At 39.9% G+C, this 267,122-nt stretch overlaps 5 protein-coding genes across 10 annotated transcripts; 2 read left to right on the top strand and 3 right to left on the bottom strand.

Annotated features, from left to right (window-relative positions):
* Nucleotides 1-4,299: 4,299 nt before the first annotated feature.
* LOC140223754 (Golgi-associated plant pathogenesis-related protein 1-like) lies at nucleotides 4,300-7,557 on the bottom strand. Its single transcript, XM_072297524.1, has 4 exons — nucleotides 7,288-7,557; nucleotides 7,022-7,187; nucleotides 5,982-6,192; nucleotides 4,300-4,685 (listed from the first exon to the last, which is right to left on the bottom strand). The coding sequence occupies exons 1-4, from the start codon at nucleotides 7,332-7,334 to the stop codon at nucleotides 4,537-4,539; spliced, it is 573 nt and encodes a 190-aa protein (XP_072153625.1). The 5' UTR covers nucleotides 7,335-7,557; the 3' UTR covers nucleotides 4,300-4,536.
* A 3,630-nt stretch (nucleotides 7,558-11,187) lies between these two features.
* On the top strand, nucleotides 11,188-28,394 carry LOC109033551 (protein FAM117B). Its single transcript, XM_019046256.2, has 8 exons — nucleotides 11,188-11,691; nucleotides 13,086-13,246; nucleotides 14,257-14,366; nucleotides 15,395-15,713; nucleotides 17,004-17,154; nucleotides 17,857-17,986; nucleotides 18,912-19,069; nucleotides 20,348-28,394. The coding sequence occupies exons 1-7, from the start codon at nucleotides 11,463-11,465 to the stop codon at nucleotides 19,066-19,068; spliced, it is 1,257 nt and encodes a 418-aa protein (XP_018901801.2). The 5' UTR covers nucleotides 11,188-11,462; the 3' UTR covers nucleotide 19,069; nucleotides 20,348-28,394.
* A 10,906-nt stretch (nucleotides 28,395-39,300) lies between these two features.
* Nucleotides 39,301-126,879, top strand: mol (dual oxidase maturation factor 1 mol). 6 transcript variants are annotated; one of them, XM_072297521.1, is made up of 10 exons: nucleotides 39,301-39,675; nucleotides 41,602-41,797; nucleotides 100,744-100,904; nucleotides 103,167-103,224; nucleotides 119,396-119,530; nucleotides 122,412-122,628; nucleotides 123,018-123,232; nucleotides 123,807-124,002; nucleotides 125,219-125,497; nucleotides 126,535-126,879. In XM_072297521.1, the coding sequence occupies exons 3-10, from the start codon at nucleotides 100,764-100,766 to the stop codon at nucleotides 126,581-126,583; spliced, it is 1,290 nt and encodes a 429-aa protein (XP_072153622.1). In that variant the 5' UTR covers nucleotides 39,301-39,675; nucleotides 41,602-41,797; nucleotides 100,744-100,763; the 3' UTR covers nucleotides 126,584-126,879. The 6 variants fall into 6 exon arrangements, with proteins under 6 accessions (XP_072153622.1, XP_072153620.1, XP_018910979.1 ...); XM_072297519.1 differs by having other exon boundaries at nucleotides 39,301-39,753; XM_019055434.2 differs by having other exon boundaries at nucleotides 39,301-39,756.
* Nucleotides 126,880-127,839: 960 nt separating this feature from the next.
* On the bottom strand, nucleotides 127,840-135,411 carry LOC109040145 (uncharacterized). The gene is made up of 2 exons (XM_019056334.2): nucleotides 135,204-135,411; nucleotides 127,840-130,149 (listed from the first exon to the last, which is right to left on the bottom strand). Exons 1-2 carry the CDS (start codon nucleotides 135,391-135,393, stop codon nucleotides 129,722-129,724), a joined length of 618 nt encoding a protein of 205 aa, XP_018911879.2. The 5' UTR covers nucleotides 135,394-135,411; the 3' UTR covers nucleotides 127,840-129,721.
* A 2,601-nt stretch (nucleotides 135,412-138,012) lies between these two features.
* Nucleotides 138,013-248,253, bottom strand: Ptr (patched domain-containing protein). Its single transcript, XM_019046140.2, has 10 exons — nucleotides 247,890-248,253; nucleotides 184,364-184,656; nucleotides 168,078-168,477; nucleotides 163,881-164,224; nucleotides 158,693-158,893; nucleotides 155,520-155,651; nucleotides 154,343-154,656; nucleotides 152,906-153,118; nucleotides 150,810-151,019; nucleotides 138,013-143,314 (listed from the first exon to the last, which is right to left on the bottom strand). The coding sequence occupies exons 2-10, from the start codon at nucleotides 184,638-184,640 to the stop codon at nucleotides 142,607-142,609; spliced, it is 2,799 nt and encodes a 932-aa protein (XP_018901685.1). The 5' UTR covers nucleotides 184,641-184,656; nucleotides 247,890-248,253; the 3' UTR covers nucleotides 138,013-142,606.
* Between the last annotated feature and the right edge of the window lie 18,869 nt (nucleotides 248,254-267,122).

Here is a 267,122-nt window from a genome sequence, read left to right as displayed (position 1 = left end):
GATACATTTAGGTATTTTTGAAGTGTTCGCCTCACTTTAGGGCGTCTAGCGACAATACGCCTTCGGGGACGTGAATTTTACGACTTAGGGGGCCATGAATTTTACGCCTTCGGGGACGTGAATTTTACGAATTCGGGGACGTGAATTCGACGCCTTCGGGGACGTGAATTTTACGCCTTCGGGGACGTTAATTTTACGATTTCGGGAGGTCCTAGGAGACATTGCAGTTGAAACCGTCGGTTGATTTTTTTTTTTGAAAAATAAAACATGAGCGAAAATTCATACACGACGTCGCAATCTGAGTCACGCATTTTTTGACTTTAGGTATTGATATGCGATCTCCGCCATGCTTAATTATTTATATTTTTGACAAATAATGACACAATTTAAGGGCTAGCAGTCTGTCGGAAAAGGCACCCATTACTGCCCACGATATGACAGCAGAAAATACTGTCCTATCGCAAGTTAGGTTTTGTTTGTTTAGGCATCTAAACTAACTCCTCGGTAATGCTTGAGGTATCGTTCAGAAATGAAGGCGCTCTTTCATACGTAAACCTTAATTGGTCAATTTTGTCAGCGAGGCGCTGTTGTTTACCCACGTGAGGAAACCTGCGTCTTGACTGTATTTTTAGTCATTGTTTTCTTTTTTAGATCTTAGATTTTTTTTTATTAAGAACTTACTTTCTCGTTAATTTTTGCCATTCAGAAGCTTCCATTTTTAGATCTCGTCAGGATGAAGACTCAACCCACAATCTTTAAACTCATACATCAAGAAATTCACTTTCCCAGGCTGTTCGATATTTTAAATATTTAACTGCGGGCCGAAATTATTGAAATTGATAGACAAAGCTATAGACAAAGAAGACAAAAGGGATTTGGAGGGATCCTATTGGAAGAAGCAGGTGGTTGTAATGGACAAAGGAAGAAAGGAAGACTAACGAACGTCAACCCACGAGAGAACTTTTAGTTAGTCCATCATTTACTCCCATAGTCTATAGGAACCACTCATTCCAACTAATAGGATCGTTCTATACTCCCTATGTCTTCTTTGTATATAGCTTTGTCTATCAATTTCAATAAGCGGGCCGCTGGCCGCATTTATGCCTGGTTTGAGCAAAATTCCTAAAAATGATTTCTGAGTTATTCGTTTCTGATGAGTGAACAGTTTCCTAATTATGGGCCTCGGGTGCTTTAACAGCGGGCTGTTTATTGAAATTGATGGATAAAGTGATTAATGAAGAGGACAAACGGTAAATGGATGGAGCAGGTGGATTAAAACTGGTGATTGTTACAGACTAAAGGGGAAAATACAATACTGACCATGGTCTCTCGTGGGTTACCGTTAGCTAGTCTACTACTTCATTTCCTTTTTCTATTGCAATCACTCGCCTCCACCGATGGGATTGCTCGATTGTCTCTTAGTCATCTTCATTTGTCACTTTGTCTATAAATTTTAATAACGATTCTGCAGGAATCCGAAGAAAGCAACACCTTAAAACTATGTTTTTCTTTTATTTAAGAAACATAATAAAGCGTATAATACCATGTATCATCGACAGGATCATCAAGATGCTCCAAGTAGGGGCGTGCAACATCTCAACCTTGGCCTAACGCGGACGAGTTTCCATCCTCCGAAATTGGAAATGAGAGGAAGGAAGGAGGATGAAAAAGAGAGAAAGGAGATGAATGAGATGAAGAGATAGAAAGGGAGGAAGAAAAATAAATTCTTCATCCTTCTCTTTTCATTTTCCTTTACCTTCGGCTTCTTGCTTCTCCTTTTCTTCTTTCGCCGCTGCTTCTTGCTTCTCTTCTTCGTCTTTCTTCTTTTTTTCTTCCCGGCTTCCTCCTTGTTACGAACTAACAGATGTAAGACTTCACGCTCCTCTCTCTTAACCTACGCTTATCGGAGCAATATCTTGCCAGAAACTCGCGAGAAACTCGGTTCGAAAAGAGCTGCAGGGGACAAGGAAATCTCGAGCGCCTTCTGTTTTTAAGTAGGCAACACGGACGTCCATCGAGCACGAATAGTTGTATCACCGCGCCTTCAACTTCGTGTCACATTCGTCCACAGAATACTATCTGAAGACGCTGGGTTTTTGATACTCAACAATTCTTTTTGAATGAAACGTAACTACTACAAAATAAAAACGTATTCGCATACCTCCACACATCATAATTATTAGTTGACAATTAGGAAATCATCATCAACGAATGGCAGATATGGTGACTGAAGGAGAGGGTCCCTGTCTGAATGACTATTGAAGATTGTAAATTCTTCAACATTTGCTTGTCATGTTTTCAATAATTAGGTACTTAAAGGCTTTATTATCTTTCATACATCCTTTTGCATTCATTTTTTTCTTTTTTCACTCTCTCACATATTCTTGATTTACGAATTAATCTTTGACGGGAGTTCTAAGGTCTATGAAAGGAGGGGCTCTATCTCCCACTTTCAGGAGTCAGTATTTCGGAAACGAAAGGGCCGATTTTGGATCTCTTGGGGTCGATCTCGGTTTGAATTTTTCGTACTTTTAGATTTCGATTAAATCATTTTAAAATGTTGACCACTACTTTTAAAAATTGGACACCTCTTCAAGCCTCGAGGGTGGCTGGGGGGGGGGGGGGGCGTCGGTACTATGAAATTTTGATTTCTTGGAGTTGATTCTCTATCCGTCCCGCGCGGTTCTGGGTTTCGTCCGACCTAAAGTAACCGAGAAACAGGCATGGTACTGTGGTACGTTTGGACCATCCAGTTTTCAGCTTTCTCGTTTAAATAATTTTCCCTGTCTACTTTTGTGTTTCGTCGTTATTTCACTAAGCCTTGTCTGACTATGGGTAAATCTCATGAATGGGTCAGATGTGCTGGTCACAGACTCTTGTTTTGATACTTGATTCTTGTAAATTAGCTATAAAAATAATAAGATCTGTCCAAACCGCGACTTTCTACGTTCAGTATTAACCGAGGTATCGCCCTTTGAAAAGTCGGGTTTTTGACTTCATCCACCGCGGGAGTGACATCCTCGGTTTCTTCCCCTTCACTTTCATCCGGGTTTCATGTTGAATAACCAGTGCGGATGTGCGTCACACCGACTGATGAAAACAAGGTGGAAGAAACCAAGGGTGTTACTACCGCTATGGATGACGTCAGTAACTCGACTTTTCAACGGGCGATATCTCGGTTATTATTGAATGTAGAAAGTTGCGGTTTGGGCAGATCCTCTTATTTTTAGCTACTCTACAATAATCAAGCCTCAAAATACAATTCAATGAGCAGCGCAAGTAATCCATTCTCCCATTGCGTCTTTCTTCCCTACAAACCAAGGCGCCTTGCTAAATCCCCGTAGAACTTTCGCAGCTTGGAAACTTTCTACCGCATTAAGAGAATATCATCAAGAAATAATCTTTATAAATAATTGAAGATGAATCACATGACGTAGTGATTTAATTCGCAGAGCATCTTCAGGCATAAGGACCTACGTATTTATTTTTAACTCGTGAAAGGACATCATAACTCCAGTAATCGAAAGTCAGAATGAGCCTGCATAGGTGTGAGAGGGATCGACACGTAAATATGAGCCAATAAACATCGTTTCAGACTAGATAAAAATTGGAGTGAGCATCGATAATTAGGCCATTAATAGGCTCATTATGGGCCCGTGTTATTTGCCGATGCTTGGTGCGTGAAAATATTGACGCAAGGCATCCACCTACGGATCAGAAAAATCGAACGTGGGAATGGATTTTTACCGTCGATCTTTCGACGGGGTAGGTGGAGCAGCATAATGATCGTATATCGATTATCGATATCAATATGATCGATATATCGATGATATGATCGATATCAATTGAACTATCGCCAATCGATGGCCAAAGTGCGAGACCACGTATCTTCCGTTTGTTACGTTGCAGACTTCCTGTCATACTTCATTTTTTCTTTGGAGAAATAGTAATCGTGACTGCTTGAAAAATTCCTTGATTTTACTTGCGGACTAGCAAAATATCTAATAAAAATTTCAAGCTATATAGTTGGCTTTTTTCTCCTGGAAAAAGAAAATAGGAGCGGAAATTTTGAAACATCGCAATAGAGAAACTTGATCTCGCACTTCCGCCATCGATACTGATGCGGTCCAATAACGTTTTTTGATACAGACGCCGATATTCTTGCGTCACGGCAGGTATCGTATATTCGATATTCATCGATTCATTTTCATTGAAAAGCATGGTGCGTATTTTAAAATGGACCGCGTTGAGCAAAAAGGAAGCAAGTCACATCAGCGATTGCTAAATTTGACTGGAAAATCTCATTTCCTACAAGAGAACGTTTATCCGGAGTGTTCAAAAAAGTTTAAGGAATTTGCTCCGTACTATGCAGAAAATTCAATAAAATTTGCAAAAAAAATCCGCACCACCGTTTTCGTGTAAAAAATTATATTGCCCAGTTAAATTTGGCAATAGTTTATGTGGTTTGGTTCCTTTCTGCTTAACGGTCCACATAGGCATGTTAATCATAGTCGTATTTAATGAAGATAGTATGCGTTACTCCTGAGGAAGAACTTCATCTTCGAACTCGCCCGGGATGTTTCCTGGGGGCCAGTAGTAACACACGAAGACGAGACGTAGCCCATTCCGTTTTTGGGCGCAACCGATAAATTCAGTCGATTTCCATACAACCTGAGTAAATTTTCCTGGAATCATATTTATTGCGAAATTATATGAGGGGCCAAAAAATAAAATATGCGGGTCTAATACATATCGGGCTCATAAAATATGCAATGCTAAACATTTGATTTATCGATTCTAGGTGAGACACACTGTCTCAACTAGAATCGATTGTTTAGTTTACCTTCAAGTGGAGAAAAAACAGTGTTGCCAACTTTCAAGAATGGCCGCTGCATTGAAGCTTTAGCTTTTCAACGCTGGGAGAGCTTAGAAGCGGCGGCGAACACCTACATATTTGCAGGTAAGATTCATATAGGTTTTAGCAACAAACAGCTTCACGAGAAATATATTATGTTGAACCAATCTCTCTTGATCCAATTCCCGCGGGATTACCGTTAAATTAGCAGTTACTTCTTTTCGTTTCAGCCTTCAATTTGAATTGCCTATCAACTATTTCGACCTGTGGGAGCTGTTTTAGCCTACCTAATCGCAATGAAGGCGAACATAAGGCTTCGTGTTTTCAAGCGGGTTTGCGAGTCGCTGGGTTCTCTTTCTTTTTAATTACCGTTTTTATAGTATACATATATTCTTGTTTTTGAATTTTAAGTAACATCGACGAAACAACTATATTTACCTAAAAAACAACTTGTTTGTTGAAAATTCGTGCAATCGTGAGCAGTAGCTGTCTTGACTTAACACAATTGTTTTCCTTGCTTTGAAAGAGCGTCGTTTTGTTTGTTTTTTTTCTCACCATGACGCATATATTATGGTACTATGATGGGTTTTTCTGGCCTTCTGTAATATTTTATGGAAGAGACGTCTATTCCAAATGTTTGCGAACATAGAGCGTGGTGCACTGGTGCGTCCTCGGTGATAATTAGGAGTGAAAAAGAATACATCTTAAAGTTATAGGTATTTTTTCAAGTTTTCTGTGATTTTTTCTGGCACATCAGAAAACTTATTTTGTTTTTTTCTCTTTTTATAAGGGCACTTTTAACACGTTAAAATTCGATGTTCAAAGCAGAATTTATCCCCTGTATGGAACTAAAAAAAACTAGGAAGATGAAGAGGAAGAAATAAAAAAACGAAGAAGAAGGAAAGGCAGAAAAAGAATAAGAAGAAGTAAAAAGAAGGAGAAAAATAGGAAGGGAGAAAAATAAGAAGGGGAAAAACAAAAAGATAAAAAATAAGAAGAAAAAGATGGAAAAGAAGGGTAAAAAGAAAGAGAACAAGAAGAAAAGGGGGGAGAAAAAGAAGGAGAAAAGAAGAAGAAAAATGAGAAGGAATAGGAAAAGAAAAAGAGGAAGAAGAGAACTACTCACGAACTTTCCGAAGTTCTCTCGCGGAGGGTTCCCCGTCGAAAGGATAGTGATTAATTTGATGGTACCACTCCTCAACAACGAAATCGCCGGCCACATCTATGTCTCCATTGAAGATTGCCGTATTGACACCGAAACCTAGACTCCTAGTCCTATTTTCTCTAGGGACTCGTCTGGCTAATTCCTCGGCATAGTGTTCAGCCCTCAGAGCAAGCTGAAAGTGAAAAAGGTACGCCGGAGAAGTCTATGAAGATGCTACTCTCTCGCTCACCTTTAAGTGACTGCCTCGCAAAACGCCTTCATTGAGATATGATACCACCCCACACAACCGTGGTGCTCGAATAGTTGCATGTCGTCAGATTCGAGGTCCCACTAAATTGATGATGGATCCAAGTATATTTGAGTGAGAGAAGGATTTTGTATCCTTTCAGTGTAAATTCGAATGTTTATTTGAGTCTTTTTTCTTCCTTTTCCTTCCTTTTTGACCATATCTATGGGCATTTCTTTGCAATCTTGAGGTAAACATATGATTTTCGTTGCAATTTTGCGGTGAATATGCGACTACGACTACAAGTTTCCCTCAATTTTGCAGAAAAAAACGCCCAATATTTATTGCAATTTTTCCAAATTTGTGCACATTTTCCGCTCATACACATGCCAACCCTCCCATTTTTTCACGCAGTCAGACGAATCAATTCTATTTGAAGTTTGAATTGAAAAAAAACCCCTCCAGTGACGAGGCGTGAATGATCGATTATCGATATTTGCCCATTTGAAGCTATGGTAAAGAATCGATTACTAAGGTGTTCGTTGCGAACGCCCTGTTATCGATACTTTTCCATAGGTTTAAATGGAAGATCAACCTCTTTCAAAATTGGAGAGTTTAAATCCGGCTTGGGCACCACAAGGCACCAAATGCAAAAAGGGTATGCTGGGATTGCCAAGGCATCCATTTTTTTAAAAATTGAGTCAGAATTAAGGTCTCTTACTGAAAAATGCAGTCCAATTGATGACACATGCTTGGGGATTTCAATACAACTTACCGCGGGATCCAGAGTCAGGCGGGGGGCCTGGTGTATGGTCCGGTACTTATTGTGGGCAGCAAGTATATCATCAATGTAGATCTTTTCAAAATCGATCGCCTCTCCCTTTTTCCGGTTTGTATCGCTGAACTGATTTTTCCTGAACAGACCATCTCCTTGTGTAACACTGTAATTAAATTGCATTACGATAATAATACTGAAAAACACGCACTCTAGAGACTAATATGATCGATAACATTTCGGATAATATGCTTGTGTAAACTTACGCATATAAGTGTGCTTCAAAAATAAACACAATAAGCTGAATTTTCATGCGTCCTCTTCTTCCCTGTCTTCGTTAATTAGTATGTCTTCAAAGAAATGTATTGCGGTTTTTACGACAAAAAAAAATCAAAATAAAAATACCGTTCTTTAATCAAATCAATCCAAATGGTAGTACGCCATTTCCGTCTGAAAAATATACAGATCTTTGCATGGAAATTGAGTTGGTCAGTCTGAGAAAACACTTTGTGGAAACACTCACGATCAGTCGCAGATGAAACAACTCGGCAACTGAAGTGAATAGCTTGATTACCGACTGAAAATGCGTCAATAAAAGAGAAAAAATTGATAACCTAACTGAATCGTTGAATTCCCGTCCTATGAAAATCAATAAAACAGAATCACAGGCATGAAGAAATGGTGTCAGTAGTTAAATTTCAGAGAGAAAAATTCAGCACACTCTGAAAAAAGGACTCCATCGTAAAGAACACTGAGATAAATTCCTCTGCTAATGTCATATAAGTCCCTGGTAAATCTGATCTACTATAAAAATAGTTGACATCACCAGGGCCGAATTTACCTACTTGCCGCCCATGGGCCGCCTTTATTTGGCGCCCCTTCTCATTCGTTTCAAAACATCGATACAAACCATCATGTGAACGTGCCGGAGGAGGAGGGGTGCATAAGACGCGTAATACTCGTATTGGACACATTTTTTGTGATAGCCTTGTCAACACTAGCAAAAGTTCACGGAACTTTGCGCAAAAATTAAGTTCCGTGAACCTATCTCTGTGTGGACGAGGCCTTTCATTTATAAGGGAGGAACGAAAAAATTATGAAAGAATAAACATGAATGTGGTTTAAGGATTTTAATTTCCGCCATCGCCATCGCGCCAACCGCACTGTGTTCGGCGCAAAGCGTGAAGTACATATATTCCCACAGTTTTTGTAAGCGCTATGCGTTTCACGCCGACCGCTGCTGACCGCACTGTTTTTGACGCAATGCATGAAGTATTCATGCAATCTTGTTGGCACCATGAGTTTCATGCCAACCGCTGCGCTGCTGACCGCACTACGTTTGACGCAATGCGTGAAGTATTCATGGAGTTTTGTAGGCGCTAATATGTGTCTCATGCTAACAGGCGCGCCGAGGGATCCTCCTTTCCATCTCTAGTCCTCGTCATCATTGCTCTCTGCACCGTGCCGCACCAGGCCAAATTGCGTGGTTGGTTTCTCTCTCAACTAGACTAATGAAAGGCGCTGTCTCTTGTATCACCGAAAAACGAACAAATTAAAAATTACCATACTTTAACTCTCAGGAAATGAGAGATTTTTTCGCCTTCTTTCGTTTGTAATTTTTTTTCTGAATCAGATTTTTTCTTGATACCTACATTTGATAAAATTACAACATTTGCCGCTCCCTAAATTTGCCGCCATGGGCCGTGGCCCATGTGGCCACCCCCTAAATCCGGCCCCGGACATCACCTCACCTAAGTTACTTATACATGTTTGGAAAAGCAACAAATAATAAAATATGTTTACCTTTTCCTAAGTTAGGTAAAGGTGACTTTCGGAAACCATGCATGTAAGTAAAAGAAATCCATCTACGTATGGGTTTTCTTTGTAGACAGGCATGCACTTTCTTTTGCAAAAACAGGTGCGAATGAAGCCAAGGCAGAAGGCCAACTTGTGCACATGCACACAGCTGAAAGTGTGATGGACGAGCCAAATTTTGAAGCGCGGGATGATTTTGAATAGAAGCCAATTGATCTTAGCTCTTCGTATCGAAAGTGAGCCCCTTATTGATCGCATTTTCACTGCTTGTGTAACTGATCTCTGGGCAATGTGAGAAAATCAAAATCGTAAAGTGCAATTGGATTGCATTTTGCAAAAAAAAAAAAAAAAAGAAGAAACCAAGAGCATTCCAAAGTCGCTCTAAGATTATGCAACTTTGTTTGCCTCGCAAATATACACAGATTATCTAAACTAATTTTATCTTTACTCCCGATAAACTATGATTTAAAGACGAAAATTACCTTTGTAAATTTAATTTTTTGTATTATTTTAGTAATTTTATCGAATGAATATAAGATACACAATCTTAGCAACATTGGAATGCTCTTGGTTCCTTTTTTGCAAAATGCAATTAAATTAATTCTTTGTCCTTTCACGCAGAAGAAGATGGACACATTTGAAGATTCCAAAGATAACTATACCTACTTTATGTAAAAAAATTGTAAAAAATGCAGGTATACCATGTTGGTCACTGATCGAGTTGGCGCTATTTTGATTCCAAAATCGATCTCAAATTGACCCGCCTATATTTTCTGAGAGAGTTATAGGGCCAGCCGGTACATACTAGCTATAGATACAAGGTCTACTAATACATCGTAAAAAAAGAATCAGACATCAAATTAAAAGATAGAAAACAAATCAAGTGTTGTTAACACAGACGAAGGTAGGGCAGACGTGATCGGGCCTCATTTTTTAAAATTTCTCCCGAATCTGAGCGACATCTCATTGGCAGACCATAGCGGAACGAAGCATTATTGGGAGTTCACGCCTCGCGCCATCGCGCCTTCAATTTTGCAGATGCAACACGGACATCCATCAAGCTCAAATAGTTGTATCTCTGCGCCGCGCTCTCATCAGCACTTGTCCTTTCAATTGCTCCATTTTTCCACATTATGTTTGTTTCCGTTCGTCTTATTTGTAGTGGTACTTCAAGAAGGGCTACGTGAGCAACACACAGGCGAAGATAGGAGAGAGAGAGACGTATCGGGACTCATTTTTTTAACTTTTCCCCCGAATCTGGACGACACTTCATAGGCAGCACACGGCGGAGCATTGCGAGTTCACGCCTCGCGGCCTCGCGGCCTCGCGCCTTCAATTTTGCAGATACAACACGGATATCCATCAAGTTCGAATAGTTGTATCTCCGCGCTGTCATCATCGCGCGTCCGCTCTTTTCCAGTTTTTCTATACCTTTCGTGTAATGAACTTAGCGATTTTTATCGGAGAAAAATCAAGGCAGCACTGCCGCGGCTTAAAGCGGTCTAGGTACCGGCCAGCGCGCCATTCACACCAATGGGGGGGGGGGGGATAGGGGGGCGCAGCCAAAGGCCCACCTACCCATACCATGGTTGCAGCTCTCAGAAACGGTAATATTTTGAATATACAGAGATTATATGGACGTATTCATGCTAAAAGGAACTATGTTACACGCAAACCCTATGCACATAGTTCCTTTTAGCATAAATACGACCATATATTCTTTTATTCCAAAATTTTCGGGGGAATGCGTGAATGTGTCGCTTCCAGACCCCCCCCCCCTTTTTCAGCGGGACCTCAACAGACCTTGGGCGCTCACAACGTACTTACCCCAGCAGCTGAAAGTTCACGTCACGGACATGGCTCCCCCCTCCCCCCGCGAGTGTTACGTACTTTATGGACGGCCCCTTATCTCAGCACCATCACTACAATGACGTTAAAAATTGTCCATAAAATGTTTTACTCAAGCACAGATATTAATGATTCCCATTCATTTTCCACCTACGATAGTCTCAATTTTTTTTTGGAATATTGCTAGTGGGATTTCTGTCATACGTAAAAAAAAAAAATTAAAAAAAAGTAATATGAGAATACCCTCTGACCGTATTTCCGTGTCAGTTGGCATTCAGCTTCGCGAACAGACTTCAAGCCACACGAAAGCCTGTCATGAGTAAAAAGTAAAAAGCGGAACATCGGTAAAGGTTAAAGGGACAAAAGGGTAAGCAGGAGAGCATGAAAAGAAGTAGGAGAGGTTGTCGCGTATTTGAGTTGAGAATGGAGGGGGTGGTTGTAGTGGTCAAGTAGTAGGGGTAATGGGTGGAAGGGGGAAGGTCGACTCGTGCGTAGTTGTAAAAGTTAGGTTGTGTGTGTATTCCGGAGCGTTGTGTGTTGTGTGTTGCTGTTGCTGTTGTGTTCGGGCTCCTTGTAGTACCGCTGGTGATGTCAAGTTCATGGCGATCTTAACCAATTTCTGAATGTTTCATAACTTATTACCGGAAGTGATTCTGTAGCGTTTCGTTTTCTGTACAGCCTGATCATCTGTAATGTGTCCGTAAAGTTACCTCCGGCGATCGCTCCAGCTATCTCACGTCCCTCTTTGTGATAATACCTTTTCCAAGCTCGGATCAAGATGTCGGGACAGAATTGTCAATGGGTCCGAAAATCCTCCCCCTCATCGAAACAGGGGCCAATGAAAGCCACTTTGCCTATGTCTTCTTTAACGAGACAAAATAGCAATTTACGGAATAGTAATAATAGCAGTCCAACCTCGTCTCCAACTTCAGGTTGGAAATCTCGATTCTCTCCCACTGATTCTGTCTTGTCAGGGGTTAGGAGTCCTGGAGCAGTTACCCACTCAAGTAGGTATCAACAACCTCGACGTTAGAATATTTTACCTAATTTTTCTTTCCAGGCCCTGCAGTTCTACGCTGCAGTCAATCGTGCACCAAACTGTCATGCATGAATCTTGAGCCGATTTGACCTGCTTCCGAACTTCTTCACGCCTTTATGTTTATAGTTGTAATCAATCGTTGCAGCTTCCATCGTCCAAAATTGAGATCTACTTAAGTAAATAAAAATTATTCAGCTGTGACGTTCAACTAAAATGGTAAAGGGGTCTGGTATTTAAATCTCAGCTCACTGATTATTTTGTGGACCATCAAATGAGCTTTCAAGATTAATTTTTCGCTTATTTTTCTTACACTTATCCAACGATGCTGTGAAAGCATCAGTTATCAGCAAAAAACACACCATGCACCATCCTCAATTCTGTTCATTAATCATGGCTTGATGGATGTCAAAGCCAATGGTGGCTGCGTTGAGCGGAGGAGAAGGTTAAGATAAGTTCATCGCCAGCACATATTCAACCCAGTTTTGCCTTTTACATGAACGTAACATTAGTTACTACTTAGCAAAATAAGCAGATCAAAGCTCTTATCATGAGCCGCACGGGGGGGGGGGGGGGGGGGAGGGTTCGCCCCCTCCTGAAGTCTTCATGGCCCCCTTCAGAAAATGTGAGGGATTTTGCTGAATAAGAGAGTGACTCATGAATCATCGTTAGTAATGTGTCCAGATCAATATTTCAGTCAGGACAGCCCAGAATTGCTTTTAAAATGACTTGTCTTATCAACATTTTTCTAGGGGGAGGCTCCTTGGATAACCCCTTTGGAGCTGGTGAAGTTCTGTAGATCTCCTTTGGTGGGGTGTCTCTCTTTGCCATCCAGAACCCCATTAATCACGTAACCTCACTACACACTTGATTGTGAAAGATCAAGATCAGCGGATAGTCCATTTTTGACAATGCGAGTACCCTTATTTGTCAAAAGCTACCGTATTCAAAGTTTCATTCAGAGGCGGCTTCAGAGGGTTTCCCTGTCAAAGAAGAGATTAGTAGCTTCTTTAAATTTCGGTTCGAGACATACTTCAGAACTTCAGTTGAATTTTCCTTGAAAATACCCCAAGTGTAGGGATTTCAGCATGTATAAGGAGCAATAAAGAAGGTATCAAGCCAAGAAATTTTCAAGGATCGCTATGAAATTTTGGCCTTAAAACAAAGGACAAGGAGAAGTCCTTGAAAAAACCTTTTCAAATACCGAAGTAATGAAGGCACAAAGAAAGAAATCTTCTTCCTTTGATGACAGTAAGTATGTTGTGGTGCAGGGTTCTCATCATGTAGTACGATCTTTTAATTGATTGTCATTTGTCGTCTAAGTATGTCTGTTGCAATAATTATGCCTAATGTTTTCTTTTCCAGGCAAATGTAAAACTCTCAGTGGACACTATAATGATCCCCTAGGTGGTGTAAGTGCTATCAGACGGACGGCCTCTTTTGATACAATCTATTTGAAAGGACAGTGGCCACGAGATAGCCTGTTTCCCTGTCCAGGACAGCTATGTTTGGATAAAGCTATTCAGGTAATAAACCCCAATTTAAAGGTCTCTTTTTGATTAATACTATCCTACCCCTGGCTGCTTGAGTCCCTTTATACCCAGAGTTAAGACAACTCGATTATCGGCTGACTGGCAGCTGGCCTTGGCTGGCCATGGAGGCCGAAACGAGTGCACCCAAACGAACGATATTGAGGGATAAGGATCAGAAATCCTGCGATGTCTGTCACACAAAAACAACATCAACAAATTGATCAATTAAAAAGAAAATGAGATTGGTTTGTGAATAATTTCTTAATATATTTTCATTTTGGACTGATGGAAATAACAATTTACTCTTGATAAACCACAATTAGGTAATATTTTCATTATTCTTGTTCACATTCAAGGTACTGCCATTTTGGTGCCCTCGTTTCGGCCTCCATGAGCGAGAACCAATCAGAATTGGATTTTTTATAGGCCACTTTCAGCCCAACCAAAAGTGAGTTGTCTTAACTCTGGGTATGAAGGGACTCTACCTGGCTACTTGTCAAGATACCTGTGACCATCCTCAACTTCATATCTGAATCAGTGTAGGGAAACTGTGGTCGTATGATCTGAAAGGATGTAAGGGTTCCTTGGTATCAAGAATTCTCAGTGAGTTAACTGAGGTTTTTTAAAGAAAACATGATTTTTTTTCCAAGTTGCAAATTGACAAGAATGGGTTCCCAGAACTTTTGACGTGAATCTTATTTGGGTTAAATCAAGACATCGCAAAGAATCATAAAATTGTTTTCATACTTACTCACTTTTGCTTAAATTTATTCATTGGAACACGTTTTTTAGTTTACTGGCAGCTGAAGATGGAACCTAATATGAGTTAGGTGCCCAATGTGTACACTTAATTTCTAAAATTTCATTTATTTTAACTTGATCTGATCCTACTCATGGTTTTTCATCAATAAATAGAATAGAAAGAATTGTAAAATTCTCCTTTGTTCTCTGCATGTTATTTCTCATTTGGCTGGAAAGTTAAATAATTCCTTCCTTTTTTCCAGACTGATGACTGTTCCCTTTCTCCTGACAGTATCAAGAGTCGATCTCAGCAAAGCTTAGCGTTAGACACGAGCAAAAATGAAGATAAACTAGAAAAGTATATCCGACACAGGTATGTTGATTTCTCGCACAAGAGGATATTAAAAGAAGCTGATGGAGCGTAAATGGTAACGTTCAAATCAAGCTAAACAAGAAAATTCAATTTAAAAATGAGTATTTTCTGACGCTTCTTCAAACCTATTTTTTCTAAAAATGTCAATACGCAGGTTTTTAGTCTGTATCTCAATGAATTTTTGTCATATTTCTAAGTTTTATTCAATGATCCCATGATTAAGAGTTTGTTTTCCACCACCTGTAAATGGAAACTTCTTCTGGCTGACCATTGGAACTCCATATTTTTAAGTGGTAAAGATGGGGCTTAGGAGAAATGAAGGGACACATTTAGCTGGTTTGATCTACTGGCTCCAGACATTAGTGACTTTTTTTGTCCTCAAAATCAGTCAAAAATCTAAACCTGTATAACCAGTGAACAGATTGCATCACTCAATGAAGCCTTTTTTATGCTGTCACATCATTGGCTTTAATGATCTGACATAAATAAAACTGGAAAGCTGAAGTCCTCCTCATGAGTGTTACTTCTAATCATCTGTAAGTTTTGAATGAATAGCTCAATCTATCTTGAAACAAGGTTGCCATAGTTAGAGGAAATAGGGATACATGAGGGAATTTTGAAAAGTCAGTTAAAACCTGGAAATGCGAAGAAAATTACAAAAGTGTAAGAAAGAAATGGGTGAATTGCCTTCATTCGCTCTCCAAAATGTGCTTGATGTTTTGAACAACAAATGTAGTGTGTTCAGATTTGGGAGCAGTGATTTTCAACCATCTTGTATATCTTCAAATATCAGAAAATCTTACCAAAATATATCAGGAAAATGCCCGAAAAATATGTTTCTTTCATCCTTTTGCGACCCTGTTGAAAGTAGCACAGTTAAACATCTTCAAACGATTTTCCGGAAGGTTTCAAAGGTCGAGCAATCATTCTTTGCTCTAGATAAAAATTTGTAAATCCTTCCTTTTGTGCAGATTATGAAGTAAAATGAAATACATACTATCATTTGTTTTGTTTTTCTTTCAATCTAGGCTCGAGCGTTCGGGCAAAGAAGGTTGTAATAGTAGGATTTCAGCAAGTAGCCAGCGAGAAAGAACTGCTGCATTTGGTTTGATTCTGCGCTCTAATTCGCCGCGCGGATTTGCTGTCGAACATGGATCACAAACTCGATCTCCAACATCACCATTGTCCATCGGTGCCGTTAATATTCCTCTAAGCGATGCTTCAACTCAAAGTTCAAGGCAGCCCATGCGAAGCTCTGTCGAGGGTCTGAACCAGGAGATCGAAAGATTAGTGTTGAAAGCTACCTCATCTTTGGGAACAGCAGACTCAGTCAGGAGTGATGAGAAGGTAAATCTTTCTCTTTAAAATTTAAATTTGATGGACAAGTTTTATCGCACGAACAATGGGTCCTTTCTTAGTGTCACTGAGTAATATAGTATGCTGATCATATACCCTCTTCCTGTGCCCAAAATATAAATAATTGAGAGAAGAACTAGAGACAGAAGTCTGATTAGAAAACTAAATAGAAACTGAAATCGAACAGAGAAACTCATCAGGACTTAGGTGGGATTGAAAGGAAATTGGGCAAAGGTAAGAAGGTAGTCCAGAAGTCTTCATGAGAAACAAGTCTTAACAGGATGCCAAACCCAAATAAGTGCTGAAGTCGTACTCTTCGACTTTGTTGGTGCACCAAAAAGAACTTGAGCAAGTACAAAAAGAGGGAAATTTGTCCCTGGCATGTTCCAAGTTTTACGTAATTCGTGGACTGCGTTTAGCAGAAAGTAACCAAGCCACATTAGCTATTGCCAGATTTAACTGGGCAATTTGATTTTTTACAAGAGGACGTTTGTGCTGACTCCTTTGAAAATTTTGAGGTGTTGGTTTCATAGGTATAATGCGGAAAATTCTCTGAAGTTTGCATAAAATTTTGCCCAGCCGTTTTCATGTAAAAAGTTAAATTGCTCAGTTAAATTTTGCAATAGCTGATGTGGCTTGGTTCCTTTCTGTACTCCGTGGTCCAAATTAAGATTCCAAAAAGGAAAGTGCCACTAAATTGAGTTTGGCTTTGTCAGTTGAATTTATGGAGTAACCATTAAGCACCAATGCTGGTCAGAATGCCTCTGCAAATACCTTGTTTTGAAATCCTTAATTCCCTCATTGCGCTGTCTGCAGGCTTTTGGACAAACTAGACAGTGAATGCTTTACTGTAACTGTAGTCAAGAAATCGTTTTGTAGGTGAATTTTTTTTTTAGTTTTCGAAGTTGCTGCGTTTTGTACTTGAATCTTTGGCTATCAACTTATTAAACATAATGCCTGTTCTTTGAAGCTAAATTTCCGAGTCCAATTCAATCAAAGAAATCCCTCCCGAGAAAATGGTGAATAATCCTCAATGTTCTTCAAAATAATTAGGAAATGCTAATGTTTCCAGCAAATCTTTCGTAAGACAAAATTCCTTCTTGGCGGTTAAAGAAAATGTTTCAAAACTACACGATAAAAGCTCTCACTTCATGAATAAATTAAGAAGCTCCAAATTAAACAATGGAATCTTAAAAAGCCGGGCTGAAAAGTCTCTGCCCAACGTATGCTCAACTGTGGTAATAAATGTAGAAATAATTATTGAATTTTTTTTTTCCCTAGGGTGGTACTCCTGAAGGTCATAGAGCTCCTTTGGCTGACCTACTGAGACATACGACACGCTCAGTAAATACACAGACTCCTAGTGCCTTTTCAACGACACCACTATCTTCACCTCTGTTTGACCGATCTCGTCCTTCCAGTGACTTACTTCGTAAGATATCCTCATTAGCATCAAACTTACCACTACTTTTTTTGCTTTTCGTGCACAGATCAGTAATCAATCTAATTCTGATTTATAAATTGAATTGCCTTCAAATGCCGTTAAAATTTATCCCTTAATCTCGAAAATTGCATTGATTCTTATTCTAAACAGATTTGATAAACAATGGACTTTGCTGTTTGTTTGTGGATTTTATGTTTTTTTTATTTGAATCTGTCAATATTATGGAATCATTGAAATAAGTCAAAACTCTTCAAAAAAGAAGTTTTGCAAATTTCTGAACGGTCTGAAAGTCTTTCTGAAAGGACATAAGTAATACAAATCAAAACCTACTGAGCGAATGGTGTCCGAGTCCAGGCCGAATAACTTTACGCACTTTTAGATTGCAACAGAAGATCTGCTAAATTGATTCCTGCATCTATTTTCAATGCTAAACTGATGTCAAACAATCTTCTGTTGCAGTCCAAACCGTAGTAAATTTATTTGACATGGAGTTTAGAAGTTGATTATGTACACCTTTTGTTTGCATTCTGATAGGTTATGGCATCTGTTGGAAAACAATCAATTAAAATATTTCTACTTTTGGGCCAGGTGTTATCTATTTTACGAAAGGCCTCTTGTTTCCAAAGATGCTACCACTGAAACTGTTGAAATGGCATGAAAAAAGTTCAGCTTGTTACTTTTTGTTTTAAGTGAGCGGAGACTCGTCTCCAGATCATGAGCCTGGAAAATTTGGTGCATCTCCAAGGATCAATAAGTTCTTAGCCCGAGAACCTCCAGATGGCTGTGAAAAAGTTAGTTTGAAGTTTTTGGAAGACAATAGGTAAGCTTGATTATCATTGCTTGAATATACTTGCTTAAGGTTTCTTTTTGTTGGATACATCATGTTAGGGTGGCTCAATGTAAGTGATGTCAGATTTCTCATCTGAATATTATTAATTAATTTTAATTGAGTCAATTTTAGATAGTGATCAGAGAAAGTCAGATTTAATTCACTGTCTAAATAAATTATCTGTTGTCTTTGCATGTAATGCGCACAATATGTTTTAGTAAATTGTGACACAACTGGTGCAGCGGTCTGGGAATCCTGAAGGGTCCGGGAACTTACAGTCACCTGGAAAAGTCAGGGGATCCATGGGAAAAATTAGGGAATTTTGCGTGTAGCATTTCAGCCTAGCAACCTCAGCCAGTGCCATTCGAGAATGCGCAAACAACTTCAGTTTGTTTTTCCTCTCTATTTGAATCCCTAAATGTGGAGATTCTGTCCATAGTTCAGCAAAAGTCTGGGTAATAAATAAAAAAAAAAATCTAAGTGAAGGTTCTGATCAAAGGTCAAGAAAAATAAAGAATACCTAAGTCAAGGATTTCGGAAATTTTGAAGTCAAGTCAAGCCAAGGAATCATGAATTGAAACTTTGAAAACTCTAATAGCTTGTCCTTTTCAAAAAATGGGGAAATTGTTTACTTTAGACTGAATGCTACCTTTAATTAGTCAGACCTTTTTGTGAGCCACCTAATCCTTGAATGCTCTGCCAAGAAAAATTCACCCAGAATGCTTCAGAATTAAATTTTGACTCAAATTATTGCATTTTTGTTTTGTTTTTGTCTTGTTTTTTTGTGGGCTCGGAAGAGGGAGCGGAGCACTCCTGGGCCACTGACTGTCAATACACTTTTACCTGCTTGAAAATGCTAAATTTAGAGCATGAAAACAAAACAGTATTTTTGTAATATTGTATTTTTTTCTTTTAGGAAACCTATGCTAGATTTGAGTCTCATGGATTACTGCCCAATCAAACCCTGTGTCAATTTTACACTGAAGCCTAGTCTAGGCTCAGCTTTTTACCCTCTACCTCGCCCTTCGCAGTCACCACCTCTAGACCAGCAACAAGAGCCCTCTGAAGTATGAAGTAAGTACTCTTATTATTTTTTAACCTCGAACTACCTATTAATGTGGACGATGTCTGTGAAATTGCCACAGGAATTCTCAGGGGTGTTAAAAAATGCCTGATTTTGCGATACAGCAAATGTGCAGTAAATTTGAGGAAAATTTTGGGATGAGATGCAAAATCACAATTTTAGAAAAGAGGTCCTTAAAATTAGAGGTTTTGAAAGTTTCAAAAGTGCGGCAAATTGTCTATTTCGTTGCAAGGTAGAAAAATTAGTTTTGGTATCGATTGAGAGGAGAACGTTTTAGCTACTCACTTATGACTTTAAAATTTTGAAAGAATTCTCTTTAATTCCTGCGGTAATTCAAGGACTCTTGGTAAGCTGTATAAACTCAATCAACATAATCCCAAAAATTGTAATGTAGCAGTAGCGTCCCATGCGTCGAAAAATGTGTTACTACGAGTTGCTGTAGATTTACCTTAATCTATTTGAGTCCTAAGAAAGTCTAAGGTTGATACATTTTTTGAGTTATACTTACCTCTCTTATTTCCTCACTCTTTCTGTTTAGTTTTCAATTAAATAAAGACTTGAACCCATGAGATACAGCCTAGTAAGTACGATTTCTTTCATTAAAATCACTTCAGGGACAGAAGGCTAAAATCCAATCTACGGTGTGTGATTTGCAAAGTTTGTTGTTTCTGTTCTTACTTTCTCGCAATTGGGCAGTTTTTCTCTGTAGCGAGGGTGACAACGTTTGTCCAGAAAGAGACTTTGAAAAACTTAATTTAAATGAACCAACCCTCTCTCAAACTTTTGACGTCATTCGGTTTCAAGTGTTTGTTTCCTCTTTATTTCTAGGTTTTGCAAAGAAAAAAAGGTTTTGAAATTGAAATCACGTGTATGGAAAAGTAGCAATTCATAAAATTCTTATAGTTCATAGCTTATGCTTCTCCTAGTTTAAGATTATAATGAATAAGGTGCCTGATGAAAGGATTAAATTGTAATTTTAAGTAAAAGTTTAAAGACTTCATTATCAAGGTCAGATTTTTGCGCGTCTCTCTGTGGGTAAACCCGTTTGTCTGCCTCCAAGATTAAACTGCATGGATGCAAGAAATTTGACAGAGCATATTACATAATACGCACTTTGCACGCTGAGGATTTCAGATTTTTTGATGTGCCCATCGTCATTTTTGTGCGCTTTTCAACCAACCTGAAAGGGTCTCTGCTTGTGTTATTCATGCCTGGTTAGAAGTTTCCCATTTTTTTAATTTCATTATGTTTCTCTTTATTTTTTGCAGCCCTGTACAATGTGATACTTCAAGTTCTAAAATTGGATACAAGTACAATTTAGAGGTGTTGCATAAATTCGCTGCAGTTTTCGTACTTATCGTTCGCAAGCTTTACCAGATGGTCAAATCACGGTCCTCATCAGGTACTTCCTTATAGTCTCTATAATTGTGTCCCAAAATTCTCCGCTAAGTGATAGGGGACCGTTGCTCTTACCAAAATTGTGGACTTATTTTCAACTCTCTACTCAGAGAGTCTGTAGAAAAAGTAGCTTTGCTGGTTGTAAATTCCAGAAAATCCACTCTCTTTTGACCTGTGCCAATCGTCTCTCTCCGCCCGTTATTTCCTATTATGAAGTTTTTCAGAATTCAAGACACATAAATTTAAAATTAAAGGAGCTTGGTTTATCTCCTTACGTTTGTGTGCTTTGAACACTCGGAAAGATTGTCTCGGTTCCAAAAATACCTCCAGAAATTTTCCTACCGCTTTGATAATTTAATTTATTTTGATTAATGAAAGATGCATTGAAGTCCAGTGCTAAACAGAAATTTGATGGCTGATAATGAGCTTCATAACCATGTTTCTCAAATAGAACGTTTCGTAATTTCTAGCATATGTTACAACGTGAATTTAATTTTTTTTTAATATTTTTTTTTTATTTGAAAGTGAGTTCTTTTCCCAGTCATAAAATTTAATCTTGAAATGGGCAGAGTTGAAGTTGAAGATTTATCAGGTAGGTAAAGCAAGTGTTATTTTATTTATTTATTTTTTTTAGAGAGCTGGAACTCAATGGCTCAGTTAAGCTACTGATCTCTTAGAAGACTGGATTATTATTATTATATATTTTTAATAGTTATATATTAATACGTTTTTGCCACTTGCAAAATGAATCGTAGTTTTTTGTCAATTCCTTAAATGCGAGAAGTTTGCACTTCTTACGATTATTCAACGATAAAGAGCCTTCTTACCTTGTGTACAATAAACCTTTCCGTGAGCAAACTGCTCACATGGCACTTTGTTCAACCACGAAAGTGTTTAATTCATGCTCAATGTGTAATTATTTCAGGTGGTAATCTTTCCCACTTGTTCAAACGTCAATGCTGGAAGTTGTAGTGTGCTTATTTTAGAACCATGTTTTGATGGGGTTGGATCTGATGTGTGAATGAAACATCACAGTCTTGGTTAGGATGTCAAGTTCCTATACCAGTATGAGGCAAGATATGACCCTTTTATTGATGCATTACATGATGCCATTCATTACAATAGGACCACGGTTTACCATGGTTTCCCTTGTCTTGGTCTCATCCATGATCCAATTACACTGAAAAAGTGGTCTGCATCAGACAAGACGGGCAGGTAAATTGACATTACATAACTTTTTTGTGTTTTTAAATCTGTCAGTTTAAGGCCACACTTTACCTTCGTATGTGTCTCGGCTCTAAACTGGCAGGTGTGGGCCTCAAAAAAGTCAGGTAACGCTAATTGACCTATCTATCACAAACTCGTTTTTTTCTGTAGAAAGTAACTGGAGTTAATATTGTTAATACCAATTAAGTGGTACCAATGGTGATTAAAACCATGGTTAGTAATCATTTTCATATTGTACGAACAAACTCATAGTTCCAACAGATTTTACTATTTGCACAATCCAATTATGCCATCGAAACATGATTCTCTGATGCGTGTAACGAATTCTTTCAGTGGTTTCCAAGTGTGGTAATGCTTGGGCGATCATTTCGAATAGATTTTTGAAATAATACTTAGTGTACAGTTGATGAGTGATCCTCTCTTACATTGTAGGTATATTGAAGTGTCAGGAGTAAGTTAAGGTCAGATCTTAATTTTTATTTTTTATACTCTATTCTGTCATTTTCTATTTTTATGAATGTGGTTTTTAGTGTTTTTATTTTTCTGATGATGTTAATTTGATTGCCTAGAGTAACTCTTATTTCCGATTGTACAGTTAATCTTGAACGTAAAGCGACCCGGTTAATAACGATTCCAAGTTTTAGAGCAAAAATTCAAGTTTTAGAAAGTCTCCGACGTGTTTTTGCATTATCAAGACTTACAACCTTCATTGTAGTTCTCATTTACACTCATCTTTTTGTTATGCTGCTTTGACAGCCAAAAATGCAGAAATATCGACAGTAAAACTCTGAAATCACGTATGTAAATCGGTTTGCAATGTTGTAGACCTCCTGGCTTACTTTATCCTTCAAATGGAAAACTACTCAATGTCATATTTTCAAACTTTTCGTGATTTTTCCTCGCAGAGTGAAGCATATTCTGGGAAAATTTTAAGCAATCATTTTGAGTCGTTCTTCTTCAAAAAAATAAAATTAGAACAAATATTTTAAAATGCCGCAAACAAGGTACGTGGTTTAGGAGTTGCAGCGTCGTTATACAACCCTTAGCAGATACAGTTAAAACTTGAGAAAGGTTTCAGTCCAAAAAAATGTATCTAAACTGTGTTGTTAAAAACTATTTATCTACATATTATTTTTACTAATAAATAAACCTCATGTTATTGTCCTAATTTTTGGAAAGTGCTGATGAATAAGCTTCTAAAGGTTAGACTAATTTGTTAGTAATGATATTGATCTCAATGCCTGTGAAAAAATCAAATAAGAGAAGGTCTAAAATTTTTAAGAAAATAATTTTTATGCAAGTCTGAGTTTTTAGCCACAGCAGCCTTTGGTTTACTGAAATGGCCATTTGTGTGTCTCTTGAGAAATATTTCCATTGGAATCCATGCCTATCTTCTCTTTCCGTACTGATTTTTCGATTTTCTTTGCGTGTGTCATTTTCTCACAAGTCTGATCTCATTTGTACTACTGCAAAGATGGTGCGATCCTAAGGCTCCCCAATAAGTAGTTGAAGGAGGCAAAGTACACATACAATGGATGTTCAATACTGAAAAATGCAGATATTCCAAAGGCAGGACATTTTAAGAGTATAACAACTCTATTTTTAACTGGATAAAGTAAAGAAAATATACAAAGGTACAAAAACTAAAGCCTACCTATCACAGTTTGGTGGTACTGAAAGCGAGCTTAAATGTTTTCAAAACCAAGATTAAAATTTAGAGGTTCTGCCTCAGTAGATCTTGGGTGGCGAATCTTAATAACTCTCAGGTGACTAAACTCTGGAGAGCTAAAAGTCTTGTGAAACGAGTGGTATGCTACACTCAAACCATTTACTTCCACTGTATTATAGTTACAAAATGAATTATCTGCAATATCAATTGACTATAATCATGGTCTCTGGTATCAATATACACTCTTTTTCAAGCCATGGAACTCTGTCATTTTTTAAGCTTTGGTCATTTATTTGTCGTGTTAGCCTGCTTGTCATATTTCAGGTAATAGTGTTGTTTTCACAGTAAGTAACAAAAAATATGCACCTTATAAGTTATAATATAATAAAAAAATTCAAGGAATCTTTTCTTAAGAAATTTTATTAAGATAGTTCATTGGGGTCCTTATCGTTTATTAAAGAATTTGCAAAAGCTTTGCTGTATCACAAAAGAGTCATGACTTATTCTGCTTTGCGAAGAATAAACGCTGTATGAAAATTCGAAGGTTGCTAGATGTCTCATGATAAAATATTTATTTACAAGGGTATGTATGAATTTCTTTCCTTAAAAATTTTAGATACTTTAGATTTAACTGGGAATAAAATCCTCTGAAAAATTGGAAGAAAAATATTCACAAGTCTACCTATAAGTTCGTATTTATCAAGGAAAACATGGCAGCGCTTGAAGGTTCATATGGTGCTCTTGCTTAGCACGACAGTATTTTTGTTAAACTACTTCATCATCCTAATTTCCTTTGTCCAATACCTGAGTGTTTACCAAAGTCAAGCTTTTCATTTCCAAATAAACTCTGTATCAAAGTCATTTCCTAGCTAAAATGTGATTCAATGTAGTGATACCCGTGCTGTTTTTAGTGCCATCAAAAAACATGGTGTTTTTGTGGAAAGAAAAGCTACTCAATATTGTCAAGATAGGATGCCTTTTTTCTCACCAGTACTCTTTTTCTCTTAATTGCTGAACGTATGCAAATTTTATTTACCCGTTGGAACCAGATTTTTGTCCAAAAAATCAAAATTATATTTTATTTTATGCCAGATCTTCTATGTTCCGTACCATACATTCAACATCAGCATTAAGGCACGGGCCAATTATAACTTATTCACAAAAATCAGGCACAAAAGGTTGTCTCCTGCTCCAAAAGTGGATTTCGGGAAGTCCTGTTTATCTATTACTCTATGGCTAGAGTGGTTACTTGTGGAAAAACCACATCTATCGGATCGATGACCTGCCATCTTGGGAGACAAAATTTGTGTCTGATTGGTAAATAAAATTAGCTTGTATTATATACCTGCCTCCCTTCAGCTCTTGAATTGCTAAGCTGAGAAAAAATTAGGAGAATGAGGATATTGTTCTCTTTATGGGAGCCCAGGAACAGCCTATACTCATAAATTAATTTACTGAAGATTTACTTTCGTTCTGACAGTATAGAAATGAGCGAAGGTTTTTCTGACTCAATTATCTTCACACATTTGAATAAAGTGTCAATGATTTTATTATTTTTATAATGAATAATGTAGCATATACATCATAATATGTAACAAAATTAATTTAAAAAAAAATTAGCAGGTTGCCTTGACATGCATTGTTTGACAATTATTCACTCAAAATTGGAATTTTTATGAGTATTGAGCCCATGAAAGCATGTTTGTCAAGGCAAACTGAATTTTTTTCATTTTACTTTAATTAATTAATGTAGTTAATATTTTTAATTCTTAACATTCCCTTAAAGTATTTAAATTACGTACACCTTTCATCGCCGTGCTACGTAAGTGCAATGATATAGATTCAAAGGAACCGTGTTCATTTCAATGGTCGCTGTAAGGATGCAATGGTCGATGGTCGTTCTTTGATAAACTATGGACTTAACTGTACCCCTGCCAACGATGAATTTTTTCTCTCACTATTTGCAGTATTATTTAAAAACAATCAGTTTTTTTTTTAAAAAAAAAAAAAAAAAAATTCTTCAGATTAACTTTCTAAAAAAACTGTCAAATTTGATCATCAATCACAATCCTTGTCACAGCTGTCTATGAAATTAATCATTTCTCTGCCACTGAATATGTTACAATGTTACTAAATATTGTCACATGCAGTGTAATGAAAGTCAAATATCTTCGCCCCAAAAAATTAGCTGTTTTAGAATGGTGCAAAATTAGTTGTAACTTCACTAAAATCTTAGCTGTTATTGTTATTACAAACAAGCGTTTTTTTGTATTTTTTTTTTCAATTGCTAATAATTGGAGGAAAATTTTATGTACCTTGCTAGTTCAAAAAAGATGACACCAAGAAAGATACGGATGTGGCTGTTGGCACAGTCTGATAATAACATATGCAATAACTCATTGATTTTCTATCAGAAGATGCGCAAAAGCCTCCGTACAAGCACCAAGACTACCAATAGGGTTTTTCTTTAAACTCACCTATATGGATTGATAACATGATCATTATTTCACCCATCATGCCGTGACTATTTAGCAAGCTAGGTATTCTTTAATCTCTGGATAAATGTTGCAATTTTAACCCAGAATCGTTTAAAAAATTGCAAAGAAATTTGATACATGAATCATCAAAGAACGTGCCTCTTGAAGTCTTAGGAAAAACGCTTTTTCCCTAACATTAAATCTAAATAGAGTTGGTTTGTACCTAAATCTCTTTAGAGAATAAATTTTTAACTTCATTGAGCACAATGAACTTTTTAAGGTGAGGGCGTTATTTGTGCAAGATGAATACAAAACTCTTTATGTTTACATCTGTGTTACTATGCCTTTATTTTTTTTTTATCTGAAAGTTACCTATCTTCTTACTTCGTCCGTTTCTGCAATGCTGAGCAAAAACCATGCATGCTCCTTAGTTCTTCTTTCAAATTACATGGTCCTTGCTTAACAAGCTATGTATGTTTGTCGTCACAGTTTTTCCCCCCTCCATCAGTAACTATTTTACTGTCCTAAACATGGGGCTGTCCATAAAATAGACAGCTTGGGTAGGGAAAAGAGAGGTATTTTCAATCGTACTACAGCGTCCTGTGAAAAGGAATCCTGTCAGATTCTGATTTTTTTTTCTGTTTTTGGCAGTCAAGTTTTGGAATCTTTTTAAAAAATTTCATAAGAGTCAACAACTGGGACTACATTTTATCATTGTTGCTTACAAGCTTCATAATTCAACATGCATACAACAAGACTGCCCATTCAATGTTTTTCATATGTTTACTTTCTAGAATCATTTCATGAAATTTTGGTTTTCAAATCGTGTATGTGTGTAATTTATCGGTGGGGGGGGGGGGGGAGTCATTAAGTATGCAAATTTTGTGGACAGCCCCAAAAGATCATGATTGATCGTTTTATTGAATCCAACAAAAACTATTTCAAAGAGTCAACAGTAATCCATTCTTGAATTTATCTCCACACGGTCACTGTGACGATTAGGTCTAACCAGTGTCGGGGAAAAATAATATGTGACACATTTTGATGGACCATAAACTTTCTGTACAAACTACATTTAATGAAATTGAAAGACTCTGTCTATCAAATGTATTGATATGTAAGTCAGCAAATTTGATATTGAGCATTTTGTCCTTTTCCTGCTAATTTATTGAAAATAGTAGGTTTCCAGCATCCTCTAAAGTTATTCTTTACCAAAATTGTCTATTACTCTGTGCTTTCACTGCTTTAAAGTATGCAGTCTCATTGTCTCTTCAAGATTACATGACTATCCTAGCTATAACATTTAAAAAAAAGGGATTCTCTCTTTTACACTTATCTCTTATCATGATGCGCAGGGGCGGATTGAGAGCGAAAAAGTAACCTGGAATTAGCCTTTATTTTAGTTGTTTTTTGTCTAAGGGAAGAGACAAATCAGTCCTAAATCGCCCTAAATATCAACTTTGGGCTGATTAGTGGCATTAGTAGACAAAGATGGAAAAGGAAAATGGAGCAATCCTATCTGTTGAAACGGTTGGTAGTTCTAGACGAAGGAGAGATAAGACGGGACTAAGTCTAGAGTTTCTTGTTGGTTGCTGTTAATTAGTCCATCACTTAAATCCTTGTCTATTGTAACCACCTGCTTCACCCGATAGGACAGCTCTATGTTCCCTTTGTCTTTTTCGTCTACCCCTTTGAATATCGATTTTAATAATCAGACAGATGGTTTATCAGGATTTTGTCCTCATTTTCGCCTCACTATTGGCCCCTATTGAAGCATTTTAGGAAAATCATCCTCTCTTTTCCAAAGTTTAGCTCAAGTTGTTGTCTTTACTACTTCAGGAAAGTTAGTAATCCACTGTTTTGTTGCAAAAACTTTGTGAGAATGATGCCATTTTAAAGGAAATTGTTACATTTTCCCTACTTTAGTAACGTTTACTTCACTTCAAAACTTAATTTCTATGCGAGCAATAGAATCTCCATCGGACAGTTGACAAATTAATTTTTAGCTATTTTATTGATCAGGACGATCAAAATGAAGAAAAAATAGTCAACTTTTTGCTATTAGGAATAACAACTTCTTGCTTTAAAAAAGCTTAGAATTAACGTATATACCATTAACTTCCCTATGCACTCAAGTGTTTTTACGGATGAGCCAGGAATAATCCTAAATGTTCTAATTTTGCTAAATATAGTCCAAATGGTCTCAATCTGCTCATTTATTTTTCTTCCATTATAAAAGTTATGAAGGTTAGGATGGTTTTCAAAGAGCACTGTGTTCTCTCATCAGCATTAAATCCAGTTTTTTATTTCCTAAGTGTATTTTTATTTATATAAAATAAACAGACCTTTTTCTTTTCGGTTCATATGTCAAAATGCAGATAAGAAAAAATGTGAGTATTATTTTATCTCTGATCCTTATTTAAAGATGGCTTTATTTAATATGTTTTTAATGTAACTTTAATTTTTAATCGGAAAAAGTATTATTTTATTATGTAAGTGAGATTGAATTATTTTTGTTGTACAAATACATATAATTTAACTAAATTTCTGGTTTAACCGTACTCTCTTAAATACTTCCACTCATTGAATGAATGGAGAGCTACTGATCTATAACTCTCACCTACAATAGAAAAATTCAGTGTACAATCACTGTTAATCAAAAGGGTCCTAAAAAGAATTTTTTTTTTTTTAAAGGAACTCTCGTGCACGATTGAAAACTAAAAACCAGTAAGCATTTTAATTCATGCAGTGTTAACATCAACCCTGACAAAATTGTTCTTTCATAAGAATTTTTTGCAGTCCTCGTGGCACATAACATGGAGTTTACACAATAAAAATATTGTAAAAACTCATACAAAAATTTGTAAAACTGGACCAAACACGAAAGTCCCATGCTGTACTTCTTACAAAGAAAATTTGTAAAAAGTAAGAATTAACTCTCTTTACCCCTTTCACATTGAATTTCTTACATAAAATTCTTGAACTCTGACTATTTACAACTTCTTTCCAAGCTCTCTTACGTACAACTTGCAAACTCGTAAACAATACCAATTTTACCTTTTTCCTCTGAGTTCTTACGTAAAGTAATGTTACTAGGGAGTACTAGCACTTGAGTGTTTCCTCAAGACGCTCACGATCCTGTCAGCACGGAAAAAATTAAAGTGCTGATTTAACAATTAAATTGCTAAAAAAAGTGACTGCAATATTTCAACGTAGATTTAACAACACAAAAATGCTACTTTAACCACCCCCGTGGTTAAATTAGCTTACAATAGTGGTTAAAGTAGCATTTTTATGTTGTGAAATCTACGTTGAAATATTGCAGTCACTTTTTTTTAGCAATTTAATTGTTCACTCAGTAATTTAATTTTGTCCTTGAGCCTATCGCAAGACTATCTTGCACTAAGTGTGCAAGCTTGGCGGAAAAATTAGGTAGCTTTACTTTTCTTTTCAAAAGGAAACTTATTTCCCATTTTAGTCGGAAAATGTCGACATGAATCGATCCGAAAACCGGTGTCGATTCGATCGAAAAATAAAATCCTGAACTGATCGACAGCGAATTCATTAACGCCGATTCGATCAATTCTCAGTGTTTTATACCTATTCACGATTTACTCGATCGATTCACGGATTTGTCGATCCGTCAACATTGTTCGCTTTCAATCAATTCATGTCGATCGAATCGGCTTTGGGTTTTTCCCCCAAACGTTATTGATCGAATCACGCCAATCGGCTCACGTTTTTTTATTTTATTTTTTCAATCGAATACTAGAGTACCTGTCTACGGGAGAATATTGCCGTATTAATCCTTTTACCACAGAAAAAGTGTGCCGCTCTCTGATTGGTCGGCTGTCATGGAGCCCCAAAGTTGGACCAATGTAAACAAACCCCAGTCTCTCCGCTTTTAGTTTGGCCCAATGTAAACAAACAAGATGGCGGAAAAGTTTTACGAAGTTCTAGACGTGATTTTGGGTGTGATAGAAATTTTTTTATATCCAACTTCGGAATTGAGTGCAGATCGAACTTGGATGAATATTTTTGCCGAAAATTAAGCTTTGAATGTGATCATCATTCAAAGCTTAGTTTTCAATGGTCCAACTTTGGCGTTCTATGATAGCCTGAAACTGATGAACCAATCAGAGAGCGGCACAGAGATGGCAATACTCTCCCGTATACAGGTACTCCAGCTTGCCTCACTTAAAATCGATATTTTTTAAAAGAATTAAATGGAGGAATTGCAAAATCGCCACTGATTCGAGGGAGCGAGTGTCATTCGCGTAGCGCGAGGCGGCTAGCGTTAGGTGTCGAGCGGCCAGCTTCAATCGTGCTCTTATTGCCCACCTCTAGAAAAACGAGCGTTCCAACATGTGGCCCTTACTTCCCTTACTCCTCGCTGTAATTACTCCCTCTTAAACGCAGCACATTGTCCGGGCGGACAAGCGCACGAGCATCGATAAATCGTTGTCCATGACGTCACAAAGGTGCCAAAGTGACGGTAAAGTGTCGGGTCGGTCGAATGAGGTGCCTTAAGTAGTCTGAAAAGACGGTTACCAGCGGGCATGGGGTCGTTTGCTAAAATCGTTATCAAATGAACTTGATTGATATACAGGGTGTCCCAGGATTAAGTACGAGTATTGAAGGAGTCGATTCTTTCGGTCAAGAAAAGGCTTTTTTTGTGGTATAACCTTTTCCAAAAACGCTCTCCCTGGGGGCCACCGTGTTTGGCGCAATGTGTGAAGTATTCACGCAGTCTTGTAGGCGCTATGCGTTTCACGCTGACCGCACCGTGTTTGGCGCAATGCGTGAGGTATTCATGCTTTCTTGTAGGTGCTATCCGCTTCACGCTGACCACAGTAACCGCACTGTGTTTGATGCAATGTGTGAAGTATTCGTGCAGCCTTGTAGGCGCTAAAATGTGTAACATGCCGATTGGCGCGCCGAGGGCTTCTCTTTTTCATCTCTAGTCCTCGTCATCATTTCTCCCTAAGTCGCGCCGTTCCAGGCCAAATTGTGTGTTTGGTTCCTCACTTAACTCGACTAATTAAAGGTGCTGCATGTCTCTTGTATCACCGAAATACGACAAAATTAGAAATTACGAGACTCTCAGGAAATGAGAGATTTTGTAGCTTTTTCTCGTTTGTAATTTTTTTTCTAAATCCGATTTCTGTTATACCTACCTACATTTAAAAAAATTGCAAAATTTGCCGCCCCCTAGATTTGCCGCCATGGGCCGCGGCCCATGTGGCTACCTCCTTAATCCGGCCCTGTCCTTCAATATTTGTACTTAATCCTGAGACACCCTGTATTTCTATCCTACCGATGCACTTTATCGAATCACGTCAGTCGATAACGATTCAACAATCGACCCGCAGCTTCAGGTAAGGTAGCGAGGTCCTGCTGCCGTGCGGGCCGTGCCAAGTAAAAACGCAGTATGAGCATTCGAATGTTGCCAAATTTCTTCCTAGAAAATATTTATATTTGTGGAAAGTTTTGCATACTTTTTTTTAAACTTTTGAACTGTTATAGATCAAATTATATGTACGAAGAAAATTCTCCAAGATATCGGACTAAAAATCTAAATTCATTTTCCCGGGAATTCTTGATTTGTCCGAGGGAATTTGGCAACGTCCGAAGGCTTATAAGGCGTTCTTTCTTAGCACGGCAGGCTAGGCACCGGATCCTGACGACCCCTGATCAATCGGCATGAAAGGCATCGTTAATGGAGCAAAGCTCAAATCGGACAATCGTTCAAATTTTGCTGTCCTTCGCGTCCGTGCTCTCACTTGGAGCTTTGAGTCGATTGAAACAGTAGAAATCCTTCCTTTTTGGGAGGGATTTTTCGTTTTGTAGCGCGTGCGGTAAGACAAATGAGGGAGACCCCAAGGTCTCAGATGGCGGCCGATCAAATAATATTACCCTCTTCATGTTCCACAATCAGACGTATTCATGCTAAAAGAAACTATGTGCATAGGGTTTGGTTGAAACATAGGTCATTTTAGCATTTTTTTCTTTTTTTTATTTGACCTTTTTGCCGTCGCACCTCCTTTTTCAGGAATTGGCGATTCTGTTTTAGTTTAGCAAAGCTCTTTACTTGACTCCTTAGCGTTTCGAAGTGCTTCATGATAAGGGCCGAAGCCACCGGCTGGGAGATGTTTCCTCACAACCTAGACCCTTCCTCTGTATGTGGGGAGGGAAAAAAAAGAAAGATCTCCCACTGGCAGTCTGCTGTCTGCCCAGGCCGACCCCAACAGCAGTGGGGCAGGAGTTTTAGCATGACTGAATCCAGTTGACCTCTGAATTTTCATTTCACCCCCGGAGACCACTTCCCTTCTCTGTAGGTACTTACGGTAGGGAGCAAGGCAAGGACACTGCTTCCTCAGAGAATTTGGAAAAAATTAATATTTCAATATTAATATTACCTAAGATTCACCAATCTTACAAAAATAAGTCATTGTAAACATCGTTAGATGAAGCAAAATATAATTGACTATGAGGTAGGATTCATAGACAACATAAAAGGAATGTATCAGCAAAGTAGGTATTATTCCCGCTTTGACTTTTTAAAGCTTGGCTTTGATTAAAAAAAGGATAACACCACTGTGAAACTACCAAACCACGGATCTTAAAGTAATACGGTTTTTGAGAATCTTCATTCGTTTCTTTTCTTTTTTTGGAAATACTACTCGACATTACACGCGTGAAATTTTTTACAAAATATTGTTAAAAAATGGATGGAAAACAAATGATTTGTTGAACACAAACGATGATCAGGCTTTCTTCGAAAACTAAAACGAGACAGGAAATTGGCAACGTTGCAAATCGAGAAACGTGGTTCGGCAATTTCACCCTCCCCATCGAATTGTTCTCCCTTTCCCTCGGTTATGAAGCAGATGGATACGCGTTAAGTGCAATTCTCGTCACGGCGTCTGGATGCAACTATTCGTGTTCTATGGATGTGCGTGTTGCATGCAGGAAAATTGAAGGCGCCCTGGTCTTGCTTGCCCGGACCGTAATGCGCGCGCTGAGCATGGTGCGCTGCGCTCCACCGCGCTGGTGCTTCATAACCACACTGCAAGGCTAATGAAAAACGGCGTATGAACCTGCAGGCGTTGCCAAATTTCCTTTGATAAAATACGAATTTACAGAGTAATTTGTGAATATTTTTCCTTCAATTTTTCAGATAATTTCATTTGCAGCTATATCTAAATCACCTGCAAATTTCAAGAGAAACTGTTCATCAATATTCTCAAAAATGATCACTTCATAGGAAGAAATTTGGCAATTCTCGAATGTTCATACGATGTTCTTCCCAAGCACGGCAGCACAGCGGGACGCAAAAATATCGAACCAGGCATCTCGGCTCGTCATTTTGAGGACCTCCTGTCACATTTTACATTTTTCAAGGGTAGGTGATCACTTGATTATCGTCATTTGAGAATTTTTTTTTGTTGCTTTTTTGTATTAAGCACCAAGGCGCCATTTTAAAGCGCCAGTGACGTCAGCGGCAACCGGCAACGAAGCCGTCTCTTTAACTCATCATGAACCCTGCTCACAACGCTCTTGTCACATGTCCACGGCTCACGAGTTATCGCTCAGTTCCTTTTGATTTAATGTCAAATCCCGCTTTTCCATTTTCTCAAAAGGAACTATATCCACTTTTACATTTTTTCTTATCCAACACACCACGAGCTCACCCCATCTTTCCACTCGCATATAGTTCCTTTTTGCATAAATTCGTCCATTTGTGTATATATTGGACGTATTTCTAACAAACGGAGCTATGTGCATTAAGACATGAGCCCTAAGACCCATAAGAATGTATGCATAGCAGGGCTCGTTTTAATGCACATAGTTCTGTTTGACAGAAATACGTCCTATTGGACATTTGTTTCAAACATTTTGACCTATCACGAGGGCCCATCCGAGGCTGGGCCGCCTAGTGGCCAGGGGCGAGGCGGTGCCTCGTGGCTTCCTTTCATTCTCCTGAGAGAGCATGTGAGAGAGAAAAAGTTCACCTTTACAATTAGTTAGATATTAGACCCGACTGCGAGGTATGTTCGCTGAAAAGTGCACTCGAGTAATATAAAGCTCTAAACCGTCCTTGGGCTCGATTTGCTCCACTGATTTCCGTCTCTGTCTTCACGAGGTTGCCAAATTTCAGGCTACAATAGGTCCCATCATTTACGACGTGACGTGAGAAAATAAGAAAAAACTGATGAACGGATGATTCATTAGGTCATACTTGTGTATGACTGTCTCGCTGCAATGCTACGTCCGTGGGTACTCTCTACAGAAACATCCGCATAGCTTCTTGTAGTACTATCCCATGGCATAGCTCGTAAAATGACTCGTATTAAACATTTAAACCAGTAATTTTAAGGAGTTTGGAAGTTGTATGCAAAATTACTAGTAATAAAGTGGAATACTGATCACAATTTAGAAATTTTATGCAAAAAAAAAAAAAAAAAAAAAAAAATCACGAATACGGAGGTAAAAAATAAAAGATTGAATTGGATTTTTTTGGGGGTACTTTCATTGTAAAAAATGCTGCATAATGTTTCTTTTTAGGTCCATGTTATTTTCACAATTTTGAATTACAATTTTATCGAGTGAATTTCAAGTCATATGCTAGCTAGGGATGTGTATTCAGCAAAGAAAGATTTGTTTATCCTGAGGCAAACTCCATTTAAAATTATATTCTAAAGTTCCTTTGTCCCTCATACATTCCTCAGATCTTCTGTCTAGAGTCTCGAAAAAAAAAACATGACATTTTTGTACATCGTACACGGACACAATTTGACAGCATTTTGCAATTAGGAACTACAATTTCTTGCCCTTATGTATACATAGGGAAACTAATGGTACACACGTGTTCGAAAAGCTTGGAGTTATTCGGATCATAAGACATGAAAATTAGAGGCACGCCATGAGTATTATAATCACCTACAGAGTCTGTAGTACAGACTCTATGGTAGCAAATACTGTAATCCTAACCGCTTTACAACAGTATGGTAAATGCTGCCAGATGTTTGGTTATTATTACCCCACAGTATCACTGCCTCAAAAACAGACTCATGATAGAATTTACCATAATTCTGGTAAAATTTGCCGTACTATTTTTCATTGAGGGATTTTATCAAAAGAAATTTGACAACGTTCGCAGGTTCGTACAGCGCTCTTCCTCAGCACAGCAGTAGCGTGCGTCGCGCCGCATTGCACAGTGGAAAGTGGATGGGTAAAGTCGGATTTAATACCTTTTTTGATATAAATGCAAATTTTGATGTTTAAATCGTCAAATTCTAATTTCAACGGGGTGTCTCATGATGAAAATTTTACGAGAAAACCAATGTAATCTCCTTTAAAACCTCAAGACTTTGTATTACCGGAGTTATGAGCTTTTAATGTTTCCACATTTTGTCCGACTTCTCCAATTTACTCACTCCATCGACCGTCGCACAGTGGATCGAGTTGATGTAAGAGATCGGACAAAATTTGGAAACTTTAAACGCTTAAAACTTCGGTCATACAAAATTTTAAGGTTCTAAAAGTGGTTCCATTGGTTTTCTCGTGAAAATTTCCACCTGAAGCACCCTTCGAAATGTAAAATGTAACGAAATAAATACAAAAATTTGCAGTTTTAGTAAAAAATTTCATGTCCGACCTTTCTTTTTGACTAGATCCATTGTGCGTCAGTCGACTGTCTGCCGGTCGAAATACTCACTGAAACGGTGAACGCTCGTCTTCTTCTTCGTTTCATATTATTTGAGCGTAGTAATTTTTGATTTTCTCTCTCTGCTTTATTTTAGTCGGAGGCGCGCCAACTTTTAAGTTTGAATGAGTTGGGCTAAATTTTGCAATTTGGAACCGCAATTTCTGGCTTGGTTGAAAAACAACGTACACACCATAGTTTTCGTGTGAACATACGTGTTTTTACGAACAAGTCAGACATTGTAGTTCGTATTTGCAAAATGCGGCTCAATAAAATGACCGACAAGGAATATCTCGGAAAAATCAGTAGCATTGACGCAACGATTCTCCTGAGAATAAAAAATTAAATATCAGGGAATTATAATACCTGGATCAGTAGTTCTGGATTATGGAATGGACAATTTGCACGCAAATTTTTTATTGCTTCATCTGACAGGGCCGAAAGAGCTGCTTCTGCAGTATTTTTTATGATTTTTCCTGCAATAGGAAATAGTAAGTATAGTAATAGATTTAAAAGTTAGAAAATGCACCGCCTAGTAAAGTCATCTGGTGACATTTCTCATTTAAACACATGCATTTTAGCAGATTAGGTTATTTTGTCATATCTCCTCCAATCATTGTTCAATTCATGAACCAAGGGTATCCACGTGTTCAGTTCACGCAATGGTTTCCACTTAAAAACGAAATTCATCAAATTTCAGACACCTGCAGATTCTCCACTCAAAAGGCATCATTCTTCAAAAGGCGGCATGCTGCCATGCTGAAGAAGAACAACATATGAACATTGGAGAGTTGCCGAATTTCCCCCGATGAAAAAATTAAATTGAGTACAAAATGATCGGAAAAATTTTAAAAATATCAGCAGTTTTCCCGGTAAATTCGGTTTGAATCGGAGGAAATGAGACAACGCCATTGGCGAAGCCAGAAAATTAGCAACGTTGTTTTTCGCCATTAAAACCTATGGAAATAAATCGATTCTTAGAGGGGCCAGGTGCTCCGACAAGAATCGATTATTTAACATAGATTTGTATTGAGGATTTCCGGTGTTGCCAAATTGCTGGATCCGCCTCTGGAAAATGCCTGGAGGCTCATGCAGCGTTTTTCCTTAGCACGGCAGTATGGTAGCAGGGAGCCTGAATCGGATCAGTGGCGTGGTGTGCTTTGCGACATATCGATTGTTCTGCCGTTTAAACCTATGGTATAAAGAATCGATTATTATGGTGTTCGTCGCGAACACCCTGTTTATCGATCCTTTTCTATAGGTTTAAATGGCATAACAATCGATTTATCGCAAAGCACGCCACGCCACTAAATCGGATGGTGCGAGTTTTGGCTCGTGTTGGCCAGGCTGCGGAGCACGAGCTGATGGCGCCATGGCATGGCTCGGTGGGAGCCGACTGCAGGCGGGGTAAAGCCACGCTTTCACAAGCAGCGCCCAACGCGACGACAGGTTGCGCCGCGCCGCCTTGCTTTGTTATTTTACGTGGGAAGGAAATGAAAGAAGGAGGAGAAACTAATGAAGAAGAGCAAGAGGAGGAAAGTGAGAACTAAAAACGACAGAGAAAAGAGAATAAATTTGAGCGACGTCTCATTTGCAGCATTGAGTGGAGTATTGCGAGTTCACGTCTTGCGCCTTCAATTTTGCAGATGCAACACGGACATCCATCAAGCTCAAATAGTTGTATCTCTGCGCCGCGCCGTCATCAACATGCGTCCTTTCCATTGCTCTATTTTCCCATATTGTGTTTGATTTTGTTCGTCTTATTTGTAGTGGTGCCTCAAGAGCTACGTGAGTAACACACAAGCGAAGATAGGAGAGGAATTCATTCTTTAACGTTTCCCCCAAATCTGGGCGACACCTCATAGGCAGCACATAGCGGAGCATTGCGAGTTCTTGCCTTGTGCCATCGCGCCTTCAATTTGGCAGATGCAACACGGATATCCATCAGGTTCGAATAGTTGTATCTCTGCGCCGTCATCTTTGTGCGTCCTTTCCCATCCAATATTTCCATTTCGAGTGATGAAGTTAAATCAAGGCGGCACTGCAAAGCACTTTACAGGCCAGCTCGTCAATTTATGCCAATTTTGAAGGGGAGGGGGGGGGCGCATAGGCAAAAACCCACCTATCCATACCGCGGTTGTAATTTTCAAAAGCGTTGAAATTTTGAATTTACGCAGATTAGATATTTTTTGAAATCCCATGATTTCCGGAGGAGGGGATCGTTCCCGGACCCTTCCCCCTTTTGCGGCGGGTTTTCACCAGACTCTCCTCTTGGGACGCTAACAACATATTAAACCTAATTGCCCAAGCGCTGAAAGTTCAAGTCACAGCCCTAATCTCACTTTTGCACCTACAGATTTCCTCGGTAACACGGTAGAACAGGCAGATTTCAAATCATTATACCCATAGAGAATTTGCAGGCAGGGCCGGATTTAGGGGGTGGCTTCATGGGCCGCGGCTCATGGCGGTTTCCGGGTATTCCGTCAACGATTTTTTGTCCGCGTGCCAGTTTTGTCCAGTAGTTTACGTCCACGCGTAAAATAAGAGTTGTGTTGAAAGAAATTATACAAAAATGAATATAAAAGGGGAAAAACCAAAAGTTAAAAGAAATAATTAAAGTGCTTTTGGGATCATTAAATTTGACACGGAACCACCTTAATATTTACAAAACTCATTTTATATTTTCCTTTAATACATTTTTTTCATCAATTTAAATGAGGAAAATCCATGCAGAATGTGCGAAAATTTCAAAATCATGAGCTGAAATACGCCGACTCCGCGATTTTAAATATTAGAGCAGAACACCGAGCGGAGCGGCGTGCTACCGGCACGAAACGCGCACTAACGCCTTCAAACCCAAGGGAACACTTCATGCATTGCGCAATGCTTGAAGTATCCCCTTAGGTTTGTAGGCGTCAATGCGCGTTGGAAGTTGGCCAGCCTCCCGCCACGCCGCTTCAAGCAACTATTTCACAACAGAGGTGTTGCACAGTATCAAACGAAATTGAAGGCGCTCCAACATTTTAAGAATGATAGGCATCCTTCAAGAGTACGGAGCTTTCCTCGCAAAATAAATCAAGGTTCTACGGCACGAACTCCCCTGCCGAAAAAAACGCGTCGACATAAACTACTTGAAGAACCAGGTGTGCGGACAAAAAATCGGTGCCGAAATGTCATTGAACCCCCATGGCAGCAAAGTTAGGGGACGGCAAATGTGCAATTTTTTTAATATAAGTATAAAATAACGAGAAAAGGTGACAAAATCTCTCATCTCCTGAGAGTACAGTAATTAACAATTCTGTCGTCTTTCGGAGATACAAGAGACAGCACCTTTAATTTTTCGAGTTAAGAGAGAAACCAAACACGCAATTTGGCCTGGAGCGGCGCGGTGCAGAGAGCAATGATGACGAGGACTTGAGTTGAAAAGGAGAAGCCCTCGGCGCGGCGGTCGGCATGTAACACATATTAGCGCCTACAAGACTGCATGAATACTTCTCGCATTGCGTCATACAGAGTGCGGTCAGCGTGAAACGCATAGCGCCTACAAGACTGCATGAATACTTCACGCATTGCGTCAAACACAATGCGGTCAGCAGCGGTCGACGAGAAACTGCAAATTCTCCATTGCGCGGTGAATACTGCGTCGCAGGTTGCTTGTGGGAGCGTAGCTCGAGCGACGACTGGGTCTCGGAGGCTCAGAGGCAGAGTAGCAGAGGAGCTCGGAGCTCGGCTCGCCATGCAGTCTTGATAAGGCTTACAAAATAGAAAGAGAGAGTTGCATTTTTTAGCCTACCCAGAACTTTCACTAGCCGTCTCCGTCAGTCCAGCTCGGGTCTCGCTCCCGTCCGCTCCACGCAGTCCGTCCGTCCATCGTTTCCCCCGTTCCTTTCCGTTCCCTCTTTCGTTTTTTTTTTCGGCCGCCCGCTCGCACGACGTTCTCGACCTGCAAAAACGCCTTCTCGAATTCTGCCCTGCGAATCGCCAGTTCGATGTGCTCTCCACCGCGAATCTGAATCAGTGCACGAGTGCTCGCTGGATCGGTTGTTTTCCGCGGGAGTGAATGACGTCATCCTACTTGGCGCGCGAGTGTCCGCGAATGTCCCGTGTGAAATGAAGGTGGGGTTATGATCTCGGATCGATTGGTGGATGGTGGAAAAGCGATACGTGGATCTGGATTTCCTGTGATCGAGTGTGGTGGTGATTTGGTTTAATTCTGTTCGCTCGGCTCCTTTTTCCTCGCAGAGTGAAGGAAAATCGCCGCATGAGCGTTCGAATGTTGCCACATTTCCCCCGCAATAATCTATTTATTTTTGAGAAAAGTCATGGATATTTTGATACTACGATTTGAGGTTTGCTTATAATTTAGATTAAATTGGGATCGCAATTGTCCCAACAATTGGGAACAATATGTTCACAAATTTTCCTGCGAATTTGTATTTTATTAACGGAAATTTGGCAACATCCGAAGGCTCATACGGCGTTTGTCCTTATCACTGCAGCACAAGTGTTTGATTACACGTATTCAGCGGGAGCGTCTAAGTCATTGGGTAACCGTTTAAAATCGAGATCACACTGAATTCTGTCAGTGAATCCATAAATAATGAGCTCGTGGCAATTAATTAATTAATGACCCGCTCAATCACCGTCCCAGTGTCGTAGCCTCTAAATTTGCTTGAATGTGCCACTTAGGTTAGGTAGTTATTGGATGCTCTTTTTCCTTTCAATGGTTTTATTGCTACTTAAATATTTCCATTCACCATTGTCCAACCCTGATATAAACTTATTGTGGTGCTCAAATATACACGGAAACAAACGTTGCCGTTGTGTGCACGGTTAGAATTCTTTTTAAAAACCTACTGCGCGGCTATTTCATTTGGATTTAAATATGATTTGGTTCTTGAGTAAAAACTCTTTTAATAATTGAATTAATTCAGGGAATAATGACAAATCTGATTTCCATGCAGCTCTGAACAGCGTGAACATTTTTTCACAGAGCATCGACAGATATTTTCAGCAGAGAATCCTCATCGAGAAACATTTGACTATTTAAGAGGCACGTAAAAATTAGAGGGCACAGAAGACCTTTTCAGAATTAGTATTTCATGATCAAGATCGCGCCGAAAACTAACCATACTCCCTCATCAGATTGCTCCTTCTCTCAAAAGTCGGTTTTAAGAACAGAAGAAATATTCATACAATTGCACTGGGAAAAATGGAATAAATCTGACTTTGAGGCAAGCGCCAAAAGAGATCGAGTTTAGGTGTGGCCAATAGGAGCGCCAGCTAAGTGTTTAGAAGGACTAACTTGAGCGTAACCACAAATCAGCAATGATATCAGTCTTCACGAGCACTCACCCAATACTAATTGAGACTGACATGAAAGTTATTTGCACCGACTTTAGTATTTTTGGCACTGACTTAGGTGACTTAAGTATTCGGTGCTGACCTCAGCGTCTGATTTGTTCCAAACTCAGGTTTCTTATCCAAGTGCAAGGTCGAGGGTGAAAAATTCAAAATTTGATGGAGACTTTTATAAGCCTAACGGAAAATTCTTCAATGTTTATGGAGGATCTATCCAGGGAAATAAATATTATACGTAGTTGTTTTTAAATAATATAACAATTTTTTGAGAGACCACTTCCTAAACAATGGGCCGTAGAAAAAGGTGATTTATTCGAACACAGGGGGCCTAAGAGAAATGCGTATCCTTTGGTTTAGTGCAAAGTTCACTCCCACTTTAAAGACTCGTTAACAATTTGAGGTTTCACCCTTTTATTTTGTCGCAAAAAGTGTACTTATTTCTTTAAGGCCACGCTCTCTATGCAGGAGTAAGATTGTTCACATAAACACTGTTCCAATACCATTTCACCATTGCAGAGCACCGTTGGTAATATCCATGGTTATAGTTCTATTTGGAATCATACGTTTTTGGGAAGATCAGATCGGTCTTTTGCAGTGTAGTCCTAATGACGCTTTTTTCTACTCTCTAGCCTCGAAGTTTACATTTTCCCATCATTAAGTGTTGCTTTTTAAATATTTAAGATCGGGTTGACGGCTTAAAACTGTCATCAATACTTGTGCGCAATTACCGAGGAAAATGGGAGCCTTATGCTTCATCAAAATGTGCGGTAAAAAACGCAAGATGCTAAGAAGAAACTGTGAACTGTGACGGAATATGATAAGGAGATACTCGAATTTTTCCTCGCTGATTGATGTCAATAAAGGATACGCAATTCCGGTAAGTTTCCTCTCTCAATACGGGATGTGCTGCTTCTGATGTAGGTTTAAATTTGAACAACGGTGAGTGCCACCGTTGTGGACATGCCTTTCACATAAGAATTAGCTCTATCTGAAAAGGGCTCTGTTTTTAGGAACCCGAGGGTATAATTGGACGATTTCTGCCAAACGGAACTATATGCCTAAAAACATGAGCCTTGAGACCCATAAGAATATATGCTTAACAGGGCTCACGTCATAATGCACATAGTTCCGTTTGGTGGAAATACGTCCATTTTGATTGTAGGCAAAAATGAACCCTGTAGTAAGAAAAGCCAGTAATGAATTTTCGTTGTTTTAAATCTAGATTCAAAACTAGTTTTGACGATACAATGAAGCAGTATTTACAATTCTAGCACTCGTATAGATGCATTCTTTAATTCTGAATGATGTGAAATTTGCAGTACTGTGACATTAAAACTGGCCGCAAATTCAAGCAAAACCATTATCTCACGATCCATATCAGCATCATAAGCAATACCTAATCGGTCCGCGCTTTTTTCAGGTTTAAAAAAAGGGTTTAAGAAGGCCCATGAAAATGAAGTGCAAAAAAACGCTTCCTTTCTTCGGATAAAATATTGTTTGCCCTTTGCGCTATCACAACGAGCACTTGATTTTAAAGCATACATGGAGGGGAAAAAATGTTACGAATTCCTGAAGAACAAAGACAGCTTGAAATTTGGGGAGGGGGAGTTCTTTAAAATTTTCAAAATTTTAAAGCAACTTTTCCCCATGAGCCTCCAGTGGATTCTCGGTCTGTAAAAAAATTGAATAGTTTTCGTGACATTGCAGACTGACAAAAAATGTTCCGTCTAAAATTTTGATGTTGATCAAAATACCTACAGCGGACTGCAACTTCATATTTTCGGTGTTATTTTCATCTTTCTCAGGTGAAGAGATAAATCCTGACTTCGAAACTGGAAGATGTTTAAACTGTACAAAATTGAGTTTAAATTGTCTTCATTCCTCCCGGGTGTGAATGAATTCAAGATCATTCATACCGTTATCAACCAGCTAGCTATAGCAGGATGCGTTCTCAGAATGCCAAACGAAATCACGACCTTATCAAAATGAAATCGTCACCTCGATTCAATGGAAGTGGTGGCTTGAGCGGAACTGAGGGAGAGGGGGGCTGCCCCCCAGAAATCTACTCGGCCCCCTTCAGAAGATATGAGGAATTTTTCCAAATAAATTCGTGACCTGTCTTTAAGCTTTGAAACTACAGTCAAATTTTCGGTGAATACAGCCCAAAATTGAACTTGAAACGACCTAATTTTTCAATGAGAGAAGATGAGACAGTAATTGTCATGACCTCGTACAAAATGTAGCCCAATTGCAAAATGTAGTCCAAATGGAAAGTATGGTAAAAGAACCAAGTGGAATGGGTCAGTTGCGCTGGTCACAGAATCGTATTTTAATGCGTTATTCTTGCATATTAACTAAAAATAATAAGATCTGTCCAAAAAACACCTTTCTACGTTGAATAATAACCGAGATATTGCGCCTTGAGAAACTCGATTCATGATGTCATCCACTGCGGTAGTATATACCATGTTATGCTGTACCGCGGTGGATGAAGTCAAAAACCCGACTTTTCAGTGGACGTTACCTCGGTTAATATTCAACGTAGAAAGTTGTTGTTGAGCAGCTCTTATTATTCTTAGTTAATCTGCAAGAATAAAGCATCAAAACACGATTCTTTGACCAGGGCAACTGACCCATTCAGCTGCTGAGCCTGGATCCGGAAACTTGAATAAGAGGAGCCCCTTCAATCAGTGACTAGGCATCACACACAACACTCCGATACAATAACAATAATTTGAACATGTATTTGCCAACTGTGCTAACCGGGCAATTAGACAGGCAGAGTTTGGAGATTTGAGGTCATTCCAAAAGCGACGCGGGCAGATATTGAAAGTGCAGGCAGGAGCGAAGGAGGGCCAGCCCTGGTCACCTGGACTTGCGCTCGGGACCCAACTTCGACTGTTCTCCGTCGTTGGTGTGTGTGAGTAATTTTAGCGCGTGTGTGTTCGAAGTGACCAGATGGCGGATGTGGGCGACATCATACAGCGCAGTCTTGTATTTACCAGTTAACCACTGTCACTGCCACCCTATTCATTGTCCGAGATTGGATTCGGATGGTCCTCGTAAAACGCTTGTCGTTGTGGCTCTAACTGTAGCAGGTCGATTATTGGAATTGAAAGACAAAGCTATACACAAAGAAGACAAAAGAGATATGGAGGGATCCTATTGGTGGTTGCAATGGACAAACGAGCTAGGTAATAGACTAACCAACAGCAACCTACGAGAGACCCGATAGTTAGTCCATCATCCATTTCCCTTCGTCTATAGGAACCACCCATTTCAACCAATAGGAGCGCTCCATACTAGCTATATCTTCTTTGTCTATCGTTTTATCTATCAATTTCAACAATTAGGCTGAAAAAGCAAATCGATGGTGGAACTCCCAAACCACGAATCTCGGTTTGCAACGTTACAGACTTCCTGTCGTATTTTATTTTTTAAATGGAGAACTACTCTACGGTTATTTTTAAGAACCGCCGAGAATTTCCTTCTCTGCGCTAAGCAAATTCTGTGAAAAATTCAAGGAATGACGATGATTTTTTCTCTTGTGAAAGAAAAAAACGGGAGCGGAGATTTTTAAAACACCGCAAACGAGATACCTGGTTTAGGAGTTTCACCGTCGAAATGTATGATTTCAAACGACACAACCGCGTGGAATCATTATAAAATCACGGAAAATATTTTCCTAGAACATAAGTCAAATGCGTAGATTTATCTAACGATCGGATTTTTAATTCTGAGGTTTTAGATGTAGGCGACCCGAACATTTTACATGAAAATGAATTTCTTTTTGAGGGCGACTGAAATGACGGAGACCACGGTTTTTCTGTCAATGAAGACGTTAATTAATGGACTCAAGCGTGAAATGTGAATGTTAATTTCACATTTAGATGTTAATTTCACATTTAGGTGTTAATTTATGACATATCCGTTACTTTTACTGTTTTCTGCGCGAAATTTTGATGAAAAATTACATAACGCGGTCATTCAATTTACATATCGTTTACGGATCTATTGACAACGCCCTAGTGCCGTTATAACTAGACGTTAAATGAGACTGCGTCGATCGTTCGGAAAGTTTAAAAGCCTGGCAGTTTTTTCGTCGTTGAGTGGGTGGAAAAGCTCAAGGCGCGTCGATGAGTGTGCCCTGAAAATTTCGTGAATCGTGCAATAGTCAGCAATCGATTAGGATCAAAGAAGTAAGAATTATCAGTTTGAGTTAAGTATTCGGATAAATGGATTGCATTTTGCAAAAAGGAACCAGGAGCATTTCAATGTTGCTAAGATTGTGCAACTTTCTTTACCCTGCAAATTTAAACTGATCATTTATGCAATCTCTTACCTTTACTCTCAATAAACCATGAATTCAAGACGAAACTTGCCTTTGTAAATCTGTTTTTTTTTTTTCATTATTTCATTAATTTTATTGCAAAAAATGTATGTTGCACAATTCTAGCAACATTGCAATGCTCTTGGTTCCTTTTTGCAAAATTCAATCCAAATATAGTGCAAAGAGCTGAAAGAAAGGAAAACAACCCCCTAATGTTTACGAAGTTGCGATTGTTCTAATGTCATGCTAAGGAAAAGCGCCGTTATGTATTTTCTTGACGCACGGTTGATTCGAATACCCAATCCGTTCTCCCAGTCTCAAAAGAACGTAACTACATTCCAATGTTGCCGAATTTCCCCTCGCAAATTGCAATTGTACAAGGAGAATTTTGGAAATTTTCAACCGAAATTTTCACCGATTTTTCATTCTGATCCCAAGCAGAAATCAGACTTTTATTTAACAAAGAATGTTCAATTGTATTTTTGCAAAAATTTGAATTGTTTGAGCCAATTTCACACCCTTGAAATGGAGTTACGCTCCTTCGTTGGGAAACGAAGAATTTTGCCCACGTTGATTGGTTCTTTTGAAACCGGGAAGTTCCAATTTACTGTTTATAATGTAAACGACGAGCATTCATTTCTCATTGATGAGTTAATGTCGGAGGTTTTAGATACGTTCAACGTAATGTGCTCGAAAGTTTGACGATAAAACATATGTCATAGTGCTTAAGTGCTGCGCTAAATCTTGGTCCTCAGTAATTTAGTATACCAGTGGCGGCAGTGGCGAGTTAAAAGCGACAAGCCCTAGTTATCAGTCCAGCGCCTGAGATTTTAAAGTTGGAATGCTACGATTATGTTGAAAGTGTGGTGGTATACCTTATTTTCAGACGCCTTAGCCTGATTTTAAGGCTCCTTGCGCACGACTCGGTGAACTCTACAAGGTGATTCGAAAGTTCCGCACCATCAGCAGCAGACAGCATCATTGTAACACTTGAACAAATTGAAATACAAAGTTTTGAACATTTTTGAGTGCTTCCGGGTCAAAAGTAACGATTATTAGAAGCCCCAACATTTTAAAGGGACCACCCTGATAAGCAGCCCTTATGGGTTACAGGGATGGTAAGCAATGACGATTCTTGAAATTTGACAACACTGTTTTTCTCCATTTAAATGTGTGTGTGAAACAATAAATTCTTGGTGAGGCAGCTTAACCTGAAATCGATATTTTTAATGGATTTAAAGGGAGCATTAACAGTGTTGCCAACTTGCAAAATCGCCAATGGTGATGCAGGACTTTTGGATCACCCTGTAGATCATACCGCTTTAGAACCACGCGCGAGCAGAAATGCCATATGCGTTCCGCTTGATCTGTTTTGGTGCTCACCATTCGTTTACTTATATTGGGGCACAAATCATTTTCTTGACACAGATTTACTGAGCTAAACGCGTGTTTATCGCAAGTGTCAAGTATGACTCATTCGCCTAAGTGTGCAGTTTGTGCGCGCTTAATTTGCAAGAAAGTATCGCAAATGACCTCCTAATGTGGCTGGCGCCATTGTGCACGGTACAGCTAGGCATCTTTTGAGGCACTATAACGGCAAAATACGGCACAAACCTATTCAATTGCAATATAAAAAATGTTGTTCACGTTTTCCATATTTCGTGAATATAGGTATTTATAAATAAGTTTGTCCCACACCTGTGATAACATTTTTTCCCCTTTTGTATTTCATGTTTACGATAGGATACCAATGGGTCACTTTGCTCATGTTTTTATTTTTTGAGGAAAATCAATCAGCAGTTTCTATTGAAATTTTCTATGAATTTTTCTCGCTCATTTAAAAAAAAATCACGCAAAATTGCAAGGGAACATTTTGATTAGTTTTCCCTAAAGAAAATAAAACATAATCAGAGATTTTCAAAGGTCGCAATGAATTGAGATACGAATGTTTTGTATTTAGCCATCGATATACCAATAAATTAATACCATTAACCAAAGACGAATCCAGGGAGGGGGAGAAATCTCGTTCGCCCGAGAGAAAGAAGAAAGGAAAAGAGGAGGAAGAAAGAATGAATGGCGGGAGGAAAGAAGAAGGAAAGACGCTTACATCTGGTAATTATTCATGACGAAATTGACTCAAACTGCTCCCATATAGCCAAAGTATCAATATCTCCACTTTGAATGGCACTTGTGTCCTTTTCCTCGTGACTAGTTTGTCAAAAGCGTCCAAGCACAGATAACTTTACGATAATTTCACGATTCACCTGTTTCTTGTGCAAGTAATTAAACTTACTGATAAGCATCTGCAATTTTATCGACAAGAAAAAAAATTGTGGAAAGACAAAAAAAAAACATAGAGATAAACATCCACATTAGAGTATTTGCCTTTACGTATACAAGGATAGTGTTGCACAATCGAAATGACGCGACGTCGCAATTCACTCAACCACCTTGGCCTCCAAGCTCCAAGCTTCTCATACAATGTACACACACAGAGGTTAATTCACCCATAAGCAAAACTTGATTCACTACTAGAATGTTGAATCACACATTTTTCAACTTCTTTACCAAGAGCTCTAAGCGCCTTTCTTTGTCGCATCGGTTGCATATACACTGTTAAAACTGAACACTGGAAAAAAATACATTGAATCTAGAGTCCAGACTCTTATAAACACCGACAAGAAAAAATACTCTTGATTCAATCGGATTTTTGCTTAAATCAAGAACCAAGCCTCTTAATTTGAGCGGATTTCCTTTTGATTTAAGCTTAAATCTGATTGAATCAAGAGTATTTTTTCTTGTCAATGTTTCCAAGAGTCTGGACTCTAGATCCAATGTGTTTTTTTCCAGTGAAGGAGTGATGCTCGGTGCCGGAGTCAGTATAGTGCCCAGAAACCCCAAGTGATATGAATGCGAAGTGAAATTGGAACGCTTTTATAGCAGAAAGAAACCAAGTCACATCAGCTATTGACATATTTAACTGGGCAAATTAATTTTTTGCAAAAGAACGTTTGTGCGGATTCCTTTGATAATTTTGAGGACTTTACTTCGCACTACGCAGGAAATTCACTGAAATTTGCACAAAAATCCGCACAACCGTTTTCAAGCAAAAAATTAAATTGCCCGATTAAATTTGGCAATAGCCGATGCGGCTTCTATCTATTACTATCTATTTACTCTTCTTACTATTATACTTACTATTTTACTATCTATTATAACTATCTATTTACTCCCTATACCCGTGCATGGAGCATTTGACTATAAGAGGTGAACTCTTGGCGCAGGGCAAGGGATCCCCTCTTTCACGGCCTTATTAACTTTGAGAGCTTTTTTTTAAGCTTGAGAGTCCGTTTCAGAGAAAATCAAAGGCACCATCGTGTTTCTCGTTAAGTGTTATACATGTGTAAGTACCTAAATCGCAAACACCTGACTAATATAGGAGCTTCATCGAACTTATGGGTTGGCTTGAGTGAAGTCGCCTCTCTATGTAGGTTTGGAAATCCCCGCTCATCTAACATAAAGGCATATCACCATTTTTTCATGAGTCTCGAAATGCATATAGTTCTACGGAGGACAGCGCTCACGCGAAAACTGAGATACGCCCCGACAAATGTGACATCGGCGGAGGCGAGTATAGGACGAGCGGTGCGCGGCAGTGGTGGGCAACGCAAAGTGACGTCGATATCGAAATATTTGACGTCCGATGCGCGATGCGGCTGGCGCCGCGCCGCGACGCGCGCGCCGTGCCGTTGGTCCCTTTTGAATGGACGCTGCTGGCCAGATATGGAAAATGAGCCCCTGGATCCTCGACGCGCCACGTTCCGCGCAGACACAGGTCGCGGTCGAGCGGGTCGCCGAGCGACGTCCGCGGGTCACACGAACTATGCGAATACGCAAATCCACTGCGCAACTTGGAAAAACACGTATCTCGTCCGCACCGTTGCCGAAGTCAACCAGTCAACTAACCCAACCTAACGTAACGTAACGTAACTTAACGTAACGTAACCTTAGCTAACCTAACCCAACCCAACGTAACGTAACGTAACCTAACATAACGTAACGTAACCTAACATAACGTAACGTAACCTAACTTAACCTAACCTAACTTAACTTAACCTAATCTAACCTAACCTAACCTAACTTAACTTAACCTAATCTAACCTAACCTAACCTAACCTAGCCTAACCTAACCTAAGCAATGCAAAATTTTTTTCGAGGGTACATTTTTTCGCCTTTATTTCACAAAAATTGTCCTAAAACATTTTTGGACCCTATGCTCGTGTATTGTCAGAGAATACCTGCATCCCATAATTTTGGACGCTATGCTCACTTCGATTTTCGAAAAAATCATCCCTAGTTAAAGTGAGCATGGAGTCCAAGATCTTGGACGTGATGAGCAACCGAACATATATAGCCGAGCATGGAGTCCAATATCACGGACGCGATGCTACAATTACCGGAAGGATTCTATATAGCTGTATGAGCCTTCAGACGTTGCCAGATTATCTTTGACAAATCACGAATTTTCGGGGAAGTTTATAAATATTTTTCTTCCAATTTTTTAGAGAATTCCGTTAATAATGTGATCTATAACACTTTGAAAAGTTCAAAGAAAAATGTGCATATCTTTCTTCAAAAATAAACTATTTTCTGAGAGGAAATTTAGCACCAGTCGAATGCTCATACGGCGTTTCTCCTTAGCAAGGCGTATCAACTGAGAAATGTTTCTCTTCGTGGCTGAATATCTTCTCCGCAATGTATACTCATTCATGCTCAGATACCATTTTTCAAAGACCGCATTACCTGATATTTTACCATGATATTTCCAGAGAGCGCCCGTCGAGATGAAGAATAATCACACGAATTTTCGTGCAGTAACAATGACCAGTTGTCCTTGAAGAAAGTGAAATACGGCAGGAAATCTGCATAGTCAGATACGTGTTTTTCTAGTTTCATCATTGCAATACGAAGTAATCATTTCATCTGTGGGTCAGCTCTAGCTTGGCGACCCTGCATTACCAGTTATGCTCGTGACATGTTTGACGTTTGTCAATCCAAGATAACCCCTCTTGGTTATGTAAGCAGAGACATTTCATCAGCTGAATATTGGTAGTAAGGGGAAAGAGGCCAAAGATCTTATTTAAAAAGTTTCCTTGTGGGTAGAACTCAGGAATTTCCTTCAAATATGGTTAAAACAAAACCTTATAATGAGACGATCACCCTCCATCAACAGTGTAATAACACTTATAACTCAAAAATTATCAATTGATATAGACTATTGAATCGGTCTCAAAATTACTCAGCCACTTAAGCCACGGCCAGTTTTCTTCGCAAGTTGGCAATACTGTTTTCCTCCATTTAAATCCATTAAAAATATCGATTTACTGTGAGGCAAGCTGTCGCACCAAGAATCGATTGTCTTCTATACATTCAAATGGAGGAAAAATAGTGTTACTAACTTTCAAGAATTGCCACTGGCCACAGCTTTGTCAGTTCGTGCGTTAGGTGAGTGAGCTGGTGTCCACGTAGCATTTCAATTTGTTCTCATTACCTCGCGCCAACTTTCTTTCAACGCCCTTGCGGATGAACGCATGGTACAGCGCACAGCATCGCGCTGTGAAGTTGATTATAATGATTATTGATTATGTATTCGCTCTACGTCCTGCTTCTAATTTACTCTCACAACTTGTTAACTGCACGTAAGATGTAATTTTTTTTTTTGCTTTTTGAAGGGATACAGAATCTGAACTCACGATTCTTCGTTACCCCAGCCAGCGCGTTGATTATGAAACTACTATTTCTGGCTCACCCTTAAAACATCCATAATCATAGGGAAAATAATGGCACCTATGATGTTTCTATAATGAACCAGAAATAGCAGTTCCCGCTTGCAAAATGTGGTTCAGTTGTAAATGAAGGACATAAACTGAATGATATGGAATACGGCGAAGCAGAAAGTACACCGAGTGGACTGCATTTTGCATAAGGAACTATTACTTTTGGCTCTACTGTAAAAGCACCTAGCTATACCTGGTGCATCTTTTAACACATACGTTAGCTTCCAAAATAAGCCAGGAGTTGCAGTTCTCATTTGCGAAATTAAGTCCAGGTGTCTCTCATTCTGATACGCCAATTTTGGGATTTCCTACTTTTCTTTACGTTCGTTTAAGTCTCCTGCCGAAAATAACCCGTCCTCATCGTCGGGATTAACTCGAAGACGTTCTATTATTTAACTTATGTGCAGTTGATATGCTTTCACAGAATCACCGCTTCATACTCCTCTGTGGACTAATGTTTGAAATCTATAGACAAAGCTATGAATAAGTAAGACAAAGCGAATACGGAACGATCCCATCATTGTCAAAACCGATGGTTGTTAAAACCATGGGGATCATGATGGACCGACAAAAGGGTGTCTCATGTGTCGCCAACACGTGAAATCAACGTGTAAAAATAGCATGTAAGATCCAATATGAGATTTTATGATAAAAATAACTTAATTTTTTATTTTTTGGCGCTCAAGGCTTTTTGAGTATGACCAGTTAATTATAAACCGCAGAGTCGTATAAAATCCGGCTTACACAATGAGGATCTCACTAATTTTTGCAAGTACGCAAGAAAGTGACGGAAGCAGGGCGGATAATTTTATCAAGCGCTTGGAAAAGAGAAGAAAAGGAGCTTGGTTTCTAAATTAAAAGTAAACCTGACATTAATGTGAGGCAATAGTTGAGGCGTCGCCCTGCGCCCCGCGCTTGAATCATCCATGAGCTCCAGGTCTGCGTGGCGGCGAGTTTTCTCAACTTGGAGAGCCGGCATGAGCTTGGAGCTTCGCTTTGCGTGAACTTAGGAGGCCCTTGCAACATAGGAGTAAGGGTCGCGTTCGAGCGAAATATGCCGTCGCTGTCAAATAGTAAATCATTTATAGACAGAATTTCGAAGCGAGAAGGAAATCGAGCTATTCTCTTAAGGTGATTCGTTCGAGGTTCTGGCGTGGTCGAACTGGCGTGCGATATATCGCATCGATTACGTAGAATTTGAATTTTAGCAAAAATAAATAAATAAACAAACAAATAAAAAGAGGAGAGCCCTTGCGCATAAGCCTAAAAATTATTCTCAATAAAAAAATTGTAGGATTCAGTGAAATAAAATCAGGATTCTTCTTGGAGAAAAGTTGCATTCGATGAAGTAATCGATCTCAGTATATCGAATATTACGTTTTTTCCCACGAAGACTCCTAAATGCATGTCTCTGAACCTTACAATTTTTTGGTTGAGAATGATTTTTTAGACGTAAGCGTAGGGGCTCCTGTCTTTTTCCCCTTTTTTTTCCTCCTTCACCAAAAAGTCAAAACCTGCCGACATTTCCTACTCAATCTGTGCGATATATCGTCCGACAGCTGGACCACGTGAAGAATCAGGGACGAATTTAAGTTCTGAGTGATCTAGGGACGAGATTCGTCAATACATGGCAACGTGGCGCTGTCTTACGGTCTGTGTCTTTGAGGAGCAGTAATAATTTGAATGTATTAGTTATTGTGAGGAGCTGACCCCTAATGAGTAGCGGCACTAATACTGAGTAATGTGACATGAAATTCGGGTAGATTCATAGAAAGTTTATATCGTAAACAACCATTAATCATTAAGGATATCGCTTTTGAGCACATAAGTAAGAGACATTTTATAACGCCATCCATCTCTGACACATTAAATCAATGAGCAACGTCTGTTACGGTGGTTTCCAATGTAAACTTTCTACATATACATACTCGTTGATCATCGGTCATTCACCGTAACTGAACTGTTAACACGCGAAAATGCCTAAAAACTCAATGGTTTTAAAAGACGTGATAGAAGGGGCAACAACTTTTAGCACTTTTGCCTATTCATGAGTAAACGGTTCAATGAGACGAAGAAAAGTAAAAAGAAATATTATGCGAAAACGATGATCAGGCTGTTTTTTGAGAGTATAATGTGACAGGAGATTTGCAACGTCGCAAATCTAGAAACGTGGTTTGGTTATTTCACCTGCACCATCAAATTATTCTGCATTTTCCTGGTTTTGGAGCTGATGGATGAGCGAAAGGAGGCAACGTTCATCACGGCGCTTGGATGCGACTATTCGTGCTCAATGGATGCGCGTGTTGCATGGATAAAAATTGAAGGCGCCTTGGTTTTTCTTGCCCACATCAAAATGCTTACGGTACGCTGCGTGCCGCCGCCGCGGCGGTGCTTAATAGGCGGCTATTAGTGGTGAAGTCTCCATGAGGATTCTCCGTTATATCGAATTAGATCTGAGTAATAACAATAACATTACCTCTTTCAATGGTACTAATGAGAATATAAATCTACATTCGACTTACTTTTAGACTTACTTTTTATTTATTGGTCCTGATTTGTTGACTTGTTGGATTTAAACCATGATCATTTCGGACATTTTTTAAGTGAATCATCAGGTTGAGCGGTCTCGGAACGCGAGATTGCTGAAGTTTGAAAGATAAAATAAAAACGCATGATACTGCACGCCAAAATTTTTTATCCTGTAATTTTTGTATCCTAAATTTCGGTGTTCAGTATTGCATGTTTTTATTTTATCTTCTATCTCTCGTAAATTCCGCGTCTCCTGACCGCTATTGTCGACTCGATGATGAACTAAAATTGATTCCGAAATAATCATAGTCTAAATCCAACAAGCCAACAAAAGCAAGTAAATAATAAAAAATAAGTCTAAATCTTGATACTTCAATCAACCTGATGAAGTAATGCAATTAAAAAAAGAAGGATAAATCCATATACATAGCTTTCCTGTAACGCAACGCCGATAGCGTCTATTTACTAGGATCTTTCTCCACGGGACGGATTTTTCCTATATTTCCCGTCGATTTTGCGACGCGGCGAGACATGAGCGCCAATGACGAAATGTTCCTCAACAACTTGTCCACCTCGAGGATGGAGTCGCTGAGTTCTCTGTCAAAATTCATGGTCCGTGATTCCTCCGCGACTCATCTCCCCACCCCCCCTCCATTCAACATCATCCTACTAAGCAAGAACAACGTAACCCCCGATGGGAATCTTTGGTAACTATGCGTTTTTTTTTCCTGAAGACTAGCATACTAGGCAGACCAGACTAGTGTCTAGTATACGGCTCCCGGCTGAGCGCGCCAGTGCTAGGTGCCTTCTGCTCGCTGATTATTGAAATTGATAGATAAAGTGATAGACAAGGATGACATAGGAAGTATGCTAATTATATCCTTAGTATGCTGTTTTAAAAAGTGCCCAATATATTGGCACATTCCCTCCGATTGACTACATCCTTTTGGGTGTATGGTCTGGAATTCAGCTCTGCCATGATGTATCGTGCACTAGTCTCCTCCAAATCGGGAAATCTCTCTAATCTTACTGAGGTGTATCATCAAATTGATGCAAAATAGCCGCCGAGTACTAACCAGAGTCAAGAGACCCACCATTGCTATTTTGGCAATGGTGGAAGCTTTTACTTTCGGGATTCCAACATTCAACTGTTGACCTACATACCAGGTGGATGTTGAACAACGTGTTGAGTGTTTTGTATTGCAAACATACCGAAGTTTGGGAAACTTGTTTGGCTCATGACGTCACCCAAAGCTAGTCAACCAACTAGTAAGTATGATGACTGTCACTCCCTTGTAATTGTCCATAAGTAAATGTGGAATCCCCAAAAGTATAAGTTTCCCCCTGAGGGTTGATTGTTTAAATTGGTAGACAAAGCGATAGACAAAGAAGACAACAGAGATATGGAGGGGTCCTATTGGTGGAAGCGGGTGGTTGCAATGGACAGAGGAGGTAGGTAATGGACTAACTAACGGCAACTCCTGGGAGATCCGATCGTTAGTCAATCATTTCCTCCCTCATGCCGCAATCACACTCTGAATGTGGGAGTCATCGGCCCGATGCCTGAATTTTGCACGACACGCGCAAAATTCAGCAACGATTCTCAACGACCATCGGATAATGTCGGATTTGTCTGAACTATTCGAATAGATTTGATACACATCTGGATGAAAGTAACTCGAATTTGCGAAATTTCAGCTGTTGAGCGATGACTGTTGACTTCCATATTCAGCTGCCAAATTCAGCGTGTAATTTCGGCATTAATCTGCGGGAACCACCTATTTCAACCAGTAGGATCGCTCCATACTCCCTATGTCTTTTTTGTCTATCGTTTTGTTTATTAATCTCAACAATCTGCCTTTCTCTGAGCCAGTGGAGGGTCTCTTACATCTCTGGTGCCAACACACCACTTTCTCCTATGACTTCTCTGTGCAGTGTCACAAAAACCCCTCTTCATTCCAGCGTCTAGTGCGTGCATCTAAGGAGGTCTTCGGCTTGAACGAACGTCAAGCGTTGAGCAAGACGATGATGGGAATCGCGATGGGGTCTCGACTCATGTGATGTTTGATGAATATCTGTTGGATTTCTGTTCCCATCACGATCACGCGACGGTGGAAACGGGCGTCGCGGCGCCGCGCCGCGCGCCGGTGCTTCCATATATTTTTTGCATGTTGTAATCCGTCAACGTGGCTCTTCGTCGTGTCACCCCGCACCACCGCACAGTGGATCCAGTCAATTACAGAGGTCGGACATGAAATTTTTGACTGAGACTGCAAATCGTGATGTTTGTTTCGTCACATTCTAAACTTCAAGGGGTGCATCTAGAGGGATATTTCACGAGGAGATCAATGGAGCCACTTTTGAAACCTCTAATTTTTGAATAAACGGAGTTATAAGCGTTTAAAGTTTCCAAATTTTGTCCGATCTCTCCTGTTGACTTGATTCATTGTGCGCCGCCGCCGCTGCCGCACCGATGGTGTCGTATCCACGGTTAAAACGCGAAACCACGTATCTCCGTCTGCAAAGTTGCAGACCTCTCGTCATACTTTGTTTTTACTGTGGAAAACTACTCAAAGTAATTTCTTGAAAACTTCATCGATTTTTCTTCTACGCTAGTAGAATATTCTGTGGAAAGTTCGCGCTATTAGAATTGCATTTAGCAGAAAGGAATAAGCACAATTACCTACGCTGTTTTCAAAATCGTGCGAATTTGTCTCTTCTTTTAAAAATACTTAATGTGTGTACAGTATTAAAATTTACACAATTATTATTAATTATCATTATTTATTATTATTTTCCCATAAAATTAACAAGTTTTTGGTGGGGAGCAAAAACTATTTGCTATTCTGGGGATTTGTGTAGATAATTATGGAGGAGCAACATTTTCACAACACTGCAATCTCGCTGGTTCCTTCTTGCTAAATGCGATCCGCATTTCTCCCCGAAAAAATAAAGTAGGAGTAGAGGGGAGGTTCCCATAGGGGAGGATGTCTTTAAGTGCCCCCCGGACCTCTCTTTATGAGGTGTCCTCCTGCCCCCCCCCCCCACAAAGAGTTCGTAGTTCAGCCCATGTTGATAACCATTTTTGTCACTTTGTGCGAAGCATTTACTGTAATATCTGCAATGAGAATCACATCTCGAATGAGGAGTTTCTGCCGGTCCGTACCGATCTAAGTCTGCAAACTTACGTAACGAAGCGGAGAAATATTTAAAACGGGCGGTGGGGAGGGGAGGGAGGAGGGAGGGGGAGGGGCGATAGTGGAACAAAAGCTCTTTAACGAGCTCGATGCCCGACCGACGCGGCGCGAAGTTGCTCACCTCGTGTCCTTGCCCCATGCGCGCGGTCCCACTTGTGAACGGCGCACAGTGGATCGAGTCAACGAGTGAGGTCGGACATGAAATTTTCGACTAAAACAACAGATTTGGATGTTCATTTCGTCACCTTTTCAATTGTAAGGGGTGCTACTAGAAGAGAATTTCACGTGGAAACCACTTTTAGAACTTCAAAGTTTTGTATAAACGGAGTTAAAAGCGTTTAAAGTTTCCAAATTTCATCCGACCGGTTTTATTGACTCGATCCACTGTGCGGCGAGCGACGAGCGACGAGCGGCGAGAGGCGGGCCTTGCTCGAGAGAGCGGAAGGAGGGAACCGGAAGTCGAGAGCCCCGGTTCCGCAAATCATCCATCATAACCTGTTCTCAACGGTTGCAACAACAATCATTCATCACTCATCGACGTTGCCCGCCAGTAAAAGGTCGCGCCGGTGGTGGCGCTGGCTGGCGTTGCCGCTGCGCAGCGGGCCGCTCGGGTAAAATTTGCCCGCTTCGTGCATTTTCCGCTCGCTGTGGGCGAATTTTCACGTGAGTATCCACATGGGGAGAGTGCATTCGAGTCTAACAATAAGTAAGTGAAACGAAGGTATGCTCTTCTCTAAAGTACCTGAATACGGGAGAGTATTGACATCTCCTTGCCGCTCTCTGATTGGTTCATCAGTTTTAGGCTATCATGGAGCTCCAAAGTTGGATCAACGTAAACAAACCCGACCCAGAGGAACACGTATTATCGGCTGAGAAATGAATGATAATCACCCTCAAAATTCAATTTTCGGCAAAAATATTCATCAAAGTCCGATCTGAACTCAATTCAGAAGTTGGATGTAAAAAAATGTCTATCATACCCAAAATCGCGTCTAGAACTTTGTAGAACTTTTCCGCCATCTTATTTGTTTACATTCGGCCAAACGAGGAGCGAGGCCCTAGTAAAAATTGGCGGTAGGAGCTGCGTTTCAAAACACCATAGGACCTCTTATAGCCGACTGAAGAAGGCGATAGAAAATCATATAGCTGGCTGTAGAATGCGGAGAAAATCATACGGCCGGGCTACACGAAGCGATAAAAAATTATACAGCCGGGCTATAGTTCCTATCGTCGGGCTTTACACTTTATCGCCTGGCTGTTGCTTTTTCGCCATCGGCTATGAAAGGTTATACGAAATTGTGTAGAAATTCGTGTGCTTTATAAATCCTTAAGTTTGTACGAAATCACCTTAGTATTTACAAAACGCACATTTTATTTTCCTTTACTACATATTTTTTTTTTCATCAATTAAAATCGGAATAATCCATACAGACACAGAGTGTGCAAACATTTCAAAGTCATGAGTTGAAAAACGCTAACTCCACGAGATTAAATATTAGAGCCTAACACAAAGCGGAGCGGCGACGCACTGGCGCCTACAAACCTAACAGGGATACTTCACGCATTGCGCAATGCGTGAAGTTTCCCTGTTAGGTTTGAAGGCGCCAATGCGCGTTACGCGCTGCGCTGGCTGCCCGCCCGCCGCGCCGCGCCGCAGCGTATACCACGGCGCTTGAAGCAACTATTTCACACCAGAGGTATTGCACAGTATCATACGAAATTGCAGGCGCTCCAACATGTTAGGAATGGCAGGCATCCTTCAAAAGTACGGAGCTTTCCTCGCAAAATAAATCAAGATTCTACTGCCCAAAAAGAGAGCGGTAGTCCAAAAACTCACTAAGTCCTAGCACCCGTAATTAGGTAACGTTTAGAATACACTCTATCGCCAGGCTGTTGCTTAGTCGCCATCTGCGATAAAAGGCTATAAGAAATTGTGTTGCCGGCTATAGAAGCTATTGGAAATCTTACAGCCGGCTGTAGGTCTATGGTATTTTGGAACACAGATTCTACTGCCAATTTTTACCAGGGAGGGGCTGGGGTTTGTTCACATTGGTCCAACTTTGGGGCTCCATGATAGACGACCAATCAGAGAGCGGCACACTTTTCCTGTGGTAAAATGATTGAGATGGCAATACTCTCCCGTATACAGGTTCTCTACTCTTCTCGACCCTATTGGCCAGCACTCGGTTTCCGGCTCCCGTTGATCAAACTATTCGGTGGGTTTGTTGCCTATTTGGCAAAATTGAAGGCTAACTGTATGCTAAGTTTCTTCGCTAAAATAGCAATGCAGTGGCACGATGCAGCGGGGATCCTGAAAGTGAATAGCTCGTAAACTGCGGACAATTAGCATGATTCTGCGGCACCTAGAGTCAAAGTAGAGTACCTATATTGAGAGAGTATGGCCACTGGGCCCCATGGAGAGGCTTAGGACCCAAAAATGGCGGTGCTTTGTTTTGGTTTTTGTGGATGGGAGGGGGGTCATTGCCAACTTTTGACGGTTACCACCAACCGTACTTGCTGCCAATCTTACTACATTCAAGATAATTTGTCTCAAAAATTGCAAACGATTAGTCTTAAAAATATGTAAAGAAGTCGCAAGAGTGCATTTGAGTAAATTTCTCGTTACGAGAAGCAAAGAAAATTAAATTTTGAGTCATTTTGCATTACATTAATTTATGGCGTCCGTCATTTTTGAGTCCTAAGGGCTCCATTCAGCCTAAGATGGCTGAGCCATTCAGAGGTGGTAACGCCAGTGGCCATACTCTCTCAATATAGGTACTCTAAGTCAAAGCTGCCGTGTCGATCGAATCGAAGGGACCTCCGCTCTTATTCCTCCGTTTCGATTCGAGCCGTTCCGCTGAGTGTGAATAAATTGGTCTATTAGCGCGCGCGGGAGAAAAAACACATCGTCCTTGCCTTAATCTCAGTCACTATCACGAATTAGTTTTGTAGAACGATTGTTGGTTTCGTTTCAACTGCGAATCCAATTGCAACTGCCCATTATAAAACATTTTTGTAAATCGTAAACCTCCGTTTTTATGAGCGCCGTCTTTTTGCAGTGAAGTACCGTGTGCTCACAAAGTTTGCGATCGTTTCATAGAGCGCTTGCTCTTGGTATAATTCTGTCATGCTAAGGAAGAACGCCGTATGAGCCTTCAGGCGTTGCCAATTTTCCTGCGATAAAAATTGGATTTACTGGAAAAATTGTGAATATTTTCCCCAATCATTTTCAGATAATTTTGTACGCAATGCAATCTAAAATATCTGAAAATTTCGAGGGAAAATATCCATGAATGTCGTCAAATATACACGTTTTATCATGGGAAATTTGGCAACTCTCGAATGTCCATACGGCGTTCTTCCTTAGCACGGCAGAATAGACCTCTAAAAAAGGTATACGAACTTTAAGCATTCTGATTTATCTTACCTCTACAAAAGTCCACGTATAGCACGATTTTCTCAACTAAAATTACTTGAAGGAGCCCCTAACCAAGATATTGACTTTTTTAAAGTAGCTCCGGTTACGAAAAAATTGAATTTTTCGCTCACAAGAAAAAGTAGGGTCTATGTGAATCAAATCTGATTCGCCATGTCTTGGGCAAGAGATCGGCTGTTAACACCAGACCTTCCATTGAGAACAAAAAGGAATGAAATTACTTGAAACCTAATCCTCAGGACACTCACGCAGAGGCGGCTCCAGCAATTTTGTAAAACTGGCGTTTCTCCATTTGGAGTACATTTTCTAAATAGGAACTAAATTTCTGGCTCAGTTCAGAAACAACATACGCACTATTAGTTTCCCTTTGCAAGGAGTTGAATGTTTTCACGTATGAGCCAGAAATGGTAATCCCTTAACGCAAAATTCAGTCTATTTAAACATGTGTCTAATAATGAATTCTTTTAGGAGCACCTGGCCCCTCCAAGAATCGATTTGTTTCCATAGGTTTACATGAAGAGGAAACGATGGCGCCAACTTACTGGACCCACCAATGAGGACACTAAAAATTTTACCGTTGAAATCTTCAAATCTGATTCTTCGATGCAGCTTGACAAACATCACCCATCTGAAATGTTTGATTCCGTGGACTGGAGGCTGTTTATTTCCTCAGACGGTCATAAATGCGAAATCAATGCCATCGCATTACTTAGAAAAGTTCGTTACTTAGAAAAATTACTTACTTCGAGAAGTTCATTACTTCCTTATGCGAAAACCGCATCCAAAATCAAGGAGATCCACCTCTGTTCCTCGTAATATTGCGACTTTTAAGATCCCGTGTCAGGAAGATATTTTTTCCAATCACCCTGTGATCGATCACACAATTCGTCACTCTTCTGACGTAAGGGCGTATATTAAAAGTTTCTCATGAGCCCCAGGAAGCATAGAGTGATACGAGGAACAATGCTCACGTCGGAATCTAGATACGTCCTTACGTCAGAGGAACGACAAAATATGTAGCGAGACCTGACAGAGGGGTGTGGTGTCTGGTGAAAGGATTTCTGAGAGGTGAACCTTGATAACGAATAGGAGGAACAAGCGGAACAATATTGTCATCATTAGTCCATTCTGGTGAAGATTCTTCCCAAGTACATGGTCCAGATTTATTGAAAAGCACCTCGTGGCCGTATTGGTAGTGAGAAATAGGTAACTTAAGGAGTGAGGGCCCTCGTAAGGTTAGATAAGAAGACAAATCGGTCCATATTCGCGTGTAAAGTTCAAACAAACCTTTGAAAATACGGCTGCGAAACCACGGATCTTTATTCGCAGATATCCTGTCAAGCTTTATTTTCCCTTTGGAAAACTGGTCAAATTAATTTCTCGAAAACCTTTTTGATTTTTCTTCTTTATCAGTAGAAAATTCCGAATAAAAACAAGCTATAAAGTTGGCTCTTTGCTCTTCGTAAAAATGAAATAGAAGTAGAGATTTTGGTAGGTGCCACATTAGGTTCCTCCTGGGAGGAGACGTAGGGACGTCCAGCAAAATCGTGGATAGGTGGCTGTGGCATTCAAGATGAAATTACAAGATGACATTTACCAAATGACCTCTGGGTCGATAGACAAGAATGGCGATTAGGTGTCGCAGAGCGCCCGGGCGCGCTGTAAAAGTGACTTGAATGTATGTAAGTAGAGATTTTGAGACCGCAATTACGATACGTGGTTTCGCATGATAGCCACCGATATAAATTTTGGCCTTTGACAATTATTGCACCCGAATCGGAGCCAAAATACGGCAGTCCATCATCAAGAATGAAGATGAGACGAATGAAGGAACATCGCGAAACCAACGGGGAAAAGAGAAAAAGTATGACCGATCGAGCCAAAACGAAGCGCAAGGAGAGGGGTGGGGTGGAGGCGGGGAGATAACTTCAATGGAATCAGATTTTGCAATCGCAGCCATGTCTGGTCTTTTGCAATCGTTCACAATTCGCGCTCATCCTCTCTTAAAAATGGACGTATTTATGCCAAAAGGAACTATGTGCACAGGGTTTAAGTGCAACATAGTTCCTTTTAGCATAAATACGTCCAAATAACATTCTTAATGGAGAATGTAGATTTTGTCGCGATGCGAAGCAAGGAACGCAACGCGTTGGTTGCTTCAGGCGGTTAAGACCGCACCGCAAAGGCAAATACGCCAACCATATGGACGTGTTTCTGCTAAAAGGAACTATGGCACACGCAATCCCTATGCACATAGTTCATTTTAGCATTAATGTGTCCATATGGAAGATTCGCAGAGGCTCCTTAGTTCGCAAATTTCCTTGTCATTCAAACCGCGAGAGTTTTGATAATCGCTGTATCGTCGCTCCTCTGATGTAAAGACGTACCTCGATTTTCGTATGAGCCTCAAAAAGCATGAATTTTTATTTAAAATAGGGCTCACATGGAAATTGAGATATTCCCTTACTTCAGAGGTGCAACAAAATGCTTCGGCCTAAAGGGTGGACCTCCATCCAGTGGCGATTTTGACACGTTGGTAACACCGTCCATTTAAACCAAAATTATTAATCTAATCAAAAACTGAAAATTGAAACATCAAAAACAACTATTACTAAGCACTTCATTGATACTCCTAAAAAATAAGGAAATCCAGCAATCCTCAATCCACAACGAAATATAATTAATTTATGGCAACCTGTACCAAAAATATCAATATTTATCAACTGTCCACAGTGCATCTCATGAATCTCACCCTTTCGTTGCAGCAAAAGTTTACGTCCGACCCATTTTGCAACCAGGGGAATGATGAGGCACAAACGAATTGGACAGGTAGTAAGATTTATTGCTCTCAGCGTCTCACCTAAATAAACAAGTTATGCTCAAATACTTGCATAAACAAGAAGAAAGCAATCACCTGCACAATGCTCACAACCCACTGCAAGAGATGCGAGTTCTTCCTGCTCTAACTGCTTCTTCAACTGCTGTCTCTGACGTGTACGGATATTTAGAGTGGCAATTTAGTGACCCATCTTTTATTGGGCCTGTTACAAACGTGAGTTAGAATGAAAAGAAGCGATTTTACGTGGCTTTGCACCTTGGCCATCGATATTGAGCTTTTTTAAACATGACTCACCAGCTACCCTGCGGTCTGATCGTTGAACATGATAGACGAAGCGATAGACAAAGCAAATAAAAGAAAATAGAGTGATCCTACTGGTGGAGGCAGATGGTTGCAATGGACAAAGGAGAGAAATGATGGACTAACTAACGGCAACCTACAAGAGACCTTATAGTTATATAGTCTAAAATGTTCGCCTTTAGTCTATAATGACCACCCATCTCAACCAATAGAAGCGTTTCGTTTTCTCTTTGTGTTCTTTGTCTGTAGCTTTGTCTATCAATTTTAGTAACCAGCCCACAGAGAAGTATGAAGCGGTGATGCGATGAAAGCATATGAATCGCAATATTGGAGCGCCATTGGAGTTTTAATCCCAACGATAAAGACGATTTTGATCATGACTTTGGCAGGAGACTTCAACGAATGTAAAGAAAAGTAGGAAAGCCCAAAATTAGCTGTATCAGGATGAGAAACACTAATACTACATTTTGCGATTCTTCTGTGTTGAAGAAAAACGTTACGGTAGGACGATCCTTAAAGACTGCCAAATTCCCTTTGAAAAATCATTAATATTTGGGAAAACATAAAACATTTTTTCTTCCGCTTTTTCAGAGAATTTTGCTTATAATTGGATTTAAAACATCTGAAAGTTTCAATTAGAAATTTGAATACGTTTCATCAAAACTAAACGTATTTTGAGAGCTAATTTAACAACATTTAAATGCTTATACGGCAATTTTTCCTTAGCGAGGCAGAGTAGGAATCATTCTCAATACTGAGCACCCTCTAATTTTCTCCTTCTGAGGTTGAATTTAAAATCCCCAAAATCTGCGGGTGTTTAATTTTGGCAAGACTGTGAGAGGTATTCTGCCTTGCTAAGGAAGAACGCCGTATGAGCCATCAGACGGTGCCAAATTTCCTTTGATAAAACACGATTTTCCTGGTAAACTTATGAATATTTTCCTTCCAATTTTTCAGATAATGTTATTTGCAATTTCACCCCGAGTCCCTGACAATTTCAAGGAAAAATATTCTTATCTTTCCTAAAAAATAAACATTTTATCGAAGGAAATTTGGCAACTTTCGAATGTTCATACGGCGTTCTTCTTTAGCACGGCATTATTTCTGTTGGAGTACGCGATGCGAGTCGCGGGTACGCCGCCGACGTAACGCTCATTTACATGGCATTCATGTAATAGTTGTCGAGTGCGTTGCCACTCGCGGCTGGCTGCGTGTGGCGAGTGACTCGCAGAAACTCGCGAGTGACTTGTCACGTCGAAAGGAAAAAGTTGAAAGTAGACATTGCAACGTCCCGATGGATTCGGTCAGTTTAATCCTCCCATGCATCAGACGCACCTCAGTCGTGTTATTCCGAAATAACGGTGGGCGCGATTATTTCATCAATCGATGAATATTGAACAATGAATAAAACATAATCGCGTCAGTATCGATAATGCATGAGAGTAAATATTGAATATCGGGGAAGGCTACGATTAATGATACTAAATAGTGAACAATTGTTTTAATTTTCTCTCCAAAATTTGAAGTTAAGTAATAATCAGCTTTTTGAAGCATACAAATATGCTCGTTCGTGTTTGTTCACAATGGCTCGAAAATATGTCATTTCTCGATGAGGCGGAGCAATCGAAATTAAAAAGACTCGATTAATCGAGATTTCAATCGCTAATAGCACATTCCTACTCCAAGAGCGTGAATATTTGAAGTATTTTTCCGTGGAGAAGTGTTCAACGGAGTTCCTCTTTTTCGTGGGAGACGCCTATTTCGCACCCCGACGATGTTATACACATAAAAATAGATAGTTTGTACATGGTTGAAGGTAAAATAGGCATGAGGAAAGAGCAAGTGTCAAATATATTCTGCGGAAATTGCTTTTTCATGGTAGGCGTGCCTTTAAACTTTTATTTTCAGTGTATTTTCCGAAGGATATGCACTAATTTCTTTTCGGAATTCATCATTAAGTTCACAAAGTAGACCAGAGTAAAAAAGTCCCGAAATCTGGCCAAAGTGCCGAAGACCGGATTTTCCACTTTTTTTTAAAAAAAAATAACAAATAAAAACTACAGAGATACGGCGTTTTGATTTTTAAAACGCGTTTTACCTCAGAGTTAGGTTTGTTCGAGGTTGCCTTTTTACCAACAATTTTCTCATTTTCATAAAAACGATGCCGAGTTAAAGGAGCAGGATGCTGTTTTGGAAATGTAGAAAGAGGGAAGTTGATTGTGAGTAAACTTTTGGCGGTGTGTGATAACATCCAGATAAATTTAAGAATTTTTAAAGACTAATCAAGGATCAATGGAAAATTAATACGCTTATTTGGATCAAAAAATATATTTAAATAATTTTAAATCCACACTCCGAATGAAAACGACGAATCAAAAGACTTGTATGCAAAATTCACCAAATAATTAAAAAAGAAAAAAAAAAGAGAAGTCTCTCGAAAGCGGACGTTTATTACTGCAACAAGTGGACCGAGAGATGACGAAATAAAACAGAGGGATGAATAATAAAGTAATAAATTAATTAAGATATGTTTTGTGCCACGATCATTCACCGATAATCTAATGTGAATAAAGTGCTCTTATTAAGGGCGAAGGTCAATGGCGAGACTATGCGGCACCAAGTTAATAAAATAATAATGCAATAAACAACCGCGGTTGCCACATACCTCTCTCTCTCTCACACACACACGCACCTTGACAATCTTGCCGTCTTGTTAAATGGACTCGTGGTAGATAGATGCGCGATCACTTTCTCCTTTTTGCCATGTACACTCGTATTCCTATGTATTGGTTAACATTTAAATACCCAGATTCACAGTATAGAAAAAATGAGCACGGATAATAGTATGAGAGACTAATAACCCCAAATTTTGGGGCCCATAATACCATCAATAAATGTGCATGACCAAATAATCATTCATTTGAACATCTACGTGAGATGTTGTTTATGTGGAAGCATTTTAATTGTTGTCCCTGCGAGCTATTTCCACGTGTCTGGGAAAGTATTTTAGAACATTTCTTTTTTAAAATTCTCGAACGCCAAGTCACGCCGTAGTCCATTAGGTATTTGTACAGAAACTTTTATCGGGATTTAATTTGAAAAGAAAGTGAAAGTATGAAGCTTTTTTTGACAAATCATGCACTTTATGGAAAATTTATATGTAATGGACCACTAGACAAGGTACGAATTTAAGAAATCTGTTACATGTTTCTTAACCAGAATTTTACGTAGAAAACGATTCACACAACGAAAATTACGGAAACCAACTCCTAACGAAGATATTAACGTTTTTATTTCACATTGGTTACGAGGAATTTGAACTGCCCGCTCACAAGAAACTCAAAACTTTACGTGAGTCAAATCGCCCACTACAACGGTTTCAGCAAGCTTCTCAATCGAGCAATGTTCATTTCCCATCATGTGTTGTTCAAACTATTAGCAATTTGCTATAACTAAGCCAAAGCGTCAAGATTGAGGTTGCCAGATTTTTATATCGCAGAGACTGTCATGATAACGTTTAGCGCGCGATGTGAATCACGTAGAGCATTGAGTTTTCATGAGCGGGTGGTTTGAATTCACGCATTAAGAATCATTAAATATCTTCGTAAGGAGTTAATTTCGGTAATTTTCGTTGTGTGCATCGTGTTTTACGTAAAATTTTGTTTGAGAAACATGTATCAGAATGCTGAAATTCGTACCTTATCTAGTGGTCCATTGTCTTTCAATTTTTCAGACGATTTTGTTCATAATTCGATTTGAAATTTCTGAAAATTTCAATGCGAAATATCTCTATACCTCCCCCCCCCCCCCAACTAATTTTTTCCAAGAGTACGTTCGGCAAAATTTGAATGTCTGTACGGCGTTAATCCTCAGAATGGCAGTAAAGAAGCGAATTTTTGCGTCAATCAAATCCAATTGTCTCTTGGATCCGAAAAAGTTGCTGACATTAGTGCCATCAGTGAGGCAACAGACCAATGTATGGACCGATCTCAGAGCTGCCGGCCAGATTCACCAAAATCTAGTACTTTACGGGGTACAAGGTTGAATCCCAACGATTTCCCCGGTGAGCCCCGACCATCCGTTTGGTGAGCCTCTAAAACGGGGATCGGGTTCACAAGAAAATACATTCAGTCCTGTATGACAATAGTCGTGGGGCCGCCGGATTTGTAACGGATGCCTAACCTAACCTAACCTATCCGACTATTTTTTTGGCCAATCAATGCCGGTTTGTGTCAAGATTTTGTTTGTGGGGTCTCAAATAGTGGCCCCACAACCATAGGGTGGCCCCACAACCTGGAGGAGAAGCGTGTGCAGGGCCCCACAACCCAGATGAGAAGGTGTGTGCAGAGGCCCCACAACCAAAAAACATACAATCCCAGATTCAGTATGGATCGGATTTACATGCTCTACCAGATACGACGCAAAAATACGCTTTAGTACCACCTGCATGGAGTGTTCAGCCAAGTGACAAATAGAAACCGTGTCATGAGCGATTTCTGTGCGGAAGAACCGGCAATGATCCGCGGTCGGTGGCTTCGCTCATGATCGCTCAGCGATGCGTGCCCGATACCGGAAGTTCGACAGCTCTGAAAAAGAAAGTGGTTCAACCTGCGGAAAGGTTACCCGCAAACCGCAGAGGAGCAGGGAACCGGGTTAAGGTGATGTGAAGGTCTTTTGAGGTTAGGAAGCGCTTACAGCGCAGCAGTGCTTCACCTTCACCAAGAGACAATATAATTTAGAGGTTCCGCATCAACAATTTGAAATTTTTGTCATCCATTTAGTGAAAAATCTAAATTTTTTGTATTTGCACCCGCGCCCTTCATAAAGTATGTGAAGACGTCAATAGTCATCGTTGCTAAATGCCCCTAAAAAATAATAAATAGCCACCTTCTGGCCAAAGTGTAGTAAGCGCAATGCGACGTTTGAAGATTTCGGCCGCCATTTTATTTTTTTACAGAGAATTGATCAACAAAGTTGTCTGAAAAATTCTCTGTAAAATAATGAAATGGCGGCGGAAATTTTTAAAGGTCGCACGATGGCGCTTGTGATACTTTGGCCAGAAAGTGATGATACATGTTAGAGATTCCGCATCAATAATTTGAAATTTATCTTATCAATTTAGTGTAAAATCTAAATTTTTTGTACTTGTACCCACACTTCATAAATTCTGTAAAGACGTCAATAATTCAATAGTTCTTGGCCCAATAGTTAATAATTCTTACTTTCTGAATGATCCTATAAAATAACAGCTATCTAGCGCATTACTGCAACCGGGTCATGTGCAAGATGTATTCGTAGGTCAGCACCACTTTTCGCCGAATGATGATTGATAAGCAACTTGTGGGGAATACAAGTGAGTGCAATTATCCAAATGATGACTAATGGTTGTCGAGGTGACTACCTTTTTCAGCGAGTTTTTGCAAATGTGTCAGTTGTAACCATATTTTTAAAATTCATTCTCTGAAAGCACTCCAGGTTTTTTTCAACCCTAAATAGCAAATAAGCAACTTTTGAAAATACCCAAAATGGGACCCGTTCGAAATGATACATAGTTTGGGCGGGCTCTGGCGACATAGACAGGTGGGGTTGTGGCATCTGCCCATTGACTGAACTTAATTTTAGGCATCGCCTACCCAAGTAAGCCGGATTAGGTACCTATCGACTTTTGATTCGTCGAATTTCGCTGAGCTTTGTCTCCCCTCGGAAATTATTTTCTAAACTTTTTAATGAACTTTTTGCTTTTTCTATCGAAATTTTACACACAAGAAACTGTACGTCATACTTGCAAAAAGTCCATGCCATTGCTTCATTAAGCTTGAATTGCTTTTTTTCATTTTTCTCAGAAAAAATATTTTATCGGGAAAACCGAGGCCACGTTGGAATGTTAATACGGCGTCGAAATACAACATGGGCCCTTTATACCCCATTGGTGGGTGCCGGGATTCTCCTAACGCGAGATCGAATAATCGCGCCAATCACGATGCGGTCGGTGTCAAACTCATATCAGCGCCTGCAAGACTGCAGGAATACTTCACGCATTGCGCCAGATAGTGCGGTCAGCGTCAGACGCATGTTATCGCCTACAAGACTGCATGAATACTTCTCGCATTGCACCAAACGCAATGCCAGAGTTATTTGCGATAAATATTCGACTACGGGTATAGGCACATTACCGCTAGCTGGATTGAAATGAACACTGTGAAGATGTCTCGACACTTGACCGCGCGACCCTTCCCTAGCTTGCGCGACACTAAATTCGCTGCAAAACTAGGACCACGCGTCATTATTTTTGACGGTCCCTACCCGGTTTTTACCACAATTAAAGGGTAAACACTGAAAAAACGAGATTAGGGCTGGGCCCTAGAATTGCTTCACCTCCACCGCCACAGGGGCAGGCCCTGCGTGGGTAAGGCCCAGCCCTACCTGGACAGGGTCTACCTCTTACCAGGTAGGGCTGAACCCTGAAGCAGGTAGGTTTGGGCTCTACGCGCGCCGGGCCTGCCCCTATGGCGGTGGAGGTGAAGCAATTTTACCTACCCGGTTAGGGCTGGGACCTTCGGTGCAGGTACCAGCCCTAAACTCGGTTTTTCCGTGAATGCTCATCTTCATTTCAACGGTTCAAAAACTCGGACGATGTTAAAACGATGCAGCGATTCTGAAACTTGATTTGCGTAAAATTAATTTTGGTTTAATAAAAAGAAAACAGAACGAACGAAAATATCGCGTCGAAATTTTCGATGCTCATATTTGAGATCATTTAGGGAACTGCAAAGAAACTCTTCAGAAAAACTATGTGTTGCTTCTTAAAAACGATGTTCAAAAATAATACATAAAAAGTGGTGCATGACGTTGCAATCAGAGAAAAATACGCTTTCTATCGCGTGCACCCGTCGACTTTCATCGACTTTTCATTCGACTGTCGTCGTATCCATTCATCTCTGAAATAACTTGAACATGGTTGTTCTAAGATTGTTTACGTGTAGATTTTTTTTTGTTTCAGTGGTTGGTGGCCGCGTAGCGTCTACAGGCCCCTAATATTTATATATTTTATATAATTTTTTTTTTTTAAATTATATTTGTGTATTTTTCTGTTACAGGTGAGTATTTTGAATGAAAAGACCTCCGTTGAAAATGTAAGTCGCTTAGCTCACCAGAGTATTTTACGCATTATTTGGAAAATTTTTCAATTTTGACAATTTAGTCGTTACTACTTCTTTTCAATAGCACGGCAAATAAGGTGGGAAGACATTGTTGCAGTGCAGTTTGTAGCAGATCGTGGAACTCATGGACGGTGGCGATCCCAGATAGTTGTCCACACTGTTAATACTCCATTTAAATCCGTTGAATCTATCGCTCACTTAGAATCGACTGTTTATATTTAAATGGAGAAAAAACAGTGTTGCCAAATTCCAATAATCGCCACTACTCACGGGGCCTCGTCACAATATGGGAAGGAAGGTCAAACTCGCTAGGAATGCTGAAATTGTCAGCATTTGACCGCCATGAGCGCTATGCCACGATGCGCTTTGTCCCGGCGATGACCATCAGTGATGCAATGCATCGGTTAAATAAACCAACGCGTATTAAATTGGACACAGCTTATTAAAAGATAACTAACACGGTTCAGTGAATCAACCAGAGAACTAATCCTACAGACACGCTGTTGTCATTTTATTACCATTGAATTATGAATGGTAGAACATCAAATGATGGGCTTGGAGTGCAAGCCACACAAGTGCAGTTTTTTTAAAAATTGAGATTTTAATGATTTCAAGTACAACTAGTCTTAATGCATATTCTGTGAAAAATTGTCTCCAAAATTCCAATTTTTAAGCATCAAAAAGTCAGTTTGAACTTGCTTTCCGTCATTCAGATCCATGTAATTTCGATCGAAAGTTCAAACACGTATTTTTCAAAATAGCAAAGGCTGCACTAATGCGCCTTGTCCTCCAAGCTCCTCAAAGAGTCTCGATTGCTCAATAGATCAGTCTGAAGTCTTGAAGCTGTTTTGTGGAGGATGGTACCTGTCTATCTTGTCCTCGATCGATTTAAGCTGCAGATGATCCCAGATAAACAAGGATTAAAGGAACTATTCGTTCATTCAGTCTATTCTCTCATGCAACATACACAGAGGCGGATCCAGCAATTTAGCAACGCCAGATTTCCTCCATTTAAACTTATGTTAAATACTCGACTCTAGTCAGAACACATGGCCCCTCCGAGAATCAATACATTTCCATGTGTTTAAATGGAGAAAAACAATGTTGCCAATCTGTTGCTCAGTCGTTCGATATGCAAGATTCGATGGTTCGGTTTGAAAACTTGGTTGCATGAACTAAGGAATGAGGATACCGTTTTTGAAACTCAAAATGACAGTACATTAGCCAAATAATTCAATTGTTATAGTCCCGTGTTGAGGAAGAAAGCCGTAAGAGCTAGCCTTCAGATGTACAAAAACTTATTTTGAGAAATTAAAAATTTCCTGAGACAGTTTTAAATATATGTATTCCAATGTTTAGGGCAATTTTGCTTGCAATATTCAATCTGAATTATTCGAAACTTTCAAGTAAAAATAATCCGGGCTTCTCTCAAAAACGAGCCATATATCTGTGGGCATTTGGAAACTTTCGAATGCTCATATGACGCTCTTCCTCAGCACAGCAGTATGGAACGCAGTAAAGAAGATTCAAACGACCGCACTTCTTTTCTCAGTGTGTGTTTTTGAGGTGGGCAAGTAGTCAAACAAGTCATAATATCAAATGCTTGGGCAGATGGGCAAATTTTGACAGTTTATTACATTTTTTTCTACGGCGAACAGCTCACGAGCTTTCAAGATAAAATCTATGAACTTCGTTCTTCCTCCAATATGCTTCCCTTATATCTGATTGTTAAAAGCTTAAAAATTGTGTTTCTTTATGACTTGTTCAAATTTTCAAAACAAATGCTCCTTTAAGAGCTTAGAATCGTTTTAAAATACTATTGCATGATGCAAATTTTCACAGGTAACAGGAGAAATGAATTATTTTGTCTAAAATTAGGAACAGAATCAAAATGTCAATCTCAGTAAGAATATTTGGCCGTTTGTCTAAGCATTTGACAAAATGCCTGATTTATCTATTTTCTTGCGACGTCTAGAAATTTTTAACAGTGCAAATGCTTTTGATCCCCAGCACAGTAGTTTGATGACGATTAAATTTGAGAAGGAATTAACGGCGCGCGTTGCGGTTTGAACTCATCGGCGAGGTGCGACTGCGTGAGACACTCGTGGGCAACCGCAAAGGCCGCAGCGACCGGTCATCGGCTAAGTGGCGGCTCTAATGGGTTTTCCTTCCGTTTGGCGACCAAGTGATGCGGCCGCAACTCCCCCCCGTTGACCCCCCCTCGAATTAGCGAAGGCTTCCCGGCTCCGGAGAAGAGCCGCGTGGTCGAAAAAGCCCTTGACCACTCCCAGCTTTTGCTTTTGTGATCCCCCTCTCCGGGGGGAAACGGAAATTGAGGCGTCCGCGCCAGCCCTGACGCGCAGCGGCTGCGCTTCGGTCCGATGAGTCGGGCGAACGATTAACTCGGTGAATGGTTACGATTGCGGGCCTTCGTCTTCGGTCTCATTAGCTCGCAGAGCTTCCCGCTTGCGTTGCCTCATCTCCACCGAAATTTCACTTTCAAATCGTCTTTCCCAGCTAACAATAGGGTGTTTCAATGCCCGTACCTTTGTAGTGAGATCACGACCAATAAAGGCTCAAATTTGATATTGATAGACAAAGCTATGGACAAAAAAGATGAGGAAGAAATGAAACCATAATTTCACTTTCAAATCGTCTTTCCCGGCTAACAATAGGACGCCTCAATGCCCGTATCTTCGTAGTGAGATCACGACCAATAAAGGCTCACATTTGACATTGATATGTACAACGCTATCGACAAAAAAGATGAAGAGAAAATGAGGCCGGAATCACACGTTGAATTGGGGAGCTGAATGTGGCTTGAATGTGGAAGTCGTCGAATTGATTCGCTAAATTCAGCAACGATTCTCAGCGACCATCGGATAATGTCGGATTTGTCTGAGCTATTCGAATAGATTTGATACAAATCTGGATGAAAATAACTCGAATTTGCGAAATTTCAGCCGTTGAGCGATGACTGCTGACTTCCATATTCAGCCGCCAAATTCAGCGTGTGATTCCGGCATGAGGCGATCCTACTGCCACCGTGCTCAGACATAGCGTGATAGTAGCTACATTTTCGTGGGATCGTAGCAGGATCTTTATTGCAGTTGATAGCGAAGCTATAGATAAAGCGACAGATAAAGCAATAGACAAAGCAAAAGTCGACATTATAGACAAAATGATAGACAAAAAAGGCAAAGAGAAAATGAAGCGACCATATCGCCACCGTGCTCATGCAGACACAGCGTGATATTGCCTAAATTTTTCATTCTAGGATCGTACCGGCCAATCATTGCAATTTATAGACAAAATAATAGATACAGTGATTGCCACAGCGATTGAAGAGCGATAGACAAAGCGATGTTCCGAGCGATAGACAAAGCGATGTGGAGCGATCCAATTGGTGGAAGCGGGTGGTTGCACTGGACAAAGGATGTAAGTTACAGACTATACAACGGCAACCCACAAGAGAGCCTATAGTTAGTCTATCGGTTTTCCCCTTGAGATAAACAACCACTCGTTTCAACCAATAAGATAGCTCCATTTCCCCCATCCTTCATTGTACATAGTTTTGTAATCTCTATAATCAGCCTGCTGATAGTGTTTATCACGCGGTTGGTGAAAGTAACCATATGCATAAATACAGAATGATAAGTACTGTCAGAAATGTATTAATGGCTACTATACATCCTAGAAATCATAGATAAGCAGTACTAACATCCTTTTTCATCCGTCCTTGGCAGGTTTAGCCACACAGTGCAGCGGGTGATAACAGTTTGAGGGTGGCAACAACCCGTTCCATACTGAATCGCCGCCATTATTCTGGGAGGGTCTCTTCCTCAATTTTCTGAATTCACTTAATTTTTCTTGATTTAACCGGAAACTTTGCTCCACCGCAGAGCCAAATTGCCGAGTACTGGCCGCCAAGTTTCACCGGGAAAACTCATCGTGGACCGACCTTGGGTCGGAGGCGAGAGTGGGAGAGACTGAATCGTTGGATGTTAAAAGAGAACATGTTAATTATATGATGAGCCCTAGAATGTAAGCATTCTTATGGAGCTCGGGGCTCAGCAAGAAATATGTTTTTCGGGTGTTAGCATCCGCCGATTCAACTGATGGCTCGATTCAAATTATAGCTGTAGCTTCTTCGGTCGATTCACTTGGGGTCAGCGCCGGAAACATTCCACCGCAAACCTGCAGGCGAAACTAACGCTGCCGTAAAACGAGTCAAATACAATATCAGTAGAAGAGTAAGAAATTTTTTGCTTTGTTTTTTAGATTGAGACATTCTTCCACCGGGAAGAAAGTAACAGGATGGAAAGATTGTGCTGGGTTTACACTTTTTCGTGGGGAAATCAAGGGAAGCAAATATAAGGGGGTTGGAAGGCGATTTAAAGCAAATTTTCAGCGATTCTAGCAAAACATGCGCTTCTATAGTCCGCTATTAATAGGTCCTAAGAATTTCAAGGGAGTCAGAGACAAAGAGATCCTACACTAGTCTCTTGGCGATAGGTGGGAATTTTTATTTTCGGGGATTCAACACTCCCTAATGGAAAATTATAAGATAGCAATAGTCATCACTTTTCGGTTGTTGAACTACCTACAAGTTGGATGATGAGCTTCGGGTGACACCATGAGCCAAACAAATTTCCCAAACTTCAGCTTGTTTGCAAAACGAAACTGCCAACACGTTGTTAAACATCAACCAAGTAGGTAAGTCAACAGTTTAATGTTGAAGTCCCGAAAGTAAAAGCTTCCACCATAGCCAAGATGCAAGTGAGGGTGTCTCGTCTCCGGAGAGGTTGGACATGACATTTTTTACTAAAAATGTAAATTTTGATGTTTATTTCGTCACATTTTAAAGTTCAAGGGGTGCTATTGGTAGAAAATTTCACAAGGAAACCAATGGTCCCACTTATAGAACCTCAAGGTTTTGTATGAACCGAGTTATGAACGTTTAAAGTTTCAAAATTTTGCCCGACCTCTCCTACCGACTCGATTCACTGTGGGCCGCGGGGCGCGGCAAGGCTACGGCCGCGACCTCGCGACCCTCGATGGTGGATTCGCGACGGCTGCAACGGACACGAAAATGCCGATTGTTTTTACACTGCAGCGACCTTTGAGCGAGCGTTGCGCAGGCGCAGGCGACACCCGAACCCAAATCGAGTACGCATCTCGGTGCGCGGTGGTCACGCGGGCAGAACGGGCACGAGCCACAGGTGACCGGCGACCCACTGTCATGCATCAGGTATCATTCCGACGCAGTTTAACTTGACACACATATCTATCTGTGCATCCACTGCAGCTGTAACCCGACGTTCATCATCGATATGCGTCAATAGACATATCGTGCCTCTTCAGGGAGAGAGTCGAGCCTGAGGACTGATTAGTGAATTTGATGGACAAAGAAGAGAAAGAACAAAATGGAATGATCCTTCTTAGTGGAAGTGGTTGGTTGCAAAGAGAGTACCTTTATAGGGAGCGGGATGATTATTGAAAAAGATAGACAAATCGAAAGACAAAGAAAAGAAAGGGGAAAGGGAGTGATCGTATTGGTTGTAATGGGTGGTTGTAAGTGTCCGCAAGGCTAAAGTTTCTTGGTGACTTGAACGCTGGAGTAGAAAAGTATGAAAATTTGACCCATTGAACACTGTTGAAACTTTGAACGAAACAGGGTGGGAAAAGGACATACTGCTCAAGCAACAAGCCTCCCCGACGCCGTTCTGGTGTGAAATTTGAGTCACATGGACTCTAGTTTTTCTAGTGAGCGGAAATTTCAGATTTTTCGTATTCAATCCTGAATAATAAGTCAATTGATTAGGATTTTTTTTTGTGGCTGACGTATTTGTTTGTCTTTGGGGTTAGACAGTAACCCCATTCTAAAATAAAAGATAAGTGCAAATACAGTACAAATTTAAGTGCGTTTGGGCGACTAAAACCTATATGTATTGTCCAAAATTTATTACAATGAATTTAATTCTTATTTTAAGTGTTGCATAATATTATCCTTGTACCATTAATTTTTAATCATAGCTTGATCAGGAGTTAGTTCCAGTATTTTCCGTTGATCGAATCAGGTTTTACTCGAATCGTTGTAATGATAAAATACTTGCCAGGAAGCTTGAATCGTTGTAATGATAAAATACTTGTTAGGAAGCTTAAATTCGTGCCTAGTTCAGTGGTCCATTTCTGGTCCCGCGTTATTACAGCAATAAATTAACATCGATAAAATCGCGGTGATCTTCCGATTGAATCGTTGCTCATCGCAACAGTCTTGAAGGAGGCGAAGAGAGAGAGCTTTCGTCACGAATGAAGCCCTCTTCGCCGCGAGCCGGAGACAATGCATCGCTGAGCATGAGCTGTCAAAACGGAAGACGAACATTCTTAAGTTGCGCTGTGCGTCCCCCGCGGCTTGGAGTCGAACATTTTCGTGAGTCGCGCAGACGGTGGCCGCACAGTGGAGCTATTCGCAGAGGAACTTTTGACAACATGTTAAGCTCTCCTACCACTTTAATCAAGGTGGTAATCTCTGATAAGACATAGCCGTTCACCGACGGGCTTCCCGACGGAACAAGTACTCACTCATACTCGGACTCACTAAAAACATCGACAAGAAAAAATACTCTTGATTCAATCAGATTTAAGCTTAAATCAAGAACCAAGCCTCTTAATTTGAGCAGATTTCCTTTTGATTTCAGCTTAAATCTGATTGAATCAAGAGTATTCTTTCTTGCCAATGTTTTCAAGAGTCTGGACTCTAGAACCAATGTGTTTTTTTTTCCAGTGCTCGATTTTAGACTCTCGCCTGCTCCGATTCTTTAAGTGTTAAAATGTCATTCTATGTGTGTGGTGTAAAAACTTAAAAATATAAAATAACGAGATGTAAATTAACAAATCCCTCCCCCAAAAAGGGCCACGACCCACGATGTAGAAATGGGCCTGTTGCAAACTCTTGCTGGAGCAAAAATAAGAGTTGTTCTTTAAAGATAATGTCTCAAAAATCGTGATGAGGGCATCGGCAAACTCTGAAATGCACTCCTAACTTCACAATCTGCGTAAGCAATATGCGCTTTTTTAAGCTTCCCGCTTCAAAAAGGATACTACCTACAGCACAGGTGAACATTTCGTAAGAGGAGTCGTTATATCCCTGCTCAGCATGGCCGACGCGCGACGCTTCCGCGCGCAAGTTGAGGAGAGCACCAGTTCACTCAAGGCGGATATCTAAGAACGCGAGAAAAAAGGGAATGTAAACACGTCGATTGTTATCAGGTGGCTTGGATCATCGTCCCGTCACATGTATTCTGGCAGATTGGCGTCGGCTATGTTGAACATTGCTTAGTACGAGTATCCTTGTGAGCAGGGGTTGGATGGAATGACTCCTCTAACGAAATGTTCACCTGTGCTGAGGTATCGTTTTTGAGGCGGGAAGCTCGAAAAAAGGCAAATTTCTTATGCACTGAAAAAAAAAAAAAAAACTCCGGCCGTGGGAGCCGCAAATACGGGCTATATATACATACCGTCCGTTCCGGGCTCAAAGGTCGAAAATGCCGGCTGCTGGAACCGTAGTTTCGGCCTCTGAACCCGGAGCAATCGAAGCTACGCCTCCAGCAGCCGGAATTTTCGGCCTTTGAGCCCGGAACGGACGGTATGTCTATATAGCCCGTAATTGCGGCTCCACGGCTGGAGTTTTTTTTTTCAGTGCGCAAATTGTGAAGTAAAGTGTTCATTTTAGACTTTGCCGATACGCTCATCGTGATTTTTGAGACACTTCCCATGACTAACAACTCTTATTTTTGCTCTAGCAAAAGTTTGCAACCGGCCCATTGTAGTTTGGTAGCTGCCTACGAAAAAACGCAACACACTTGGAGAGGTCGTTCGGTAGGCGAGGGGGGAGAGGGTAGAGAGTACGTTTGACGAGTAGCTTGTTCCACTGTGCGGCGTCTGGTTTTATTCGTGAGCGCGCATGCGTACCGTTCTTACGCAATCCGCTCACGAGTGGCATGCAGGAGGATTTGAGCGATGCGTACCGCACACCGCACCAGAGATTGCCTGCTTGTAAGGTAAAATGCGCGTATCTTACATTATGTTACACGCCAGGGGAGGGGGCTATCAGATTTTCCGGCACAATCTGACAATCATGACCGCTGCTGCGTTGAGCATAACCGCGTTTTTACGTGGGGCTCACACGGAAAGTTATTTGTTTCTTTAGCTAGAGGTGCGGTACGAGCTAGAACCAGTGGCGTGGCGTGAATTGCGATATATCGATTGTAATACCATTTAAACCTATGATAAAGAATCGATTATTAAGGTGTTCGCTGCAAACATCCTGTTTATCGATCCTTTTCCATAGGTTTAAGTGGCATAAAAATCGATATATCGCAAAGCACGCCACGCCACTGGCAAGAACGCTGCTGCCTTGGTAAAGGAGAATACTGCTGTGCTAAGGTAGAACGCCGCATGAGCATTCGAGAGTTGCCAAATTTCCTTCAATAAAATGTTTATTTTTGAGGAAAGTTATGAATGTTTTTCCTTGAAATTTTCAGGAGCTTTAGGTGAAATTGCGAACAAAATTAGCTGAGAGATTGGTGGACAAATATTCAACAATTGTCCTGAAAATTAGTGATTTACCAGGGGAAATTTGGCAACGCCTTAAGGTTCCTACGGTTTTTTTCTTAGCACGGCAGAATAGTACAGTTACTAAATTCCAATAATTTAATACTTACATTTTTAAAAAGATGACAGCACACCCAGTAAAAAGCGATTTTCCTGGATTTTTGGACCCACGAAAAATAATTGGACGTATTTTTACCAAATGGAACTTTGTGCATTATGACATGAGCCCTGAGACCCATAAGAATATCTGCATAACAGGGCTCGCACGTCATGGTGCACATAGTCCGTTCGGCAGAAATATGTCCATTTGCAAGTCGCGCCCGCTGGGCTACCATTCAAACGTCAGGCAGCAGCAATGTCGAGAAAGCCAAGATGGTGTCCGAAAATATCCCTAGTCTTGTCGTGGCTACGATCTCGATTGTGTGTTGACTCTACCTCGATTTATCGGCAAAACAGGGAGACGGGTGAGATTGTATGTGTGCATGAGAATATTAGCTTGAGAGGCGCGTTTCAAATGGCGACCGACGCGCTCTTCTTTATATCCACGCGTTTAAGTCTCCGAAAAGTCCCATTTGCAGCCATGCATTGGTGATGGCTGCGTGAACGTTTGCATTGACAGTTGATTGCAGCTGAAATTACGCTCAAAACGGATCGTGACGGCAATGAAGGGGGTATTTTCAGACGCTTGTTGTGAATACTTCCATTTTAGAATTGTAAAAGCTCATTATTTTTCACACACCTACGCGGCCCAAATTCATGCTTTTTGCGGCCCTTGATAGGAGAAGATAGTCCATAAATGATTCCGTTCTATTCAATCAACTGTTAAGGCCGCGAAGCGCCCTTTGAGGGCTGGACTAAGTAGCGGACAGGGGACGGACTTACCCCCTGGTACACTGGAAAAAAAAACACATTGGATCTAGAGTCCAGACTCTTAAAAGCATCGACAAGAAAAAATACTCTTGATTTAATGAGATTTAAGCTTGAATCAAGGACCAAGCCTCTTAATTTGAGCGGATTTTCTTTTGATTTAAGCTTAAATCTGATTGAATCAATTGTCCATTTTCCTGTCAATGTTTTCAAGAGTCTGGACTCTAGACCCAATGTGTTTTTCTTCCAGTGTAGGCCAACAAGAGAACTGCATCTCCACAGATCGAGCCAGGAGGAAGCAGTCACCAGGGCCTAAGATGATGGATTATACCCGACAAATTCTATCGATCATTAATTTTCAACCTTTTAAATTCAGCGTCAGGCCTATTAGATCATCCATGCGTGGGTAAGGATATATTTGATTTTTAATTTTAACCTCGTTGATTCATCACGTTTGTCAAGAGAACGGACAATGCATCATACGGCACCCAGTAACGCGACCCAAACGAGGCGGCTCGGATCCAACGCGTCGCGGACGCCGGCTAAATCAAAGCGATCCGGCTCGGCGCGAGCGTCGGTTTACGTCGGACGTCGTCGGCGCTCAATGACGCCGAACGTGGCGACGGGCGCGTCGAGATCCCGATTTCCGGTTTCCCGACGCCAAGAGCGGGCGCGCCCTCTGTCGGGCATCGACACGTACTCCAGTTCCCGCGCTACTGTACCGAAACTTCGGGGGCGTCGTCGGGGGGCGGCGGCGGGGGTAACCTCGGAAGTGATCGCTTTCGCATGCCGTGAGGAAGCGGGCGCGCGCGCATCCGAGGCCGCGGCCGCCGCGACGCAACCTTGGTCCCCGGAGCCGGGATAACCCGACGAGCCATCCGCCAGTCCTAGTTCCCACCTCGACCTATCTCCGCGCGCGGTCCCCCCGTGAAACTTGTGCCGTCTTTTCCCCAGCCCGGTGCCTCATGTGGTCCACCCCGCCGCGAAGTGTATGTGAGTGTTTAGTGCACCGATTCAGGATTAACCAACGCCGGACCAACGGCTCCATATAGTGCTTCCTAACTTTAATGTGAGCCTTTATTTTAAATAATTTTTTGCGACCGGGGGGGAAACCCACACTGTGAAAAATCTATGGCTTATCAACCAACTGGACGTATTTCAATCAAACGGAACTATGTGCATTAAGACTTGAGCCCTGAGACCCATATGCATACATCCATAACAGAGCTCTCGTCATAATGCACATAGTTCCGTTTGGCAGAAATGCGTCCAATTAGTGGTTCATATGGAACACCATTAATAGTTTTATATGAACTTATGATTATCGGTCTGTGAACCATATTATGGTAGCTCGCACCATAGTATGGTAGCCATATAGTCTAGGATTTTTTTTATGAGTGATGGACAGGGCTATTCGAATGAATAATGTAATGATTTAGGATAAGAGTTTAACAAAACATATAAATTGCAATTGTAAAATAAACTAGTTAGTTTTTATCTTAAAATTGTACAGAAGTAAAAAGTTTACAATTATACCATACCAATATACCATAACTAAGGTATATGTACTATTATTATATGTTGCCTTCACTATACTATTAGTGCGGTGTTCCATATGAACCACCAATTGGTTTATAAGCCATAGATTTTTCTCCGTGCAGAGCAGTGCTGCCGTGTTAGGGAAGTATGAGTATTCGAGAGTTGCTTAATTTCCTTCAAGAAAATGTTTATTTTCGAGAGAGGTCATATGTATTTTTCCTTGAAATTTTCAGATATTATAGATCATATTACGAACACAACTGTCTGAAAATGTTGAAGAAAAGTATTCGCAATTTTCCCAGTAATTCGGTTTTTATCGAAGGGAAGTCGGCTACGCCTGAAGGCTCATACGGCGTTCTTCCTTTGAAAAGCAGAGTAGCGGATGCAGAGAGGGACTATATCTCCCCCCCCCCCCCCCAACAACAAACCTCCCCCTTGGTGCAGTTGAAGGGAATGGGATCTCCATCCACCATAGGGAATTTTGAAAAATAAACCCTTCCAGATTGCAATTGTTTGGCATTGAATGTGGTTTGGCGGGTTTCGTTGAATTGCATTCAGAAGTAATAATACGGGAAACCACCGTAAAGTTGTAAGTTTAGACCCGCGACTTTGCCATAGAACATTTTTGTGAGGCACGATCATATGATGCACGATGATCACAATGCAGATAATACACCAGCATTGTGGCTCTACAAGAGAATCCTGAATCTTCAAGCTGAACGTGAGCCCAAATAATTTATTATAATTAACTTAAGCCGAGATTAAAATAACAAGTGGCACTAAATCATAACAGCGTGACGAGTAGCTGTTTCCTTTAACATTTAGGCTGTAAAAACATGCAAGAGTCGGACTATGTGACCTTTTGATTCATGCAGCAAGTTCAATGTTGCCCTCACCTTGGGCATTCCCCTACGGTTATAGCATGGCGTGACGTGCGACTTATAAGAATTCAACACTTCATTCCTTTTTCCGTGACAAGAGATAGTGCGGTAAAACGCTGTAGTTATGAAGTTCAGAAGGCTGATTATTGAATTTTATGGACAAAGCTATAGACAAAGGAGACACAAAGAAAATGGAGTGGCCCTACCGGTTGAAACGGGCAGTTGTTCCAGACTAACAATAAGAGGGAAAATAATGGACCAACTAAATGGTCTTACGTTGGTTAGTGTTAGTCAGTCTATTTAGCCCATTCTCGTAACCACCCGCTTCCACCAATAAGATCGCACCATTTTCCCTTTGGCTCCTTTGTCGATCGTTTTGTCAATAAGTTCCAATGATCAGCCCGATCAAGCCGGATTTCCTAAACTAAATTACTTTATCAGCAACTTAGAAAGTTTACATGGTATGGGCATAAGATAAAAGAAAAAACATAGTATAATATTTCCTTTACATTGAAAAAAAAAATTATGAATACTCAGTAATGTTTCAGGTGCAAATTATAGGCAAAAATGTAGATATTAGTAATCCCCATAGTTAGAAATAGGTGGAATTGGAAGAGGTTATTTTCTCGTTTGGAGCCGAATCAATTACCAATCCAATCCAATACCATAAATAAGTTAGTATGGGAGCAACTGATGACGTAACCTTTTCTATTAAACACTCCTTCTCGCCGTCCGATCAGAGGCAGAATACCATGAAGATTTTAAGCCATAGATTTCTTAGAAAATGAAAAATTATTTTTGGGGACCAACACTCGTTTTTAACTGATTCTGATTGATAAATGACGCAATGAACAACGTATTTAGCAAATTAGACGGACTCAGTTTGAACTAGCCAACTATTCAAGTACTCAACTCAACATTCAGTTTTCATAATAAAGAAGAGAAGACACTCGACTTATTCATTTTTACTTTCTTAATCATAACAACTCAGCCGTGCTGGAAAAACGCCGCACGAGCATTCAAATGTTGCCAAATTTCCTCTCAGAAAATTTTTCATCTCGAAGGAAGTTATGTATATTTTCCCTTGAACTTTTCAAATATTTTAGATCAAATTACGAAAAAAATTCTTTGAAAAATCGGAATAAAAATATTCATAAATTTTCCCGAAAATTCGTGATTTGTCAAAGGGAATTTTGCAACGTCTGAAGGCTTAAACGGCGTCCTTCCTTAAGCATGGCAGAACTGTCCCGAGGCAGAAGGAAAAATTCTGGCATTCCTTCATTAGAAAAATTTTAATTTATTCATTATTCTTTTAAATTAAAAAATTAACTTCATATGTATAACTCATAGGTACTTAGTACTTATAACTTACATAACATTGACTTCCTTAAGTGTTCTTACTCACTCAATCATGAAAACTGTCCATGGTCGGGAAAAAAGTCTAGAGTTCCTTCATCAGTACAATACTTATTTATCATTTTTTTAAAAAAACAAATTAAATAAATTTTAAGAATCTTAGTTCCGATGATCCAGCCGATGAGATCAGATGAGATTCCAAGTGGTCTGGCTTTGGGGTTTCGTAATGGAAACGTGGAACCAAGGACCAAGGTAACATGGAAACTGCCATTATGTAAGGCGTGGCGTTCGAAAGTGGACCTTCAAAATGATTCACATGCCATATACTCCGAGTGGATGGGAGAATTGGGAGACGCAGCTCTCCATCCTAAGATTTTTCTGTTAGTCATGTGATTCAATCACCTGCCGCCCAATCAAGAATTTATACCACTATAACACGTTTCAATAAGGAAGTGAGGTTTCAAGTTTTTATCGGAGAGACATTCAATAAGTTAAGTAGAAGTTTAATTCATCTTGAAAGAAGCTTTTACAAAAGAAACAACAAATGGAATGAAACGCAATTTCTCTTCGTCTTTTTTCGAAGGAATCCTTATTTTCTTTTCATTAAAGCTTCAAACAATATCTATTAAAATAATTAAAAAAGAAAAATTAAGGTACATGTTATGGATCAATCCGTGAAAATGAGCCAAAAAAAAAAACAAGGATGTCAAGTGATGGTTAAAAAATCGAAAGAAACTTTAATCCTTCCTCACGATTTTTTATCAAAAGAGAAAAATTATTGAAATTGAAAAAGAAAAAAAACGGGCACATTTCTTATAACGAGAAATATTCTGTTTATTTTTCTGCGTGCAACGATCTCGCATTTTAAATGGCAAGTAGCTGACGCCCAGTCCTCTTCTCTATCCGTGCGTTTAAGTCTATGAAGAGTCGTCTTTCCTTCATTAGGGTTAGAAGAGTAAGTCAGAGGTCTTCCTACGTGCGCAGATATCTTCACGCAGCGATGAACGCATTAATTTTTGGTGACTTAAACGCACGAATAGAAAAATAAACTGGATCAATACAGCCCATACTGACATGCTTAGGAAAAGCGCCACATGGGCTTTCAGGCGTTGCCAAATTTTCTGTGATAAGGCAAGGATTCTCCGCAAAACTTGAGTATATTTCCCCCCAATTTTATTGTGAATTTTGCTTGCAATTTGATTTATATAATCGCATCGTTTCAGGGGAAAATATCTACAATTATTTTCAAAAAAAGATGATTTATCGGGGAAGGCTTGGCAACATTCGAATGTTCATATGGCGTTTTTCCTTTGCTCATTCATCAATGCACGGTCCGTATGGGATCAATGTACGAGCTGCTCCAATCCAGTATAATTTTCTATTCTTTCAAAATAGCGCCTTTATCGCCGAGTGATAACACTTAAACCACGCGTATGTGACTTTCATAATTTTCCTTTGGACATCAGTAATCAGGCCCGTCGCAAGGGGCACAAAAAGAATACAATCACGTGTGTATAGGTAAACCCGCGGCCTCAAGGGTGCAAAAATTCTTCGCATTTCTTTCATTTACTTCATTTCTCAGAGCTTTTCATGTTTACTCCTCTTTTTCTTCTTTTTCATCCTCTTTTTTCTCCTTTGCTTTTTTCCCTTCTTTTTCCTCTCATTCTTGTCCATTATTGGTCTGAGGCGAGGAGGGGGGGAGGGTAAATTTACTATTTACATGAGTGACGGTTTCCTCTCGCAACGGTCATGTTTATAATGAATGCAAGACCATTTGGAGACTTAAACGTCAGAATAGGAAAAAAAGCACGTCAGGTAGATTTGCACGAATTGTTGAATTTTAATTCTTGGATTGAGTAAAAAACCACGTTCCACGATCCAAATGCACTTATCTTAAAGCGAGGAGTATTTAAATCTACATATTCAACGAGCGAGGATATTTTTGATTGTGAAGAACGTCAAAATCAGACGCAATATCAATACATCTGGTTAACTCATACTGGATGCGTGATAAATCCGTAAGAAAGTTCAAAGCCCCACCTTCACAGTATGAAGCATGACCAGTTTGAACTATCCATAAATCTTATGAAAACGGAACAACATTGCGGGCAGCATGAGCGTGTATCCAAACCTCTTCGCCACCGTGAAAGCATTTCGTCGCTGCTCTGACGTAAGGGCGTATCTCTAATTCCACATGGGCCTCGGAAAGCATTGGATTATACGGAGGACAGGGCTCACGTCGAAATCGAGATACGCCCATACGTCAGAGAAGCGACGATTTGTATTGCGTTCGAGTCTCAGAAGATTGAAATGTTGCTCATAACAATGTTTTAAATCAGAGTTATATTACTCTTGCAACAGGGTAGCAAAAAAAAGTATAACTCCGCTTGAAGTTACTTACAGGACGTCCTGCTGTTTGCTTCTCTCCTCTGACGTTTTAATATTATCTATTTTTAAACATCTTGTAATAACCAAGTTTAACGCTTTAATAACATTGGATACCTGCCAGCCGGACTCGAGACTCCAGCCGTGACGCGTTGCCCGGTAGCTACAATAGTTGTCTATGCGCAAGTGGACTTCATCAAGCATAAACAAGAGTTTTGCATATTCTAGTTAGCTTTTTAAGGAATGAATCCGTGCAAAACTCATAGCTCAAAGTGCGTCATGTCTGGTTTCTGCTGTAGTATACAGTTCAGTTTCATGAGTATTGATTTGTGATGTCTCCTGAACTACATTTTTTCATGAAACGACATGCTAGCTACCCGCTTGTTGAATTTTTTCAGCGGGCGGTTTAGATACAGTTTCACCGAAATTAAAAGGCTTCATTAGTAGGTCGAATCGTTTGTCGTCGTTGGTCGTCCGTCATCTTTATCAATGCAAAATCAGGAGGACTATGAACAAGTTTTGACTTGCGGATACATTTTCAAAGGTTAAGGACACGTAGAACAGAATGTGAACATCAAAAATGCGAAAAAGTTCAAAAAGCGCGACTTTTCCGCAAATTTAACACGCCCCAGTTTCGCGCCGAACCGAAGGATATCATCAGGCACCAATCAGAGGCAAGCACGAGTTCCGACCTCCGTCAAATGCCTTTCTACTGCTTTGCTTACTTTCTACTGCTTACTACTTTACTGCTTTCTTTTGCTCTTATATGAAAACAATAGGAAAGTTCCCCTATCTTCAAAATCAAAGAATCAAATCTTATTCTTGTTATCTGTAGTTAACAGGCAACAATTCCACATGGAAATGCGTTTTATTTTGACCAACATCAGTAAAAAATGAGAGGAGATAGCGACTTGACCATTGCAATAGATTCGTACCATAATTTTCTCACCATTTTGGCGTGTTTGAAATTCCCTCGAGTTGAGGACTTTTTAAGAGCGGGCTTGTCCGGAATTTTGGCTCCTAAAATACGCAATAAGTCACCACTTAATATGCTCACGTGGTACTTTCAGAATACGAAATAAAAAACATTAGGTTTAGTGACCCATACCACATTTCATGAAAGGTTGCCGCCTTGGTTCCAATTGGCATCGCTGAATCGCTGTCTGCGTACGACGCGTTCTGCGGCGCGACGCGATGGTGCCAAAGGCGATAAATCCTCTCAACACAGTCAACACGACAAGACGGTGTGAAATCGACATTAATTTATTTACAACCTCAAATCGCTACTGGTTTTTTGCCTGTAGGGTTCTGCATTCTCGAGACTGTCGCGTCGGGTTCTTGCCGTTGGTTTCGACGGGAATGAGAGGTCTATAAATGCACAATTTGGCATCGGTCACCTGAAGCTGCTCCTATAAGCCCGCAGCAAGATATGTAAGTAGGCTGGTCCGGACAAAGGCTGCTTGTACTTCCTATAAAAGGCGGTAACTTCCCCTTTTGAGCCAGTGCCCCTTCATTTTGCCTGAAATATTGACTATGATCATTGAAATTATTAGGCTTTTAAGCGTTGTCAAATAAATTGACTTTACGAGGAAGGAATTAGATTACATCAAAATCAAGGTAAGGAAAATAGGTTTTAAGGCGAAAATCAACTCCAAGTTTCACGTGCAGTCAAAATAATTTTTATGACCCTAATTTTCTGACAAAAGAAAATGTGTGTCTATTGAAGCTCAAAATAATTAGTTTCAACCTTCTTTGTTTTTCTGAAATATAACTTTGATCCTTTCCGTTTTCAAATGTCCAAATGTTCATGAAGGTAGCTAAATTGAAATCGCTCATAGCGAGACAAAAATTAATTTGGTTGAACCGTAATGCAGTTTATTAGACTACCTCATTTGGATGATATATAAGCGCCTTTGGTTTACACAGACGTTATTTCGGTGCAATCGATCATATATCCAGAAAATAGAAGATAAGTGAGTTGACAGAGTAAAATAACCGGACAAAATGCTGTCAAAATTGGATTTAAATGGTCTCGGGATCAGAAGCAAACATTGGAAATATTCGTGAATATTTACAAAATTATTTTACAGGATTTCCGCTACAAGTTTCATACAATGGCGTAACGTCTGTCAGCAAAGGAAGCACTGCTTCCGCCCCCTGAAATTTGTAAGTATCACTTCTTGAGGAATTTTAAAAGTTAGTAACGTGAGCCCTGCAATGCATTCATAATTTTGGGTTTTACATTGGACCCAGGTCGCAATTGAGATAGTTCCTTTTGATTTAAATATGTCCAATGGAAATTTGGCGGTGCATCTCAAAGTGTTATGCACTTTCGTGCGCAGTTAGTCGGACTTCAAGTTAACTTGCTTCAGAAGTCGCAGCATTGCAGCACTAAGCCACGGTCTCATAGGTAGCGATCGACGTAAAGTTAGCCGCGCGACCGGTTCTAATTTTTTGAGCTTTTTTCCGTAACTGATAAGGCGAATCACACCCCGAAAGTCTGGAGCAATGGTCAGACTTTAAATCATTGCACCTCGCGTGGCTCCAGTGCGTAGTTAAAGCCGCGTTTTCCTAGGATTCGTGGACGCCGAGCGCCGCGCTTGTTCTCATAAGGCCATGTGTGCACACGCGCCGAGTTTCCGGAACTTTGATGGAATGAGTTAAAGCTGAGTTATAACCTATTCAGATTCCACACAGGAAAGCAGCGCTCCCATTACCTGAAAAATTCCGGGACTTTTGGGATTTTCTTGAATTTTTCCCGGAACTTTTGAAATTCCCGGAATGTTCGAGATCGTTTTCATTTTTAAGTACTTTCTCGGAACTTTTGAAAAAACCTGAAAGGATTTCCGGAACTTCCGACGGTCACTGAGTGGGAGAAAATGGGACAAAAAAGTTCCAAGTCCCCGAATTTTTGATGGGCTTGGAATGGGAGCACTGAGAAAAAGGGTGAAAAACGATACGCAGCTGAAAGTTCCGTGAACTTATTCCAGGAAATTCTGCGAACGGTTGCTCATGGGGACATCGCCTAAGCGTCTATGTCGCTACACCGCTCCGCAAGCAGTCTGGTGAATTCGACGCGGCGCACAGCATTCGATATATTTCACGCAATCAAACGTATTCCGGATACCTCCGCCGGTGTCAATGCAATTTCTAGGAAAACGCGACTTCAACTTCGCGCGGTTGACTTGGCGTCGCAATCTACCTGTGGGAACGTAGCTTTACAGGATTACAGCATTTGCTTGTGGCTGGCTGCCATTGGTCGCTACGCTGCCGCCCACACTAAGTTCAGGTACACCTCGCTCCAGGCCTCAAATCCAGATTCGTGTTGACACGTATAGCGCTCTGTGGTGTCGGAATGGGCACCGTTCGTCGCCATACTACACAAAAATCGTGTAACTCCAGCGATAGTCCTGCAGGTAGATACGTGGTTTTTGAAATTGCAAGGTACATAGCTCTGGGATTAACCCCGGACTGGCAGCCGCGGTAAACGAATCCTATCCTTCTCCCGATCCCGCGCGGGCAGCGTTGCCGTGCTAAGGAAAAACAACGTATGAGCCTACGAATGTTGCCAAATTAGCTCTTTGAACATTTTTATTTTTGAAGGACGTTTTGAATATATTTCTTTGAAATTTTCAGATGTTTTAGATCAAATTACAAACAAAATTCTCTCACAAATGGAAAGAAAAATATTTATAAACTTTCTTAAAAACTAGTGATTTGTGTAAGGAAATTTGACAACGTATGAAGACTCTTAGTAGGTACGTTGTAGCGTAGCCACAAATTGGGTGCGCTCGCAATTTCAATTCCAGACGCCAAAGCGAGATAAAGGTGTCGAGACTAGTTCTGCAGTTCTCAGGAAGAACGTCGTACGAGCGTTCAAACGTTGCAAAATTTATTTTGATACGATACAAATTTTCTAAATAACACATTTTCCAATAATTTGTACGGATGGAAATCAAATCATTTTGAAAAACTCCTTTGAAATGATGGGTCTGGTTTATGTAAGAGGTACAGCTACGTCAATATACTTTCTGCATAGACTTTCATTTTGAGGATATCGATTTTACTCCATCCAACTTTTGTACTTCTGTGTTAAAGTCTCTGTATAAGCCGAAAATAAATCAGCCTTCATTTTTTTGATATGCAATTGTACCTAATAGGATGTCGAAATAGCTGTATCACAGGTTTTGCCCGATGCAACTTTTCTAGTCTTGCGTTAAAGTCTCCGAGCCAGCCGAAAATTGATTCTCCTTCATTTTGTGGATTTGCAATTTTACGCACTCGGAAGTCACAATAGTTGTATCATGCATTTCGCCCCATCCAACTTTTCTATACTCCTGCGTTGAAATTATTTAGTCAGCGCGAAAGAGACCAAGGTCTTTTCCGTAGTGTTGCAGCAATGCAAGAAAGTTTCCTCGCCTTATAATTGTGATCGAATTCGTGAAAAGGGACCTCCTCCTGTGGTAGAAAATTTCCGAAACTTTGAACTTTGCGCAAAAAACGTTCACGGGTAGCATCTATAAAACTGTAGGTATACTTGAAGCTCGGGGTGGGACCCGATTTTAAGTCTTACTCTCGGCTCTTGACTCGTGAATCGCACTAAGTTCCGAGATGCGTCCGCTATTTGGGAACAGAGGTGGATCCAGCAATTTGACAACACCGAATTTCCTCCATGTAAACCTATGTTAAACAATCGCTTCTTGTCCGAGCACCTGGCCCCTTCAAAAATCGATACATTTCTATCGGTTTAAATGGAGAAAACAATGTTGCCAATTTGCTGGATCCGCCAATGTTTTGGGAATGCTTATGGCAGCGCGCGTACACTACTTCGGAAAGTGTTCGCAAAAATGGAGCGCATTTTGATCAAAACGCAATACATTTAATATCGTTCATTATTCAAGAAAATTTTGAAAAATTGACTGCTTTTTGACGTTTCCCCGCCGCAAATTTTCATTAAAAATTTAGTGGCTTTCATGACTTTATCAAATAATTTTTTCTTTTTCATCTCATTTTAAGATGCATGGCAAGGACATTTGGACCGAGTTCATCAGAAAGGAACCAACGCAAATTAAGTTGAAAGTGAGAAAAATAGGTTTGAAGTTTTATTCCTGCATGAAACTCAACGCAGAAAATGAACTTTAACTCATCTTCTCATAAACTAATTTCTTTTGTTCGACTTTCAGATTTTGCTGGGAGGAAATAAACGACTAGGGGAACTTAAAAACATTCTTAACTCCATTTTTCCGAAAATGTGGGTCGGTTCATTTCTGATAAACTCGGTCAATTTAGGGTTGTATTTGGGGATGGAAGGAGGTACTATTTCAAATTCTGAGAGGGGTCAGACCACCCTGGCTTCTTATCCGCCACGCCCATGGCGGAACCTTGTCCAATTAAAAGTTGGATGAAGCAATTAGTGGATGGAACCGCGGCGCGGCGCTGAAGCGGCAAAAAAGAATTCAGCTCATAAAGGAATCAGCTGTTAAGCACGGATGGTCCGGGCCAATCTTGGATGGACGCCATAAGCAGTGCAGCGACACTCACGCTGCCGTGCTCAGGAAGAACGCCGTATGAACATTCGAGAGTTGCCAAATTTCCTCCGATAAAATGTTTATTTTTGAGGAAAGTTATGAATATTTTTCCTTTATATTTTCAGAATCTTTAGGTAAAATTGTGAACTAAATTATCTGAAAAATTGGGAGGAAAATATTCATAAATTTACCAGGAAATTCGCGTTTTATCAAAGGAAATTTGGCAACGCCTGAAGGTTCATACGGCGTTTTCCCTTAGCACGGCAGCACAGACCGGCGCGGCGTTCCTTTTTTGTTACATCAGCTCACCGTTTTGCCGACCTCTTACATTAGCCATTACCCCGTTTGAATTTATCCAAGAGCCCGCTCCATTTCTCTCCACCGCTCTATTTCTTCTTCGCCAGCTTTGACCTATAATTGAATTATCATAATCCATTCACTTTTTTTTACAACGCCCTTTTATCATTATTTCGTGACCTTCGGAGAGCCAATTGCAGTCAATAATGATCCCATGCGCTAAATACAAAGATTGCCCGCACGTTTCTGCCGTCGCGAGCCGATCGTGCCCAAATGCGATCGCATTCTCAGCCGCGTTATGGAAAAACGTCGTATGAACACCTTGATGTTGCCAAATCTTTCTCTCTAAAACTTCTATGCAAAAGGAAATTTATAGATATTTTCCTTTGAAATTATCATATACTCTAGACTAAGGTTCGAAAGAAATTCTTCAAGAATTTGGAAGAAAAATATGCACAAGTTTTCGTGAAAGTTTAATTTTATCGAAGAAAATTTGGCAACGGCTGGAGGCTCTTACGATGTTTTTCTTAAGACGGCAGTTCTCAGATCAGATCTAGTGAGTCCCCTTCCAAACCGAATCAAGAGCCGCCTCGTGAAAGAGGCGCCTTTTCGGATCAAATCACCTGCTGTTCACTGCCCGATTAAAAAAATCGTTAAGTCAAACTATTTTTTTTTTTTTTTTTTTTTTTTTTTTGAAAGAATTTTATTTAAATACTAGAGGGCTCCGCCCCCTGGCCGCTCCGCGGCCCAACCCCCTCGTATATTCTGTCAATTCGTTATGAAAATATCACTTAATTTTTTTTAATTTACATTATTCTCGTAAATTGTATTAATATTAATACTGCTGAAGTTCTGTTAAGTGCTTATTCATTCAAAAGATCATCTTCAATTTAGCTAAAAACTTACTTCAATTAAGGTTGGAGTTTTAAAAAAAGGTGAATAATCAGTTTGAAACGGTTTATATGGGATAAAATAAAATGGATGGAAAGCAAATAGGATAGAATATAATATAATATAAACGAAATATAATAGGTTTGTCATTAATAAAACGGGATGTATTTATATTAACCTTGATAAAAGGCCACAGGTCGGTTTGATATTTAAATTAAAGAGTGGCGGTGATGCGTAACAATTTTTGGATTTGCTGCTGCAATTCCCGAGTAGTAGTGATCGCCATAAATTGCGATTTAATCGGAGAATATATCGCGATTTTATCGACGTCGCGCTTTATTGCAATATTATCGGATAAAAAAATCGCGATTTTATCGACGGCGAATCATCGCAATATTATCGGGAGAAAAATCGCGATAAATTGCAATAAAATCGCGATTTTATCGAACGCGATTTTATAGAGATAAAATTGCAATAAATTGCAATTTTTCATCAACGCCTACTAACGCATGAATGACGCTTATGAAACATGTTTCTATGCCGCCGCCGCTGCCGTTTTTACCAAGGTCCGTTGGTAACTTTACCATCTCTTTTTTTTATCAATCATTGGTAATGTTAGAAAGGCAGACCGGTATTTTTACTGATTTTTCCAGGTAAGAATACCACTTTTATTCGTAATCAATTCCCGGTAACTTAATTTACCATTTTATCTCTGTAATTCTACCACAGGCGATAAAAAATATCGGCGTTTTTACCAAGGTCCATCGATATCTTTGCCATCTCACTATTCTTGGTAATTTTACAAAGACAGAATGATGAGATTACCAGTAGAACCTCATTTTACCAACCGTATTTCATAAAGTACAGTACGTATTTCATAAAGTACAGAGGAGGGAAAATAATAAAAAAAAAAAAAAATCCAATGAAAACTCGGTGTCAGTCAACGCAATGTAAAAAGTTGTAAGGTTGCGAAGCGCCGATCCATCTACATAGAGGCAATTCGCACTTGGGAATCATGTTGCGGCCATAGCCTAATGGAAAAGTGTTGGCCTACCACCGTGGCGACTGAGGCGATAATCGCTCGTATGTTGATGCTCCTAGCGATTTTATCACCGGTAAAATCGACCGGTAAACGTGATGGACGCACGGAGAACGCCCAGAGTTAACGCCAGGGGATGAAACCCCTTGGGGACGTGATGGTACAATTTTTTATCTACCAATATTATTTTTATTATTTTTATTTTATCGGCGATAAAATCGCAATTTTTCCGTTGAAAAATGCTACTTGGGTTGGGTGATTTAATTTTACCGTGAATAATATTGGTAGATAAAAAATTGTACCATCAAGTCTCCAAGGGGTTTCATCCCCTGGCGTTAACTCTGGGCGTTCTCCGTGCGTCCATCACGTTTAGTGAAATTATAATTTTAAGTTATATACATAATAAAAAAAGGTTTGTTCATAGGGACAAAATTAATTGTTTTTAAGATAATAAGTACATTTTGCATTCCTCAATTTAAACAGTAGAAAATATACAAAGTTAATGCAGAACTTCTTGATAAACAATGTTCATTGCTGTGTTTTTATTTTTGTCGTCATCAAAATTAATGATTTTTATTTTTAAACCCTCTTTAGTCCTACATCTAGACAATGCTACATACAGTTGCCCGTGAGCGAACATTGGTCTTTCTTTATCTATAAAAATTCCCACTCTGTCAAACGATTGCCCTTGGCTTTTACTAATAGTCATAGCAAAAGCTAATCTAACGGGGAATTGTTTCCTATTCAAAACAAAAGGTAGGTTCGTTTGTTCTTTTGTGTTAAGTGCAATTTTTGGTAGTGAAACTATTTTTCCTTTTTTTTCTCCGGTTAAAATTGAGCAATGCAAAATGTATTTATTTATTTTTAAGACAATTAATCTTGTCCCATTGCACAATCCATCCTCGATACAAATGTTGCGTAGTAACATAACCACAGCTCCTTCTTTTAACTTCAAATTTTGACTTGGCATTCCTGAAGGGTTCAGTGAAGCTAAGTATTCTGGTTGATATCTCAGAGTTAACTCGTCTTGGTCTGTCAGGTCTCCGTCCACTGCAGTTGCCCAACTGAATCCTTCACTCACAATTGTTTCTCCTTCCATTTTTGAGAGTACTTCTTCATTCAATCTGTCAACTTCACAATTTCTGGATGCAAGAAGTATTGATGTTTTTAATGTTTCTTCGTTATATTCTTTAAAAATGCTATCAACAATGTTTTCATTACATATCATTTCTGATGGGAATTCAACTATTTCTTTCTTTCCATTTCCGATTTGTAGCAGCCATTCACTGAATTCTTCGTTGTTTGCTCCCATATTTTTTTTCAAGTGGAAGTTTTTGAAATGTTTCCATAAAGGAGAGCTTATTAAAGCTGCTTTGACTATTTGATTTCTGCTTCCTTTCTTTACTACTGGCAATAATTGTCTGAAATCTCCGCCTAGGCAAACTGCTTTTCCTCCGAATGGATCATTGTTTCTCATTAAATCTTGCAAGGTTACGTTCACTATTTGAAAAGCTTGAAAACAATTTATTGTGGCAGATTCATCTTGTAAATTGAAAAAGAAAAACTCGACCGAACCAGATTTTGAAACTTTCACTTGTGATTTTGAAATTACCTTACATTTAATTTGGATATTATAAGCATACTCATTTAAATCTTTAATTTTTTTGAAAGAAGACATTCCGAAATTTTTTTTAATTTTGTTTTTTGAAGGTTAAAACTGAAAAACCAAGTGGTGAAAAATACTCAGCTGTTTTTCATCACATGATAATGAAGTAATGCAACTGATAATGAAAAATAAGTCGCAAAGATAGGAGAAAAGAATTGTAATGAAATACATACAATTATTAATGATCAAAAATTAAATTCATATAATTTCGAACAGTAGAGAAATAGGAAGATTCGTAATTTTTTGTATAAATGGGGAAATTTGGGGGAATTTGGAATCGATAAATGCGGTTATCGAAACGTGCGATTATCGATACATGCGATTTGTTGTGTTTGATTGTGTTTCATGGTGTGTTTGATTGTGTTTCATGATGTGTTTGTTGTGTTTGATGTGTTTGATTGTGTTTCATGATGTGTTTGTTGTGTTTGATGTGTTTGATTGTGTTTCATGGTGTATTTGTTGTGTTTAATGTGTTTGATTGTGTTTCATGATGTGTTTGTTGTGTTTGATGTGTTTTAGGTGTATCATGATGTGTATATTGCGTTTTACGTGTTTCATGATGTGTTTGATGTGTTTGCTATGTTTCATGATGCATTTGATGTGTTTTATCCCGGTTCCTTAACATAGTTACATCCACTATTATAAATGACTATACTGTATAGGTAAAATTACTGCATATTATCCCGGTCACTCTGAAGAAATCCGGTTTTATCCCAGTCATTACTGCTTTAGAAAAAAACCATGTATCGAAGATCGATACACAAAGATCGATATCCTTCCTGTTTTCCCAGTTTCTTAATATAGGTACATCCCGTTTTATCCATGACTATCCTGTATAGGTAAAATTCCTCCACTTTATCCCGGTCACTATGAAGAAATCCCGTTTATACCAGTCATTACTGCTTTAGAAAAAACGATGTATCGAAGATCGATACACAAAGATCGATATCCTTCCTGTTATACCAGTTTATTAATATAGGTACATCCCGTTTTATCGATGACTATCCTGTATAGGTAAAATTCCTCCCTTTTATCCCGGTTATTATGAAGGAATCCCGTTTTATCCCAGTCATTACTGCTTTAGAAAAAAACGATGTATCGAAGATCGATACACAAAGATCGATATCCTTCCTGTTATCCCGGTTTATTAATATAGGTACATCCCGTTCATCCATGACTATCCTGTATAGGTAAAATTCCTCCCTTTTATCCCGGTTATTATGAAGAAATCCCGTTTTATCCAAGTCAATACTGCTTTAGAACAAACGATGTATCGAATATCGATACACAATGATCGATATCCTTCCTGTTATCCCGGTTTATTAATATAGGTACATCCCGTTCATCCATGACTATCCTGTATAGGAGGTAAAATTACTCCCTTTTATCCCGGTTATTATGAAGAAATCCCGTTTTATCCCAGTCAATACTGCTTTAGAACAAACGATGTATCGAAGATCGATACACAAAGATCGATATCCTTCCTGTTATCCCGGTTTATTAATATAGGTACATCCCGTTCATCCATGACTATCCTGTATAGGTAAAATTCCTCCCTTTTATCCCGGTTATTATGAAGAAATCCCGTTTTATCCCAGTCAATACAGCTTTAGAACAAACGATGTATCGAAGATCGATACACAAAGATCGATATCCTTCCTGTTTTCCCGGTTTCTTAATATAGGTACATCCCGTTCATCCATGACTATCCTGTATAGGTAAAATTCCTCCCTTTTATCCCGGTTATTATGAAGAAATCCCGTTTTATCCCAGTCAATACTGCTTTAGAACAAACGATGTATCGAAGATCGATACACAAAGATCGATATCCTTCCTGTTATCCCGGTTTATTAATATAGGTACATCCCGTTCATCCATGACTATCCTGTATAGGTAAAATTCCTCCCTTTTATCCCGGTTATTATGAAGAAATCCCGTTTTATCCCAGTCAATACAGCTTTAGAACAAACGATGTATCGAAGATCGATACACAAAGATCGATATCCTTCCTGTTTTCCCGGTTTCTTAATATAGGTACATCCCGTTCATCCATGACTCTCCCGTATAGGATGTAAAATTCCTCCCTTTTATCCCGGTTATTATGAAGAAATCCCGTTTTATCCCAGTCAATACTGCTTTAGAACAAACGATGTATCGAATATCGATACACAATGATCGATATCCTTCCTGTTATCCCGGTTTATTAATATAGGTACATCCCGTTTTTCTAGGACTATCCTGTATAGGTAATAATCCTCCCTTTTATCCTGGTTATTAGAAGAAATACATCCCATTTTTATACCTGTCTACCTATCAATAATTCCTTTACGGAAGAATACATTTAAATTTCCCGGGGATTTTCAATGACGTTTAATGATTGGTTAATGAAAGACCAATGAGAATGCGAAATGACACGGACGTACACACAAAAAAGGCCTTATTTTTTTTTACTATAGTAAGATAACGTGACTACTACAAGTATTTCCTTGTACTCCTACATGGTTTAAAACTAAAACTAAATGAATTTCATTAAATTTACAGGGTAACGTTAGATCGTTAGATAATACGATGATTTAAACTAATCCTTCAAATGAAATTAAATGCCGTCTGATCATGATGAACAGTCCTTTGAAATAGAAAAAACCAGTTTGATAGATAAAAGAAATCTCTCATTTTAACACTACGGATGACGTACTACAACATACGTATTCTCATCAAAAATTTACGTAAAATGCGGTGAGTACTTCACATACTTTCAAATTCAACACGTCAGGAAGAAAACAGCGATTTTCGCGGTTTTCATGCAGAAGTTCCCGCTCACGGTAAAAAAATAAATAGAAAACTAAAAAAAAAACTGACTGACTGTGAAAAAAAAAGAAAAGAAAAATGAGACTTTAGAAATAAACACTTTTAAAAGTAACAAAGTATAAAGCCTTGTGACGTCATGTGGTCGCATTTCCTTGTTAAATACATGGATCTTAATTATAAAAAAATACTTAGATCATTCTGTCATAACTCTGCCAATGATCGTTCAATTAGAGACAGAGGATGTTCTTGTGTTCGCTCCTCATAGTGATTTCTATTTATAAATGAAATTAATGGAATCTCAGACAATTGCAAATTCTCAACTGTTGCATTGCTAGGAAACGATCGATAGAGAGCTAAGTTACCGCAGCCTTGCAGAAAAAGAAGAAGAAAAACGGACTTGGCTTTGATTTTTTCTCAAAGCTGAAAACGGAGGCCAACGGAACGGTTGCGACACGGACATAGTGTGAATGTAAAACGAAGAAATTAACAATTAAAGACAAAGACTTCCACTAAAAAAAATAGTCGAGTCGAAGTGAAAATAGCGGGCGGGCAAACGCGATCATTACCCTGCTCGAATACTGTCAAGGATGCATCCTTGCCGCACTAATCAACTCGCAGTCGTCTACGGTCTAACTCATCATTGTTATTCATTTGTGAGAGCCACCTCGCCTATTCCGATTAAAGCACATCCTCTGGAAATAATTAACCATCAAATTCTGGCCAGGGAAGGGGGGGGGGAAGTAAGTATGAATACTACATACGGAGACGAATATCCGTCAGAAACGTTGAAGGATACCTACCATAGAATAAATAGACTGCATCTATTTAAATATCTTAATAAATATCTTAATAAAATCTACGTCTATTTATTCTACGTACCTACTTCCCACCGTAAAATCCTCTAATGCGCAGGACCGTGGTGTCCTAAAATTAAAAAAAATGTTTACTCACGTGCATTAAATAGAATAAAGTTTAAACCTCAGATGCCCAAGTCGGGTCTAATTGCTGCAAGCCTTGCTGGGACCGGTACAGATGAGAATTAGACATTGGTCTACATGTTCAGTAAAGAATCTTGCATCAATTTGGATAAAGAAAAAAAATTAAGTGTCAGAGAATTTTTTTTTTTTTTTTTTTTTTTTTTTTTTTTTTTTTTTTGGGGGGTAGCTACCCCTAGAAATCCCGAGCCGTGTCTAATTGACCCACCTATCTTTTCTGGGGGAGTTATGGTATGGGACCGGTATAAACAAACTTAGACATAGGTCAACTAATACTTTTATAAAAAGAATTAGACGTCAAATAAAAAGCTTCAGATCCACGCCAACTAATACTTTTAAAAAAAGAATGAAACGTCAAATGAAAAAAGCAAAATCGAGTGTCATCACCGCCGAAGGTAGGAGAAACGTGTCTGGGCCTCGTTTTTCAACTTTCCAATCTAATTGTGAGCCACATTTCATTGGCAGCATAAAGCGGAGCATTGCGAGTTCACGCCTCGCGCCATAGCGCCTTCAATTTTGCAGATGCAACCGCGACATCCATCGAGCACGAATAGTTGTATCTCCGCGCCGTCATCAACGCGCATCCTTTCCCTTGCTCTATTTGTTCCATATTCCGTTTGTTTCGTTTTGGCATTCTTCGAATCGGAAACTTCTGGAAATTTTGAAACATCGTAATGGAAATACGTGGTTTATACGTACCTTGGCCATCGACTTTTAAAACTTCCAAAGGCAGCTCAAGAGTGAAAAATTATAAAAGTACTCTAGAGCCAAAAGGTATGTGACTCACATTTTTGAAAGATCGAGCTAGTGTCGGTTTAGAAATCTCCAGGAACGGTTCCATGGGTATGAACAATTTGGTAACCCTATCTTATGCCGGTTATGAGGTACATAATTTCAATAATTGCGATTTACATTGAGGTCAGTGGGGCCGACACTAGGTTTTTCTTTGATATTTTGGAATGACTAAAATGAAGTCAGGTGCCTTTTAACTTTAGGTACATTAGGACCGCGTTTAGGTAAAAGGAACCAAGCCTCTTCAGCTATTGCGAAATTTAAAAGGGCATTTTAATTTTTTACGAGATAACGTTAGGGCGGATTCTTTTGAAATTTTGAGGAATTTGCTTCGCACTATGCGAAATATTCACTGGTAGCACAAATAAAAGTCCGCACAACCGTTTTCATGTAAAAAATTAAATTGCCTAGTCAAATTTGGCAATAGCTGATGTTGTTTGGTTCCTCTCTGCTTGATGCGGTCCATTACAATGTTTTCATTCAAACGTTTTTCTCTGAACAAATAACTGAACATTATTTGATTTTTATGTTTCAGTGTGAACGGAGGAACGCAGGATGGGCAGCGATGGCCCAACCCTCTACACGAACAACAACAGGACGCCGGTCACCGGTGACGCCAACTCAATCGCCACTATCCTCTTCTTCAGCACCCTTTTCCTCGCTTTTCTCATCATCTTCCCGGGAGTTCGGAAAGAGGTATGTATTTCTATTTATGCCCTTTACTTCTTCTAATCCACGGCTGATATTTTGGACCGCGTTCAGCAGAAAGGATCAGCGAAAGCCTGTAACTGGCCAATTTAATTGTTTACAAGAGAGTTTTTGGGCGGATTTCTTTGAAAATTTTGAGGAATTTGCTTCGTACTCTGCGGAAAATTCACTGTTCTACGCTAAAGTCCGCACAACCGTTTTCATGTTGAAAAATGAATTGCACAATTACATTTCGCAAAAGTTGACGTGGCTTGGTTTCTTTTTGCTTCACGCGATCCAGTTATATATGTTCAATAAAGCTATCTGCGCATCACCGGAGTAGTACCCAAATTGGGAGAGTACGGGCATGTCGAAATAATGGGCCCTTAGGGTCCAAAAGGGAAGCCAACCCTCTAACACGAAATAACTATAAAAATGCCGATTTAAATTAAGGAGGTACTATATGCATTGTGGTATGAGCCCAGTCGTAAATGTAATTTTAGGGAACTCAAGGCTCATGTCAGAGTGAATATAGTTCCATATGATTGGAAAAAGTCCATTTGGTCGTTAGGACGGGTTGCTTCAACCAAAAATTTGATTAATCGAATGAAAGAAAATCAATTCAAACTAACCGAAAACACGAAATTTCCGAACTGTGTAGTGTCTTTTGCATGTATCAATTTTCACAAGGTTCTTTTTGGCTTAAATTCGCTCAAGTTTGCAGCGCTAAGGAAAAACGCCGTACGACATTCGAGGGTTGCCAAATTTCCTCCAATAAAATGATTATTTTTAACGAGAGCTTTTTTTTTCTCTTAAAATTTTTAGATATTTTAGACCCGATCGCGAGTAAAATTCTCTTAAAAATTAGAGGAAAAATATTCGCGAATTTCACGGAAAATTCGTATTCTATCAAAGGGACTTTAGCAGCGCAAAAAGACTCACATGGCTTTCTTCCTTAGCACGGTAGAGTTAACATCATTTTGACGTATTTGCCTCCGAGAGTTGCGGCCAGATTTATAAACGAAGAACTTTAAAGGCAGCTATTATGCACTTTGTTCCATCATCACCGAGACAAATCGTTCCAGTATTAGGACAAGCGTGGCCCAGGAGTTAATTATTTTAACAGAATCCGCGCGATTTTTTGGCACTTTCACATCCGTTTGATTTTAACGTGGGATTGAATGTTGGTGTGCCAATGTGACATGTTGCCAAACGGTGCCAGGTGTGCACTGTGTGCAGTTGTTTTAAGTATCTGGGATCGACCCTTTTCAAAACTTATACTCATTAAGGTTCAGAAATGCCGGTAGAAATACAGTATGTAGCCAAAAAATCCATGAGTCCATATCTATTTCTCTGTATCTCGTGCGTGCAAAGGACCCATTTTCTGGCACTATCATATCATTTTCCACTTCTATTCTTTAATCAAGGAGCTATTCTGCCGTGGTAAGGAAGAACGCCGTATGGTTCCTTAGACGTTGCTTCGATAAAAACAGAATTTACTGGGAACATTGTAAATATTTTCCCCCCAAAATATTCAGACAATTTTTCACGCAATTTAATCCCAAATACCATCAAGGAAAAATGCGCCTAAATTGCGTCAAAAATATGTTTTTTATCAAGGTAAATTCGGTAACTCTCGAATTTTTACGGCGTTTTTCCTCAGCACAGCAGTATTTCGTCCAGTCCGGCAACATTCAGAATGAGGGTTAACGCTTCAATTAACTCATTATTTGGCTATTGGTCACGTCAATAAATTGATACATAAGTGCAGTGGAATGTTAGAATTTTAATTTTATCGACTCTCCAAGTATGTACAGACCACTTTCCAGCGATAAATTTACCGTGTTGGTGTTGAATTACAAAAGACGCGTCTTAAGTGGAGTTTTTTATTTCATTTTTTCGTTAATAGCGCGATCGGCAGCACGCGGCAGCCATTCAGCATGCCACAACGAATGATTTATCTGATTTTTATTTTCATTTTTTATACGGCTCGATTTTTGTTTGAGTGTCTTGCAGACTTTGCATAGCCACAAAGCGGATGAAAATTATGTTTTGCGCCTCTCCGTAAAGTATTACCTTGCAATTAGTACTATTGGCCATTTGTTTTTGATTGAGTAACATGTTTGGAATGTTATCGGAGGGAGAAGCAATGATCAAATTTTCGGATTATAATTTTCTTTAAATTCATCTAAATTTTGATTTTTGTAGGTTTTTTTTATAGTTTGTAATGAGTAATAATTCTGGGATATTTTTGCTTGTTTTTGCTTTCAGAGATTCACCACATTTATCACCGTCACACTTAGTTTGTTCGTGGGAAACGTCATAATGAGTAAGTATTTTATTTTACATTGAGATAGACGTAACATGTGTAATAATGTGACGTCAGTTGTGATGTTTTATGAAACTAATGTTGCATTCTTGTATCTTGTTTGGGGGTTGATCTTTGAAATTCTGTCAAAAAAAATTGTTTTATACGTGACATTTTGAGGGAAAAAACACCAAATTCGGATCATATTTTGAAATTAGGAACTACAATTTCTGATCCAGTTTAAAAATAACGTGTGTACCATTAGTATTCCTATGCATGTAGGTATTTTTACGGATGAGCCAGAAATTTTTGTTCCGAATTGCAGAATGAAGTCCATTTAATACTCCTTAATTGGATGTATCTATGCTAAAAGAACTGTTTAAATGCCATAGAGCACACATATCCTGTGTATAATTTCTTTTGGTTAAATTCACCCGCACGAAAGTCTTTTTAGCATGAATAGGTACGTCCTATATATCCAATGTCTTCCGGTCCACTTGCTTGAACGTGCTGGCTTTATTGTTCAGACAATGCGTGAAAAAACTAGAATTTCGAGACCCGCTTAAAACTAAACGTGCTTCATCCTACGCACTCGTTATCAAGAGAATTAAACGTCGGACAAATAACGATGCGTTAATCAGTCGATTACATAATGGCTAAAGAAACTTTAGTCAGGACCAGTTTTTCCTTATAGCCTGATGTTGGCGACTTCGTTGTTGAATTAAGTAATTTTCATGAAAAAAAGAAAGAGGAATGACTTGCGAACCAAATGTGGCATCGATTGAGGAATGGAAATTGAAACGTGACAGGTGATTTGCAACGTCGCATTAGAGGTACGTGGTTTGGTAATTGCACATTCAACGTCGAGTTATTCTCCGTTTCCCGTAGTTTTGCAGCCGATGAATACACGGAAGGAGGCAACGTTCATCACAAAGCCTGGATGCAACTATTCGTACTCCATGAATGTGCGTGTTGCGTGCAGAAAAATTGAAGGCTGGCTTTGATTCTCTGGACCGAAATGCGCGCGATGAGCATTATGTGCGCTGCGGCGCGGCGCTTAGCGGCACGCCCGCCTGGGCCCACCCAAAATTAATAACCTTTAAGCCGGGTTTTCCTCCAACTGGCGCAGCGCACGGCGATCGCGTCAAAAACGCGGTTCTTGGCGCGAATGGCGCGGCTCTGTTCTCCTCGGAATCTGTCACAGGCGTCGTGCGCTGAGTACAGCGTCGGCTCTTTCACACTGTTTTTCGTGTTTTTCGATATCAGTGTGGCGTCTATCGTATCAGTGATTTTTAGATTGAATTAATCCAGATAACAATTTAATGAATGAAATATCCAGTCTTACGAGGTTTGCCTAGCTTTGCAGCGATGAGAACCCACACTTTTTCTCTCTTTATGTTGTTCTTGTATTCCGGGCATTTGGGGTTGAAAAGTAATGGGTGCTTTCCAATTTCATTAAGAAACACCTCATCCTCTACAGGCGTGAAGGTAACTTCGGTTGAAGTCATAGTGCAAACAATCAATCAAAATAAAAATTCACGTCTGCTCTTCAGCAAAAACAATAGAACACTGGAATGTGATCATCTGTGATTCGCACTTGGCGTCCAGACAGGACATCCAACAAGGTTTCCAGACAGGACATCGAACGAGGTTTCATCCCGTCGGACCGCGGCTCCTTGCGCCGCGCCAGAGGCTGCGTCTTTGAGCGCAAGCGTTGGCTCGGTGACGCTTGGCGCTCATCGCGCGCTGTCATTTCGGAGGGAACCGGAAGCATTTGATTTCATGTCTAGCAGTGCAGCGCCGCGCCCAAAACCGCCGTCGCCGTTGCGCGCGCCCTCGCGCTAGTTGGAGGAAAACCCGGCTTCAACGAAGACGCAAAAATCGATATGCCCCCTGCAAAAAGGCAACCCTACCAATGTATTCGTTGTTATGAGTTATGATGTATAAATATTTTACTTCAAGTTCTTCAGTTTCATGAGAAGTAAGTTAAAATTTCAAGGATATTCTACAAAGATTTTAAGGAAAATACACGAAGAATTTAAAAAAAAAATACACCAAGAACTTCAAGAAAAATACACCAAAAATTTCAAGAAAAATACACCAAGAATTTCAAGAAAAATAAACCAAGAATTTGAAGAAAAATATACCAAGAATTTGAAAAAAAATACGTCAAGAATTTCAAGAAAAATCTAATTTTATTCGGAAAAATCGGCCAACTCTAGACTATTTATACGGCGTTTGTCCTCAGTCTGACAGTGCCACACGTAAATATTCGAAGCTGGTCATGACATAAAAGAAACCTGCATTTGAGACAATTTATTCAGACTTGGTTGAAGACCCTGCGAGATGGTCTGGAGAATAAGCGTAGGAGGCAACTGGAAAAAGAAACAACTTTGCGTTAACTGCGGGGCAGCAGGGTGTGGGGGGCGGTGAACGATCACCTTGAAGAGGATGCTTATCGTATCGAGAAGATGATTTATTTTCGTGTCATTCGTGTTTTCGTGATTGGGTTGAGTCGATCACGTTTTCTCGAGTCAAGGAATCACTCCACGGCTGGGTAAACAATGAAATCTTCATCCTCGCTACACCAATGAAAATCTTCGTTTCCATGCCGACACTGTGCAGGCCAAAAGGTCTAGGTCTCAATGCCTGCCTTCTGCGGGCAGATTGTTGAAATTGATAGACGAAGCTATAGACAAAAATGAAACAGGGATTACGGAGCGATATTATCGGTTGAAATGGGTGATTCCCATAGACTAAGGGAGGAAATGATAAAGGGAGAAATTACAGGGTCCTGGGTTGCCTCCCTCCTTTGGCCATTGCAACCACTCACTTCCACCAATAGGATCCCTCTGTATCTTCTTTATTTATAGCTTTGTCTATCAATTTCAATAATCGGCACGGAGAATACCTTCTGAGGGAGAGTGTGGCTACATCGATCCACTGGGCGCCGCCTCAAAATTTCCAAAATGTCAAAAAGAAGGTCTTATTGATCTAAGAATACCTGGAGTATCGTATTTCTAAGCATGACCGTTCCAAAGTCAGCAAGGTGGAGCTGGACTTTTTGAAGACCCTGTTTTGCAAATCCCAGTAAAAATTTTACCTGCCTCCATTCTCCATCGCATATCGTCAACGCGACTCGCGATGCCGTTGTCACTGCAAAGGTTATCCATGGCGGCGGCGGCGTTGGCCGATTTGTCGTCGCGTGTGAGGCATCATGGTGTCATGGGGCTCTGACAAACAGACGCAATGTTTCTTGAACTTTACCGTCGGTGAAATACCTTCGAAACTGATCCGGCTCTCGTGCTTGCCCCGCCCACTGAGGCAGAACCGCGTATCGCCAGATCCGCAGTTTTTGTGGCCACCCGTTAGCGTTGGGATGCCTGAAAACTGACCCCAACGTTTATAACAGTGCGAGCCGCAGAGAGAATAGCTAACTTAAGGAAAGAACGTCGTAAGAGCATTCCAATCCAATGTTGTTGATATGATATCTAATTTTGGGAAAAGTCGTGAATATTTTCTCTGGAAATTTTATACTATGAATTGGATTTAATTGCAAATTAATTTATGAGTTTTGAGCGCAAAATATTGGTATTTGACAAATTACATAAAAACACCCGGAACTTCGATTCTTGTCTCCCCTCCTCCCGATAACATCACTCTGCAGCCCCTCTGAGAATTGCGTGATACTCCCCTCCCTCTCTCTTTCTCATCTCCCTCTTCTGCTTCTGCTCTCTTTTCTCCTTTCTTTCTTTTTTTTCCAACCATTTTTCTTCTTCATCCCTTCTTTTCTTCTCTTCTCCTTCTTCTTCTCTTAATTCTTCTATTTTTCCTCTTCTCTCTCTTCCTCTTCTTATTTTTCTCCTTATCCCCTTCTTCTACCTCTATTTTTCTTCCTTTTTTCCTTATTCTTTGTTTGTCTCCGCTCTTTTTCTTTTTCCTTTCCTTCTTCTTCTCTTCATCTCTTTTTTCTTCTCCCCTTTTTCTTTCATCCACCTTTCATCGACTCAGAGGGAGGAAGTCCTAAATTTTTATTTCAGCGGGTTGCATTTTACTCTCCCACTCTCCAAGAACGCTACGCACTTTAAGAGAGGCCCCTCCCTTGGAAAATTCACATTTTATCAAAATAAATTTGGCAACGTTTGAAAGTTCATACGGCGTTTTTCCTTAACATGGCCGTGCGCAGAGTAGGCACTCCTCATTGTTCGGTAGACAGGTTGAGTTACGGCGTACTCGCTCCATCCTCGGAGCCGCAGGGATGGCGCAAAAAATCAACCTCGCCTCGGTTACGGCATCTCCTAGGAATTCTACGGCACGTGTTGAGGATAAATGCGGGCTTAATCTGCATCTTGTCACGAGAATGTAAACGCAAGAAAATAATATTTAATGTCAGCAATATGTCAGTCGCGCACGTCGCAGAATCGGGTTTTGGTGGCTGACCCTTTCGCAGATTACGAAAAAAAATCAACATCTGTCACTGACCCACACAATAATGGGTCCGTTGCGCACGAGAGATACGAGTACAACCAAGTAAGTAAATTTTGAGATGGAATAAGTAATCAGAAATGTCTCAATTCTACTCCTCAACGCAAAAGACCGACATTCGGCAGAGTGCAACAGGCTTGGAGTTTTGTGATTAGCGATTAATTTTAGTTGAAATCATTAATTTCTCAATGTTTTCAAATACTGCTATTATGCTCCCTGTCCCTCAAGCCCACCAGTTGCAGAATGCAATCTAATTATCTGTTTTTATTGAAAAACAACTTCTGATGGCAAGTAAAAAAATAAGACTATATCTTTAAATAAACTTACATTAAATAAAAATAAAAGCAGAAAGTTGAACTCAAACCACTAGCATCTCATTCTTCCAAAACTCACCCTGTTATTTTTCGATTCAACTGGAAAAAATGTTGCATCCCCGAATTTTTTTCCCCCGTTTATATAGGGGTACCTCCTCCCGAGTACGGATCTCCCTTACTACCTCTTTTTCCCGAGAGAATTCGCGAAAATGCACCAACTTCGAATGCGTTGGTGCATACACGCTGACGCGAGATTCAGGATTCAGAAGAGTTGCGAATGTTTGTTTCGTTACGTCTCACTGCTCACATGCCCGCAGTCTCTTACTTTCAGTATGCGCACTCCCGTTTGCACAATTCACCTAACGTTGGCGGAACTATCTCATTTGATCCCAATTTGCACCTGCAAATGCCTCTCACCTCTTGCCAAGTTTCAAACTGTTTCAAGTGAAGAAATCCAGCAGATTGACTCAGTGTCTACGTCATTCGTTGTAATTCGCTGATCGATAGTTTCAAATAGAGTTTTTCGATTGATTTACTAATCGATTGCTAATATTTCGATCGACTGTTCAATCGATTATTTACTCCGGATCAATCGAATATTAAACACCTACCAGTTCATTCTCTGAAACAAGCACTGAACCTCTGAAAATTTCAACACGAAGCTCAAAGAAGCTGAAATTTTATGGAAAAACAGGATTTGAGGAGGAAATATGGAAAAAATCGCGCCTAAATTTACCAAGTTATCATATGAAATGTGGATTACGCATGATTGATTCTCAGATTCAGCAAAAATGCTGATTTTCACCCGAGAGCTTTGGCGGGCATCCTAAGCTGAAGCGCCTTCAATTTTTAGTTATGCAATCTAGCTTTTCCTGGAACACGAATAGTTGTATCCGAGCGCTAAGTCCTTGCACAGAATGCACTATAGTCATTGAAAATTTCTTCAAGGACCTCTCGCGATTGCATTGCTGGAGTTAAAACCGCTGAAGAGCATAAAGTGAATCGAACCGCTCTGTTCACTTTTCGAGTAGTCCAGTTTATCGAGAGCAAATCAACGAAGCAGCAAAGAATTTAAAATCCTTGGCGTAGAACATTTTTTCTACGAATTCCATTGTTTATGCATGGTAAAAAGCTTTTTGTAAGAATAACTCATTGCACGGACCTAATCATCGCGAAAGCTGAGCTGCGGCATTCCAAAACCAGTTTTTAAGCGATGAGCCGAGCTTGGCGCCGGTTGTGGTCAGGCCGTCTGGTTATAAAAACATTATTCCAATACAAAGTTCGTCGAAATTCCTCTGCGCAATCGGTTTGTAAGTGAAGAAAAGGAAATAAAGACGGCTCTCAACATTGAAGTCAGAGGAGAGACGCAATGTAGGGCAATGTTGCAAATACTCTAGAATCTTGATTCGCTCGGATTTTGAAAGCTTTCATTTATACTGAGTACAAAGGCGGACTAGCTTAAACTCAGTTTCGCCATGAGATCATTCACCACGAATATGAATTTATAGTCTATAGAAAATATCGAGAGACAAATTATGAATGAAATCAACAACAGTTTTCTGCAAAAATATGATGTAGAACACGTTTAAAATATTGAACATGACTATAAGCCACGTCATTTGATGTAATTGAAGTTGAAGTCTTGTTTAGGCTAATAATTTTAATTTCCCTCTTACCAGTCTACTTTTATTTGCAGATATGTTTTTTGTTATAATAGTCTTTGGCAGATAAATAAAGTTACATACTAGTAATTTTATCAAAATTTCTGTATTCAATATCTGCTCTCGAAACAGGCGGAGAAATGTTGTCAAGATAAAGAAAAAACCAAAAACCACGCTATTTCTTTGTAGGTTCTTTGGTACCAACAGGGAATGATATTTTACAAGTGAATAAACTAGTCCTTAATCAAGTCAGATTTAAAGATGTATTATATTGGGATTGACAGAAATTAAAATGATGAGAATGACGTGGAAAAAGAAAAAAAAAAAACATTTCGACTTGAAGTAAGAGTGAGACAGCTGCGCTCACCGAAAAAAAGTAAAATACATTGGAATTCTGCCGACTTATTTAAGTTACTGTGCAATTTTTTTTCCTCCACAAATTCAGATTTGTTAACAGTCATTGATTTAGGGAGAAACGATTGTTAATTTAAAAGGTGAAAAGATCCCAATCTGTGTGTTTGTCAAGGGTTTTTTTTAAATTTATTTATTGTTGTTGTTGTTGGTGGTGTTTTCTTTTTCTTTTTTTTTTGCGGTGGAAGTCGTTCAATCGCAGTCTTATTGCAGTGAATTTTGTTCGTTCCTGACCGATCAAATCTTACTCATGTATTGTAATGCGTGAACACGCGGGATTCAATTAGAGGACAAACAAAATTGCAAGAAGAATTAGACACAGTTATGCTAAAATTAACAATAAATTTAAGCAAAAGGAACCATGCACATAGGATTTGGATGGGTGCATCATGTTTCCTTTTGGTTGCTATTATTTTAAATATTTGTTTACAGCCTTAATAATCCGAATTACGTTCGGAATACCGAGGATGCGGCCCACTCAGTATCTGCAGCTCATGAACATAATATGCTCTTCATTTTATTCTTTTGTCCAAAAAATGAAAAGATTTGGTAACACCGCTGTACATTTAGCAATCGGCATCGTTAAGGAATGTAAAAAGCTCTTTTTTTATGGCTTCTAAGAGTGCTTGTGCTCGCTAAGGATTAAGCTGTGGTTTCTCCAGCAACGCAAAGAATCTAACACATAGTCATGCTCAAGTCCACCTCACACTTAAATTGACAACATAGCTGAGTATTAAAGGAGGATAAAAATGTATGGAGCCGGGCTTAGTTATTATTTCGTTCTTAACTACTGTAGAACTTACCTCATAATTGTTGTTAGGCAACTATATTTCACTCGCAGTATTTCACGCTCATATTTTGTTATTTTTTCTTTTTTTTTCCTCAAGTAAAAACTTCCTCAAACTTGAGTTATTGGTTGTTGGGGGAACATGTTACAATACATAAAATTTTACGTTGACAGCCTGTTATAGACGATCAGTGGCGTTTTCTGCACACACGCTAAGGATAAACCCTGCTTTCCCGAAGTAACTGAGGAGTGAATTGCTATTTAAATGTCCATATTTATGATCCATTAAAAATACTTTAATAGAAAAACGCAGAACTCATCGGGCTATGACTTTACTGTGGGGAACAATTTGTGTATAGCACGAGAAATAAACCCTCGGATACGCAACTATTGCTGTACAAAGGATGCTCTTCGGCCTACTTCAAAAATTGAAGGCGAAATAGAACTTGCATGTGATTTTTATTGTCAATGGACGCGTTCTGGTCGTTCCAGGTGCCCACTCGCAGCAAATGAAATAATGAGGATGGTTGTCTGGAACGACTTAGGGGTACGCTCCTTGTCCGCTACGCGTCAACCCCTAGATGGTGCTCCGCGCCCACTAAGGGCCGTTTCACGCGTCCTTATAAGTTAAATTTCCAAAAACCGAATAGAACCGGGCCATCTGAAAACCTGTTGGTAGCCGCAAAAATCAAATAGATCGCTCCAGTATTGAACGCGAGAATGAACTATTACAAAAATGAAAATTTAGGTAAAGTCAGAGAGCTTATTACCTACAATGGTGATAGCGTAGTTTAAGTGCGTAACTTGTAAATACAGGGTGATCAAAAAGTCCCGCTCTTCCAGCATCAGGCATCCTCCCTGCAACTTTTAAACAAATTGAGATAGAGACTCGAACTCTTATGAAAGCTCCCAGGTCAAAAGACATGGCTTTTAGAACCCTTAAAACTTTAAGAGGATCACTCTGAAAAAGGGCAAGAACCCTAGGGGTTGTGCGGCACTTTTGAATCACCCTGTATAGTTCTGGATCTGGGGGATACGGATCGTCATTGAAAGTATCAAATGGACGTATTTCTGCCAAACGGAACTATGTGCATTATGACGTAAGCCCTGTTATGCGTATATTCTTATGGGTCTCAGGGCTCATGTCTTAATGCATACAGTTCCGTTTGGCAGAAATACGTCCAAATATGAAAGAGCGCCCTGTTAATTTAGTCGCGGTACGACTAGGATAGGATGGGGGGGGGGGGGGCTGGATGATTCTTTGCTGACCAATTAAATGTGGGTGCTTATCAATAGCTGGTGCCGCGGCCCGGGCATTGGGCCGAAGTGTGGTTATTACCACATTCCCCTGGAATGCCCTTTTCAAGGTCACCAGGAGGATGTTTACGATGGTACCACGGTGAGTCGTGACAAGGCAATCTTGTTACTATTCCGAGTATCTGCTTGGGCCCGCATCGATTTCACCTCTCAGTCTCTGAGGCTTGAGTCTTGACCCCTCCTCTCTGAATATCAACGGAGTCACCACTTACAGAACTTACAGCACGGCGGCGCCGCGGCGCGGCGCCTTGCTTCACTTCAGTTCCAGTTACATAATTTTCTCGCTGTCAAATTTAAATTTTAAATTTTTTTCACCGGCCAGCGATCAAAGTTGGAAGAAAATCAAGGTTCTGTTGCCAAACGAATATTAATACCCTCGAATCGCTCCGGCTCGAGAACGAAAGCTTTTAGGATTACAAAGTGCATTAGTTTCTCAAGAGGACTTACTGGCGCCGCGTGCGTGTTGCGCGTCCACTGCCCACAAGGTTGCCAGGTTTTTGTATTAAAAGTGGATATTTTGCAAGGGTTTAAATGGAGGAAAGTGCTGATTTTAAGCACAATCTGGCGATGCTTTTTTTTATTTATTTTTGTAATTACACATAAAGAATTACTAAGTCCATTTTTAGACCTAACGGGTCTTTACGAATTTTGTCTTAAATGTATTACAATAGAATAGGGGTAAACACCGCTTTATAGATAGGGGTACTTATGATTACCCTGGCGGAAATCATTGGCGACAATGATTACCCTCATCCCTTTTCCAGATGGGAGTCCGCGCAGGTAGAGGATTCACGGGCACTCAGAAATCCAAATTAGATATCTAGAATTTCTGCCTCTTATAATAAGAAATTCTAATCCTCCTCTTGCGATCAGAATTTAGCATAGTATATCACAGCTCCCTGATTACAAAAAAGTTATGAACAATCCTCTCTGCAAACACAACCCAGTTTGACAAATTTGTGTTGCAAACTGCTCTATTCGACATTCATCAGTCATCAATACAGCAAAAATATGCTCAACAATTTGCTAACATATTATTAGTATGCGAAACATATTATTGATTTTCGACTTAAATTATTGCTCCATCAGATTACACTATTTGAGCTAGAGGTGCAAGGTTTATAATATGCTGATGGATACCGTTGAAAAATGTATATCCCTATTCTAAAGTTTCTAGAGCTTTCAATTTATTATTATTCTTTTTTTTAAAAAAAAAACCTGACCATATTATCTCCTTAAAATTTACTATGCATATTCATGGTGTGAAAAAAATCGCGGAAAATTTCAAGAGGATAAGATTTTTAGTTTTCTCTGAAAAGAAGAAATCATGCGATGAGATTTGCAACGCCGCATCTGGCTCTACGCATATTTTGACTTACGCCATCGATATTGTCTCCACGCGACAGATTATCAAAGATCAGTTTTGATCTCCAGCAAAGGTGACTAACAGCTTAAGAGGCTAAAAGTAAGGTTTCTCTAGAAAAAATGAAGATTAAATACATTTGAGAGTATCATACGGGGCTAGAATGGTGTTACCCCAAAAATAGTTATGAAGATCATCTTTGCATTAAAATAACTGATATTTAGCTTTTGACTTGTTTTTTGCCGTGCTAGGAAGAATCGCCGTATGAATATTCGAGAGTTGCCAAATTTCCTCCTCAAAAATTTTAATTGTTGAGGAGTTATGAATATTTGTTACTGACATTTTCAGAAACTTTAGCTTTAGTTGTGAGCAATTTCATTTGAAAAATTGGAGAAGAGATGTATTCATAAGTTTATCAGTAATTTGTTAATCAGTTAATCAGAAATGCGGCAACATTTGAAGGCTCATGTGGCATTTTTCTTTAGCGCGGCAGCTTAGCGCACTCTGTTTGTAACGCAAATCTTATTCCACATTCGACGAACTTATTTGGCAAATAAGATGCTCAACACAACATTCTTCTGTCATGAAGAGTCAAATGCGCTAGTTGTAGACGTGTCTCGACGTTTAATCTTGAAGATTGGTATAAAAAGTAATATGATCCCTCCAAACCATAGACTTTATATCACAGATACCCCCGCAGTCCTAATTCCAGCAACGGGCTGAGGTAAAGGGCAATCCCAGAGATGAAACTAAATATCCTTCAAGCCTGATGATGAGTGATGAATGCCCGATTAAGCAGTCTGCAAAGCAAGTTTGTCATACCAGGCCAGGCCTTGTTCGCGAAACAGATTGCGCAACATCTGATCATGCCATTCGGCGAAACTTATACATTTAGTTTGAGGAAATAACTTTAAAGAACATAAACTTTTAAGGGTCTTTAAAAGATATACCAGGGGGCACGCGGTGCGGCCCCTGGCCGCTACGTAGTCCACTGCTCAGAGAGAGTGCTTCGTGCCCTCCAAGGCTCGCGAAGTGATCTTACGTAAGTTAATCTAAATAGAACGGGCTCAGCTTGAGATGTTTTCCTATTGGTAGCTCTAAAACTCATGAACGTAGGTCCGGTAAATCTTCAGAACAAATTCCGACAAAAAATGAACATATGCCTTGTTTGGATGGAAGAATACACAGTTTTATCACATGACTGCTGATTCATATTTTTCTCGCGGGTTTAGTCCAGGCGCCTGGTAAGTCTACCTGGAATTTTGGGTACACAGCGATTTTTTTGGCTTACTTTATGTTTTTTGGGTCGCTGAATCCGAATCTGAAGTTTCCGCACGCGTATCTGGTGAGCATTTTCCGCTTTTTTGAAAAAATGGCCTAAAAAGGCCTTTTTTTGCGGTTTTTTTGATATAGCGGCTACGGATGAGGAAAAGTCCCGGATTTAGCTAATGTTTTGAATAGCTGACATAATTTGGAAGAAAATGGTGTATACATATGTTAGGTTTGCTTAAAAATTGAGGAAGATACAGCATCGTGAACATCGCGCCTATTCACGTTTTCGCGGCGCACCCGTCAACGCGCGATCCGGCTCGCCGCGGTCAGCCAAGTTCCGAAGCGTTCTAAAGTTCCGAAATCCGAGGTTCCTCAATTTTTGAGCAAACCTAGCATATTCATATACCATTTTCTTCCAAATTTTGTCAGCTATTCAAAACATTAGCTAAATCCGGGACTTTTCCTCATCCGTAGCCGCTATATCAAAAAAACCGCAAAAAAGGCCTTTTTAGGCCATTTTTTCAAAATAGCGGAAAATGCTCACCAGATACGCGTGCGGAAACTTCAGATTCGGATTCAGCGACCCAAAAAACATAAAGTAAGCCAAAAAAATCGCTGTGTACCCAAAATTCCAGGTAGCCTCATTTTTAGCTACCAGGCGCCTGGACTAGTTGCCATTTGTCACTCTACTACTTAAACCACTCCTGTTCATTGCAACCACCCGTTTCTACCAATATATCGCTCTATTTTCTCTTTGCCTCCTTTGTTTATAGCCTATAGCTTTGTCTATCAATATCAATAATCAACCCGCTGGGTTGGGAAATCTGGTCTCAAATTTTAACGGCAAATACACTTATCAATATTTACAACCGTATTCACAAGTTGTCCCTCAAATTGCATTTTTTCCTATGAGGCGTCATATAGTTTATTGTGATACGGAAGACCTCCGGAGATCTCCAATATAGCACCCGCCTCCACCATTAGATCGGTCCATTTTCACTCCGTATTCCTCATCCATTGCTTTGTCCATCGATACCAATAATCAGTCCACTGGTCATTTTAATCTGGCAAGCGACTCTCCTTTTCACTCGACAGAAACTTGCAGCAAATCATTGTCATGGACAGTCACGGACTTCGCGGGACGGAAAATATTATAAATTAGTCGTTTTTTCGTTCATCTTTTCGTTCATCACCTTGTCTATCAATTTCAATAATCAGCCCACTCTGGTTATTTTAATCAGGCAACCCAACCTCCTCAGCACCCGCCTCTGCCAATAAATCGCTCCATTTTCTCTTTGCCTCCTTTGTCTATCGCTTTGTCAATCAATTCCAATAATCAGCCCACTGGTCATTTTAATCGGGCAAACGACTCTCCCTTTCACTCGAGCAAAAGTTCGCAGCAAACCATTGTCATGGGCAGTCACGGACTCGGCGGGATGGAAGAGAATATAAATCAGTCTATTGATAGCGTCAATGGGACGTGCAAGTGCGTAGAGATGGAAAGGAACCGCGACGACGGCGACGGAGGGGGCGTCGCGGCGCGGGCGAAGGTCAAGGCCCGACGCCGGCACCGCGGCTGCCTCTGACGAATAGAGGAAGTGATCCGACGGAACGGAACGGGAGTCAGGCCGGAACCAGTCGAGTCGCACTCGAGCAGCCCTAACGCCACCACAGCTGATCGAACGGCCAAGTGAGAACGCCTCGGGTGTCTTGCCAAGATCAACAGCTTCGCCGTGCGCAGCCGCAGTCAACGTCAGCTCAACGTCAGCATCGGCGTCAGCCTTGCCATAGACCGTGAACTCGGAGCGGGGAGCCGGGGCAGGGCTCGGACCGGAACTCGAACTCCGTCCAACGCCTCGTGGTTCGGCCCGGGATGAAGTCACTTCCTAATTTCCCTTTCGTCCTCAGCCTCGTTCCGAGATCGACCATTCCCTGGATGGCGTCCACTATGCCCAGAAAGAGGGGAGTATGTCTGGTAATCTACTTTCTACGAGGAAGACCCTTGAGTTGGACTACATTTCGCTATAGGGAACTATGTTTCGACGGCGTAAGTCCGCAATCACATATCTCGTTTGCGGTGTCTGAAAATCTCCGCCTTTTGTTATTTTTTTAAAGGAGAACAAATTGACATCATTCCTTGAAGTTTTTGTGGAATTTTTTTCGCACAGAGAAGAAAATGTTGACGAGAATGAAAAATGACAGGAAGTTTGCGACGTCACAAACCGAGTTAAATGATTGCCGTCGATTTTCTGGCTTATCCACAAAAACACCTATCTGGGCAGGGAAAGTAATGAACAGTCTGAGTTTAAGAGGAGCATAGAAAATCGAGACAAAAATTCACAAAAAGGGTTCAATTGGATTACATTTTGCATTAAAGGAACCACTGTTTTTGGGTCATCTATAAAAGCACTTGTCTGCATAGGTACCGTCAAAGTGAGAGGCGAGATAGTAGAAGAGAGGGTAAAGTACAGAACTAAAGAGAGAGTAGGGGGAACGACAAAAAAGAGAGAAAGAAGGAGAAGAATGTTCTCCTTTAAAAAATTTAAACAGGAGTGGAAATTGTCAAGCACCGCAAACTAGATACGTGGTTACGGACAAACACAGTCGATGTGTTATCTCATCAAAATTTCACAAGGAACACGATTTGTATGGTCAACAAAAGTTACTGAGAGTAACTCCTATTGAGGATATTAACGTTTTTCGGTGCATAAGTACGAACTTTGCGATCTTTGAAGAAAACAAATATATACCTTAGTTAAATCGCACATTGAACGTTATAACTCATACCGTGACAGTCTCTGCGATTTGAAAATATGAAAATCTCAATCTCGACGCCTCTGCTCAGCTGAACGTGATTGAGAAAGTTTGTAGAACCGCAATATAGTGCGCAATTTGATTCACCTTTTTCCCCTTGTCTCTGTTGTGAGCAGTTGATTGAAATTTTTTGTAATGAATGCTGAATAAAAATCTTATCTTGGTTCGGAGTCAATATCAATTCATTTCGTCGCGCGAAATGCGTGAAACTTTAGAAGAGGAATCATGTATCAGAATGCTTAAATTCGTACTTTATCCGGTGGTCCATTGCTCCTTTAAACCCTGATGAAAGTAGAGGACTTTTCGGAGACTTAAACGCGCGTATAAGAAAAGAAGAGCTCATCGGTCGCCATTTAAACCGCGAAATATTTTGGCCTTGCAATTTTTTTGCAATGTTCTGGAGAAAAATGCCTTAAATTTTTCGTTTTCTCGTTTTTAGAAAAATACCCAGTTGTCCACTTTTATATTTCAATACATTTTGAACGTACGATGTTTCATGAGCAACTCATTGGAAACCGATCGTTAGATCAATCTATATAATCGCAAAGCTGCTACGCCACTGGCATACAAGAACTGCATTGAAGGCGTTGAGACCGCCAGTGCAGAATAATATCGGTGGATTGTCATGTAAATTGGGACCAATGAACTTGGGAACCGCGGAGCATTCTACCTCGCGGAGGTAAAACCACCTAACTTCAATGAATATCCTAAAGGATATAAGCGGTTGTTGCGTGGCAGGGCAGCATTGTCAAGGCCCGACACATACCGCGGAGTTCTGTCATTATATTCCGGCTCCGGTTCATTTGACGACGATGAGCTCATAGCAGAGACATGAACGCCATACGCCATGGTTGCCATGTTATGCGATTACATGTGCCTTTTTGCTCCACGTTTTTCGAGTAAAATGCTGATTTTTCAACCTGATCCGGCGACAAAACACGCGGATGTGGACGTGACGTGGACGTGGGCACAAGAGCCACATTTGCATAATGTCTCTCTGTCCGCGACCTATGATGTTGTGCTATGAAAAAACGCAGTATGAACATTCAAACGTTGCCACGTTTCCCCGATGAAATATTAATTTTATAGAATAGTTATGAGTATTTCTCCTCGAAATTCTCTGGGACTTCAGATTAAATCGCGAAGAAAATTTTTTGAAAAATTGAAGGGGAAATATCTGCAAGTTTCCCTAAAATCCAGATTTGTATTGAGAAGAATTTGGCAACGTCTGAAGGTTCTTACGGCGCTCTTGTGTAAAATGGCAATATATGACCTTGCACCTCATCAGCTATTTTTGTTATCATTCCTGACCGTCATTGTCGTTCCAATATAACACACTCCACTCCGACGAAACAAAACAGTCTGGACGACGCTGCTTCTTGTATAACTATTTACACGCCCCCATGCTGCCGTGTTAAAGAAAAGCGCCGTATAAACCTTCAGGCGTTGTCAAATTTTCTTTGATAAAATGCGAATACCTAGTAAATTTAAGAATATTTTCCTCCCGATTTTATCAGATGATTTGGTTCGAAATTTTACCTAAAGATTCTGATTTAAAGGAAAAATATATTCATAACTTTCCGAGAAAATAAACATTTTATCGAAGGAAATTTGGCAACTCTCGAATTTTCATACGTCGTTCTTCCTTAGCACGGCAGAACAGTACTCTGTCGAAAGGTGATTTTTGAAAATTTGATGGTTTTGGTTTTCTTCATATAACCTGTTAAATTTTATTTTAGCTCATGCAAACAATTTTGATCTGTTCTAGTGGCAAGATGCGGATCAAACTGGCACGTGGGCGAAATTGATATAGAAAGTTCTTATCGAGCTTTCTCTACGGAACTGATTTCCGCCAAACTTGGGGCCTACATAGGCTTAGGACATGTCAACATTACTCTGAAAGGCAAGTACCTCTTCCCACACTTTGTCAGTCGTCTCACGAACTAAAAGCGACGCAACAAATCACTGGTAAAAAAAACCTCTTGGACCAATGCCGCATTGCATTGATTTAAGAGTGCAGTTTCTTGTCGCCGGATTTAAGAGTCTTGAACTCTTGTTTCAAGCGAATTTTGCATTGATTCAAGCGGATTTTGCATTGAAACAAGAGTCCAGACTCTTAAATCCGGCGACAAGAAACTGCACTCTTGAACCAAGAGGTTTTTTTTTTACCAGTGCGGATATAACAATTATACAAATGATTTTAGTGTCTTACCTCGAGATGAAACATTTTCTATTAAAGATAAAAATATATGAGGATAACGTTGTAATGGACCACAAGGCAGATTAAAACTTGAACTGTATTTTGCGAACCATTACCAAATGAATTTGCTCGGTTGTTTTTCTTATCCTTGCGTTAAAGTCACCAAGGATATATTACAGTGGCAAACGAATCTACTGCGAGCAAGTGTTATAGGACATTAACATTCTTTTCTTGATGCCGAGCCACTAGAAGTTTTCATGAAAATAAGAAAATCAACCCCCTTCGAATGGTTATGTAACAACACGTATCTCAAATTGCGACGTTGCAAATTGTCTTTTATTGGTTACTTTTTAATGGAAAATTCATACATTCTGATATTACGTAAAGGATTCTGGCCGGATTTTGAATTTTTCTTTCTTATTCCGCCCAGGTAAGACATCTCTAAGACTGTACCTCCCCCCCCCGTTTTGAATCATGTAAGATTGGCTCAACCCTCCTCCCCCTAATAATTAAGGAAATGACGAAGGAAGTCTGAAAAATTGACGTATTTCTATCAAACAGAACTAAGCGCCAATTCGAGTTCCTTTTGAGGAATTTAGAATCCCGGATAACGCGTTCTGTCAAACGGACCTAAGCGCCATGGAAAAGCATTGCCAGTATAGGACGGAATAAGCCGGACGCCCGATTCCGCCGCCAATCCAAGCTCCCCTGTGTACCTTTCTCACCATATGGCGCTTAGGTCCGTTTGATAGAAATACGTCCAAATATTATTCTTCTTGGATTGTTATCTCCATTTTGTATTCTTAAAGCAAGAGGCTTACGTAAGACTGGGCTTGACTCTCCTTTCCTCTCCCGTAAGACCCCAGAAGAGAAGTTAAACCCCTCTTTTCTCCTAAGGTAGCTTACGTGATTCTTGAACAGCCCGATACCGCGTATTACTCTGTATAAATAAGACAGCATCAATGATCCTCAGAGGTGCAGAAAGATCTTCAATGATCATCAGGTGGCGTCGCATGATTGTGATACTGTCCATCCTTGTTTCTTTAGCTCCAATCTAGTTAAAATCCAGTGGCACGTATGGGATGGTGACAGAAGATACTTTCGCATCTGCGAGGATCATTGATGATATTTTATTTTTACGAGGAAATCAAATATTTCCTTCTTATGTGAAACAAATTTTGATAAATTGCAAGCGGCAAGTATTTTTTTTCTCGTTTCAAGAAACAAAAATAGGAAAAAACCCTCTAGATGTTGCGATCAACTGAAGAGCTTTCAGAGTTAAGCCATTAGTATTCTTAAAAGTCTGTTCTTGCTTAAATGCCGTTCAGCGGATGAAGCTGTTCAGGAACAGTGAAAGACGCACATTATCCGTGCATGGTTTTTGACCTTCGACGAAAATTCCGCCTATGACTCAACTGCACGAGAACCAACTTTCAGGAGAGATCTTGTTAATGCCAGCATAAAGTGCAGAAGTGAAACTTCCGGGTTAAATGTGCTGTCTTTTCTGTCATTAACCAGTTCTACATCACAGTTTATGACCCACGCGAGAGTGCCCTCCAAGGTGAAATTTTTTCATCTGTGCCAGCGAACAGAATTTTCAGGATATTTGAGGTAATCGGACGGAACATTTTTGTCTATGAAATTGAAAGTTGAGTAAATTAAACTTAAGTTCCATTATTGTAATTTCTGTTAAGTCCTAGAAGTCATTTATGAACAAGCATGTGGCGTAAAGTACAAAATGAATCCATCGTAGCCTGATTCCATGTCAAGTTGCGCAATATACCCTGTATCTTAAAGAAACTTGCAATGTTATAAAAACCATAAATTGATACCATAATCGATGAAAACCATACTGATAAAGTCTTACTCGTACATCACCCAGTTTATCGAATTTCGAAAATCACATGTTGAAATGAACAGCTGGTTTCAACATTTTTGTTTATCGTCTGTATATTAATAAAAACATAAGAGAAAAAAAACATTAAGAAACGCGGTCCAAACTGTATGTAACAAGGTGGTAAAAATTTAGAACTCAATACTTTTGATTTTAACTGATTTTGTCTTAATTTTTTGGCCTTGTTTCCTTCAAAAAACAGCGTTGACTCGGCACAATTTTACAACCTAGTTGGATTAATATATATGTATACTCTTATCTCCTGTTTCTTTTTTTACATGTAATTATCTCCCCGTTTGTGATTACACTAGTATACCCAGTTTATTAATAATTTTTGAACTAATTGTATTGTAAGAAGTTATTCCCTTGAATGTTGAATAGAACGTATATTTTAGTGCATTAAAGCCCTCATAGAACAAAAAAATGGATAATGTGCGCCGTATCATTTCTAACAGCCTGGTTTAATTCGTTAACTACGCAGCGACGTTATACTATTTTCTGCAGATTTGGCATCAACGAAATAAATGTAGAAAAAATCACGTTTGCGCTAATGCATATCAAAAATAAAAAAATAGCATATCTCTATTTTCGATTCAAGAGTATTTATCCATAATACGTTACTTAAATATTCAGTGAAAAATTGACCACACGCAAAGCAGTTAATGGAAATGTTTTTGATCTATGTTGTAGCTATCCCGGCGGATAACACGTCAGAGGACATAGATTTCAATGAGAGATTCTCGTGGTATGGCTCTCATGAGATGGGACACAGCTACAGGGAGGCAATTCAGAGGGGGCTTCCTTTCCCCATTCTCACAGTAGCAGAGTACTTCAGTCTTGGGCAGGAGGGCTTCACTTGGGGAGGTCAATATAGAGCTGCAGGCTATTATAGCTCTATCCTGCTCTGGTAAGTAATGCATCATACTTCTTTTTATGCACAAGGTCATTCATTATCATTAATATTCGGCAACAAAGTATACGTTTTTAATATGTATAAATTGTGATGAGTTCTTCAACAGACAAGTGAAATGATCATAAGTATGGCCGACATACCTCTTTTAAATTTTAGTTAGTTCTTCGTGTTTTCTAATGTGATTAAAAATGGTTACTGGATGGAAATTTATAGAAAAACAAATCATCCCCATATACCGGTACATTAAACTGAACGGAATACCTGGAGAGCTCTACACGTATCCTTAATACATAGACTCATACTCGTATTTAAATAGATCATCAGTTATTGAAAAATAGAAAAATAGGTATGTTTATGTATTTATATATATTTTATTATTCCAGGGCTGCTTTTGCGAGCTGGCTTCTCATGAATCTTCTCCTGATAGTGGTCCCGAGATATGGTGCTTACATGATGACTCTAACTGGGTCATTTTTGTTGGTGGCCGCTTTTGTGTATCGCTGCCTCCTTCCTGCCAACCCGCTACAAGTCCGTTTTGAACAAAATAAAATACTTGCTTTCCGCTACGGATGGTGTTTTTGGCTAGTCATTATTGCTGGTTTGTACTCTTCAATTTCAATACGTTACGCACTAAGAAAAATCCACGGCTTATAAACCAGTTAGTGGTCCATTTGTCAATTTTTGACCCACTTTCCACCTTGAGGGTAGTTTTGGTCAAGTGCTGTTCACAAAAAAACTGATTGCAATTCGACGCACGTGTCGTTTAGACAGAGGTGATTTTGCACCAAATAACATAACTCTCTTGAGAAAAAATTTGTGCTTTGATGAGTTGATTCTCTCTATAAAATAAATATCGTTGAAATTGGTAGACAAAGCCATAGACAAAAAAGACAAAAGTGATATGGAGGAATCCTATTGGTGGAGGAGAGTGGATGCAATGGACAAGAGGTATAGATTAACTAACGACAGTCCATGGGAGACCCCATAGTTAGTCTATTAAATTGTCTTCCTCAGTCTATAGGAACCAACCATTTCAACCAATAGGATCGCTCCATACTCCCTATGTCTTCTTTGTCTATCGCTTTGTCTATCAATTTCAACGATCAGCCCGCTGCTTTAGAGGCCTATCTAAAATTTAGTTTCATTTTTGGAATTTTTGTTCTCGATTTCAGGAAGCTTCTGCTCCATCATAGGACTGATCATCTCTATAGGTGACTGGTTGTTCCCGAACAGATTCTCAACGATTCTCGAGGTGGATTATGACACTCCTTACGATAGACATATCATTATCGAGGATAGCAATCACCGAAAGAAGGGAGGAAAAGCCGGACTGGAAGAAGCCCCTGGTCTTGGCAGACGAATTTTAAGGTAAAATTGAGTTTAAAGACGAGATAGTTGTTTTAGTAAGATTCTGAAATCTGAAATCGTCGAGTTTTTTCCTTGATAAAATCCCGATTCCCTATCTCCTTTCTGAAGCGGTGTCTAAGAGGTGCTATCATGCCAGCAAAATGTTCGTCGAAAAAGCTCAACGACGGATTGTATTTTCTATATGTTGATTCCGGTATCGTATGAAACTATTAAAACCATTATACTTTCCTTTTCCATAGGAATAGGAGACGGCATTAAAAGTTTAAAAACTACATTTCATCGAAAAAAACAAATTAAATTGGTGATTTTGATTTTTGTTTCAGTCATTAAAGCTATTGAAGGGTTTAAAGTAATTTTTTAGTCTTTTTGAAAAACATTCTCTGAAGTTTGTTTAAAATAATTTTACGTTAATAACGTATGTTATATAACGTTGTTAATAACGTATATCATCATGATTCTTGAATATTTTTGTTTACGCCTCAAAAGTTTTTTTTAAGTAAAAATATGTCTATCAAAACATCTTAAAGTATCATTATTTCTTATTTTTAAAAACTGAACATAAAAAATACATTTTTTAACATCTAAGAAGGTTTCGCAGAATTAGGGATTCCCATGTTTTTCCCCCAAAATTGCTCAAGTATGTTTTTTACATATTTCCCAATAATGTTTCCCTAAAGATTAGAATGTAACATTTTAAAGCAAAGTTGTTTTTCGGTTGGCTATTAAAAGGATCTCTCTTCAAAACTCTCAATGCAGATGTGGATGGTTTGCTTCAAAGGAGGGTAGATTAGATCGATATGAATTGATCGCAAAATATAAACGTGAATCGATCCACAGATTTATCACTTAATTCATGGAGTTGTCGATGGATTTACGGAGTTCTCGATCGACTCACGGAGCTTTCTATCGTATCACGGGTTTGTCGATTGATTTACGGAGTTGTCGATCGATTGATAGGCTTGTTGGTCAATTCACGGATTTGTCGATCGATTCATGGAGCTGTCGATCGATTCACGAGGTTTTCGATCGATTCACGAAGTTGTCAATCGATTCTCGGTTATCGATCAAATCGTTATCGACCGAATCTCGTGGATCGATTCACGTTTTTATTTTTCGATCAATTCATGTCGATCGAATCCATACCCTCCTGCTCAAACACTTTACATCATTTGTATTCCTCTAAATCCCACTGAGAGCGTGGTCTACGTTGTTTCAGGCGGTTGTCGTCGAAAAAGGACGACGAATCGGAGCAGAGCAACTTGAAACGAGGACTCGACAATCGGGGTTTCGAGATGGACCCGCCGAAATCCCCGTGGAGGTATCCTTTCAATAGGCCGGCAATAACGGGCACAGCCTTCAAAAGGAGCATCTCTCAAGACTCCAACTCTAGCATATCCAGTGTAGCAGTTCCTCATGTCACATTTGCCAGGAGGTCCGACGCTCAGCATCCTCCGGTCCAGAGGACTGACCCACCTCCTTCCTCATCGTTACCAGGGTAATACTTCCTAAGATGCTCTTCCGGCAAGTTGGCAACACGGCTCATACTCCATTTAAATCCATGGTATATATCGAATGTAGGTCAGACAGCCTCCTTATGGATTGCACAAAATACATTGAAATGGAGGAAAAGCAGCGTTGCCAACTTGCAAGAACTTTCAATTTAGTTGCAATTTTTTAATATAAAAAATGCATGATTTTTCTGGAAAATGTGCGAGACATTTTTTTAGAATTTCTCTCAGTTTTTAATTCGGGATTGGATCTATATTATCTGAAAATGTGAAGAGAAAATATACATTAATTTCGTCAATAATCCTTTTCTGCTGACCCTTTTATCATACATGCTGATGAGCTTCCTTGCCCCTTCAAAATGGAGGAATACCTCTACCGATACGTTAGACTCGAATCATGTGTTCACTATATCAACCAGCAATATGTTTTCAAAATATTGCCAAGATTCACAGGTTGCTATTGTTGACGAGGTTATTGCGAGAATGATTTTTTCTTTTTGAAATTTAAACCGCACAGCAAAACAATATGTAATATTACAAATATATTTTCTAACAATTTGTAAAAATTTCCGATAGAATTTAAAAATTATTTTAATCGAATGATTGAACTGATCACTCTTATATCAGACAACGATTTCAATATAGTAAACAATACTTTGAACAAAATTATTTCAACAATTTTAAACATATGGTTAAAAAAGTTGTTGAATTCAGCATGAATTCAGCATCATTTTAGTGTCAGAAAATTGTTGGTTTCACTGGATTGTAGGTACGTATGTCTGATTCCGGAACTCTTATAAAGATATAAAAAAAGTGCAATTTTCTGTCATCCTATAATTTTGTTTTAAAAGAACCAGAAATTATGGTTGGTATGTTGGCAAACTTTCTTGATCGGTAAAGAGAAGTTACAGCCCCATACTCACATCTGTCGCATTCAATTCAACTATTTTATGACCACTCTTCAACAGCACTCATGATCTCTTCATAATCGATCAGTAATACAATTTCCTTTACTGTGTTACAGGCGAAGTAGTCTTCGAAGTAAACCGGTGCAAGAAACTGCCATGTGGTGAAAACCAGATCCAGATTGAATACTACGCATTTTGTAATACATCAAGTAAAATTCGGTTCAGGAAAAAAATGCGGTTGCAGTTTTCGGGTCGTCGACATACTCGTATTGTTTTAGAACCAGGCGAAACTGATTGTGATTTCATTTTACTTTTGTAAATTATGATGTAAAATGCGACTGAGGTATTCTGGTTCATGTTAGTTGGCAGAAATCAATTTGCAGGTGAAAGCTATTGAATCATGACTGATCTGAAGCTAAAATGGAAGGAAACAGAGAGGAGCTGTAGGAAAAGAGGAGAGACGTTAAAGAAATTCTTCCTCAAACGCTTAATTCTTTGCTTACAAATTTGTATCATCCCTATTCACTGTAGCATTTTGGTTTAAAAGCATCCGAACACCTACAACTCCATTAAATGCCGCACCACGAGCTCAGAATACCCCAGTGGAGCCCAAAATCAAATTTTTTTGTAATATTTTATTTTATTCCATAATGGAATCGTTTTTGCGTTAATCAATGTATTCATGTGATTGACTGAAACTTACTGATTGACTAATGTATAGTTGTATATATACATCAGTTTAAATATGTACAGTAGTACATCACAACGCTTTTAACGAGAGAAGAACATTTCTATATAAATAATTACAAAATTTTACGTCGCGAGCTGCTCCTGTAAAAAGATTTATACTTTTAGCGCTCTTTAAGATTAACTTCTGTTCTCCTGTTCATCGCTAAGGATCCATTTTTTTGCAGCTACTTTTTCTCACACTGCTAAGAATCTTGACGTGAAATCTGATAACTTTTCACTCGAAAGTCTATTTTACTCCCGGAAAACCGGAGTGAAATGGAATATTAATGACACTCCAAATTTCACCTCAAGATTTTTAACAGTGAACTGTTAATGCCCAAAACCAACGAAGAAACTTTTGTAGCAAAGATAATTTCAAAACTCTATTTTGTGTATAATTTACTCTTATCTTTTTACCCCAATTCTCACGATGAAAATTTAGTTTATACAGACACAAAATGGAAGGCCCATTTTTGTATATGAAATGTTTTTCTGAGCCTGAATTGTAGAATTAAGTATTTTTCCTTGTACAGTATTATTTTTTTATAATAACGAGAATTGTCCTTGTAAACAATAAGTCAGTGCCCTAGGTTTATGCATTTTCTATTTTTACTTTATTATTTTTCTTGGTGTAATATTCTCGTAGATACGTGAGTGAAACACCTTTATTTATTTAATTTATTTAATTGATTAATTAATTAGGAAGAAAAAGTAATCTGTGATTTATTTACGGTACGCGGCCATTTTACGTAGTGATAAAGTTACCTCTATTCTCTCTCCGTCAAAATAGAAGAATGATAACAGTCAAGCTCAAAATTGATCAAGGTCTCCTGTTTCCACAATTCTGGCCTAATATTTACTTATGAGGCTTTCCTTTGATTCATTCATATTCTTCTTAGTGCGAAATTCAATCTGGTTGCGCATCGACTGCGAAAAAACCTCCTCGGATTTTAATTAATCAATCACAAGTCACGACTTATTCACGTTTTTATCTTATCTCGTGTCATTAATTTCATTCCACAATAAAATAATGAAAAAAGCAGGTTTCTTCTTTTTCTTCGAAGGGAAACAATTTAAAAATGACCCTCGCATGCTAATGAAATGACTAGAGATGAAACTTGGATTATAAGGTTTTATATGCGGAAAACCTAAACTTGAAATAGAATCCTGCCCACAGTGTCTAGCCATAATTGTGTTAAGTATTCGTATTGTTTTATAATTTACCTTACCGCATGCCTTTTTTCTATTTTATTTATTTACTTTTTTTCAAAGCAAAGATGAATCTCTCCTTGAGAGTTACAAGAATATGTTTTTTAATCTTCGAATTTGAAGTTTAGAAGAAATATCTTTCCTCAATTCAATTATAATAATTCATAAGCTCGTAACTGACAGATGATCTACTTCCAGTACGTGAATAGGAAAATAAGCCATAGCTAATGTTTTTACGAATCGGTATATCATAATTGCGGCTATTCCCTCTCCACAATGTGATTTTTGTAAAATTAAATGTTCTTTAGAATTTATTTTTTGTCCTTTTAATTTTACCCTCCAATAATTCCCCTTTTCCAGTAAAGGCAACTTCAAACTTACTATCATTTTTCACAACAAATCACCTCTAGAAAAGAATGCATATCGGAGACCTAAGTGCGGAACCATGTATCTCTGTTTGCGACGTTGTAGACTTCCTGTCATTTTTTCATTTTTTCTTTGAAAAGCTGGTCGGCGCGTCCTCTTGAAAATCGCCATGATTTTTCCAATTTTAAGCCATGAAGTTGACTTGTTTCTTTGAAACGGGAGCTGAAATTTTGAAACACTGCAATTAAGACACGTGGTTTCGCAGATAGAGCCGGGAGAGCGAGAATAGGAGGGAGAAGGGTTCGAATAGTAAGGTGAAGGAGGATTAGAAGAACAGGAGGAGGAAGAACAAGAAAAAGCACCTGTGTGCGTAGGAACATTAAAAGCATTTAAATTGTTTCTAAATTGAGCTTAACCATGCAATTTTCATCTCTTCGGAAGCCACGCCTCGGCCGATGAGAGGAAAGGAAAATGGGGTTTAAGGTGGGGCGGGATGGAGCAACCATTGGAATAAGACTAGCAAAAAATAGAAGCAGAGGAGCAAGAAAAGGAAGGAGAAGGGTAGAGGAGTAAGGTGAAAGAGGAGTAGATGATGAAGAGGAGGAGGAAGAAGAAACAGAAGAAGCACCTCTGTGCGTAGGAACATTGAAAGCACTTAAGTTGTTTCTAAATTAAGCTTCACCACACAACCTTCATCTCTTGGGAAGCCACGTCTCGGCGGACGAGAGGAAAGGGAAATAGAGTTTGAGGTGGGGCGGGCTGGGGGAACCATTAGAATAAAAAAAGGCAGAAGATAGATACAGAAGAGCAAGAAAAGGAAGGAGAGGGGTTAGAAGAGGGAGGTGAAAGAGGAGTAGAAGGAGAAGAGGGAGATGGAGAAGAGGAGAAAGAAGGAGAGGAGGATGGAGAAGAGGAGAAAGAAGAAAAGGAAGCACCTCTGTGCGTAGGAACATTAAAAGCACATAAGTTATTGCTAAATTGAGCTTCACCACACAACTTTCATCTCTTGGGAAGCCACGTCTCGGCGGACGAGAGGAAAGGAAAATGGGGTTTGAGGTGTCGCGGTACGGAGCAGGCGTGGCACTGGATCCGGCTCTGGACGTAGTGCTCGCGCTCCTTGAAGAAGACGTCGCCGTCGGTCTTGCGGAGGCACCGCGGGTTCGGGGCCGTGAGGTCGGGCTCGGCCTCGCTGGAGCTGGAGAGGGACGTCCCCAGGTCCGAGACGACGTCCAGCCGCTGGAACCCCCGCCGGAACCCCGCCCCCGCCCCCGCGCAAGGGCGCCCGCGCCCCGAGGGACGCACCTCCTGCGGGGACACCATCCCGTGGAGCGGGATCCCGCCGAATTTCCGCGGGTTCGGGTCCAGGCTCGGCTTCACTTTGTACGTCGAGTACCCTCGCGGCAGCGGGATTTTCCTTTCCATAGCACCTGCAAAAGAAATCCCAATCAGCATTATAGGACATTTTTTCTTGTTACGTATACATTACATGCTGACTCATTGGACAGGGTTCATCAAAAAGGAACCAACCCACATTAAATTGGACGTATTTCTGTCAAACGGAACTAAGCGACAAATTGAGTTCCATTTGAGGATTTTAGAATCCTGGATAGCGCGTTCTGTCAAACGGAACTAAGCGCCATGGAAAAGCATTGCGAATATAGGACGGGACGAGCATCGCGTTCCGCAACACCCGCCAATCCAAGCCCTCCTCTCGCTTCCTCCCCTATGGCGCTTAGTTCTATTTGACAGAAGTACGTCCAATTGAAGTGGAGTAAAGTAAGTCTCAAGTTTTATTCCTTCGTAAGGCTCAATGTAGAAAATAAGCTTTAACCACGCTCTTCAGTCTCCTCAAACTACAAATTTATTTTTGATGGACTCTTAGTTTTTGGCAGGAAAAAAATGTTAGGGGAACTCAAAAGCATTCTTAAGAATCTCAACCCAATTTTTTCGAAAATGTGGTTTGGTTCCTTTCTGATAAACGCGGTCCCATCAAAGTGCCTTAAAGGGTTAATTGGACGTATTTCTGCTGAATAGAACTATTCTAATTTTAATTCTATCCAACCTAACCTAACCTAACCTAAAAGATAGAACGTCACGGACATCACACACTTTGAATTTGTACTTTAAGAAACTATTTTAAAATTAAATTTTTTCAGCAAATTGTGATTCTATTACAATTGTGTGTTTATTTATGGGTTTAATATAAAGCGGAGTTGGTGTAATTGATATGTCCATTAAAATAGTTTTATGGCAATCTGAAAGTTATTTTCCTTTTACTATCAGTGCACCAATCACAGATTTAGTATCTCCGTAGACATTGCATAAAAGATAAAATCTTTGTCAAAAACAAAAGCCTTATATGGCTTCTCTACTTTTACATACTCATTAGTCTCATTTGAAGAGTGAAAAAATACATTTCCTGTCATTTTTCGGCCTTTTTTCAAATGACTCATGGTCCATGGTAATAACTCGTACATTTTACACGCCGTTACCTATTGGCCGAGCAACTAAACTAACTTCGGAGATGAGCGTGCTGTATCGAGCGAAATTGAAGGCACTCCGAAGTACGACTTAAAGTGATCACAGATTCTTTAGGCACTTTTCCAGCTCGAGACATGCATCCTCTCCACAAACAGGTGGTCTAGTTTCGACATGCCCATAATCTCCAGCAAGACCAATCCACACAGGTTAATTATTCCTGTGTGCGAGTCTTAAGACCCCACTGCACATTGTGGTGGGGGTAATTGCAATATTAGTCCAGGCAAACAAGGAAAAGAGCCTGCAAAAATCCCGGGTAGCAATGTTTTCATTGATTCCTATGTAATTTTTGACGCTGAATTCGAATTTCAACTTTGCGCCATTAAATTCGGACCGGAAAGTTGCCAAATTTGGCAAAAATGGCCTAAAATCGGACTTTTTTCCGGATTATGGCCTGTAACTTGCCCAAAATTGATCTGACGATAAAATTAGTTATTTTCAGAAATAAAGCTCGTTAAATTTCCTATAAAAAAAGTTCCTATACACTTTTTTGCTCAAGGCAAAATCAAGCGCGCTGGCGGGCTCCAAACTTTGTAAAATGTGCGAAAATTGCGCATACTTTAATGTGTTGGGTTATCCTTATTACTTACATCAATTCATTTCACTAAGTGTACATTTAATCATCTTCACTTAATTTGTCCAGAAATTACTCGTCGGACGATTAAAACAGGAGACATCGGGCAAAATCCGCGAAAAACACAATTTTTGCTCATTTTTCAAAGTTCGGAGCCCGCCAGCGCGCTTGATTTTGCCTTGAGCAAAAAAGTGTATATGAACTTTTTTATAGGAAATTTAACGAGCTTTATTTCTGAAAATAACTAATTTTATCGTCAGATCAATTTTTAGCAAGTTACAGGTCATAATCCAGAAAAAAGGCCGATTTTAGGCCATTTTTGCCAAATTTGGCAACTTTCCGGTCCGAATTTAATGGCGCAAAGTTGAAATTCGGATTCAGCGTCAAAAATTACGTAAGAATCACTGAGAGCATAACTACCCGGGATTTTTGCAAAAACCGCAAGAAAACGCAATTTTCGTTCATTTTTCAAAGTTCGGTGCCCGCCAGCGCGCTTGATTTTGGCTTGAGCAAAAAAGTGTATAGAAACTTTTTTATGGGAAATTTAACGAACTTTTTTTTTAAAACAACCAAATTGTCGTTAGATCAATTTTGGACGAGTCACAGGCCATAACCCGCAAATAACCAAATTTTCGCTCATTTATCAAAGTTTGGAGCCCACCAGCGCGCTTGATTTTGCCTTGAGCAAAAAAGTGTATAGGAACTTTTTTTATAGGAAATTTAACGAGCTTTATTTCTGAAAATAACTAATTTTATCGTCAGATCAATTTTGGGCAAGTTACAGGCCATAATCCGGAAAAAAGTCCGATTTTAGGCCATTTTTGCCAAATTTGGCAACTTTCCGGTCCGAATTTGATGGCGCAAAGTTGAAATTCGGATTCAGCGTCAAAAATTACATAGGAATCGATGAAAACATTGCTACCCGGGATTTTTGCAGGCTATAGCCCTTTTCATGGCTTATTTGCCTGGACTATATGCGGGAATCTTATGGGAGCAAGCAATGTGACATCACATTTACTTTGGATTCCAAAAAAATGCGCCTGAAGGAGGATATGGATTCGAACTACACCGATTCAATCGACAAATTATTAAAAACCGATGTCAAAGCGATCGAAATGAATCGATCAACAAATAAACATTTGAATCGATCCTCCACGAGATTCGATCAAAAAAATTCGATCTATTCACGGGGTTGCCGATCAATTCACGGATTTGTTGATCGTTTCTCTGGGATTCTATCGACTCACGGGGTTTGTCGATCGATTTACAGATTTTTTCGATCGATTAACGACTGTCGAACGAATCACTCAGATCGGTCCACGTTTTTATTTTCCGATAATTCATGTGGACCGAATTGACACCGGTTTGTCAATAATTTGTCGATGGAATAATCGAATCCATTTCCTCCATTGCTTAATTGCGGGCTGATTGTTGAAATTGATAAACAAAGTAATAGACAAAGAACACAAAAGGAGTATCCCGTGGGTTGCTGGTTCTCGGACTTTTTGCGCGACCGTTTCGGCGCGGGGGTTTCAGGACATTTTGTCAACGATTTTTTGTCCGCGCACCTTTTTTGTCCAGTAGTTTACGCCCACACGTAAAATAAGCAACAGTGACTTGGTCCAAGCATTATATTTTAGTCGGTATGTAAAATTATATTGACAGTATGGAAATGAGAAATTGAGAGAGAAGGAGTTGTTGTTATGGTTGCTCATTTTCTAAATGAAATGTTATTACTTTCTCCTTTTGAATCATCTTTTTAAATTGTCATTGGTGAAAATTTGGTTTTATTTCTATCCTTAGAATATTTGATGTACAATATACCTTATATATGTATAGGTACTTTTTTTTCTTTATGAAATTATTACTTCATTTTGAAAACATTTATATTTTTAAAACGTGACAAATATTTCTAAAACCTTTTCCAAGCGACATTAATCTCAATGAGCCGCAGTTGTGCTGACAGAAACTGCAAAAATGAATAAGAGAGGGAAAAAAACCAAGGAACACGCACATTTTGAAAGTTTCGTTGCGCGTACACCTCGCTGCAGCACAATAAAAGTACAAAATGTAAAAGAAAATATTAAAGTGCTTTAAAAATCATTAAATTTGACACGAAACCACCAATATTTAAAAAATACACATTATATTATTATTCTCCTTTGATAAATTGATACATATTTTTTTCTCATCAATTTATATGAGAATAATCAATGCAGAGTATGCTAACATATTTCAAAATCATGAGTTAAGAAACGCTCACTATGCGAGTATAAGTATTAGAGCCTAACAGAGCGGAGCGGCGCGCGGCGTGCTGCCAGCGTGAGAGGCTCACCGGCGCCTACAAACCTAAGTGGATACTTCACGCACTGCACAATGCTTGAAGTATCCACTTAGGTTTGTAGGCGCCGATGCGCGTACCGCGCTGGCCGCCCGCCCGCCGTGCGGCGGCGCCTGAAGCAACTATTTCACAACAGAGGTGTTGCACAGTATTATACGAAATTGAACGTATTAAGAATGACAGGCATCCTTTTAAAGTACAGATCTTTCCTCCCAAAATAAATCAAGATACTTATCGTACACAGGAACAATCTAAGAGCCTTTAGCTGAGGCAAATATAGAGGTTCATCCGGTTCAGGTATAGCAAGGTGGGAATTTCTTGAAAGATAATTAAGTCCTGTTACACCAAAGAGGTGTAGAGAGTTTTAGTGAATTTTGTCTCATGGAATTGACGCTCCCTCATTTTTACCAAAACTCTCAACTATATATTATTCTCAGTTGGACCAAACAGACAAAACAAACAAACAAGCAAACCCTCATTCTTCCAAAACATTATATATTTTCATCCAAAAACGTCGTGAGCGATTGTCGTTTGTATTTACGTATGGGCCAATTAAGTTTGGGTCTCAACTGGCACGTGGACCAAAACTCCCGTACCGAAAAAACGTGTGGACGTAAATTACTGGAAAAAACAGGTGCGCGGACAAAAAATCGTTGACGAAATGTCCTGTAACTGGCGCGGGTGTTTCGGCACGGGGGGTTTTCGGCGCAGGACTTTCCGGCGCACGGACTTTTCGGTGTATTATTCAGTGGACAGTATATCTGTCACCTCTGGACTCGTCGCACTGATAATTTATCTTGATAGTTTTGTGGAAGGTGTTTTGTCTTTAGTTTTAAGTGACAAGTCAGGACACCTGGGTTGCTAGTCTATTACCTACCCTTTGTCCATTGCAACCAACCGCTAACACCAATAGAACCCCTCCATAACCTTTTTGTTTTCTTTGTCTATCGCTTTATCCACCAATTTCAACGATCAGCCTGTTGTGTAGGTTGGTCTCGCTCTCCAACATACGATACTCTACTCCTTACCTCTAACGGGAGGCCCCGAAGCCGGCATGAAGGTGCACATGAAAACAGGGACGACCGCAAGAGCGTGGAGCGCTGCGATGACTGCGGCAACAGCGTTGAGTTCCAAGCTAAAAGGCCCTTTGACGGATCCCCGAGTCGCGAGTGCGAGGGCCACAGCACCAACGAAGACACTCCCCGCAGTCTGGATCATCGGGAGCGTGTGCGAGTGGTAACATTCCCGAGCCGCTCCATCGTGGACACAGACGCGCGGATGTAGGCGTAGCTCATCCTAGCGCTGAACTTGACGGCCACCCCGACGCTGAGACTCAGGTTGAGGGCGGCGCTCGAGCTCGACGTCCCGAAGCAGAAGACGCTCCAAGCCAGGATCCCGAGTCCGGTGGACAGCCCGCAGAGTGCGACCAGAGTCGTGTTCAGGGCGCTGAGAGTCAGCGGGTAGGTCACCAAGATCGTGGTCAGGGCCCAGCTCAGGCTGGCGTCTTTCGTCAGGGACTCCATTGTGTGCGGCTGCAAAAGAACCAAACTGAATCGGTGAGAACGAAAACTCGGTAACTCGAAAATGCTTAATTTTCTTGAATGACAGTTAATGGGGATGTTGCATGTGTGAGGAATTTGCGATTTGACTGTTGATTCTTATGTAAAAGCTTGCGAAGAACACGATGGTGCCACTGGTTTTACATGAAATCAACTCCCAAGCTCAAAGAAGCTCTCAAGTTGAGGCCCAAATTGGGGGACACCCCACCCTATCCTGAGAGTCCACCTCTACATCAAGACAAGTTTCTCCATGCAAAGATAGGGAGCAAATACATTGACAGGGATGCCACTTTATTTGGGGACTCCAAAACTGAAAACACGGCAACCCTGCTAATGTATTTGATCCCTATCTTTGCATGGAGAGATTGTTTTGATGTAGAGGTGGACTCTCAGAATAGCGTGGGATATCCCCTCCATTTTGGCCTCAACTTGAGAGCTTTTTTTGAGCTTGGGAGTTGATTTCACAGAAAAACAGTGGAATCAACAGTCAAATCGCATATTCCTCACACATGCAACATCTCCATTTTCATGGATGTCATTGAAGTTAGCGCATCTGTTCAAACTCGGACCTTTAATGTGTTCTTAAGTACTTGTCTTTTGGCACCAAACATATTTTACTTACACTAACTTCTTCATTTACTGAGCAGCTTTGTGTGTGTCTTGATTATTTTCATTTTTTCGAGTTGGTGTGTTTTCGTTCTCACTGATTCAACTGCCATGAGAGTCAAGGGGGCGGGCGCGCAGGGATCGAGTCAGTTGGAGAGGTCGGACAAAATTAGGAAACCTCGAAAGCTCATAACTGTGTTTACACGAAATTTTGAGGTTCAAGAAGTGGTTCTATTGGTTTCCTATGAAAATTTTCTTCTCGAAGCACTTTTTAAAATGTTTAATGTGACGAAATAAACATCAAAATTTGCAGTAAATTGGTCAAAAATTTCATGTCCGACCTCTCTGCTTGACTTGATCCACTGTCGGCCGTAAGAGCAAAATTGAATTTTTGGGAAAAGCGCACGGAAAAAAAGAGACAAGGGTTCTCGGGTGATATGGACATCTCTAGTTAATAGGTCAGTTAACCTTTCGTTTTTTATTTAACATTCTGAAAGTACAAAGTGAGTAGATTACGCGGTGATTTATTGCGTATTTTTTGGAGCTAAAATCCTGGAGTTTGCTTTTAAAAAGTCCAAAGACTCAAAGGAATCTCAAATGCGCTGGGATGGCGGGAAAATTATGAAAGTGATGTACTTCGCTATCTCTTTCGACTATCACCTCTGGGGAATCATGGTAACGGTGCATATGAGCTTTAGATACAGCCCTACAAATACATCCTAAAAAGGATCAGACACTTTAAGTAATAAGAAGAAAATTAAGTGTCAACATAGCCGAAGATAGCAGAGCCGTATCTCGCCCCATTGTTAACTTTTTTTCTGAGTCTGATTGTGAGCAACACCTCATTGATCGTGGGCTCACGCCTCACGCCATCGCGCCTTCAGTTTTATGAATGCAACACAGACGCCCATCAAGCACGAATAGTTGTATCTCTGCGCCGTCATCAAGCGCTTACTTTCCCTTACTCTATTTCCATATTGTGTTTGTTCCAGTTTGTCTTATTTGGAGTGGTGCTTAAAGGTCTATGTAAGCAACACAGCCGAAGATAGGAGATGTGTAATCGGGCCTCGTTTTTTATCTTTTTCCCCGAATCTGAGCGAAACCTCATTGGCTACTATTCGCGCTCTCTGGTATGTTTGTTGCCTATTCGGCGAATTGAAGGCAAACTTCAAGTGGACGATATCTGCCAATGGTTTCGTATTGATGAAAAAGGGATTAAAACTTTCTTTGAAAGTAAGAACAGAGCATTAAACGTTGCTCTAAGTAATATTGATCTCTCTACACAATATTGTATATTCTGCATTTAATTATGTGAGACTCTCAAAAGCTGCAAAGAAATCCATGAATCAGATTCATACAGTGACTCAGCAGAGATGACTCTTTATTTGAGTTGGACTCACTTCTTGATCTCCGTAGTTATCCAGTTTTAAGTAGCTTTATCAGACAGTTTTGTTAGAAGTTTTTCCCAGAATCCACTCCGAGTTTTTCCTCACTATTGCAAGGAAGTAAGTAGACTGTGAATGAAGTAAACGGATACAATGCAAAACAAAATTGATACCAAAGCAAATAAATGTACTTGTAAGCGTGTTTGGTAGATGATTTTACTTTGTCCCCAACATGTTTTTTCGATTGGAATAAAATTTAATGGAATAAACGATAATCAAGACAAGTAGTTTTTCTTAAACGTAATATGTTATTTATTACTTGTTTGAGCAATGGATTTAATTACATTTTATATGTATATATATTACACAAATCGATCGAATTTACCTAATTTTACAAAAAATACAACTTATGCTAATATGTACAATGTACGATCATACATTTATACGACTTGTTTACAATCGGAAATGCCTCGAATAGACACGATCTCACTATATAAGTAGGTAGATGCAAACTTATATTAATGGTATAAAAATTGGAGAGCTAAGGCACGTCAATGTATAATAATACCTACTTATTCCTAATCTAATCCAGCTGTATTTGAGAAAATTCTGCATATACAGCATTATGGTTGCTTACTTGACAGTTCACAGGGGTTGTACGTTGGAGCACACATCAAGCAAGCTCTAAAAACTTTTAATTTAAGTCTTGATGACACTTCACAAAGTTTATTCGTGAGGTAAAAGATAATTTTCCGTCATTCAAAAACTTTTGATTTTCGGTTTTAGAGGGAACCATATATCACAGAAGCTGTAAATGCGAGAGTTTAGAGCATGAAGAAACCCATATGCTCTGGATAAAGTGGATCACAAGCTCCAGAAACTAAATGCTGAAGTATTCCCACTTACATTGCAGAATGTTCGTCTAGTCTAGAACTAAAATATGATATTTAAGCTCGAAAATATTTTCCATCCAGCCTCAAGTTTCGCTTTCTGCGGGTGAATTAAGATCTTTTTCATCAAAGGTCTGTCCTGGAGAAATATTTTGGCCGAGAATACATTTCAGCCAAATCTTGAGGAGGTAAAATATATTACAAGAGGAGTAACATTTGCCTGAAGGCAAAATAGGTAAGAGTAAAAAAGTAAGGAGAGAAGGGGATACTTGCCCTCTCAAAATAGCGCCCCTAATTTCTGGCCCGATGGCGCTTGAATTTGAGAGAGAAATTCATTTTTCGTTCAATCGTTTTCAATTATGCCAGTTGAATATAGTTTCACAACTGCAACAAAAATGCATTTTTTTTCTTGGCATGCGATACTAATATAATTGTAGATCCAAGAGGCTGGGATTCTTTCGTTGGAAGTCATTTTGTGTGGTTTTCTTCAGTATTCTGAAGTGTATCCGATTTCTAAAATGAAACAAGTTTAGTTCCAAGTTCAATGAAGACGGGAATTTATGAATCAAGCTTAGCATCGCATGACCAACAAATGCGAAAGCTGTAGCTGGCTACAAATACTTACAAATCGATCATGTTAAAATACAACTAAGGAAATAAATTAATATAAATTATTCAATTATCTATATGATCACACATGTTTTCAAAACTTTCACGAAAACAATTATTAAAGGTCTCAAATGTGCTTTCAATTTTTTGGTTGAAATACGATCGAAAGAACAAAAAGCATATAATCACGTAAAAAATTCATGGAGGGAAACATCACGATTGCAACAGAGAAGTCAACTCCGTTGCAACTACCGTTCAGCCGAAGAATTTAATTTTAATATCAAATATGTTCTAATTGGACGTATTTCTGTCAAACGGAACTATGTGCAGTATGACGTGAGCCCTGCTATACACATATTCTTATGAGTCTCAGGGCTCATGTCTTAATACACATAGTTCCGTTTGATAGAAATACGTCTAATTGAAAGACGAAAATTCGAGAGCTGTTTCTGGTGTAAATATGCATCCTTTCGTTTTTATTGATTTCCTAAGCATATACACACGCTATAATTTTTCTTAAATTTGTATTAAATGTTAGATAAATGTACTTAATCGGTCACTGAAAAATTACACAGTATTACTTGGAATAATTAGGATTGCAGGAAACTTGCAACCAGCAAAATGTATATGTTTTCTTGAATGCTAGATGTTATTCCGACCGCGACACCACGTGACAAAAAAAAACATTATTTGCACTACTTTATCTCATGAATTATATAGGCACCACTTGTGCACAGGTGCTCAAACAGAGATGTCGAATCAACCATGTTCACCTCATCTTTGGTTTGTGCAATCATGTACAAAAAGTCTAGAAATCCACAGTAAAAATACGCCATTTTTACGTATACGTTTTTAAAAACACACACAGTTTTATTATCTTCAAAGGAAAATATGTATGAATAAATGAAAAAAAAAGTTAAAAAAAAACAAACAAAAAAACGGAATGATAGCTTTGGGTTATGCGAGTACGGCCGTTGTCATAGCACGGTTACTTTCAAACTTTCTGATTTTCTTTAGTTACAGTCACCACACATTCTGATTTTTTATCACTTAAAATAAGTGTAAAGGATGGGTCAACGTCTTTAAAAATCACAAAAGGAATCATTCAATTTTCCATAATAGAGGCAAGTTTGAATCACAATTATTGGTCAAATTGTATGGGATCATTATTTCTTAATGAGTCATAATTTCTGAGTGTCTCACAAGAAACTTTCAATGTAATTTTTAAAACAATAAAATGAATTTTATTCCGGGGCGATGATGTACAGAAGATTCCTGAAGATGACGAGGGAGAAAAGGGTTTTATTTTTTCTTTGGAAAAAAAAAAAATAAATGAAATAATTATGACCTGAAGAGCAATGGTGGTAAAAACTGCAAGTTATATATTCATTGAAACCGTAGAGGGAAAGTTTAAATTTCAAATGGGCATGCGCGACAGGACTTTGAATGATGAGCGAGTTCAAATAAGACTTATCATTAAAGGCGGCAGTGGAGCTCTTTTTTCTATAAAAATAATTAAGACCTCATGTGACACAGATGGAACTTACTTTACAGTAATATTATTTTGATATCAATCGGGCAGTATAGTTAAAAAAACAAATAATGTAGTAAAGGTACTCTTTTTGAAGGTAGCTCGCGCTTAATGTTCTATTTTTTTACTTATCCTTTAATTAAGAAGAGGGTTTTACCGCGTATTAACTAAAATACCTAAATTTGCAAGTAAAAGAAGACAGAATATAATTAAAATTTACACTCATTATTAGAAACGTCACCAATATGCTTGATTATTCTTAATAGAAAAATTGGAGCCTTGGATACAACAACTTAAATAAAAGGCATTTACTCCGGGGTAAGTGTTAGATGCAGGAAATATTTAAATGCAGGCAAAATGCGCAAAGATCACTATACATTGTGCACCGCTCAAACGAAAATTTTCACACCGATATGAGCACTGAGATCAAAAGTGATTTTGCGCAAAGAATCTGCACTTTAATTTTTCGGAACCATAACAACATTAAGTCCTAGCAATACGATGAAATCAAATTTATGAAAATCGGCGCAACCCACGAACATTCGTTTACTGCTCGTAGCTATCTTTGAAGACGTTTAATATCACTATGATATGCACACTATCTTTTTGCGAACCACTGAAAATGGAGCTGAGTTCGTCATTTTTGTTTAAAAGGTAACTAATCAGAATCATACAGAATATACGTTAAAACGTAGTCAATTGAAAACGAAATAATTACGAGTCTTTTAGGCTAAATATTGATCAATTTGGATCACTGTCAATTCTTGTGTTATTGTTTTAATGGTAATAATGAAATGAGAAAGAAAATTCGTCGTCGTAGTTGTTTAAAAACAAAGAGGTGCATGAAAGATAGAGGTCCTGGAATGTAATACCTTATATTCGGCGTAATATCTTACCACCACATAAATTTCGGTCGACTTTGGTCAAAGAAATGGGAGGGAGGGGAAAATAACTTACAATGCCATCGATAATCACTATTCGATGAACTAAAGCAATCCAAATGCCGAGAGACTAGTTAACAAAACCGCAAAATAGTTGAATGGCCGGCGAAAACTCCTCTGATAAGAAGCCGGCTACACTGAGAAAAAAACAATCACAGTACATTTATTTACTGGCAGCTCGTATTGATTTCCACGTTTTAACAATAAATATACCATCTTTCCCGATAATTTTTTTCTATTGCATCGACGTACTTAGTGTACAAAAACGTTGATGAGATGGAAGTACAGTAAAAGACGGAGATCAATACGGACTGCGAGTACGACAAAGAATCTGACAAAAAAAGTGTCCCTTTTTGAATGAACCCGGGGATTTCGTTCAAATATGGCCTAAACGAAACTTTATGATGAAAAAAATCCCCTAGTGGAAGTTTAAGCTTGGGCGCAAAGCTCGTTTTGGCAATAAAGCGTTGTAAAGTTTACATGTTATACCATTGAAAAATGCTAATATTTTGAAACTCCTCGGCTTAAAAAAATCAATTTTAGAGTAAATCCCATTTTTTTCTAAGGCACAGTATAATCACTTGATGTTTAAGTATCTCAGTCAATAAAAAGCAACAGACTAAAGTTGTTTTGTAATAGAAAAACTTCAAAATATCAGCATTTTTCAATGGCAAAAAAGTAAACTTTACAACCTTGTGTTGAGCTTTACACTCATACAAAACTTTAACCGGTGAATTGTCTTATTATAAGATTTCTCCACAGCTACATTTGAACGAGATCCAATAGTTCCCCAAAAAAGGGCCCTTTTCCGACAGGTTCTTTTCTATTTGCTTTTCGTTCTTCATTCTCTTTTTTCTCAGTGCGAGGACTTGGCGGGGTCACGCGTCTACGAGACGCTTCAAAATGATTCTTACCCGAGGATGAATTTACCGTGGGTCTCACCGTTGTACGTGGTCATGACAAGGCCTTTGGGGACACCATTACCATTGTGCGCCAGGCCACCCAAGTACTTCTGGTTGTTGTTGCCCAGATACTGATGCACCGGGTGGAGGGAGGGGTGCGGTATCGTGTAAGGATGAGGGTGCGGGTACGCCTTGTCTATCTTGAGCTTCTTCTTTTTACTATTCCTACACGACTTGAAATCGAAGATGGACAGGAGCACAGGGAGGAGGAGCAGACCGTGCGCGGCCCCGAAGAGAACGACTAAGAATATCATTTTAAAGAAGACTAAGAAGATATAGCTGCCGGCGACGGCGAGAGCGACTACCCCTAGGATGGTACTGATGGCGCCCTGGCAGATGGGGAGGCCGACGGAGTAGAGGCTCTCGCGGACGCGCTCCTCGGCGGTGTCGGCCTTGCAGGACATGTAGGCGTAGCAGATGTGGGCGGTGAAGTCGACGGAGAAGCCGGCGCACATGATGAGGTTGATCATGGAGATGGAGTCGAGGTTCACGTTCCAGAGGGACATGTACCCGAGGACGCCGGCCTCGACGGAGATGATGCACAGCGCCACCCAGATCGAGCACATCAGGTCCGGGATGAAGATGAACGAGATGAAGAGCATCGTTATACCGCTGATGAAACACGATTGGACCGAGGTCGGACGCACCAGCTCGAACTGAAACAAATTTGGGGATTTTTATTAGCGTATGATTATAAATATAACACCGGGGAAAAAACTTCGGCCACGAAAGCCGTACTTACACGGAGAAAAAAACTTTGTGCGTGGGACCCGAAGTTTAGGTCATATGGATCTCTGAAGTTTTCGGATTGAGCATCTGCACACTTTAGGTATAGCTGTCGAGGTTCGGATCACGCATCTGAAACTTCAGTTCTCACATCTGAAGTACTCCGATTTTCACATCCGAACAACTTCGGTTCTCACATCCGAAAAACCTCGGTTCTCACATCCGAAAAACCTCGGTTCTCACATCTGAAAAACTTCGGTTCTCACATCTGAAGTGCTTCAGATGTAAGAACTGAAGTTTCAGATGTGTGATCCGAACCTCGACAGCTGGACCTGAAGTGTTCAGATGCTCAATCCGAAAACTTCAGAGATCCATATGACCTAAACTTCGGGTCCCACGCATGAGGTTTTTTTCTCCGTGTACGGGCTACATAGACTTGCCGTCCGCGTCTCAGGCGTAACACTTGGTGGAATCTGTAAGCTACAGCTTCAGCACCCGGAACTTCCAGCGTCTGAGCCCGGCACAGACGGTATGTCTATATAGCCCGTAACTTTTTTTTTTTTTTTAGTGATGTTAGGTTTATTTACATAGATTGTGCCAAATTGTGAATTGACGGAATAAGGCAGGAAATGAGGAGATGCGATTTGCCGGAGGAGTCTTGCAGGATCACTCTCAGTGGCAGTGGGTCTCAGTGGGTGTCGCAGAGCGCACGGAAGCGCTGAAAGAGTGACATGTTACCGGTACTTTATTTACATATGTCCCGCGGGGTCTTTCGGGGATTCAATATTTCATTATAGCCCTGGACAGACAATTAAATTCCCGAACCAATTCCGATCAAAGTAGCATCAAAGTGTCGGGAGTCATCAGTCTTAAACTCATTAATTTGCTTAATTTTAAAATGAAAACTTGGCAGAAATGTTTCCTGTGGCAGGAAATGATGAATGGTGGCACTCCTCTGATCTTACTTTGAACAAAATAGTGCGGCCCGTCATTTGATGGTAGATGGTGACCATCAGTCATCAGCATGTCTACTTTGATCGGAATTGGTTCGGAATTTGGTCGTCTATCCAGGGCTTATGGACAATTATTGTAAGGGAGCAAAAGTCATCACCTTTTTCGGCTGTTGACCTACGAGGTGGATGATGAGCTTTGTGTCACGTAATGAGTTAAACAAGTTTGCCAAACTTCGGTATGTCTGCGAAACGAAAAACCCAACATGTTGTTCAACATCCACCCGGTAGGGAAGTCAACAGTTGTGTGTTGGAGTCCCGCAAGTAAAAACTTCCGCTTTTGCCGAGATAGCAATGAAGGGTCCCTCTTTGTCTGTGGTAGTGACTATCTATAAACGACGTTATCAGAGAGATACATCAATCACGTCATCGGGGAGGTAAATTGGTGACGTCATCGAAAAATTGTTGATGACCTCGACGCAAAGTCCGTCGGTGGATCAATCAGAAAACCTATGATAATGTCATCAACGGGATTTCTCGATGAAGAGATTCTTAATTTTCTGATGACGTTTTCTGATTGATTAATTTCATTGATCAAGTAGAACGCATATAACGAGAGAAAAGTCTGGCACAGGTGTTCTGGGAAATTGTATAAACTCTGCAACGCTGTATCACGAGTGATCGCTGGATCACAGTGTCAATAACAGTCTTAATACCAGAGTAATATAAACTGACGTAATCACGCCTCAGAGTATAAAAACAGATCAATTGAAGTTGTTTTTCTAACGAAACAATTTCAAAATATTAGCCTTTTTAAATGGACTCATTTTTTAATTCAATTTTTCATTCGGCTAACAGGTAAAATAAAGACGTGACAGGGCCGTTCCCGCTAATATCTCACAATCAGTCAACGGAGGCAACACATTCATTCAATTTTGTTGAAAATAACGCCTTGATACAACTATTCATCCTTTATGGACACGCAAGTTGCATGCAAATAAATTGAAGGCGCTTTGGTCACTCCGGTCCATGAGGTAGCGCACGCAGCGCAACTGTAATGTGTGGCACGACGGTTTATAGAGCGCGAAGAGTGTTTACAGTGCGTTTTTCCCAACATCAACACCTTTGCTCGGCAATCAATACTGAGTCGTTACGTAAAAACGTCGCATGAACCAATCGAGCGTCACCAAATTTCCTCCAATCAAATACGAATTTCCGGGAAAAATTGTGAGCTCTCATTTTTTTCAAGTTTTCAAAAAACTCTTTCCACAACGTAATTTAAAGATCCCGAAACTTTCAAGGAAATATATTCCCAACTTTTCTCAAAAGTTATGTTTTATCAGAAGAAATTAGGCAACACCCGAATCTTTGAACGGCGTTTTTCCGTCGAGACATATTTACATTGCAAACTTCCATCAACTTGCGCGCCACTGATGGTAAATATGAAAGTGTAACATTCAGAAATAAAGATAAAAGAGGAGAATACGCTCATAAAGCTGTTTTATGATGAATAATTATCAGCCATTATATCTTGTAATCAATGAGATGAATTAGAATGATCAATGAACCGCTTTATAAATTTGCATAATCGAGAAGAGATAAATAATTACATTAACCCCCCACCTTCTCAACGAAAGGAACTTAGTATCCGTTGAGGACAGGACAGCATTCAAGATGCAAGAGGTAAAGAGGATGTGGATTGGTTGTCGCGAGAATTTAGGCGAAATGAAACCTGAATCCATAACATTTTTGGCCCTTGGTTCAATGGATTACTAGACAAGGTGCAAAAAGCAGTATGATGAATTGTTTCTCATCAAAATTCAACGTGAAACACAATTTTCTTCAAGGAGTCGCACCGATGATGAACCGTAGCTCGAAACGCGTCTGCCGCCAGAAGATAAACTCGTCGCAGGTGAGGTAATAGCTTGTTTTAAAATTGTATATAATTACGTGACTTGTGTAGGGCCGGATTAAGGGGGTGGCCACATGGGCCGCGGCCCATGGCGGCAAAATTAGGGGCGGCAAATTTTGCAATCATTTTAAATGCAGGTACAAAAAAATCGGATTCAGAAAAAAATTACAAACAAGAAAAGGTGACAAAATCTCTCATTTCCTGAGAGTTCATTAATTTCTAATTTTGTCGTATTTCTGTGATACAAAAGACTGCGCACCTTTAATTAGTTGAGTTAAGAGAGAAACCAAACACGTAATTTGGCCTGGAGCGGCGCGGCGCAAAGAGAAATGATGACGAGGACTTGAGATGAAAAGGAGAAGCCCTCGACCCTGCGGTCGGCATGTAACACATATTAGCGCCTACGAGACTGCATGAATACTGCACGCATTGCGTCAAACACAGTACGGTCAACAGCAGTCGGCGCGGTGAGAAACGCACAGTGCCTACAAGACTACATGAATACTTCACGCATTGCGCCAAACCCAGTGTGGTCAGCGCGGCACGGCGGCGGAAGTTAAAATTATTAAACCACATTTACGTTTGTTCTTTCTTAATTTTTTAGTTCATTTCTTACAAATGAAAGGCCTTGTCTCCACAGAGATAGGTTTACGGAACTGAACTTTCGCGCGAAGTTCCGTGAACTTTTGCTAGTAGTGTTAACAGATCTTACGCAAAAAATGTGTCCAACACGAGTGAACGCGTCGTTTGCACCCTTCTCCCTCCGGCACGTTCACTTGATGGTTTTCATTGATATTTCAAAATGAATGAGAAGAGGGCGGCAAAATACCCATGGGCGGCAAGTAGGTAAATCCGGCCATGAACTTGCGCGGAAATAGCTCCCTCATTTCATATTTTATAGGTAAGTAAAAGGTTGAACTGACGGCACCTCACGAGAGACCATATAGTTCGTCCATAATTTTTTCTCTTAGTCTATGAAAATCACCCGTTTAAACCAAAAGGATCACTCAATTTAACAATAACATGTTTTAGTGTGCTATTTTTTTGTTCCAAATCTGTTTCTCGTATTAATGTGTTGGGTTATGTTCGAAAGACGGAAGAAGTCCCAAAACATCGTTAGTGTACGTAAATAACTCGTTTTATTTTGCGACATACATTTTTTTTACGGATAAAAAAAATGTAACTTTATATCATGACGCTCATAAGTGCTAACAACTTTAATCTCTCAACTATCCCTTTGTCCCCTTTGTATAGCTTTATCTATCAATTTTAATAATTATAGCCCATCGGTTCTTAAACTAGCCAAGACAAAATATTCAGGCATAAGTTAACATACTATGCGCAAAATATATTGACTCAGCCTTATGTCACTATTAAGCAAAAGCTGAAATGATAAAATTATAATAGGGTTGTTAGGGTCGGCTAAGTGTTCTGCGTTTGGAAGCGAAAAATTCAGGGCAAAAAATACGGGATAAATGATGAAGGATATTTTTTCGGCTAACTGATGGTCATTTAAGCACAAACCACGATAATCGTTCTCGCAGAATTGCTCCATTAAGAGTGAAAAGCTGGACGGGTGGTGAGCAAGCATTAGTAATCGTGTATAAACATGAAGGATGAAAATAATTTTGCGAAGAGGGAATGGAGGATCATACATTAATAATATTTGCGTTTTGAATGATACACTGACGTGAAGTTAGAGTCGAAGTGCAAAATCACGGTGTCTTAAGGACAGCTGCAATATTGCGGTGTCGTCATCGGCTCTGTCCAGTCTGCAAGTTCTGTGAGAGGAGTAATGCGTAATTATTTACTTTTGCCTCGTATTGATTGATTGAACCAGACAGACATTAACTACGTCTTTCAGATGAATCATTGCACAAGCCCCCCTGACGAAGATTTTTTTACAAAAAATTGTTTATTGTAATGCGTGAGGTCAAATCTAGGCGTGGGGTTATTTTAGGTCAAATCCATTCATTTGAAGTTCTAAAAATGTTTTAAAAAAAAACTTTCAAAGGAAAGAAGAAGGTGAGAAGATGGGGAAAAGGGAGAAAATGCCCCATGGGAAAAGCTAAACTCATTAAACTCCTCCGGTTTTGGTAATCATCTAAATTGTTTAATTTTCGAGGAAAATTCAATAATTATAGAAGTCAACCTTTATTTAGCCGATGGTTCTCTATACGATTTGTTCAAAAAGTGTTCTGTTTTGACTGGTCATTAAATATTTGAGGACGTGTAAGACCTTGCAGGTCCTTATATTTTCCAAGAAAACGGCCCAAAATTTGTTACATCTCACCAGCCATTACGCATTAGCGAATCCAGATACTTTGAACGGGAGGGAAGGGGGTGTAAGGGAGCCCGGTAATTTTCAAAATTGTAAAGCATCTCATATGCAGTTTGAGTAAATTTCGTTATGAATAATTACCAAATATAAGTGCCCCTCCGTCTTCTTCCCCCGTTCCTTCCTTCTTTCTTTCTTTCCTTTTTCTTCCTCCTATTTTTGGGCGAACGGAGGGGGGGGGGGCGTATGCCCGCTACGCCCCCTAGATCCATTTATGCCATTACGACACTGAGGGTACTTGAATTGAAATCGATTCAAAGTTTATTTAGACCGTCAATTACTAAGTAGTCAAATTTTCAATTCCCCAGCCGTTTTCGGAAAAAATTGCGACCTACTTGTGTTTTAGTACCTATCACATTGACATTATTTCGTCAATACTAGTGTAAAAAGCGTAAACAGTTTGAAGAGCTAATAGTAACAGCCAAGAAGAAGTAGACGCCAAATCCGTGTGTGTGTTTGTCTGTAAGTGCTCATTAATCCGTCAAACTAAAAGTCACTTACCACGAATAGATCGTGTCGGAGACGGCAAATCTAGGTAACGTCAGTCAGCATATTCAGTGGACCACTCATTAAAATGAAAAAAAATCCATGTCAAGATCTCACTTTCATTCGTGAAGTTGGTTGTCATCACCACTCACCAATGGTTTGCAAAGTAAAAAGCGATGAAATCAAACAAAACCGTGCATTGCTCTCCATTATCAATATATTATTTAGGGGCTCGCAAAAAGCCAAGCGGGCACAACTACTATGTCTTTTTTATCAAAAGGTGGATAACCGAATTCATCCCCCAATGAACATTATGGTTAATTAACGGAAGCCAAGTTGGATCAAACAAAAACTGGTAAATACACGGTACTTTATGTCCACTTTTTTTTACGTCCACAGACTTTTCGTCCACAATTTTTACGTCCACAGTTCTAAAGCCCACACTATTGTTAAGTACATTACTTACACGTCCACTAAGGTAAGTCCACAAATGTAAAGTCCACTAAAATCAAATTCAAGCGTCATATTTTAGTCCGTGTGTAAAATTATATTGACAATATCGAAATGAGAAAATTAAGAGAGAATGAGGTGTTGTTATCGTAACTCATATTTTAAATGAAATGTTGATTTCTAATGGTTATTTCTGAATAATCAATGCAGAGAGTGCAACAATTTCAAAATTATGAGTTGAAAACGCTGACTCCGCGAGTTTAAATATTAGAGCCTAACACAGAGCGGAGCGGCGTGTTAGCAGCGCAGAACGCGCACTGGCACCTACAAACCTAACGGGATACTTTACGCGTTGCGCAACGCGTGAAGTATCCCGTTAGGTTTGTAGGCGCCTATGCGCGTGTCACGCTGGTTGCCTGCCGCGCCGCAACGCTTTAAGCAACTATTTCGCGTCAGAGGCGTTGCTCAGTATCCTACAAGATTGAAGGCGCACGAAATAACTAGTTAAAGAGGACTTTCAATTTTGAATGCATCTGTTACTGAAAAATGTTTAATTTGGCGTTGGAGCGTTTCCTAGGCTCCCGCTTTGGTTTTCATCTTACATATCCGTACAGTGTACACATGAACATATGTTTTTATCTGCTCTTAGAGTCTGTTCTCTTTCATGACTTGATGCATGAATGAAATGTTTTTAAGAATGAAGGTAGTAGTAGTATACATTTATTTTTGAGGTGGTTCCTGTCATTTAAATGAGAAGAAAAAAATGTGGACATAACATGTCCACAATTTGGACAATTTTGGACATATTCATGGTTAGACATTAAATCATGTGGACTTAATAAAGACTTGACTTAACGTTTAGTGGACATAAATAGCGGTGGACATTTATTTAATGGACGAAAGGTAGGTGGACATAAAGTCATGGAAGCAAATAATTTAGTAGATCAATAAGCGAAACAAATATTAGCGTAGCGCAGAAATATCCCTTTCTCAGAGGGCAAAGCACAATCAATTGAAGTCATATAGCAGGTGTAAGCTAAGCATATTGATGTGTTATTATGCAAGCTGTAAAGTCGTCAAATGGGATATTTTTACGCAACATAGCTTGAGGGTTTTTTTTTAAATGATTGAGGTGCATGCGTAAAATGTAAGGTAGCAAATAAGATTTGAAAAAAATTAAAAAATGGTTCGCGCTCCATGGGTGAACTATTTGCCTCCGGGACTAAATATGCGTAAATAGGCTGATTTGGTGAATGCCGCCGATTTAAAGTCTGGAACTCCAATCTTACCTGATCGAAGAAAACGAAGTAGGGATGGAAAACGCTGACGTTCAAAGGCGACTCGTCGCATATCCGCCGGAGGTCTCGCACCATGTCCTTCTCCATGTTCCCGTCCGTTATGTTGACGGCCTGGATCATAAACCGCGATGCGATAATTTTAGACCCGTCCTCGTTGAATTTGATGTCCAGTGAGAACGGATTGGGTTTGAAGAGCCACAGCTGGAAAACAAATTTATCATGTTATGCCAACGGTTCGGGGGATTTAAGTGCATAAAATTGGAAATAACCGGGCTATTCATCGATCGGTAAGCTAGTCTGACAGACTCGGGTCTTCGGATTCTTGAAATATGAATGGCTCGATACTGTATGTCTGGAAACTGACAATTTTGCAGGACAAAGAGTAAGCTTCGACATTTTTGTAATTTTGAGGCAGGTTCTGCAATTTTTTTATACATTACAGCGTCATTACAGCGCTCTCCTGAAGAATTGGATAAAACCTTAACATCGCCTTATACTGTAGAATGCACTGGAAAAAAACACATTGGATCTAGATTCCAGACTCTTGAAAACATTGACAAGAAAAAATACTCTTGCTTCAATCGGATTTTTGCTTGAATCAAAACGAAATCCGCTTAAATTAAGAGGCTAGGTTCTTGATTTGAGCTAGATTCTGATTGAATAGAGAGTACTTTTTCTTGTCGATGTTTTTAAGAGTCTGGACTCTAGATCCAATGTGGTTTTTTTTCCAGTGTGCGACAAAGTCGCTAACTTATTTTTGCCAAAATTTTTAGCTTGGCGGTATTATTCCTTAGCCCTCGAAATCGTCGCTTCTTTGATTTAAGGGCATATCGGTATTTTGAGATGAGCCTTATAATCAGTATAACTCCCTGCTTTCCAGCGCTCACGTGAAAACTGAGGTTCTACTGTACACTGGAAAAAAAACACATTGGATTTAGAGTCCAGACTCTTAAAAACATCGACAAGAAAACATACTCTTGATTCAATCAGATTTAAGCTTAAATCAAGAACCAAGCCTCTTAATTTGAGCGGATTTCCTTTTGATTTAAGCTTAAATCTGATCGAATCAAGAGTCCTTTTTCTTGTCAATGTTTTCAAGAGTCTGGACTCTAGATCCAATGTGTGTTTTTTTTTTTTTCTAGTGTATTAACAAAAACAAAAACCAGATTATATCGACCTGAGTTCGTACCGTAGGTTGTACTTGAAAGTTTAAGCTTTCACCATAAATCCCATTTTGTTTGCTTCCATCATAAATAATAGTACATTTCTTCGAATACTCAAGGAGACGTCACATACCATAAAACATACGTGGTTGACGTTTGACGTCATTCGCCCCATTAATGCAGGCGTCTTGCGGATTGTGAGGGAGCATCAAGATATTTTGTATTTTTGACATAAAGGGCTATTTCCCCTTCCCCTCCACTGTCTTCTTCGAGCATTCTCACCATTTGATGACTAGCATTTTGTAAGCATGGATTATGACATATTCCGAAAGGTCAATCAGTTTTGTTACTCTGTTATTATTTTCATAAATGTAAATAATGACAACTGAGCAGCGTCCTTCTTTCAAACACATTCCGCAAGAGAACGGATTGAATCCGATCATGTTATTCCTTGAATAATGCATGTGCTCATATTATGATACAAGTCGCTGGGATATAACTTTGGCAGATATTAATTTCATTCTAGCGTCAAATCCGTCGTTTCCCCCGCGAAAGAACGTAACCGCATTTTAATGTTGCCAAATTTTCCAGCGTAAATTGCATTTTTACCGGGAGAATCTTGGAAATTTCTAACTGGAAATTTTACCGATCATTCTCCTGATCTCGTGCAAAAATCAGCAACATTTTAAACAAAAAAAATTGCGTGGATACATTTTTGTTAAAAATTGAATCGATTAAGTCAATTTTCCAACCTTTGAATGGAGTTGTGTTCTTTCGTTCGGAGAGCGACGAAAATGTGATCCAAAACGAACTGGTTAGGTGACTACACGTACTTGCATACGTCATTCGGTTTGATCGATTGCAGGAAAGTACGAGAGAACAAAAAACAAACTGATGTGATGCAAAATAAGGATGTAAACATACCTCGTTTAAAGTTTTGAGGAAGTCTTCCCTCGTGTCAATCGAAACGTTCAAGTTTTCTTGATTCCTTTTGACGTAACCGACGAACGACCTGAGCCAGGATTCGGTGTACAGAGGCGTTGATATATAGGGTGAGGCTTCAAATGTTTGGGTCAAGTTTTCGATCTGTTCTTGAACCGCCGGTTCCCAATAATTCATTTCCCCGCTAATAATTACCTAAAACAAAAACCGGTTATGAAAAACACTTTAAAATATGCACCACTATATAATATGAATGTATTTATGCTAAAAGGAACTATGTTTGTACGTAAACCCTATGCACATAGCTCCTTTTAGCATAAATACGTCCATATGTAGAGAGCGTCTTTCTGCGTGAATAAACGAATGTCTCATACGTTTTTTTTATTATAAGATTTAAAAACAGTAGTTCCGTATTACAAAATATAGTCCAGAATTTTTCAATGGCGATTATTTCTGGCTTACCCACGGAAACATCTATACTCACAGGAAAACTAATGGCACACATGTAGTTTCACATACAGGCATAGTAGTTCCAAAATAGAAAATTTAGTCTAATCGTGAGTAACATGTGAAAGATAGACTGACAGATGTGGAACACACGATAAAGATGCGCAGAAAGCGTATCGAGAGGACTACATTTACATTTTGCCATAAGGAACTCGTATTTTTGGCTCATCTATGAAAGCACCTATCAGCCTGGGGGAACTCAAAACATATACGTTATTTATAAAAATGAGCTAGAGACAGTAGCTCTTGATGCAAAATTAAATCCAAGTATCTCTCATTCTGATGCGGCCAATTAGGGGCTTTCCTACTTTTCTATACGTTCATTCAAGTCTCCTGCCGTATCAAACTCGTCATTCTCGTTTGGGATTAACTCGGAAACGTTCGAATATTTAACTCAGATGCAGCTCAAATTCTTCCAATGCATTACCGCAGAATAATCCTTTAGGAGCTGATTATTCATATTGATAGACAAAGTGATAGACAAAAAAGACTCAGGGAAAATGGAGCAATCCTACCGGTTGAAACTGGCGAGTAGCATAGAATATGGAGGAACATGTTGGACTAACTATGGGATCTCTCGTGGGTTGCCGTTAGTTGGAGTCTATTACTTACCTCATTTTTCTATCTCAACCACCCGCTTCCACCAATAGGATCGCTCCATTCTTCATGTATCTTCTTTGTGTATCTTTTTTACTACAGAGTCGGATCCAGCAATTTGGCAACACCGGATTTCTTACATTTAAACCTCTGCTAAGTAATCAATTCTTGTCGGAGCACCCGATCCCTCCAAGAATCGATACATTTCCATAGGTTTAAATGGAGAAAAGGCAATGTTGCCAATTTGCTGGATCCGCCGATGTTTGACTATCAATTTTAAAGCTCGTTGAGCGGAAACAGACAAGTTGAACTTACTTGTAATCGATAAGGAAATTCTCTGAAGTAGAAATCTTCGCGGTCATAGAATTCGATGGAGTAGGAATTTTCCTTGGAGAGTTTTCGCCTTTGGAGTCCTTCTTGAAGGGTCGTGGTACCGTAAATGGCTCCAGCGATGTAGAGTATGAAAACTAGGATGATGAGGAGCCGAACCGGCCACTGGATGAGGTACCACGAGAGGGAGTCGCGACACCACCTCATGAATGCGTTCTCCGGGTTGTCCGAAGGGTTGTCTGCGTCCTTCGGGTTCACTCCACCCGTCATGAACTTTCGGTACAGCCAAGATTTCTTTGCTGCAATTTCACAAAATATATTAATATTTGGCTATGGTAGTCCTGCAAGGTTGAAAAACTGAACATGCGAAGCGGGTCAGTCATTGGCGGATCCAGAAAATTGGAAACATTGTTTTTCTCCATTGAAACCTATGGAAATGTATCGATTCATGGAAGGACCAGGTGTTCCGACAAGAATAGATTATTTAATATAGGTTTAAATGGAGAGAATCTGGTGTTGCCAAATTGCTGGATCCGCCCCTGGGGTCAGTTTCGCTATAGTCACTAAATCGTGTTTGATGATTCCGGATTATATAAAAATAAAATAAAATCTGCCTACATACAAAGTTTGAAAAAGCGGGGGTAACTTTAACGGTAAAAGTGTCCAACTTTTTCAATTCGGCTCTCTTTGCCCAGTCTTTCACTTTTGTTCCTTGATATAAGAAAAAACCCATATAACGGTTTTAAAGGCCATAAAGGCATTTTTTCAACCAAATTGCAGCCGATTTCAACTGAAACCGTTACTCAATACTTTAGTTGACTCAATTCTTAACTGAGTTTCGAAAAAATAAACTCAAGTAATTTCCTAGTAAGGAACGGGCGAAACCCGACTTAAGCAAGATTTAAACAATATTCTGTTTTTTACAAATTTCGAGAGATATTTTTCTACAAATAAGAAAAAAAATTGAATTACTAACAATCAAGTAATCAGCAATTTGCCTTTTTTAATTTTACACAAAATAACGTCAAAATTTTCATGAGAAAGAAGATAATTATCTGCGAGCTGCGAATAGTTTAAAATAATTTAAAATGTCGGAAAATTGTTATGAATATAGCTGCAGAAGATAAAACAAAAAGAGAGAGGGAATTCGTGATGAAAATACCTGAAAGTGAGACGGGCTTTACTTTGATACATAAAATTGAGTGCCGATTATCTTTCTCTGCATAACCGGCGATGGCCACACACGCGGCGAAAAATGTTACATGCCACATGAAAATGAAGCAAACTGCTAAACCTGTTGACAGGGAAAGTCATTGTCCAATTAGTGATGGTAAAAGTGTAAAGGCGGCAGGCATAACACAAATAACTTACAAGAAAGCAAAATGAAAATGAAAAGAAATTATATTTGATTAGCAGATGGAACCTCGGAGGGGGGGGGGGGGGTCAATTCTCTAAAGATTTTTAGGCCTACGTCACTTTTCACACATATGAAAGGGATTAGTTCATTGCAATAATGTTGATAACTTAATCAATGTGAAGTTATCAACTTTTTTCAAGTGCATGTAGTATCCATGTAAAGGCCAAAAAATAAAAATGCAATAATATTGCATAATAAGAAACTCTCATTCATTGACAGGTCTGTGCATTTCAGAGCACCTTTATCCTCAGCACCAAATATAAACAAAATCGAGTGTAAATCGCCGAGTATTGTTTCCGAGACCTTTGATATGGCTATATTTTGTGAATCTTTCAGTCAAAACGGGGCAGACATACAACGTAATTCAAAAGTCTTCCACCACACTTATAATCCCTCAGAGCACTCACATAATTTTAAGTCTCTATCTCTATGTTTTCAAAAGTTACAGGGGTGATTTCCGGGGCTGGTTGTGCGGGACTTTTGGGTCATCCTGTATAATGAGGTATACCCACAAAAAAAAGAGTACCCAATCGGAAGAGGAGCTGATTGATGACCTTGACTCAAAAATGGAGTGCTGACCGACTGATGATGCATCATTGTCAGATTTAATCGTTACTTTTTTACCGCAGTAAGCTGGCCCCACTGCCGTGCTATGAAGGAACGTGGTATGTGCTTTCAGGCATTGCCAAATTTCCTCTGGTAAAATTAAAATTATCAAGGCAATCTGTTAATATTTTTCTTAAAATTTTTGGACGATTTCACTCGCAATCCAATTCACAGTATCGGAAAATTTGAAGGAAAGATGCTCTTGAGTGTTCCCCTAAAAATACTGATCGATAGTTAAAGCGTCAAACCGCGTACACCCGTTTGCAACGTTGCTAATTTCTGTCATGAAACAAAAAATTTCTGTACATTTGTTCCTCGGAAAATTAGACATTTTAATTTCTTGAAAATTTCCTTGATTTTCCTTCTCTGTTAGCATATCGACGGTGAAACTACCAGACCACGTATCTCGTTTGCGGTGTTTAAAAATCTCCACTCACTTTGTTTTTTTGAAGGAGATCAAATCAATATAATTCCTTACAATTTTCACAGATTTTTCTCCCTACAAAGAGGAAAAATCACGGAAGTTTTCACGAATTGACGTTGAGTAGTTTTCTATTTAAAAAATAAAGTATGACAGGAAGTCTGCGACGTCGCAAACCGAGATACGTGGTTTGGTAGTTTCACCGTCGATATTTTGTTTGAATACTCTGTGTAAATTTCAAGCCATAAGGTTAGTTTGCTTTTCTTGAAAAAAGTAAAATAAGAGGGAAAATTTTGAAACACGGGAGATACGTTGTTTCACACTTTTGCCATCGAAATCTTGAGCACCACAAAATTACCGGTGTCCCTCTAAAATATAAATTAAGAGTAGAGGCTCTGAAACACATCAACTGAGAAGTGCTCTTTCTGCACCAAAGGCCTAGATTTGAATGAAATTTACCTCATAATCTGACAACAACGCCAACGATGACCGCGTCAAAGCTTGCATCGCAGGGGTTTTACATAACGCGCATGCGCGGCTAGTCCGACTCTTGCCCAAAACGTCGCTCCTCTAACACACGTGCGCACGTCAATCCCCACATGAACCCTTCTATCCATATGACTATATCCTTTCCGCGACTCATACGGAAATAGAGATACGCCTTTACGTTAGAAGAGCGACGAAAAGTCCCCAATTGGTCCGTCCGCTCCTCCTGTCTGAAGGCCCAAAGCTGTCTCCGAGGCATCTCGACCGCACAACCTCAAGGTGAAGGTCCTCTTACGTCTCTTACGTTGCGTTACGTCATCGAGGCGGTTAGCTTGCATAAAGCGCGGGTGCGGGGGTGCGGGTGTGTGGGCTTACGCGGCTGGGTCAAGCATTACGATGCACTAATTACGCCATCATCGAGAAAACGCATCACTCATAGACCTACTGAGATGCTCCGTCATTCGAACGATATTATTCCATGGTACCACACAGACGATATCGATGGCTATTCCTATTGTAGCGTTTCAAAATCTTCGCCTTTAGTTAATTTTTTCGAAAAGAAACAAGTCAACTTTAGGACATGAAATTTAACAGAATATTCTACCAATAGAGAAAAAAAAAACCAGAGAGGTTTTCAAAGAATTACGTTGACCAGTTCTCCAATGGAAAAGCGTCATTGACCACGCGTACCAGACTTTTTTCTCGGTTATTTCGGGTCTTGCGAAGTCGCAGATCGCAGGGATAAAAAGGCTATCGACCCCAAGTAATCCGAATCTTATCATCCAAAAGCGCCCCCAGACCCCCTTAAGACCTTGAAAAGGACGGAAAAACTCTATGGCTTTGTAAACCAATTAGTGGTTCGTGTGGAACACCACTAATAGTCGTAAATGAACTAATGATTCTCGGTCTGTGAACCATACTGAGGTATCTCGTATCATACTAAGGTATATATACCATCACTAAGGTATATGTGCTATTATTATATGTATGTTGCCTTTACTGCTATTAGTGGTGTTCCATATGAACCACTAATTGGTTTAAAAGCCATACGACGGTGAAACTACCAGACCACGTATCTCGTTTGCGGTGTTTAAAAATCTCCACTCACATTTTATTTTTTTGAAGGAGATCAAATCAATATCATTCCTTACAATTTTCACAGATTTTCCTCCGCACAAAGAGGGAAAATCACGGAAGAATTCACGAACTGACGTTGAGTAGTTCTCTATTTAAAAAATAAAGTATGACAGGAAGTCTGCGACGTCGCAAACCGAGATACGTGGTTTGGTAGTTTCACCGTCGCATAGCTTTTTCTTAGTGTTATGCCAGCTAGGGGGCGATGAATTCTTCGGGCTATTTTTGTGATACCCTCATCGGGGATGAATTGGGGATGAAAATAGCTCACCTGAGTAGAGACAGAAGATCTGGATGGACGGGAAGGGGCTGCTCATGCCGATGACGAAGCTGACGACGTCGGTGAAGGAGGTGATGGTGATGGAAACGGCGGCGTCGGACAACATGTGCGCCATTCTCTCCGGCACGCTCATCGTCACTGGGGTCCGTCTCCACGCGGCCAACATGACAAAAGTATCGTCAATACCGATACCTGCAACAATACACGCCAATTACTCCACATTGCTCCCATCTCCAGCCTTGTCAAGTGGCAATCATACACACCCGCAATGGAGTGGAGTACCTTAATGGGGAGAGTTCGCCCACTCTTGATGCACTTTTGATTGGCTTAGCCGTTCCTGAAACAGCTCCTTTTCTTAGGAGGCCCGAGGCCCCGTTGGTACGCCTAGTGACTGAAAAGGTTTAGGAGATCCTTATAGCATTATAAAAAGGACGATCATAAGGAATCTCGAGTAAAATTCAGCAATGTAAGTGTGGGAAGAGACCCATGTAAGGGAATACAACGATTTGCAGCGCGAAGGATTTAAAGTTAGAAATGAAAAAATAAAAATGAAAAAGGAAAAGACGATTTTTTTAATTTTTTACAGAGGCAAATCTTTGTAATCCTTTGAAAGGGTCTTTTGCCTAATTTATACTGTTGACTTCTTTCTCCAGATTGTTGAAATTGTCATTTTTATGATGATACGTTAGGTATCTCCTTTAACCTCCTTTAAGTACCATATAAACTGTATGAGGTCTCGTAAGGGTAGGAGCTGTCTAAAGAATGACTATGAATGCGACCCTTCTTCGGCCTCAAGGAGTTCTCAATATTAATAGCCAAGAAAAAAAATGTGGATACGTGCAGATGACTCAAGCGTGCAAATAATTGCTTGAATTACGGTGAAGTTACTCAAGTTATACATTCAGGGGTATGTACTCAGTTTTGAAACTAATTTTAGGTATTAAATTTGAAAACAAACTCTCATCTTGAACACAAAATTAGTAGCTCAAAATTGAACGCAAAGTTACTTAAAGTAATTGAAAACGTGAGCGGGAATTACCTACGTAATCGGAAATAAGAACTTTGGTCGACTTTATATTGTTTGACTTTGTATTTTTCTACTTTGACCAACCTAATACCAAGTATTAAGCTTAATGATTCAAAATGAAAACAACACAACGCCCAATTCGATATTACTTCAATTTTATTTTCCTTGAATATACTGGACTGGTTTTGCGCGAGCACTGAAATTGAGATCCAAAAGAAGGAAAGAAAAAAACGGCACGGGAAGTTCTCTAAGATAAGATGACATAATTAACAAACTTACGGCGAAGTTATCTCGCCATAAATTGTTTATTAGCAAAAGAATACGAGTGATTACTACATTTTTATGAAGAAGTGATTATTTCATCGTTGTCGTCGGTCAATGTCCACACTGCTACTCAACCGTACTAAGGAAGAACGCCTCATGTGCCTTTAGGCGTTGCTATTTCTTTAATATAACACATTTTCTGGAAAATGTTTACATATTAATTAATCACCTAATTTTTCAGAGAATTATACGATCGCAATCAACTCAAGATCATCTAAACATTTCAAGGAAATAGGTGAATAATTTCCCTCAATAATAAACATTTTATCGGAGGGAATTTGGCAATGCCTGAATGTTCATACGCCGTTTTTCTTTCGTATGTCAGTACTGTCTTCACTGAGCTCACGTGTGGGAGATAGAAAAAAAAATTGAGCCCTTGTATCAAAACAAACTTTGAGATGTGCTGCTGAGAGTAAACAAAAAGCTCAGGTTTAAGTAGAAGAAGAAGGTGACCTATCTTACAGCACTGCACGAATTCTTGATATTTGTTTTCCTTCGATGATACAACCAGATAATTTCCTCAACATGAAAAAAATATTAATTACACGTGTGTAAATGTATACTTGAATTGAAACTTTGTTCGAATCTACATAAAACCAGTCATACATCGACAGTGTATACTTAACTACCAGACCACGTATCTCGTTTGCAGTTTTTAAAAATTTCCTCTCCCATTTTACTTTTTTGAAGGAGAACAAATCAATAAAATTTTCTGAAATTTTCACAGTGTTTTCTTCGCATAGAGAGGGAAACACACGGAAGTTTTCAAAAATTGACTCTAAGTAGATTTCCGTTTAAAAATAAAGTATGACAGGAAGTCTATGACGCCGCAAACTGAGATACGTGGTCCGGTAGTTTTACCGTCGATATGGTTTTTTATAACTCAACGGTGGTTGCAACTTCTTTACTCATATTCATTAATTTTATTTGTACTGAGTTTTTTAGTCTTTATCAGAACGGTTAATTCAAACGAGCATTTTTCCAATTAAGACTGAGCATATTTTTTTATTCCTTTAAACTTTTGCGCTTAACAAGAGACTTATGTAATTCTTTTTCCTCGTGTTAATAAGGAAAACTATGAGGTACATTTGCTTGAACTTTTGACAATCTGTCATATCTAACATGACTTTTTCTGGAAAAAATATATATTTGAAGGAGCAAGCATAACGGGATCATAACGATAGATTACGAATATTCATGGTGCCTACATCGTGGATTTTGAAGAAAGAAAAAAAGAAAAAAAATACGGTTAGACAACAATGAACCAGGTTAAAAAATTGTAGTTATCATGCTCCTTTGACTATGGCAGTGTTTTAGCTAAACAGTTAATTGGATAGCGTTTTTTAACAAAAGGGCAATATTAATTAATATTATAATTAAGGAGGCTATTTAACATAAGGGATACAAATCGCGCATCTTCATTTTTTTGTGTAAAAAAAAAAAAAAAAAAAAAAAAAAAAAAGCTCAGAATAGCGATTTATTTTTGTTTCTCCAACCAACAAAAAATTGCTCAATTCGGAAGGAAAAAAATCGTGTGAATTTTATTACTGAATAAATATTTGGTATTTTTCGAAGCAAAGAAAAAGTTGCACAGTTTTTAAATTACCGTAATCAAGCTAGTCTCCTCATGTTGAATGCAATCCAATTAGCCCATCCTCCGCCGATTGAACTAATTTCATTTTTTCCCCCAAGTTTCGATCATTGAGCTAACTGCCACTCAAACCCACTCGATTTTCCAACGTGACCAAAAACACCGTATAAGCGTCCAGACGTCATCTAACTTCCTCCAACAAACACGAATTTTTGGGAAAATTCGTGAGTATTATTCTCCCAATTTTCAAAGAATTTTCTTTGTAATTCGATCCAAATTGTCTGATAAATTCCCGGTAAAATATCCATAACTTTCTCAAAGAATAAGTATTTTCTGGGAGTAAATGTGACAGCATTTTAATGTTCATACGGTGGCGTTCATAGCGTGTTGATAGTTCTCATCAACAGTGTTACTGTGTTTTTCCTCCCGGTATTTTTCGTACCGGGACGGCAACTCCGTCGGTTGAACTTCTCTCAGTTTCTTTTTTCCAGCCTCGGGCGCAACACGATGTTTTTTCCCCATACTCTATCCGCCTTTTTGACACAGATAATCACGACATTACGCCTCCTCACTTCCAAGAGTAAAAGGAAGCTGGGGATTCTCCCAAGTTTCGCGAGTTTTCCTCATCAGCGTCGTCGGGTTTTGAGTTGGATATACAAAATCAACCTCGCAAGGTTGAGGCTATCTCTCTTTTCTCACGATTGATCATAAATAAACCTCATTAAAAAGAGGAAATCGATAGATTAATTCCACGATCACGAATCAGCACTAACAACGCCGCAAATGACCGCCCTTTATTTATCTTTTCGAAGAGAAAGCGAGCGAGAATATTGCTTGAATTTTGTTGAAATAACTATAAGCTCTCTGACTCCTCAGAGAAGGGGTATCGACAAGGGGCTAAAATCGGCGAGCTTTCAAAATCCGGAGATTTTTCAAAATTTTGCAGTTGATGAAGTATACATTACAGAGCACTTTGTGTTTCAAAGGTGTTGGCATTTTTTGGCCTCGACTCTACCCTGGGACTCTAAGACTAAAATCCACAAGAATTCACGTTTTTTCAGTGTTCCACATCCAATTTCATGCTAGACTCAAAGGCGTAGTAAGTGAGCTTTCGCTACCTCGTTTAGGACCACTTGAGACGTAGAATATGTGAGGCAGGTCACTTTTGGAATCATCATGAGAGCAGATGTGGAACACAGAAAAAATTCAAATTTTTTTCTGGTTTCGGCCTTGGGACCCAAATTTGAACTTCCGTCTCGAACCAAAAAATGTGAGAGTCCCTTGAACCCAAATACTTCTGTAATATGTAAGTCCTCAACTAAAAAATTATTCAGAAATCAGCGGGATACTCCAATTGTGCTAACTTGCACGTTGGTTCGACGAGAAAATCACTAAAATTGCTATATTTTCAAAGCAGCGAAAACACTGTTTTTGACCTTCTGCCAAAGGTGTCGGTTGACCATCTTCACAAGACGTCTTTCCTTCGCTGCGAACTTGATTTTCAAACATTTCATTACATTAATCTATTCTCACGTAAAGTTTCTGACACATAACGTGATGCTATCATTCATACATCATCTCGTCACCTTCCAGTCAAAGTATCCCAAGAGCCATGCGACGTTTAAAAATTTCCGCCGCCATTTCATTATTTTACCGAGAAATCGTCCAACAAAGCTGTCCAAAAATTTCACTGAATTTTTTTTTGTGCTGCCAATAATATTCAGTGAAATTTTCAAGCAGATTCAACCAACAATTTCTCTGTAAACAAATAAAACTTCGGCAAAAATTTTTAAACGTCGCATGTCGCTTGTGATACTTTAGCCGGAAGGTGACGCATTAATACGTGGATTGCATTTTGCAAAAAGGAACCAGAAGCATTGCAATGATGCTAAGATTGTGCAACTTCACCCTTCGCAACAAAAATATTGAAATCATGAAAAAATATGAAATTTACATGGGAATTTTTGTCTTAAATTTACAGTTTTCAGCGAAGAAAATAGAAAATGTTAATGGATAATCGGGTTTTTCTTCCAAGGTAAAAGAAGTTGCACAATCTTTGCATCATTGCAATGCTCCTGGTTCCTCTTCGCAAAATGCAATCCACATCATCTAGTGGTCCATTTCCCGATTTTTCTGGTCCTAGATACCGTGACCTCAGGATACCTAGATCAAAAAATTCGGTGGTCCGTATGTTAGCTGACGTTTTTGAGGATATTGAGGTATAAGGAAGGACTTACTGCACATGAGCAAAGGCGCGACGAGGTTGATTCCGATGAAGGGGATGCCAAGGTAGACAGCAAATCCGAAAGCGGCGAGGGTGCCCATCGCGGCCGAAACGTTCCCCAAGAGCCCGAGGAGTGGCTTGGAGCGGACCCAGTCGGCCATCATGCAGGTGACCACGCTGAAGAGGGCCATGATGACGAAAGTCGAGCCGAAGTACGGCACCACCGTCCGCGTGTTCTTCTCAAGCTCGATGTCCAGGGTTCGAGACGCGAAGCGCGCCGTCGAGATGTGCTTGAACAGACCCCCGTCCTCCGCGTTCCCCACGGCCTCCAGGAAGGCGTCCTCCCATCTCGCACCCCTGCAAAAAGCATCAAGAAATTTAGAATATAAGTTGATACCGCACTGAAAAAATAATCTCGGTGTATTTAGTAAGAAAGCGGGTCGAAATTACCGAACAGTTCAGGGTTCTATTTCGATCCATTTTTCTCTGTGGTAAAATTACCCTTTATGGAATTGTGTTATTTTTATCGATGATGTTCTCGTGTAAATTTGTTGAACTTTCTCGGTTATTTTGTACTGGATCTTGGTAAAAACGCCAATGATTTTTTATCGACTGTGGTAGAATTACCAAGATGAAAATTGCAAAAGTTACCGGTACATTGATTACCATATAAAAGTGGTATTCTTACCTGACAAGAACAGTAACTCATTACCGGTTTTCAGGTAAAGCTTACCAGTCTGTCTTGGTTAAAATTTATCAATTAATTCGGTAAAAAAAAGTGAGATTCGGCTAAAAGTTCCTAATGGACTTCTGGTAAAAAACGCGAGGCTTTGCTTTTAATGTTTTTCTTTCGTCAGTGGCGTACTTTTCGATCCGTGACTGGATCTGTGAAAAGGGACCTCATCTTCCGGAAGAAAATTCCCCTCGACATTTGGTAAATGCGTGACGGAGAATAATCTGGAAATTTTGGCAGAAGTTTAGGCAAAGGGCGACCCTTAAAATTTCAAAAATTGAGGGAAATATGGACCGCGTTAAGCAGAAAGGAACCAAAACACATCAGCTATTGCCGAATTTAATTGGGTTATTTAATTTTTTACATGAAAACGACTGTGCGGATTTTTGTGCAGATTTCAGTGAATTTCCTGCGTAGTACGAAGCAAGTTCATCAAATTTTCAAAGGGATCCGCACCAAAGTTCTCTTGTAAAAAATCAAGTTGCCTTGTTAAATTTGGCAATGGCTGATGTGGCTTGGTTCCTTTCTGCTAAACGCCGTCCATATAGTCTTTGAGATGAAAATTCTTAGGTTGTAGGAAAATCTGTGGTTTGAATGTTTGTTAAAAAATAGGACATATTTTTTCCGGGAAAATATAGTCCCTTTTCACAGACCCTCTAACTTATGCATATGTTTAACGGAAATGTTATGTGAAATAAGAAAATTCATTGAATACTAAATCGGCCGCTGGCTTTGTCTTCTTTGTGCATAAGATACTGTGCTGTAGTAAATGATTCACATTGCTGAAAGCGCAATGTCACGCAAAAAGCACTTTCAGGTCACAGTAATTCTTGCACACCACGTATTCTGGTGGCTGTTAGCGTACACGCGGGGCTCATTCTCTGCCTATCGAAAATTAGATCAAAAATCCGTTGTTCACGTCTTGGGTCAAGGAACGCATCCTCTGTACTGAAGCTCATGCTTTAACGACGTGCTCAGTTTAGTCGAGACAACCATGAAATTTCTCGAGGCCCACGTCCTCTTGACGTCTCGTTTTTGTCGTACGAGTCGTCTTTTTCATGAGGATTTTCATGGGTGGGCCCACTTTCAGATGCGCTCACCGACACACACGACCTCAAAAACATGAAAATCAACGCATACTTAATACGTTTGGTGCATTAATACTCTCACTGAGAAACATTTTTTTTTTTTAAAAAAACATGTTTTATATTGAATGAATAATTTGTCCTCGATTTAAAGAAAATATTTCATTCAATATAAGAAAAATTTCGTTATCAAAAGTCATTAAAATGTATTACCTACTACTGATACTCAAAGAGTGTTACGTTATTCGTTTGTTATATATATTGATCTCGAGGGGCTTTGTTGCTTGATTAGAAACGTTTCGTTTCATTTTTTGCTGTAGGTTTTAAGTTTGTTCTCTTTCATATTTTTTAGAAAGCTTGACTTAATGCAAATTGAAAATCAAGCAATTAATGAAGAATATAGCTGTTTCTCGTTAAAATCAAATATTTAGAGACAACTAAAAATATTTGACTTAATTGCATTACCAAATATTAGATGATTGCTAATTGTTGTTAATTTAGTGTATATTTGAATCGCATTTAAAAACCAAACAAATGTGTAATAGTTGACTTCGCCTCTGAATCGTAGTGCTGAGCATAAATTGAACATATATTCCGTGAAAAATGCAGGAATATCGAGCAAAAAACTAAAAGAAGACTAACTAAAAAGTGGATGAACACCGGTGATCATGGTTGATGAATTCATTAAGAGGAATAAAGAATGAATACTGTTGAAATTGAGCTCGTCTGTTCATTTTGTTACAGTTTTAGAAACGCCCAAGAATAATTAATTTATTATTAAAACGAGATGTGTTTGTATTTATAAAGGCCAGCGCTCATTTGATTCATCAAAAACTAGAAGGAGCAAGGTAGGGGTCAACAACCGGAAACAACTTTTGCACGTCACCAGACTTAGTTTTGCAATTCCACGCATATAAATCTTTATATTACTATGCTATATTTTCCGATAAAGAAAGCAATCTGTCAGCGTCAGTGTCAGAAAGATCTTCATTGAAATCCTCCCTCAAATTTTAAGCAGAATACATAGTTTTCGATTGTGTTCTACGAAAATTGTGTTCTATGTGAAATTTTGAGAGGAGGAAATGTAACAGATGGCTTTTTGCGTTTTGCCTGATGATTCATCTAGTATCTAGACTGTAAAATCTCCAAAAATAGCCAGCATTTTAAGTTTTGCTTTGTCGTGATAGAACCAGGAGTAAATGTCGGAAACTAATCGCGCCGCAATGAAGATCAAATTATAAAAATGATGGAAAAACTATGGTGAAATAGGATACAAATCAACGTGCTCCTGAGTCGAGAAATTGCCTACCTATGCACACTGAAGGCGAACATATGAGCGAAATAAAGCCGCTACGTTCATCCTACGTATTGCTACGTCTTTGGTGTTATCTACACCGACATAAAGTACAGTAGAACAAGATACGTGATCCTGGGTCGAGAAATTGCCTACCTATGCACAGTGAAGGCACACATTCACTCAAATCGCTTGGTAAGTATATTTACTTAGTTTTGAAACAAATATGCAGTGCATTACATTCAAAACAAATCTGTTTAACTTGAACCATCACTACGGCAAGGTTGTAATAGGTAGAGTGGGTGCCAAACGTCAAAGGTTTCAAAAAAACCCTTCTCACCCGCTCCAACCTACTCCCACCTGAATTTGCCGCTATTATTTTGACTCTAAGAAGTCTATGTAAGTCAGTGGCCACACTTTCTAGTCTCTCTCTCTCTCTTGAGGGGACAGTCGGCTGGCGATACCCAATTGGGAGTCATGTGTGCCTAACTCCGTCTTAGTGGGTGCTCATGGCAATAGGTAGTTTGTTTTTTTTACTAGGAATTCAAGCAAAAAATAATACAAAAGAAAAGGGTAAAAGATGGAGAGGAGGAGAAGAAGTGACCGAAGAAGAAGACACGCTTGCCGGTTCCCACGGCTCCCAACCTGGCTACCCAAGCTAGATCATCGCATCTCCATTGGTGCTGTATCTTGTGCTTGTGCTCTCCAGTAACTAGGTACGCTGTTGGCATAGAGTACATAGTGTCGTAATGTAATTGGGAGAGCTGGCGCCACTTTTAAGCATTTTCCATGTCCCGAATTCCGAGACTCCTGTGTGACGTCGGGTCACTTTTTCGATGCATAATCGATTGTTTGCGATACACGGGTACCCGGCCATCCGATGAGAACAACAACAACAAAGGAGATAGGAATTACCACGTATTCCACATCGCCATTTTGGATCGAAAATGTATCGAAAAAGCGACCCGAACTCGGCGCACACCGAGCTCGGAATTCGTTGAGCAGAACATGGCGCCAGCTCTCCCATTTACATTACGACTCTATGTACTCTATGGCTGTTGGCGATTATAGGTATAATGAAGATAGAAGGGTTGGTACCTGGCGTCTTGGGTCTTGGTGTCGGCGGTGACGAAGTAAGCCAGCTGGAGGGACGGGACCCTGGTGATGAGGCTGTCCTCGTCGATCTCGGTGCCGCCGAAGTAGACCGGGAAAGCGTGGGCGTCCCAGGTGACCGGGTTGAACATGATCGGGAACGTGAGCTTCAGGGTGTTGTTCTGCACTTCCTCCATGACCTTGTCCAAGTTGAGGATGTCGTTCTTGAAGCACTCGTCGAGCCACTTGGCGCAGAGGTCCTTGTACTGGTACGGCTGGTCGTCCTCCCCGTACCAGATCGTCGCGTTCTGGACGATGTCGTCCAGGAGCCGCAGCTCCTTCCAGATGTCCACCGTCAGCATGTTGTTCCCGTGCTTCGGGATCACGATCACCCTCCCGAACCGACCTGGAACAAACGCGATAATTTCCGCTTATTATTACGAGAAACGCATCAATTGCATTTAGGCGTTGGGTGCCGAAAAGGCGTTTCTTAGTTGCGGTGTTTCAGGATTTCAGAGCTAATTTATATTTTAGAGAGGAAACTGTTGGGCGAATTTTCTGAAATGTCTCGTTTATCGCATTGTAAAATCATAAAGAAAATTCAATGAAAGTTTCAATGATTTCCATACATTTACTTTAATTATAATGGATGCACTAGGAAAAAATACACATTGGATCTAGAGTCCAGACTCTTGAAAACATTGACAAGAAAAAATACTCTTGATTCAATCAGATTTTTGCTTAAATCAATAGGAAATTCGCTCCAATTAAGAGGCTTGGTTCTTGATTTAAGCAAAAATCCGATTGAATTAAGAGTATTTTTTCTTGTCCATGTTTTTAAGAGACTGGACTCTAGATCCAATGTGTTTTTTTTTCCAGTGTGAAACGTTAGCAGAGATTCTGAGACATCGCAACTTAGAAATGCCCTCTCTGCACATAGCGCTTCAATTGTATATGAGGCGTTGGGTGCAGAAAGGACATTTCTTAGTTGCGGTTTTTCAGAACCTCCAGTGCTAATTTTTACTTCAAAAGGAAAGTATAGCGTGAATTTTCTGGAATTTTACATTTTCAGCACTGTCAAATCATAAGAAATATTCAGTAAAAGTTACAAAAAATTACGCACATTTACTTTAATTATGTTGGATGGAACGTTAGTTAAGATTTTGCGACACTGTGACCGTGAAATACCCTTTTCTGCACCTAGCGCTTCGTATGTTGCAGGCAAGAATGATACAGGATACATCATAATGACATGAAAAATTTAACGAAAGCAAAAGAAAAAATTGCAATATCACAAGAAAATAGGAAACCAAGGCTAAAAACAAATAGCATGCTTGGGACGTTTTAGGCATTCTGTTCCCTGCACGCTCAGGTCCTTGTTCGCCAAAAGTGTGAACCGAAGGTCATTTTATAACACGGCAACTTATGGAAGAATCGCGGGTTGCGAGGATTTTTCGAATTTATTTATTTAAATCGATCATTGTTTTCGCGAACTCTGGCAAATTATGTTCACCGAAATCGTGATGGATAAAAAATGTACGAAACTGCGAGAAGTGCGTATGAATGAAAAATGTACCCAATTCCTCTTATTTCATTGTTTCTTTGAATTCAAACTTTATCCGTATGCACCGCAGCACAGCAGCAATGAGCGAAATGGCAGGGTCAAGGAATTTCCGAGCCATTTAAAATTACCTTGATCCCTTCCGTCCGTTTAATATTTTTTCTATTTCTGTTCCGTAAAGAGGAAAACACTGTCCAAGCTATAGAAGAAGTCAAAGAAGAAGGAGAAAAACAAGTAAAGGAGGAAGAAAACTCAATAGATAGAAAAAGAGAAATAATTGTCGGCATGTAGGAGCAGAAAATCGTGCAGATGCACAAGGATAAAAAAGAATGTCAGTGATTTCAAGATTCCTGATTATAGCAGATGATGCCCAGGTTTAATTCTCAGTTATAGATTTCAAATTGTGTCTTTCACACTGCCGGTGAATGTAACCAGATACATCAGTGGCGAGGCTTGAATTATCGATTATCGATATATCCCCATTTGAAGCTGTGGCAAAGAATCGATTATTATGGTGTTCGGTAATCGAACTTTTTTAATAGGTTTGAATGGCAAATCAATCGATATACATTGCGAAGCACGCCACAGTACTGACTAATGCATGATTAACACGGAATCTTAGAGTCACTGACATTCTTTTCTAAGTATGCCTTGATATGAATAGCTTGAGAATGATGTCTAGATCTAGGCATCATCCTCGAGAAAAATGCAATAACAATTGCGCACAAAAACTCGTTTTAATCGAGTGAGAATCTACTAAAAATGATTCCGATTGAACATCCAATTTCACAGCTTGTATGTGTATCTACTTTTGCATACGAGTGCGGTTGAAGGGGCTCCTCACTGAAAATCGGTGCACATTCATCCAAAAAAAAATCTGTGCCAATCACGCCCATTCTAGAGTTGCGTAGCGAATGGGCGTATGTTTTGTTAATGTATTTTTTAAAACAATTTAATACATCGAAATGGAATTAGGTAACCCTAAGTTTAACCGCAACTGCTGACACTTTGTTAGTTGGCAATATAAATAAATTATTATTTTAGATTACTCTAAATTCTAAATTTTAAATGTAAATCTCTGTTTTATTTAAATATATTTTCAATAACTTCTAATTTTAAAACTAAAATAAAATGTATAAGAAAGGTTGCTTGTCATTAATTTACATTGCGAATGTTCTACGGAACGCCCCTGTAACGCACTTGTAACGCAGGGTCAGGCCCCTCTCTCACCAAAATGTTTACGTAATTTATGAGCGGTCCCAAAAGGGAATTTTACAATAAACAGACCACTTGTGTTTCAAAAAACTTTATTTATTCCTATTAAACCCATTAATATTATACATACGCAGAGTATTTATGCTGTGAATATACCACGGGTGTGCCATTATTAATTTATTGATCAATTAATGACTCATAAAACACGAGAAATTTTGAAGGCAAGAAATAACTGAACGTATTGAAAAACTTGATCTGACGTAGATATGACGATGCCATGTTTCTCTTTTCCATGGAATCGTCGAATATCGACTAATATAGAATGATACAGCCACTGAATCAATCTTTTTCTATTAAATTGCGTGGAAAAATATTCAGTCTCTGGAAAATGAAATACATCGTACGTTAGCGAAAAAACTGGAGAATCTTAAAAGAGATACACTGGAAAAAAACACATTGGATCTAGAGTCCAGACTCTTAAAAATATCGACAAGAAAAAGTACTCTTGATTCAATCAGAATCTAGCTTAAATCAAGAACCAAGCCTCTTAATTTAAGCGGATTTCGTTTTGATTCAAGCAAAAATCCGATTGAAATAAGAGTATTTTTTCCTGTCAATGTTTTCAAGAGTCTGGACTCTAGATCCAATGTGTTTTTATTTTTTTTTTCCAGTGCGATGCCATGTTTCTCCTTTCCATGGAATCGCCAAATATCGACTAATATAGAATGACTCAGCCATTGAATCAATCTTTTTTCTATTAAATTGCGTGCAAAAATATTCAGTCTCTGTAAAATGAACTACATAGCACGTAGCGAAAAAATTGAATTTGCAGGTGTTTTTGCAGGTTCAATGTCAGTAAGTGCTTTTCACTATTTATTTAGAAATTTCTCCTTGACCGCAGAATTGGCGGCTTCTTCCTGGACCCGTCCCTGGTGCCTGATGCCTGACATTGCCGATGGTTTGGGCTGACCCTGGCCCTGACTTGGACCTTTCGAGAGTTCGGCACACACACGAAACGCGCGAACTTAGACGGAACGGAGGAGGTTGCAAGGTTGATCATTCGTTGATCTTGGCGTCTAGATCCTCTCTGACCCATCGCATCGGCCCACAATCCAACGCGTCGCCCTTCAACCGTATTACCTGTTTTCTTCATCTGTCTCACTTAATTTAGACCGTTGCACTGGGGGTCAGAGCCTGTTGTGTACGTTTCGCCACTTGTTCAGCGTCATGCAGTCATCGTAAAATTGTCTAAATTTTTATTGACCTGTCGACAGTTTTTGCCTCCAATGAGCCAGGGCTTACTGCCGCATTTAATGAGGAAAACATAGCACGAACATTCGAATGTTGCCAAATTTCCCTTTAAGTATTTAAAAAGGACCGATAAACAAAGCACGAATTCGGCGTATTTCTGCTGAACGGAACTAGAGGCAGGTGGGAAAGAAGGGGTGTACTTGTTACACGGAGAAAAAAACTTCCTGCGTGGGACCCGAAATTAATTGAGGTCATATGGATCTCTGAAGTTTTCGGATCACGTATCTAAAAACTTGGGGTCGAGCTACCGAAGTTCGGGTCAGACATCTGAAGTACTTCGATATATACTGAAGGGTTCGGGTCACACATCTGAAGTACTCCGGTACGTACCGAAGTGCCTTGATGTCTGACCCGAACTTCGGCAGCTCGACCTTTCAGCAGCCCGAAATTTTCGGGTGCATGATCAGAAAACTTCAGAGATCCATATGACCTCAACTTCGGGTCTCATGCACGAAGTTTTTTTCTCCGTGTAGTTCTCGAGCCGTAAGAATGAATGCGAATCATGAAGCGCCAGTGACGTCAGCGGCGACGACAGGAGCAATATATATAAGTCGTTTTATAGCATTCCCTGGCGCTCTACGGCGCCTAACCTCCACCGACCACTGCCCTCTGTCAAACCAGATGTCGAACTTAACGTATGTTTCCTCCTAAAGATTGCACGGATGATACGATTTGCGCGAAGAATGTAACTGATATCACCTGCCAACCGGATAGAAACATTTCTATTCAGCATTTGTTTCGAAGAATTTGAACTTCCCGCTCACAGGGTGTATTTTACTCGGTGTACGGCTGGAGTCAAATCGATGCTTGCATGAAAATCATGACACTATCGGGATTTCGCTCATAAAAAGAAGAGAGGAAAAAAAAGAAGAAAAAAATTGTGAGCCCTCGTGACTGTCCTGGTTCCTCAAGTTTGATGATAATCACATATGATTAAAAAGAAAGCTTGCGCACTAATCAGGTGCCCAAGAAGGGAACGATATTGCAAAGCCTGTCGTGGAGGGTTTCATTCAAGTAAATGAGCCGATAGTGATAAATTATACGGGACGACCGGTAATTATATAACACGTGTTACACGCAATATCAAATTTGTCACACTAGAGTGCACTCACTCTGGAGTGGCGCATTGATGCATATTGAGCTCGCGCAAGGATGCCAGTCAGTATAAAAATTTAGGTATCTCTAACAAAAATCTATTTAATCACGCGTTCAATGGCGTGACCTACAGTGGCGATTCTGAAGGTTGGCAACACTGTTTTTCCTCCGTTGAAATACTTTAAAAATATCGATTTAGGTGAGACAAGGTGCCTTACCTGAACAACGGTCCGATTATTGAAATTTATAGACAAAGCTATAGACAAAGAAGACATAAGAAGTATAGGGCGAACCTATCGGTTGAAATGGGTAGTTCTTCATAGACTAAGGGGGTAAATGATCGGGTCTCTCGTGGGTTGCCGTTAGTTAGTCTATTACCTTAGTCCTTTGTCCACTGCAACCACCCGCTTCCACCAATAGGATCCCTTCATATCCTTTTTGTCTTCTTTGTCTATTGCTTTGTCTATCAAGTTCAATAATCAGCCCGCAGGAGGAAAAACAGTGTTGCCAACTTTCAAGAATCACCACTACCGTAACCTTGGCGCCCTTCCCTTTACAATACCGGAAAGTTTCCCCAAAAAATTAGCTTTTCGTGATTTTGGGAATTTTTTACCTGTGGGCGACCTCCCCTAGGGTGTGCCTTATTTTTGAGTTTTGCGAAAATCAAGTTGGTCAACCCCTAAAAAGTTTCTATGTAGTCTCTAAATGAACCCCCTAAAAGGAAAAAATTTTAAAAAAATTTTAACCCGTGCCTCAAAGGGCCTAAAGGGCCTAAACCCAAAATTCAAAAATTTTGGCAAGCGACACATCAATTCTGAAGGAAAATGGCAAGTTACGGTCCTTTTAGGGCAGAAATTTCGTCCGTTTTGCCGTATCTTGAAGCGTAAGGTCACAAACGGCCCAATGACGACGTGAGGCTATGGGCTGGCGGGGCGCGCCGCGGCCGGCCCGCCGCTGAGCGTGCGCGCGCGGCAGGGTTGCGTATCGCCGCTTTACAACGGCGTAGAGGAACGAACGGTGGGGTGGGAGGGGGATATCCAGTGGAAAAGCATCCACATTTTCTATCCATATTGAAAATGCATTATACTTTTTCAATATAGATGAGGAAATATGAGCCATACAAGGAAGTGATGAAAAGAGTGACAAATACATATATAGTTTGTACGGTTAGGAGTGTAAGTGGGGAAAATTTGCCATAACTACAGAACAGCCCTGAAAATCTCCGGGAAATAAAAGCTGCTATTGATGAGAGGTTTGCATGAGAGGTTTAATTAAGGACTAATTAAAAAGATAGGTGCGATGTTGTCGAATCGTAAGCCCTTTACGCGATCAAAAGCGATTAGTGTAAATTTAATTGGAAAAGTTTAAGAAAAATTTGATGAAAGAAAATTGCCCCAAATTCTGGAAGTGCTTAAAGTGTTTTTCTATTATGTGAAGTTTTCGCACATTAATGTCAATGGCGGTGCGTCAAAAACCTCTGATCTTGTAATTCCAATATGGAATGAAAAATGTAGAATCCCTGTGATACATAGTGTCCATGTTTTTAAAAATGTTTACATTTTTATGAGGAGCGGAGGCGCGTATCAAAAAATGCTAGCCGTCGATCGCTGGTTCAAGAGAATTTGGAGACTGATTTTACGGCAAAAATCGACGTGTTATTCGACATTGCTTTATGCAATACTCTAGATATCATGGAAAATGAAGAGGATAAAGCATGTTTAATTCTTCAACGAAAATCCTCTACGCCGTTGTAAAGCGGCGATACGCAACCCTGCCGCGCGCGCACGCTCAGCGGCGGGCCGGCCGCGGCGCGCCCCTCCAGCCCATAGCCTCACGTCGTCATTGGGCCGTTTGTGACCTTACGCTTCAAGATACGGCAAAACGGACGAAATTTCTGCCCTAAAAGGGCCGTAACTTGCCATTTTCCTTCAGAATTGATGTGTCGCTTGCCAAAATTTTTGAATTTTGGGTTTAGGCCCTTTAGGCCCTTTGAGGCACGGGTTAAAATTTTTTTAAAATTTTTTCCTTTTAGGGGGTTCATTTAGAGACTACATAGAAACTTTTTAGGGGTTGACCAACTTGATTTTCGCAAAACTCAAAAATAAGGCACACCCTAACCTCCCCCCCCCCCCCGATCAATTTTTTGCCGTCGATCTCGCTACTGATCTTAATGCATGTGGTCTTATTCTGTTAAATTTAGTCCCATTTGATGATCCTGAAACTTTCATCTCCGCAAACAAGTTAAAATTAAAGTTCAAAAGCGCTTGAACGGAAATCATTGGTGGTATCCCTGACCCAAAATAATCGGGCCGACAGAATTATCAATGGCTTTTGGTGAGAACTATTCGAGAAACGTCTAAGGAATTCGATCATGCATGAAGATCCTTAAATGGAACTCTCTCAAGATCATAGATGTTAAAGTTCGCCATCGCGATGAAGTTCAAAGCTCATCGATGACCTTCCTCATTTTTTCCAACATTCATACTAAGCTTTTAGCCACAGATATAGAGGTATGGGAAAAAAATAAAATTTTTGGTATTGGTAATCTTTGTGAAGTGAAGAATGGTGAATTGTCACTCGCGTATGTCTCATGCGAAAATTTTATTCAATTGGTATTTGGAGGTTGTCACGCTGTCACGGCTTATGAATTCATTTTTATTGTTGTGATTTCGACGGAAGCGCGTAAAAAATACAAAAGCGTATAGAAAACAAGTCACATCTACATGTTAATTTACAAATAAGACCTATTTGTTTTAGGTTATAGGATTGGAAACAGACGCCAGATGAAACTCATACAAAATTGAAGGCGAGTGAGGTTGACTTAGGTACCAGAAACCGGGGTTATTTTCGAAAACCACCCAAGACTCCATCAAACTCCGTAACCTTGTAAAAGTTTTGAGCTTCCCAAATATTACTCATACGTTTACTATTTCAACGCAGATTGGTGAAACGGTTACTTGTGGAAAAGTAACTTACACGTTACGCAGGATTGCCTCCTCTCTCCGATCGTTGCGTATTTCACGCACGACCCTCTTTCTCACGCGTGAAAGGGAAATTTTGTTATGGACTACATTTTCCAGTTAGGAACTACTGTTCTCAGCTCATTTTAGGATCAACTTAGGATATGTGCCATTTGCTTGCATTTGCAGATATGTGTTTTTATGGCCGAGACAGAAATAGGAGTTTTATTGCAAAATGTAGTCCATATATTCTGTCATCGTACTCTATTCAAGTAAAATTGTGATGAAGAAACTTATCGCACTAGGGTTCTAAATCTAATACCCTGTCTAAAGGTTCATTCTTACAAATTCTGATCCACTTCCTCAGATCCATCCATTTAGGAGGTTCAGGTGTGGAGTCTGATGATCAACTAAGTTAAGAGCCGGGAGCCGGGAGCAGGAACAGCAGAGTTCTCAGACACAGAGCTCCAACGGAGAGAACGTTCCCAGTGACTCTTCAACGCGCGAGTAATTATATTGTGAATGTATGCATGAGTGAGAGTTATTTGTAAAAGTTTCCTAGGGAACCAAATTTTTGCCGGGTATGCTTTCCCGGAAAAGTTCCCATTTCTATCCCTATGTGAGCCGGGAAAGTGCAAGTCTTCACCTGATTCCCATGGTTTGGTCACTGTTTGTCTCCGATCATTAGCGACACGACCAGAGACAAGAGACCCCTCATTATTGGTATCTTGGCAATGGTGCAAGTTTTTCCTTTCGGGTATCCAAAATCCAACATTGACTTACCACTAGGTGGATATTGAATAGCGTGTTGAGTATTTTGTCTCGCAAACATACCGAATTTTTGCAAACTTATTTGGCTCAATAAGTCATCTGAAGCTCATCATTTACCTAGTAGGTAAGTCAATACCCAAAAAACAGATGAAGACTTTTGCCCCCTTATAATAGTCTATAGGGAAGTGTTGAATATCCGAAAGTAAAAGTTTCCACCTGTCGCCAAGAGGCCAATGAAGGGTCTCTTGTCTCTGGACGCGACATACCGCGTGAGAAAGCGACAGTGTTCCGGCAACACTGACACACTGACACATTGCTATTGTTACCGCGAACCTCCCCCCCCCCCCCCCCCCGCGACCCGCGAGTGGACACCGTGTCACGCGGGCCCAGACCACTCGATCCCGGACAGATCACTGTCACACTCCAGTTGTCGCGTTATTGCACGCCCGCGAGCGGCCGCACAGTGGATCAAGTCGATCAGAGAAGTCAGACATGAAATTTTTGTTTGTAACTGCAAATTAGGACGTTTATCTCGTCATTTTTTTAAATTTTAAGGGGTTCTCTTTGAAGAAAATGTCACGGGGAAACCAATGAAATACTTTTAGAACCTCGAAATTTGGTATAAACGAAGTTATAAGCATTTGAAGTTACCAAATTTTGTCCAAACTCTCCGATTGGCTCGATCCAATGTGCGGCCGCGGTCCAAGTCCTCAGTTGGGCCACTCGCCGCGCGCCGCGTTGGCCCACTGCAGTTTTGGCACTGCTACCGATTCGCCGAATTGCCGAGTCGCACTCAAGGTTTCTGCCATTCCTTCGAACCCTGACAGCTCCATCGATTCATGTTGCAGTCGAACTTCGATAGCTCGAACCTTAGTAAGAGCCGTCCGGGAGACAAAAAGAAACCCACCGCTAACCTCTCGACGACAAGTTGAAACTTTTCGAGGATTCAACACTATGACTTATGTTGTTTGTCTTTCGGCTTTTGACCTACCTACTTGGTAGATGATGAGCATCGAGTTGTTAATTGAATTTACGCACGTGACACTTGAACGGTTTTCAATTCTAAGAGACCGTTCACAGATTACGTCAGCTATGGAAGGGAGAAAGGGGTCTATAGGGGTACAACCCAAAAAGGAGAGGTGAAGGGGGTTAAATCCAGGAAGACATATCCTAATATTTAATCAAAATAATATTTCAAAAAGATCATTTTTTGCTATTAATTTTTTAGATTTTTTTCGTTATTTTCTGAGATATTAGGAAGTTGGAGTTAGGTTAGTCCTACCAAAAGAGGGGAGGGCGAGAGGATGTCGTAGGGGTGCCTTAACAGGGGAGGAGGAGTCAAAAAGGTGACCAAAGTATCGATCCCGTTCAGAAAGTTTTTAAATGTTCTCTCAGAGCCTCTTTAAAGACTATTCATTCCTTCATTGGAGGGGACCCAGTGATCTCTTCGGCGATCCCAGCCCCCCATCACCCTTAAAAATCGGAATCGAAGATCGAAAACTAGAATTCTCTATGAGCTCTAATTCGATCGCTCGAATTTCTCACGTTCCCTCACCTTCGAGTTCTTTGAGTCAATTTCAAGACGATCCTTGAAGTCCATAAGAATATTTGCACGCAGAGCTCATCGGTCCGATTTTGATATAGTTACCGTTGGACGTGGGGCCGAAAACCGTGGCTCCTCTGACGATAGGGCGTATCTCAATTTCAGCGTGAGCCCTGATCTCCGTAAAACTCAATGTTTTACGGGATTCATGCGGAAATACAGATACGCCCTTTCATCAAAGGAGCAACGAAATTAGAATGGAGTCGCGGGTCGTGCCGAAAAGAATTTCACGCGCGGCTCAAGGTCTGTGAAATGAGCCGTGGAAATACCACACGGGTTGATCCCAAACGAAACTGATTGTTTGACCGTTCGGTTCCCGCGGAGCCGCGGTAATTATTATCATAATTCGTATGCTGCCGAAGGAGGTGAGGGGAGTGCTTCATTACTGCCGTGCTGTGGAAGAACGACGTATGAACATTCGAGAGTTGCCAAATTTCCTCTCGAAAAATAGTTGTTTTTGAAGAAAGTTATGAATCTTTTCCTTTGAAATTTTCAGGAACTTTAGGTGACATTGCGAACAAAATTATCTGGAAAATTGGAGGAAAAATATTTACAATTTTTTTCGAAAATTCTTGATTTACCACAGGAAATTCGGCAACACCTGAAGGTTCATACGGCGTTCTTCCTTAGCATGGCAGTACTGGACGGTCCGCTTTTTTGCGGTTTTCTCGTCTCGTTTCTATCCGAACTCCATTCGCTGTTAGGTCAGTTGAGCGTGGCACAGATTCGTGTTTTGATGATCGCATCCTGGATGGATGTGTGGTTTGTTTACACGGGTGAACTTGACCTGAACTTTGCCCGAAATGGTTTAGCGGTCACTTCAACGAACTAGTTTCAGCTCGGTTGAAAACCAGTGGCGTGGCTTGTTTTGCGATACAGTATATTGATTGATCTGCCAATTAAAATCTATGGAAAAGGATCGATAAATAGGGTGTTTGCAACGAATTTTTTCATAATCGATTCTCTACTACAGCCAAATGCATGAGGAAATATCGATAATCGATTATTAATACCTCGCCACTGATGAAAACGCTCCGACGAGCTAGGGATAAAATTATCATTTGACTCTGTTCAGTAGGCTGATTATCGAAATCGATAGGGTCAAGTTTTTGACCTGTTCTTGAACTAACGGTTATTCCCAATAATTCAATCGCCCGCTGATAATTACCTACAACAAAAACCGGTTATAAAAAACACCTTAATATATACCACCATATAGTATTAATAAAGCACCTTATTTCTGCATATTGAAACTACTAGCTTTCACGTTCGTTCGTTAAAGCATAATAGCATAATACCATAAAATCACCTATGTACTCATAGGAAAACTAATGGGGCTTATGTTGTTTCTATAATGCACCCCGGAAATAGTGGTTCCCATTTGCAAATGGAAAGTCCAATTGTAAAATAGGCTTAGCAGAAAGTGCATCAAGTAGACTATACATTTTGCAATATAAGCAGCTTCTATTTACGGCTCATCTATAAGAACACCCATTTACCTATGGAAACTTATAACAATACGTTGCTTCAGTTGCAAGAGTTAGTAATTATTTTAGCTCCCTATTGCAAAATGTAGCCCAAGCGTCTTCCCTTGAAATACGGCCAATTTTAGGCTCTCCTACTTTTCTTTACGTTCGTTCAAGTCTCCTGCCGTATCGAACATCATACGAGCCATTAGTTTCCCGATGCACATACGCGTTTTTACGGATGCGCCAGAAATTATAGTTCCTAATTGCAAAATGCAGTCCAACTCAGAATCGGAAGGTCGAAACTCCGTTTCCATTCTCTCAAGGTGGTAGGGAATACTGCTCTTTGACATTCTCATTGGTAATGCCATTTACAGCAGCTCAACGTATGTGCGCTGTGTTGGGAGCAGGTGGCAAAAACCGGTGACGTCACTTACTCTGCCATGTTAACGAGGAGAGCCATAATACTCAAATTTTCGAAGCCTAGTATCCTTCAAAAATCATCAGATACGAAGAAATCCAACTAAATACTAAAACAGCAAAATTCGTCTTCTTCGTATAGAAATGAGAGCCAGCATAATGCCGTAACTGCAAAAAGATTGAGGTTGTTCCAGGCAAAACAGCCGCAAGCGGTATTAAGTAGCCAGTAAACTGTACTTTCTGAGTAAAAGGGCGCTTTTTTACTCAGTACACAACAATTTTTCGAAATTTTCGAGCATCTTCGAGCGAAAATTTTATAGCATCCTACGTTAGTTTTGTCATGAATAATCGTCAAATAATAAATATGGTATATTTTCCCATACACTGACACAATTATACGAGTATGATAGACTCTGAGGTAGCATTTACCATATTATGGTACAATTCTGGTGAATACTATCATAATTCTAGTTATTTTCACTAAACAGTATAACTATAACAAAAATCAAGTAGACTTAGAGTATATGCTACCATACTTTTTTTCCGTACATCCTTCCTTCTTTTCTCGGTCGAATGGAGACGGGGGGTGTACGCCCCCTACGCCCCCCCCCCCTTGAATGAATGACTTACAACGAAATCTGGCGCTTACGCGCGGAAAGCGCGAGTAGTGCCGCGGCGGATTACGAGTCGGCGGGGGGGGGGAGGGGGGCGAAAGCGCGATCCTCGCTAATTTCAGCGGAAAGGAAAACGCATCTCTGCTTTGCGGTCGCATTTTCCAGGTTAATTAAGGTCATCGCTCATCTCAATCTCATCGGGCCCGTCATCGGCTCGTTTACTCGCGCGAGCGGCTCCGTTGTCCGGGCTCATCGCGCGCGAGTCCGTTCGCATTCGCTATTCGCACTCGCCAACTCGTTCACTGGGCCACCGGCTCGCCCTACCCCGCCCCACCGCGCCTCGCCACCCCTCGTCGAGTGTCCAGTGTCGAGTGTCCCTGTCCACGACGACGACGGCGACGACGCGTTGGTCTTGGTTGCTCCACGTCGCGCTTGCGCAATACGCACGTGGCGCGGGAAAGTTTAACCGACTCGCCTGCCATCCCCAGCTTGCGTCGGTTGCAATGAGAGCAGAGACAAATTGCACCGCAGCTGCGGCTCAATCTGTGGAGCTGAAATCCATGGTTTTATGAACCGATAAAATCAATAAGCGCTATCCAGAAGAGACCCTCTACTGGCCTCTTGGCGACAGATGGAAACATTCACTTTCGGAGATCCAATACTATCTTATGGATAATTTAGATAGGGTACATAGAGTCACTAGGAGGTCATGCCCCCTGGCCAAAAATTGTTGCTGCGCACTATGGCACAACGCGGTCGAAGTAATTGCAATAGAAGAATTTGTGCAAATACAGTAATTTTGACCAAAACAACAGTGCAGTTGAAGTAATTTTAACATGAAAATAAGTTGGTAATGTCAGGGAAACAATAGCGTAGCTGCAATAATTTGCTCAAAAATCAGTGTGCTAGCAGAAATTTAGACTTTTTTTTTATCAAGTCAAAGCTCTTACAGAGTTGACAGTAAAACGGGTGTGGAAAGGAAAGTGCGGTAAGGTGTAGAATAGGCAGTTTGCACATCGAAACGTATACGTAAAGGTGTAATGCTTGAAGTTTATCCACCATGTTGAAGGCGCTACGTATGTTCCGCGCAGGCGCGCCTGAAGCGTCAGCGAATTAAGATTTAAAAATGCATCCTTTTTGCTGGAAATTCAATAAGTGCTTTGCTTTTGATAACTATGTATAATTTACTGATTGCACACTGATTTGTAAATAAATTACTGCAATTGCGCTAATACTTAGTTGATTCTACCCAGACTGCGTTAATTTTTTTGTTAAAGTTACTTCGACGGTGACAATTCTATCCCGACCGCACTGTGTAACAGTGCATAGGGAAAATTAGCTTTTTGCAAAAAATATCAATGTGATAGCAGTAACTTACACATTTTTATCAAAATTGAGCCTCTTACAGAGTTTTCAGCAAAAAAGATATTAAAAGGTCTGTACAAAAGGATGCAGAGTAGGCAATTTGCACATAGAAACGTGCAAGTAACGGTGTAGTGTTTGAAGTATATCTACTATGTTGAAGGCGCTATTTGTGGTGAAAGCATAAATTGAAGAACTCTCTGCATTCTGCATCCCTGAATTGAACATTTTTCAAAACTGTGCTCTCAGTTCCGGAGAAATTCTACTATTTCGCACTCGAATTTTGTTGGGTTTGTAAGACTATCGTGCTCAAGACATTGAGCGGCAGAAGACAGCAGCGTGGCTGGCGCATTGCGACTCAGGGTCTAAAACGCACAGCGGGTGCAAATCGGCATCGTAAGCGTCGCGACGCCCGACGAGGCGACTTGCGTGGAGCCGCGACCGCGAGACGCACGCTCGAATGCGCCCAAACGGCACGCAAGAGGAAGCTAATCGACGATAACGCTAACGACGCCAAGTGCGCAAGGAACTCGCAAGTCTTAACCCACTCCTCAACCGTGGGGTTTACTAACCTGCAGACTGATTATTGAAAGTGAGAGATAAAGCAATGGACAAAGAAGACATAGGTAGTATGGAGCGATGCTATTGGTTTTAATGGGTGGTTCCTATAGACTAAGGGTTTACTAACCTGCGGGCCGATTATTGAAATTGATAGACAAAGCTGTAGAAAAAAATGACAAAAGGGATATGGAGGGATCCTATTGGTGAAAGCTGGTGGTTGCAATGGACAAAGGCAGTGGGTAATAGACAAACTAACGGCGACCCACGAGAAACCCCACAGTTAGTCCATCATTTTCTCCCTTAGTCCATAAGAGCCACACATTTCAACCAATAGGATCGCTCCATAACCCCTATGTTTTCCTTGTCTATAGCTTTCTCTATCAATTTCAATAATCAGCCCGCTGCGGCCTGATTATTGAAATTGATAGAATAAGCGATAGACAAAGAAGACATAGGTAGTATGGAGCGATCCTATTGGTTTAAATGGGTGGTTCCTATAGAAAATTTGATGGACTAACTATCGAGTCTCTTGTGGGTTGCTGTTAATTAGTCTATTCTCGTACCTCGTTTCTTCATTGCACCCACCCACTTCCATCAACAGGATCCCTCTTTTTCTCTTTTGTCTTCTTTGTCTATAGCTTTGTTACAACTATTCTAACGCGAGGGATCCGTTTTCGTATATTCGCAAGAATGTAGGAGAGTCATGCCTGTCAGCTTGACAGGACAAGGATTCAATAGCATGCCAGATAAATTAGTGATCTAGTGATGAAATACCCCAAAATTTCAACAGGAATCGCGATTATAATGATGCAGTCCCCGAAAACAGTACATGAAAGAAGAAATGAGAGGCTTGGAGGACAGGTGGGATATGTGCAGTTTTTGAAAAATTGAGTTATCACTGGGAAAAAAAAACACATTGGATCTAGAGCCCAGACTCTTGAAAACATTGACAAGAAAAATGACTCTTGGTTCAATCAGATTTAAGCTTAAATCAAAAGGAAATCCGTTCAAATTAAGAGGCTTGGTTCTTGATTTAAGCTTAGATCTGATTGAATCAAGAGTATTTTTTCTTGTCGATGTTTTTAAGAGTCTGGACTCTATAGATCCGATGTGTTTTTTCTCAGTGATCAATGATTTCAACTGAGCTATTCCCACGGTGTGTTCTTTGAAAAATTCACTAATCGAATTAAATTTTTTTAAGCATCAAAAAGTGAGTTTAAACTTTCTTTCCGCCCAGGACTCCATATCATTTTGTAACTTTCAACACGTATTCTTCGGAATAGGAAGAACTGCACTTATCCCATGTGCCGTCCAAGACCCTCAAATGATAATGAATATGAATTTTTAACAAACCTGGCCTTGTAATACGCGTCGGATTGAAGCGGTTGGTGTAGTTCATTTTGAAGTATTGCTCTACGATAGCTCGCTCTGTTTTTCCAGGGCCGTGTTCCGGACTGAAAAGGTACTCTGGATCCATTTCGTATTTGATGTTCTGGAACCCGGTGACGCAGAGTAGCGTGAGGAAGATGGGCACGATGATGAAGTAGCCGGGGTAGTTGGCTACGATGAGTCCAAGTCGGTAGAAGCATTTTGTTAGGATTTTATCTACCCAAGAGAGACCGCACGCCATTTTGTTTTGAGGGCTCCTGCAAACAAATCAACGTGATTTTCATTATTCAGTCCAAACTACAAGTTTAGATCAGGCTAAATTAGGTTGGATTAGATTAGTTCGAATAAGGTAGCTAGAATAAGTTCCAATGAAGGAGAAAACTTTTTGCCTCTACACGCTTGTTGCTAATTGTTTCAGTGGATGCATATTGTACATTTTGGACGTCAAGTCCATCCAATCACAAAATTACACAGCAAAACACCGGTAGTTGATAGAATATCACAAGGCATGGTGCAATTGAAATAAGAACAATCGAACAAATGAAAGGTTAAGAAGTTTGTTCCAGTTTCAGTATATTTCAACGGCCGAAAAGCGAAACCGCATATCTTAATTGCGGTATTTCAAAATTTCCGCTCTTACTTTATTTACTCGAGAATATACAAGCCAATTTTATAGATTGAAATAAATACTGAATATTATGCTGCTAGAGGAGAAAAATCAAAGAAGTTTTCAAGAAATTCCGTTGACTGGTTATTCAAAGAAAAAATTGAGTTTGACAGGAAGTCTGCAACGTCGCATGCAAACGAAGAAACGCGGTTTCGCACTTTGAACATCGATTTCAGGATTTAAAAATCAGATCCATCTTGGTGAATAGAGATCAGTGTAATCGGGAAATTTTGTTTATTGTCACTACCATGAGAGCAGTAATTGAGAAATTTAATGCTTATATTTTTCACCTGTAAAAAAAATCTGAACAGCACCATTTTCTGAAATCTAACATGAACCGTATGTGCCCACGAATGTCAAAAATAAATGATTGATGTAACACATAGTATTATTTTTGCTTAGGTACATTAATCTTTCGATATGTAATACGAGGTAGAAATACAAATGTAGCTTGCAGCTCGATATTATACCGTCAAAATACCTCTATGATTCAACGCAGGTGCTCATGAGGCAAATTCCCTTTCAGAAAAAGTTCCAACATTTTTTGAAGGGAATGAGGGAGGGAGAGAGGGTGGAATTAACCTCGGAAAAACAAGTAATTTAATCTGGAGAAAATCTTCGTAGAAGTAGGTGCACTTTATGATTAGGCATCGCGCCAGGTTTTCTCCTCATCAGACGAATGAAGATATCTATGCTGCCGCGCTGAGGTTAAAAGTTCGAAGTTTCTTGCCTTTTGCCGTTTAACTTTGAACATTAATAGAGATGTCACCGGTCCCGGCAAAGAATTCAGCGGTCGCCGTTTCATAAATTAAATGTCGCTAAGAATAGATACGTGTTTTGTCAACTTTAACCGACGGTTTGGAAGCGTTGATGTATTATCGTCGCGCTCACGGCAGAGCACAGTGGAGCGATAATAATTTGATGGAAGTTGAACAGTTTATGTTATACTATGACAATAAAACTACGAATTGTGATTTTTATTTCGACACATTTTACATTTTAAAGGGTGCCTCTACGGCTAAAGCTACTTTTTTAGTAGTACTTTTAAGAGTAGTAGCTTTTAAAGCTACTACTCTTTACTTTTAAGCCTCTGCATGTTGTACTGACAACGATGCGTCGCAAGCAGTCAGTAATCGCTGGCAATTAGAAGGCGGCATGCGTATTCGCTCGTGAAATTGAAATAATACGCATCGACATATATCAATGGTATGCAACTCCGTACGTACAACTGTGGCTTGGGGCGCCTTCAATCTCAGTGATACTCTCCGCTATGCCACGGAGTTAGTTTAGTTGCTTAACCTAACCAAACCAAACTAAGGTCACTGATTTCACCACCTGCACCTCAGGAGTATGCTAGTTGGTACCATGCATTCAAGAAAAAGAAAGTCTGTTCAATTCCAATCATGCGAATCATTATTTTCTGTCTTGTTTCTATATTATGAATTTCTATATTGTATCATTCAACACCAATAGAACGAAATTTGCCGGCGATTGCTAATTTCCTGCGACAGAAATAAACTTTTAAAGGCTCTGCATCATGTCGATGACCGAAGTGCGAAACCTCGTTACTCCGTTTGCAACGTTGCAGACATCTTGTCATACTTTATTTTTTTTTTGGAATGCTACACTGGAAAAAAAAAACACATTGGATCTAGAGTTCAGACTCTTAAAAACATCGACAAGAAAAAGTACTCTTGATTCAATCAGAATATAGCTTAAATCAAGAACCAATTAAGCCTCTTAATTTAAGCGGATTTCGTTTTGATTCAAGCAAAAATCCGATTGAATCAAGAGTATTTTTTCTTGTCAATGTTTTTAAGAGTCTGGACTCCAGATCCAATGTGGTTTTTTTTTTCAAGTGTAGTCAACTTCATTGCTTGAAAACTTCCTTGATTTTTTTTCTCTTGCAGAAGAATATTCCGTATAAATTGCAACCTATGAGGATAAATTGTTTCTTTTCGAAAAAATAAAATTGGAGCATAGGTTTTGAAACACCGCAATAAAGATACGTGGCTTTGCACTTTAGCCATCGACTTTGACCTCTCCCATTCCCTGCCCACCGTGCGGAGACGGGTTCACCATTAAGGTTGTTGTTATTTTCGCAGGGAAATGACGCCCAGAGGAATTTGATTCTGGTTACTCGACGGCACATAGCTTGTAGTTTGCGTGCGACTCCAATTAGAAGCAATTAAAATTGCTCACTTGATACACTGCTCAAGAGGAGTCTCTGTATCGAACACGGGACAAGACCTGGATGCCGTGAGCTATCAACTGCCCAAGAGGACATCAATCTACATAATACCTCCGCTGAACCTTTTGGTCATCTCCATTGTGCTGGCGAGCAACTGGCATTTCTCCGAGGGCTTTTACCTTTCCACGGCGTCAAAGGTCTGCCTCAGAGGGTTCGTTGACCGCGGTCTGAGCTGCGCGATCAAAATTTCGACGAGTGAAGTGCAAAACCACGTATCTCCATCGTGGCGTTGTGAAATCCCCGCTCCTTCTTTATATTTTCGGAGGGAGAGAAGCCAATTTGTTTTTCTGAAAAATCAGGATTTTTGAGATACGTGTTTTTTGGTGATTTCATCATTGATGGGCCGTTCTCTTGCGTATTATGAAGATTCTGTGCTAGTAAATCTTACTTGAAGGACAAGATTCGCTTTAATTCTAAAGATCACCATCAGTTTTGCTGTATGATAACCAGTGAACAGCACGACGTGTGCGGAATGATCTCTTCAGCGAGCAGGTCCCAGTTCAACAAACTTACTCAGCAAACGGCTCAACGCGATAATCATCAGTCATCATTAGGCGAAAATGTGTTGTTATACCCGTGAGAAAATGTTGAACTCTAGAATATAACTACCGTTGCCTACGGTACCTGTGCAATGCTTCGTTTTTTGGTCATAGAGTGGACAGTGAATGATTGTGCGTCGATTGTAGATGTAGAAGTAAGGTATCAGAATTCCTGTTAGACCCTTACACGGGGTATAGGTCCGTACACGATTACTATAAGGATCATTGCGAAATACACTTGCAAGTATCCATTTTCGCTAAATATCGTCCAACTTAAACTGCACCAATTATTCGAGGACATAGCAAATCGTTACTTTTGAAAATTGCATTTGCAATGAACGGGAAAATTCAAAAACTATAACGATGATCTTTCTGAGACATTACAAAATACCAGTAAATAGGGAAAGAGCGAAGGCACCAAAAATGTATTTTTTTATTAAAATTTTGCGTAAGAGGCGTAATACATACTAAAATATCCCAAAATAAACTAATTACCAAGAACAGTGAGCATACTTTACATTAAAAACGATAAAGTAGGAGTTCCAAATCACGATAAAACTAAAGTTAATACAAGTCAAATCGGTGGATTATCAACTTGATATTTTTTATTTCCTCCTGGAAACTTATCATTCAACAAATAAATACTGCTCAACCTTAAACGAAATTTCTTTTTTACCCTGATGCACTAAATTTGAATATTAGCTCAGAAACATTCACCACACTGCTGAGAAAATTTAAATTATGTTTTTACCGTTTTCCATGTGAAATTTTTCTAATGAATCCTGCATAAGGAGCTTATTTCTCATACCCTGTTTGGTGGTTCATTGGAGGAGATGAACCAGGAAAAACTATCGAGCAAAGCCAAGCTGAATGTAAATTATGGAGAGAATCAATTTAATAAATTGATATTGCCATTTCACGCTGCAGTAACTGATAAATACTTGAGAAACATATCACACATGATGAAGATCTGAGGTTACCTGGCCACGATATCGTTGAAGTAACGAGTTGCCAACAAAAATAAATTGCCAAGTTAACATTTATTTAAGTATTTTTCAATGTTTGTGATTCATTCATCGGTGTCTCGAGAAATTTTTAAATGCCCCAGTTAGGATCTGCGATGAACTTTTCAGGAGTTTTCCACATGAAGATTTTGGCAGGATAAATTTTGGCGTCCCACGCAAGTAAATACATACAGACTTTATTTTGCAGTTAGGAACGACTAATTTTGGCCCACCCCTCAAAAGCACCTTTCTGCACTGGGAAGTGAATGTCTCATACGTCGTTTCTCAAGTGAGCCATTGATTGTATTACCTTATTGCAGTATACAGTCCACATATTGTTCCTCTCGCGACGGGCCTGGTGAGAGTACAACATATTTCGAAGTAACATTCGGCAACGCTGCAAATCAAACTTGAATGATCGACGAAATGACCTCCACGACTCGAGGCGCTCTCAACATTGACCTACTACAACGACCCGCGCTTAAGAATAATATATACATAAATAAATGATGTATATATGTTTCCCCAAACCAGTTTCCGTCCTCTTCTTCGGTTCTTCCCCTAAGCTAGACGGATTTCACGAGCATCCATGTTTTACGTGGCCACCGTTTTCGTCCAGGGCAGTTGGAGGTCCTCCGATCTTGGATTTTGACCGTTCGACTCTGATCTTGCCCCTTGCGTCGCGTCGCGCCGCCGCGGGGAATTTTCCTCGCGTCTGCACGGAATTTCAACGGTAAACTACCAACTCACGTAACTCGATTGCGGTACTCCAGTCAGAGCCGGATTAAGGGGGTGGCCACATGGGCCGCGGCCCATGGCGGCAAATCTAGGGGCGGCAAATTTTGCATTTTTTTTTAAATGTAGGTATAAAAAAAAAAATCGGATTTATAAAAAAAAAATTACAAACGAAAAAAGGCTACAAAATCTCTGATTTCCTGAGAGTATAGTAATTTCTAATTTTGTCATCTTTCAGTGATACAAGAGACAGCACCTTTACTTAGTCGAGCTAAGAGAGAAACCAAACACACAATTTGGCCTGGAACGGCGCGGCGCGACTTAGGGAGAAATGATGACCAGGACTTGAGATGAAAAGGAGAAGCCCTCGGCGCGGCAATCGGCGTGTAACACATATTAGCGCCTACAAGACTGCACGAATACTTCACGCATTGCATCAAACACAGTGCGGCTATTGTGGTCAGTGTGAAACGGATAGCGCCTAAGAAAGCAATGCATGAATACTTCACGCATTGCGCCAAACACGGTGCGGTCGGCGCGGCGGCGGAACTGGCGGAAGTTTAAATCATTGAACCAAATGTGTTTGTTCCTTCATAATTTTTTCGTTCAGGGCTTCCAAAAAATGTGTTCAACACGAGTAAACGCGTCTTGTGCACCCCTCCCCCGCTGGCACGTTCACTTGATGGTTTTTATTGATGTTTCTAAAGGAATGAGAAGGGGGCCGCGGCAAATTACTGGCGGCCCATGGGCGGCAAGTAGGAAAATCCGGCCCTGACTCCAGTAATTCTGTCCCTATTTCAATTTTACATGCGGATGTTACCAGCAGGCTGAATATAGAAACTGATAGACAAAGCTATAGGCAAAGAGGACAGGGGGAAATATAGCCATCCTATCAGTTGATAGACCAGGGTAGGGGAAAATGATGGACTAACTATAGGGCCCCTATTGGGTTGCTGCTAGTTAGTCTATTGCTTACTTTCTTTGTCCATTGGAACTACCCGCCTCCACCAATAGGATCGCTCCATGGTCCATGTTCCCTATGTCTTCTTTTTCTATCGCTTTGTTTATCAATTTCAATAAACAGCCCACTGAGCTTTGTGTGCGAAGTTTTTAAGGATTATTCTGAAAGGCGCATGGGAAATCAAACGAAAAGACGAGAGCTCACAAAGATCTTTTCCGGCCTCAGAATTTTTCAAAAATTTGAAAAATTAACTTAAAAAAATTGCTGAGAGGGAAAATTGGACGCACTTAACCAGAGTAGCCTAGCTCCGTTTCAGGTTCCCTAAGCCTGGAAAAATCTAATTAAGAGTCTTGTTGGCGAAAAATTAAGTGCTTATGCTTAGCTTATATAATACTGAGCTTGAACCCCTCTACCTCATAAGATCCTGTAAAGCAAGCTCAGACCCCCCCCCCCCTTAAGTAGCTTACGCAATACTTGATCGCCCTCTTTCGGATGTTCATAAGGCGTCCTTCCTTGCACACCCATGTGGTAATCAATTTTTTACCCTGTTTAGTAGTTCATCCTGCATACGTTAAGATTTGGCAACAAGTCAAGTGTAAAGCCACGTCTCCACGAACAGCTCGCGACGCGAAGTTCTACCGCGCGGTTTACTCCAAATACTCGCTCGACTGCGTGCCACGATTTTAAACCTGTCGGTTTTCACAGACATTGCCAGCGCGAGTTAAAGTTATTTCATCAGCAGAAACCAAAGGCGTGGAGTGCTTTGCAATACATCGATTGATCTGCCATTTGAACCTATGGAAAAAGATCGATAAACAGGGTGTTCGCAACGAGCACCTTAAACGATCTACATCGATTCTTAGCCATAGCTTCAAATTGGGAAAAATCGATAATCGATCATTCACGCCACGCGACTGGCAGCAACTAGAGTCCCTTTATGCTGAGAGTCAAGACAACACCCCTCATGGAGTCACAAACGGGAGTAAAGATTACAGAAATTGAACGTTTTTTGTAATCTTTGATCGGCCCATTCTCAAATCCCTTTAGTTCTCCGTTCCTTCTCTCATTCCGTTTTTTCCTTGCCAAACCCGTAATTCCCTGGTCCATTCCAGATGATAATCTTTGCAATCGGTGAAAATGTAATCTTCATTCCCGTTTGTGACACTGTGAAGGCCTAAAATACGGGAACCAATCAGAAATGGATTCACATTGTCTTGACTCTCAGTATAAGGGGACTCTAGCAGCAACCTGAAGGATTAAAATAATCGCACCCTGTCGCGCGAAGAAGCCGCGCGGACAATGTCGCGTCGCGGGTTGCCTGTGGAGCCGTAGCCTCAGGTATTCTGATCAGGTACAGATCTAATTACCTGGCGCGCAAAGAGAGCTGAAACAAGCTTCGCGGAGATAATTTTATTGCGATCGGAGGAGAGTGGGGCGCGGTTCCTTATCGAATTGCGAATCAAAGGGAAGGTCAGTTACGGTTAACCGTCACATTCTGATTGCCAGCTGATCTACCGCTCGACCCGTACGCGCGCTCGCGGGGTTTCAGAGAGACGGTGATTGAAGCTAAAAATGCGATGTGAGGTGACAACGCCGACACCATAGCCGGTAATTGTCGGTAACCGGATGGTAATTGTTGATCAGTTTATGACGCCTTGCATTTCGGAGATTCCCTTTTCGCAACAACGTAATACATCATTAGCATCGGGCATGTATTGAAGGGTGTTCCAAAAGCAGCGCTGAGGAACAACTGAATCGCAGTTCATTTCGGACACCGAAACTTCTCGGTTCAGATAACCTAAGTTTTCGCCTGTATGAACCGAATTTTTTTAAGGTGAATCAAAATTCGGGTTCTGTGACCGAAAACTTCGACAGTGGCAATTCTTGAAAGTTATAGTGAAACTGTTTTTTCTCCATTCAGATGTATGTAAAACAATCGATTCTTGATGAACTAGTTTGTTTCACCTAAAATCGATATTTTTTTATAGATTTAAATGGAGGAAAAACAGTGCTGCAGACTTGCAAAATCTCTACTAAACTTAGATCACCTAAGGTACACTCTAGATTATCCGGATTAATTGGTGCCGGGCCCGATCCGGATAATAATAGTAGACACAAACACCACCAACCAACACCACAGTATTCTTATTATGTATACATCATGTACATACCAACACGAATGTAAAAGGTTAACACCAAATTGAACGACTCAATGGTGATTGTGAATGGTAGCCGACAACGATAAATTACAATACAACGATTAAAGCGCGCAATGCTTGAAGTATTCATGCAGTCTTGTAGCCGCTAATGTGCGTTTTAGGCTAACTAAGCGACTGCACTGCGTTTGGCGTAATGCGAGAAGTATTTATGCAATGTAGTAGGCGCTAATGCGTTCCACGCCGACCTCACTGTTTGGCGCAATGCGTGAAGTATTCCTTCAGCCTTGCAGGCGCCAATATGCCGTGCGACCGCTTCTCCGCGGATCCGCTCACCTATCGGAATGCGTACGTAGTTACATGGTTGCAAAATCGATCCGGATAATCCAGAGTCCGGATAATACGAAGCCGGCTAATCCAGAGTCTACTGTAAATTGATTAAAGTCTTTTACATATGTTAAATCTGAATCGATTTTCTTTTCTCTGTGTTTGTATGCCTATCATCTGATCTTGAAACGCATGTAGCTGAATTAAAACTGGGAAAGTCGTGCGTTATAAAGCGACTCTATATATATATATGATCTTCACGCATAAATCTACAATTATTGTTATCAATGCGCAATTTACCTATTCTTCCTTTCGTACGTTCATCTGAAAATTTGTGATAGAGAATAATTTACAGGTTACTCATAACTATGCATTTAGCGTTTTTTTTAACATCTTAAAGCACATTTCTCTATTTTTGTTTACAGATTTTAGTTTCCTCTTTGACATGGGATCTCCTGATGGTATTCTCCATGTTGCAGTAATTGAGATTTGAAGATTAAAATCAAATGTTTTAATATTCAAATCGAGCCTGAAAATCAAGAGGGAAGGTCAATTTTTAACATCAAATTGAAAATATCATTATTTTTATCCGTCATCGGTCGTCGATGTTTGAACTTATATGATATTTGAAAAACTTTGACGGAGACAAGACTTCGGAACAGCCTGTACAATAATCATGGCAGATTATCTAAAATGAGAAGTTTCTCCTCCTGTCTGTGTATTATTATGCTTTGCGGTTTCAAAAGATTGAGCATACGGTAAACAGCAGAGTGTTCGAGACTTTGTAGACGCGTCATTTTATGTTACAAGCAAGTTTTTGTCGAAGCTTTGCCGGAGGATATAGAAGGTGGTAGTGGCGCGGCGTGGCGTGCTTTACGTTATATCGATTGATTTGCCATTTGAAGCATGGAAAAGGATCGATAAACAGGGTGTTCGCAATGAATACCTCAATAATCGATTCTTTACCACAGCATCAAAAGGGGAAATATCGATAATCGATCATTCACGACTCGCCACTGGGTGGGAGTTGAATTAAAGTTGTTACAATGTTCTCTTGTTTCATTTCAATTGCTGCCCCTCTCTACAAGAATTTTCCGTCTTATGCCCCCCCCCCCTCCATTCATCTTTTTTTCTCTCTCACCGCGAGATGATGCTTGCATGCAAATAACATCCGGAGGTAAATTTCAGAGACGCCTTACTAATAACGTGAGCAATATAATCGGGTGAGATAAGAATTTAGTTTGGACGTTAACGCTAATTTTCCTTAGTCAGCTATACAGCCAGAAATTTCTACGGAATATTCTGCCGATAGAAAAGAAAAATTATGCAAGTCTTCAAGAAAGTAAGTTGACTAGTTTTCCGACGAAAAAATAAATTCTCACAGGAAGTCTGCAACATCGCAAATGGAGATACGTGATGTCGCACTTTGGCCATCAACTTAGCTTTTGGACGGACTATTTTGAAAAATCTTCAATACAAATCAGTGGCGTGGCGTGCTTTTTGATCTATCGATATTTCCCCAGTTGAGGCTGTGGTAAATAATCGATGATTATGGTGTTCGCTGCGAACACCCTGTTTATCGATACTTTTCCATAGGTTTAAAAGACAGATCAATCGATATATCGCAAGCACGCCACGTCACTGATGAATGATGACACGTGCAAGACGAGGTTCGACTCATTAGCAAATTGTAAATGAAATTCCTACATCGGCGCACAAATTACTCCTCGAATTCTTTGGGTCAAGAAGCACCTGCTGGTCGTATGTGACTCGTTTTCATCACAGCATAACCAGTCACGATAACTGGGAATAAGTAGTCGACTAGGTTATTGCTAGCGAGAGATTCAGCAAATAAAAGAATGTGTTGATGTTGATAGCCCACCTTCGTCAGTTATACCTTTGAATGGTCGTGATATTGAGTTTTACAACTTATTAACTTATTCGTGTATGTAGAAACTAACTGCGCCTAACGGAAAAGCAAAAATTGCAGTCTTTTAATTGATACCTCCATTCGCTTAGTTAATTAGTCTCGTGGCTGCAGTAGATGAGAATTTGCGATGAAATGTTTTTATATGTTCTTTCAATTGAGATATTTTTATACATTGCAACAAAAACCGTGTGCAACAAAGTTAACTGTTCAGATACCTAGCGTATTTTTTTTTATTTCCTATAGTATTGAAGAATTTAAAGTAAGTAAGGGGTACCAAAAATAAAATGAAATTAATCAGCGTGCTTGATAAAAAAAAATAGAGGAAACGTGTTGAATTTCTCTTTGCCAAAAGCAACTGAGGAAGGCTATCGATAAGTGAAAAGTTACACACAAATGTTGAGATATACAGGGTGTTTCAGACCACCCGTACCAGGCCTTTTTCTCGGTTGGTTTAGGTCGTACGAAGTCGGAGACCGCGGGGTTGAATAGGGAATCGACCCCAAGGAATCCGAATTTCGTGGTCCCGAAACCCCCCACCTCCCCTTGAGGGGTAAATGGGGGGTCACGATGCTAAAAGTCACGGTTCCCGACCGAATTGCGGATGGATCGCATCAGAATTGAAAAGCACGGAAAATTTCACGTGGAATTGACCCCTAAAAATCCAAAATCAGACCATCCAAGGCCCAAAAATGACCCCCTAAAGAGGGGGCCAGTACCCCCCTCCATAATTTCTCTTTGGTCTCAAAATTGACGTAAATTCTCCAGGAAAAGACGGATTCCCAGGTAATCGACCTCGAGAAATCCAAATTTCATGGTCCCAAAGCTCCTCTAGCCCCCCTTGAGGGGTAAACGGGGGGGGGCTCAATTTTAAAAATCGGGGCTCCTTTCCGAATCGCAAATTGATTGCATCCAAATTGAGGAGCAGAACACATTTACATCTTAAGTGACTCCTAAGAGTTCTAGTAGACCCCCTGAACGGCAGAAAGTAACTCCCTGAGTAAGGGGGCTTCGCCCCCGCCAAAAATTTCTCAAGATTCCTCTTTGGTCGCAAAATTGACGTCGATTCTCCAGAAAAAGACGGTTTCCCATGTAATCGACCCCGAGGACTCTAAATTTCATGTTCCCTGAGCTCTTCGGGGTCGATTACATGGGAAACCGTCTTTTTCTGGAGAATCGACGTCAATTTTGCGACCAAAGAGGAATCTTGAGAAATTTTTGGCGGGGGCGAAGCCCCCCTACTCAGGGAGTTACTTTCTGCCGTTCAGGGGGTCTACTAGAACTCTTAGGAGTCACTTAAGATGTAAATGTGTTCTGCTCCTCAATTTGGATGCAATCAATTTGCGATTCGGAAAGGAGCCCCGATTTTTAAAATTGAGCCCCCCCCCGTTTACCCCTCAAGGGGGGCTAGAGGAGCTTTGGGACCATGAAATTTGGATTTCTCGAGGTCGATTACCTGGGAATCCGTCTTTTCCTGGAGAATTTACGTCAATTTTGAGACCAAAGAGAAATTATGGAGGGGGGTACTGTCCCCCTCTTTAGGGGGTCATTTTTGGGCCTTGGATGGTCTGATTTTGGATTTTTAGGGGTCAATTCCACGTGAAATTTTCCGTGCTTTTCAATTCTGATGCGATCCATCCGCAATTCGGTCGGGAACCGTGACTTTTAGCATCGTGACCCCCCATTTACCCCCCAAGGGGAGTGGGGGGTTTCGGGACCACGAAATTCGGATTCCTTGGGGTCGATTCCCTATTCAACCCCGCGGTCTCCGACTTCGTACGACCTAAACCAACCGAGAAAAAGGCCTGGTACGGGTGGTCTGAAACACCCTGTATGTTTTTATGTGAATGGAATGAAAGATTTTTTTTTATTTCTTTTTATTACTCTTCAGTGGTGGGTTTACAATCTGATAATGACAGTTAATTATAGGCCTCACGAGGTATGACTTTATCATAATTTAAAACTATTACCTTTTCTGCTCATAGTTTTCCATCTATTTTCTTTGCATGATTGGATGATGCAATCAAAATTATAGGTACGTTGAAAAAACACTTTTACAACAGCTTGAAGTATCGCATAATCCTCATAAAAATTAAGTGCATACTCAGAGAATATTTCTATGTTGCTCTTGATATAAAATGCACATTATGTCTGAACTTCGTAAATGATCGAATTTACGACCGAACTCATCGCTATGAACCGCAGTATACCTAATTGTAGGTCATTTCACGATGTCGTTGCTTAAATAAATCAGCTACTTTAGTATGAAATGATTTCTGAATTGTTCTCCATTTATACAATTACGTACATCCCAATATTTTGAGCTTCACATTATTAATCGTAGTTGAAATTGAATTTTTAATTTTACAGTTCATTTTCCATTTAATGCGAATGTTTTGTTACCCCAGATACAACGTTTTCTGTTACGTAACATATCTCAGAGTATAAAGGCAGAGAAACCTTGCTGATAAGGAAAATTACGGGTCAAGGTAAATGCGAGAGTAAACCTCATCAGTTTAAGACAAATAATAGTGGGCACCAAAATATTCCATATTTGATCAAGATTGAAGAATCCCTGAGGAAATTAAAAAAAAAAATGTTAAACGAAGAAGTTTAACTAAATGGTAAGATTTTAGGAGGCAACATGATTTCATTTCCTTGAAATGGATGGTTCGATGAATTGGAGGGGGATGGGGGAGCTTTCATTATTCTTAACTTCTCCGCTCATTTTTTATTTATTTATCTATTACTATTAAATACGCTGTGATTAGCGTTACGCTGTCAGAGGGAGCAAGCTACGCTCGGAGAAGGGGGAAAGCAAAGACTCAAATTCAAAGTGAGTTCAAGCGTGTATTAGATTTAGTAACTGAGTAAAAAACTTTCAGTTACAGAGAGACGCACAAAGACGAGCTTGAAAAATTTCACTCTTGTTACATAAAAGTTCAGCTACAAGTATTTAAATGACGCTGAATTAAAAACTGTGACTTTTTCTAAGTTTGGTTGATTTAATTTTTCATGATATGTTTCACTTGAAAAACCCTCGTAACTTCTCTAAAGATTGCAGAAGAATCAGAAGATGGAATGTACTGGAGAATTCTTGAGTTTTCAGATCGTTCCAGTACTACGCATGGCATCTTGGCCGAATTTTTGACTGCCCTTCTTCGTACCAGGCATCCGAAAGAGAACCCCTCATTTTGAATCGCGTAACACTGACCTATATCATCCTTCCTAATGTGTCAGAGTGTAACGGAGAAAGCCTAGAGGACTATTCGAAAGAAACATTCTTCATTGGAAACATTACTTTTTGTCAAAACTAGCATTGGGCTTGAACCCCCCCCCCCCTCCCCCCCCTTAAGACCCCATAAAATAAATTCTAACTTTTTTCCTATCATTATGGTAGCTTACGTAATTGGACGAACCTTTCGGGGATGTGAAAGTTCTCGACCCACTTAAATCCGCCACTGAATTACGTCGTAAGCCTTCTACCATAATAAGTAGTCAAAATGCTCCTAAAATTGCGATGCATAAAACTATCAACATAATTTATTGCGCACCGCGACAGCTACGATGCGACCATTCGGACACATCATTTTGTTTCTTTACTGTCTCGACAAAATGGCGTATCTACATTTTGAGATGAGCCCGGGAAAGCATTGAGTTATACGGACAACTGGGTTCATCATGAAAATCAGTTACGTTATTTTGTCAATTTGATGGAAGATCCGCGGCTTCTGTAATTACCGACGATTAGGGAGGTTCAGGTGCGACAACCATCAGTAATTAATCCTCACAGGACTTCTTTTGCACTCTCATCGCCGCCGTATCGATCAGCTCCCCAGACGCACGACAGCGGCGAAAAACAATGATACGTCGATTAATTTTGCATAGTCTAATTCGTTTAACTAATTAATCTCCCCGAGTCGATGGTGCCGTAAAAACAGCGATGATTCTGCGAAAGGATAATCTGCCGTGCTAAGGAAGAACGACGTATGAGCCTTCAGACGTTGCCGAATTCCCTGCGATTAATACCAAATTGAGTGGAAAAATTGTGAATATTTTCTCCCAAAAATTTTAGACAATTTTGTGCGCGATTTAATCTAAAATTTCTGAAATTTCCAAAGAAAAATGTGCATGAATGCCGTCAAAGATACAGGTTTTATCAAGGGAAATTTGGCAACTTTTAAATGTTCATACGTCGTTCTTCCTTAGCACGGCAGTGATGACGGAGTTCGAATCCCACGTGGATGTCAAATCCTCACGCGTAGATCCTGCTCTCCGAAATGCGCGTGAAGCGCTTTAAACTGGAAGATCAGGTGGAGCCGGGGTTTTTGATTTGTTATTGATTGCATTTACTGCTGACGTATTGAGGAGGTATTGGTCGACAATAGTTGTTACATGACGTCAGTCACGGCCGTTTGTGTTGACCGTTTCGTTGGGTTTGACGACATAAGACAGTACAAAAAAATAGCCTGAATACTTCGGCGAAAACGAACCCAGGAAAGTGGGCAAATTTAACAAACATCAAAATAGCTTGGACGTTTCGAGGTGAGGTCAACCCCCTCATTGACCAGGAAGCAAAAACCTAGAATTAGAAAGGAAAACTAGATCCCATGTTGGAAATGAGTCTGAATGAACCCCCTTCACCTATTGTCACCATTCATTCTCCTGTTCCACCGATCCGATTTTTATGATTTTCGCGAATATCGACAGGTGAGAGTCCCTAAATGAGCCCGTTCTCTTCAGGTTGTGGGAATAGGACCCATATTTTTATATTTTACGTGATTAAGATGAGAATTCTCCCATTTAAACAATGCAAATGTTCGTATTTTGTCACAGTTTTTTCTACAAATCTATTTGGCCGATATTCATTACTTTTATAGCTATCGATAAGAGATAGTCCCTAGATGAGCCCGCTCTCTTCAGATTGTGGAGATATGACCCATATTTTTACATTTTACGCGATAAAGATGAAAATTCTCCCATTTAAACAATGCAAATGTTCGTATTTTGTCACAGTTTTTTCTACAAATCTATTTGGCCGATTTTCATTACTTTTATAGCTATCGATAAGAGATAGTCCCTAGATGAGCCCGCTCTCTTCAGATTGTGGAGATATGACCCATATTTTTACATTTTACGCGATAAAGATGAAAATTATCATTGGAGAATTTTAACAAGAATTGAACATTTACATTGTTTAAATTGTTAAACAATGAAAATGTTCAATTCTTGTTACAGTTTGTTCTAAAGATCTATCGGGCCGATTTTCATGATTTTTGCAGCTATTGAAAAGATATAGTCCCTAGATGAGCCCCCTTAGTTTATGGCAAAGTTCAAATAACTTTTTACTTTTCGTGTAAACCCTCTGTACCTCGTTCAAAATTAGAAGAAGGAGAAGAAGTTTGTCAATTATTTATTCAAAATTGTGTACTGAACAATGTCCTTGATTCGTTTTTGCCATATTTTAATATTTTCCATCCAAAAATTCTAGTGGAAAACTCAAAAACGTCGAAAAAATCATTACCGTAGCCTGTAATAATCTGTAGGTCATTCATTTTATGTTAGGTTTTCAAAAGATTCAAGCCCAAAAAAAATAAAACCTTGGCAAATATTACAGCCAAGATGTATTTAAAAGAGTATTTTTTGGTGTTTATGTCAAAGTTTAGCATAGCAATAAAATTACGCCACCCGGGAGCAATGTAACAAAATTTTCGCATCATTACCGTAGACCCTGTTAGCGGCACTGTTCCGCCGCTAGAACGCAGTCTGTGATCACTTATTCATTCGGAGTGTTTTGTTTACCGTCTAGTGCACGATGGCCGGGTTGTCCGGATTTTGAACTTCATTAAAAGGTAATTTCTCTTGTTTTTATCTGCTGAATTAAATTTTGGCAGTTTGAAATTCTCATTACCGTATACCTACTTTTTTCTGTTAAGGAATGAATGAAATATTAAAGTAGTGCATGATTTATATTGCATACTAAGACCTAACCTCAATTTGAAAATTACAGCGGAATCCACCAATGCAACTAGATTATACACCGACTTTCATCATAAATAATCATTACCGTAGCCATCATTACCGTAGCCTCTTTCCAAAAGGAGTGGGGTATACGGTAAATGAAAAAATATTTTTAGTGCATATTATTCGTGACTACTACTAAATCATGCCTTTAGAAGGTATAAAGACCTTAAAAAAAAATATAGGAATGCCATTTGAGGACTTTCACTTTTAAAATCTCGGCTGACCCAAAAGTAAAAAGTTATTTGAACTTTGCCTTATATGAACTCAAAGGCCTCTGAGGCCCGCAAATCAGGCCTCTGGGGTTGGGCCGCGTAGCGGCCAAGAGGCGCAGCCCCTAGTAATAACGAAGGGCAACGGACTCCGTCCATCAAGTGCATCATGAGAGAAGATCAACCGTTATCGCGTCGACGGGAGATGTAAATTCAACGGCGGCGAAATGCAGAAAACGTTTTTCGGCGAAAGACGAATGTAGGTTAACTGGTCCGCGAGATGCCATCAGCGCTGCCCCTCCCGCCGCGCGCACCCGCTAAATCCACCGCTCGCTCGCGCTAAATTAACCGCGCAGCGCGACGCGACGCGACGTGCGACGTGCGACGGCACACAGTGCAGCGACACCGACGTCCGACGCGACGCGACGTTCAACCGTGAGAAATTCGCACGCATCGCAGGTGCTAATGGAACCCGGCGAAGCGGACTCCCCTCTCCGAGCGATGGATGTGCAACTGACCAAATTGGAGACACTTTTCTCGCTAACGGTAGAGGGCGCATGGCGCATGGGAGGAGGAAAAAATTATGGTCAATTTGGCTGGGAATCGCCTAAATGTGGACGGGAATGGGAAAATGAGAGGATGTAATCGGAGACGCAGGGTCGTATTCATGGTCGTTCCTAAAGCAGCTCTTTTGCTGAGGAGGCCTCATTTGGATTACATTTTGCAGCAAGGAACCACTATCTCTGACTCTCCCATAAAAACGGATATCTCCGATGGGAAACCGATGGCATGTGTTGTTTCTAAAATGGGTCAGAAATAGTGGTTTCCTATTGTGAAGTGTAATCCATGTGGTTAACACTGTGATTAAGGACGGTTTAAGGAGATCTCTAACGTAGCATCACGGAAAAAATTGTTAGAGGATATCCTCTGAAATTGTGGTGCTACCCCACTTTGGTACTTTGTGGTACTTGTGTGGTAAATTAATTTTGGTAGTACCGCAACTCAAGTTGGGGTAGCACCGCAACATTTGGGTTAGAAACCTAATTCATTGGGGTACTACCACAACTTATTGGAAATGTCAAAACCATCCAACAATTGGATTGCATTTTGCAAAAAGGAACCACTAGCATTGCAATGTTGCTAAGATTGTGCGACTTCTTTTGTCTTGGAGGAAAACCCCGATTATCCATTAATAGTTTCTATTTTACTCCCTAAAACTGTAAATTTAAGACAAAAATTACCATCTAAATTTCATAGTTTTTCACGATTTCCGCAATTTTATTGCAAAAGATGAAGTTGCACAATCTTAGCATCATTGCAATGCTAGTGGTTCCTTTTTGCAAAATGCAATCCAATTAGGGCTTAACCCCTATTCTTTTTTCCCGTAATGATAACAAGGTCAATTTTTGCAAACTTTGAATATAATTTAGCAGTATAGTATTTGGAAATGATTCCATGAAAGGGATTAAAATTACTTAACACTACAGATTCCTTAAACCTCCCTAAATCAAAATGTAATGCAAATGGGGCCTCCAAGGCAAGGAACTGTTTAAGGAATGCCATAAAATACGATCCGTTGTGGTTCGCGGTTTCCGCGAATGCTTCATTGCCAATTTCTTGACTTGTTCTGACTTTCCCTTGCTCTTCAAATTGGACCAATTATGTCTCCCTTAAAATTCACCCAGATGCAATTTGCAAGACCACCTTGAACCTATGGATTGATTTTCTAAAAATTCTAGTATGAGTTGGTAAAATTGGTAAACGAGCAATTGATAAAATAATTGACATTAGCAAAAGTAGAATTCAAATTTCAGAAAAAAAACTGTGAAATCCTCGATAGAATTCACTGGAAATAAACACATTGGATCAAGAATCCAGACTCTTAAAAACATCGACAAGAAAAAGTACTCTTGATTCAATCAGAATCTATAGCTTAAATCAAGAACCAAGCCTCTTAATTTAAGCGGATTTCGTTTTGATTCAAGCAAAAATCCGATTGAATCAAGAGTATTTTTTCTTGTCAATGTTTTCAAGAGTCTGGACTCTAGATTCAATGTGTTTTTTTCCAGCGTTGAAGGAGACTCTATACAACGAAAGTAAAACAACTTTGACCCATGTGCGACATCAACTACACAACGAGCCTCAGCGTAGCGACGCGGTGCGGTGAGCCGGCTTTGAGTGATTGAAACAAATAAGGAAATCAGTCTGCTTCTCCCGTTTCCGACTTTTCGGTCGTTAACAGACTCACTCCAAGCTTACATTTTTCAACCAGTTAGAAGGCAAGTTGCACTTTTTTTGGCCTCGCAAAGCTCTTTGATCACTAATAAGACTTGATATCCGATGCGTGTTTCCTGGGCATGTAATAGTAGCGAAACTAAAATTTGAGATTTCAATTCAATAAATCTCCTCAGGTTTATATTATTTACTTCTGTTAGGTTTTTTATCCATACTTTGAAATATCCAATAGTCAACCTCATAGTACATTATTCTCACGGAATGGGTATTTTGTATTAAAGATACAACAGCGGAGTAAACTTTTTTTTCATAAAGTTGCTTAAAATATCACGTTGAGCACATTAAAAATCTCTAGAATGTACTGCTTTTAAAAGCCGTTGACTAGGTTCACAGTAAAATATTTACACTGGAAAAGAGAAACCACATTGGATCTAGAGTGCAGACTCTTGAAAACATTGACAAGAAAAAATACTCTTGATTCAATCGGATTTTTGCTTGAATCAAAACGAAATCCGCTCAAATTAAGAGGCTTGGTTCTTGATTTAAGCTCGATTCTGATTGAATCGAGAGTACTTTTTCTTGTCGATGTTTTTAAGAGTCTGGACTCTAGCTCCAATGTCTTTTTTTTTCCAGTGTAAGTAAACAAAATATAACCTGAATGATCAAATAAATCTCCTTCGCGTAAGATCTCCATTGTATGGTAGCATTTCATTTCGTCTTCTTTTCTAGGTAAGAAGAATAAAACATACAGCTTTAAACGATTGAAATCATGTGCACGTGAGAAACATTGATAACAGTTTGCTTGACTACTTGTTTACTAAGGTTGTTCACACCTCTCCTTGTTGCCGATGATCAAGAAAAAAAGTTATCGCACGAGACAAAAAAAACTTGAAAAGATAAAAACACTGCATGATAGGTGCGAACAACATTTATTTTGCGCGTTTTGGAGTGTATTTAAGACATACCGGATGCACTCAACGTGATTTTTTGCGCGGTTTTAGAGATTTAGGGACCACTCAGCTTGGACCATAATCATATCGGTATTCCTTAAACAGCTCCTTTCCTCAAACAGCCCTATGCGGTTTATATAGAGGAGGTTGAAGGAGATCTTAAGTATCACGACATGAAACGGACAATTTTTTAAAATCTCGAATTAAATTCAGTAGAATAATTCATAAATAGACCCTTATAAGTGATTAAAATGATTTGAGCAGGAAAAAAATAAAGAATACGGGGGAAAAGTTGAATGGATTTGACGAATTTTGAGATAGGTTAATGTTGAAAACCTACCTAAAAATTCTAAAAATTTGCATTTAATTTTTTTAAGGCCAATTCAGTGTATCCTTTACAAATAATCCACTTGCGAAGCTATTCGACTGGGATTTTACTCAAAATTCCTTAAAATTGTCCTATTTATGATGTGATATTAAGGATCTCCTTGGATTTTTCTAATCACAAATGTAAACCACTCGGAGAGAATGAATGAGGTATTTAAGAAATGACAATGATTACGACGCTTTGGTATTTTTTTTATATGCAACATACCCATTCTTTTGTAGGCAGTTTCATATGAACTCTCTCACTAAAATAAGAGTTAATTTTATACTTAACTTGACTGCGGAAATTAAGACAACCCAGACCGGAGCTATAAGTGTGAGAGTGTCTTAGAATTTGAAATCATAGCTAAGGGACTTAAACGGAATGATGTCGTAGACCAGCTAGGCAGAAAAAGCATGCATTGTCTTTCAATCTAAAACTACCGATTCTGGGCTCTCTTACTTTTCTGTACGCGCGTTCAAGTCTCCTGCCCTATTGAACCTTCCGTTGGTACATACCAACTCGAGGACGTTCGATTATTTGATTCAAGCGCATCGTTAATGCTTTCACCACTTTTCAGAAACAAAGCCCGGCTGAGAAGAAAGCGTGTGTTTATTCACGATTGAAACTAGCAAGAACATTAGTCCGCTAAGCATCTTTCAAAATGAGGCAGAATATTCACAGCTTAATTTTTTATCATTATGTTCCATTGATTGTGAATAAATTATGTTTCATTCATCTCATGGAAGCTATGAATACGAGAATCAAGCTAGAAAGTTAAACAAAGAAACAAATTTTGCAGCCAAAAGAGGCACGAAAAGAAGCAAATTCATCACAGCGCCTTGATGCAACTATTCGTGCTCTGTGGATGTGCATGTTGCTTGCTAATAATTGAAGGCGCTCAATGTATCAGGGTATCTGCCCAAGATGTAGGTACATTCTAGCACAAAGCCCTGATGTTCTTCTTCTTCTGTTCTTCGAGAGAACCCAATTTAAATGACACAGCAGTAGATTCGTCAAGCTTGGAATATTAAAATCATTGATGTTTATAATCTATTGATGAATATTTTATTCATTAAAAGATTATAGGTATCGTCTCAACTTCTGCTTTTTTCTCCAGTTTCAGAACAGCTTTTATATCGGTATGCCTTTCGTTTCATCTCAGTTTCATTCCTACAATGATAGTTTTTCAAGTGATCTTTGGTAATTGTGAACAGAAGCAAGAAAAATTAACCTTAATCTTCAAACTATTTTACATTTCACCTACTTACTTATTTTCTTTCGTTAAATATGTATACAACTCGTCAACAAACTAGAAATAAGAAAGCAGTAAAAAAAATGAATGAACACAAAAGGAGGGCAATAGTCTCAGCGACCGTTGCGTAATACGGTGTTCACTAACGGCGGGTCCGACCGATTTCATAATCCTGTATGCCTGAACCGCGAGTAAAACTATTTGTTTTCGCAAGCTGAGTCAAGTTCGGGCATCTGGATGTCTCCGGAGTTACTCTCTAATACTGGATCCCCTCTTATCCAACATTTATGGGTACATAAAAAACACACGTCCTTCGCGAACGCGCACCGTTTCTGCTTCTCATCTTTCATAAGTGCTCGCTATCAAACGCGCGCTCAATTCCCTACTCCCTGGAGCCCGAACTAATCATCTCTGAATTTGAACCATTGAGATGATTGAGCAAAGTTTTACAACCGGAGAAAGTACTCACTCGCGAGCTCCATATTTGCTGGTTTGTAACGAATCGGGCCCCAAGTTTAAGGGTTTTTGGAGAGACAGATGGAGACCTAGCTTCTTGAAGACGCACTTCTACTTTTACCACCACTTGACCGCTTAATTTTGTTTATTTTTGGCTTGTGAGTGACTTGTGGAGTTGTATGTTTCATGGTTAAGTATACTCAGTGGCGATTCTTGTACATTGCCAACACTGGAATCTCTCAATTTAAATGTATGTAAAACAATGGATTCCAGAGGCGGATCTAGCAATTTGGCAACACCGGATTTTCTCCATTTAAAGCTATGTTAAATAATCGATTCTTATCGGAGCACCTGACCCCTCCAAGAATCGATACATTTCCATAGGTTTAAATGGAGAAAAACAACGTTACCAATTTGCTGAATCCGCCTATGATCGATTCCTGGTAAGAGAGCTTAATTCCCCTGGAATCGATATTTTTAAGTGATTTAAAAGGAGGAAAAACAGTGTTGCCAACAGTCTAATAGGAATTTCCACTGAGAACGCGTAACTCAACAGCAGCACTGGAAGATAATATGAATGTTATTGTGACCGAATCCAGTTAGTAACTTTAAAGAGGTTAAAAATCGCATTCTGATATCGGGCGTACAAACTATGCGAGCAGGCAGATGATATTACCCTCTGTAACCCAAACTGAATGATAAAAAAAAACGATTCTGTGATCCACTCTGTTCACCAGCCGCGATTATGGCAATTTGGCAACACAGGAATTAATTCCTTTAAATATGTAATAAATGATCGATATTTATAGAGGCAGGTTATATTCTCCTGATTTATGATGGATTTAAACGGAGGAGATACGGCGTTGCCAACCTGCAAATAATTTTCATTCTTGCTTTGTGCTTTCACTTATACCCTAGGACTGGAACTTTGAAATGTAGCTACGTCCGTTCGTCTGAGAAGCGATGAATTTGTTAACACATGACCCAATTACATTTCACGATGAATCCTGTCGACCATTTAACTTAACGCTTTTCCGGGCTCATTTCAAAGTTTAGTTACACCTTTTCGTCAGCCGAACGACGAATTATCCTGCCGTGTTTAAAAGTAAAAAAGCCGTATGAGCATCTGAACGTTGCCAAATTTCCTCTCAAAAAATATTTATTTTGAAGGAAGTTATGAATATTTGTCTTTGAAAAGTCCAGACATTTTTGATCAAACCACGAACAAAATCCACCGAAAAATCGGAAGAGAAATTTACACAAATTTTTCAAATAGTTCGTGATTTGTCGAAGGAAATTTGGCAACGCCTGGTGGCTCGTGCGGCGTTCTTTCTTATGGCCTGGTTACACGCTCAAATTTCCGTCAAATTCCGATCAAAAAGATGACCAAGATGGCGGTCGAGAGTTATCTAGATTGATGAGTAAAATTAATTAAAACAGCGTGTTGATTGGAATAAGCATCAAATAAGCACGGTTGTATGGAAATCAGATGAAGGATGAGCCCGACAGCTCCATCATCTACCATCAAATTCTTGCAGGCCGCAGAAATTTAATAGTAGATGGTGCGCACCAGTCACCATTTGATCGGAAATTGATGGAAATTTGAGCGTGTAACCATAGCATTAGCACGGCAGCAAATTGTCATCCCTCTGACGGGAGGGCCGATCTCAATTTCAAGATGACCCCCAGAAAGCGTGGATTCATATGTAAAACAGGGATCACGTGCAAATCGAGGTACGTCCTTGCGTCGGTGGGGCGACGAATTATTGTCGTCTGGTTGAGACTAGAGAAGTCGTGTCGATGAGACTCTGTCTGGGCGGTCAGTGTAATCCCAATGGGCACCCCAGCCAAGAGCCAATACGGAGCCGAGGTGATAACAATGAAGATCGGTGGTCATGAGGAATATGATTTCGCAAGGAAGGCACACGCCATGACTAATAACGATCGCGGGGACGCGACAGCGATGCCGCAAACCAGAGGAACGTGACCAATGCCTCCGCACAAAGCACCACTGGCTAGCCGGCCAACTAATTAAATGCTCTCCTAGAATCTTAGGCAAGATATTTTAGAAATCTCGCACTAGCTAACGCTACAATAGGCCGATGAGGCCTATTCACACGGATGAAAAAGAATATTAATGGTTACTAGATTTCTCAATATAGTTAAATGTAAGTTAAAACTTCACCTTCCGGCTAAAGTATCATAAGCGCCATGCGGCGTTTAAAAATTTGCACCGTCGCTAATTTATTTATTTTTTTTTTTTCAGAGAAATTGTTAAATGAAGCTGTCCGAGAATTTCAATGACTTTTCTTTGCGCTACCGATAAAATTCAGTGAAATTTTCAAACAGATTCAACCAACCATTTCTCTGTAAGAAAATAAAATGGCAGCGGAAATTTTGAAACGTCGCATGACGCTTGCGATGCTTCGACCGGAGGATGACGAAATATATCTAAATATGGTTCTATAATAACCTCTCTCTCTTATCATCACGAATGGGGATTTCAAGGATTTTCTTTTAATTTTTATTTGCATTTTCATATTTTTTTGTTTCCTGGACGAGAAGAGGGTTAAAACCACCCCCAAACGTCCCAGTAATTCTATTTGTTTGTTTGTAGCCTTGGTTAGCCATTTTCTTGTGTTTTGTTTCGTTAAAAATGATTGCAAGCTCCCCTTGACCATTGATTTTTTTACCCGTAGCAAATTTTATTTTAAAATTCGTAATGGATTTTTTTCGTTGTGTAGGTAATTTTTTCGGCGGTTTGGAAATTCAAACCCCTATCCAGAGTAGAGGAGCTCGATTTTTCACTGAATGTGAAATCATCTCTGAAATTATTTTAAAGGCGATTATATATTCTAAAACATGTTTGACTCAGCAGTCAGCAGTGAAAAAAAAACTCCATTGTTCCCAACTTTTTTTTAAGCCGATCAAGGGTTTCAGGGTTCAAAATTTGACTCGCGCAAAAAAGCGATCAGCTAAGAGACATTCAAGCTGGGTTTTTTAATTCAGCATATACGTCGACCTTTTTTTTTTAAAAAAAATCTACGAGTAAAAATACGATGACTTAAGAATTACCTATACTTTCTTCCGTCTAACTAAGGTCAAACTTTAGTTTAGGTAAGCTAGGTCAAACCAAAGAAAGGTCGAGATGCGTTCGAGTGGTGAAATTTTTGAAATCTCGTGTAGCAATTACGGTTTGAACATGAAAACTCGATATTCTGATATCGAAAACGGCTAGCTAATGAGCGGTGAAACCCGCTAATAATTGATGAGAGTCGGCATTCGATTGTGCAAGCATGGCCTCATTTCTTCGCTAATGATTCGACTAGGCAGACTTCCGTATCGAAGAAAATGTCTTTAACCACCGCTTAGAGCTTAAATAGGTCATAGATTGAGGAATTCCGGTGGTGGTTTTTTTTTTTTTTTCAAGGGAATCGTGATAATATTAATAAAAACAATTTGACAAACTTTAGTGATCAGAATCAGCCTTATTATTTGCTACGATACCTAATTTTCTTTCATGTTTTTGGTTTTCTTCCCCCCCCCCCAAAAAAAAAAAAAAAAAAAAAAAAAAAAAAAAAAAAAAAAAAAACTGAACGCCTACAAGGAGTTTTATAGAAAGGTAATTTTTCCAAACCTAGAGTAATATTTAAGAGAACAAGTTTGAATATGGATCCTTGCAATGAAGTAAAAGGATTTGCATTTACAAAAATTACAAAATACGAAGGAAAAATCTCTTGGTTTGTCTAAATTGTTAAGTAGGCCCAAGCCTTAGCCTTAATATTTGCAAAACCCCAATATTTCATCTCTTGTGGTTTTTGTAATTTTTACTCTAGCAAATCATTTTAATCCTTTACTAGGATCTCTTTCCAACTTAAACTCTTTTGATTTTACTCCAGGTTCGGAAAAAAGCGTCATTTTTATAATTCGGCATGTGTTGAGGGCCTCCTCAATTATGGGCCCATAGTTATCATATAAAAGATTACAGGTCTTTCTAGTGATATAAGCTGGTTCAAGAGTAACCATTAGCGGATCCAGCAATTTGGCAACACCGAATTTCCAACATTTAAACCTATGGAAATGTATCGATTCACAGGGGGCCAGGTACTCCGACAAGAATCGATTATTTAGCATAGGTTTAAATGGAGGAAATCCGGTGTTGCAAAATTGCTGGATCCGCCTCTAGGAGTAACTATGAGCGGGGCCTTCGACTTATTTGACGGGAACTTAACCATGGATTCTCTCTTGAACACGTAACGCGACTAATGCTACTCGCATAATGAGCTTCATTCCGATGGACAAGCTCGAATGCACGTCGCGGTGTTAACAGAGATCGATTATCCGTCATAAACGGTAGTGAATGGTGATTAGAGATCGGATATCCACTACCTATCCGTCAGCATTCGCTCCCGCTGCGTGGATCATCAGATCAGAAGTGCCGATATGTGAGTGTGACCCGATTACAGGCATTTAAAACTGTAGCTAACGCCTGTAGGGTATTGTTTGCGAAGAGAGTTCCGGATGTAATTCGGGAAAGGTATCTGGAATGAGCTGTCATGTTGATCTTTACGGCGTTATCTTCCATACGGAGCCATTTCTTCCAAAAATAAGTTTTGAGAAGGCTTTATTAGTTTTATAGTCTTTATAAATTGCAGGGATTTGAATAGGATAACCGAGCAAACATCAAAATCGTCAAGGAAAATTCAACATAATTTAACGAGAAGGAAGATTTGGAATGTAAATCCACGAATTGTTGCATGATCCTTGGTCTACCTTGGAAATGGAGATGTTGCATGTGTGAGGAATTTGCGATTTAACTGTTGATACTCATGTAAAAGTTCGCGAGAAACACGATGTGGCCACTAGTTTTCTCTGAAATTAACTCTCAAGCTCAAAAAAAGCTCTCAAGTTGAGGCCAAAATGGAGGGGATATCCCACGCTATCCTGAGAGTCCACCTCTACATCAAAACAAACTCTCCATGCAAAGATAGGGATCAAATACATCAGCAGTGATGCTGTGTTTTCAGTTTTAGAGTCCCGAAATAAAGTGGCAGCTCTGTCAATGTATTTGCTTCCTATCTTTGCATGGAGAGTTTGTTTTGATGTAGAGGTGGACTCTCAGGATAGCATGGGATATCCCCTCCATTTTGACCTCAACTTGAGAGCTTTTTTTGAGCTTAGGAGTTGACTTCAGAGAAAACCAGTGGCACCATCGTGTTTCTCGTGAACTTTTACATACGAATCAACAGTCAAATCGCAAATTCCTCACACATGCAACATCTCCATTGCAGGAAAAGTAGCATCAAGGAGCCTTCAAGCCCCATTTGTAGTATCCTCCTTCATGCACATGTTTATTCTTTCAACACATTGGTTCATCTCTTTTAAAGACGAAAAAAACTAATAGTGTATTTGGATGGACTACATTTTGCAATTATGAACCTCAATTATACCTGGCTCAATTTAGAAACAACGTATGCACCATTAGTTTCTTTGTGTACTTCAGTGTTATTACGGATGAGAAATTGTAGTTCCCATAATGCAAAATGTTCCATATAATTGCAAAATGTACGAATAGTCCATTTCTCCCACTTTTACCGTAATAAAGCTGATATAGGTAAAATTTTCCCTGGGATACAATGTGTCATTTGATATGTTATGCTAACGCAAACTGTCACTCCTAAATTAAAAAATGGAATAAAAGAAAGTTTGGCATCTTTGGCTCTATTTCTCTCACAAAAGTTATTACATTACTTTTTAAATAAATTATTCTTCAGAGAAAATTATGGATACATATTTTTTGAAATGCATGTAGAAATTGAGTCATACATAATTCATAGAGGAAGAAATTCATAAGATTATACAAATTTGAAATATTCCCGTATGATATCATGGAAATATATGTAGAACTGTGCGAGAAACTCAGATTTTTATTATTGATAGCTGTTGAAATAATTATCAATCGTGGAAAGCTTTGCATTTCTTAGTTTAAGTCAGTTTTTCAGTTTATTTTCGTTTGCTCTCATTTCGATTTCTCTGACTGTTGTAGATTTTTTATCACGCTAATTTTCACTGGGTAATTATCACAAAATCATACCATTCACGTTGTTTACAGATTTCTAAAAACCGTCCAATTCAAAAGTAATTGCTTGAAGAATTTACCAGCAAAAATTCGCTTCATACCTGAAACAAAAGAAAAGATATTTATGAAAAAAAAAGAAGAAAAAAAATACGAAATTTCATAAATGAACAAAATTTGGTATCAAACAGTGCTAGTCCCATAATTATAGAGTAAGTCGAAGTTACCTCCCCTCTAATTTTGCACCAGAAGTCTCCTTAAGATTGGATTGACTCCGTGAAAACCACGAAAACTTCGTAATAGATCCTATTCTGCATTTCATGTTCAGATTTCCAACTGTGCAGACACTGCTATAGAGCCTACAACGACTGAACGAATTAGAAATGGACTTATCAGCGCCTTCCATTAGTCTTGTGAGTTCACTATTGACCTTGATACACAAAACGATAGACAAAGAAGAAAAATAGAAAATAGAGCGATCCTATTGGTGAAATTGGGTAGCTGAATGGACAAAGAAGGTAAGTATTATATTTACTAACGGCAACCCACGAGAGACTCCATAGTTAGTCCATCATGTCTCAATGCCACCTTAGCTTATAACAACTAGTCAGTTTAACCAAAAGGATCGCTCAATTTTCCCTTTGTCTTCTTTGTCTATCACTTTGTCTATCAATTTCAGTAACCAGCCCACCACAGAGGTACTAAGCGGTAATTCGATGGAGGCTTCTGAGCTGGATCTGCGATTTAAATATTCGAACGTCCTCGAGTTAATCCTGAAGGATGACACGTTTGATACGGTTGGAGACTTGAACGAATGTAAAGAAAAATAGGAAAGTCAGACATTGTAGTTTGCAGCCCATAAAACATTTTACAGAGGACGAAGGACATATCCAATAGAATTTTCTGCTCAAACCAAACTTGGTCCTGAGAGTTAATCCTGAAGGATGACACGTTTGATACGGTTGGAGACTTGAACGAATGTAAAGAAAAGTAGGAAAGTCAGAAATTGTAGTCTACAGCCCATATAACATTTTACAGAGGATGAAGGACTTATCCAATAGAATTTTCTGCTCAAACCAAACTTGGTCCTGAGAGTTAATCTTGAAGGATGACGCGTTTGATACGGTTGGAGACTTGAACGAATGTAAAGAAAAGTAGGAAAGTCAGGAATTGTAGTTTACAGCCCATTTAACATTTTTCAGAGGATGAAGGACTTATCAAATAGAATTTTCTGCTCAAACCAAACTTGGTCCATTTCCTCAAAACTTCAATTTTGGACGTGTACTGTTCTTGGTAATACGGCAGCACAGCACCGGACCGACCAGTTTCTGCGAAGTCAGTCCGATCCGAAATAAACAAAAACATACTCGGGATCAGGTTAGAGAATAGATGCAACCACCTTGAGCTGGGGTTATTAAACCATTCACACTCGTTCCCACAGAGATCTTTGTACGTATGTACGCATGCTTTTAAAAGAGTCAAATCGCACCGCCCGTGATAATGATTTATTTTAAAGAAAAAAGTCAAATTGGACTCGCTCGGGGATTTCATCAGAGATCTTTACCTTTCACAAGTGGCACAAGTGGCCCTGTTGCGACACGTCATTGTGCTCTTTCTCCAAGAGCGGCGCTGTCTCTATGTCCCCCATCAACCACTGTGCGGAATCTTTTCTCTTTTCATGCCTTGTTCATTCTGTCGTACAATGGAAAAACGGCGTATGAACATTTGAATGTTGCCAGATTTCCTCCCGATCGAGCAATTATTGGATAGAATATTTAAAAATATTTTCCCTTGAATTGTTGACACGTACCAGATTAAATTATAAAGAAAATTCTCTGGAAACCCCAACTTTGTAACTTTAGGGATTTCCCAGGTAATTCGTGTTTAATCGGGCAAAATTTGGCAACCTCCGAATGGTCATACGGTGTTCTTCCCGAGCAGGACAGTATTTCTCTCTCGGCTTTTAATTATCCTTTTCGGCGCGACGGTGGTGTGTTTGCGTGCCGAAATGGCGAGCGGTGAATGCGGCGCTGCTCGGACAATCGGTCACACCGTGTTAGCGTTGCCTTATCGACGTGTTTAATTCATTGTCGGCATTGTTCGCGTTAACCCGGACCCAAATGAATTGGCCGCTGTCGGATCTGAGTATATCCGTTTTTTCGGTGACCCCTGAAGTCCTAGAGTATACTTATACTCTAGGGTTCGCCAGGGGACGGGGTATGTTGGGTTTTGGAATCGACTGATTCAAATGGATCCCTCGCATAGATATCTCAGGTCTTTATGGGCAACGCGAGATTTAAGAAAAAATTCGATCACATCGATGTGTGAGGATTTCTTTGTCGACCCAATGTGGACGATGACAGTGCTCCTTAAAATATAAATCCTTGAATCTTTCCTTCGATTTTTCTAAAACTTTGTCCAAAAATCAAATCCAAGCCAACTCTAAATCAACATATGTACATAGCTTCCTGGTCGACTATCTTTTGGTCCTTTCCTTCCAGAGAAATAAATAACTAAAATGCAAAACAAAGATCTAATCTGAGCAATTATGTTTGAAAAATTGATCGAATCAGTCTTGTGAAGGAGCCAGAGCCATTGAGGTGCTCTGTGTGAGGAGGACACTTTTCAGATACGGTACCTCAGAACTCCGTATGAGGGCATAATGTGTGTTATACGAACATATTCCTAACGGTCAAAACAATCAAACTAACCTAAATGGACTCATGGCGATTCAAGGTTTGCAATTCACAGTTGTAATTGTTGAGAAGCATCTATTTAAAATTTTAATGTGGGGTTTATGGATATAAAATTCCTGTGAATCACAAAAATTAAAAGATGTTTTTCGCGGGAACACTCCGGTCAGGGGATCGTGATGGTCACAGAGGGTCAGGCGGCCTCTATGCACCTCCTCTCCTGCCCGGCTACGCCACTGAGTCTTGAGATACGACTGATTAGGTTAGGTTCGTTTAGGTTAGGTTAGGTTGGGTTGGGTTAGGTTGGGTCAGGTTAGGTTAGGGTAGGTTAGGTTAGGTTGATAATATGAAATCGTATAAGTAATGCGTAACGTATAAAGCCTGACGCGCGGAGCGCCTTGGGAGGTTGGACCGCGAAGCGGTCAAGGATAATCGTAGACTCCTGGTATCCAAAAATCTGGGAAAAATACCGAAACGGTTTGAAAATTCCGAAATTTTGAATTAAAACCCCGGAAACCGGAATACGGTTTGAGGTTATGAAAAATTCAGCAGTTCAGAGCTTTCAGGCGATCTCGTCGATGCTCCGCCTACCGCAGCAATCGGTCCGGCTCGTGTTGGCTTTAACGCCGCGTTAATAACGCGGAATGATTTTGGCTTGTCGCGGGCGCGTCCGTCCTTGAGACAACAACATCCCGGAACGGCTAGCTGCTTCGCGCATCTCGCCTCAGCATCTCAACGGGTCGCTTTGTAAACCGCGGTTTAGTTTTCTGCTGTCCAATGGCAAGGTTAAAATAAGGTTATGCACCTCTGAGCGGCCGAGCTCGGTTCCGATTGTTCGATTGCGATCCGGAGTTCATTAATCAGTAGCCTGCACCCACGTTCCCGGGTTGGAGAAAAACGACACGTGAGCAAAGGCAGGCTGCCAAGTGCCGCTGATAAAAAAAATTTCCGAGGGAAATGAGTATTGTTCTTTAAAATTTCCAGGTACCATTTTCCAGGATTTAGTTAGATTCAGTTGTTGTGGATGAAAGTCAGCAAGAATTAAAGGAAAAAGGATAAACAACACTGGAAAAAACCGCTTAGATCTAGAGCCCAGACTCTTGAAAACAACGACAAGAAAAAATACTCTTGATTCAATCGGACTTTTGCTTAAATCAAGAACCCAGCCTCTTAAATTAAGCGGATTTCCTTTTGATTTAAGTAAAAATCCGATTGAATCAAGAGTATCTTTTCTTGTCATTGTTTTCAAGAGTCTAGATTCTAGATTCAAGCAGTTTTTTTTCCAGTGAACCGGGAAAATGTATGGTGTCCAAGATTCGTGAAAATTCATTCTCTGGTATTTTCCTAATTTTCCTTGATTTTCGTAAAGGGAATTTCTGGTGAAAAAGCCCAGATTTCGCCTCTCATTCGTTTAAAACCCCTTGGAAAAAAATAAGGATTTCCTGCAAATTCCGTGCAAAGAATCAACCTTATAATCTTTTAAATGATTTTTTACAGTCTATAAAATTTTGGGGTGAAATTCTGTGCCGGAGTCTACATAGCGCCCAAAAACCCCGAGTGATATGAGTGCGGAGCGAAATCTATTCCCCTTACGGAGAGACTTACACTATTACGGAGCGGAATCTACTCTTCTTGCGCGGGAGTATCATACGCTTTCATGGTGCTAATTTCACTTCGCATTCAAAACACTCGCGGTTTTTGGGCGCTATATAAACCTCGGCGACGAAATTCACTCTTCGATTTTTATCAGAGTGGAGTCACATTCGCATGGACCACTAATTTTAAAAATAATTGTATCTGAAAGCTAAAAAAGAAGAAATCCTCGGTTTTTATCAACATCGATTTTCTGACAAATCCCCTTAATTCCCCGATTGATTTTCATTCTCTGACGAATCCTGATAGTTTCATACACTGGAAAAAAAAACACATTGGATTTAGAGTCCAGACTCTTGAAAACATTGTCAAGAAAAAGGACTCTTGATTCAATCAGATTTAAGCTTAAATCAAAAAGAAATCCGCTCACATTAAGAGGCTTGGTTCTTGATTTAAACTCAAATCTGATTGAATCAAGAGTATTTTTTCTTGTCGATGTTTTTAAGAGTCTGGACTCTAGATCCAATGTGTTTTTTTTCCAGTGTACTTTTCTAGGACCTGGACAATATGGAAAAATTCGATTTTCATTTATTAAAAATTTGGCAATATCTGGATGTTCATACTGCGTTTTTCTTGAGCACATCAAAAGCCATCAATTAATATCGAACTGTCACGTTTACTGTGCGCGCTGAGAAGTGAACGTCATGATCATTTGCCGCTCATTAGCGCGAGGCTCTCCTAACAAAACCCGACGGTGCATACAAAGCCCTCCGTCCGTGCGAAAACCAACGGTGTGCCGTGCGTTTGAAACGGGACATGCGCTGTTTTTGCACGAACCCATTAGATCGCACTTTAAAGGACGGAACTAGGAAGTTGGAGCACGTCAAGAGGGTGAACGGAAATACCACTGAGATAAGGAACGCGCTTTTAACATTCAAATGTTGCCGAATTTTTCCGGATTAAATATCGACGGTGAAACTACCAAACCACGTATCTCGGTTTGCGACGTCGCAGACTTCCTGCCATACTTTATTTTTTAAATAGAAAACTACTCAACGTCAATTCGTGAAAACTTCCGTAATTTTTCCTCTTTGTACGGAGAAAAATCTGTGAAAAGTGTAAGGAATGATATTGATTTGATCTTCTTCAAAAAAATAAAATGTGAGTGGAGATTTTTAAACACCGCAAACGAGATACGTGGTCTGGTAGTTTCACCGTCGATATGTACCTTCGGGAAAGTTCATCGATATTATTCTTTGAAATTTTCACTCATGTTAGATCAAAATTTGAAGGAAATGTAGTGAAAATTTTAAAGGAAAAAATACAAAAGTGTACCAGATTATTGATTTTTTTTTTTATCGGATGGAATTTGACAACGACCAGAGGTTCATACGGTGTTTTTCCTTAGCGCAAATAGCGATGGGGCTTGTTTGTATACCTTGAGCTCGATAGGTATGGACTGTTGACCACTCGAGGTGTTTGTTCACCGATAGGAGATCATTATTAGTTTTAGTTATTCATGTTGATTTCGGCGCTCAAAAGCAGCCCATATGGGCGATTGTGTGCTTGGACGGTTGGGCTTTTCTCCAGCAGTTTTGAGTCTGAGTAAATGTGCATTCCCAATTTAGTTTTGGCCATGACTGGATAAGGACCCAATTATGCTAATTTTTGCAGGCACTAAAATACTTATACTACACAATTTGTTACCTTTGTTACCCAAATACTTCTTTTTTTGTAAGGGACAAAATATTTAGGAGAGGAGATATCATCAAAATATACCCTAGAGAACTTTTACTTGCACACAGACATCAGCAAACAGATTCCAATTTTTTTTGGAAAATTGATACTTCCTTTCATTGCAACCAATGGGCTCCACGCGACACTAATAATTGTTACATGATCGCGGATATGGAAACAGAAATTAATGATCCAGAGAAAGTAAAACGTACATTTGCAAGAGAGTTATGAGCTGAAGTTTCAAAACTATTCAGCCATGAGTCACAGCTTAATGTAGGATAAAACCCAAAACCCCGCCTTTTCAGGGGTGCCTCTTAAATTTGAATGATTTAATCATGAGAAGAATAAATTTTTCGGTCATTTCTCGTTCATTTGCATTTTCATCCTTCGAATCATAAATGCCATTGGTCAGATGCATGACATGTGTATTACTAACTTCCGTTAAAAAAGAAATAAAACCACAAAAAAAGAAGAGGCAATGACCCGTTACATCTAACAGTCCTGAAATCAAGCACAAAAGTCTTATTCCAAACGGCTCATAGGAATATGGTTTAAAAAGATAGTTAAATTTTACGGAAATTTCATTTTTATTGTGGGGTCACCGGTGAAAGACTTAAACGCGCAGCTCATTAGAGCCATTTACGATCTGTTTTCTCATGTGTAACGAGTCACGATTATCTGACCAAAAATGGGATCAAATTCCTTTTCCTCGGAACAAGCGCTTTCGTCCGGAATTCACAGGGTGTGCCGAATTTAGTATTCTCCATGCTGGCTGATTTTCTTTCCTAATTGCATATTTAAACAAGTGGAAAGCTCCAAGACGCTCGTAATAGAGAGGCGGTTCTAGGTGTTTTCTAAGTAGGCGCGTTTTTAAGTTCCCCAAAGGAGAAGAGCACCGTTGAGTTGAAAGAAAATTCAAATTTCACATGAAGTTCCACGTTGTAATGAAGTAGAATCTCGTTTTCAATGAAGTTTTTTATGATTTTTCAGGTGCTGTATAACTGCAACTCACAATAATCATCCGAGAATTCGACGAGGAACTTCAATTAGACTTATGATAAAATTTTATGAAAAAAATTAAAAATTAAAATTTCACTGTTTCCACACGTTTCACAGTATACCGATTGAATGACAAAAGCTTAACAAATCCCATTAAATTTCACGAAATTTAATTGAATTTTGCGTCTCTGGTAACGAGCTCCTATCATCCCTTCCCACTTAGAATCTCCACCATTTCAGTTCTTTTTAAATCCTGGGGGTCCCCTTAAGAATCAGCATCCATTTCCTTGCTACAAAGGTAATCTAGAGAGAATGCCGCAGCTCTTCGGCACACCCTGTACCTAGGATACGTCATTTTGATACCCCCGCCCCCTCTCGCAGATAAGGTTCCCGATCAGGAATACACGATTGCGGGGGCTCGCGTCGTGGTCAGCGGGCGAAAGAGAAAATGAAGCAGAACTTTCTAGATGAGCGTCTACTATCCGCGGCGGGCAGCGCCGCGAGTTGCCGCGGCCAGTTAACGCGATTTAACGCTTCCAGTTTACCGGTCAAACTGATTGTGAGACCAGGAGAGAAGCTGTGCACGGCTCCATACGCAATACCCGATGCCCGACGGACTGGACTCCTCGTGGTCAGTGGTCACTTTGCCCCCTCGATCAAGAGCAAGACTTCTCGCCGTAATGCCAGTCGAGTCTTGAGCCGTCTGGCGAAACGCCTGACCAATCACGCATGCTGGTGCTCTTGGCGCTGGTGGCGCTAGAGTGCCGAGTAGAGGAGCTAGTAGTGAGTATGGTCAAGGAAGAATCCATTTTAGAGTGGTCTAGCTGGCTTACACTGAAAAAAATAGTTATGTTCACAGGGCTCTTGCACTTCTTTTGTAACAGTCACAGAAGCTCTCGTTATGAGGACAGAGTACTCTGTTTCCACGACCGAAGCTCTGTACTCACAACAGAAAAATTCCGTGAGTGTAAAAAAGGAACTGCAGGAGCCCTGTGAACAGAAGGTTCTGTCGTCAGCACCATCTATTTTTTTCCGTGTTGGTCTCGTAAAGCTCTTAAGGGATCAAAAAGAAAAAAAAAGAAAAAAAAGAAGGAAAAGAAGAAAAAAAATGGCCATCGTTACATGCGGATGATTCAAAATGCATAAAAATGAAGTTCAATTTTCTCTCATCACCATGAAATTTACTCAAATCATTCTCCCTAGCATACAATCATTGAGTAACGCATAGCGCCTATGGCATGGCGCAAAGCGTACCAAAGGGTTGAACCACGAAATAGTCAAGGGACGTAGCCCTTTGGTGGTTTATAAATTATTGTGATTAAGGGCCACCCCTAAATTAAGTAACACACTTTCTCGGAATTTTTGACACCCCTCCTCTTTATAGCGCTTTCGTGACGTAGGTCCCTACCTTTAACACGTAAAATCAAAATGGCGTAACGCTCTCCTCAACCCCTTCCCCTGGAGCGTTACTTAATTTAGGGTCGGCCCCTTAGAGATGTTTGAAGACTCCTAATTCAACATTACATCGTGAAAAGGAAACTTCTAAGAAATGTTGAGTGGGATTCAAGATTTGAACTTCCACCATTTTTACTTTTGCAATTCCTCTTTGGTAAAACAATGATGATGGCTCCGTAAAATCGTGCATAGTTTTATCTGACTTGGACCGTGTGCTACAAAAGCTAAGCTTCGTTAGATCTAGTTATTCTTTTGTGGATGATTTTTAAACAGCTACTGCAATTAAAACTGTGTCATTCGGAACAATGTCAGGATTTATGATCCTGAAGTTTCGTGAATATTTCGAAAAGGACCTCAATTCTGAGTTCAAACTGGTTCGATGGAGTAATCTATGCTGCGTGCTGTCAGCGAATTTAATCGTGAAAGCTGCCACGAAATCCCATGCTAGACATCCACCGGTGATTTCGCGACATTTATGCTTTGACTGATAATGTGAGTAACATATACGTTAATTGGCGCCTGAGTTCCATTTAACTGTTCATGGTATGCATACGTTGCAGGCAAAATAATGATATCGGGTATTTTATCCAATGCTTAGCTAAACGGTCAAATTTTCTTGCTTCCATTTAAATTGTGATTATTTTTCTGATTTTAGATAAAATAATTACTTGCTCATCTAGAAAAGAATTTTCTTGAAAACTTGGCAGCATACGATTTTAAATAAAATAGATCTAGTCCTTGACGAGCTTTTATCTCGGGATTCCCATCGCGTAAGGAAATAACGAATTTTTGAAACGTTGACGGTTAAAATATATGAGGAGCGTCTAACAAGTTTAAATGGAGAAGATAAATTTGAAGATTTTATGAATTATTACATTCAAAACATTGAAAGCTATAAAGCTATTCGTCAAAAACATACAAGACTTCCTAATCCATCAAAATTTCACTATCTGTCCAGGCATTTAATCAACGGCCTCACGTAAAAATTTTAGGGTTTTTTTTTCCAGTAGTCCATCATGAACTTCTGCTATTCCAACGAACAAATTTTTTTCTTATCACGACTCGTCACCTCACCACCAACTCAAAACAAGGTCTTTTAAAAGAAGATAGGGCCGTTTTCAGATTACCCCTCAAGTTGACTGAACTCTTATGCATTGCAAGACTTATTTAGAAATGTACATGTCCTCTTCCATGGGCTCGATTTATTGTCAGTGAAAAAGATGCCTACTTGAAATGTGGAATGATTTCTGAGCACGCAAGCTTATCATTATTTACTGTCGCTCTGCGCTGATGTTTGGATAGAAATTATTTGAAGCTTGGAAACCCATGCTGCCAAACTCCAACTTAAATATACAATTTTACAGTTTTGTGCACGAAAAATTTACAGGCTAAAACTTCGTAATTTTTTTTTTTTTTTTTTTTTTTTTTTTAAATCTGCGTATCTTTTGTACCTTTGCAACATCTATGGAACGTCTCATTTGCGCGTACGCATTCCCTGATTTTGGACACTGAAAAGTTGATATCCGTCGGAAAATTCGACCTGTATGGCAACACAGCACGCCAAACCAGGATCCGAGATGGATGGCATACAGCTAGTATGAATAGCATCACATTAGAATTGAAACCCATTGAGATTCTCAAACCTCGTCGCCCCTCTGACGTAAGGTCGTATCTCAATTTCCACGTGAGCCCTGTTTTACATATAAATCCATGCTTTCTGAGGCTCATAAGGAAATTGACATACGCCCCTACACCGGAGGAGCGACGACCTGAGCCACACTCCAACCGACCATGCGCACTGATCGCTTTACTTATGCCATTTCTAAGAGCGCAGCTTTGGAACCATCCAACCGATGCATTTGAGAGGTCATATTTTTCGTGGCCCCACCCCCGTAGCCCCCGGTTGAGCTGAGTCACCGGTTAAAAAGCGGGTGACTCGAGCTTCTTTTCATTTTATTCATAGATTTATTCATTTTTCACGAGCTTTTCGGAGCGACAAACCTTGGTCGAGGAGGCTCCGTCATGGAAGAGAGCTCTCAAGTTCAAAAAACCGAGCTCCATTGTGTGTGGAAAGACGTTCCCATGTCCCATGTCGGGACATTTAGGCGCGGTCACCGTTTAGCTTCTTTTCGCGGAGTCACCACCGACCGCCACTGACCGGTAGCTTACGACTATTTACTAGTAAGACTATTTACTAGTAAGACTGTTTACTAGTAAGAAAGCATACGCATCACATCTACTCGATCTCGTCATCACTGGGAGCTTCGATTATTACGTGTTCACATGTGCATTACGGTGAACATTCAAAACATTCTGATATTTTTCTTGTTCTTATTCTTATTCTTCTTCTTTTTCTTCTCCATCTTCGTCTTCTTCTTTCTCTACTTTTTCTTCTTCTTCTTTCTCTAATTATTCTTCTTCTTCTTGATCTTCTTCTACCTTTCGACGTTTCAGAGAAAAATAGAAGGTTTAACGTCATGAAAGTATACATATATGCTCAATTATTCAGTTGCGAATTTTACTGACAAGATGTTTAGATTTTTGGAGAATTTCTTTCTTCTACTTCTCCTTCTTCTTCTTCTAAATTTAGACGTTTCAGAGCAAAATAGAAGGTTTAACGTCATGAAAGAATATATGCTCCATCATTCGGTTGCGAATTTTACTGACGCGATTTTTTAGATTTTTTGGAAAAATTCTGTTGTGTTGGCGCTCACAGACAGTTGGCCAACTCACTAGATGGTTGATGAGCTTCGAGGAACATAATTTGCCGAACAAGTTTTGGTTGCTGAGCGAATTGCTCAACGCATCGTTGCACATACCCAACAGTTGAAAATGGGTGTCCCGATAGCAAAACGACGGTGAAACTACCAAACCACGTATCTCGTTTGCGGTGTTTAAAAATCTACGCTCGCATTTTATTTTTTTAAAGTAGACCAAATCAATATCATTCCTTGAAATTTTCACAGAATTTTCTCCGCACGAAGAGGAAAAATCACAGAAATTTTCAAGACTGGACGTTAAGTAGTTTTTCATTTAAAAAATAAAGTATGACAGGGAGTCTGCGACGTCGCAAACCGAGATACATGGTTTGGTAGTTTCACCGTCGAAAAGCTTCCACCGATCACAAGCTATCAATTGAGGCTCTCTCCTTGTCTCGGTTTCTTCCGCGGGTTGATTGTTGTAATTGATAGACAAAGCGATAGACAAAGAAGAAAAAGGAAACATGTTGCAATCCAACTGGTAGAAGCGGGCCCTTGCAATTGTAATGCGCTAACTACTATAGCAACGCACGCATTTTCCTCTTTGGTCTATAAAAACCGCCCCTTTCAACCAACATGATCCCTCTATCTCCCCTTTGTCTTTTTGTCTATTGGTTTATCTATCAATTCCAATAATCAGCCCGCAGGATATGTAATCCTTTGACACGCAAGAGCGTAAATCCGCTACTTCGCACGTCAGAGTAAAATTCCTCTCTCGCGGCTAATGAGATCGATCAATCACCAGCTCTCGATCGCAGTCTAAGAACCGCACAAGTCCAATCGAAATTCCCCGGAGATACGCGTTTCTTACCGAGCTCGGGGCGGTTGCGAAAAGTGCCGCAATGTGCCGCCCTTAGCGCGTGCGAAATGAAACCAGACGAACAGATCCGCGCCCGCGGTCGGCAGATAACCCCCGAAACACTTTCACCTTAATTACTTTCACCCCAGCGCAGCGCCTGGCAGTGGTGTTTACGAATACGAACGTGGTGGATATGACAGAAATCAGAGCAAACTCACTTTCTTCTGGGTCTCCAAGTTGGCGGCTCTACGATGGAAAGTCGCACCAACGTGATTATTACCAATTGCAACATCGGGGCTGATACCATGCACCGTTGCAATATCGTGCCGAATCAATCGAGTTGGCTGTTGCCTCTGAAATGACTCGAGTTGAGGCAGTGATCTTTTCTCTTAGTACGAGTTAGTCATTATCAAATCATTACTCAATTAATGTCTCATTTGACACAAGAACTTGTGATTGACAAGAACACCCAGACGCATTCCACCACCCCTGTGGGAATATGACGCTGACGGAATAGTGCGCTTCTTCACAATGGAGTTTAATCAACCTAAAAGTTCGCGGGTCCCTGACTTTAGATAAACAACTCTGAACGCAACTATCAAAAGAGGGTTAGAGATAAGGGCAAAATCGGCCCACTCCCGGAATCCCAAGATTTTTCAATATTTTGCAGTCGATGAAGTATATTTTTCAGAAAAAATTGCGTTTCGGCGGAACTCACGTTACATGGCTACAAAATGAAGGCCCAAACTTACATACGTCCGAAAGCCCAAATCCATGAAAACTCGCATTTTTATAGTGCGTTCTACATCTGATTTCATGCCTAGCCCCACGACCATCACCTTTGGGCCGGCCTAACATAAATTATAGCGTGGAATACCAAGGAAACTCGAATTTTCGTGGATTTCGGCATTCAGACCCGAGTTTGGGCCTTCGTATCGTAGCAAAAATATGTGAGTACCTTCAGAACCAAAATGTTTCTCTAAATTACACCTACGTCGTAAAATAAAAAATAATAAGAAATTATCAGGATTATCGTGTGGCGCTTGTCTCTCTGGACGCTATTTCGGCGAAAAAAATCACTAAAAACGCAACGTTTCCGAAGTAGCGAACATTTTATTCTACCTTCGACCCAAAGGACTCGGTTTACTATCTGCACATATTTTACCGTATTTGTGAAAAGAGACCTTACTCTCCGAGAGGAGATGTTCTTTAAAATTTTGCAAAAAAATTAACCATGCACTCAAATGCCACGTTTTTGAGTTTTCAAGGTGAAACTTGGGCCAACATTGCGAGATTTGCTTTATTTAATGCAGAGGTACCAAATTAAGTCAACTTTCAATTTTTGGAAAATTATGCCCCATTTCATAGATTCGGTCACATAATAATGTCGGAAATCGCAAAAATGGTACTGTTACTAGGGACCGTATCCATTGTCGTTCCTTAAAAAGCTCTTTTCCTCAGGAGGTCCCATAATATGAGTGAGATTAAGGAGAGTTTAAGGAACGACTATTGGTACAGCCCCTGGTAGCTTACCATTTTTGCGATTTTCCACATAATTATGTGACTGCATCTGTGTAAAGGGACATTATTTTTCTTCTTCTTCTTCTTCTTCTAACTTTTGACTAGGGCACATTTTTTTCAAAAATTAAATTTGCGTTAATTAGTACCTCTGAGGAAAGTTTAAGGAGTGCCTAAGAATACGGCGCTGGACGAATCTTGATTTCGCAGGGGGCAAGTGGGAATTAGCGGGGTCCCGCTGGATCTGGCAAGAGCGGCTGATTGTGAGTAGATCGGACGGCGCCCGGTCCGGTCGCATAACCCGGGTTATTATTCCCAGCCGGCTGCACAGTGCACAGTCGAGTGCAATGAGTGCTGGGCGAAATAATTGGCCGGTTTTAATGGTAACTCCGCGCGGCCGCGGGTCGCGGGTCACCACCGACGCCACGCCACATGGGTACCGTGGTACCGGGTACCCGCCAGAGCCAGAACTGGTTCCAAACCACCGTTTGAGGTCCGGCTCGCGATCCGATGACAGCTAAAGACGAATTGCAATCGTGCAGGATCATCGTCGACAACCCTTAAGACCCATTTTAATGGGCCTGTTGCAAACTTCAGATGGAGCATAAAGTAAAGTTATTTTTGACAGAAAATGGCTCAGAAATCACGATAAGCTTGGAAAATTCCAATTTACACTCTGAACATCACAATCTGCGTAACAAATATGCACTTTCTCAAGCTTCTCGCTTTAAAAACAATACTACGGCACATAGGTGAACATCTCGTAAGAGTAGTCGTTCCATCCAACCCTGCGCTGCACAGGGTGCTGCATAATATTCAACATGGCTGACGCTTCTATTCGCAAATCGTGAGGAAACATCATGGTCTTTATCAACGCAAAAGAAAAGTAAATATTAACACGCCGGTTAATAAATTCCCGGCTTGTCACACGTGTTTTGGCGGGTAATTGGTGCCGGCTCCTAGTCATAGAGTACATAGAGTCGTAATGTAAATGGGAGAGCTGGCGCCATGTTCTGCTCGACGAGTTCCGAGCCCGGTGTGCGCCGAGTTCGGGTCACTTTTTCGATCCAAAATGGCGGTGTGGAATACATGGTGATTCCTATCTCCTTCGTTGTTGTTGTTGTTGTCATCGGATGGCCGGGTACCCGTGTATCGCAAACAATCGATTATGTATCGAAAAAGTGACCCGGCGTCACACAGGAGTTTCGGAATTCGGGACATGGAAAATGCTTAAAAGTGGCGCCAGCTCTCCCAATTACATTACGACTCTATGTACTCTATGCTCCTAGTGCACAAGGGTTAGATGGAACGACTTCTCTTTCGAAATGTTCACCTGTGGCGTTGCGTGTTTTTTTTTTTTTTTTTTTTTTTTTTTTTTTAAGTGGAAAGCTTACAAAACGCATATTTTCAATGCAGATTGTGGAATAAGGATTGTATTACAGACTTCTTCGATGCGCTCATCGTGATTTTTGAGCCCTTTCTAGTAATAAGAAACATTTATTCTTTTTGCTCTAGCTGAAGTTTGCAACAGGCCAATTGAAATCGTGTAGAATCATCGTCAACAACCCTTAAGATCGATATTAATTTGTGACCTTCAGCGGAAGAGGTATCGTATATGTAGAAACGGTATATTTTAAAGATCTCGCAAAACGATGTAATCGGGTGAGGCTTAAGTTAAGGTCGAAGGTCAATGCTTGAGTCCCTTCATGGGGAAAGTTAAGAATAGTCGGCTCATGGGTGTCATAAGCAATTGAAAAGATTACACGGTTTGAACGTTTTTCCGAATTCCTTTCTACCATCACCTCACTTAGTTTGTCCCTTGACGTACCCTGGAATGTCCCCGTGCATTCCAAGTTATATAATCTTGGCAATCGGTGAAAACATAATTTTTTTACCGTTTATGACATTGTAGAGGCCTACAATACGAGAGCTGATCAGAAATGGATTCTTCAGGTCTTACTTCTCAGCATTTCCAGTATGTAATTTTCATGGACTCCATACATAGATTAGTACCGACTGAAAAACCGCACGAAATCCGGCGAGTTGATGAGAAAATTTTGCTATGTACCTATTTACGAGCGAATCATCCGCGATATCGCAGAGATGACTTTCTCCTGGCCAACGAAATGAGGGCTCATCCATAATACTAATTATTTGAGCCGGAGTTGAGCTAGCACGCACTGACTGGCAACCATTCTACCTTGCGAAGGAAGAACGCCGTATGAGCTTTTGGGAGTTGCCAAATTCACCCCAGTAAAATTTTTATTTGTCACGAAAGTAATGCATATTTTTCCTTGGGATTTTCAGAAACTTCAGGTAAATTTGCAATTAAGATTATTTGAAAAAATTGTTAAGTACCTATGATTACTGCAAGAGAGTATGGACGTCTCAAAACATAGAGTTCTTATGGCAAAAAAGAGCAGCCAACCCTCCCCCTCGAAAAAGTCTAGCAAAATCCGGCTGCCAATTTTCATATTCAAGTGTCCCACCAATTTGGTCAATAATGTCTTTAAGTCAGCGTCCTTCCGCAAAACTGAGGAGATAAGGAGCATTGATGAGACATGTCCATACTCTGCTTATCAAGGTACTCTGAAAAATTGGAGCAAAAATGTACACACTTTCCCTTGAAAATTCATTATTTTTCAAGAAAAATATGTTATTATCTAAAAGTTCATACGGGGTTCTTCCTTAGCACGTTAACACGGATCGCGCATGCGCAGGCGTAGCTTCAAGTTCGCGGCGACCGACGCGGCAAGTCGTGTGCAAACGATGCATCTAATTTACGCTCTAGATCCGCTCTGTGCTAACAGGCAACGGAGAATCGACAGCTAGCAGTGGCGTAATGCGACTTCGCTTCCTTCCTCAAAATCTGGTCAAGTTTCCTTTTCACGATCTACTTTCGAGGAAAGTGTATCAGCGAATCGTGATAACTCGTCAATCAGAGAGACCGGACGCACCGATTTAGTGGCTACGTCATTCAATATACAGGATGATAAAAAAGTCCCGCACCACCCCTAAGGCTCTTGCCTCTAGAAGGATCCCCCTAAAATTTTGGGGATTCCAAAAGTCGTTTCCTTTGACCTATGAGCTCCCACAAGAATCCGAATCTTTATCTCCATTTGTTCAAAATAATGATACACGAAAATAGATTGAACAATCTAACGGAACAAAACACAAGCAAATGGGAAACCCAGGTTAAAAAACAAACAGAATGCCTGGGACTTTGCGAGATGATTTTAACCTGGTCGAGAAAGGGGTTAAAACCACCCCGAAACGTCCCAGGCATTCGTTTTGCTTTTAAGCCTTGAGTTCTCATCTTTGTGTCTTATTTTATTTAAAAGCTAAGGGGACGATGTCTAATACTCGTATGCGGGACTTTTAGATCACTCTGTACATAGTTGAAAATGTTCTTGTTTTTTAGGTTTTTGTTTATAGGGAAACCGCCGAAGATTTGAATACTGATTGGCTTAACCATAGTCACGAAATTGGTCCATCAATGAGACTGGCTTCAATGGCAGACGATTCAATTGCCCACGGCAAGGAAGAAAACATAAGCAAACTGAAAAATAATGACCAGCAATGTTTTGCGAACACGCAGGGAGGATAAATCGAAATTTAAGAAAACACCATTGTCTTATTTTCGAGCAGTCCACCCGTCTTAGCACGTAGCCACGTGCTTATTCTACGTTCTTAGAAGGGCGTTACGCCCCCGCAACATGGCTCTCATGGTGGAAAGAATCATATGTGGTTTCATGAAAGAAATTCCGTGCATGGGGCAACACATGACAAAAATGAGTGTTCCATGTCCACAAGAAAATTTTGAGTATCGTAAAGTAAAATTTTTGCCTTACTCAAAAACAAGTTTCATTTTTTCTATCGAACATCGATTTTGCCTCAAAACATAGCAAATCGCACGCCATGTCATGGCGTTTTAAGGCTGCAACGATGGTGTAACTAAGGAATCGGATATCAAGATGGTTCAATAATGCAAAAACTTTTTGGATTATTGTAATCTGTTTGTGTTAAATAAAAACATGTAGACATTCAGAGGTAAAGAAAAGGGATAGGAAGTATTGATTATGTTCCTGGAAATTATTTGAACAGACGTTTTTTCTCTTGTAGAACGCATTGGGTTTGGTTAGGTTAAGCAACTAAACTAACTTCCTTGCAATGCGGAGAGTATCACGGGATCTGAAGGCGCCTTAAAACGTGGTCGCGCTTTTGAAGTTCGTTACCAATGAAACCTTTGCTATTTTGATGCGAATTATTGCAATTTGACGACTTAAGACGCACGTAGCTTACTAATTGCCAGCGATTGCTGATTGCATGTGACATGATGCATTAAAGCATTAGTTACATATTTTCTGTTCAAAAGTTTATGTACAAAGCCATTCACGCAACATAGGAAGTTTGTAAAATAGCTCTCAGAGCGATATATTGACTTGTGCATTTACCACTGGTAAAAAAGTTGATGCATGAGTTTTAAAACAAGTTATTTTTAACATTCATTAACTACACAAGGGTAGCTATATTATGCTTATACTTACGCATCGGAAGCGCATTACCATAAGATATTTCATTACTGCGAGTTGATTACTGAAATTGATTGAAAGATGATTGAATTTGATTGAAAGAGGACAAAAGGAGAATGATAGAGCGATTCTCCTGGTTGAACAGGCGGTAGTTACAGACTAAAGGGAGAAAATCATGACTAGCTACAGGGTCTCTCGTTGGTTGTTGTTATTAAGTATCTCCTCAGTGCATTGCAACCTTTCGCTTCCACAAATAGGACCGCTCTATTTTCCCTTTATCTTCTTTGCCTATCGCTTTGTCTATCAGTTTCAGTAATCAGCCCATTAGTGACAATCACCAAGGGAAGAGAGGGGCCGAGGCACCAGCGACTATCATCGTTCCTTTAATGTAAGGACGTATCTCTATTTCCATATGATCAGTAGCGTGGCGTGAATGATCGATTATCGATATCTCGTCATTTGAAGACATGGTAAAGAATCGATTACTAAGGTGTTCGCTGCGAACACCCTGATAATTGATCTTTTTTCATGGGTTGGAGTGGCGTATCAATCGATACATCGCAAAGCACGCCACGCCACTGCATATGATCCATGGAAAGCATAGAAGTATTTGGAGAACAGTGCTCATGTGGAAATCGACATACGCCCTTGTGTGAATGGGGAGACGCTATGAGAAGTTGAGTGAACGCAAGTTGATTTAGTCATGAGTTTATTTGCAGTTACTCCCCCGCCTCGTGGTCCGCGGTTCATTGCGCTCATTCATATTCATTGCATAGACAGAGACAGAGAGAGAGACAGAAGAGTGTCTATAATGTATGAATTAACCGGCCTGGAGCGCACGAGCATCGGGTACCCACGAATGTCGCGCACTAATTGCCTATCTTCTTCCTATCTCCACTCCAGTTTCCGCACTCACCCACAACCTACATTGCTCGCTGCTCAAGCTTGAAATACTTTCTTTCTCACTCCTTCCATCCACCTGGCCGTGGTTTACTGACCCAGGAGTCCGCACAAAATTTTATGAAATTTCAACTGGGCCTGTACCGTAGATGAGGTATGAATTAGGCCACCACCCAACACACTATCCCCTCGACTTTTTGACAAGAAAGCGAATCACAAAATGGGAAGTCTGGAAATTAACTCCTAAACAATTTTCGATGCAGGCGTTTACAACAAACAATTTACCAGAGAAGTATAACTCAACAGCAAAGCAACTCACAAGAGGTGCCTTTTGTACGACTCAGCACGATTGCTTTACTTAAAAGTCAGCTTTCTTTCCAATATCAAAATTTTCCTCGTCATTTCTTCCATTTTAGGAAACATGACATCAGCGACATTTCGAGCGATACGAACACAAGTTATCAAACAACCGAAGATCCACCGAGTCTACCGATTACGGTTTCCTTTCGATGTTACATAACCGCAAGAAAAAATAATAATCCGAGGGAGAAAAAATGCTCTTTATGTAAAAGCCATAGGCAACGCGTGTATTTCCGCGATACGCCGGACCAATTAAATTCGTGTCTTGTACCATCAAAACCTAGACGCGTCCTTGATTCGCGAAGAGATAAACCCGAATGGACCCACTCGCTAATTAACCTACATTCACGATTAAAACAGTTTTTTTCATTTTTCCCATATTTTCGTGTGTCGAGCGAAATTTGAGCTGAATTGGTGTTCGGCACAATTTTGCGACGGTATCATTTCGACTGGGGAAAAGGGCAAGGTAGAGCACACTTAATCCACGTGATATCACTAATCAGGTGCGATTAATCGAACGGTCGAAATAATCAATTGACCGGATAAATAAAAATATTTAAACGGGGATAGTCGATAATCGATCGGTTATCGAGAGCGTGTGCCCACGAAGCCGGCCGGCTGGTTATCTCTCAAAGGTGAGGGTCTGAAGTGTAACTGGATGAAAGACGTTGAACGGGACTTCAATACCACGATATGTAATTTCGGTGTGAGACTTATCGATAAGAAGCTGATCACTGATCTGAGTCTAAAAAATCACGTTCAACGTTGGTTTTACTTCGCTCTAGATTGATTAGTCAGTTGTATAGAATTCCGATTGGTATTGACAGCATCATTGATAACGCACGTGGTTCATGCGACGTAGATGATCGCCCGGGAAAGTATACGTCTGGCAAAAGAATAAAAAAAAAATCCGGTTGAATATCGAGCAGGGCAGGTAAGTGCAGCCGTTTTATCGAAGAAAGCAGTGAGGCATTAAATTAAATTTTGAGAAAATGAGTTAAGTAGCGTTTGAGTGGACATTTTTATCACGACGAGAAACAATAAAGTAAGAACTGCCAAGCGGATACTTTTCAGATTTCAATTTTGCGAATTTGGATGATAAACTTCAAGAAACAACCTAGTAAGAACTGCTATTTTGACATGGAGGAATTAAATAGCTCAGCGGATACTTTTCAGATTGAAAGTTTGCTAATTTGGATGATAAAATATTTCCCATAAATTTCGAATGGAGCCTCAAAAAGAAGAATGATGCCAGGGAATACGTAAGTAAAGCACGAAATCGTTTATCGGTTCAATGAAAGCTTATATCGACACAATCGGACCGCATTAAGCAGAAAGGAACCTAGTCACATCAGCTATTGACAAATTCAATTTGGCAATCTAATATTTTACATGAAAACGCTTGTGCGGATATTTGTGCTTTCAGTGAATTTTCTGCATAGTGCAAAGCAAATTCCTAAAAATTTTCAAAGGAATCCATACAAACGTTCTCTTGTAAAAAATTAGATTGCCCAGTTAAATTTGGCAATAGCATATTTGCTTGGTTCCTTTCTGCTGAACGCGGTCCAATTATGTCTTTATCAAATAGGCAACTATTCGCGCTCCTCGGTAGGTTTATTGCCTAAGCGAAAATATTGAAGGCGAACTTTAGATGGACGATATCGGTCAATAAGTTTACGTATGGTCTGTTGGTTTTATTTTTTATGGAGGGAAATTATATTTCTTATTTTTTTTCAGTATGTGTGAAAAATAATCTAGGATTTTAAGAACAAACGGCCTCACTAAAAATCAGTCGTTAATGAAGGAAAAGCAGTATCACGATATTGCAAGGGTCATCGCTACGCGGAACAGCTTAGCCGAGTGGCACTGCTGCAAGCTGCTGCGCTTGTCAAGTGGAGGCTCGCCGCGACATAGTTGCTTCGAAAGAGAAACTTTTCACCGACCATGCCAATTCTCAGTTGCGTGCCAACCGATGACGAATCTTCGAGAAACGGCCAGAAGAGAAAAAGCAAAAATAAATCTGTTCATGAACAAAGATATTTTCTTTTGCAGTTATATTTGGATAGAAATACCTCATCGAAAGGAACACATCTCTATTGGAAGGGTCCGCCAATTTGAAGTGCCCACTTGCATAGAAACCAAAGTCTGCTTGTATCAAAGTGGCCACTAAACTAATTTCAGGTTTTTTTTATTTTCACTCTCACATGACCTAACCTTCAAAATTACCAATGTGTTCATTTCTTCCCTAAAAAGGTATTCTAGTTTTGATCCCATTCAAACAAAATCTCCGAGCGCCTCCAAAAAGGGGCACTTCTGCCATGCCAAGCAAGAACGCCGTAAATCCATCCAGATTTTCCCGCATTTTTGGAACTTACACTGGAAAAAAAAACACATTGGATCTAGAGTCCAGACGCATGAAAACATTGACAAGAAAAAGGACTCTTGATTCAATCAGATTTAAGCTTAAATCAAAAGGAAGTCCGCTCAAATTAAGAGGCTTGGTTCTTGATTTACGCTTAAATCTGATTGAATCAAGAGTATTATTTCTTGTCGTTGTTTTTAAGAGTCTGGACTATAGATCCAATGTGTTTTTTTCCAGTGTAACACTTTATAAAATAAAAACTGTTTTACCCTTGCACCTCAAATTTTCAGGTTAAGTTCTAGATAGTACTTGCGAAAGAAATCTATAAAAACATCGTCCGCAGGTACTCAAGTTTTTCTGCTATGATACATTGTTTCCACGAAAAAAAAAAATTAAAATATCGTTTACGGCGTTTTTGCATTGCACGGCAGACTTTTTTTTAACAATTTTGTACCCTGCCTGGTCCATTGACCCATTGGCGAGGAGTCCCGCAAAACGGCACCAAAGGCCGCGGCCGTATCGCGGGCGGGAATGACGCGGACCCCTGCGGCTGATGCGGCGCGGCGGCGCACAGTGGATCGAGTCAATAAGAATGAAGTTTTTGACTAAAATTGCAAATTTTAATGTTTATTTCGTCACATTTTGACTTTCAAGGGGTGCTTTGAGAAGAAAATTTTAAGAGAAAGCCAACGGAACCACTTTCAGAACCTCAAAGTATTGTAAGAACGGAGTTATAAGCGTTTAAAGTTTCCAAATTGTGTCCCATTGACTTGATCCACTGTGTGGCGGTGGTGGCGGCGGGAAGCATGCTCGTACTTACGTACGTCACCTTCTCCGCGGGGCAACTACCGTTAAGCGAGCGAGTGAGCGGCGACGTTGCCAGCGGTGGCCCTTTCCCCCGCGCCCGTGCCGCGCCGCACAGTGGATCGAGTCAGACAGAGACGTCGGACATTAAATTTTCGACTAAAACTGCAAATGTCGGTGTTTATTTCGTCACATTTTAAATTTCAAAGGGTGCTTCTCGAAGAAAATTTTATGAGGAAACCAATGAAACCGCTTTTAGAACCTCAAAGATTAGTTTGAACGGAGTTATAAGCGTTTAAAGTTTCCGAATTTTGTCCGACTTCCCGTGTTGACGCGATCCGGTGTGCGCCGTGAGCGACCGGTCCGGTGAGCTAACTGGCATGCTGTTCTAACGGGTCCACGCCGCACTCTGACTTTCATTCAAAAATCTCACGAGGAATTCTGCCGACCCACCGCCAAACGGGCCCCCAGCCCCCCCCCCCCCCTCCCCCGGGCGCAGCATCTCATCCTGATCCGCCCCCTGAGCCATCGCGAGTTATCGTGGATCCGACTCGGGTGCAGCCCGAAGCGAGCTCTGGGGCACCTATACTACCGGGTGTTCAGGAAAAAGGCCGTATCAACACTCCAGCGTTGCCAGATTTAGTCCTAAAGGGTGATCAAAAAGTCCCGGAACACTAGCGCCAGGTATCACCTCTGCAACGAATTGAGATAGGGACTTGAAATCGTCACCCTCGGGCAAGATATCACAAGCGCCATGCAACGTTTAAAAATTTCCGCCTCCATTTTTTTATACACACTGGTAAAAAAAGTAGCTTGGATCTAGAGTCCAGACTTTTAAAAACATTGACAAGAAAAAATACTCTTGATTCAAATGGAAGTCAATAGGCAAAAATTTCCGCCTCCATTTTTTTATACACACTGGTAAAAAAAAGTAGCTTGGATCTAGAGTCCAGACTTTTAAAAACATTGACAAGAAAAAATACTCTTGATTCAAATGGAAGTCAATAGGCTTGGCTCTTCGATTCAAGGAAAAATCCGATTTAATCAAGAGTATTTTTTCTTGTCAATGTTTTTAAGGGTATGGACTCTTGATCCGAGCTACTTTTTTTACCAGTGCAGAGAAACTGTCCAAAACTGTCCACTGAATTTCCTTTGTGCTTCCGATAAAATTCAGTGAGATTTTCAAACAGATACAACCAACAATTTCTCTGTAAAAAAAGAAAATGACGGCGGAAATTTGGCGCAGGGCGCTTGTGATACTTCAGCCGGAAGGTGACGATATGTTGTGAGTGTCCCTCTGTCTGAGGTAGCGACTTTGAGGAACCCCAACAACGTTAACAGAACCACGGTTGGCAATTTTGATGGGGCTAAACATGCGATACAACTGTCGTGACTTCCAAGTGGGTAAAGTTGCATATCCAATAAATGAAGGAGAATCTCTTTCGACTGATCAACGACTTTAACGCAGGAGTAAGAAAGTTGGATGGAGCGAAACGCATGATACAACTATTGCTACTTCTAAGTGGGTAAAATTGCATATACAAAATGAGGGAGAATGTCTCTTTTCGACTGACTCAGAGACTTTAACGCAGGAGCAGAACGCTTAGATGGAGAGCAACACATACAAAGATTTCGACCTCCAATAAAAAGGTACGATTGCATACCCACGAAATGGAGGAGGACAAAAGCTCATTCCGGTTGAATCAGAGACTTCAACGCAGGAGTAGGAACTTGTATTTGGCAAAAAAGATGATACAACTATTTCGACTTCTAAGAAGGTAAAATTGCATATCCACTCAGTAAAGGCGAGCATATGGTGTTCTATATCATCCCAACTATTCGGTTCGTCAAACCCAACTTTCAGGCTGGATAACCGAACGCTCGGCTCGTATAACTGTACTTATTAGGTAGAAAGAACTAATTAAAGAAGTTTGATTACATGAATCAAAATGTCGGTTTTATTCTAAAGAGTGAATCCTCAGCTCACACACAAATTTATGACGAGGATGTTAATACTTCGTAAAAATAGTGCAAACTCAATGATTTTTACAAAACTTTAGAACAAAAGTGTTGAATTTTTGAGAATGACATTAACTAGGGAAGTCGAAAGAACATAATTTTAAGCCCACTGAGTCCCGATAAAAGTCTGAAATGACCATACTCTCGCTAAAATAATTCTATTCTAGTGCACGCAGCACAAATTTGTACTTTGATACCAGACTTTGAGGCTGACAAAAAACATCAATAGATCAATCCGACTAGTAATGTTCCAACGTCAAATGCTGATTTGAATATCGTCCTTTGAATGAAACCGAAAATAATGACACCTTCCTGGTTAGCAAATAATAAAATAGTTTCTATAGCCTCGCAAATGATTTATCTCGACCTTGAGCTTTTAGGACTTGGCGAAGATATTCGAAAGAACCGTTACATCTGTCATGTACCTGCACTCAGTGCATTCTAAATAGAACAAGAACAGGTTAAATATCTCTGCCAATTGGAATGTCAGAAATACGTCAAAAAACTGCAGCTTAAATTCTTGCCGAAAGGGAAATCTAACACAATTTGCACGATCCGATTATAAGATTAAATGTTTCATAAAAGTTCACAGGTCAAAAGCTATTTTTGGTTGTGTTCGCCCAAAAGAAAATGGTTTGTTGCTCGGCATGCAGTTAGGGCCTCTTCGAGCTGAAGGCTGGAAAAGTAGAGTTAAGAAATTTCCTTCCCGGTTTTCAAGTCCGATACGTCCTTGCCTGGTAGTCAGGTAGCCGGGTGGATTAACCCTAGGACACCACGTATATTGTCTCTGAAACCAAACGATTCGATCAGTGTAAAAGAGGTGCATTTCAAACTGCGATCTGGTTACCCAGCGTCGGGACGACCGGTGAGCCGTTGACCGGTGCAGTGACTTGTGGACTATTGCGTCACAAGAAGTGGTACAAGATGTTCTTACGCGTTAACCCATGCCACTCATTCTCACTGCACTTACATGATGCCTCTCGTTTCTCGATGCCCCCGCTTGGATTTTCACGGGGATCCTTGCTCTTACGTGAATGTGCTTCGCATAATTACGCGAGGCGAACCTCTCCGGTTAATAACAGATATTTAGAGCCACGTCATTCAAATGCCGAAGGTTCCGTTAAACTCTTGACGGCGGGATGGGTTCGTATATTTTATTTCCTTCCTGCTACCCGTCCTTCTCGGCTTTGCCTTATCATTAGAATCCTCGATTCGCACGCGAAAAGACATCCTTTCCTCTCTACGCATCAATCTGGACTTTGTTCTTCCGTGCTAAGGAAAAACGCCGTATGAGCCTTTAGACGTTGCCGAACCTCCGTTGATAAATCACGAATTTTCAAGAAAAACTTGTGGCATTTTTCATACGAATTTTCAGAGAATTTTGTTCGTAATTTGGACCCCGTTAGGCAGAAAGGAACATCTTTTCTGAAAGTTCTATTAAAATTTGCCTCGCACAGAGAAGAAAAATCATGCTGAAGTTTCAAGAATTGACTTTAAGTAGTCCTTTACTGAAAAAATGAACGATCAGGAAGTCTGCAACGTTGCACACCGAGATACGTGGTTTGGGAGTTTCACCGTCCTATGCTTTACACCTTGATTAAGAGAGCCTTAAAAGTAGCATCATAGAAAGACACATTTAACGAGCCTCGAGTAACATTTGGACGTATTTCTATCAAACGGAACTATGTGCATTCAGACATGAGCTCTGAGACCCATCAGAATATGTGCAAAACAGGGCTCACGTCATAATACACATAGTTCCGTTTAACAAAAATACGTCCATTTAATAACAGAGTAACTTTGAGATTAGATTCTTGCGTTTGACACTGCAAAAAATACACAATATAAAACAAATATTCCATGATTTTGAGAAACGCATGGATGAACGTGCCCTGAAATCCTCAAAATGCGCGTTATACATTTTTTTATTTCATTTTAATTTTTTTTCAGTAGAAAATGATTGTAATCCCTCTCAACGATTTAAGTCTAAAGTAATCAAGTTTAATTTTTCTACAAGTTCGTGTTGGATGTCCTTTCAAGTTTTAATGATGTTATTTTTAAATTAAGGTCTCCTTATTTATGATGTAAACCATGAGGCCTTCCTAATGAAAGGGGCTGTTGGAAAAATGACGAAGAATACGGCCTATGTAAGGTTAAAAAACACATCTTACCGACTAAATACGTCATTGTTAGTATATACTACTATTTCTATGAAGTTAGTTCCTGTTTCCTATACAACGTCCGTTCAGTCCCTATTAAACAGCCGTCTTTGATGAACATTCCATTAACGCTATAGGAGCAGTCCAGAGGTTAGTACTGCCGTGCTAAGGAAGAACGCCGTATGAGCATTTGAGAGTTGCCAAATTTCCTTCGATAAAATGTTTATTTTTGAGGAAAATTATGAATATTTTTCCTTGAAATTTTCAGAAATTTTAGATCAAATTACAAACAACATTATCTAAGATATTGGTAGAAAAATATTCAACAATTTTTCTGAAAATCAGTGATTTCCCAGGGGAAATTTGGCAACGCCAGAAGGCTCATACGGCGTTTTTTCTTAACACGGTACAGTATGAGATAGTAATTTTTGGAGCGTGACAATACACGGTTTCAGCTCATTTATCTCTTTAGCCCGCGCAAGCACTTTTTATTATTTAATCATTTTATTATCTTCCCTTGAAGTCGCACTGAATGTTGCGAACGTTTCCGGAATTAGTTTAAGAACCCATTAAATCGTTTGATTTCAATAGAGCTATACGTGCGCGCGCGTTTCCTAATTGTATAAAATTCCTCATGAAGGTGACAAAGATTTTTATTCCTCCCATGCTTCAGCTCCTAGGTCATGAAGATCGATTCTTACGAGCAACAGACGACATATTTGACAAAATGTCTAGAGTTTCACAAAATCTCAAATATTTTTACGCGTTCCGTTTAAATGAGAGTTATTTCCGTGATCATAAAGTTTTCAGACGAAAAACAATATAAAATTTACAACTGCACAAAGGATGTGGGCGATTTTTTTTCTCTTTTGCTTACGTTCATTGTATTTCATGGCATTATGGTGTTTTTTTTTTTGTTTTTTTTTTTGTTTTTTTTTTTTTTGAATATCGTCACTATTGAAATGTGTACTATTAAGTTTTCTTCAGAACATTTAAACAATGTAAAATCTCCTAATTTTATCCATTCCGAAAACCTCATGGACTTAAAATATTGGAGGAGATTGGATCGAATTTCATGCCCGTGAGACAAAACTCGAAACACAGGGAGCTCAAGGAGTTGATTAAAACCAGTTCTTTACTTAGATCACGGCTGAGAAAACTCTGTATCCTGAGTAGATGATTGAACCAGGATCATCTTGAGGTAAGCTACATGATACTCGTCAGTTTGCCCGACATTTCTTGCCTTCTTCCCAGCTCCTCACATTTTAAAAACTTTCAGTTGGAACAAACACAGTGGATTGAGTCAATGGAAAAGATCGAACAGGTATTGTTTCACTAAAACTGCAAATTTCGACGTTTACTTCGTCAAATTTTAAATTTTCAGGGGTGTTTCTCGAGGGAGATTTTACAAGAAAACCATTTGAATCAAATTTTAAACCTTAGCGTTTTGTATTAACGGAGTTGTAAGCTTTTAAAGTTTCCAAATTTTGTCCCACTTCTCCCATAGACTTGTTACATTGTGCGACAGACAGTGGATCGAGTCCCTTGGAGAGGTCGGATATGAAATTTTTGACTGAAACTGCAAATTTTCACGTTTATTTCGTCACATTTTGAACTTCTAAGGGTGCACCAAGTAAAAACTTGTACGAGGAAACCAATGGAAAACCTTTTAGAACCTTAAAGTTTCGCATAAACGGAGTTAAAAGCTTTTAAAGTGTCCAAATGTCTGACCTCTCCCAGTGGCATGCATCAATGGGAATGGTCAGACACAATTTAGAAACTTTGAAAACTTATAACTCCGTTTATACAAAACTTTGAGGTTTTAGAAGTGGTTTCATTGGTTTTCTCGTGAAATTTTCTTCTGGAACCACCCCTTTAAATTTAAAATGTGACGAAATAAACATCGAACTTTGCAGTTTTAGTTAAAAATTTCATGACCGACCTCTCCGAGTGGCTCGATCCACTGTGCGGCGTCGGCGACGTATCACGACGCGTGGCGTGGGGTCGTCGGCGGGATTAGCCGCTCCGCGCAATAGGCCGGGGACGCCCTGCGCGGTGCGGTAGCCCGGTGGCACCGGTGACCCGAACCGAATGACCCCGGGTCCCCGGTCTCGGCTCCGGCCGAAACGAAACGAGGGATCCCTCCCGATGAGGAATGAGGATGCGCCAATATAAGAGTCTGCTAAACGGTTGCTCGTCGGCGTCGCCGCACGTCGCCGTCACGTCGCGTCGCGTCGGCCGGTTCGTTGCGTTCGTCGGACTACTCTCCAATCACATGATGATCGTTGTGAATGAGACTTGAAGCCTCGCTCCTCTCTAGCCGACTATTGTCTGCTCGCTCGGAGCCACGTCTTTTCAAAAAGCCTGTCTAAAAAAGAGACTTTTTGTGCTCCTTTTCGGGAAGCTCAGGGATTTTACTCAAATTTAGCCTGAACGAAACCTAACGATATGGCAATCCTTCGGTTAAAGTTTTAGGTTTAACCGAACCTTACCTTATAACCTTAGAACCTTAAATATAAAGCTCGTTTAGAGAAGCTTTTTAAAGCTCGTTTAAATACACTGATTTAAAGTTACTATTTTTTATCCCCCTTTTCCACCTATTTTTTGCCCCATTTTTGCGGGATATTTTTCGAATGTGACTTGAACGAAACGTAATGATAAGACTGTCCTCCGGTAAAAGTGATAGCTTGAGTAATAAGCTTGTTTTGGCAATACAACTTTTCAAATTTTACATTTTTTATCTTTGAAAAATGCTAATACTTTGACGTTCCTCGGTTAAGAAAGCAACTATAGTTGACTTTTTTTTATTTTTTGAGGCAAAGTAATATCAACTGATGATTTTGTGCTTCAGAAAATAAAACGGGATCAACTACGTTGAGTTATTTCTTTCAATCTAAAAACTAGAAAATAACATTTTTTAAAAAAAAAAATGTAAACTTTACAGCGCTGTATTGCCGAAAGGAGCTTTGAACTCTAGCTCATTTTAAAATTGTCTCTCCAAGTGGATTTGTTTAGGCAATACTTGAGCAAAATCCCTGAGTTCCCCACAAAGGGGCACAAGAAGATCCTCTTTTTGACAGGCTCTTTCCATCAGGTACGCCGCGAGAACACCGAAAGATCCGCAGATAGTTAGCAGAAAATGTGTTCAATGATTATCCGCAAAAAAACCAAAAAATTTGTCAATATTTGCAGCAAATTCTAAAAAATACACCGGCAATCCAAGTTTTTCAAGAATATTCGTCATAACTAGTCCGCATTTAGACAGATCCACGTGATAATCCTCGTCTCAGAAAATATTCTAGAGTGTATAACTATCCGCAAAAATGATTTCACCGACTTTTACGACTAGAATTATACTATGTATAAATAAACCAAAAATCTGCATTTTCCTGAGTTCTCCCTGGAGGTTCCCGCGTTTTCTTTCAACCCGCAAATAGCTCAAATTTTTACAAGATCTGCAGAATAGCGGTAAACCGTGAAATTCTACGCCTCGGGTAGAATTCTCCGCGACAAAATATGCAATAGGGCAAATGACGAATAGGCTCTCAGAGAAGATCGACTTTGACCTTGACTCGACTACATGGCGTCTTGTATACCGGCCACGTGTTTATCCTCAGTTTTCACACAGTGACATATCAATTTTGTTTTATTTTGGCACAATGCTTTTCCTTTCATCGTATGGAGATAGAATTTAAAATAAAACGACCTACAGTAAACGCCTATTTTCCTCCTATATAATGTGCTCTTTCTGAGCAGGCCAAAGTTTTACTACCGTTCGATGGGAAACGTCGCATCAGAATTCGAATTTCCCCAACATTCTCTCTCTGAAAGAACCATTTTTACGAGAACTTATGAATAGTTTTTTTCGAAATTCTTGCGTACGCTTGATTAAATTATAAATATATTTTCCAGAAAATTCAATGAAAAAAATTAAAAAGTTTCCCCCCAAAAATCGCACTTTATCCTAGGTAGTTTGGCAATATTCCAGGGCTCATACAATGTTTTTTTTCTTGACATTGAAGAGCGGGAGCTCTCCTCTCGTATTTTATCGGGTTAGGCTATCGAAAAGAGCACTATCATACGTAGAATATTATACATTGTGATCTAAAAGTCCGAACCCTTTCTGAAACTTTTGAACCGTTGTACTAAAAGATTAAAATTTTGGGTGTATTCGCCTCTCAGAAAAATAGTAGGACCCTGTTTAGCAAAAAGGAACCAAGCCACATCAACTATTACCAAATTTAACTGGGCGATTTATTTTTTTTACAAAAGAGCGTTTGTGCGGATTCCTTTTAAAAATTTTAAAAAATTTGCTTGGTACGATGCAGAAAATTCACTGAAATTAGCATAAAAATCCGCACAGCCGTTTTCATTTAAAAAATTTAATCGCCCAATTAAATTTGGTACTATAGCTATTGTGGCTTGGTTCCTCTCCGCTTAGCGCGCTCCGATATAAAGTTCAAAAAAGTAGCTTTAATTGATCGAAGAATATACCCAAAATTTGAAATCCCCAAGTACAACCCTTCAAAACTTAACACGGGGAGGGGGCTTTTGGATCACCCTAGATATGAAAAAAGTATTTAGTCCCGGACAGTAACTTCTGCTTGAATAGGTTACAACGAGGAGGAATGAACCGCCGCACGGTGGATCGAGCCATTTAGAGAGGTCGGACATGAAATTTTTTACTAAAAATGTAAATATTTATGTTTATTTCGGCACATTTTTCAATTTAAGGGGTGCTTCTGAGAGGAAAATTTCACATGGAAACAAATGGAACCACTTATACATCCTCAAGGTTTCGTATAAACGGAGTTATGAACTTTTAAAGTTTCCAAATTTTGGCCGACCTTTCCCACTGACTCGATCTACTGTGCGCCAGCGAGGGGTACCGCGAAAATTTTTCGCTCCACGCCTCAACACAGACATACATTGTGTACATTGTGCGTAGGCTCCCGGAAAGTAATCACAGGCGAATACTGCCGTGCTAAGGAAGAACGCCGTAAGAACATTCGGGAGTTGCCAAATTTTCATTGATAAAACCTGTATTTTTGACAAAATTAATGCATATTTTTCCATGAAATTTTCAGATATTTTACAATAAATTGTGTAAAAAATTGCCTAAAAATTTGAGAAAATAATATTCACAATTTTCCCAGTAATTTCGGTTTTTATCGGAGGAAACTTGGCAACGTCCGAAGGCTCATACGGCGTTCTTCCTTCGCACAGCAGAATAAGAGGCACCTCTTGTTTGTCATAAACTTTATGAGGCCGCTAAGTGGTTTGGGATCGAGCACGCTTGAATTCTCCCCCGTCGCACAATCAACGAGACGAGTCCAGCATCGCGGCGTCTAGGAAGAGGTCTCTCGGTTCGGATAAAACATAAAAACAACGCCATCTCTCTATTACCTGTCCTCCTGCATACGCTCGCTATGAATCACGCTAGGTAAACAAAAGAGAGCAAACACAACCACGAGACCGGGACAAAGAAGCGCCAAGGAGGGAAACACATACATCATCTGTCTGCCCCGAACCAGGGAGAAAATGACGTCATCTTATAGTTGTCCATGCCGAGGTGGATACGTCAACTTGATTCCTTGAACCATAGTCTAACAAACTCGGATGTGATGGGACTTTTAACTTTAGGTCAGATGAGGATATCGTCATCCTCCGGCCAAAGTATCACAAACGCTATGTGACGTTTAAAATTTTTTTTTTTACGCCTTTTCATTTTTTACGGGGAAATTTTTGGTTGAATCTGTTTGAAAATTTCACAGGACTTGTAACAGGTCTGGATACACGATCAAATTCCGAGCAAATTCTGATCATAGTAGACCAGTTGATGACTGATGGTCACCATGCAACAGTCCTCTTTGATCGAAATTGGAAGCAACGCACACGTGTTCATACGGCGTTTTTTCTTAGTACGGCATAAGTGCAAAAGGAGTGTCCAAAAGCGCTCAAACGATGTAACACCTTGCGTTCTCTAAACAAAGTGGATAACACGCCGAAATCAAGGAATCGGGAAAGTATGTGGTCATTCCTCTTTTGTTTGATTCCGCGTATTTTTTTTCTCCTTCTTTTAATCTGGGCAACAAATAGTATCACAACTCATGAGTTTTATAAAAAAATACCAACACCATGTGAAAGTGAATCACTACGCGAAGAGAGTAAAAAAGTGAGGAGAAACGGAAAACACCTCCCCTCTGTACATTATAAAATGTATAGTTGTGCAGTGCGTCAATCTACTCAGATTGAAATTTCGATCTTTTACCGCGTACAAATTCCTTTTCTTGCGCCTCGGAAAAGACGAAAATAAATTATTCAAGAAAAAACTGTTATAAAACCATCGAATCGCAGGATTTAATGGAACAGAGTCTAATTTCATCAGTTTCCGTAACCGTGGCGGAAAACAGAAAAGCTGAATATTAAGTAAGGCTGGAGTATGCTTTTAATCTTATTTGGTGTTAAGGGCAAAGGATATACATTAACTCTGATAAATAATTAAATACCAGGACGGAAGGGAAATGTGAATTTTCACGTTAGGCTAAGAGAAAATCCCGGGGAAAATAAAATAAATTGTGGTGATGTACATCACAATATATTGGCATTTTAAACATTTTTTTTTTTTTTTATTTTTATTTATTTTTCCTGATGGAAAATTGAGGACAAGTCACGAACTCCTTAATAACATCCTGTAAAAAATACCATGGGCGGCAAACTTTTTATCGATATTCCTCGTCTATTAGACGTCCTTACGCTACTCTTAATGTTAACGCCTGGATACAACTATTCGTGCTTAGCGGATGTCAAGGTTGCATACACGAAAATTTGAAGGCACTCTGGCTATTTTGCCGCAGCAACAATAAGCGCACTGACGGAATGTTATGCTCCGGTGAGTAAAAGGGATGACGAGGTCGGGCTCTTCGTGCCCCTGCGGACTGACTATTGACATTTTTAGACAAAACGATGGACAAAGAAGAGCTTATGGAGCAATTTAATGAGTTGATACGGGTGGTCCTAACAGACAAAATGAGAAAATTATGAACTAATTCTATCATCTCTCGTGCATTGCTTGTAATCTACATATTACTTTCCTTCCTTGTCCACCCCAATCAAGCACCTGTCACTCCATTTTCTCTTTGTCTTTTCTGTCCATCAATTTCAATAATCAACCTGAAGATAATAAGAGCACTTGCTCGTCTTAATTTTTACGGATAGAAGGGTTCTTATTTTAAAATCTAATTGCAAGTATTAAGGTTCAATGCGAACGCCAACCTAACCGACTAATTATAAAAATACCTCATTTCTCCGATTAAAGTCATAAGTAATCACGCAGTTTTAAATTGATCCTTTTTTGGACAACTTTTCCGTCATCACAGCCTTAGACCTCTCGTTCTATAGACTGAAAATTACGACTAGTTTTCCATGTTCAAGGGTGTGGTTTACGAAATAATAGCGACACGATTTCATATATTCGAGCGAGTCCGAAGACATTTCAGTATTTATGATTCTAATCGAAACAGATGCGGTAATGATCGGATTTTAGAGTTTATTTTTTGTAGTGCTGTGGTTGAAACCGCCATTCACTTGGAGGTTGAACTTTTTTCTGTTTTATGGCTCACTCTTGTCGCACACGAAATTCATATTGGCACAAATTTGTATGAGAATGAGTGATTATGCAGCACTTAGATATGTAGATCAGTAAAAATTTTAGCCTTAACTCGGTCAGATGTTTTTAGAGTCCTATTTTTGTGCGCTCTTTTTCAAGTGTAAACATGTATCTGAACAGTAGTATGCGGAAGCTTGATGTGCCTTAAATTCTTACACTGAAGCAATTATTACATTTTTATAGAACAATACCTACGGAACAGCGGGAGTACCAGGGATAATGACACGTGCATGGTAATTTTTGTGAATGTGAATTAAATATTTTCACTTTTTTTAGCCCCAGTGCAGGGTAACGCCGCGTAGTTCACAAGCCACAAGTAACTAAAAATTCCGACCGGAAAATCTCGTAGGAAATATTTTAGGTGTGGGACCGATGCCTTCGAGGACACGAAAGAAATCACTAGCGACGCGACGTCTGGATAACTCTCATCTCTGCTTATCGTCATAACAGTCTTTAAGTCTTCAGTTTGGCATTCATGAAAAGATTCGATAAAGACACCGAGGAAATCATACCTAATCTTTGAACACTAACAGAAGTGCATTGCGCTTATTTGCAGTCTAACCGGAGGTTCATACGTGAAAAAAATCGGAGGGTTCTTCCCGATTTCTAAATTCTAGGCATTTTGTTGCTGTTTTTATATCCGAGAATTATTGATTATCACAACACGCTGAGTACATCAGCCGTCAGGTATTCACGCATACACGAGATTTGATCGAGAGGCATTTTGATATTACTCCAAAAGTTCGTCTCTAGTGAATATCACGCGAGTCAACGTACTTTTGGGATAATTTTGAAGTATCTCTCGATCAATTCTTATACTTTCCATACGTCAGCGTGATGTGACGTCATGATAAAATGTCCTCGAATCCAGAATTTATCAATTGAAGGGTCGATCATCAAACCGTCCTCCAGAGTGCTGAAATTCTCCCCTAGCCGGGGCTGCTAATTTAACAGTTTCAAAACTACATTCAGTGTTCCATGTCGTATGCTTACCTTAAAAAATTCTAGGAGGAACTGCGATTAAAATCCTTTCGGAAAATCCGGGTAAGGAAACTGAAGAACTAAAAGAACAGCACTGAACACTCCCCAAAATCGGGGTAAAAAACCTCGCGGAGGGGGCTAAACTACAGGGATCCGAGGAACGAACTCATGTCGACACGAACTCGGCTCTCGGGCACTGCGTCGGGGAACATTTTCGTCGAGATTTTCGGGATGGTCAGAGTAACACCATGGTTGCGGGCTATCACTGGCGATGACGAGAGACCGATCGCAGGTCACAGGTAAACAAGAACACCGCACTCACACTGCCGTCTTGTCTCGAGCAGAGATTGATAATTACTGCCGAGGCAAAGGTTTACCTGGTTCGGCCGCGGCCGCGGCTACGCTATCCCTCGCCGCCCCCCACCCCCCCCCCCCCGCTCCCGCGCCGGCTAGCGGTGCGGCGGTGGTGGCCATTCGCCTGGTTTCATTCTGATTGTCAGTCCCAAGCGGCTCGAAACCACGCACACATGCGCACATGATCACCCTTCCTTACGGACCACCACCGCGTCGCCGTCGCGCCGCACTGTGGGCCCAGGTCGGGACAATCCAGGTGCTTGAAGGATAAGGTGCATGAGTGCAGTTTTTGATATTTCAAGACTAGAGTTTCAAAATTACACCGAAAAAAATGGTATGCTGTTTTGGCACCTAGGATGTCAAAAATGTGTCTGGTCATCCTGAAATGCTACCTTGATTGCCCACGCAGTTGAATTTGCATTCGTAGTATGTAAAGTTAACTGCGAGGGCAGTAAAGGCAGCATTTTGGGATCACAAGACACTTTTTTGACATCCTAGGTGCTAAAACAGCATACTATTTTTTTCAGTGTATACAGAGCTTGATGGTCAAAGAAATCTCAAACTCAAGTTTGATGCTTAAAAATTTGATTTTAGAGGTTTTTCGTTTTTCAAAAAATCTATTTCGAGACTAATGTTTTAGTTGAAATCATTAATACCTCAGTTTTTAAAAAAAAACTGCACTGATGCACCTCCTCCTCGAAGCTCCTCAATCCTGCTGCGCTGAGGAAAAACGCCGCATGACCCGTCAAACGTTGCAGAATTTTCCTTGATAAAACTCAAATTTCCTACAGTAAACTTACAAATACTTTTCCTCCAATTTGTCGGATAATTTTGTTCGCAGTTTAACCTACAGTTTCTAAAAATGTCGAAAATATTCATGTTTTTCCTAAAAATGAACGTATTATCGAAGGAAATTTAGCAACATCAGAAAGCTGGAACGGTGTTCCTCAGCACGGCAGAACAGCTTGGACGCTCGTGACGGACGATGATAGTAACGCTTTGGATGCAACTATTCGTGTCTAGTGGTTGGATGTGTTGCATGCACGCAAAATGAAGGCGTTTGCGGAGTGCAGTGTGCGACGTGTAGGATGTGCCTTCAGAAGTCGCTAGTGAGATGTTTCGGTCCTATGGGCAAGAATGAAACCGATAAGGAGTTGCGATGTTGAAGGACTAGTGACCAGCCCTCTAAACTGAGGAACATTCTGCCGCCTTCCACATACACGTGTGAGCGCGCCGCGCATGTCTACTTGGCGCCTTCATTTTGAGTTCACGCAGCATGGTCATCCCTCGATCACGAATAGTTGCATCAAGGCGCTGTGCCAATCGCTGATGTGCTGCCTCTATCGGCCGTCACAATTCACCCATATTTACACAGGCTCGGTCAGGGACGTCACCATTAAAAAGCGTCTATGGCTAACGTAAAATTAGATCACTTGGACAGAATTCGGTTCCCAGGGCTGAGGGTTTTATCTTTCTACCCGAGCCGAAGTTTTTCTTTTTTCGTGTGGGAACTTTTTAGCTGAAAAATTTGTATCCATGTCCTCGACATAAGACTTTAGTTTGTAATGCCGTTACATGCATACATATACATGTAATACGTATTTTTAATTTTCTAATATAATCAATTTTGTGGTGATTTCAAGTATTTAATAATATGCAATAATTTAAAATCGTAAAATATTTGCTTTTTAACAGGTTTTTTTTTTTTTAGGTTTACACGTCTAAAAGACTAACTTCCACTTACTTCGAACTCACTGTGCGGGGTCGCGACCAGTTTGATACGATACGATAACGACAGAATCGTCGCTCTTCTGACGTAAGGGCGCATCTTTATTTCCACATGAGCCGCGGAAAGCGCAGCGGTATACGGAGAACAGGGCTCACGTAGAGTTTGGGATACGCCTTTACGTCAGAAGAGCGACGAAATGTTCATTGCACCTTAAATGAAATACACTTGACTCTCATATTTTTAACGTATTTTCATCCTATCAACAGACTCTGGATTCCATTTTTCGTAGAATTTTTTTATGTATCGCGTCAAAATACACGCCACAGAGATCCTAGAACTACAAGGACCACAGGGAATCTGGGACTGATAAGAGAGTTAATTAGATTTCACACTCCTCCAACAAGCTTTGAAACAGAAGAAAAGACATCCCACTTCTTTTTTGTGTCTCAATGAAGGGAAGGTGACCCTTTCATAAATTAAAGCATGGAGAGAGTTGAAAAGAGGGTGAGAAGACCGGTTCTCCTCCCTCCACTAATTGGTTTTTGGCCCAAATCTCAGGTAAAATACGGGTGCGAGGACCTCTGTGTTGTGCTGAGGAAGAACGCCGTATGAGCCTTTAGACGTTGACAAATTTCCTTGGACAAATCCCGAATTTGTCGATAAATTTAAAAATATTTTTCTTCCGATTTTTCAGGGAATTTCGTTCGTAATTTGATTTAAAGTGTCTGAAAAATTCAAAGGAAAATAATTATAACTTTCCTGAAAAATAAATACTTTCTGAGAGGAAATTCGACAACATTTGAATGACCTTACGGCGTTTTTCCTCAGTATGGCAGCTCTGTGCCTAGATTGGACTGTCTTAATCATTTCTTTTTTTTTATAGTTTCACAATGTAGACTTAGGGTTTTTTTCTCATATTGTTATTCCTTTTGTAGCTTATGCGTCCAGACGAAAAAGTAGGAGATAGGCCGAGACTATCAGTCGTGTCGTAGTTATAGGCTTTTCCGGGGCGCTTAAACATCCAGTGGCTTTGTGATTAATCGATTGATCTGCCATTCAAACTTATAGAAAAGGATCGATAAAAAGGGTGTTCACAACGAAACCTTTATAATCGATTCTTTACCATACCTTCAGATGGGAAACCACCGGTAATCGATGAAGCTGAAGCACGCCTCGCCCCTGTAAACATCATAGGGGAGGAAAGATCCCCTTCAAAATCTCTTTCACTATCAAGACATTCATGAGGAATTCACAGCATATTTGAAAGTTCTGCATATATATACGGAATATTCATGGTTTACAATTTTTACATCACGGAGAAGAAAAAAATTCTCAAAAATTCAAAAATTCTGTATACAGTGACTTTCTTTCAGTTCAAGTTTTCACTTTTTGCCAGGGGTAATCGAAGTTTTCAGTCCGAAGAACCGAACTTCTGTGCAGACAGCCAAAATCTTTGCTAAGGGAAATGCCGTATGAATATTCGGATATTGCCAAATTTTCCCCACTTAATTATGTCCGTTTTTTAAGAGAATTCGTGAATAATTTTCTGTTAAATTTTTGGAAAAGTACATTAGATTGAATCGCTGATGAATTTCTTGGAGGGGTGAATATATGCGATCTTCTCTGAAAATTTGTAATTCATGAAAGTAAATTGGCAACGTTTGAAGGCTTATACGGCAGTTTCGCTTAGCACAAGAGTGTGATTCTGCTTCTCTGAACTTTTTACCCCCAAAAAAGTCTATCTCGGCTGGTGTATTAGAGCATATTGATGCTGAAAGGAACTACATAGAAATTACTTAAATTAAAAGGAGCTAGAGGGCATGCATATACCATGCACACAGCTCTTTTTAACATAAATGTGTATATTTAACATCAGTGCTCATGCGTGGCTTGCGGAAAGTTTTTTAACTCGAGTCATATTCACTCGTGAAGTGTAAAAAATAAAACTCGCAGTCAAATTAGGTTTCATGAGCTAAGCCACAGGAATTCTCTGTGTCTGAGCCAAAGTTCTAGTTCGAGGCAACAAGCATCCCATCTTGTTTACCTTTGCCTTTGAAGGTCTTGTCAATTGGTTTTGGAGGTTTTGTCCGTGGAGCCGCGCTGAGGTTTCTTCACGCGATCGCTTCAAAGGTAAAATCCAAGCACAAGTGTTACTTCAAGTAAGGGAGAAGAAGATCTTCTTTAAAGAAAAACTATGCTATCTAATACTTTGAAAAATGGAACAATAGATACGCTGTTTGGTGCAACACTGGTAACGACCATTTTTTAATGGACGTCGGCTGAGAAACGTTCCAACTTACTGTCTTACGACTCGTGCGCCCATTGTAATCAGTTTGAAAAATATACTCACAAAATCTAAAGTCGGAATTTTGCTTGGTTTTCCGTTAAATGTGAAAGGTTCTTCGGAAAAATCTGGAATAGATAAACTGTTTCTATAGTAGAATCCATCCCAATTATGACTCCTAAAATGAGGTCAACGAGCTGATAAATAGTGGCCCACGTGCTCTCGACCTATTAAATCTACCGGACCAATCTGAGAAAATGATGAGCTGACACCATCCTCCTTTGTATCGAGTATAAAATAAATATCGATTCAGATCATGTTGTGATTGAAATTCGCTGCGCGTATACTGATGGAAAGGTCATCCCCAAGAGTGCGGAGATGACCCTGCGCGCCCGAGGCTCCCTGCTCCATTAGAACGGATCGCTCCACGCGGTAACTACTTCATCTTGGAGTAGCTTTACAGTTAGAGTATGGACATGGGTGGTTCCGTTTCTGCGGGCTGATTATCGAGATTGATAGACAAATCGATAGACTAAGAGAACGCAGAGGAAATTCTGCCGTGCTAAGGAAGAACGCCGTATGAGCCTTCAGACGTTGCCAAGTTTCCTCCGATAAAAACCGAATTTACCGGCGAAAATCGCGAATATTATTTTCCAAAATTTTCAGGCAATTTTGTCCGCAATTTAATCTAATACCTCTGAAAATGTCGGGAAAAAATATGCATGAATGTCGTCAAAAATACTTGTTTTATCAAGGGTAATTTGGCAACTCTCGAATGTTCATGCGACGTTCTTCCTTAGCACGGCAGAATGGAGCGATATTATCCCGGGAAAATTAGACTGAAAACAACAACATTGTTCAATCGATCGTTTTCAAAAGAGAACAGGTCTATTCTGCCGTGCTAGGGAAGAACGCCGTATAAGCCTTCAGACGTTCCCAAATTTCCCTCGATAAAAACCGAATTTGTTAGAAAAATTGTGAATTTTATCGTCCAAAATTTTCAGACAATTTTGCACGCAATTTAATTTAGAATATCTGAAAATTTCAAGGAAAAAGATGCATAAATGTCGTCAAAAATATATGTTTTATCAAGGGAAATTTGGCAACTCTCGAATGTTCATACAGCGTTTTTCCTTAGCACGGCAGTATTCCTCGATGAGTCTTGGTTAGCATGTCCTTTTATGCAAACCAAGGCTCATGCAAAAATTGACTTGTTTCCTTTTGAAAAAAACTGATTCATTTAAGTCCATACATAATTCTGAACCATCAAGGCGAGTTGATAGTCCATTTTCGCCTATGTGAGTTCTCAAGTTCATTATATTGCCCTCCTCAGCAAAAACGCCATAACTCCACTCTAACTTTTATACATTTTACTTTCACAAATACTGCTCTATCACAAAAAACCCAATGTCCACAAGGCCTCATAGAGTATGCCACAGTTGGCTTATAAAAATAAAAAAAATGACTACGAGTATTTGTTGGTTTTCTTGTAAAACAGCATTTTCCACAGAAAAAAAAAATGAAAAAAATCAAATAGAGACACGGCGTTTTTACATTGGATGGCACTATAGTGCACCTTAAATCGATTGCTTAGAGTGTTACAACGGGGTCTATAGAATATGCTGTCTCGCCTCACGGTTCGATTGTTAAGCCTGCAAATGACAGGAAAGGCGATATTCTTTTTTCCCGAAAAGTTCATGGACCTTTCCTCCCCTTTTTTTCAAGTATTCTTGAGAGTCTCGCCGCCGGCAAGAGGCGCTTCGGCGAGTCTTGGAGGAGTGTTCATAACTTCGTAAGTGTGTCAATGTTACCAAACTGACCGGCTTGACTATGCGCCAGATTGACGGAGAGAGCCTTCCAATGAAACATGTCTGCACGCGCCCAGACATTAAAACTTGTAATACTGGGTGAAACTCGGCAACCCGCACCACGGCGTGTGTCATGTGCTCCATGCTGGCCGGTTCTTCTTTGGCGACGGCAAAGGATATTCCAGAAATCCCTCGTCATACGCGCAGTTGCCATGGTGTGCTCAACGCAGAGATACAGAGGAAAAGAAAGTCAATGGCTAAAGTGCGAAACCACATACCTCCATTCAGTGTTTCAAAATCGGTGATCCTATTTTATTTTTTTCATAGAGAAACAAGTCAAGTATATAGCTAAAAATGTATGCGGAATATTCTGCCAAGATTGAAGGAAACTTAATGAGGTTTTTTTAGAAATTAGGTTGAATAGTTTCACAACGAAAAAATAAATTATGACAGGAAGTCTTAAACGTCGCAAATGGAGATACGCGGTGTCACACTTTGACTATCGAAGTAAACATAAAAAAGTTCTGAGGAAAACTTAAAAATATTTCGAACCATATGCACATCTATTTGCAACGATGCAGATATCGTGTCTCATTTCACTTTCTGGAGATAGACCGATCATAAGTTTGGCTCAATATATCGTTTGTCTCTCTGACATTATTTGTAAAAGTTGCGTAAAAATAAATTCAGCAGTACTTTCAGGAAAAGAAGAAAAACGAGTGAAGAATTTCAAAGACCGTATTAGATATCCTTGCTTTGGTATTTTCACATTTGTTGTTGTTATTAGAACCTGGCGCAACATGCGCACTCCGGCTCGGGTAAGAAAAGTCAGGGCGCCTTCAATTTTTCGTACGCAACACGCACATCCATGGAGCACGAATAGTTGCATCCAGGCGCTATGATGAACTGTGCCTCTTTTCGCGCATATATCTGCTGCATATTAAAGGAAAAATGATCAAACAGTTTTTCTTGGAATTGTATGGTCATCGTCCTCACACATGCAAACCTATTCGAGAAAAATTCCAAAGAAATATTATATTCAATTGCTTTTTCAAAAATGAAAAGAAAATAGGAGATTTTAAACGTTACCACAGGTGTACACGTGTTTTTGATGTTGTTGTGCATGTTATAGTTATCGATGAGATGCTTCTCCCCTGTACCTTCCTCTCCCAAGGAAGAACAGGAGTGCGTTTTAATTTTTGTATGTAATTCATTTATTCAATCATAGAGAATCTCTTCTAGAACTCTCTACATAGAATTGCATCGTGGTATAACAGTCGGACAACATGATTCCTAAATTATAAAAAGAAATTACCGAACTAATGATTACGGTTTGAGTATTACATATTTCCTTTTAGTAGAAATACGTCCATTTGGATAGAGAGTATAGCAGGGTGAGTTCAAATAAGCGTCTAATCTGGTGTCCCCAGCTGTTTTAATCGTCATAATCTGAGAAACATGGGCAGATCAAATTTTTTTCTCATTTTCCACACTATTGTTGACTATTACATGCTATTTCCCACTTTATTTGGACTGAAATAAAAATTTAGGAGAACTTTGAATGCGCAAATTGCCTACATTTGTCCCAAATTTGCGTGTCCCCCGTGCCTGGTTCTTGACTTTAAATCGATGTTGCAGCATAACTAGAGTGATTATTTAAGAAAACTTTATCGGAGATGATAGGTAATGCTTTTGAATTTGAGAAAAAAAATATGTCAATTTATTTTTTGCTCCATCAATAACTTTTTCACGCGCTAGAATCATTGTCCCGAGCAACAGTCAGCAACAGTCAGGAGAGACATGGCAACGATGTAATAAGCTCTAAATGATTGCCGTAACGTTGAGGTTTTTCCAAAAACGACTTTTTTTGTTTTGATTGAATAGTTCACACGTCGTAGATGGCAAAAATTCTGAAATTCGCAAATTTTTGTGCAAGATTAACGCCATTAACGATGCCAAACAGAATGCTATACACGATAACTAACAGGGCGTCAAGCATACACACACACACTAATAACAGCTCGTAAAATACTTTCGAAGTGTGCGTTAGGGAAAATTTTCTCTTATTCCGATCCTCTAGGATGTGCTACTAAATATTCCGTGAAAAAAAACACCAAAATTGTCTTTACTGTTAGAGATAAGCTTAAAAAACAGCTTATTCCATCCTGTCCCGTTCCATCTTGTCCCGTTCCATCCTGTCCCATATGTTTCCATCCTGTCCCATGTCCCAGTTTAGTGGGACAGAGTGGAAAACTGTTACAACTGAGACTTGCTTGATTAAGCCCTGTAGGCGCTCTTTTCTACCGATTGAAGTGAAACTTGGTACTCGGGGGTATTTTTCAATGGGGAACTCGAATTTTTAGTCGAATTTTGAAAATTCGAAAATCCAAGATGGCGGACATGACCTAAAATGCTATCGCAGCGCCTAATCAATTGGGACTTGTTTGTTTAAGCCCTGTAGGCGCTCTTTTCGACCGATTTAAGTGAAACTTGGTACACGGAGGTATTTTTCAATGGGGAACTCGAATTTTTAGTCGAATTTTCAAAATTCGAAAATCCAAGATGGCGGACATGGCCTAAAATGCTATCTCAGCGCCTAATCAATCGATTTACGCAAAACTTGGTACCCGGGGGTATTTTTGAATGGGAAACTCGAATTTTTAGTCGAATTTTCAAAATTCGAAAATCCAAGATGGCGGACATGGCCTAAAATGCTATCTCAGCACCTAATCAGTCGATTAAAGTGAAACTTAGTACCCGGGGGTATTTTTCAATGAGAAACTTGAATTTTTAGTCGAATTTTCAAAATTCGAAAATCCAAGATGGCGGACATGGCCTATAATGCTATCTCAGTGTCTAATCAATCGATTTACGCGAAACTTGGTACCCGCGGGTATTTTTGAATAAGGAACTCGAATTTTAGTCAAATTTCCAAGATTCGAAAAACTAAGGTGGTGGCCGTGGCTTAAAACACTATCTCGGTAACTAATTAATTGATTTTAATGAAACTGGACCGGAAAACCTTGGCATTAGGAAAAGAAAGGAAATTTTAATAGGGGTGCAATACATGGTTTCTTATGTATCTTAGGCTACGAAATCGAAAAATTCCTAGGTTTTTTTCCATCGTGCACAGATTCTCCCGGAAGATTGACTCTGCTGGAAAAGCTAGATTTTTAAGGAAAATTCCGATTTCTCCGGAAAAATTCCGAACTTTCCCAGGATAAGTCGCACTGATACAGATAAATGGAGGTGATCTTCGGAATCAGCGCCAAAAATCTACTCCGAAACCGTTGGCAAATCTTCGGAAAATCAACAAAAAAAAAACGTTGACCAATGTAATTGATATGTTAATGCAATTCCTCAAACTTTTCCTGGCTTTACCTCCACTTCAAGCGGACAGTATCTAAAAGCACGGGGAAAAAGTGAAGCCTGGTTTGGCGGTGGGTGCTTGTGTGAGTGTGTAAATGAGCGCGGGAATCCATGGCGGCAAACAGAAATTTGATTTGAACTTGTCCTCTTGATTTTTCCACATTTCTTCTTCGAAACGTATTTTAAATGCCTAAAACGAATATATTAAGAAAGTTGGGACTGCGTCCTATTATAATACACCTACTTTTGCTCGGTAACAGGCAGTAATCTCAGATAAAGTTAGTTTTTCTTCTGCTCATGGTGGTTCTGCCGGTTCAAACAGGCCGTTACAGTCGTAGATGACCGTTACTCCCAAATGAAATTAATCGGTCGACGACGGACCAAAACTAACCTAAAGTTATAAAAATATGAGTGTGTAAGTGAATTTGGGCAAAAATCAACCTAAAATACTTTGTTTCCGCAATTTTATTTAGTTCCCGCCCTACATTTGAATTTCAAACTTGTCCCGATTTCGCCGCCAATCCTCTAGCCAATAGTAGAGGTGATTGAAAAGAAGCTTCATTTTTTGCTTTTAGCGCTCCGCTCTTTTCCCAAGGAAAAACCGATCCATTTTAAATTTGTATGTAATTCATTTATTCAATCATAGAGAATTTCTAGGAGAACTCTCTGTATCTACAATGTATCGTGATCGTGGTATAACAGCCGGAGAAATGATTCCTAAATTGTAAAAAGAAATTACCGACCTAATGATTAGGGTTTGAGTATACTTCCTTTTAGTACAAATACGTCCATTTGGATAGAATTTTATTTGACTAGAATATAGCAACGATTTGCTTTAGCTGAAAGCTTGTTGGAAACCTTGCCATGGAATATTGAAAGTTTCGTAAAACTTTCAAGGCAACATGGGACCGATGGGACCTACTTTTCTGATGAAAATTTGACAGCTGAGAAGAAATTCTACAACGTGACATGTAGTGCGAGTTGAACGTGTGCACTTTTAATCAGTTTTTTTTTCTTTTTTTTTTTTTTTCTACTAGCGATTCGGCGCCTTCCTGCTGAATTTAGCCCATAAATTTCAAGAGAGCCAGCCGCTACTCTGAAAAATTGGACCGCGTTAAGCAAAAAGGGACCAAGCCACATCAGCTACTGTCAAATGTAATCGGGCAATTTAATTTTTTACATGAAAACGGTTTTGCGGATTTTTGTGCTAATTTCAGTGAATTTTCTGTAGAGTAGATAGAACGTATTCCTTAAAAATTTTATGGAATTCGCACAAATGTCCTCTTGTAAAAAACGAAATATCCCAGTTTTTAGCAATGGCTAACGTGCCTTGGTTTCTCTCTGCTAAACGCGGTCCAAATAGTATTTTCATTTTTTGGAAAATGCGATAGAACGGAACCCTCTCGTTATCCCTTGCTGAGACCCTTCCGTTTCCGAGTCGGGATAGTCCATAGCAGAGTTCTACGATCATACGATTACGTTACTACTATTGACTATGATAGACTGATCAGCTGTCGGTCCGATGCTTCGTAATGCTGGCAAAACATGTTGCCTTGTCATGGTCGAACAACTGCACTCCTATTTATGGTTAAAATCTCGCCTTGTCGCGCCCGACCGTTGATAAACCACGGGTGTTAATTGCCACTACTTCTTCGCACGGTGTTCAGCCGTGCTGAAGGGAAACCCCATAAGCACATTTTAACGTTGCCAAATTGTCTGTGATAAAATATCGAATTTTGATGGAAGTTACACATATTTTTCCTCAACATTTCCAAAAGAACTAGATTGAATTGTGTGTAAAAATTGGACGACAAATTCAAAGAAAAAAAGTCACATGTCTGCCGAGTAATTCCTATTTTATGGGAAGGAATTTGGCAACGCCCTACCGTTCATACGCCGTTTTTCTATCAGCATGGGAGTATTGTTCCCGCCATTCAGTTATAGAGAGTGTCAGTGAATTTATGAGGCAAGTCTTCCGAATGCAATTGCATTACGATCGGGGAAATTTACAAGTTTCTGTGGTTTTATTGATCCGTCATTCCAGCAATAAACACTTGGCATTTAATAGCTATGCATGAGATGATGCGGAAAAATCCGTCAGTGCCTTCGAGCGCTTTTGCTGATCGTGTAGAAAAACACTCCAACACAGCGTGTACAAGAGGCGTTTGACAGGCAACGAGCGTCTTCAAATTTTTTGCGATAAGAAACTACTATTTCTGGCTCATTTTAGAAACGACTTATACGCTATCAGTTTCCCTATACAGACAGGTGCTTTTACGCATGTGCCGCAGATAGAAAGTTCCTGATTGCAAAGGATAATTCAAATGGAAGTCCCAGTGGTGGTGTGGAACACCTGCACCCTCGAATTTGCCTTGACGGAAAATGTCGTCTGTATTCGATCAAGGTTGAGTCAGAATCAGCCGCAGGACACACGAGAGCGTGTTCGTCCATTTTGAATTGACCTTGGAAGGTCAGCCTTAAAATCGTTTAAGCTCAACGCGCCACGGGCCAGCTTGAAGAATGGAGTGGTTTCAAGCGCACCTCTTCAATATGTCCGATATCCTGTTGTTTGGTAGTGACATCGACTGACCATTGAATCAAAGGTCTCAGGTTTATAGCGCGAACGGCTAGAGACTAGACACAGATAGGTTGCATTTTGCGGTAAGGAACAACGTATTTGTAATGAGATATTAAAAATTTACTTTTTTCTTAGCCATCTTGAAAATTATGATGAGGGGATGTACATAACTAGCAAAAAACCTGGGTGTAGCTGTAGGTGTAGGTGCTCCGCAATTATGTCTATTGATCATTTCATAAAATTGATTAAGTTATCAGAATTTACCGTGGCAGTCGACCTGAATCCTTTCGATCGACTTTTCTCTTTTCTTCTTTTTCCTCTCTACCTTCTCCTCAACAAATGTCCTCTTCGTCCTAGGTAAATAGGAATATTAATATGATATAATAAGGGGTAACCACTAGTGTTTTTAAGGGTCGAACGTCCTTTAGTTATCCACCAAAATCGTTAATGATGACGAGAAGTCTGCAACGCCGCAAATCGAGATACGAGGTTCAGGAATTCACAGTCGATATGAGCAAAATTTGGAACTTCCGACACTCTTAATGACATCACATCCGCCATATCTCATGATGCGCAGACTGGTCGTCATGCCGAACCTGGCCACAGCACTTGGTGTAATTTCTGTTTGTAGATGGTAGATGCCCCGTGTGCTTTGGTAGAAACCGTTCTAATGCGCAAGTGTCAAGTCGCCGGCAGGAGTGAAGCCACGTTTCCACAAGCCTCGATCGGCACGAAGTTACCCGCGCGGCAGATTCGCCCGACTGGGTCAGAGGCGGATCCAGCAATTTGGCAACAACGGATTTCCTCCATTTTAACCTATGCTTAATAATCGATTCTTGTCGGAGCACCTGGCCCCTCCAAAAATCGATACTTTTCCATAGGTTTAAATGGAGGCAATCCGGTGTTGCCAAATTGCTGGATCCGCCAATGGACTGGGTGCCGACACTCCTCGAAAATTTTAAAATAAAATAGGCTAGGCTAGTTTAGGGTGTAAGGAATCCCATAGTCCCTCCACCCCCTTCGTTCTTCCTGTTTTTTGGTAAACCAAACTTTTGTGACCAATTTAACATGTGATATAGTGTGTATTGCCTGATGATGATTTTTTGTAATTGAAAGGTCTCGTAGGAGAATAAACTTATAAATAAAGGTATCAAGGCAAAATTTCCCCTTATTATTTACAAAGAAGATAACTATGTGAAGTTTTTCCATTCGCCCCATATAGGTACTCTTAGAGTACTCTTAGAGTACCTATATACGGGAGAGTATTGCCATCTCTGTTCCGTTCTCTGATTGGTTCATCAGTTATGGGCTTCATGAGGCCCCAAAGTTGGCCCAATGTACACAAACATTCTCATAGCCTATACTCCCATGAGATGAATTTTAGGTTAATCTTTCTCTCCTCGTGCGGCTTGTTTGTTCTAGATTGTTTTTTATGGACATAACTTCAATTCATATTGTTCACATTGGGCCAAATTTTGGGGCTCCTTGATAGCCTAAAACTCGCAGACCAGTCAGAGAGCGGCACACGCTTTATCTACAGTAGCAGGATTGAGATGGCAATACTCTCCCGTATATAGGTAATCTAGGTACTCTAACGCGAACCTGGCGTCGCGCGCTGTCTGTGAAGGGGTGGCTTAGCGTTTGGGTCGTTAGAACTTGGAGCTATTGGAAGTCGAGCTTTGGCCGAGGAGCCGGGCCGGTGGCTGAGGCCCGTGTGCTTGGGCCCGGCAACGGAATAACTGCATGGTGGCAAGTGGCCACCACTTCCTGTTCCTCCGGCTCACACACTGACACACACAAGCACGCTTATTATGCAAGTGAGTCTGCCCGATTACGCAAGGCCGGGTCGTTGAAGCTCCAACTGGACGCCTGCGCTTGCGCCGGGATGCTGGGGTATCTTCACTCCCAGCCACTAGTGGACGCCTTTGTAGACTCTATTGGTCGTGACGTCACCATAGAGGGTCTTAATGGACCTGTTGCAAATGGACCGCGTTAAACAGAAAGGAACCAAGCCACATCAGCTATTGCCAAATTTAATTGAGCAATTTAATTTTTTACATGAAAACGGTCGTGCGGATTTTTATGCAAACAGTGAAAATTCTCCATAGTTTGAGGCAAATTCCCTAAAAATTTTAAAGGAATCCGCACAAAAGTTCTCTCATAGAAACTTTAACTGCCCATTTAAATTTGGCAATAGCTGATGTGGCTCGGTTCCTTTCTGTTAAACTCGGTCCAAATATCAGCTAGAGCAAAGAGAGGAGTTGTTTCCCTGGTAAAAATTGGCAGTAGGAGCTGCGTTTTAAAATACCATAAGAATTTTTATAGCCGGCTATAGAATGCTACAGGAAATCATATAGCTGGCTGTAGAAAGCGAAGAAAATCATACAGCCGGCCTACACGAGGCGATAAAAAATTATGCAGCCGGGCTACAGTTCCTGTCGCCAGGCCTTGCAGTTTATCGCCTCGCCGTTGCTTCATCGCCATCGGCTATAAAAGGCTATTAGCTATGGGAAATCTTTCAGCCGGCTGTAGGTCTATAGTATTTCGAAACACAGATCCTACTGCCAATGTTTACCGCGGTTCTTATAGAATATAGCTCAAAAATCACGAGAACACATTAAAAAAGTCTAAAATACACTCTTGCCGATGCGTTTTTTCATTTAAAAAAAAGACAAAAAGAATTGAGTTACGTGATTTTTGCTGGTTGAATTTTCGCCAGAGACAATTTTATAATTTAGGAACAGACAAAGTAGCCTTTAAGGTAGGGAAAAAAAGTAAAATTAGATTAAACTGTAGCTCAGAGTCTGCGTGATTAAATCTGACGTCAACGCCCTAAGTTCCGAAAATGAACCCTTTAAGTAGGTTTCCCAGCCGAAAGACGATAAACAGAGGACACTACCTACGCGATAGTGCGGTAGTCTTAGAATAACCTACACGTTGCATATTCTGCTTCTTGGGCAAGACGGCAAGAGTAATCAAGCGCCTTCATTTTGCGTGCATGCGACACGACCATCCATTAAACACGAATAGTTGCATCAAAGGCGTTACCATAATCGTTCGTCACGTAAGTTGAGATCGCCGTTATTGACACAAGCTAATCTCTAATTCTTGCAAGAAATAGGAGGAAAAAAAAACATATGCTCCGCTTCAAAAGAACAACCGACTCTGATAACACTGCTGACGAAGGAAATGACGGCCATAAAGCCAATCTGTCATTGGCAGAAACGTCCCCTTGGAGCACCAAAAGAGCGCCCCTCTGACAGATAGCAAGATAAGGAGAGAAAAAGAATTACGACCGACAATACATGAGGAAAATTTCTTAAATGAACGGAGGATAGAGTTAGGAGTAAAGAAAGGTGCTTTTACGCATGATGATGGTGAACAGAAGTCCAAGAACTACTTTCTGAAGTGTAAATTCTTTTTTGTGAAATTTTCAGACGCTTTATCATACCCCTCCTTCATTCGCTATGTGTAACTCTCTTAGAACCGATGGTTTGTTCGATTTTTAGACATACGCACCTCTTGCAGACCTCTTGAGAGACCTTTAAACATATTTCTTCCTTTTCAAAACGACTCTTGATTTGGACATAACATTGCACATCTCGAGCAAAAACCTTAATTTAAATATCGAAATTCAAAATAAGAGACGTCTAAAGTGTAAACGCGATACAACTATTCGCGCAAGATGGATGTCCACATTGCATTTGAAAAATGCAAGACGCGATGGCGTGAGTCGTGAATCTGCAATGCTCTGCTCTATGCTACTAGTTTGAAGCACCATTACGAAAAAGAAAAACGGGAACAAACACAATATGGAAATAAAGCGAGGGAAAGGACGAGTATTAACGACGGCGCGGAGATACAACTATTCGTACTTGATGGACGTCCGTGCTGCATCCGAAAAATTGAAGGCGCGATGTCGCGAAGCGCGAGCTCTCAATACTCTGCTATATGCTGTCATCTCTCCTACCTTCGGCTGTGTTACTCACATAGTGCTTGAAGTACCATTATGAATAAGACAAACGGAAACAAACACAATATGAAAATAGAGGGAGGGAAAGGATGCGCGTTTACGACGGCGCGGAGATACAACTATTCGTACTTGATGGACGTCCGTGCGGCATCCGAAAAATTGAAGGCGCGATGACGCGAAGTGCGAGCTCTCAATACTCTGCTATATGCTGTCAATGAGGTGTCGCTCAGATTTGGGAGAAAAGTTAAAAAAGAGGCCCAAACACATCTCTCCTACCTTCGGCTGTGTTGATACTCGTTCTTTCTTCTTTTTTCAGGTTCTTATCTCATCCTTTTTTAGGATGGATTTGCAGACCCACGTCGTAAGCTCGTGTAAACCGCAGCACTTGCTCGGTTTTTATAGAAATAATTATGCCTGGATGCATCCAGCGGGGCGATTATTGAAATGATATCGACGGTATGTCGCCGCTTTGTCGAGTCGCGCCATCGACTAAGTGGCTCCTAGTCGATGGCGCGACACGACAAAGCGGCGACATACAGTCGATATCATTTCAATAATCGCTCCGCTGGGGCTTTAATTGTTTATGTTTCCTTCAATTTCAGAAGTCTGTCGGTTACTTCAATACGTTAGATTTCGCAATTTTTACGCTGTACGATTAATAAACTTTGAACCTGAAAACAGCGTAAACTTGTGCTGCTTTGCCAAAATTTTCTGGACCCTTCTACACGTAGGGGTTGCCTTACCGGGAAATATCATATTACGCCCTTTTAACGAGCCAAGGGTCTACGCCCTCAGATGCGAGCCTGTTCAACCCTGTCTATGCACCTGCAAATTCTCTATTATCCTGCAGAATGATTATTGAGATTGTTAAACAAAGAGACAGACGAAGATGACAAAGGAAAGAGGGAGCGATCCGATTAGTTGAAACAGGTGGTTGCTTCAGACTAGGGTGAAAATGATGAGCTATAACTAAAGGATCTCTTGTGGGTTGCTGTTAGTATATGACTATAACCTCCTTTGTCTTCGTCCATTGCAACCATCCGTTTCCACCAATAGGATCACTCCATTTTCTCTATGTCTTCTTTTGTCTATCCCTCTCTTTACCAAGTTCAATTATCAGCCCACAGCTTTGAGTATTTTGTTATGTGTGCACGGAGGTTATGTTTGGTTGAAATGCGTGCACCCGCATTGGTTTGTTTCCCGTGAATTATAGCTTTTCAGAAATTATGATAAAATTTTCGTCAGTTTGCTGTAAGCACAAATGATCGTTAAACACCGACTGATATGAAAAGTGCAGTTACGAGAGGCGAACCAGTCTCGATGTTGCGCGCATATTCACAAAGCAGTTTGGTCCTTGAGAAGTAACTGGTTTTTGTGAGTGAGGAAATATATCTGTTCTCCATAAAATGGCAACCCTGGAGCAACTCATCGTCTTGCGGCACTGTATCTTGTAGAGGCATCTACAAAATCTTTACCAAAAATGTGTCATATCTATGACAGAAGAATGATACAGAGCAAGATAAACACATTACCTCCACAAGGTGTCAGTAAAATAGGTGGTGAGTATAGTTCAGTGACGCGATAACGACAAATTCTAAAATTAAGTAGATTTCACCGACGTACATTCTGTAACAATGTCGTGAAAAATGAAACAATTTTATTGGACGAAGTTAAAAGAAATAAGGACTTAAACTTTAAAATAAATAAGTGAAGAATTTGAAGCGATTTAAATTCATTCGGAGGCTCTTTTGCAATAAATTCTATTTTCTTAATACGTGCAGATGAGATCGATGATTAATAAGAAGACCCCGCAATTGGCAACTGATGAAAACGCCTTCAAATGGAGAAGATACAATTTTACTTATATTACTGCGCGTACGTAACAATACTAGGGGAGAGGTCTCAAGGCGCTAACACATTTTTTCAGTCCAATGGGCAACTCACGTTTTTGGCACTAAAAGCGGCATTGCGTGGAGATTCTGCTTTCTGGTAAATTTGCAGGTGATGGAAAGGATCTGGGGCCATTTCCGGCTAAGCAGCAAAACGTAGAGAGCAGAAGTTGCCCCTAAATATAATAATTTTTCCGCCTTTTTGGATGGAAGATTGACTGACCAGTTTTATATGGAGTATTATACACCTCATTACATAAATATAGAAGGATGTAGCCTTTAGACTGGAAAAACCTCCTTATCAAACAAGGGGAAAAGTTTTTACATTAGGCATCCGATTTGGGTTTTACTACGTATTTAGAGTTGAATCCAAAAAATAACCTCGATTTATCTCAATCTTCCACTAATTTCCCGGCTTGAAGACACTCTTTCATTTTAGATTCCCGCAGTAATAGCTCGCCGCACCACAAAACGAGCCCTTCAAAGAGGTTAGACATGAAATTTACCGAATAATTGCCAATTTTGATGTTAATTTTTTCACATTATAAATGATATTAAATGCTTCTTGAAGCAAATTTTACACGAAAATCAATAAAACCACTTTTAAGATCTCTACTCTCCATATTTATTAACATCGATTTGAGCCTCTAACGTTGCATTGTTGCCTAACTCCTAACATTGACTCGCTCCACTGAGCGCCGCGCCGCTATGGAGAAGCAGTTAGTCTTAGTGTCTGAAGTGAAAACGCCTTCACTCTTGTGCGTATGCAACACGGACATCCATAGAGCTCGAATAGTTGCATCCAGGCGTTAAAATGAAATCCTTTTAGTATCCGTCCCATGCGACACCAACTAAAGCTTTAATTGTTACTCGTATACCTTAACTTAAGAGCGTTGCCGAATGTGTCAATGAAGTTATGAACTGTTACAAATTTTTATCGCGGCGACATTGTACATTTTTCGAAAAATGCATTAATTAAATGTATTTCAACGTCGTCCTCGTAGTCCTCGGAATCGCAAAAAAAAAAAATTAGGTAAGTATTGTGCGTATGATAGGTGGAGTTTCCTTATAATGGGGTCGTCCATCGTTTGGATTTTTCCTTGATTTTCATCCTTAATTGGAAAACTAATTTTGACGTTTAAGTACAAAATTTACACAGAAAAAAATGGATGGTGCTGACGACAGAACCTTTTGTTCATACGGCTCCCACAGTTTCTTTGTTACACTTACAGAACTTTTGGTCGTGGGAACAGAGTACTCT

This window comes from Bemisia tabaci, chromosome 2, assembly GCF_918797505.1.
Source record: "Bemisia tabaci chromosome 2, PGI_BMITA_v3".
Classification (NCBI taxonomy): Eukaryota; Metazoa; Arthropoda; class Insecta; order Hemiptera; family Aleyrodidae; genus Bemisia; species Bemisia tabaci.
The sequence above is the reverse complement of the archived record's forward strand: the minus strand, read 5'-3'. Positions and strand labels throughout refer to the sequence as shown.

Coding starts and splice junctions, on each gene's coding strand:
- mol (XM_072297521.1), top strand. CDS start 100,764: ATGGGCAGCGATGGCCCAACCCTCTACACGAACAACAACAGGACGCCG. Junction 119,531..122,411: donor TGTCAACATTACTCTGAAAG/GCAAGTACCTCT, acceptor TCTATGTTGTAG/CTATCCCGGCGGATAACACG. Junction 123,233..123,806: donor TTGGCTAGTCATTATTGCTG/GTTTGTACTCTT, acceptor TCTCGATTTCAG/GAAGCTTCTGCTCCATCATA.
- LOC140223754 (XM_072297524.1), bottom strand. CDS start 7,334: ATGAAAATTCAGCTTATTGTGTTTATTTTTGAAGCACACTTATATGC. Junction 7,188..7,287: donor TTTGAAGCACACTTATATGC/GTAAGTTTACAC, acceptor ATTTAATTACAG/TGTTACACAAGGAGATGGTC. Junction 6,193..7,021: donor GCCTGACTCTGGATCCCGCG/GTAAGTTGTATT, acceptor TTTCACTTTCAG/CTTGCTCTGAGGGCTGAACA.
- LOC109033551 (XM_019046256.2), top strand. CDS start 11,463: ATGTCGGGACAGAATTGTCAATGGGTCCGAAAATCCTCCCCCTCATCG. Junction 15,714..17,003: donor CAGTCAGGAGTGATGAGAAG/GTAAATCTTTCT, acceptor TTTTTTCCCTAG/GGTGGTACTCCTGAAGGTCA. Junction 17,155..17,856: donor TCCTTCCAGTGACTTACTTC/GTAAGATATCCT, acceptor TTTTGTTTTAAG/TGAGCGGAGACTCGTCTCCA.
- Ptr (XM_019046140.2), bottom strand. CDS start 184,640: ATGGCGTGCGGTCTCTCTTGGGTAGATAAAATCCTAACAAAATGCTTC. Junction 155,652..158,692: donor GATCTTCTGTCTCTACTCAG/GTGAGCTATTTT, acceptor CCCTGTCAACAG/GTTTAGCAGTTTGCTTCATT. Junction 143,315..150,809: donor ACTTCGTTTTCTTCGATCAG/GTAAGATTGGAG, acceptor AATTTGTTTCAG/TTCGAGCTGGTGCGTCCGAC.
- LOC109040145 (XM_019056334.2), bottom strand. CDS start 135,393: ATGATCCAGACTGCGGGGAGTGTCTTCGTTGGTGCTGTGGCCCTCGCA. Junction 130,150..135,203: donor TTCGGGGCCTCCCGTTAGAG/GTAAGGAGTAGA, acceptor TTTCTTTTGCAG/GTGCTATGGAAAGGAAAATC.